The sequence below is a fragment of the Lutra lutra genome, chromosome 5, assembly GCF_902655055.1.
Source record: "Lutra lutra chromosome 5, mLutLut1.2, whole genome shotgun sequence".
In the NCBI taxonomy this organism is placed as follows: Eukaryota; Metazoa; Chordata; class Mammalia; order Carnivora; family Mustelidae; genus Lutra; species Lutra lutra.
This window is the reverse complement of record NC_062282.1, coordinates 127,119,164-127,350,601: the sequence shown is the minus strand read 5'-3', so window position 1 is coordinate 127,350,601 and position 231,438 is coordinate 127,119,164. Positions and strand designations below refer to the sequence as shown.

Genomic DNA, 231,438 nt, shown 5'->3' with positions numbered 1-231,438 from the left:
ACAACAAAGGGTGAGACCATGAGGTGGAAGGAGAGAGTATGTTTGTTAATAAGCCAAATAAACCCAATTAAATCTCATATAAAAGTAGACAGCTGGTTCTAGAACTGTGTTGCTAATGTGTATATAGCAAAATAATAGGTGAAAATGTTCTGTAAAACAAATCCATTAATTATTGATTAACACAACACAAATTTTATTAAAGATGAGAACCAACTATTAGATTCTGAATATATACATACATATATATAGACGCATATATATGTGTATGTATGTACAAACATACATACATATATATGCGTGTGTGTGTGTGTGTGTATTCAAGCAAGAGAGGAGTAATGGCTGTTGAAATTTATGTATGTGTTGTGGCAAAAGGCACAGTTTTTTCTAGTAGAAAAATATCTAGGACAAAGTAATCCAAAAGTGCAAAATCATAAGTATCTGTCTATACATGTAAAAGAGCTAGGTCTTGAGGCAAACCAGAAGTCCTTGCAGCAAATGGGTTGAAAAAGAGGGCAAGAGAGTTTGACTTCAGTGCTGGTGGAGGGTGCTCAGTCAGGGGTTCACATCCTAGGGAGCTTTGACATAGAGGCAGATGTAATACACAGAGGGTATATTTCAAGGAAGGAAGGATAATGTCACCAGAGCCTGCATCTTCAAAAAGCCTTACCAGTCAGAAGAGAAATGGAAAGGAGTTTCTTTGTGAAAATAAACTCAATGCTGAAAATGATTTTTCCCCCTACACTATGCCTTGTCCTTTTTCTTCCCAGGACACTCAGGTAGAATTCAGAACAGCTTCTGTAAGAGCAAGCAGTTTATTATCATCTACAATAGATTTTCAAATGGTTCATTTTATTTGCCCAAAGTAGAATTGTCAAAAGGAAAGTTATTCAAGTAATAAAGATGGCATAGGAAAAATGGGTAATCAGAAGCCTGAGTTCTTTTATTGTTTGGGAAACATTTTTTCAACTATAACTATAAAAAGAACATTTGGTTATGTTAATTGGGCTAACAGGCAAATTCCTCATCCTGTTTTTACTGAAGGATATCTACATATAATTGTACTTACTGGTGGAAATAGCACTTTCAACTTTTCTCTATTCTTTCAATACTATGTTTCTCTTATTGCTACGCATACAACACATTGTCCAGCATTGGACAATGGGTATTTCTTTTCACAATTCCCATTGTAATGATGCTGTACAGAATAGTCAGGGCAGCTGTGAAGTTTTAAAACCGATTTTAAGTTTAAAAAGAAGACTTTCTGCTAATGGAAACTTTTTTTCTTTCTAACTAGAAGTCTATAAGAGACAGACAAAATACAGCATAAGGAGCAAAAAAAATATATCCAGGCTTTCCAGTCTTAGGCTCATGGAAACTCTACCAGACCAACTGTCTCACCCCCTGATGGATTAAGAACATTCTAACCACTTAACTTGTGAGGTGGTTTCATTTTTAGTGATGTAAAAGTTCCACCCAGAAGCAGAAATTGAAAATAGTACTTATATCTATTTTAGAACAGCCAGTGTAAATGGACAGATGATGTTGTCTGAAGTATTTGTTTGCTTTTTTCTTTTTTTTTTTTTTGGTTTGGTTTTTTTACTTTTCATCCTGTCCATTTTACTGTACCCTGAAATTGTAGTCTACTGGAGCAGTGTGATGTTTTGAACACCTCAGTAGAGTACCTTATAAATATTTATACTGCTTTCAGGTAGCAGTGAGCAGAAGTTATCTCTATCAGTGGAGCTAAAAACAATTTAAAATGCCATTTATCCAATGGCTTTGCTGCTAAGAGTTATTTTGCTGGATTTACTTGTGTTTTTGAAACAAGTTTGAGTACTCTAATGCCAGTTTGGAGGATTTGGAACTCCAAATAACATGCACAAATTCATGCATGCACAAATCTCAGAGGCTGCCTTGGTCCTGACCATAATCTGCTCTGCATTGTAGTGAGCTCTTTACTGGGAATGTAGCCATGAGTGGTAAGCCAGTAGGAACTCTGCGTGTCCTGGGAGGCACTGTCGAGGATGAAAAGAAAATAGGCACGTGTCAGTGTGGACCTCAAAGTTTCATTGCTGTACAGATGTCTAATTATAATTAGTTCAGAAAAATATTCTCATTTTACACGTATTACTGGGTTTGTCATACTGATCTGTTTCTTTAGTTTCCAGTGATTTCATACATCCTCATGAATCATAAGCATTTTTCATTTTCTTATGATGATAAATCGTAATATTCTATATGATAATAAATCCTAGTATTCTTTAATGATTTATCATCATTCTATTAAGATGATCACATAGAATGCGTTGTTTGGTTTTTACACCATGAAGAGGGTATGTATATTTTCCTCTTCAGTATATCTAACATTAACACGAATAAGTTGTAAGTTTAATTCAAATCCAGATTTCTGAACTTTGTGAAAAGTATTTGTTGCCTTTTCTCTCCCAGCATATTTCTCAGTACTACTTATGGATCTTTACAACAAACTCCTAAGAAAATGAAACACTTTGATTAGCTTATTCTCATAATCCTAATAATATTTATATAGGACTTTATATATAAAATCTGGACAATTATTATTTCTTTTTATCCTTAACCCTGTGAAATGAATGTCAATATCATTATCCCCATTTTACAGTTGGCTAAGTGGGGTTAACTTTTTCAAAATCACATTGTGAATAAATTGGAGAGCCAAAATTTGAACCCAAGTATTTCACTTCAAATCCTTTCATCTTTCCACTTATCAGAGCTACCTCACAGAATTTTCTTAATAATGCTGCATTGAGAACTTCTGTTTCAAATTTCTCTTTTAGTTCCTTCAATTTTGGTCATTTTTCAGGTTGGACCTTATATTCTTGTTACTGTGGACATTTCTGTAAGACCTTCACTACTTGCTTAATTATCAGATTTCTATCTCCACCTATCTATTAGGCATACCTGCTGGGACATTTCACTGCCTCCCAAATACTACATGTGTACAATTAAAATATCTTTTATCCCAAGTACATTTCTGCTTCTAATCATATTTTAATAATCTTGCAATTTCTAATATGGAACTTTTGGGTATTACTGTCTACTTCATTCCTTATCTTACCCCACCCTACAGCCAAGCAATCTCCATATCCTATTTCTTTAAGTTCTTGAGTCTCAGTATCTTCTCTTTCCTTCCCTCTACTTCTTAATATTTATTGGATCTTAACACTTCTTGTCTCTCTGTCCATTGCCACCATCTGAACTCAGGCTACTCATCTGGTTTCTGCATCAGGTTCTTAAATTGGTCTCCTTCCGGTTTCACTCACAATTCCTTCTTCACAATGCAACCAAAGAGATCTTGCTAAATTCTTCAGAAAGACTCCACTTTGGACAAAAGATCAAGTCCAAATTCCTTAGTATAGCAACTTACCTCTGCAGTTTGGACTCTGATCACTTCCCTTCGTTCCAGCCTCATATATATCAGAGTTTATGTGTTTGCAAAAAGCCACAGACAAACCTTCTAAGTTTTTATTCGACATTAATAAGAATCACCTATATAATTATGAGCCATGTCATTTGCTACTACTTGAATAGAAATGTCTCATTTATTTAAAGATTCTAAACTCTACTTCTAAACTAATTTCATTTACATATTTCATTGGATTTCAAAAATTCTAAATAAGAGCCTATATTATTTATCCCAGTTTTATAGATGAGCACATTGATTCTAAGAAAAGTCAAATGACCCTCAAAATCAATATAGGATATGAAAATGTGACTCAAATTTAAATCTTCCTCATCAAGATCTACAACCTCTGCCACACCATACACCCCATACCATACGCCAAACTGTTTCTGCCCCTGTATCTATCTCACAAAGATAAATGAGTTACCTTATAATTAACCCCACCAGTGTCAAGAGCCAAACTAGATCATTCATGTTCTTGCAGGGGGGCCGGGGGTGGGGGGGAGTTCTTCCACTCCATTTACACCACATGAACATCATAGCTGTGTCTTGAAGTACCCCTATCCAAACTCCTATGCCACAAAAGCACACAGTACATCATTCTTCACTAAAGGTATATTTGAAAACCAACAGACTGAAAGGAATGGTTAGGACAGATAATAATAGACTGATTAAAGGATGGTAGATCATTCCTGACACTCCATAAGATTAAGTATGCTAATCAGATTTTGGATTTAGACAACCCAGATAAATCCCAAGTAGAACAAGAAGAAGTATTCAAATCTTTACTTCCTTTTCTTGTTTTTCAAAATACATCTTTGGGTTTTATCTATGTCTCCTTCAGAGCCGAGGAATTATGAAGGCTTTACCCAGGTGAGTTGATTAAATGTTCTTTTTACTTTCTCTTTTTTTTCTTTTGCTGTTTTGAATTAAGTATCCTCTATTTTAATCCCTGCTGTCCTAGATTCGTTGCTTAGCAAAGGATAATAGCAAAAGGGAAATTATTTGAATGTTATATATGAAGACAATTTAACAACTCATTTCTTTCCAGTCACAAAAAAATCCAACAGCTGTTTGTAACTTGCTGTGTTACCAAATAGGATGGATACAGAAAAAGGATGGATGGGGAAGAAAAATTCTAAATAGTCAGTGTGTTTAGGCCTCTTTTATTTATGCTAAGAAAGACATCATATGCACATTTGAATAGCTACCATCCATATCCTAATTTGGTTATTTGAAATAAATTGTGCATTTGGAAAGCAAGGAAAATGCAACTGACAAACTAGGCTTCTAAGCATAATTGAAATTCATTCTGAATTCATGGAAGGTCAGTTTCATTTCAAAGCAATAGCCCTTGTTTTGAATTTCTATAATTCTGCTTTGTTTCCATTGCAGCATTAAGTGTACTAATCACCAAAATGACTTTCTCATCTGATTTAGTTAATAGAATTTTTCTTCCTTAATTTTATACTATATGAAAGTAACTTTACCTATATAAAAGTTTATATTTAATTTTTTGAAATATATTGATCACCCAAAGCATTGTGATCTGATCTCCAGAAAGAAGACATTAGGGAATAATGTTTTTCCTATAAACAACTGCAGTTACTATGAGATTTGGACCAATTTCATTAGCAAAATATTCTGGCTGATATCTTTTGTATAAATAATACCAAATCAAAGTTTGCAAAATAATATATTTGTAATTTCACGATCAGTTGATCTTTAAATGACATCTTCCAAGATTCTGATGTCAATATAAATTTACAAAGATTTCTCTCACCATTAAGAGTTCAGCCAGTCGCTCCCTGCTTGGCAGGGAGCCTGCTTCCCCCTCTATCTCTGCCTGCCTCTCTACCTGCTTGTGATCTCTCTCTGTGTCAAATAAATAAATAAATAAAATCTTAAAAAAAAAAAAAAAAGAGTTCAGCCAGTCCTTCTTACCTTCCTTAATCTCACTTAGAACTTAAATACTAGATGATTTTTAGCCCTCTTTTCTTATCCCAGCATTTAAACATTAGTGATTTTTTCTAGTGTCAGATTGCAACGGTGTTGAATAAGTATCCTAAAACCCTTCATTTGGAAAGTAAACTGAAAAATAGATCTCTATTTTCTACTTTTGGTTTTCCCAGATATACTCTCAATTCTAGTAATTCCCTTTTTAAAAAAATTCTGGGTGCAGTAATTTAACTTCTCAGAAAAATCTGTAGTACCCATGTGATGAAATTACAATCAGGATGCTTAATGAATAGCCTGGGTGTCTTTAGGGGAAAAAAATTATTCAATAGCCAGGTTTTCAAAAAGGTCTTTAAAATAACACACCAGGAATTTAACTGCGATGGGTCAATTCTCAACTCTTTCAGTTATGATGGCTCTTTCGTAGACTGGTTCCTGATTATTTTTGTAAAAAGCAGAATGAAAATTCTGAATGTGCTGACTTGTGAAGATGTATGCTCATTACACAAAATACACTGATACATTGTTCTTATCTCATGTAACTGCCCAGAGCTCCATGAACTTGAGGGATGGGATGGAATGTTAGCACTGATTATCTGCCCAATATAAACCTAATCATAAAGTGATTAAATTACCCTGGCAGATTAATTCTAAGCATAATTTCTCATTCCCTCATCATTGGCCAGATTGCAATTTACACACATTTTTATGACAGTGGGCAAACTAGAGCATAGTTGGTAGCCTAAGTTATGTAAGAGAAAGGTCAGCAGAAAATATCAAACATAAAACATTTAAAATAAATGCCTTTTTGTTGCTTTCAAAAACATGCATTAGAATGGATTAAGCTATGAAAATTTGTTTAGAGAATTAGTAAAATGAGCATAGAAAATTTTTAAAAATGTGATTTCTGAAATTACTGAAGATGATGTCTCTAAGTTTTTTCATTGAAGCATCTTTGTAGACCTTATATCTTGTTAACATTAATAGTCTCACCAAATTACTTTTTTCAGAGGTAACACAAGTCATTTTAATTTTAATTTTAAGGCAAATCAAGGTTTCTTGAATTATGAACTCTAAACCGGTGATGCCTAATAAAATAAAATAAAAATGCCCAATAAAATAAAAATAAATAAAAAATAAAAATGCCCAAAATACCCTAATAGAAATAAAAAGTTGGCAGTTCATAAATAGTTGATGATGATAGCATTTCCACTGAATATACTCATTGCTTCTTTCTGAATATGTATATACATTTATAAATATATAGATATATACAATATATAGAATATATTCATTACTTCCTTCTGAGTGACTGGAAGAAGTAGAAATTAACCTATGGCCATTTTTTACGCTAATATGAGCAAAGTACAGGTTTGCTTGGGGGTAGGAAAAACTATTTTGAGTGTTTAAATGTTGACTTCAGCTTTTTCTCACTCTTTAGAACTTAGCAGTGTGGTTATATATTGGTTTTCCTAGGTTCTGTGCTGAAAAGGAATGAAAATGGTACACATTTTCTGTTTTGAGCTATCTAAAACTCTGTTGTCAGCAGAACTGATGAGATCTGCCCCTGAGGGATAAGACATCTCATTGAAAGAATCACAGGGATTTCATGTTTGGGGGAAATTACACACAGAGGTTTCTATATGAAGATCAAGACACAGTATATTCAATCACTACTTCAAACTGAGGTTTAAGGTTGAATGCTTCAAAATTAAGAGGATGTTATTTAAACCCATCAAGAGTTGGTATTTCAGCAATTATTAAGTCTTCAGAGAAGCATAGCTCTTCTGTAACCTAGTGAAGTAGTGTGGCTCCACTTCAGTAAGTGAAAAAGGAGACAGCATTTCTCTTTAGAAAACTCAAAGGCATTCTTCATTTAATTAATAGGTAGGGAAAGTCTTGAGCAGGAAAAAAGTAGTCCCTGAGATCTATTCAATTATCCTTTTGTGCCTATTCTTGGCCAATTTTTCAAAGCATCTAATGACATATTTAAGTGCACATATGTGCTTTATTTTTCCTCTTTCTTCATCTAATAGAAATACACCTGTTTAGTAAACTTATTATTTGAAATATATAAATGTTGCAATAAAGTTGTCACTCTCATCTAGTTGCAGACAGTATAATTAGTGGAAAAGGAATAATGTGAATTGTCACTTAGGACTGAGAGAATGGAAATGGGATTCTCAAGATAGAGTCTGCAGGTCCCTGTGCTGGTCAAGGTCAGAGTAGGGGAAAACCATAATTACAGATTTCTCAGACCTAGCAATTGAAAAAAAAATTTAGAGTAGCTCAGGTTCTAATTGTAGTTGAATAGGGTGATTCCTCTTCGTACAATGATATTTAATTCATGCATCATTCTGCACATGGGATTAGCAAAACTTATAGTCTAATAATCATCCCAAAGCCAAAAAGGAAATGAAGCAAGGCAAAATACAAAACAGATTTCTAGTCTAATAATGTCATGATAATAGCATTACAGCATATGACTTTATCTTCTCAAGCAAGAGGCAACATACCACTGCTGGTATACAGAATGGTTTGGGGTGGTACAACATAAAGACATTTTCTTTTTAGTAGTTATTGTTTCTGTTTTAATGTGCAATAGCTACAACCCAGAATTTCACATACATTATTACCTAACATGAAGCTAAAGTAAAATTTTAATGAATCAAGAAACTATTAAGCAAATAGCATGGATATTTCAAGGGAATTTTCCGAATCATGAAGGTAGTATACAAGTGACTGAAGTCGGGAAACAATAGAGCAAGTTTTACTCTTTCATCCACCCTAAAATGCTTACAAACTACTGTGTTTTTCCACATATGTAAAATAGAAACACATCAAAGTATAAGATAGACAAGTTCTGTGTCCTTGTGGATCCTGCATTTCAGCCCACAACCCTAATGATTTCTCAGGAGACTGGGATAATCAGTGGCTGTATACCCTGGGGGCATTCTATCCACTTTTGCAGGGCCCCAAATTAAATTTCCTCTAAAGCTCTGTTGGCTCAAGTCAGGTTAACTGTGGAACAGCCAGAGGTCTGGTTCAGAGGAGGAGACTAGCCTCACTAGAGGTGCTTCCTAAAGAGCCACGCCCAACAAAAACCAGTATTCTCAGGAAATGAGCTGATGGATGCACCATTATAAATAGGAAGATCAAGGTCTGGGTACCTCATTCACTCTACCAAGTACCCTCTGTCTGAATACTTCCACTACACTGTAATGCCCCATGTACCTGCCAACCATTTTGGCTCTTATAAACAAAGTCAATCCCAAAATACAGGAACCCTTTAACTCTGAGAAGTCAAATGTGAACATGGGAGATAAGCAATCAAAAATATGTGCCATCCTCTTACTCCAGAGGCTTTAGCCTGCTAATCTGACTTGCTAGATTTTTATCACAAATTATGATTAGCACAAGATAAAAGAAGGATATTGGAGAGTTAATACCTAAGATTGATTTAGGACACAACTTTAGCAGAGCTTCTTTACATGGGATGGAGAAAACAAAAAACAAAAACAAAAACCAAGTGATGTCTCAAGGAGTTTTCTCCCTAGAAGCTTGATAATACAGAAAGAAAAACAATCTGTGCTTAAACCAAAACAATAAAAAATTTAAACCTTGGGGCACCTGGGTGGCTCAGTGGGTTAAAGCCTCTGCCTTCGGCTCAGATCATGATCCCACGGTCCTGGCATCGAGCCCCTCATCGGGCTCTCTGCTTGGCAGGGAGCCTGCTTCCCTTCCTCTCTCTCTGCCTGTCTCTCTGCCTACTTGTGATCTCTGTCTGTCAAATAAATAAATAAAATCTTAAAAAAAATTAAACTTTAGTGCATACCATTTGGGAGAGGAAGAAAATGAGGTGGCATGAAGTGAAACTGAATTCGTTGCAAGTTTCCTCAGGACTGCCCTACTTTAAACTCTTAAGGCTGTTAAAGATTTCCTGAATGAGATCCCATCCCACCTACCTAGTTATATCTGCTCCAGGGGGGTTTCTGAATCAGAATCACTTGGTTGCAAGGAAGTAGGAGAGTGAGTACTTACTAAAAATGCATATTCCTCTGTCCTGCCTCAGAATGTGAATCTCTAAAGTGAGGCCCCAAATCTACATTTTTAGCAAGTTGCTCAGTGATATTCTGAGCACTCTCAAGTTTGAGACTCCCTGTGCTACACTGTGAACTCCTTGAAGTTTGCATTATATTCACGTTTCCACGTTAAGTCCAGCTCAGAACCTTGAGCCCAGAGCATCTCTGCAGGAAAGCTACCTCTGTGGGATGTACCCTGGGTTTTCCCAACTATAGTTTAACTCCTTTCATTTTATAATAAAGTGAGAGAGAAAAGGGGTAGTTTCTGAAGCATATGAGGAAGAGCCTCTACGTTTAACACTATAAAGCAATAAACATCTTTGAAAAATCTTAGGTTAAAAAATTATTCGCTTTCAGAGTCTTGCCATGGTGGAGAGGAAGTGAGGCAGGCTCTTAGGGCTACATTTCCTTGGGCCATTTGCTGCCTCTCCATTTCCTCTGATGAGACAGGAGGGAGTTGGGTAGGTGATCTCACACCCATCTATCCTGGAACAAACAGCAGACACTCTCAGGTGTATAAGTGACTTTCATTTTTGTTCCTCCTTCCCTTCCTTGACTGGTATTACTTAATTTATCAAACTTCATTAATGAATACTGAGCTCAATTTCCTTTTGGTTACTAATATAAATTTTTCCTTACCCAATTTTTAAAACATTAGTAACAGTAACATGAACAATAATAAATTCCACACTGCAGAATGCTCTTCTCTATCTGCATTTCATGTCATTTCTGCAGATTCTCATTTCACATATACAGGGCGTGCCTCTTACTCTCCAAGAATTACCCTCAACCTTTAAGTTCTGTTTGATCAATTATGGGTCAAAAAAGGTGAGGGCATTCCAACAAACCTTATGTTTCAGGATAATAATTTTAGTACTGAGGTTCTTTTATGTCTACTGGACTCACAACCATTACACATGATGTCCAGTGATCACCAAGAATATGGATACTACCTACGAGCTTCAACAACTTATTGTGTGCTTGGGGAAAGGAAAAGCTGGTTTCACCGGACGTGAGATTTGGATGTTTCTATTTTAAAATGATAACCTAGTGGATTCCAGTGTTTTATCCGGGTGAACGTATATAGATATAGGTAGAAACGCATTTACACTTTACTGTTTTCAACACGGGGAAGAAGTAAAGGCGTAAAGGACAACTTGAAATAGTACCGAGACTGCCTTAAATGATCTTAACTAAAGCTGCTTACTTTCAAGACACTAGCAAACTATTCATTAAGAATTATTACGCAGCGACCAAGTTTGTCAACTTTCATCCTTGCAGCTCCATGGAACCGGAGTGCAAATTTGAAGTGATATATGGGCATTACTGAAATAGCCATTTTCCAATATTAGTCTTCTTAGCCTTATGGAATTTTTAAAAATAAAGGCCAAAAGAACATAGTTTAAAATCCATGCCACTAAAAATCAGGAATGACAGAAGACGGGCTGGTACACTTTCAAAAGTAAATGGAAACTTTAGAATTTTCTTTTCTTTGACTATTTTTAAGCTTAAACGTTCCATGGTGTGTTTTACATGTATGAATTTCCTTTAAACATTTAGTACAGAGAACATGGGCTTTGTGTTAAAATCAAGGACATAAAACCATAAGAAATACACTAAGATTTCTTTCAAATTCTACAGAAAACTGGAGCCAATGGATAATAAAGACATTAAAGAGAGATAGTATACTACCCTGGAAGTTTAACATTTAACCTTCTGAATTTCTTTCTTTTTTTTTCCCCTTTCTTTTTTTAAATTGAAGTATGATTGATATCATATTTAGTTTCCTTTTAGAATTGTAATAGTGATCATTATGTACCCTTTTATGACTCTTTCTCTTCTTATTGCTAACAGGTCATTGCTTTTGAATGTTCCAAGGAAAACATTTCAGCTTAGCAATGCTATAGAGAATTTTTAAATAATTTGTCAGAATAGTGGCACCAGTAAAATTTTCTAACAATACCTTTAAAAAAATCTTTACCATCTACCAGTTTTCTCAGGACAATTGTGTCACTATCTAATTCTGTAGCAGAAAGATATTGTTAGTATTTCCTGTTTATATTTTTACTCATTCTTCCGTAAATTATAGTAATGACTCAAAACCCAGTTAGATAAAAGATCTATAAAATCCAATATAAAGGTCTCAAATGTGATAAGATTCAGCTGATATATAACAGCAATCATGGTAACTTTTCTAAGCTTTATTACCAATTTTTCAGAACAATACCAGAACAAATAAACATTTATGAAAAACATAAATCCAGGGAATCTGTAATGGAATGGATGCCTTAATGTACATCCCAAGGTCTAATGATGATATATTTTACTTGTGAGTAAAATTAGACTTAATGCATATGTGTTAAAAAAACATTGAAATGCTTAAATTTTTTTCCAAGTGGAATGAGAGGCCATTAGATAATTTTAAACAAGAGGAGGATGACATGATTTAATTTATAATTAAATTTAATTATATAATTTATATATAAATTTATAAATATATAATTTATAATTAAATTTAATTATATAATTTAAAAATTCTGGCTATATGAACAATCAATAAATATAAATATATGCGTATTTACTTTAAATAAATATTTTATTATATATTGTATATAATATATAAATATAGAATAAAGTCAGAAAGTTATTGAAGTAGTCTAGATTTTTAAAATACACATATATAATGTAATATATACCTATTTATCATGTATAGATACATTATATATTTTGTATATTTTGTGCACATTTATATATTACATATGTTATATATGTATCGTTATATATGTTATATGTATATGTTATATATGTATAGTTTAAAATCTAGATTCATATACATACACATATACACACATAGATATACACACATATAGGTAGAAAAGGGGGGAGGTTTAGATTGGAGTGGTAGTAAGGAAAATAAAATAAATGGATACATTAGGATAAGAAATTTAGAAATAGTGTAAGGCAAACTGGCTAGTGGTTTTGAGGAGGAAAGTGAGTTAAAGGAAGAGTCAAAGGTGATATGTCAGTGTTTGATTTGAACTAGACTAATGCTGAAGGTGTTGGCTGAGACTGGAAGGAGTCAGGATTCACTGGACTTGGGAAGAAGTCAGGAGTGGAATTATGAATCTTAGAGTCATCCATATAGATGGTCTTAAAGCCATGAAAATGGTTGAGATTTCCTAGGGATAGAGGTGATGAAGAGGCAAAAAGAGCACTGAAGTTGGCAAAGACTAGATCCTGAGCAAAAGCATCTAAGAAGAATGGTCAGTGGGGCAAGACAAGGACTGGGAGCACATGGTGCCATGAAATCTAAGAGAAGAAAGAATCAAGAAGAACAGAATAACCAATTGTCTCCAATTCTGCTAAAAGTGTGAAAAAGCTGACCAAAGGGAAGGGACAACAAGACTTGGCAATATAGATGTCCCTGGCGACTGAGGCAAGAGTGCTGCCAGTAGGATGGCCACATAGCAGACTTCTTGGAGTGAGTTTGGAGGAGATGTGAGGAGATAAAGTGGAATTTAATAGATAATGCCTTCAAGATGTGTTGCTGTGAAGGTGAACAGAGCCAGGTGACAACAGATGGAGTAGTAAGGGTATGTTTGTACTCTGACATGAGAATGATGCTACAGAAGACAGAAATTGACACTACATGAGAGGAGAGGAATAATTGTAGGACAATGGTCCTAGGGACCATTCCATCTTCCAAATAAGAGAGATTTGATTGTATATGATACAAATGACACAAAGAAGTTCACAGCTTTGGTACTGGGAAACAAAGAATTTCACTCAGCTTCTATTTCCTCTGATCATATGTCCACATCATCATGGAGAGTGGGAAGAAGGGCAGGGTTAAGAGGGTGGAAAAAAGAGAAAGTGTGAAATACTTGTTTTAGAGATAGGAAATATGAAAAAAAAATTTTTTTTAATTTATTTGAGGGAGAGAGAACAAGCAGAAGGAGGGGAGAGTAGCCAAGGAGAAGGAGAAGCAGACTCCCTGATGAGCAGGAGGCCTGATGCAGGGCTAGATCCCAGGACCCCAGGATCCTGACCTGAGCCAAAGGCAGATGCTTAACCCACTGAGCCATGAAGGACCCCTGCAAAATAATTTTTTTTTTCCCCCGAGAAGAAGCTTGCATGTCTGCATGTGTGCATGTGGCAGGCAGAGGAACTCAGGGAGAGGGAGAGAGAATCTTAAGCAGGCTCCATGCCCAGCGGAGGAGCTGAGGCCAGGCTCAAACTCATGACTGCAAGATCATGACCTGAGTGGAAATCAAGTCAAGCACTTAATCAAATGAGCCACCCAAATGCCCAGTATGCAAATACCACTAAATCACTGTAGGAAAGCTTTGAAACGATTATGATATTGATGTGAAATTAAAAATTCTACAGCATGTGGAAGGAAATCTAACAATATTCTGATTTCCCCAGTGATGACTGCTCTGAAATTTTTTGAAATATCAAATGCCGAATTCTTTAATCTTTTAAAACTTTGGTGCCCCCTGCTTTCTGGTGTCCTAAGCAAGCACTGTCTCTATGAATAAATTTATTAGGCTCTTTGTGAAAGAAGGGAAGAGGCAGGGGAGAGAATACAGTGATTTGACTAGAAAGAAGAGGGTCCCCACAAGAAACAAAGAAACAGTAGACTGGGACGCTAAGGAACACCTTCCACTCCTCATTTTGCTCATGGTCAGTTAAGACAATGTCCCTGTAGCCACGCCCTGTTTAGCAGGCAAATGGGGGAAATCTTTGCTTCTGTTTAAATAAACAAGTAAACTAGAATTTGTAGCACCCATGAGAGACTGCTCATGAGACTTACACCAATTTTTCTAGGCACTACCATTGATTTGGGTACCTCTTACAGCAAGCAGTACAGAGCAAGAGAGATAACTAATGGGGGAAAAGATCAGCAGTGTATTTGTTTAAAAATAGACCTTTATTGGGGCACCTGGCTGACTCAGTGGTTGAGCCTCTGCCTTCGGCTCAGTCATGATCTCTGGGTCCTGGGATGGAGCCCAGCATCAGGCTCTCTGCTCAGCAGGAGCCTGCTTCTCTCTCTCTGCCTGCCTCTCTGCACTTGTGATCTCTCTGTGTCTGTCAAAATGAATAAATAAAATGTTTTTTTAAAAAATCAAATAAAAATAGGCCTTTATTAACAATCAACAAATTAATATATAGTAATAAGAAAGACTACTTTTAGAAACACAAGAGGGTACATTATTAAAAATATAATTAGATGCAGATTGAGCTATCTAATTCACTTAGTCATACATATTTATTAGGTGCCCATGATGTGTCAGGTACTGTGCTACATATTACATACATACTCAATGTTCAATGGTATATTCAATTTCCTGGATCAAAGTTGTCATGCTCTTTCTGACCCTAAGTGCAAAAAAAATATAAAATTTGCTCTGTATGATCAGAAGCAATCTCAGGACTCTATACTCTGCTGGTCTGCTCAAAGAGAGAGTTAGCCCAATTCCTAATAGCCTGGGTTCTAGTCCTGAATTTACCACTGTTAGTGTGATAAAGGAAGCAGGGACTCTCTGGGTATCCGTTTTTCCTGAACAAAATGAGACTTTTGAATGGGATGATCTTGAACACTTCATTTAGAAATTCTCACTCAAAAAGAGTTGAAGGTTGGATCAGCTTTACCTAAGCTTTCATTGCAGCTCTGATGTGATGGATATTTTCCGCATGTCAGGCACTGCTCAGCACTAATGTGTATGTCTAACAGATATGTAGATACCTTGACCTACATAAGGTTAAGAATGATAGATGCCATTTGACTGGAACTATTTATCACACATTTTCAGTTGTTTCTTCAGAACCACTCTGGAAGGTGAAAATTGTCACATTTCTGTCTCAGAGTCAAAGGAAACAGCCTCACAGAAACTGCATGACCTGCCGTGAATAAGCAGCAGAGCCAGAACACAGCCTAGACCTTCTGAGTCAAAGCCCAGAGTACTCTCTACTAAACACAGAGGAGCCCCCTACATTTTGCTATTCAAACTACACAGAGAAATAATCGATAACCTAGTCAAGCATTTTTGAAGCACTTCTTAAATTAGAAAACCTTTTATGTTTAAGATGGGAATTAAAAAAAAAAAAAAGAAAGATATTAATTATGTGTTTGTAATCCTCTCCCCAACCCAACCCCCATATTGGCCTTCTAAAAAGAAAGGATTATTGCTTGCTTAGTCAGCCATCGGAACTTAATTGTGCCTATTGGGGGAAAGAATAGAAAGGATAATTGGAAGACACCAAAAGAGTGTCAATTATTCCATATAAAACAGGTTGCCTAAGGAAAAAGATTTTTCAGAAAGTTGAGATTTTGAGAGTTTATGGAGGAAAAGCATTTGAAATCATCACATACCATGATTTAGGGGATTTTTGAGGACAGAGAGAAGTTAAGAAGAATTTAAATAAATTTTTGCCAAAACTGACCACAAAACAGCCCCATTTTATTTGAGTTTTGTGTAAAACAGATAAAAGTTGAGCTGCTCTGCTGAGGTATCTAAAGGCAGAGTCTACCTAAATACACCCAAAACAATTGCTTCAGAGTGAAGCTATTTCTCTTTGCCTCTTTGCACAGTTTAATCCTCTAAAAGGAAAGCAATTGAATCTGGCATAGCTCTAAGCACAGGCAGGTGCCTACGGAGGTGATCTGAGGAAGTTAGGAGGCTGCATCTCCCCCAAATAATTTTCCCAATACTTTTTATCAGTTAAGACATCATCAACAAGGAAAATAACCATTTGTTTTGCAATAAAACTACAGAATTAATTTTATCCTCTACGAGACTAAAGAGTACATATCCAATCCTAAAATATTTAAACATAGTGTTTATGGTGATAATGTAATAGAGGCAAACCATCTCCCCCTCACCCTGCCCCCCCTCAATTTGGCAGGGCTATAAATTTGATGATAATAAATGTATGTCAACCCACAAAAATCATATTTCTATTATGCTAAGAAAAGTTAGAATATAAAAATCATCAGTTAAACAGAATATGATTTTATAACTTGCATCCTAAATGTCTATACATATGAAAAAACACATGTTTGAGCATTCACATGGGATATAATAATGAACTTAAATAGTTGGGGTAGAATTAAATAGGAAAGGAAGATATAATTAGGATAACACAACGTATTCAGAGGAGAGCACTATTGGATACCAGAGAAAGATACTATATTATTAAGTGAGCAAATGAGTTAAATTAGTATTCTGAGGGCAAAATAATTTCAAATTTTATGCTTTCAAAGGACAGTGAAAACTGAAGATGCTCAGCTCCCCAAAATGAGAAAGGAAAGAAGAAAAGTCTGTAAAAAATGGAAAATCTTGAATCCCACAGTATGTAAGTCTAATTCATTGGTTTTATAAGTATGTATAAAATGAACTACCCAGCTAAGTACTTTGTTTTTTTACCACAGAATGCCTATAAAAGAAAGAAGATAAATCTATATAAATGTTATGAAACAATTTAGAAGTTTGGTATATATGTACATATTGCAAATAATAAAAATTTAAAACAGAAATATTAACTTATTAAATAAGAAATAATTATTAAGACCCCTGTTCGTAGAATCTATTATTAATGGATTATTGTATAACTATTTCAGTTCTATGTTGCTAGTTGTAGAAACTGAAGTATAGTCAGTTGAAATAGGCTATAAACTATAAAATTATGAAATTGAAAAGTCTATAAACTGAACCGTTCTTGGCATGAGGGTGTTATTTTAAGGATAAACTGTAACCTATAGTCTTAGAAAGCAGTCCACCAGTATATAAAGTACATTCATGCTATATTGTAAATGGGTTTTAGAGAGATATGTTTCCATGTCTTATCTCCCACGATTTCTATACTACAGCTCTCAGGTTGTAAGCAAGCCTGCTGGGAACTCTTTCAGTACTTGCTATGAGAACAGCCATTCCCTCAGACTAGCAGAGAGGTGAATTGGAACTCCAGGATACCTGAGAACTTCAAGTTAGGAAGCAGTAACTCCTAAACCTATGATTCTTTACTTGATTCTAAAAAAGTAGTTCTATCTCTACACCCCATACTTGTATGCTACCTCCAGCCAAACTTTGGTAGGATATTTTTCTTTTTCTGGTTACAGAGAATTTATTTATCCTTTATATAAATATTTATAAAAAATATGATTTTACCTGTACTTACGTATATTTTATTAATCAATTAAATCATATTTAAATTAAGAATAATTAAAATAAATTATAAGTAATCTTTTCCAATTTTTAGCTTAATCAACTTATTAAAATTATTTTCATGGAGACCTGGTTCACAGGTTTCCATGATGTCTCTATTTGTTGCCCATTCTTCTCTCTTCTCCTTTCCAAATACTCTCTCAGACGTAATTGAAAACATATGAAATCTTTGTCTTTTGTCCACTGTTTTTTTTTTACACAAGATCTGTTACCTCATACTCAGATTCACAAAGTTTTCAAGCAAAATATTCTAAAACTATAAAGTGGAAGAGTAAAAGTTGCAAGCTGGCAGTTCTGGGGCCAAAGCTGGTCCTTAAATTTATTGGCATCCATCTATAAAGGGTTTTGTTGTGGTTTTTTTTTTTTTTTAATGTGAGACAATCTTTAGAAATTAGGAAATTTCACAATATAATAAATCCAGACTCTAGTTCTGCCCTGGTAAGTGATAGCATCTGGCAATACTAGGACACCTTCTCTGTGCTATAAAAAGCCTCTACCCATCCAAAGGAAACTATTGGACCTATTTAAAAGGCTGTCTATAACCCATACTTGGGTCTCTTTATTTGCTTTTCAAATTAAATCAAGCTGGATTTAGCCTGTATTATAGTAGTGTTATTGTAGTATTTTAATGCCATGATCAAATACTTGATCATGGCAACTTATTCTTTATTAAGAAGTCTTCTAAAATTTATTTGTATAAATTTGTTCTGAAATGTTCATTTCACCCATTTTGGAAGTCTCTGCTTTAGAGTAAAACATAATTACATTCTTAGTTCCTAGAGCTACCAAGTAATAATCTATATTCTAAAATAACTGATTTAAACTAAGGTATTTATCAGAAAAGAATTTTTATGGAAAATACCTTTATATACTGGAAATGAAAGAAAATATTACTCAAATACAAAGAATATGCACTGAATTGTACTCTAGAGTTTGAGTCCCATCTGTCTCTAAATGGACACAGAAAACCTTTTTTTTCTCTTCTTTTTCTTTTTTCTTTTTTTTTTTCCCCTTCTTCTTTAGGTGTACCTCAACCTGCTAATCAAGCATACCAAAAAAATATAAAAGATCTTAAAAAGGAAGTCAAAGGAGATACCCCAAAGGCTGTGCTTCATCCGACTAAGGCCTTAGGGAAATCTAAGGGAAATGGAGATGAGCATACATCTGCTTCTATGAATGGAAAAGAGAATTCCCCTTTCCTTCCTAAAGATAAGAAACAACTTTCACCTGACAGCAAAGTAAGTAGGGAGAAGGAAAATGATCATCTTCCTCCATCCATTTCTCACCAACGAAACGAAGTGTTATCAGTGGCCATGTTTAATGCCTGTGAAGAATCATTATCAGGAAAAATTACCCTGCAGGGTTTCCCAGACACAGTGGAAGCCCTTAAACCAGCAAAAGGCAAAATCATTACAGAAGTAAAATGTGGGGCTTTCAGCATGCAAGTAGAAATCAAGAACAGATTTTTCTGTAAAACAGAAATGCAGTTCCCAACAAAAAGGAGATGTCCAATATGTCGCCAACATTACTTTTCCAGACACATTCAGAAATGGTGCACTTCTAGAAGCTGCTCTTCCAGATGTAGGAATGTGTTGGTAGAAGAACTAAAACCTGAGGAGGCATCCAAGTCTGAAGAAATTGCCAGAATGGAGAGACCCTCCCTAAAAGTAAGCATTGTGGAAAAAGGAATTAAAGTTAAATACATGAGTAAGAAACAGAACATATTAATTAATATAACTCATCCTAAAAGAAAGGGGAAAACAGCTAAATACAAAAACATTTCCTCCAATCACACTACTAAGGAATGTTCCAGGTCTTCTGCACCATCCAAAATTAGGCAGCCTGAAAAGTGGCAGCTTGAAAACAAGCATCAGAATTCAGAAGATTTGCCTGTCTCTCCTCCTATTGTGTTTGCTTTGCAGAAGGAGAAGAATATCGATACAGCTGTGGATTTTCTGTGCTCAACCCCTGAGAGAGAGAAGAATAACCCTGATACAGTATCTCCAGTTTTAGATCACCATGAGGTAGAATCTGCCATCTCTCAGCAGGAGGACTTCAAAATTAGTCAGAGCACTCTCAAAAAAAAACCCTTCTCTGAGGCTGAGACTCCTCTCAAAAACATTCTTCCTACTTTACAAGACACCCTGAAGACCACAGGGTTAAGAGAAATGGACTTACAGAAAATGTCTTTTGAGGATCCCAAGGATGTGGACCGAGAGACAAAAGTCATCTTTGATATGCCAGAAGATATCATATCAGACTTATGTATCAGGCGAAGTACAGAAGAAATAAATTATTTGCCAAGTGCCACGACTGATACCTTCCCCGCTCAAGGTGGCAAAGACTCTGCCTTATGTTCTTCATCTTCTCCGAGCATGCAGCTGGTAAGAGAAAAGGCAGCCAGCATTTATTACAAAGGCAGCAAAATTCCACTTGCAGATTATTGTGAGAAATCAACCTCTTTATCTTTGCCTTCTAGTCAAAACACTCTCGGGTCTTCCACCTCGTTCGGCCCATCCCCCTGGGCCACCAGACATTCAGAACCTAAAGAAATCCCTGGGGATACATTTTCCTTTGATCACTGTGTTGAATCTTTAAAAAACTGTGAGGAAGAGCATGTTGATGTGACTGACAGAGACTTTAACAAAGCCACCTTACATAGTGACTCTTGTACAACAGGAGAGCAACTGTTGGAAATGAAGAGTACACAGTGCCCGACCCTCAGCCCTGCGTCCTTCAGCAGCCTCTCTGCCGGCAGTCCCCTCAACGGTAGCAGCCACAGCACTGTGGAATGGGGTCCAGCAAAATCCCACGCAAGCCATCCAAAGACAGCAGCTCTCAGCACAACAGAGCTAGTCATGTCCTTAGTAACTGATGCGTTAGAGCAAAGATTAATTATTCAAAACGATAAAGAAGGCATGGTTTACTCCAATTGTCCCATGGGAATGAAAACTCCTGAAGACTCACGCAACTCTCTGGGAAATGATGAAAAAGACAAATTCCAAGTAATGCCAGCAGTAAAGGGTGCATGCCATAGAGACTTTGAAGACCTATCAAATGAGACTCATGACGAAGTCGGTTTTCAAATGGATTTTCCGAACACTGCTGCGTTCAGCTGCACAGCATGTGCTACAGATAAACTGTTTGTTATCGAGAAAACACAGATCAATGATGCAGACCAATATGGCAACCAAGATGACAAAAGCCTTGGTCTAACCAGCTTTAAACAGGAGCCAACAGAGTGCCAAAGGATTGCATCGACAAAGCCAAATTCTGAAGGAGATGGAAATGACCCAAAAGAAACTTACTATCACCAAATAGATATATTGTTGTCGCCTCAGAAGCAGAAGGCCTTGACAGGTATGGTGGCTCTACAGAATCTTTAACTTTCATTGTTCTTATGTGTTTGAGCTTTGGAAAGTCTTAATGTGAGGGCTTTTTTTTTTTTTTTTATTGCTTGGGCTTTTCTTCTTTAATGCTGAAGATATATTGAGTATTTTAGAGTTAGATGAATATGGGGAAGCATATATCAGCCTGCTTCTTTACATTATCACCTACTCCACCCATAAATAGTGCATAACAAAATCATGAGGGCTGCAATTTAATATAAAGTTTTTAAAAAATCAATTTCTCTTTAAAAGGTTGATGTATTGCCAAATCAATTTTGTAGGAAACGTTAGCCTTTTGCCACTCTTAAATAATCTACCGTTTCTTTCCTTCTTGCAAGCTAAGCATATTTATAATAGGAAGAATATGTTGGTGAGAAAGTGTGTTCTTATACCTTGCTGGGGTGTTGCAGAAGGTTGGTGTACATGTTTCAGGAAGCCATATGGAATAGTAATCAAAGCAAGGGATGAAAACCAGAGACGGCCATGGCTAATCCTGATTGAGCCATCCATGGGTGTCTGACCTCAAGCAGACCCCTGACCTCCCTTGTGCATTGGCTGGCCCTGCTCAAAACATTGATAGAACCCAGCAGCTCTCCAGACCTCTAAAGGGCTACGATAGAAGCTCTTTTCTAAGTACATAATACTGCCCTGTGTGCTTTCAATCTTGGGTCGACATTATATCATTTTGACAACTTCACAGAAGGCCCTCCTTGTTTTTCCTCAATAAGTTAAAAATATTTTATATTTATTGTTAGCATTATTCCACATTGTCTATTAAAATACATCTTGAGGGGCGCCTGGGTGGCTCAACGGGTTAAAGCCTCTGCTTTCGACTCAGGTCATGATCCCAGGGTCCTGGGATTGAGCCCCGCATCAGGCTCTCTGCTCAGCGGGGAGCCTGCTTCCCCTTCTCTCTCTGCCTGCCTCTCTGCCTACTTGTGATCTCTATCTGTCAAATAAATAAATAAAATCTTTAAAAAAATAAAATAAAATAAAATACCTCTTGAACAAATAAAAACTCTCTTCCAAACCACTGGTAACATTCCTCACATGTTCAGGAATGATGGAACTATCTTTTCTTTGTTGTTCCATCCCTAATTTTTAAGATAGAATTAATACGACCTAAAAGTAGAAGTAAAATACAGAAAGCGCAGTTATAGAAGTGTTGGCATAAAACATGAAATTTACTGTACAGAGAATAAATCTCCTAAAATAACACAAATTGCTCTAGACACTCAATAAACAGGAACACCCTAAGCAAAGATCTGTCAGTCGCAGCGACTCCTTCCAAGTGCCAACATACCTCCAGATAACAAGATCAATGACATTAACCCCAACTTTTGCTTCAGTCCATAATTATTTGAGTCAGCAAGAGGCAGATCTGCACTAAAAGCACTTGTGCCTTTCAGAACAGATGCATTTCTCTCCTGGAAGCATACCTCCCAGGCTGGCTCTCCTTCCCGCAAGGCCATTCTCTTCCCTGGACTGCCTCTCCCAGCAAGGCATATTTCCTTAAGTATATTAATAATTCAAGTTGGAATCCGCCCAAAGCTGATGCTGCATTTCAGTAGACTTTGAAATGATCTCATTGGGTGAACAATTACAACTATCTGTTCCATGTGTTACTGTGATTCAGGAAAAGGTTGTTCCTACCACTCTCCCTCCCTCACCTTTACTCCTCTTCCCCTGGATCATTCTGTCCCAGCCATAGTGACTTCCTTGAGTTACTAGAACCTGTCAGGCAAGACACTGTATCAGTTCCTTTGCTTGGGCTGCTTCCACTACCTAGGCCACTCTTCCCCCACATGCCCACATGGTTCACTCTCATCCCTTCAAATTTTTGCTCACATGATACCTTCTCAGTCCTCAGTGAGGACTTCTCAGACCATTCGGTTTAAAACCACAACCTGAGTCTTGTCCATTCCAGCCCAGGTATAACCCACCCATTTCCCATGTTTTATTTTTATGCACAGTACTTGCCACCTTCTAATATGCTATATAGTTTTCTGCTTTATTTGTTCTGTCTTCTCTCATAAGGATGCAGTCAGGAAGGCACAGACTTCTGTTTCAATCACTGCTCTATCCACAACACTAGAACAGTGCCTATCCTGTAGACCAGGCACTCCATGAGTATTTGTTGAATGCAAGATTCAAGGAAGTCACATCAGGCTTCTTTGTGCAAAATTCTGCATTCATATGGGAAAATAGAACAAAAAAGAACAGGGAAATTCTTCAGGAATATAAATGTTTGTATTAAAAATATTTAAATCTCTAAATATTTGCATGGATTTGACTCTCCTAGAGCTATAAATTTTTTATATTTTATTCAGTACTATTATTAATTATACTATGGAAACCTCAGGCAGGGATTTTGTAATCTTTGCAAGGTGTAGATTGCTTTGAGGAACTGGGACATTTTTGTACTGTTTTATCAGAAAATTATAAATTTGATATAAGCATAAACTTAGGCCTAAATTTTCAGAAGTGTCCTCCAACTCCTCAGATCCTGTCCATGTCCCTCAGATTAAGAATCCCTGGCATGAGGGGCACCTGGGTGGCTCTGTGGGTTAAACCTCTGCCTCTAGCTCAGATCATGATCCCAGGATCTCCTGGGATCCAGCCCAGCATTCAGCTTTCTGCTCAGCAGGGAGCCTGCTTCCTCCTCTCTCTCTGCCTGTCTCTCTGCTTATTTGTGATCTCTGTCTGTCAAATAAATAAGTAAAATCTTTAAAAAGAAAAAAAAAAGAAAGAAAGAAAGAAAGAAAGAAAGAAAGAAAGAAAGAAAGAAAGAATCCCTGGCATGAAAGTACGGACTATAATACAGACAGTCCCTGATTCACAAAGATTCTATTTAAATTTTTCAACTTAAGGATGGCACAAAAATGATACATATTCAGTAGGAAGTGTACTTCAAATTTTGAATTTGGTCTTTTCCCAACCAGTGACATGTGTCACCATACTCTCTCATGATGCTGGGCAGTGGCAGTCCCAGTTCCCAGTCAGCCACACCATCACAAGGAGAAGTAACCCAGACACTTACAATCCTTCTGAAACCATACAGCTATTCTATTTTTTACTTTCGGTACAGTATTCAATGAATTATGTGAGATATTTAACACTTTATTATAAAATAGGCTTTGTGTGAGATGATTTTGCCCAGCCGTAGGCTAATGTGAGTGTTCTGAGCACAGCTAAGGTAAACTAGGCTAAGCTGTGATGTTCGTGAGGTTAGGCGTATTAAATGCACTTTTGACTTACGATATTTTCAATTTACAATGAGTATTTCAGGACACAACCCTATCATAATTTGAAGAAGATTTGTATTATGTAGTCCTTTCTACCCATCTGTGTGCATGCTTGCAAATTAACTAGATTAGAGGTCACAATCTGGACTGCTTACAGGAGCCAGGAAGATAATGTAAATGAGTAAAGCAGGCTGCATGTGAGAAATAATGGAGTGTTGGTGATTGAGAGGGAACTGTGTCCCCAGGGAATGAGAATACAGGTCTATTACTGCCAGATCTTCTAATTTTTCAAGAGAGCTGGAGTTCTGGAATATATATATATATATATATATATATATATATATATATATACACACACACACACACACACACACATACATACATACACATACACGCATGCACACACACACACACACGTGTGTGTGTGTGTGTGTGTGCGTGCACCTCTATACTATAAAACTTTCAAGACTAAGTACAGACTAAACAGTCTTTGACCTCTGAACTCGATAAAAAAGAGGGGGTAGAGATGGGCAGGTGTTCGGAGGTCAAAAAGCCAGTGATACAAAGGAAAGGATACCAACCAATCTGAGAGTCTTAATACTAAATCCTGGGTTATTCCCCTGCTAAGTCAGGTCTCCATATTCCTGGGTAAAGAACTTTCTCAGGGCCTTATTTCTCCAGCTGTAAATAGACTGAAATAGAACCTTAAGATCTCTGCTAAAAAACCAGAAATTTTATATCATAAAATATTTTAATGAAGAAACCAAAACTAGGCTACTCTGTGAGAATGGCAAGGAAAGAATGAGAAAGATTAAACGCTATTTTACATGGCATAAAATATTTATCATTAAGAAGCCATTTATACGTAACGTGACATAAAACTTGCATGCGTATGTAAGATACTTTATTTTGCTACATTCCGGGGGAGGAGTGATTCTGAAAGCCAACACCAAGGCAAATGGTGGTTCCAAGATCTGTATCAAGTTCTAGGAATCAAAAGATGAATAAAGAAAATATTCCTTCTCCTGTAGCAGAATACAGCTGTTAGGATAATTTCCAACAAGTTAACTTTTGATGAAATTGTGAACTTTTCACACTGGTGCCCATTTCAACATTTCTCAGTAGATGAGCAAGTGCAGGGCCCAGGGTGCAGGATCCGGCGTCCAGCTTCAGTGCCCATCCTTCCTCCCACAGGGTTCCTCCCAGCTGAGCCTCTTCCTCTCCTCAGTCTCCAGCTCACTTTGCAGACCTCCCTTTGGCTTTCAAAGTGATAGCTTTGTTTCTTTTTCTTTTTTTTTTCCCCACAAAGTGATACCTCTCTATTTTTATATTCATGCTTGATAAAACATTAGTATGTCTTTTAATAGATTAACATATTACTCCTACAAAGTGACAGTGTCTATTTTAATAGAGTCCTTCGAAATACTTGAGTGTCTTCATTCCAGCCCCAAACCAGGCAAGCATCTTGCCTGATTCCTAGAAATGCTCAGTAAATATCCACTGGATATTCATGGAATGAGGAAAAGTTCATATGGGAATGAAGGTTACTGAGATACAGATTCAATTCACCAAGTAAAAACTTTCTATCAGTTGGAAATATTAAAGGATTGTGCTGATCCAGGTTGTAAACGAGTAATACATTTGAGCTTGTATACAAGTGTACAAGCTTACATTGAATCACTACTTAGTAGAAATCTTGTGAAAGTGTTTTAAGCATATAGGGTAATTAGACCAAATTACTTTATATATTTTTGCAAACCTGAGATTCTATAATTACCAAGCAGGATGATGGGAGTGACACTTTGTCCTCAGTGGGCATTACAGTGGTTCTCAAAGAATACTTCAAAACATACCGTAGGGCACACAATTTCTTCTTATTTATGTACATAAGAAAAGGCTAGAAGAAAACTTTTCCCACCATATCACAGGGCCATATTTCCATCACACACAGTTTCTTGGGCTCATAGAACTTCTCTTTTTTGGGATGCCTGGGTGGCTCAGTCAGTTAAGTGCCTGCCTTTGCCTCTGGTCTTGATCCTAAGGTCCTGGGATCAAGTCCCACATCAGGCTCCTTGCTCACTGGTGAGCCAGCTTCTCCTTCTGCCTGCTTGCCTCTCTCCTTCCTTTTGTCCGTTCTCTCTCTCTCTCTCTCTCTCTCAGACAAATAAATAAAATCATCAAAAAAAAAAAAAACAAAACTTGTTTTTTTCTCCAGCAATTTCAGCAAAGAATTGCTTTTATTTATTTATTTTTTAAAGATTTTATTTATTTGACAGAGAACATAAGTAGGCAAGAGAGGCAGGCAGAGAGAGAGAGAGAGAGGAAGGGAAGCAGGCTCCCCGCTGAGCAGAGAGCCTGATGTGGGGCTCGAGCCCAGGACCCTGGCTTCATGACCTGAGCCAAAGGCAGAGGCTTTAACCCACTGAGCCACCCAGGCACCTAGGAAAGAATTGCTTTTAAAGGGCGCCTGGGTGGCTCAGTGGGTTAAGCCGCTGCCTTCGGCTCAGGTCATGATCTCAGGGTCCTGGGATCGAGTCCCACATCGGGCTCTCTGCTCAGCAAGAAGCCTGCTTCCCTCTCTCTCTCTCTCTCTCTGCCTTCCTCTCCGTCTACTTGTGATCTCTCTCTGTCAAATAAATAAATAAAATCTTTAAAAAAAAAAAAAAAAAAAAGAATTGCTTTTAAAGGTAAAATAGTTGACATTACAAAATTTTCCTTCTTATCTCATGGATGTCTTCAGAGTCAACCTGGACTCCTAATCTCAGCAAATGGAACTAGAGCAAGCATTAGAGAAAATGGTCAGAGAATTATTAAAAGTTCTACCACTGTATGAAATCCCAGAGGCACAAAAAAAAGGTAATCTCTTCAGGTCATGATCAATCTCAGGGTTGTGAGATCAAGCCCCTTGTCTCTCTTTCCCTTTCCCTCCTCCACACTCCCCACCACGAGCACATGTGCTCTCTATTCCTCTTTAAAAAAAAAAAAAAGGATATATGTATAGAAAGTGAACAGTAGGGGTGCCTGGGTGGCTCAGTGGGTTAAGCCTTTGCTTTCAGCTCAGGTCATGATCCCAGAGTCTTGAGATCCAGCCCCACATCCAGCTCTCTTCTCAGCAGGGAGCCTGCTTCCCCCTCTCTCTCTGCTGGCCTCTCTGCCTTCTTGTGATTTCTGTCTGTCAAATAAATAAATAAAATCTTAAAAATAAAAAAAAGAAAGAAAGCGAAGAGTAAATATAGAATGAATGAATGAATGTCATTTTTCTGATCTCCTCTTACTTCCTAAGGAAGAGTTAAGGGTCAACAGCTGAGTTACAGAAAATGAGGAGGAGAAAAAAAGAAAATGAGAGGAGTTAGATAATGACTCTTCCCATCTTCCAGGTCTTTGTCCCTGACAAGTGAAATTTCAATTGTTATGGAAATGGATCCTAATAATTAATGTATAAAATAAAGAGATAATTTATTCATGGATATATCCCATTTATTATTTAAATAGTTCTACGAGTAAACTTTGATACTCATAAATTAGATTTTAATTTACAAAGGCCAAATTTTAAAACTCCTTTGCTCCTTAGAAAAGAATAAAAATAAAGGTTAAGATTTTTTCTGTTTAAATTGCTGTTGCTTGCCTTTCATATAGTGTCAAAAAGTAAAAGCAAGTAAAATCTTTACCAACTCCAGCCTATCAAATTACGTAATAGGTATAATGTGCTTTGCTACTTTGTTTTTCTTTTATTTTGCCTTGCTAGTTGTTTTCTTAAAGTCTGATTTTATTGCAATTAGTTTATTTGTAATTTTCTTTCTTCTAATTATTCCTTAGTCCCACGGCTTATAATAACAGTAGGTAGCAGTTTAGAAGTATATCAAGTATTTCAAGTTGTTACTTACTCAAATACAAAGTTATCAAAGCCTCATTCATTTTGGGTTTTTTCCCTTTTCCTTATTTTGAATCAACACATGCAACCAGAAAAAATATCATGAAATTTGCATTGTTGTGATTAATAGAAGTTAAACCATAAGGGACTTGAGTGGAATAGTAAATTTACTATCATAGATTGTAATTTAACTAACTCAGGTAATATCTTGTTTTCTTTTTGAGAATCCAGGGGGGCATAATGAACAATTTATGTGCACTTTGCTCCTCCAGAATAACTGGTAGAATATCAGGCATACTTCTGGTACCCAAGCATTATCAATTGAATTGACTCCGAATGAGATAATGCATGGTGACCTCCCACCTTCAATCCAAATGGATTTTTTTTTCACATACTACAAGTTTAAAAATTGAATTGTGAAAGAGTTGAATTATTCTAGTCCTAGTCTACAGTGATTCTGTTTCAAAGCCTGGAATATTTGAATTTCTATCTTGAAATGTTGTCTCACTTTCATACTTTAATCTAGATTGGAATTTGGAAATAAATAGCCTCCGCAAATTATCCCAGGAATTGGCTCCAAGAGGAACAAGGGTCAGCGATGGTTCCCAAGAAGAAGCAATAGACCAGTGGGCCAGGAGGAGGCAGCAGTTCAAAGACAGCAAAAGATGCAGTTCAGCAGGGGGGAGTTCATTTACAAGCAACATCACTGAAGGATCCAGTGAGTAGACATCACTTTCTTTTCCAAAACCAGAGCAAAGCAACAGGTAAAGCTCTCCAGGTCCCCTCCCTCGAATCTCCAGAATATAAACCCTACTGCTTGAACATGGCAATATGGTGATTATATGTCTTTATATAAAAGATATTTTGGAATGATCAACTCCTCCTTGTCCACTAAAGAATCCTAACTTGGTAAATTATCTCCTTCAAAACACAACTGTTTACTAAGGCTCCTTTTCTCTTCAGAAACTGAAACAACTAACTATAGGATTCTTTACAGAATTAAATTTGTAGCCTACTTCAAAGAATTTGAGTTGGCTTACAAAAATATGTATAATAGAAAAAGCTAAGATTGGTATGTTTGATTAAAAGAAACAATTTTCTTCTTGATTTATCGTTTCTAAAGTGAGGAATTGTCTTTAAATGGATATATATTTTAATGAAATGGTATTTCTCTTGGTATTGAAAGAGTATAATTAAATCAGCATTATACCTCAGTCCCATAATCACTTGCAACTGAGAATGGAAGGTAGGTTATCAGTGAGGAAATCCAACTGAAGGGAAAATAACGTGTTAAAGAAAATAGAGGGGAGTATTAGTACATTCAGTGCATACTACCACTAGTCTGGCTGCAAGATTCTAGAAGCTAGTTGTTAGAAGATACTTATCCAAGTAGTAGACATTCATCATTTCTGTGTTATTTACAGAACATACCAGTTTGTCGTGAAAAACAGTGATATGGAAACCTGAGAGAAAGAGAGAAATGGAGGGAGGGAGGGAGGGAGGGAGGGAGGGAGGGAGGAACGGAAGAAGGAAGGAAGAAAGAGACAAGAGAGGAAAGGAGGAAGAAAGAAAAGAAAAAATGAAAGAGTTGATGCAATATTGTGATTTATAAGAAATATATTTTTTGAATTTGGTAATTCAAATTCATCCTCATATAAAGTGGATCTTGGTCCACTGGTTGCTGCCTCACAGCTCCTAAAATCTTTATTAGAATTCCCTGAGGAGAGCAATTAAGGTGTCTTTTGTTATGTTAACAAAGTAACTTTGGAAGGCACTAGGTACTTAGTTGGGGCTGATGACCAGAGGAAGCTAACCACAGAGCTTAGAGGGTTGGAATTTTCAGCGAGGTGTCCAGAGAATTGCTTGTTGGTGTGTGCTGTGCGCGCCCGGGCACACACATGTTACAGTTGGGTCCAGGATCCCAAGAGCTGTGTTGCAGAGAATGAAGTCTTTATGACAGAGACAGTAGTGACTATTCTAGGCTATTCCTACAGACAAGCAGGTAGAATGACACAAGTGCAGTTCCTGAAGGCAGCAGGAAAATTCATCCAGAGTGAGTTACAGAGCTGGCACAGATTACGAATAGAATGTAGCTATTAACGTGTGGGCAAAATCATAGTGATATTGAAATAATAAAACACTGTACTGTATTATCCCAGCACAATGTTCTTGCATTCTTGTAAACAGTGAAGAAGACAATTCAAGTGGTTCATTTTGTCTTGTCCTGATCGTGTTTCATTCTTATCCCTTGATCAATGTCTAATTCCTCCAGTTGCATCTTCCTATTTGGCAACAAGGACTCTGGATCTGTAATCTTAAATTTTTAGTTTCACATATACTACTCTGTAGGGTTGTTTTATTAGCCCTCTTCTGTTCATGGACTCTTGAAACACCTCCCTGGAGAATACCTTTGTTATATTAGACTTCCAATAAAATACTCCCACTGCTTCACATTTTGTTGTAATGTTCCTTTTCTTCCACTTCTAGTCCCCCTTCCCCTCATCAGTTTCTATACTGATATATTGCAGAATTTGGTTCAAACTGTTAAAAAATATTTTAATAATCGATACTTAATAATATTTAATTAGTTCTCCGTATTATTGCTTTACGCACCAATTACTTCCAAGAGAATTTCTTTTTCATCTTAGTATAATCCTCTCATAATTTTTTGAGAGAGATTATTTGGGAGATAAATTGAGTCCTGATATATCTGAAGATGTATTTACTTGCCATTTAATTCTTAATGGCAATTTGGCATAGTTCAGGACAGAATTCCAGGTTCAGACTACTGAACAAGTGGGTTCGTTGTCTTCCTGAGGCCGCTGGTGCTGATGAGAAGTCTAAATCCAATCTCCTTCTCAAAACTTTTGCAATTAATCCAGCTTTTGTCTCTACTAGCTCTTAGAGTTTTTGCTTTAACCTTGGTATTCTAAACATTTTCTAGCACGTATTTCACTGTGTGTATTTTCAAATATGTTTTCATGTTTGTCATCCCACAGGCTATTACATTCTGATGACTCATAACATTCTTCCACTTTCATCAATTCTCAGAGACGATTTCTTCAGATACTAATTTCCTTTCTCTTCTCATAGTTTCCTGCTTCAGGTTGCAATAAATGACACTCCTGCACAAGATATCCCATATCCCATCTGGATGTCCTCTGTTCTCAGTCCTTGACTTTTACACACACCCATTGTTCATGGCTAAAGACAGGTACAATCACTGCCGTTTCCTGACCCACAGTGTAGTTCAAAGTGAGTGATGTACGGACGTCAAACTACCTGCTGTTTCTGCCGTGGTGGCTCAACTGATTACCCCACTGTTTGCACCCTGGGGTATCTTTAACTCCCTCACTCTTGGTGGTGTTCCCGCCATTCTGCATCAAAACTTTCTCACAGAGAAGTCAGAGAAAGATAAGTACTGTATAACTTATATGTGGAATCAAAAAAGCCAAACTCATAAAAACAGAGAGTAAAATGGTAATTACCAAGGGTTGGGGAATAGGGGGATAGGGGGAAAAGACAGATGTTGTTGGAAGGTAGTAACTCGCAATGAGTAGTAAATATGTCTTAAAGATAAAATGTACAGACAACAGCATTGTATTATCATCAAACTTGCTAAAAGACTAGAACTTCATTATTCAAAACCGCTGAAAAGAATAATTATGAAATGTAGTGCAGGTGCTAATTATTGCTACAATGGCAATCATATTATTCTGTATAAATGTACCAAGTTAACACATGGTACACCTTCAATTTACATAATATTCTATGTCAAATAGATTTCAACAGGAAACAATTTTTCTTCCATGTATTCTCTGCTATGATTTCACTTCATGGCTTATAGGTTGATCCTGGATTTCAGGTATTTCCCAGTTACTTGTGCACTGATTCCCTTCTTGCTTTCAAACACATCTCCAGGTCTTAAAACACATGCTGTGCTACACACACACACACACCATTCCCTTCCATCTCTTTGCTGATTTCCTCTGAACTTTGAAATGCTGTTTTATTATGCAGAAAAAATTCAGCTGCAACTCTTGCTTCTATATATGTGTAATTCGATTCATCACACTTTGAATAAAATACCTGCAAGAATTAGGACCTACCCCCATGTATGTTTTCTAGCATTCTCATCAAACTGGGAGACTGGGTTTGTGCTACTGCTCTATCTTGAACCCACATCTACAAATAGCCTCCATTTGCCCCCCCTTGGCTTCCTTTTCTACTCTTCTCCACCTTTCACTAAGCCCAAGGTGTCTCTCCTCTATGGACTATATTAAGGGGTTAATTTGCCTCCTGGTTTTTTGTAGACTTTGACCAAAAGGAAAGATCAGCAGGAACCTTGAAGGAATGAGGACACTGAGGTCCTGCTGTTGTTGAAAACCTTTCTAAGATGCCACTCTACCTTAAAGGCCTCCAACTGCCCTGTAGTCACCTGAGGAAGCCCTTTTATAACCCCACTTCCCTTTTATAATCCCCATATTGATTGAGTTCTGTTTTCTTCTTTCTGGACCCTTGAAATTCTTATCTTTTATACTACAGAAAATTCAACTGCCGCTCATACCTCTAAACCCATATAACCAAAATTACCAAGGTCCTCGACAATCCACTAACACTAAAGTAAGCCAAATCTACCCATCTTAAGAGCTAGGAAGCAAGAGTCAGAGGGAAGAACAATCTGGCCATAAGCAAGAAAACCAGAAACAAAATGTTACATGCAGTAATAAAAATCTATTACTTATAGCAGTAGTTTCCACTATTACCTGGAACAATTTATGATTGATCTAAAAAAAATTAGATTGAATGGAAGCTTTGCTTGATTAACCACAGATGATGTCCACGTGTCATAGCGAAAGGGATTGTTTTCTCTGGTCTTCTGTTTCTTCTCCTGTAGAAGGACCCCTTCGTTCTAGTTCATTGTGTCTTTGAGCTCCCTGGATCCTTTCAGTCCAAGTCTGTTTCATCCTGTATTTGATGGACAAAACCTCTAGTACCGTTGCTGCTAGACATTCACATCTGCTGTGCGTTTCTTGAGAGAAAGACACTGCTGTGGGTGTGCTGGAACCTGCTCTAGGTGGTTCACAGTAGCTCCCCGAGCACACTTTGTCCTAACACTGCAACGTGGTGAGGTCAGGTTGGTAGCTAGAAATTGGTCAGGCTGGGAGTATTTGTGCAGTGGAGACTGGCAAACGTTACAAATCAGGGTGGTTGTTTTCTTGTTTTTCCTTTCGAAGAGCCACTTAATCATTTACCAGGACCCGCATGAAACAACACAGGAGTCAGCTGAGTTACTTACACACATTCACATTCAGGCCAAAAGAGCACAGTCATTTTAATTTAAAACAATGACTGTTTTCTTTGAGGTGAATTCTGTCCGGAATGAAAACTTGAACAATCGGTTTGACCTAAGACACGAGGGAATTGAACTGTCTGCCATTTTATTTCTCAGTTTAATCCAAGTCACAGACACTCATGTTGTGTTTCTTCAGAAACGTTTCATGAGAGGCTGCAGTTCGTTCACTCTGAGGTGCTGGAGCTACCATTGTTTAATGTGTGGCTTAAATTCTATCTCATTTATAGAGTCAGGATATGCTAATAATCCATGACTTAAAACCTGACAGCTTTATCGAGCATCATTACAGCCGGTGTTTCTCAGTCTGTTAATCTCACTCATCTCTGACTTCCTACATAATAACTGGAAAAGACATTAGGAATGACATATTTATGTATGTGGACACAGTTGATCAATGCATCTAGGCTGTGGGGAATGCTGACTAAGGCACACCAGGTAAATAACTTGAAGGCTGTAAACTAAAGTCAGAAAGGGCTTGCAAAATGGAGCTCTGATTTTTATCATCTCAAACGGCTCCTGTATCACAAACAGATGTGGCAAGAATTTGGGTCTAATTGTGTGAGGATACCTGATAGCATTTCCTTTATTTCGTTCAGCAACAAAAATTATTGCATAAATGTATTTTCAAAACCTTAGTTTCCATGGAAATAAGAAAGGAGAGGGGAGAGAGAGAGAGAGAGTGAGAGAGAGAGAGGCAAGCAGGCAAAGGAACTCTGCTTTCTAAAAATAAGAGTTTGGAGTGCCTGGGTGGCTCAGTGGGTAAAAGCCACTGCCTTTGGCTCAGGTCACGATCCTGGGGTCCTGGGCTCGAGCCCCACATCGGGCTCTCTGCTCAGCAGGGAGCCTGCTTCCCTACCTCTCTCTCTGCCTGCCTCTCTGCCTACTTGTGATCTCGGTCTGTCAAATAAATAAATAAAATCTTAAAAAAAAAAAAAAAAGAGCAAAATACTATAAAAAATAAATAAAAATAAGAGTTCACAATTACATTGTGCTTCTAATGTCAACTTTTACAAAACATTTGCTTTTGAATTATACTAACAACACCATAAATTAAGAACTATATTTTCATCTTCACTTTACCAATGAGCAATCTGAGTCATGGGGAGGATAAGTGACGTGTCCAGTCACTCAGGTATAAATTAGGGGTGGAGCTGATTTTCAAACCCACATAGCCTATGCTCTTGAACCCAGTCCACCACCTCTGGTCGGACCATTCAGATCTCAACCTGATTCTTCTCTGGGAAACTCCAAACAGGGTCTCCCTTCTTGTGATACACATTATTATGTGCAAATAATACAGAGGAATGTAAGAGATACAAGAATGTCTAAAGCCATCTGGAACTGAGTTGAGCATTTTATTTTTTGATTCTCAAGTGAAAAAAAGAAAAGAAGTGTTATAGTTTTTCAAGAACAAAGAAGCTCAAATCCGATTTCAGTAATACCAGGCATGTTTAAGAGCTCATTCTGTTTTAAAGTTTCATTGATTAAAAGGCTCATCGCCACAAGCCAAATTTTGGAGACAAAGTTTTAGTGACAAAGGTACATTTGGATTTGTTTTTTACTTGGCTTAAAGTTCCACAGGGTCAGTTGCTGAGAAATCTGGAAGTTCAAAGCTGCAGCAGGTGTGTGGCTTGCTGCTTCATTGGATTTTATCACAAATTTTATGTTTCAGTTTATGTAAGGGTATGTTGATTAGCTCTGTCTTGGTAACTGAATGAACAGAAAACCGCTCATCCACATAAATAAGTGAGCTGTTTTAACAGTCTCTTGCATGCTGATAAAAACAAAAATCACTATAATTTAGAGACCTACCTACCGCTTGGGGGAAAAATAATAATAAAGGTAAATCCATGGGCCCAGGAATCTGCATACCTTATATTCATAAATATTAAAATGTAACTGAATATTTAAGGCCAACGATAGAAGATATAAATCAAATAAGGAAAGGTGCTTTCACACTTTAAAATCCTTCAGGGCTTCTGCAACTGTAGTAAGTACAATGTAGAAAGCAACTTTGAATTAGGCTTAAACCTCAGAAAGATAGGTCAACAAATTGTTATAATTTCTTTAGTTTACTTTTCCTACCATTTAAATTCAAATGTCACACTCAGACTTATTAAAAAAAATGAATGCAAAAAAAGTGATTTTGAATTATGATGTGTGAAAGAAGGCATGATGTATGCAGAGTTAAAGTATTCTAAAGTTTTCATCATTTTTATTTTAATCAACAAGATATCCAATAACATTCTCATATAATTTATATTCCTACTTTATCATTACATAGCACTCCAGTATGCCATCCCCTTTATTTTTCCGCACTAACATTGTACTTATTCAACCAACATGGTCTATCTTCTCAGTATCTACTTCCTCACCACAGTCCACTTGACTATATCATGATTACTTAGCAATCCACAACCCCATCTTCCTGTAGAGATTTTGCCCACTCCTCAAGTTCCTCTTCCTTTAATCCTCTCCTTCCCTGCATCCAGAATTGTTCTCTTTCCTCTGAACTCTCTTACTGTCTCATGAGTCCCCTTATTTTTTCACCCCCATTGTGCTTAACTTGCACCTTGCTCATGACAGAAGAACAATTCTCTTAGGTTAATTCAATTCAATAAATGAGTGAACAATGAATGAATGCACCTGAAACCACTTAAACTGTGGATTAGTTATCAGATGATTCATGAAATCTCATTTGCTGTACAAAATAAAAACTACAAGAATAAGCATTAAAGATATTGGGGTTCAACTGATATAACATGGTATGTCAATTATACCTCAATAATAAATTTTTATGAAGATATTGGAGTTTGTTCTTGCCGTCTGCAAGAGACTAAGCTGATGCGCACTTTGTCATCACACCACCTGTGACAATTTCTACGCAACTGAAACAAATACATGAGCTAGAAACTATTGTTGCATTTGTCTATGTGTCAGGACAATAAGCAACATTTACAGTCTTTGGTACTGAGAAAGCAGATGTGAAAATGTAGGACCAAGGACTGGAACCATTCAGGAGGGTTCTCCAGAGTCAATCAGTGAGAAGAAAAGAGACCTTCAGTGGAAGTCCAGCTGGTCATTGCTAGACATAGTGAGGAGAAGAAGGAAGAGACTTTAGCTCTTTTTTTGAGGGAAAGATCTAGGGAGAACTGTATATAGTCTATGAGGAGAGATTGAAAGAGAGGTGTCCTGCTATTGTTGACAAAGCATAATGTGACCTCAAACCACACCCCTCCTCATGATAGGTGAGCAATGCAAAGTCATGGATTTAGGCTTTTCTTAAAATTATATTTTAGTTCTGAAATGCTGCTTCTTAATTCTGCATGCTTGAAAGACTGAAAGATGTGGGGCATGACTTTATTCAGGTATGAGTTACCGAAACAGGGCAACAAAGAAACCCTTGGAAGCAAATACAGAAAAGCGATGCTATGGTCTTCACAAGCACAGCCTTCCACACTAGCCAGGAGACTTCCACATACATCAAAACCCATAACTGCTATGAATGAAACTGCCAAATGAAACTTTACCACCTCCCGATATGCCTTATTCTACATGGAGGATCACAGGAATTTCTTAGGAATGTTTCTGCAGTGCCTTCTTCAAATCACAGAAAGTAATAGGGTTTCTTCCCTTGTGCTTGGAGTTTTGAAACAGATTCTCATTCACAGTCTTACATGGCTTCCTCTTGACCCCTAAGTATTACTATGTAAGTCTCAGGACAATTATTTTCTCCATATTTTCCTCAACAGAAAGATTCACAGTGCCATCTGCAAGGTATTGACTTCCAGCACGTAGGTCCTCAAGCAATGTCGGTTTTATTTATGATATTTTAGAATTAGCTAAGTTTTTCCCAAGGGAACTAACAGACTTAGCTCCTTGTTATCGAGGATGATGCTGTGCCTTGAGTGAACACTTCGCCCCTGCACACATTCAGCTGCTCTCCCACCTTGCCCATTAGCACGTGAGCATCTCCTTTCTTGCCAGAGCATAATTCACTTATCCCCTTTTCTGCTCCTCAGTCACCTCAGAAGATGGCTGCTCTGTGGATCTTGGCTTTCGAGTTGATCTTGAAGAGAAAGGATTCTACACAGAGAATTTCCATTCAGCAGCGTGGGTTTTCCGAGGAGATGATGGGAATCCGGAGGACAGTCCCAGATGTCTTAGTAAAAAACCCCGTCCAGTAGCTGGTAAGGACTCTACAGTTATAGTATAAAAGAAACACCTTAGAGAACTTATAGCCAAGCTCCAGGCTAGTTTCTGAGGTTGGCAAAATGCACACACAGGGTGGAATGTTTGGAGTTTTTGGAGTTCGGAGTTTGGAGTGTACATATACAATGTATTTCTTAATATTTGGAAAGAATCTGAAGCTACTAAAATAAAAACTGTCTTAAGAGCTCATTCAAACATAGAATTGTCATTCCAAAGTTGGAATAAAGATTAATGTAGGAGGGGTCCAGTATTTTCCATTCTAGGGGTAAAAATACTGTTTTTAAAAAATGTACTAGAAAGTATGAATAAGTAATATGTACTGTTCCAACACAAAAATATAACCATTTTATTGTTTCTGGATTTTTAAATTATTATATATTATACATAGGTCTAGTTTTGTTTTTAAATATACATGAAATATGCATTTTATATTATCATGTATACAGTCTGATACATAAGATTTTATAGCCTGTTTTCCACATTTAAAATGTGATTATTTAGTCAGTATATCTTCATTTAATAACATAAATGTTTTTGCAGACTTTATTAATATTCTATGATTTCATAATTGTTATGAAATTTTTAGTTTACTGACAGTATGTATATTTCCTTAATGCAATAACAGCTTAATGATTAAAAAATCTCATACCTGAATTACAAGTTTTAATATATGAAATTATTATTTCATGCAATCTTTGCTATAAAATTTAAGATGTGGAGCTTTTATAAATTTGTGCCTTATTGGTATGAATAAAGGACCTTGATGAAGAGTTAAAAATTTAACTCGAGCAAGCAAAGATTCAGATTGAAAATAATATTTTAAATTAACTACACAATGATGCATTTAACAAATATCATGCCTACTATGGTCCAGGCACTAGTGGAAGTTGTTAAAGACACACAGTGAGAACTGACAGATTTTAAAAAGATGTACTTCTCATGTTCAGTACAGGCAAAGTTGTAAATCTAAATCAGTTCCTACACACATGCATAAAATACAAGTTTTATATTTTGTACAGTTAGAATATTTATATTCATATCATAATAAGCTTAACCATTCATTGAATAGTAAGTATAAGACTCTAAGTCTAAAAATTCAAAGAATTCAGAACGGAATTTTTGAAAATTAAACTAGATTATGAGAATCTAGGAATAAGATTTTTAAAAGATTTTTATATTTAACTTTTATTTGTGTAATAGAATAGTATAGGGAAAGGACACCAGGCTGAAAGCAAAATTTGGGAGGTTAGGATTTCTGTCTATCTGTTCTCTGATGTATTCCAACCACCCAGGACAATGCATGCCTCATCATAGGAAGCCAATACATAGCTGTTGAATGGATAAATAAAAAGTCCTGTATTTCAGTAATATTCAGAAATTTACCAGTTATATGACTTTAGAAAAGTCATTTATTGTTATTATCTCTCTGCCTATCTTACAGCGTTATAAAAAATGAAATGAAATTCTATTTCTGATCATTATAATTGGCTATTTCCATCCATCTTGACTATTGCTATCTCTCACCCCTGTTTTTCTTAATTCTTATGAGAATTTTGGATAAATATTAAATATATATTCACATACATTTGTATATATTCATACATATTTTCTATGAATTCTAAACAATTGTTACTTAAGATACTCACTAAATTTATGAATATTTATTGCCTATTTGTTTATGTCAGGCAGGTATAAAAACATGCGGTGAGTAAATACAATTATTCCCTCACACTGTTTTGGCTAGTACTGATACATGATATCTGTAAGAAAGTACAATTATCACTATTTCAACAACTGCTTATGCTCATAAAAAAATAAAGCATTTGGTTGATTCACTATTATTTGCTTTAGTTAAAAAAATGAAAATTTCTTCAATTTTGCCCAAAAGTCGCAGACACACACATACATATATACTCTCATATATATGTGCATACACATATCCATATACACGTGTTTTTGTTCAGTTTTGCCAAAGAAAATCTTATGTGTGATATACAGATCACACATAAGAAAAACAAAATGTTTAAATGCTGCCAGTGGGTTTCATAATACCATTTATTGGACTGAAACTTAGTTCAAGAATGTGGCAGTTCTTTCTTACTTGAAGTGTTAGCAGATGCTTATGTTCTTAACTACATGACATTGAGAGATCAACAGAAGAAGACACAGATTGAGTGGAAAGGTGAGCTGAAGGCAAATGAATAATTTTTTTAAGATTTTATTTATTTATTGGACAGAGAGAGAGAGATCACAAGTAGGCAGAGAGGCAGGCAGAGAGAGAGGAGGAAGCAGGCTCCCCGCCAAGCGGAAAGCCCGATGCGGGGCTCGATCCCAGCACCCTGGGACCATGACCTGAGCTGAAGGCAGAGGCTTAACCCACTGAGCCACCCAGGCGCCCCGCAAATGAATAATTTTTAACTGAAAAATATCTTAACCTAATGTCATCTTAAGATACTGCAATACTAATTTATATCTACCAGCCTGTATTTTGTAAGAATAAATTTTACACTTAAAAAACAAATCAATCTAAATCCCCTAAAAGAGCTCTTCTAGAAGTTGGAGAACTAGATAAAGGTTTGCATCACAATCAAATTATATTGAGGGGTGCCTTAGTGGCTCGGTTGGTTAAGCTTGTAATGTCTGACTTTGGTTCAGATCATGATCTCAGGGTTCTGGGATCTAGCCCCGACTCAGGGGCTAGGATTCTCTCTCTCCCCCTGTCCCTCCCCCCACACTTGTGCTCACTTGAGTGCGCACACACACACACACACACACTCTCTCTTTCTCAAAATTAAAAAAAAAAGCATATTGAGGGAGCAACAAAAATATTTTAAGGTATTTTTAAATATATGAGTGGTGTTATGTTTATGGAAATATTTACCTTCATTTGCACTTTTACATCTAACAAGATGATTCCAAGGAAGTGTGTTATTTGAGGGGATAAATTACTTGAAGATGTACCCACAGAGTCTCTGAAAAGACAATGACATTCATTTGTGGCTTTTCAGCAGCTGTGTGGCACTCATAGATTATCCACCAGACAGTGGCAGGGGAAACCAGGCCTGCAAATCTTAAAATATGAGAAAATTGTCTTGAGAATGGGAGGGGAACATATTGCAAAACATTTTGATTGTCTTGTCTCCCACAGGAGAATGCTACAGTTGAGTTCACCATTTAAAGACCTCATTGAATTGTTTATACTTTTGCATACATTGTTGACATTCAATTTGCCTAATTGAAGGAAAAAAAAAGTCACCATCACCGAAGACTTGAAAGCGGTAGCTATCTTCACAGTCTCATATAATACAAAAATAAAACAACAAACATGATTTGATTTGAGTCAACACAATAAAAATATTCCATTAAACAAATATCTGTTGGGTAATCAATCTGTCAAAAGCAGAAGACAGTATCAAGAGGGTAACCTAGAGGGAGCAAAACGTTTTGACAAGTGGGGATGTTAGAAATGATTTCTACAGAGGTCAGAAATAGGATTTCTGATTTTCTCTCTACCCTGATTGGCTACCAGCCTGTTACAGATTGTGAAAATATCAATTTCTGTGTCCTTGAATTTCTTATTTCTGTCCCTTAAATTATTCTGAGATCCAATAAATGGCAATCAAAACAGTGATATAAAATGACTGCCAAAAGGAAATTAACAAGATGATGGAAATCTTCCCAAGAGCATGGAATAGAGCAGAGGACAGAGTTTTAGGGCTGGGTTACACTAGTGCCTTCCCAGCAAATTTGGCATGTTTTCCTGATATTGTTCTCAACAGCAGAAAAAACTGTATTTTCTTCAGACATTCTGGAAAGTTAAACATTACTTCAGGAATGCACATGAAGAGATTTTATCCTTCTTCTCTTTAAACGCATGCCGATTTTGGCAGCCAGTGTCTAGCATGAAAAGTTCATGAGAAGAAGTCTCTTGTCCATCTTCACCATTACAGTCGTAACACAAAGGAAAACACCTGGACACATGGTCAATATTCAGTAAATGTTCATGAATGAATAACTTCCACTATTAGGCTATAATGGATCACTAAAGACAGAGACACTTATTTCCTTGTTTTTAGCAGATATTTCGGTTCCCTAGATGACCAAGCAGAAGGTCACATCCAAACACATTTGGACATATTGCCTAACTTTTTTACTGTATTTGTAACTTCTTACAGGAAATTTCATTTTAAAAACCCTACTCATTTACCTCAGAATATCTGAAAGAAAATTTAATAAAATAACGGCACATCTTCTTACAAACATTGTAATCAGAAATCTTTAAACTATAATGTAAATTGATAATAATAGTATCTCCAAAGATCAGGGACTCACCCACCCAGATCATCTATCAGATGGCAAGGAAGACGTTCCTCATCAAGGAGAAAGCTGGAGTAAGATCTTTTCCCACTCAAAGTGTAATTATTAAGTCAATCGTTTTAAATTCTTAAGAGTTCATTTGGCCTCTTTTTTTTTTAAGATTTTATTTATTTGACACAGAGAGAGACCACATGTAGGCACTGAGGCAGGCAGAGAGAGAGGGGGAAGCAGACTCCCTGCTGAGCAGAGAGCCCAATGTGGGGCTCGATCCCAGGACCCTGAGATCATGACCTGAGCCGAAGGCAGAGGCTTAACCCACTGAGCCACCCAGCACCCCTTCCTTTGGCCTCTTAATTGCTTCTAATTCTATCTATAATTTGCCTACATTAAGCATTCCATAATAGTCTTTGAATATGGATCTAAAGAGGACGCAACCCTGCAAAGAGGAAATGTCCTTGATCTCTAATCTGGAGGAAGATCTCAAACCCTCTGAGACGTGAGAAGGGAAATACCAAAATATCAAAGAAGGGTTGAAGAGCAGCAGCAAAATGTTACCCATAAATTCTAATGTACTCTTATTTTTTAATAAAAGGGGATACTATAAAATTACAATTTTAAGGTGTGAATTTGCCCTGTCCTTATGAATAGAGGAGTATTCTTTTTTTTTTTTTTAGAGGAGTATTCTTATTTTACAGTTAATTGCCTGACTTTTCCCCCTACAGACTTAACAATAGGCCTATTACCAATAATTCACTTATGGAGCATAGGGAGTTTATCATTACATTTTATTATGATTTATTCTTTATCATCTTTAGATATTAACATATAGAAAATTTAATAAAATCATTCAATAAAGTATGCCACAATAAAGTATCATTTGGGGGGACAGACTAATTCTCCCAGTATTGGGTGAGTGGTTCTCTCTGGTGAATTTGACCTTAAATACAGCCAAACACTCAGTATTTTGAAGACTTTTGTTTAACATTCTTCATGGGATAACTTTGTCAGCACTGAAAAAATGGATCTTTTTGAGATCACATAGGCCCTTCAGATGTTTTATTTCAGTTTTATATTCTAGTATGACTTAGGCATAAATTTTTTTTCTAAATAAAAACCAAGATGTCAATATACAGTAAAAGACAAACTGCTTACAATATCCACATCTCCCATTATGTGAATTGTCCTGCCACAAAAAGAACAGTACTGTGGAGACATATTTTCTGCCTTATAATCCTGCCCTTTTGTTGTCTCCAAAGAGTAACAGCCCAAACAGTTATGAGCAGAGATGTTTTCACCCAATGAGATTCTCACTTTCAGAAATTTGAAGAAGCCCTTATGGTAGTGAGCACAGAAGTTAAAAGGTCTTGAGTTGAGGCAGAGAAAACTCAAGAGGGTCCACATGTGAGCTGAAGTTAGAATAAACCAAACTCATTAGTGAGCAGATGAAATAACCACACAAACACACACATCCAGAGCCCTACATATATTCAGAAAAGATGCTGTGAAAGTAGCAGGAGGAAAAGGGAGAAGATACATGGAAAAGCAGACTGAGAAATAGCAGGGCCACATTAATTAAAGGTCATTAGACTAATGTAAAAATCCATGAATTCTTACTGTGAAGTCTCTGGAACTACTTGCAATACAGCACAACCTTATAGTTAAAAATATCTGTAAAGTCCACCCAGCAGTTCCTGCTTATTCTGAGAAACTCAGTTGTTCAGGCTTCCCTGAGTCCTGTAAGAGTTAAATGTACAGCTGAGGATTCTGTTTTCTTATTTCCATGTAGAACTTTGCAACAGATGTCCTATTGTTTATGGATCTGAGTGACTCAGACCTATAAGGCTCAGCTGCCTTTTGGGAGTCATACTGCCTTGGGGTGGTGAGCACTGCCCCTTACTCACCATGTGACTCAGGCAAACTGTTTAACCTTTCTGTGTCTTGGGGCACCTGGGTGGCTCAGTCAGTTAAGGATCCAATTATTGATTTCAGCTCAGGTCATGATCTCAAGGTCATGAGATCAAGCTTCACATCTGCACTGGGCGAGGAACCTGTTTAAGATTCTCCCCACCCCACAGACACCCCCCCCCACACACACACACACTCTCTCTCTCTTAAAAACAAAACAAAACAAAACAAAACAAAAAACCCTCTCTGTGCCTCAGTTTCTTCCTCTCCACAAAAAGATTAATAACAGGCTGACATAAAGATTAAATTAGATAATACTAGTGAGTGGTTAAAACATTTTTATTAGGTCTGGCATGTCATAAACTAGCAATAAATACTAGCTACTTTTACAATCATATTTGTGGTATCTAAAGAGTAACTCAAAAGAATGCCCTCTTTGCTTCCTCTTTAGTTCGCGAGCGAACGGTGAGACTGTTCAAAGGAACTGGTGATTATCCCTGGGGATTCCGAATTCAATTCTCCAAACCAATCGTGGTAACTGAAGTGGACGCTAGTAAGTTGTCTCACTATAGCAGCTTTCATTCAGACCAGAACAACTCAATCCAACTTCACACGAGATAATAAGTAGCCTTTGATACAGTTCCATAAAACACACACATGCAATAGAAACAATTTCTAATCTCGGTCTATCAAAAACTCATGGTGATTGAAAGTGCCCACATCATAGTCAAATGCTTTCTAAAAGACCATGCTTTCCCAGTGGAACATGGTCCCCTGGTCACCACAGGGCCTTGGTCTCCCTACAGAGAAGAGCCCTACCTGTAGCTATGGAAACAGGGCTGAAGTCTGGGGAGAAGAATGGTTTTACAGAGGCGGCAGCTGCCAATCTATTTGTCTTTAATGATTTCTGGGAGGAGTTCCATTCCCCCTAAATTATTTCCCTTATAGCTTCTCAGATTCCCTTCTTTTCTAACAAGCAAATTAGAAATTCACAAACACCTAAACAAAGTTAGATCCTTTGCTCCCTGATCTATATACCAGGTGAATAATCTGAGATCAGTGCTATGAAAAAATTAGAGCTAGAAGACTAAGATTGGATGGACTAAAAGATAAAGATATCTACACCCAGCATGTTGCATTAGGAAAGGCCTAATGAGCTTATCACAGAGGGAGGCCCAGGTTACTGGGGGATCTCTGAATTACAATATGGTCCCCATCTAGACTATGAATTCACCAAGGTCAGGAACTATTTTATACATCATTTTATCCTCAGTACTTTGTGCAGTGTCTTCAGGCAACAGAGGAGATGCTCCAAAATGCTTATTAAAGACTCTGAGAACATTAGGGCTAAAGACTGGGGCAGCATGGAGCAGAGAGGAAGGGAGGAGTACCACCTCCCTTACAACCCTTCCTGCCTTGGCCTGGTGCCATAATTCCTTCTCTGGTGCCATTATCACCCAGGGTCACATTTCACTTTCCTTTGCTTGTCAGCATTCAGGTGTTCCTCCATTGTATGCTCTGTGATTCCATTGGGAATGTGTCCTCATATCTGTAAAAATGTGGATGGCCACTCAGCCCGGGTAAAGGCCAGAGGGGTGAGAGCTGAGCACATGAAATCGTCGCCTCCTAGTCCGGCGTTCCACAGTTCTGGGGGACGCCGGTGGGAAACAGTGGACTCAGACAATCACATATTTTTTTACATGAACAGAATTTAACAATCAATTCTCAGTGCATGAGAATAAAGGAAAGAAATATTGAGTATCCAAGTAGAATGTGAAATATTCCTAATGCAACAAGGAAGTTTTTATAGTTTTAGAAGCTTTCCAAAGGAAAGTTCCTTGTACAAGTTACCACTTACGCCCGGGTGATCAATGGCATAGATTTTGCGTAATGTAGAGGATTAGTCTCCTTTAAGCCAGAGGGGATTAACTTAGTGCTAAGTAACTTGGATATCTATTACAGATTCATTGATGTTTTCTAAAAGGAAATCTACTTGCTAATTTATAATATCAAAATGGAAATCAAATTTACTTTAACTATAAAAGCCATCATATTCATTGGATACCTGTTATGATATACTTTCTCCCATGTAATCTATGATATACTTTGATATACTTTCTCCCATGGAATCTATGCAACAGAACTTGAAACTTGACATTATCACTTCCATTTAATGAATGAATATATGATGGCTCAAACTGCTTAAGCAACTGGCCTAAAGTTATACAACTTTATCACGACAACTCCCAGATTCAGATCTTAGAATTTCTGCCCCTGGAAACAGAGTTCTTTTCCTATGGCTTCTATCAGTTAGGACCTTCTGTTGCAACTCCGAAGGAAATCTGACTGAAAATGGTTTAAGCAATGAAGGGGGTTGATTGACTCACAAAAGTTGAAGGTTCTTAGCGCAGGTGGTTGATTTGTTTCTGTAGCTCAATTTTATCAAAGGTATGAATTCTTTGACCCCAATTTCTTTGGTGTTACAAACTTCCCATTTGGATTCAAAATTATTTCAGCAGTTCTAGTCTTCTAATGGCACATCAGAGTCATAAAAAGAGAGGGGATGGGCTCCAACCCTCAAATGTCCTCAGGTTTCTGGGCCACTACAGAACAATGTGAACTATTTCACTTAAGCCAAATGCAAGGGGATAACATTGCCTGCCTGAGTTGCTAGGAAACCAGACTTGAGAGTAGAATAATGCTGCTCTACATTATGCTCAAGCCACCACATAATGGAGAAGGGATGAAGAAGATCTGAGAGGACGTCAAGGAACTCTATAACCACTCAGCCTCAAGTTGTACTGCCGCCATGACACTCTGCACCCACAGAGAGAAAAAACAAGTCACACAAACCAACAAAGTATTACCTAGTACACACAAAGGTGGTCTGTCTCTTCTTGGTTTATTATTTCCATCGAATCCCACTCTTTAAAAATTTTATTATTCTTATCAAGGAATTGCCTTTGAATGCATGGACGTAGTCCATTCACAATTGTTAAGAGAAATGTTCAATATTTTAAAAACCACATCATCTCCTCTTAAACAGTTGAACTGACATTATCTCAAATACCTGTTTATGGTTAAGTAGGATTCAGTGTGTTACATAAAATAATTTTTTCTTAATACTCTCCATTAAGCTTAACTTACCGACCCATTTTTCATTGCTCTGGGTGAGTTCTGGGATGTATCTTAATTTTATATAATCTCTCTTAGACAATAAAAGCACTGTTGTTTTGTCATTAAAAGTCTATACAGTAATCATAGATCTACAGGTTAGTCTAGTGTAATAATCAAAATTTTTGCATTTTTATCCAATTTAGAATTTCTCTCCTCTGCCTGAGCCTGCCTCACAGGCTTGCAAGCATGATTTATCTTCTTCACTATTTCTCATCTCTGTTTTCCATTCATCAGAAATCTTTCCCTGACAGTTTCAAATGAGCCTTCCCATGGTTTACAGAAACACCAGTAAATTGGGGATTGATGCAAATTTCTTTAAGGTAATAAAAGGAGTTCCTTTATCTCAGCTCCTATAGTCTGAGAAATAGCCATGAACATGAAAATAGATGTGCAAAAGAATGGAGAAAATCACTATGACAGACAAAAGAAAGAGAGCATACACAGAAAAAGTTTCTGAAGGCCTCATAATGGAGGTCTGGCACATGTGAGTGGAGACAGAGAAGGAATCAGGATTACGTAGTTAGAACCTCAAGCTGCAGTGTAACTCTGAAAAATCCTGAGACAGGCTGATAGGAAGCCCCAGAGCAGAGTGTTATTTCAAGAAGTCTTGCCTTGGCCAGAATGAGCCTGGCTCTAGTACACCCTCCAAATTCAGTCAGTGGCTGGAATTGGTGACTTCCTGGTGACAATGTAACCTCAGCGTGAGGTGAGACTATCAGAAAGTGTGGCAGGTGAAGGCATGTTTGACGGTGTAGATCTAAGACCTCCATGTAGGGTATGGAACAGAAAGCCCTTAGGAAAAAAAAAAAAGCATATTGATAATGATAGTTCTAATAAATGTGTAATGAATACTACTTGGAAAATAATAAAGACATTAAAGAGCACCTGAATTAACACCAGGAAAAACTTAAGTATCATTTTTAAGTCTTAACATTGAAAGATGTCAATTCTTCCTTAAACTGATCTATACGTGGAATCCTCATTAAAATTCTAGTAGCTGCTTTTGTTTTTGCTTTTGTTTTATTGGTAAAGAAATTTTTCAGTGAGAAAGCAGAGTAGCTGCTTTTGTTTTTGCTTTTGTTTTATTGGTAAAGAAATTTTTCAGTGAGATTCTAAGATGTTTATAGGAAAGCAAAGGGCCAAGTTATTAAGCTGAAAGTTCTTTGAACTGGGGGAAAAGCCTTTTTGTTCTGTAATTAGATATTAAAATGCAAATGCATGGATATATTTTTACTTTTTTATGTGAATGAATGTCAATTGAAGTTCTTTTTTCATTTTTTCATTAACTTTTAATCAGTTAATCAAATATGTAAGTGATTATTTAGCAAATAAATCCCTTAATGATTGTGGAAGAGAGGGGTTTTACCCAAATGTTGGTGGAATTTGGCGGTAGAAGCATAGACCCCAAGTAAGTGTGGGGTGAAGAGCAAAAGAGGAATTCACGTGACAAAAGATAAAAATGAGGAATTTTGCCAGGGTCAACCTTGTTTGACCTCTAGTGCCCTTCAAATTACCAAAAGTAAAAAATAATTTTTGGCTTAATTATTTTTACATAGACACAAAGATAGGCAAGTTTTTAATCATAGAGTCTCTTCTGAGTTTTTACTATGTTTTTAAAAGACCTCTGTCTTTAAGGAAATAAATTTTTATTCATAGGGAACGTATTCATGGATGTTTCCCATCTTCCCATTCTACTTTCTCCTCTCCTTCTTTTTCTCCATTTTTCTTCCTCCCACTCCCTCTTGCCCTTTCCCTATTCTCTTCTTCCTACCTCTGACTTTAAAAGATCAGTGTTAAACAAAGAAATAAAACTCATAAGGAAAATAAAAAGGACTACCCTTTAAAAGTCAAACAGGTCTGACTTGGTAAGTTGGATCAGATTTTTACAAAACATCCAGAACACCTTCCATACCTGTCTTTCTAGATAAAATAACTAAAAGCAGTTTAATAAAACATAATAATTTCTTTATTTTCTGATACCTTTGTAACTGTCCCAATGAGATCGTTAACTGTATCTCATCCAACCAAATGGAAAACAAATCACAATGTTTGCCTTGCAAGTGACTTTGTATTTAGGAGGCCCTGAGGTTTTGTAAAAGGAAGAGCCGAAGGATCTCTACAGTAGCAGAAACCGTATAATACAGAGTTAACCTAGGATTTTATTCAACATCAGAAAGTGCTGCCCTGGCAGGGATTCATGTAGCTGCTGAGTCTACTTCTCTTTTTTTTAATGTATTCCTCAATGCTGAGGAGCAACCTCTGAAATCCATTGTCTAGTCAAATCTGCTAAATGAGGGGTTGAGGGACTTTAAAATTACACGTATTTTCAGCACTTCTGAAAATCTCATTCACACCACAAAACATTGTTCGGGATGCACTAGAAAGGCTTAATTACACACTGAAGATAAAAAGATAAAGCAGGGAGACCTGTAGGTGGGATGGAAATGATTATCCATAACTATACAGAGAGGGAGTTTGCTTGTAGCTTACATAACTAATTGCCCACACCCGGCTGGCATTTGCATGAACATTTTCTATGAAAGCCTAAATGCTTATGAGATCTGTTGGCATAAACAAAAGAAACAGATGTTCCAACTTTGATACCAAGCAAACTTGAAAAGAAAACTATACATTTAGGGTTGTGTAAACCATAGAGGAAATTATGGACAGGCCCATTTTTCTGGAAGTTGTAGAATTTAAAATGCTACTGTTATAGTACAGTTTTTTTTTAAATGAAAGGACAAGCCCCCCCCCTTTTAATTATAAGTTTTTCAGTTTCTCCATTATATGTAAATATGCATCAAAGGATGGAGTATCTCAGCATTTAACTCTTTATAATAAACATAAAACTATACAGTCAAGTGTCCTATTAGGGAAAAAAACTTAGAAAATCATGGTCTTGTTTTCCTACCACCTCAGTCCTTTCTGTGCAATGCAGGGTGTATATACTTCCATCTGCTCCCTAGAATGGCCTCAAGTAGATTACATACTGTGTGGTATATTACAGGGTCACTTTGAAATATCTCCTTCCTCCAAGAAGCCCTACTGCCTCAAACTCTCACCATGATTAATAAAGGGAAAATTTGTAGGTTGCATTGCAGAATAGGGGAACATAGTCAATGCAATCTATAATTATAGCTAAAAGCAATTAAATGAGCTGTCAAGAAGGGTTACACTGTAGAAATAATTTTCTACAACAAGGATCATTTTCACTGCAAAACAAAATAATACAAAGATAAATAACACAATTTTAAAATGTGCAAAGGATTTGAGTAGAGATTTCTCCAAAGGAGATAAACAAATAGCCAATAAGCACACGCGCACACACACACACACACGCACACACACACACAAATGTTCAATATCAGTAGTCATCAGGGAAATGCAAAAGAAGCCACAATGAAATACCACTCCATACCCACTAGGATGGTCATAATCAAAAAATCAAAAATAACAAATACAGGCAAGAATGTGGAGAAATCCACCATGTTCATACAATACTGATGGGAATGTAAAATGATACAGCTACTTTGGAAAATAGTCTGTTCATTCCTCAAATAGTTAAATACAGAGTTACTCTTTGACCCAGAAATTCCATTCATAGGTATATACCTAAGACAAATGAAAATATGTGTCCACAAAAAAACTTGTGCACAAATTCTCACGGCAGCATTATTTATCCAAAAAGTGAAAACAACACAAATTTTAGTCCACTGATGGATAGACAAAATGTGCTAGACTCTGGTAATAAAACATTTATTCATCAATTAAAAGGAATATAGTGCTTGGTACAATGTGGATGAATCTTGAAAATATTTTGCTAAGTGAATGATGCCAAACACAAAAGAATAAATACTGTACAAATTCATTTACATGAAATGTCTGCAATAGACAAGGCCATAGAGGCCCATGGTTGCCTAGCGCTGAGAGGTTGGGGGAAATAGATTGACAGCTATGGTTATGGAGTTTCTGAGGTAACAAAAATGATCTAAAATTAGATTGTGGTAAGGGTTGCACAACTCCATGAATATACCAAAGACCATTCAATTTTACACTTTAAATGGGTGAAATATATGTATGTCATTATAACTTAACAAAGTTGTTAAAAAATGAGTTATTTCCACATTGATGGGTTATTCAAGTCAAAAAGTTGTTGTTTACTTGGTAGAGAAGACCTTTTATCAAAGTCTTCTACCTTTGATGATAGCAATTTATGACTCTATTTGGTTAATCATTTAGCATGTATTGATCAGCACCAACAGCTCAAACATCCGTCTTCCATTTCCATTCTACTCCTTAAAATTCTATAATTATCATTTACTTTCCTATCTAGAAATTTAATCACTTCTTGATCCTTGTTCTTGACTTCTTGAATAGACTAGGATTTGAAATGCTATCATTGTGGTTATTTTTGTGCTGTTACTGTACAACCGTTGACCATTTCCTCCACCTTAAAATTCTCCTCTTGCTTTTACTTATCTTATACTCTTGCTTCCATGTTCTCTAGGATCTACTTGCACCTTTTTTATGTTCTTCTTTGGCTCTTCTTTATTCTTCAAGATTTTGTCCTCAGTGTTCTTACTTTTTTCTTTATACTTGTCCCTTTCCTTATAAATCCTAAATCAATTTCTCAGGCCCTTCTCATTTCCTAGGTTTCAAAGTTATTTTTCTACCAGCTGAATGAACATTTTCTATTTTTCTTTCATGGTTATTTCAGTTTATCAAAAAACACACAAATACCTTCAGCCAACTTTTTTAAGCCCCTACTATGCGCCAGAGATCATTAGGCATGAGAAATACCTAAATAAACAAATAAGAAAATGTAAAAGTCCCTGAGCTGCATATATTCCATTAAGGGTGGAAAGGCAGATATGCAAATAAGTACAATGAAGAGTTTGCTGTCCTATGATAGCATGTCACACCTCCCATTCATTTCCAGCTCTTATTTCCAGAGTCATATTGCAAGATTATATTTAATTCTTATAATAATAATAGACTTGCTTATCTTAATCTTTTCCCATTCTAAATTAATCTTCTAAAAACCACTGCATATATATTTTCTGCTCACAAACTGTTAATGGATTTCCATTGTTGATGTATCAAGTACAAATTCATCTTTACACTCAAGACCCTTTACGGACTGGCTATCTTTCCAGCCTTATCCTCCACACTGCCCCTACCCACCTACAGCCTCTGCTGTAGTTGCTCTAAGTCACTAAATTTTTGGCATGTCTTAAAACATTCTGCTCATGCAACTTTGCTCAAAAAACTTTTCCTTCATGGATAGCTGACTATTTGAGATTATGCTAGCTTTGGCAACAAAACTGTATTAATGACTTAAGATAATAAAGCCTCATTAGTCTTTCACATTAATTGTCCATTGTGGATGTTCTTGGCTGGAAGGTGGCTTTGCCCCACATAATGTTTCAAGATCCAAATTCATTTGTTCTTAAAGGCATCTGCATCTGGTAGGAAGATGGGGAAAAAATATGAAGGGTGGTCCATTGGATGTGTTTATGGGCCAGGCCTGGACATGGCACACACCACTTCTATCCATATTCCAATGGCTAGAGCTCAATCATATTGCCTACCCAGCAGCAAGAGAGCCTGAGAAAATCTGTCCAACCATGATTCCAGACAGAAGAGGAATTGGGTTTGTGACTACCCAGCCGTCTTAGCCACCATGTTCTCTTCATTATTCCCCATTAAGAAGAATCTATGTATTCATCAAGGTCAGACAAAATACCACCTTCTTTGAAAAGCATTTCTTAACTACTCTGATGGAAGTGTGAGAATTCCCTTTTCTGAAGTTTCACAATACCTATTATCTTTGTTATTTATTTTACACTTGCCATTCATCAAATCGCTAAGTTATTTTTATTTTTGATTGTGCATGTCTTATCTTCCCCAGTGTAATGCTAAGTTTCTTGAAGGTATAATTTTTAGGTCATCCATTTGTTCATTCACTATGTATTAACTAGAAGACTACTACATATAAGACATCAGATATGGTTACCCCAGGGAGTATAAAAATTGGTAAGAAGTTGTTTCTTGACATATATTGTCATTTTGGAATTCAGTTCAGAAGGCATTGCCATGAGCAAGTCCTTTGAACCCTTTAAGACTATGAGAGGAATTTATTCAAACGATCAACCATCAAGAGATTTTAATTAGTTATATGGATGATATTATGTAAGTGAAGACTATATCAATTATTACTTTTTACTTAACTTTCCTACATTGATCAGCCACTGCTTATTCGAGCACAGAAGACCTCCCCTTACTATTATAAAGAGACTTAGACAAACCTTAGTCACAGCTAAAAATATTCAAAGTCATGTTACCTCACCAATTGAGTCATGCTTTAAGATTAAAAGTCTTTGAGGACACTTTAGATAATGACAGCCGATATTGCAGAATGCTCTACAAGTCCATGAACATGTACCTAGGACTAAGATCTAAGACAAGAAGAAATGGAAAATATTGCTATGGCTTAAGTCAAACAAATTACTACCTATGCTTCCTTCTAGGATTTTTATGGTTCCTGGTCTTACATTTAGATCCTTAATTCATTTTGAGTTTATTTTTGTGTATAGTATAAGAAAGTGGCCAGGTTTCATACTTTTGCATGTACCTGTCCATGTTCCCAATGCCATTTGTTGAAAAGACAGTCTTTTTCGCATTTCTTTTTCTTTCCTCCTTTGTCAAAAGTTAATTATTCATATAATTGTGGGTTAATTTCTGGGCTCTTTATTCTCTTTATTGATCTATGTGTCCATCTCTGTGCCAGTATTTTACTGTTTTAATTATGGCAGCTTTATAATATAAGTTGGAGTCTGCAATTGTGATACTGCAGTTTTTGTTTTCATTTTCAAGATTGTTTTGGCTATTTGGCATCTTTTATGGTTCCTTACATATTTTAGGATTATTTGTTCTTGCTCTGTGAAAAATGCTGTTGGTATTTTAATAGGGATTGCATTATATGTGTAGATTGTTTTGGGTAATACAGACATTTGAACAATATTTGTTCTTGCAATCCATGAGCATGGACTGTCTTTCTGTTTCTTTGTGTCATCTTCAATTTCTTTCATCAGTGTTTTGTAGGGGTTTTTTTTTTTTTTTTTTTTGGTTAAGTTTATTTCCAGGTATTTTATTATTTTGGTGCAATTGTAAATGGGATTGTTTTCTTAATTTCTCTTTCTGCTACATCATTTTAGTGTATAGAAATGCAACAGAATTATGTACATTGGTTTTGTATCCTGCTACTTTACTAAGTTCATTTACCACTTCTAGTAGTTTTTTGGTGGAATCTTTAGGGTTTTCTATATATAGTATCATGTCATCTGCAAGTAGTAAAATACTTCTTCCTATTAGTTTGGATGCCTTTTACTCCCTTTTCTTGTGAGCAAAAATATGCAATGGAAAAAAAAAACATTCTCTTCAACAAATGGTGCTGGGAATACTGGACAGCTACGTGCAAAAGAAGGAAACTGGAGGGGCGCCTGGGTGGCTCAGCGGGTTAAAAAACCTCTGCCTTCAGCTCGGGTCATGATCTCAGGGTCCTGGGATCGAGCCCCGCGTCGGGCTCTCTGCTCCGTGGGGAGTCTGCTTCCTCCTCTCTCTGCCTGCCTCTCTGCCTACTTGTGATTTCTATCTGTCAAATAAATAAATAAATTAAAAAAAAAAAAAGAAGGAAACTGGACCACTTTCTTACACCATACACAAAAATAAACTCAAAATGGATTAAAGACTTAAATGTGAGACCTAAAATATTAAAAGCCTAGAAGAGAGCAGAGGCAGTAATTTCTCTAATATCAGCCAGAGCAATAGTTTTCTACATATGTCTCCTGAGGCAAGGGAAATATAAGGAAAAAAACAAAAACAAAACAAAACTTTGAGACTGCATCAAAATAAAAAGCTTCTGCAGAACAAAGGAAACAATCAACAAAATGAAAAGGTGACCTCTTGATGGGAGAAGATATTTGAAGATAATGTATCTACTAAACAGTATCCAAAATATATAAAGAACTAATACAACTCAACATAAAAAAAAGCTAAAAAGAAATAATCAAATTTTAAAATGACCAGAAGACATGAACAGATATTTCTTCAAAGAAGACATCTAGATGGCTAACAGATACATGAAAAGATGCTCAACATCACTGATGATCAATGAAATCCCAAATCAAAACTACAATGAGATATCACTTTACTCCCGTCAGAATGGCTAAAATCAAACCACAAGAAACAACAAGTGTTGATGAGGCTGTGGAGAAAAAGGAACCCTCCCCACCTTCCGAAGCCTGTTATTGGTGGGAATCCAAACTGTACAGCCACTGTCAAGAAACAGTATGGAAGTTCCTCAAAAAGTTAAAAATAGAACTACCTTATGATCTAGTAATCACATTACTGGATATTTACCCAGAGAATATGAAAACACTAGTTTGAAAATATAGATGTACCCCTATGTTTATTGCAGCATTATTTACAATAGCCAAGATATGGAATCATCCCATGTGTCCATTGATAGATGAATGGATAAAAAAGATATAAATATAATGAAATATTATTCAGCCATAACAAAGAATGAAATCTTGACATTTGAAACAACATGGTTAGAGCTAAAGAGTGTGATGTTAAGTGGAATAAGTCAGTCAGAGAAAGACAAATACCATATGATTTCACTCATGTATAGAATTTAAGAAACAAAATAAATAAGCAAAGGAAGAAAAGAAAGAGACAGACAAACTAAGAAACAGACACTTAACTACAGAGAACAAACTGATGGTTACCAGAGGGGAAGTAGGGGTGGAGGGGTTGGGTTAAACACATGATGGAGATTAAGGAGGGCCCTTGTGATGAGCACTGTGTAATGTGTAGTGTACAGAATTGTTGACTCATTGCACTGTACACTTGAAACTAATATAACACTATGTGTTAACTATACAGGACTTAAAATTAAAAACTTAAAAAAAAAAACTTTAAACTAGAGTCATTAAAAACCATTAAAGAAGAGGAAAGAAGCTTAAGCTGATGTAAAAGAGGGGAAAAAATGGATTTAAACTGCTACAGCATGAATCTTGGTCCAATATATGGGAGAGCTTATTTAAAATGAATTAACCTTGAAATGGCTTATTACGCCCTTTCTTACCCTTAGAAATATTAGGTATGTTACAGTAAATGCAGATGCTAGAAAACCAGGAGATAAAATAAATAGCCTTTGGAGAGGTCCTCCCCACCTTCCAAAGCCTAAATCCTAAAGCTTAGACTATTTTCGGTTTCCTTTCTGAGATGTCTCAGAAAGGAGCCTCTACAATCAAAGTAAAAGAAGCTCTCTATTTCTCCCCCCCCCCCCACTACTCCAAGATCTGTTTTTGCCACAACTTCATAAGTATTTCAATTACTTGTTCCCTCAACAATCTTGCAGAGAAGCCCTGCCCCCACCCCCCTCTTTATGGATGAAGATATTGAGGTTAAGTGATTTTCTCAGGGTTACAAAGAGACCTAGCAGCAATGAAGGAATGAGAACTAGCAGTTCAACCTTCTGGTGGATGAATAGATTGAGTTTTTGAGCAGCCTGGCTATTATACTGCAAAGAGGCCATGCAGACGCCTGGCTGAATGTGCAAAGAAACTGCGTGCAGGAAATGAAAGGGAGGCGGCGAGGATAGCGTTTTCCTTCTTATTAATGACAGAGGCAATTGTCTAAAGTTGGAAAGAAAGGCCCTTTAGAGAAAGAGCCTTTTAAAAAGAGGACAAACAGCAGGGCACTCAATTTGGGACCCCTCCTCAATGAGACCCTTGTTGTCTGTCCATTTACAGACAGCGCCGCGGAGGAAGCCGGGCTCCAGATGGGAGATGTGGTGCTGGCTGTCAACGGCACGGAGGTCACCAGCGTGGAGCACGCAGAAGCTGTGCACCTTGCAAGGAAAGGTGGGTGAGCTGCTCGCAGAGTTCAGAGTGAAGCTGAAGACGCAGCGGGCTTTGGTACACCAGGGAGATCCAGCATCGGGAGGATGCAACAGCCCGGAGGGTGCAAAGGTGCTTCTCCCCGGAAGCCCCCTTTAATACCTTGCCATCAACATGGGTATATCACAGGAATTAAACCATGTTTCTGCCCCCACGTTCCTTCTGTATTAATGACCAGCTACAAAAGGGAAACCAGAAAATGGCCGCAAAGGGTGCTCTAAAAAGTGTCCTTAAACTTCTTGCCTTTGAAAAAATGTCACTGTAATGATATTCTCATTACGAGAATTTATCTACTGTTTCTCTTCCTTCCTCCTGTCCTCTCTCCCTCCCCTGTCTCTACGTTCCCTCCTTTTCCCTTGTCTCCCTTTCCATCAGTTTTTAGAGTTAAGAGTCTCAGGGTTTTAATGTTAAAAAAAAAAAAAAAAAAGAGGAAGAAGGAAAGAAACCACAAATCTAAAGCTTCTACAGATTCTCCTAGGGCCACTTAAGGGCCTGCCTTGAAAGCAGTCCTGACACAGTTGGAACCACCAAGAGAACAATAATACTGCATGCCCCTGTGTCCACTCACATTCTCTGGGAAGGTCAATAACATCTTCCTCTCTGCAAAACAAGTTACTTTCTTTGACACAGTGTTACAAATCCTTATCCCCCTGCAGACCTAAAAATATACAGCTGGTAAATGCTGGGTTCCACCCCTGGGATTATTTCGAGAGGTGTCCTGTTCCTGGCCTCTAAGGGCTGCATCACACCTCCCTGCTCCTAAATGTATTCTCAGGCACTGAGGTATGAAAATTCAAGCATTTGGTATAGGCCACATGTGCTGTTAAGTACAATTCTCTGAACAGTCAGTATTGTTTATCCTTACTGGTGATGCCATCATGCTTGAGGGGTAGCAACAGAGACAGACTTCTTTAGGGGAGACCAGGACAAGAAAACCACTAACAGATTTTGTATCCTGGTAAGCTATTCTGGCCCTTTTCAATGTAGAATTTAGCTGAGTATTTGGCTCTTCTGTAGGACTTGTCGTGCAGTGGGTGCCTCAGAAACCCAAGGACTCTATCAGTGAGCACGTTCAGCAACTCCTTGTAAATCCTAAACAAATATTTATCCTATGTGCAGCAGAGATAAGAAATCCAGATAATATGGTAACGATTATACTAATGAATTGGATAATGAGGGGATTTTATCCCTTACTTTTGGATTTGGCTGTCCTAGTTTCTTTCTCACAAATAATTACTTTTCTAATTTTTTTTAGTTCAATAAAACCTGATTTTATTTCCACTGTTAGGTCTTCTTTTATTTTTCCCCAACAAGCTTAATGTTCTTGGTAATATTGAACCATTCAGACTCACTCTACCAGTTAAGGAAAGCAGAAAACATCTCTAAAATTTAAGAGGATTCTTTTATTCCCAAGAGATGATGAACTAATACCGAGACTGGAGAAGAGCTAACCTCAACACCCTAGTTTGTGTTATTCCCGGTGGTTTTCTGTAGGATGGCTTTATCTGCTGTTGTAATTTGGTTTCTACCACACCTTGCTTGCCAGCCTGGCCTCCCTGACCTGCAGGGAACCTCCTTCTCAAACACAGCAGTGGAAATGCCTCAGAAGCAGGAAGGTGAATTGTAGATCTGAGACGCTCCAGTAAGGACAGTAAGAGACTTTTAGGTAAACAAGTTCATTTCCTACCTATGTTCGGGGAAACAGGAAGCGTGGCCGATAGCCCAGGACAGCCCAACATCTCACGCAATGAGTGGCTGAGAGACAGCTTCTTAGTGCTTTTCTCCCTGGCCTGGCGCTGGGCAGCCAAGACTAAACCACCCCACTGAAAGCCAAACAAATGGCAGCACCTGGTCTGCTTAGTCAGTGGGAAACATCTAGGTGGCCCTTAAAACCAGCTGGATTAGGGTGTTGATCACTTCTTCCTCAGGCTTAATCTCTAAGACTAATTGTAACATAGCTCTTTTTCTTTAACTTTTCATTTATTTATTGAGAGAGAGGGAGAGAGAGAGACCACAAGCAGGGGAGAAGCAGAGGGAGAGGGAGAAGCAGGCTCCCCACTGAGCAGGGAGCCTGGACTTGGGACTCAATCCCAGGACCCTGGGATCATGACCTGAGCTGAAGGCAGACGCTTAATTGACTGAGCCACCCAGGTGCCACCCAGGCACCCTGTAACACAGCTCTTAATTGAGAAATAATAAATATAAAAAAGATGCCAATAAATAACAAAGAATAGAAAAAAAGAAAAAGTGGAAGTTTTTAAATAATAAAATACTACTTTGAACAACTATGTAACAGTACATGTGAAAACTAGATAAATAACATTTTCCAAAAAGTATTTAAAGTGCCAAAATTAGTGCCAGGATAGAAATTTTGTATAGACCACAATAAAGGTATTTATAGAGTAAACAAAGAGACCACCTCACTTTTCTTCCATTTCCACCCCCACTTCATCCTCCATTCAAAAGTGCAAGTTACCACTTTTACAGATGACATTTTCCCAACTTCCAAAGAACAAATAACCCTTACTCCACAGAGTTTTTCCAGAAAATAGGAAAGAGTGAATGCTTCTCATCTCATTTTATGAGGCTACTATAATCTTGATTCCAGAACAAGATAGGTATAGTATGAAAAACAAGAGAATATGTCCATTTTACTTATGAGTGTATAGATGCACAAAACCTAAAAAATAATAATAAGTACCTGAATCAAACTGTTTATTAAAATTACATATAATACATCAGAATGAAGTAGGGTTTATCCTTAAATAAGCATGGCTTTCTAAGAAAATATTTTAGTACAGCTCATCACATGAGTGGATCAAAGAAAGAAATTGCATGACAATCTCTGTAAAACAAAAAGTCATGTAATAAAGTTCAATACGAGTGTACATATTTAAATTCCCTAAATAGGAATAGAACTTTCTTTTCATAATTTGATAAAGGTGATCTCTCAAAAACCTAACCATGAAAAGAGAAAAGTATGCAAAAGTATATACACACTGCTAAGGTCCTTACTTACTCAATAACACAAGAAAGAGAAATAAAGGTAAATGGTCTTGGAAGGAAAGAGATAAAACTGTTATTATTTGCAGATTATATGATTATAACAAAATCAATATACCAGTGCTTAGAACTAATTAGCAAAAGATTGACCAAACCAAGGTCTCCTTATAAAAATTAGTAGTGTTCTTCTATAGTAGTAATAACCAAAAAGAAAATAAAAGGAAACTAATATATGATTAATAATAGCAGCAGAACTACCAGGTAGGAAAGAATTAATCAAACCAAGAACACACAAGAGCTTCATGAAAAAAATATTTACAGCTCAACCAAAGTACATAAAAGAAGACTTAAATAACTGGAAATATATAGTATCTTTATGGGTGGAAAAACTTTGTAAAGATCTTAATTCCGCCCCCCAAATTAATCCAACTACTCAATAAATTTTTAATAAAATTTTATTAAAAATATTTGAGTAGTTTGTCAAACTTATCCTCAGATATATGTAGAAGGATAAACGTCTATAAATAGCTAGCTCATTTATGAATAGGGCTAGCAATGACAAAGGAACTTTTCATACGAGATATTAAGGTATATTGCAAAACCATAATAATAACTAATAAAAAAGGTAGCACTCACAGAAATAAACCAGTGGAATGGAATGGATTAAAAGCTCAGAAACACACTTAAATATTTATTAAAGCTTGATGTATGATAAAAGTAGCAGCACAATGAGGAGGGGACAAAATTTTTACTACGTCATTTTTATAAAGAACCATAAATTGGATGGATTCATTCCTTCCTACGTTATGCTTTCTATTTTATACCATATACAAAGGTGGACCTCAGATGTATTAAAGACCTCAATTTTTAAGGTAAAAGCATAATGTCAGTAAACGAAACTAGGAAAATAATTTTGTTAGTGATCAGAGAAATGCAAGGAGGAACAAGTTGACACTTTAGATCCACCAGATTGGTTGGGGGGGGGGGAGGAGGTAGAAATCTGATTAGAGCCAGCCTTTGATAAGGCTCTGAGGAAATGGGAATACTCATGTACTCTTTCTTGCTGTGCTATTGGCGTCTCAGAGAGCAGTCTGACAGCACCTAGTGAAGCACCTATAAATCCTTTGTCCTAGCAATTGTTCTTCTGTGGATACAAGCCCAAAGAAACTGCTGAGAGGACAGACACGAGGATGTTCATTGCAGTGTTCTGTGTGACAGAGAACAGTTAGAGGCAGTCTGAGTGACCATCACAGGGGGCAAAGGATAAATAAACCAACAATGAATGCATACTCTGCACTTTGATGCCTCACTTTGAAACAGTATGCAAGATGTGCATCTAGCCAGCAACATGGGTAGACCATAAAAAACATGTTTTAGAGTTTAAAAAGAGAGAGAGAGAGAAAGACAAATAGAGTGAGATTTTAGCATATCAGGTATATGAAATAGAAAGACATACACAAAAGAGTGCATGAACAGTCCTATATCAGACATGTTCTTTTTTTTTTTTTTAGATTTTATTTATTTATTTGACAGAGAGAGAGAGATCACAAGTAGGCAGAGAGGCAGGCAGACAGAGGGGGAAGCAGGCTCCCTGCTGAGCAGAGAGCCCAATGTGGGGCTCGATCCCAGGACCCTGAAATCATGACCTGAGCCAAAGGCAGAGGCTTAACCCACTGAGCCACCCAGGTGCCCCTATATCAGACATGTTCTGTGAGTGCCTGTTGTGGGGAGTAGAATGTGTGAGGAGAATTAGGAATGGAGGCAGAAAGTAAAGTGAAACAAACAAACAAAAAAGGAGGTCTGCACTCCAAAGACAATTGTGTGCAATGACCTGAGTGTTATGATGGGCTCAGCAGTCTGCACCCAAGTTCATGAGCAACAGAAGGAGGCCTCCTCAATGGCACCCACCCACGCATAGTTTTAGCTCCCTGCACATTCTACAGTTTATAGGCAGGAATGGTGAAGGAAAGCAAAAATGAAAACAAAATGGGATTGCTGAGAGACAGTGGGGCTGGGAGAGGGATATCCATGACCATGAAACTTAAAAAAAAAAAAGGAGGGGGGGAGAGAAAAGGAAAGAAATAACAGGAATAATTTAGTTTTTATGTTGTGCTTTACGTGTTCCATTTTAGCATGCCTGTAAATTGGTCAGGGTATCTCTGGAATGTGTAGAATTTGAAACAAGCTCTTGGGGGTTCTCTTTGGGAGAAGAAAGTCACCAATTTGTTGGAGAAAGCAATAATCATGAAACAAAAAATAGAACCTTTTGTTCAATTCATATAGTATATAGAGATCTTAAAAAATATGTTTCTGCAATATCCAACAAGAGTAACAAGTAAATCCGAGGTTGTTTAAAAATCTGCATGTTTCCATTTGCCTTTTGTACCTGTTTACATAAACTTTTTAAAAGCCTGATATCTTTTTTTTGCTGCTAAAATTTCTGTACAGTTTCATTCCTACATATTTTAAACCTTCATAAAATCTTACTATGTTACAGGCTGCTGCTTTGCTGATTTAGATATCTAAACATCAAATCATTTTCCTTAAAACATCAAATCTGAAATCCAGCTTTCCAAACCCTAGAAAGGGGTCCTACTGTATGTTGCAAGATCAAGAATTCTATTGACCTAAGTCCTATTCAATCCTAATATCAAATAATATATTAGTATATATTACACTGTAGAATATAGCATATAATATGACACTAATCAAATAAGAATCCTCTTCAAAAATACTAATCCCACACCCCTGTACAAATTACCTCCATTTGGCCGAGGGGAAAACTAAAACAGACTTAACCAAGTGTTCGGGATCACAGTGGGAATAACAACAGTTCTATGTGAATCTTGATTTCATTAAGTCCTTCATCCTTCTGGTTTGGGCTTTTTGGGACTAGTTACTCGCAGACCGAAAGAGAAGATTTAATCATCAAGGAAAAACACGGAAAAGAAAGAGGAAAGGGAAACAATGAAGCGTAATGAACCCAGAAGTCCTTTGGACCCGTTGGGCTCCTTTGTTTCCCAAGAGCAGCTTTACTAAAAACAAGTACAGAAGTCTGGGCCCTGGGCAGCCCAACGCAGCGACGGCCCACCACGCGGCCCCAGGGATGGCACCTGTCTTGCACATTCCTCTTCCGCGCCTGTGAGGGTGGTGGCGTTTGTCTGACAGCAGAGGTGTGACTCTGACACGGTGTAAGATTGGTGGCATAATAAGAAGACAGTGATCCAAGGAGAAAGTGTGAATTAGAAAAAGAAATCATTTTTTCTCTCTCCTGTAGCTGTAAATAACCTCACCCACAGCTCCCTACTTCCAAAACTCCAGGCCAAAGTGCTAGGGAGGAAGAGTTTGCTGGAGAGTTTGTCTTTTAAAGGACGTCATCACGAAAGAAATGTATTTGCAAAAAGCCTGGATTTTCAACCACGTTCATCTCCTGAAACAAATGGTTCTCTTGACTCTCACTTCAGGCCGTTTGTCTCCCTGTGTCCTGGAAAGCAAGCGAGATTGCTGGGCTGTCCAGGCGAGGAAGGCAATGGCTAGGAGTTTCCTTTCTCCAAGGCGGGGAGATACTTAGAGAAGGATTTAAGTGGGGGGAAAGCTAATAATATTGTTTTTGTAAAATACTGCGGTTGGAAAAGAAAAGCACATGGGGGAACCTAAATCGTAGCCAAGGAAAGGAAAGAGCTTAGTGGTTAGTGACAAAGACTGCTCATGCGCAGAGCCTCCTGGCCACTGAGGCACGCCCGGCTAACTCGCCATCGAAGCTGTGGTCCAACATCAAGTGAGAACTTGCTACACATATAGGATCTCAGGGCTCATCCCAGACCTACTGAATGGAGAGAGCAGTTTAACAAACACACCGGGTGGTTTGCATTTACATTTAGTTTAAGGAGCACTGTCCTAGGACATTTCCCTATTTTTAGCTCCCAGTAAAATTAGTAGATAAGTAATAACAAAACCAGGAGGGTTTAACTGTGTACACTTTATAATTAGTTCTTTTCACACACACACACACACACACACACACACACACACACACACTACAATGACTATATAAATAATCTAACGTGGAGATCATATAAAAAATCTAAATTCTACCAGACCCACGTTCTCCTGCAAAGGATGTCAAACCACCATCACAACAGCAGCAGCTGTTTGGAACTCAGCAAACTCCCCGTGTATCGGGATCATGTCCCAACTCTGAATGTGAAAAACTTTCCTTTAATACGATGACACCACGCCACAGCAGGACCATCTGTATCCCTGCCCCAGAGAGAATTTTCTGGTGGACCGAGTTATGTTTTTGGCCAGCTGAAACTCAAGCCTAGCCTGATCAGTATCAGAGAAACCCATATGCAGTCTGTGTAAGCAAGAGGAAGATGACCTCAAGGGGCAGCCCACTGCAGCAGTACATAAATAAATTGGCAGATGTGTCAACTATGCATATTAGTCCAGAGTGCAGTTCTTTGGGGACTAAAGTCCAAAGACAAAGACATTTGTGGGTTGCCGGTCAATCTGGAGCATTTCTTCTAATTTTTCTGGATGTGTTTTTGACAGGAGCTTAAGGGCAGTTCAATAAATTAAAATGTATTTACATGGCAATGAAGAATTATCTTGACACACAGAGTTATTTAATTACCAAGGTGCTTTGCGTGCTGCTAAAGTTAAGACTGTGTCAGCCTTTCTGGGACAAATCTTTATTTTCAGGGCCATGTGGCTCAGCCAGGAATGATCCCCTGGGTTTGAGCTTGTCATTTATATAAGAGGAGTCTCCTCACTGACCCCCATTTCCATAGACAGCTCTAAACAGATCGGTAATCTCAATGTCAGACATCATGATGAAGTCAGCGCTGCTGAGGCCAAATATCCCCCTTCAGGGATGTGGCCTCCCTCTCAGAGGAATTGTAAATGAAGTCATACCCCATTTGCAATCTTCAAAGCATGTCAGGGTTGCTGTCTGTCTGAGTGACATTCAGAGAATTTTCTTGAGGCATCACGAGGAAGGCGTATGATGAAAGTCTGTTTCCATGCTGGCAGCATCAAAGCACAATTGGTAAACGGTGACCTCATATTATTAGGGACAGGGACAGTTTCCCCCAAGCTGTGCACCATATTGATCATAGAGGGAAGGGGGCACCTCTGAGTCCAGGCCCCAAGGAAGTCACTCTGAGAAAGAGGACAGGTACCTGGAAGCTCAGGGTCAAACCCGCAGCACTAAGTTGGATAAGAAAGAAAAAAGGATAAAAACATTTGTGCCTCAGCTTTCCTAAAATTTCTGTTTACTTCCACGGTCAGAGGTTTATCATTGATTTTGATCAGAAAGAATATGGGCAACAAATATATTAGCATGGTTAGTTCCTCCCATAAGCTAACCCAGGTTGTGGAAGACAATTATCTTGATTAAAAATGAGAGAGAAAAGCCAAACATTGCCCATCTCCCTTCCTTGGATCTAAGTCAAAATATGTTAAAGATTTAGCTTGACATTATTATAGACAGTGAGAATGAATAGACTTGAGTCATCCAAGATGAGAGCTGACAAGACCATGTGGTAGAATACAAAGTGTTCTGTGTGAAGAGCCAGAAATCCTGGGTCCCACGTCTGACACACCCCTCCTGAGCTGTGGGTCCTCAGAGAAGTCGCTTTACCTCTCCAGATTTCATTTTCCTCATCAACATGAGGGACTGAATCCCTAAGGAACTCTGGCATTCATTCCAGCTATAGGATTCTATTTCATTTATTCTGTGTATGCGAACGATAACCCCCCTTTCCTCCATTCCTTCTGAAAAGCAACAATCTTTCCAAGTGGATTGTAAGATTTTTTTTTTCCACCACTAAACTATCCCAAATTCATTTCTCTAGGTCCTGACATCTTGACTCTGGTGGTGGGATCTGACATCAGTCGCTGTCCCAACACCCCTCGGCCCACCTGCCGTGGCTACCTACATAAAAGGACTCACTCGGGTTTTGTGAAGGGTTGGAGGAAGAGGTGGTTTGTGCTGAAGCATGATGGCTGCCTCCACTATTACAGACATAAGAAGGTAAACTGAGAAGTGCCGTCTGTCCATTACCAAAGTACTTTCTCATAAGGTACCGTGTTGTAGGAATCTGGAAACAGTGTTCTCTCCTGTGACTTTTAAAGTACTTTTCCTTCTTCAGAGGTACCGAGAATTGTAATTTATTTTCTCTGCTGCGGCATAAATCAAGGCTGGCATAAGTTTCTATCTCGTTTATTCCTATTTTCAGATCCTCTGTGAAAATTTCCTTATCAAAGCCAAGAAAATAAGAACCAAAGTGCATACCTAGTACCCTGGAGAAATCAAAGCGGGCTAAGGCAAAGTACAGCTAACATCTCGCCGGACCGTGGCGCCTGAGCGCGGTTCCCTAGGTTACAGGGATTGATGTCAGCGAGGCTTCTGAAGCCTCCGAGAAGCTGCCTAGAATACCTTGTTTCATTTCCCAGATTTCATCAAAGCAGCGATTTTTAACTATAGGTGAAGGTTGGAATATTGGGGGAAATGAGTAGATCCGATTCTCCTCTTCCCGGGTGTTTCTCAGTCAGCATGCCAGGGATGGGGGCTGGCCCAGGGATCTGGGGAAGGCACTTGGGGGTGATTCTAGGGTGCCCTTCAAACGGTCAGCCTGAGGGTCACGTCCTGCCCGCAGAAGTGTTTTTTCAGCCTTACGCAATATGGTATTTAATTTGTTTAATCAGATGCAAATATCATAAATGTCAGAGATTTCCCACCGAAGTCCCGATTTCCAACTTCTCTTGAAAAATGTCCAAGCAACAGTTGGTGGGGGCTGAACAGTGACTCTGTCCTCTAGGAGCTTGTGAGCTGTCTGGTCCAAGAGAGGGCTGACTCCTTCCCACTGTCTTCTGAACTGTTGGCTTCACTCTGAACCACAGGTGTGATCTACCTCTAGTAAGTGAAGTAAGAACAGGAGTTTGGCTTGTTTTCCTTACATACGACACAATCTTACTTTATTTTACATTACCCCAGTTTCTTCTTTTTTTTTCTTTTTGTATTATATATATAACATGCTTAAAGCCTTAATTCCTTTCTGGATCAAAGAAAGGAATACATCAATAAAAAAATCAATACCTTTTTTAAAATGAGGAATAACTTTGCATATCGAATCATTGCGAAGAATCCCTTTTCCTAAACTGTGAGTCACTTATTTGGGACACACACAAAGAGGTGTCTGCCTTTTGTGGGAATGTGAGCCATCGCCACTTTGAAAAAACTCTGTCTCCCTCCAGTGCAGGAAAATAGGATTCTCTGTAATCAGGCTGAGAAACGACAGTCCAGGCTTGTTCTCTCTATTCTGACTGTTAAACAGGCCAGAAGTTTCCACCGTGGGTATTGCTTCAGAAGCCCCTGAAGAGTTTTCCAAAGTATATGCAAAGACCTGTCTCCTTCTCCCTCCCCAGCCCCCAAGGGGGTCTTGGACACTTTATGTTCTTTTTTATGCTTTTTCAGGGTAATTCTCACGCAACTGATTTGTAACCTGGGCGAGTCCCATGGCAAAGTATGTTCCCGTCTAGAGTCAGAAGGCAAAAATAAAAAACAATAATGCAAGCTTACCAATTTTTCTTTTACAGGATAGATAGTTCTTTATCCTGGGAATGTGTCCTTTCTACCTTTTCAGTGACAATTTTTGTTTCTTCTTGTGAAACAGTGACAAGGCAATGCTAGCTTTTCTGTGATGGCCTTCCTCAGCGAAACAAATAACATAAAGCAGCCTATGTCAAGCACCCCATATTTTAAGTTTCCTGTTCTTAAACTCAGAATGGTTCCTGGATCCAGTGCTCCAGGTCTGAATTTGCCAGGTGGCAGTCTCGGGACGGGTGCTGCCTGCAGATGTTATGTTTGGCTTTTGCACGATGTTTTCATAAATTTTTTAATTAAATGCATTCAGGTGAAGCATGTGCTGTCCAATTTGCCATAATCCCTACTACTCCTCATTTCCTTACACTGAGCCCAGTCATTTAAATTACCCAGTAGGCCCTGTAAGGATTCGAGTATATGAATCCTGGGGTAGAATTTATGTGGAAAATTAGAAGTGTGGCGGTATCGTGGTTAAAATTAAAAGGGTTTTTTTTTTTTTTAAACTGTTTCTAGTCCTCTTTGGGAAAGAAATGTGGATCTTATATAGTTTGGACACAGACCATCATTGCCACAAGTAGGTTTTAATGTGGAGATGGTAGAATACAAAAATAAGGCTTTATTTTGTTTATAAAAGACCAAAATCCAATCCCTTATGGAGCCGCAAATTCCAGAATATATTACGTCTGATCTTTATAATAGATAGCAATGATGGAGAAGAGTTAAAGGGGCATAATAAGAACATAACAGAATAAATTGGCAGAAAATGAACTCGGCTATACAGTATTCACTCAAGCAATAAATATTTATCGAGTGCTTTTATGAGCCAGGCATTATGCTAAACTCTGGAAACACATACTACAAAGACAAGGTACCTGCCCTGTTTGTGCTTATGATTACATAGGAAAGACTGATATTAAGGAATATATTCACAAATAAATTTGCAATTGTGAGTAGTACTGTAAGTGAAATGACAGGGTGAGGGAGGAGAACAGTAGCAGTCTGGATCTAACCAAGAGATACAGTAACACAGTGATTTAAACAAGGGAGGTTTGATATGAAGAATTATGAAATTATAATAAAAGAATAACTACAGGCTATAAAACAACAACAACAACAACAACACTATGTGGTACCAAGGGGGAGTAGTCAAGCAAGGACAAACTTAGCAGTAGGATCCTCTCCAAGGCTGGGGATTCGGATCTCCTGGGGAAATGTAGTTGAATTCATGGGCCAGCAGGGCAGCCCACTGGTCTGCTGGGCCAGACTGAGCGAGCAGTCACAGAACAGACAGGAAGCAACCCTTTAGATCACAGAGGGGGCAGATGAACAGAAGCTGGTAGCCTGTACATGGGTATGTGACAGGAGTGAGGATGCCCATGTGGACAGGAGACCTGGAGCATAGGGTGTCTTTGTGAGGAAGACTATGTCGGGACGGTGGTGGGTTGGGGAGGGCAGGAGACAAATCTAGAGGGGGTGGAGAAGTGAACACAGGGAATCAGAATACCGGAGTTGGGGTGGGCAGGCAGAGACCTGGAGCATAGGAAGGATGTCCGCGTGGAGAGGGCTAAAGGAAGGTGATCACTAGGCCACACTGGGGCCGCCAAGACTCAGGGACAGCACGTTGGGACAGAACACCCCCTTGTGTCCACATACCCACACTGCAGACCCAGTCTGAGCCCCTGGAAAGACCAGGAGCAGGCTTCCTCCTGCAATGTGCCTCCAGCGCCCTCTACCGAAAAATCAGAGCACCACGTTTACTGTAAAAGAACTATGGAAAGGCATTCCATCCACTATTGTGGTGCACATGTGAAGTGAATTTGGAGATGAGAATCAGTAAGCTCACAATTGGCACAAAAGTAAAATGAAGGGTCTAGTATAAATTAACAAAATGGGAACTATGTAATGAATTCCTTCTTGAGGTTGTAACATTTTACCTGAGGCCTGAGGATTGAATAAAGTTTAGCCAGACCGGAAGTTGAGATGAGCATTTTCCAGGCAGAATAAATATGTGTGAAGTCCCCGAACTGGAAAAAAAAGCTTAAAAGTCTGAAGATCTCGGAGAAAGCCCCATGTGGTTAAACCAGAGTGCAAGGTGGTAGGCAGGGAAGGTAGCAGGTCAGGTTAAACAGTTAGGTAGGAGGCTGGTGATGTGGGGCCCAGAGTCAGTGACAGGAATATTTGGATGTTTTCCTAACCATAATAGAGAACCACCAAAATATCTAAGGCAAAGGAATTTTCAAAAGATCTTTCTGTTCTGTGGAGAATAAATTAGAAGAGGACGAGAGTTGAATAGAAATACCAGTTAGCTAGCTAGTGCCATTTTAGCAAGAAGAGGTAGTGGTCTTGATCAGAGTGGGAATAATAAAGCTGAGTGGACAGATCTCCAGATATATGTAAAGCTAAAATCAACAGATTTGGCAATGAATTAAACATGGCAGAGAAAGTAGATATAAGGAACATTGAAGGACGACTTCAAAGTTTTAGCACAAGTAACTGATTGGATGAGGTATCATTAACTGAATAGGGAAGAGGTGACAAGGGTACAGGATAAGGTGAGATCAGTAGTTCAATTTGAACAACTATGGAATATAGAAAGAGAATTTGTAGTGTTGTATATTCTACATGTTACAGTATGTTATATATATATATATATATATAAAATTTAAACCCACAGAAATTGATGAGATTGCCTAAGGAGAGACTATAAAGTGAGATGAAAAGAGAGCTCTCAGCTTTACCCCAAAGTGGACAGAGTAGAAGGAAAAAGGAAGGGTGGTTGAGAGGGGTGGCCACAGGGATATAAACCAAATGTGTGTTGGGACCAAGATTTTTGAAAAAGTTTCAAAAAGGAAGGTTACCAGTGTCTTCCAGTGTTGCCACAAGACCATACTATGATGAGTATTAGGAAGTATCCATTAAGTTTGGCATGATGCAAGTCCTTGCAAATTTTGGTAAGAGAAATTTGGCTTATACAGAGTGAAACAATTCATTAGTGTGAATTGGAAAAGTGTAAGTAGCATTCGTAGACCGTCTTTTGAAAACCTTGTCTCTGAAAGAGACTAGAGAAGCAGTGTGATAACTGAGTATGCAGTTCACTTATAGTTAATTACTTATATCATTGGGTTTGCATCTACTATCACCATTTTTACTTTCCACTTGTCTCTCGGTTCTGTTTCTTTTCCTTACCTCTCTCACCTCCTTTCATTAAATAGTTTTACAATTCCACTCAACTTGGGAGTTATTAAGTCTCTCACTATTCTTTCAGTGATTATCAAAACTATTACAACATGTGTTTAAACTTATTAGCATTGAATATAAATTTGTACTTAACACACTTTTATGGGCATCACAGCATGTAATTTTGCCACACCCTAAGTAGTAGGTGTTACCATGTATTTTAATTCCATATAACTTGCTAAGACACTATTAATATCCTTTCATACAATCAATATTCTTGTATTTATCTACATATCTACTTGCTCTGTTGGCATTCATCTGTCCCTGTATCTTCAAGCATTTCACCTGGCAACATTTTCCTTAACTTCTCCATAGAAAGCCAAAATAACACTCTCCTTGTCTCTTTGTGCTTTATTCTGCATATATTCCTCTCACATACTTCCCACTGTCTAGTTTAATAGCAAATCAACCCCCTAAAAGTTCTTAATTTTCGTAATTGTATTTTCAGTTCCAGTTTTCATTTGACTTTTTTTTATAGTTTCCTGCATAAGCTGAAATGTTTCAACCTGAACACAGTAATCATAGTCATGTGAAATTACATCCTTTATCAGGATCCCCCATAGGTCTGTTTCTGGCACCTGCCATTTCTGCAGTTTTATTTCGGCCAGAATGATAAAGTCTAGTCCTAGATCATCTTCCTCTAATCATCATGAAAATAATTGTAAGAAGCCTGTAGTCCTTGTGAGGGTTGGCCTTTTTGTCATTCACCCTAACTACCAGGGTCATTCCTTGCAGTTCTAACTCAGAGCCTGACTTTTCAAGACCAACCTCTTCATGGGTTCTAAACTCCGTGAAGTCCTTGAAAGCTGTTTTTAGCTTCTCAGCCTTTTCAGATGAAATGGCCCCAGTGTTGGGCTCCTCCCCTGCTGGGTTTTAGCCCTATTATACTTCACTGTTTTACAAGCTTTCTGAAGTATTTGAAGAGGCATTTATATATACACTTCAACTTTTCTATTTTTCTCAGCGATAGAGTTTGTATTATCAGTCTGCCATTATGAAAACAACAGTTCTAATGACAGCTGAAAAGGAAGTATGAGGGAAAACTTGTTTTGTTATTGTTTTTCTGGTATAAGATACCAAAGGGTGAATGCTGCTGAGGGTAGAGTCAAACAGAGAGGGGGAAAAGTTGAAGATACAGATAGAGGAATAACTGATGGATATGTTTGCCTTATAAGCCATCTATCCTAAAAGTCGGGTGTATCTAGCCCATAGGTACCAGAAGAGAAATTGAACTTTGTGAAGAATAAGACTGAATGTTCAAACAGGTTAGAAACAAAATAAGGCATTCTCTGTATATTGTAGCTAAACAAGTCAACTTTTGTCTGTCCTGTGAATCTATGTATGCAAGAAACCAAATGTGGGTGTGTGGGGGGAGCATAGTGGGGACTGGGAGACACTTAACACACTGGGCTTTACAATGCCATGCTTTAAATACTTGTCTCTGTTTCAGGAATTCTGATCGCCACAGCGTATTTACTTTGCTATGTTGGAGGAAGGACCCAAGGGACTAAGTAACACACAATAGTGTGGGAGACTTCATTTTGAACAAAGAGTAAAATTTGGAGCATGAAATAAGTTTAGTTTTTTATATGTCTTGAATATCTTTGTAAATCTCTGTTCGTCACTGATTTCCTTTTATGAAAAGAACTAAATGGAGACAAGGTAAAGTAGAATAGAGTGTGGGTTTCGAAGGCCAGTCTAGCTGTACAGCCCCTAAATTTTGAATAATTTTTTATTACAACTTTTAGTAAACCACCAGTTGCCAGGAAATGAGTAACTCCTAGTGTTTGTCCTAGAATTGATCCAAGAAGCAGAAGAAAACCAGGCTCACAGAATTGGTTTGATTGGGCGGTACAAGGAAATAGCATAGGTGATTTCTGATGGCACCGTCTGGTTTTGCTCATCACCAGAATGTTTCTGTGCCTTTAGATGTCCAGGTGACTATATGAGGAGACAGGGTGTTGGAGGGCTGGGGAGAAGTCTGGCAAGAGAATCAATTGGGTTAATCATTTGCATATGGAGTTGGCACCATATGCCGTGAGATAAACTAGGGAGAATGGAAATTACAAGAGAAGAGAGAGCTAAGGTCAAAGCCATTGGTTTGTGGACAGAACCAGTCAGAAGTCTGGTGCAGCAGTGAGGATCTAGCATTAGGGGTTGATCAGGAACAGACAATGAGACAAGAGAAGTCTTATGTTCCCAAAGGCCAGAGACGAATGTGTTTCAAAAAGATAAGTGTGGTCAGTGGAGTCAAATGCTGCTATGAATTAATTTCCTGCTAGATACAAGCCTCTTATGGGAGGAAGGACCTCCCTTGTTATGGCTGGCTTTGTCTGCCTACAGCTTTGATCTTACTTTTTCTAAATCTAAAGGCATATTTTTCTCTGCCATCCCGAGGGGAAATGCCCTTGCATGTATATTTCTTGTAACTTTCTCTCTTCTCCCCCTTTTGAGACAAACTCTGAGAGTTATCTAATGGTGTCTTTTACTTTCTTTCTTAATTCACTGCAATCAGGTGTCTGTTTCTGTTCTCGTGTGGCTGTTGGAATTATAATCATGCCCAGATTATCCAGGAAAAGAGTGTAGGATGATAAAAGCAATGGGCCACCAACATTTCATGGGGCATGATGTCTACCTGATAAGACTCTTATGTGGATCAAATTACATAATATTTTAAAACTAATAGTTACAGGGTCTTACACATAGTTTCAAATACTAGATGCTATCTCCTTGGCCCATTTTACCCTATTCTAAGTAAACTGTCTGTGATCACATGGGTCCTGAAAGAGTATAGATTCAAACTCAGGTCTGCTTGGCTATACGCCTGCCTGCCTGTCAACTACTAGGAAACCACAGTCCCTGACCCACTTTCTAGGTTCACAACTCCAAGCTGGACCTTACCCTGCTAATCTGCTTCTCCTCCAGATATCAGCCTTCGCTGGCTGCCCAACCCACTTGTCCCCACACCATAACTGTGTTAACCCCTAGAGAAAGTTGCAGGACAAAAGAGAGGCTAAGGTAAGACTATTAGGTAAGATTTGCGAACATTGTCTACTTCACAGGATTATTTGGGGCAAATAAATAGCCAATCGAAGGAAGTATGCTCTCATAGCATTCAGAAAGGAGAAAATGAGTCAGTAAATGCACACGTTTAACGTAAAAAGAGGTCTGCAAGTTCCCAGTAAGATCTCCAAAAAGTTCATCTTGAAAAGTTTCATTACCTCCTTGAAACTCATTTGTAATTTAAGAGATGCCCAGTAGGTGGTGCCACTTACTCACAGATGGTTTTCAGAGCTAACTGTGGATCACAGTTTGAACCATAAAATTCTTGTTAATGCAGAAAGAAATTGGAAAATGAACTTAAACCAGCTTCCTCCTTTTCCCAAATAGGAAAATGGGGATTCAATATTATATAACTTACAAGAGAAGGTCCGTCACTTGAACCATGTGGCTGACATTCACCTAAACTTCTCCTATTTATATTACATACCAGCCTCCAACTTTGGGTAGTTTCCCCTAAGAAGACCATGCACTGTCACTAAGCAGCGCGTTCTGGGTTAGGAGGGTGCAAGTGTATGTAGGAAAAGTTTTCTGCCATGAGAAGACCACATTCTTCGGGTGCTATTGTATTGGAGCTATTTATCTGGTATTATGAAGTCCCAATTTTAAAAGGACATTTAAAATCACCTTTCACCACCTTCTTCCTTTTCCCCTAAAACAAAACCCCACCTGGGGCTTACTTCCCAGGCTATCCCAGTCCCTGGCATTCCGGGAGCTAGAGGCAAGGTCATTGTGTCATGTCCACTTCCAAAAGACATTCCTGGGAGAAATTCACATCCATCCCATTATTGGCAAAATAATTATTGAAAACTTCTTATATGCCAGGATTGAGTTGTAAAAATAGTAGTCAAGACCAACAGTTCTCATGGAGTTTCACTTTACTGTGGGAAGAGATGGAAAAGAGACAAGATAATTTTAGACACTGACAAGTATTTGGATGTGACAGGGGCTCGGGGAGGGATGGGGTTGGGGAGCCATTTTCTTTTCTTTCTTTCTTTCTTTTTTTTTTTTTTTGGTGCCGAAACCCGGGACCGAATGGGGAGCCATTTTCAAGGAAGGGTCAAGAAAGCTTGTCTGAGAGGATGGTATTCAAGATAAGACAAAGATCAGGAGGAATGATATCAGCAGAGGAAGCAATTAATACAAAGGACCTGTGGAAGAAGTATTAAACAATTTTTAATCATTATATCCTTAATAAGTATTAGGTAGTTCTTCCTACTACATCTTGAGACCTTCTACCTGGTGTAGAGAAGGATGCTGAAGGCACTAAAGTTTAAAAGAGGGAAGGGGGAGGGGCCATCCTGGGACAGGGCAGACGTGTCTCTCCCTAGTGCAGAGATGGGGGAGAATTGTGTGTGTGTGACACTGGGCTGCGGGGATGTGCCAGAGAGGAGACATCACAAGCAAGCAGGAAAGATTTACTAAAGGGACAAACAGAGGGCACCAAATACAAATGGTAGTGCTACAAAGTAGCTCTTGAAAGAGCTTTTCAAAGAGCCTGCTTATTTCCATGTCATTGTTTTTCAAAATGTAGCCTGGGGGCGCCTGTGCCTTCGGCTCAGGTTGTGATCCCGGGGTCAAGGGATCGAGCCCCACATTGGGCTCTCTGCTCAGCGGGGAGCCTGCTTCCTCCTCTTTCTCTGCCTGCCTCTCTGCCCACTGTGATCTCTCTCTGTCAAATAAATAAATAAAATCTTAAAAAAAAAAATGTAGCCTGAAACCCACAAATTAGAATCACCAGGCACTTGTCACATACCTTTGGGCGTCACATCAGGTTTTTCAAATCAGAATTTATGGGGTGGGGATTATAAGAAGCACAGATTTATTAGAATCAGAAAATGCATTAAAACACACACACACACACACACACACACACACACACACACATATACACCATGAATGTCATACACACTAAAGTTGAGAACTGATGCTTTGTAGAATTTACATTTTACCAGTGTTTTGCCTCCTCAAATAGTATGGCCTTCTATTTCTGCTAGCACAGGCGCTGTTCTTCAAAGTAGGAAAAGGCTAAAACACCTCCAAGAGAAAAAGGGAAGATTAATGCATGATAAAAAACCTGCAAAACATTAGGGAGTTTTAGAGACCTTTAGTAGTTCCCTTTATAAAAAAAAATATAGGTCTTTGATAATTTGTGGGGCTTTTTATCTATAATATATAAAGGAGCCCTTTTCTTTCTGAATTTGAATAATCAAAGGACCTTAGGCTTTCTTTAAGGGTATAATATTATTTTTCCTATGAATGATGTAATTTTGTGGGCAATAATGTTCTCTTCCTGAATCTCAAGAGCATTGAGCTCTCATCTCATCCAGTTCTTGGGGATACATAGGAAAGAAAGTTCCATTATTGAAACTGTGGGTTGGGAGGTTGTGATTTTTAACCCCTGCAGTAGACAACAATGAGGACATGGCAAATGCGTTTGGAATGATGAGGAAAATTAGTATGTTCCTCAATCCACTGGTATCTTTGTATTTGATTTAGAAGACTATAGCCAAAAAAGCATAAAGAGTATATTTGGACTTCTTGCCTGCTCACCTCCCATCTGTAATTAGGTACTGAGGTTTTGGTGCTTTTTGTTTTGTTTTAACTAACTCTTCTACTTATGCAACCCCAGTAAACCAACAAAGAGAGTAGGATTTCTGGTTGCCTAATATAGACTGATACATTTAATGCTTGATTTCTTTCTTACTCTTTATCATCAAAAATTTGAAGAGAAAGCATGTAACTTCTTTCTTCCATAGATTTTTCTAGTAGGCTATAGTGCCTAACAGTAGCAGCAGCTATAGTGGTGGGACCTTGGGAATGATGTTCCAGAAGCCCAACAACCTTCACTTAAAAACTCTTCAACCACAGTTCACACCCTTCAAATGCTTTAACCAAAATTTCAGAGGCTTCGTTAGAGTGGAAATTATTTTATGGCTCCATAATACATGATTTTCCCCCAGAATAGCCTTATCTCCTTATTTCAGTAAAATATCTGCTAGACCAAGCAATGTCCACAATAGCCAAACTATGGAAAGAACCTAGATGTCCATTAACAGATGAATGGATAAAGAAGATGTTGTATATATATATATATATATATATACAATGGAATACTATGCAGCCATCAAAAGAAATGAAATCTTGCCAGTTGCAATGATGTGGATGGAACTAGAGGGTATTATGCTTAGTGAAATAAGTCAATCAGAGAAAGACAATTATCATATGATCTCCCTGATATGAGGAAGTGGAGATGCAACGTGGGGGGTTTGGGGGTTAGGAAAAGAATAAATGAAACAAGATGGGATCGGGAGGGAGACAAACCATGAGACTTTTAATGTCACAAAACAGAGGGTGGCCGGGGGGAGGGTGGTAGGGAGAGGGTGGTGGGGTTATGGACATTGGGGAGAGTATGTGCTATGGTGAGTGCTGTGAAGTGTGTAAACCTGGCGATTCACGGACCTGTACCCTTCGGGCTAATAATACATTATATGTTTATAAAAAAATTAAAAATATATATCGGCTAGACCAGCAAAAGGAGAATCTATAAACTAAAGTTTGTGAATTTGTTCTTCACAAGAAATTCTTAGGGTACAAGTTTAAGAATGGACAATTAAGGCAAATTATTCAGAAAGACATATGCTATTTGCATTTTTCCCTTTGGGATATGTTTGTCATCATCATTTACATGGAGGGTATTTGCTTACAGATCTGCTCTTTGCCTCAGAATTAGGATAATGTTTCCATTTAAACTGAGTCATCTTTGTCCTAAATATTGCATAGTGGCACGGACTACCCATCTCCTGTTTCCTTGGGCCAAACACAATAACAAGGCAAGCTGAGCTGTGGTCCCCAAATCTCTTGTTGTGTGCCATTTTGTGAGATGGTCAGAGGTGTTTGTATAGTGCAAAGAATTAAGATATTAAAGGAGTTGCCTAGAATACCACCCAACAAATTTTAAAATAAAAAGCTTATAAGCAGAGTATCTGCTCTTGCTGTGAAAAATGTGTTCTGAAAGCACAGAAGGAACATTTGCAACTTGAAACTTTTCATCAGAAATTGAGAGAACTCAAGGTCAGTGTAATATTAATTCTCACCCAGCTCTTTCGTCTAACAGATATCAAGTTGCATTTGAATCTGGTAAAGAGACATGAATTTAGGTCAGGTTAGCCTTCACAGGACAAGTTTCTTGAGAAATATTCTGTACCCATGTATTTAGTCTTGACTACCATTAGGTTATTTTAAGGTGAAGATGACCAAAACTTTTTTTTTTTTTTCATAGAAAGGGAAATTCATTTCTGGTAAGTTGAAATTGCCTTTGAATAATTTATAGGGAACAGAGAATTCCTCAGATCTCATATCATCAGCAGTCACTAGATTGCCTTGTTCTGTAATGGGTACTATGGGAACTGGAAAGCTGGAGTTTGTTAGTATAATTTCTAACCAGAATCTCATACAGGTTAACGGCAGGTTAACGCATTAAAGGCAGGCAACATTTAAGAAATGGCATGTCAAAATTATGTAAAAAGGAATCTTAAAAAAAAAAAAGTAACCTCCATATAAAAGATATTCTCTAGACTTCTTACCTTGATGCTAATATTCATTCCACCATAGTTCTCAGCTAATATGCTCCATTCTCTCCTCCTTTTCACTAGGTGGGGAGGTAATAATAATAGGAACAATAAGATAAAGTATTACAGACAAATAAAATGAAAATAGCTTAATCCAAATAAAGTGAGAAAAGACCTCTGATTCATTGCTGACCAACTCCCTATTTTTTCTCCCAAATATCAGAATTCTTTTTCCCAATCTATTTTTTTTTAAAGTAAACTCTATCCCCAGTGTGGGATTTGAACTCATGACCCTGAGATCAAGAGTCATACCCTTTACCAACTGAGCTAGCCAGGTGCCCCTCTCCTAGTTTTTCAGACATAATGCTGAATCACACTACCTTGAATCCCACTCAAATTTAGTCATTTATAACCTTGTGTCTTTGCCAATCTCACATGTGTAGCCATCTTGTTCATTAATTTCAAATGCTCTTACTGACCATCTTTTGTGTGCAAGGGACACGGATAATCATTAGTGTAAAAATGAAGTTGAATAGGACAAAGCTCCTACACTCACAATGGATGGAGACTGAACTTAAACTTGTAGCTTGGGTAGGATTTCTGCGCACATAATGTGGGAAAAAATTCTGGAGGGAAGCCTGAGGAAAGACTGGACAAGAATGTGCTTGGACCCAACCAAAGAGCCGCCAGTGGACCAATCTGATTGCACCGTGAGCTACTTGGGGAGAACCAAAGGAGATTTAGGTTGTAAAGATAGACCAAAGCCAAATAGTAACAAATCTTAAATTCAGAATAAAGAGCTGTACCTTGTTTGGGTGGCCATGAAGAATCACTGAGTTGTTTTGAACCCCAGAAGCACACTGAAAGATAAATGGAGCTATTCTTTAAGACTCTGGGGCAGTATTGGGAAGTTGAGTTACACAGTGAGTTAGAAAGCTTTGCATTAATTCAGGCAAGAGATGAGACATTGAATTTGGGGGATGGCACTAAGAATCAAAGAGAGAAAACCCAACTCAGATATAATTATTCATCTGCCATTCCAGACGTTTTCTTGCTATCCCATACTGCTCTCACCAGTCTTACGTCCTCTATTGCACCATAGACACCATCCTTCACAGGTTTATCTTCCCCAATTATAAAATAGGAAACACTGGCATTCTGAAGGTGCATGAAAGTAAGTTCATAAAATAGAAAAAGTAAAAAAAAAAGTAGTGGTGGGACGTAAGAAGCCAAAGTAGCAACAAAGTAGCAAATGAGGGGGTATCTTTCCTTCCCTGGTCTACAGGTGAGGAGTGACAGTCGGAATACTTTCTTTCAAAGATAGAGAGACCTTGAAGATGGTGAGGAAATTGTGTCAGGTCATGATCTCACATGATCCAGATCTCAATAAGGCTTCTTGATGTTTAACGGTCTGGAGAAGCTTGTGTATCTTCTTTTAAGAATGCCAGTGCTTCTACAACCAAGCATAATCTCAGTCTTTTTTCTTCCCTGAAGAATTCTTTCTATGCTAAATACCATGCTATTCCTGGATCCAGTCAGTTTGTTGTTGCCGCATACCAGAAGCCAACAGTGTCTATGTGAAGGCCAGTCTCTGTTAACTCACTTCCTTGTAAGTGGGAGCAGGAGGTGAGAGAGGAATTTCCTGCCGGGAAATTAATGCTGCGGGAGGCATGTTGATAGGACTGTTGATGATCCAGAGGTGTGGGAAGAGAAGGCAGGAAGGAAATTGTTGACTGAACAATGGGAAGAAGGTATTTTTAGGGGACAAGATGTGTACCAAACATGAATTTCATCTAGGAGTGACCCTGACTGTCCCTACTGAATGTGTTGAGAATCCTGGAACGGGTGCATAAATTGATAACCTCTGTTATATAACTTTTCAAAGGGCGCAGGCTTAGGCCCCATATAGAACATGAAACCATTAGTGTTTTCTTGGTTGATATTGTGATGAAACGAAAATAATGTTAACAGATTTTGTTTCCAATTTACTTCATTTTCTATAAGAGATGGCACTGGTGATGGAGAGAAAATAACATGCATATTGTAGAACTTTGTGGAGATTTCAATGTGGTTTTGCTTTGTTAGGTCTTTGTTTCTTTTAACATACACATGAAATGGCTAATGAAAAAAATAATTAGCCAGAAACTGTACACAGAATTTTCATCAACATTCTCTCCCATTATTGCAAGTAAATAATGAAGCTTCAGGGGTGGTTTCCGAAAATCTGTAACTTGACATTTTCAATAATAATCAAGAAAATAGGAATGTGAAGTTTGATCCTGAAGACTAGAGTCATAGATGCAAGGATTTCTAGTATCACAAAAGGTAGGCTTGAAATTCTAATGGCTTTTATAATTGGAAGTAATTGGTGAATGGGAACAAATGTATATTGAGGTAAGAGGAGCCAAATGTGTATTTGTGTGAGACCAAAAATGTGAAAGGGTTAGAGTGGGCCATGCATCCAGAAAGCAAACTAAAATGGAAAATGCAAAAATGTTTGCTCTCTGGCTACACTGATTCACTAAGTATAGCACCAGGGGTGCTTTACCTGAGCCCTGAGTCTAGTAAGACATGAAGGAGGAGGCTAACTGTCACAGGAGAGGCCAAAATCCATGTAACATTAAGAAATGAATTACCAGGGGCTCCTGGGTGGCTCAGTGGGTTAAAGTCTCTGCCTTCGGCTCAGGTCATATCTCAGGGTCCTGGGATCGAGCCCCGCATTGGGCTCTCCACTCAGTAGGGAGCCTGCTTCCTTCTCTGCCTACTTGTGATATCTGTCTGTCAAATAAATAAATTAAATTAAATTAAAAAAAGAAATGAATTACCGAAAAAAAAAATCCTGAGAAAGTATAAGGATAAAAGAAGACTGTGAGAATTAGGAGGTACAGGCCAGTACCATTCCATGGTGGTATTGAAAGAGACCACAGAAAAAATGTGTTTAAAGGACAATGTTTTAAGTTGCTCATAAGTAAATTACTTTCAGTGTAAGTATCTATCCTTCCTTTTGTAAACACGTCCTTCCTAATTTTCTGGTGTTAAATTGCCTTTTCTTTTTGAAATACAAAAGGATAGCTGTTTCTGAAAACCTTCTCTTTGGGAAAGAATTTTTTAAAAGAAATTTGCCACCTCTGGAGAACAGTATGGAGGTTCCCCAAAAAGTTGAAAATAGAACTACCCATCATTGGGGTAAAATGGGGTAAAAAAAAGTTAAAAATAGAACTACCCCAGCCATTGCACTATTAGGTAGTTATCAAAGGATACAAAAATACAGATTCAAAGGGGTACATGCTCCCTGATGTTTATTTATAGCAGCATTAATAACAATAGTCAAATTATGGCAAGAGCCCAAAAGTCCATCAGCTGATGAATGGATAAAGACAACGTGGGAGGTACATATAATGGAATAATACTCAACCCTCAAAAAGAATAAAATCTTGACATTTACGACAACATGGCCAGAGCTAGAATATATTATGCTACGCAAAATAAATCAGGCAGAGAAAGACAAATACCTTATGATTTCACCCATATGTGGAATTTAAGAAACAAAACAGATGAACATATGGGAGGGGGAAGAAGAGAGAGAAAGAGAGGGAAACAAACCATAAGTGACTCTTAAAGACAGAGAACAGGGTACCTGGGTGGCTTAGTCTGTTGAGCATATATGACTCTTGATTCAGCTCAGGTCATGATCTCAGGGTCGTGGGATCAAGCCCTATGTCTGGCTCCCCACTCAACAGAGGAGTCAGCTTGAGATTCTTTCTCTTCCTCTCTCTCTGCTCTCTCTCAAATAGACAAACAAACAAATAAATAAATAAGTCTTTAAAAAAAGATAAACTGGGTTGATGAAGGGAAGTGGGTGGGGGATGGGCTGGGGAGTGATGTGTATTAAGGAGGACTCTTGTACGTGTATGTATGTAAGGGAAGAAATCAAATCATTGATTTCTATTTCTGAAACCAATACTGCATGGTATGTTAACTGACTAGACTTTAAATAAAAATTTGAAATAAAAGGAAAAGAAAATTGAAATGTAAATCTAAGGTCCCAAACTCATTTTCATTTTCTACTCTTAGAATGGGTAGTCTAGACTAGTGAACTCCTAATTCTTTCAGATAAATTTATGCACACATCCCCAGTATATGAGACTTTATTTATAAATTACATTGTTATGCTGCTCTGATATTATTACACAAAAAATATAAATTTAAAAGGATGAAAAATCAACACTAAAACTTTCTATTTATTAAAGATTCTAAAGAACCATTGTGTTCTCTCTCATCTTAAAAATATTGTTGAGACCAACTCATTTAGTATATCTTATTTTTTAAAAAAATCTTGGTTTAGGTCTTTGTGAGACAGGAATTCAAAGGCCTCGCCCAGAATTCAGTTTGTTTTCCTACATAGTTTTAGTATATTAAGTCATAACTTAAATATACATTTTACAAAGCTAGAGATCCAAACGGAAGAAGCACCTTATTGGCTGCACATCCTAAATCATGGTACTCATTTTCAATCCCATTCACCGATTATGCAAAAGTTTTTCATTTAAATTTGGCTAGTAAATTTCTGTCTTCCCTAATGTCAGTCACTCATCCATGCAAACTATCTGGGCAGTGTTGCATCTTACTATTTTTAACAAATGGGTTCAGAACATCTTATTTGGAAGATTTTTAAATTCCAAGTCCTTTAAATGTGGAGGTATGAGTTTTTATAGGTGAAACCCACTCTTTGTGGCAACTAAATCATTAATGAGAGAAATATTCCCAAAATACTTTCCTTAAAACATGAGTTTCTTTCAAGAGCAGTTGCTTTCTCATCCATTATTAAAATGTGACCTTTACCTTGCAGGGCCAAATCAAGTCTGCATATTTTTTCAAATATCTGCTAGGTAACACACTACTGATAGCTACTTGTCATCACAAAAGGTCAGAAAGCTGCAAGTGAGGGGTTTCTGGTTTGTTTGTTTAGTAAAAAAAAAAAACAACAAAAAAACAAAAAAGAAAAACAATACACAGTGAATCTTAAATTTGACATGTTATCTTCCTGCAACATAACCAGCAAACCTCTGTGTTGTGCCGAATTTTCAAAATCACTGCTCCATATCGTTGGAAAGTATTATAAAGATTTTTTTTTAACATAGGTAATCTAATTTCTTAATTCCCTTACCCATATACTAATTTGATATTGTAATATGCTCAAAGTGAACACACAGCCATGGGCATGTTGTTAGTGCCTCTGAGTATGGAATTCAGACACTGTCCTTGGGAGGTGGAAACTTGGGTACAGGTTGCTAACTCTAACTGCCTGAAATACAGGCTACATGACAATGTATAGCAGGGACAGTGTATTGTCCCTGCTGTATTATTAATATTACTATTAATATTATTAATATTAAATATTGATAATATTAAATATTAATAATATTAATTATAAGTATTAAAATCTTAAATATTAATAAAACTTAATTTATAATTACATTTATGGATAAGGTTCTGAAAATAGAAATTCTATTATTTTCTTCTTGTATCTCAGTCCCTGAGGTGTCCATATAGTGGATATAAGGTCTTAAATCAATTTGGATAATGTCCTTTTCAAATTTTTTGTAACTGACTGCTAAAGGCCAGTAGTTTAGACGGCAAAGATCATTAGTTAACATTTTCAGTTGTCCTTATCGACTATTAGATAGAGAATAGTGTCTACAAATTCTGTAATTTTTTCAAGAATAAATTAAAAGTAGAAGAACATAAGGCCTAGAAAATAACTATGTATAAATTAAAATAAAGAATTTCTTTTAAGGAACCCTGTTGAAACAAAAACAAATTGCAAAAAAAAAAAAATTCTTTCTCTACAGGTCTTTTCTAAAATATTAAACTCCCTGAGATGAAAGAAAATCTATATTACAACATGGTATTGGAGCTAGACTTTCCTGCTGATCTATGAGCACATAGCCCATGAGCTTCTGTGTCTGAGTTTTCACAAGAAGAACCTAGACACAGCCTTTCCTGCTGGTTCACGAAGAATGACATTCTCACTATTAAAAGATGTATTTGGTTTCTATTAATACCACCATTATCAGGGTTCCGTGACCATTTCTCAAAGAGCTCAACCAATTGAAGATTGAAGCTAAATACAAACAAAAACTAAACTAAGACATAAATAGCCTGAAACAAATATCCAAGGAATAAAATAATGAAAACACTAGCCTTTTTATATATTGTTTTAATTGATTTTTCATGAAATTGATAGTGTAAAATTTGGAGACTGTAACAAAGAGCTAAAAAAGCAGAAGCAAATGAAATAAGTCTAATTGTCCCGCATAAAATAACCAAGAAATAACAAGTTGCCAGAAATGTTAAACAATGTTTTTATAATGGCATATTTATTGATTAAACAACTAGTTGTTTAGCCACTTATTCAATTCATGGTTTTAAGGACAAATTTCAAAAACACAGCTGATTCTCATTACTCTCAGGAGTCATATTTTATGACACGACTGCAAGCAATGAATTAATGAGACTTGGAATAGAGAAGTGCCACGATCTCCCATTACTTATAATAAAATATGGAGAAGATTTTGTTGCATGTTTCAGAATCCTAAGTCATTTACCATAGGAAGCAATTCCTCCAAGGGGAAACAGGGTTCGTTATGTTCCCACACACCTCTAGTCACAACACTTTCATCAGCCCATCAGGATATATGTATGTTCTTGTTCAGATACACTCTATTTAATATATACTGTTAATTCTTTAACATCAGATTTGCAGCGTACAGCACTGTAACTTAAGCCTGAATGAAGCTTATCTAACAGACACGACGAGCTCTAACAAGCTTTCCACCGAGGCACGTCGTAGCCTTCTCGCACTTAGGAACTCTGGCCAACAATTCCACAAAAGCAAAATCACCAGAACACAGAGAAACAAAAACAAAATTTCAAAATATAAAAATATAAAAATACAAAATGTATGACCTAACTAGACCAGGAAAAGGACTTGTTCACAAAATAAGAGCTGAAACAAGAAGACAGAACATTGCTTTGTTCAGCCTTAGCTGGGAACACCAGACAATTTTTCACAACTTTGCACATATTCATGAATGACCATGAAAGTGCTGTGAGTATTAATCTGGGGGTTATAAATAAATTTTAGCAAGTATGACATTCACAATATGAATTCACAACATTCACAAATATGGAATTCTTGAATAATGAGAACCAACTGTTCTGTTCCATATAAAACTTAAAAAAAACTATACAAACAAAATAGGGAAGTGAAATATGGAAGATAATAATTTTTTTCAGTGTCAATTTTATTAAAAACAGGAGGAAAGTACTACAGTAAAAATGGCAAATATTTACCAGGAGTTTCTTAGGAACAAATAGAACTCTGTCAAGCTCATAACAAACTTAAAATTTCAATGACCCATGACTGTAGTTAACATTATTACTCACATTTACAGATGAGAAAACTGAGGCTTAGAAAGGAGAGCATATTCCCCAAGCTCACTCAGCTGCTAGTTGGCTTGGCTTAGCTAGAACTCAATGTAGCCCCAAAGGTGAGAGGGTTCCTGCATTTCCCTGAAATAGGATTTTCCTAAATTTAATTGTAAGCTCTTATTTTGAAATTGATTGATAAATTTCGTCCAATGGCCTTTTTTGGCTAGAGTCCAGTTACACTTTTTTAAACAGTTTTTCTTCTGTTCAAGTTCTTATAAATTTTCCATCTAAATATTACCAATCTTAACCAGGCACAAATATTCTGTTGACATCCTTGTAAACTCAGTGGAACATAAAAGAGCAAAATGTGGACAACACAATCCTTTTTTGTTGTATTTGTTCAGGAACACACTCTTTTGAGCTTATAATCCTTGCTCAGAAAGAAATTAGGATATGTGTTCTTTGAGAAACACCTATGGTAAATGACTTAGGATTCTGAAACATGCAACAAAATCTTCTCCATATTTTATTATAAGTAATGGGAGATCGTGGCACTTCTCTATTCCAAGTCTCAGTAATTTCTTACTATCCATAGAACAAAGTCAAATGCATCAGCCTGGCTGATTAGAGTCTCCATAATGTGAGTATAACTTCCAGACTTACCTCCCATAGCATTCTTCAGTGCTTACCCAGCTCCATCCAGTGCCCTTCCACTTGCTGCTGCCCCAGAATACTCCTTTGCTCCAATTCCTACGCCAGTCTCCACATCATTCCTTCTGCTTGGCTCTCTTCCCTCTGACATAGATCTATAGATGCCAAAATATGGCCTCCTTCATGAGAACCTGTAAGTATCTCCAGATTATAATTAATTTATTCCAGCTCCATACTTCTATGTGTCTGTGTCTTTAAGAAAGTGCCTACACCTCATAGGTGTTCAATAAAAGTAAGGGGAATTGAAAGGAAAGATGCATGGATATCTAGGACTTGGCACATCTCTTAGGACATCCTCTGTACAAGAAAGTGGAGATATCGTGGCTGACTCTTGTTGAAAAATGACCCAATGACTGAACTTTCCATGAGGACAGACTAGCTATTTGGTAATCAATAAATTGACACTTTATTTTTTTTTAAAGATTTTATTTATTTATTTGACAGAGAGAGATCACAAGTAGACGGAGAGGAAGGCAGAGAGAGAGAGAGAGAGAGAGGGAAGCAGGCTTCTTGCTGAGCAGAGAGCCCGATGTGGGACTCGATCCCAGGACCCTGAGATCATGACCCGAGCCGAAGGCAGCGGCCTAACCCACTGAGCCACCCAGGCGCCCCAAATTGACACTTTAAATACAAGTTTTGAAGCTCTTTGCTTTTTTTCGCACTCTGTATACTGTCTTAGCTGCCTGTAAGGATATATAATACCCATAGGTTTGGTCAGTCCAAATCTTGGGATAGTGAGATCTTAGACCATGTTAGAAACGCTCCTCTCATCTGTAGAGGATGCAGGGATAAATTTCATTCATGGTGCTCTTGCAAACATAAACATGTCTACATCCTTGTAGTTAATTCCCAGCATAAGAATGAAGAGCAACTAACAGCACCTTCTTTATTAAGCGGGTGGTGTGTTGAGGCAGTAGTGATGGAATGGGGAATAGTGCCAAGAAATAGAACTCTGAGAAGTAGATCAGAATGAGAAGGTAGAGAGCCTTATCAGACAAGGAGTGGTGTTTGGGCTTTATTCTCAAAGTTATGGGGACTTGTTGGAGATTTGATGCAAGGATATGACATATCTGTATTAACATTTTTCACACACTTGTCTTTTAAACATGGCAGCATTAAGCATTACATGGAAAGGAAATTGTTAACAAGGGAGTTTAAGATAAGTGCTTTATTTACCCTCCTGGGGGGATAGGAAAAATACAGCTTTCTGGAAATATTTCACTAGGGAGATAATCTTATGTGGAAACAAGAGCTAATGGGTCTCGGGACATTTTCTCTCACCCACTTGGAATATTTCTTGTGCTTCCACTGTCCCAAAAGAACATCATTTCAACACTGATAAATTTTGAACTTTCCCTGCAGATTGTGAGTTACAAAATACCATTCCTGATGGGGGAACTTGTTTCAGGGAGTTTCAGCTTGAGAATATTTGTGATAGGAAGAAGTAATGATAAAAGTACAGGAAACTATTAACCAGGGGCATTTCTTTCAACTTTTCTCACTCAAGCTTCTTTTATTTTTAAAATTTTAATTCCAGTATAATTAACATATGGTGGTATTTTAGTTTTAGGTATATAATATAGTGATTCAACAGTTCTATGCATTCTTTACTCAGGGTTCATCATGGTAAGTGAACTCTTAATCCTCTACACCTATTTCATCCATCTCCCCCACCCAAGGCCCCCTTTGATAACCATCAGTTTGTTCTCTATATTAAAAGTCTATTTATTTGTTTTTTTTTCTTTGTTTTTTTTTTTATTCTACATATGAGTGAAATCATATCTATCTGACTGACTTATTTCACTTAGCACTGTACCTTCTAGGTCTATCCATGTTGTTGCAAATGGCATGATCTCATCCTTCTTTATGGCTGCATAATATTCCATTGTATAAATCTATACCACCTCTTCTTTATCCATTAATCTATGGATGGACACTAGGGTTGCTTCCATAATTCGGCTATTTAAATAGTGCTCCAATAAACATAGGGGTGCATATATCTTTTTGAATTAATGTTTTCATATTCTTTGTGTAAATACCTAGTTGCAGAATTACTGCCTCATATGGTAATTCTATTTTTAATCTTTTGAGGAACCTCCATACTGTTTTCACAGTGGCTATACCAGTTTTCACTCCCACCAACAGTACAGGAGGGTTCCTGTTTTTCCACATCTCTGCCAACACTTACTTTTTCTTGTATTGTGGATTTTAGCCATTCTGACAGGTGTGAGGTGATATCTCATTGTAGTTTTGATTTGCACTTCTCTGACCATGAGCGATGTTGAGCATCTTTTCACGTGTCTTTTGGATGTCTTTCTGTGGAAAAGTGTTCATGTCTTCTGCTTATTTTTAAATTGGAGTATTTGTTTTTTTCACTGAAGTTTCTTTTAAGTTAGAGGGAAGAAAAAATGCCTCTCTTCTTGAGTAGCAGGTTTCTATTAATACCATTTTAGACCTGCTAATTTGTTAAGCATTCACTTTACTACCAGGCATTGTGCTACACGCTTGGTATATCTTAATTCACTTACTTTTCCTAACAAAGATATGAGATGTGGAAATTGAATTTCAGCAAGACTAAGGCACTCACTCAAGGTCACACAATTACTAAGTGGTATTGTCAGGATTCAAGTGTCTGTCTACAGTCCGAGCTTTCTCCTATTGGTTAAGCTATCCCTGCTATACAGGTATGTACAATAGTAATGCTACTCGGTTTGCTGTCAGACAGGCTGTATTCAGATTCCACTCTACTATTCACTAGCCTTGGAGATTTAGGCAAGTTACTTAAGCCTCAGTCTCTTCTTCTGAGTCAAGTGGGACCCACAATGCTTGACAAATGGGGCATTTGAGGATTAAGCAATAAAAGGTCCTAGCTGCATAATTAATGGTATATTCCTTCCTTCTAATAAACAATGAATTCCATAATTGGAAACTCTTCTGCTATTTACTTGCCATCTCTCAGAGAACTTGACATTTGGCCAAAGACCCAAAGTAAGAGTAAACAGCTGTGTGAGGAGCTGGGACAAGAACAGTCCACCCAGAGAGTAACAACCACTAAGACCCTCAAAAGGAGAGGGTCTGGGGTTTTCAGAGGAGGAGGCACAAGCCAGGGTGACAGGGGCACAGAGTCAGGGAAAGGCTGGTGGACAAGTGGCTGGAGGTGTGGGCAGGGTCTTGGAAGCCAGGTGTTGGAGTGTGGATTTATTTTACACTCAAAGGGAAGTTATACATCTTAACGAGATGAGTGACATGATGTCTGGGTAGGCAGAATAATGTGTCCAGTCCCCTACACTGTGCCACCTAACCAAAGATGTCCACATCTGCATTCCTGGAACCTGTGAATATATTACCTTATATGTCAAAAAGGACACTGTGGCGTGATTAAGTCAAGGGTCTTGACAGGGCACCGGGGTGGCTCAGTCGGTTAAGCGTCTGCCTCCGGCTCAGGTCATGATCTCAGGGTCCTGGGTTTGAGCCCCACGTTGGTCTCCCTTCTCAGTGGAGAGCCTACTTCTCCCTCTCCCTCTGCCCCTCCCCCTGCTCCTTTCTCTCTCTTGCTCACACAGTCTAGCAAATAAATAAAGTCCTTAAAACAAATAGGAGTCTAGAGTTGGGGAGGATATCCTAGATTATCCAGGTGGGCCCAATGTCCTCACAAGGTTCCCCATAAAGGGGAGGTGGGAAAATCAGACTCAGAAAAGGACATGTGACAAAGGAAGCAGAGGTTACTGCAAAGCTGGGCCACAAGCCTAGGAATGCAAGCAGCTTCTAACGCTGGAAAAGGCAAGAAAGAGATTCTCCTCTAGAGCCTCTAGAATGAATGCAGCCCTGCCAACACCCCAACTTTAAAGATTTTATTTATTTATTTGTCAGAGAGAGAGAGGGAGAGAGAGCGAGCACAGGCAGACAGAATGGCAGGCAGAGGCAGAGGGAGAAGCAGGCTCCCTGATGAGCAAGGAGCCCGATGTGGGACTCGATCCCAGGACGCTGGGATCATGACCTGAGCCGAAGGCAGCTGCTTAACCAACTGAGCCACCCAGGCGTCCCCCAACACCCCAACTTTAGCCCAGTGAAAATAACTGTGGGCTTCTGACTTCCAGAACTCTAAGAAAATTAATGATCATGTGTTAAGCTGCTACAAGTGTGGCAGGTCCCGACAGCAGCGATAGGAAATGAATACAATGCCTCTGGCTTCTGAGTGGAGAATGGCTTAAGAGGGATATATCAAGGGTGGAACTGGGAAGCCAGCTGAGATGCTATTACAGCCATCCAGATGACATGGCTCCGTCCAAGAGTAGCAATGGCCACCCAGACCTGTGATAAAGAGACACACCGGACATGGATTTTGGAGGTAGAGCTGCTAGGACTTCCCAGAGTCCCTTAGCTCCTAAGCTGGTCTTTGTTTTGGCAGGAGCTGGAACCCGTGGTACCATTTGGCACACTAGAGTCATCAGTCCTAGGAAGCAAGTGCTGCTTTAGTAGGTAACTGACTTGACAGATAAATAATTTACTCACCAACCGGAAACATCTAGCCAAAATGAAGGAACTCAGAGCCCAGACTGTACAAGTCTAAAGGCAAGCTCTTTGGTTTTGTACTGTCATCAAGAACGGAAAAGCAAGGCTCAAGACAGCAGCAGCCACAGAAGTGAATGACCTTGAGGGTAAGACGGTACCTCTGGCCAGGGTCTGCCGAATTTCTCTCTTATGAGGCGTAAGAAGAATGATTTTCTTGGTGGCAGGAAAGAAATCGCCTCTTTACCCAAGTAGCGTTTGTAAGACCTCTCTGAGCACCACCCTCTGTGGTGTCCCACCTGCAGGCCAGGGCCCCACCTGCTATCGCAACGAGACATTGACGCAGGCAAGGATTCAGACTGTGGCCTCTGCCCACCGTCCTTGCTCTGCAGCCCAGAGCTGTGTGGAATGCCAGCTGGAGGACTGAGAACCCGGGTACTGGGGACATTCCATGGGAGACAAGCCAGGCTGCCTTATCACACAATAGGCCTTTCCTTCCCTTGGGGGACGGGGGACAAGACTTAAATAAGTCTTCACTCCACCCAGGCTTCTAAGACCTTGCTGGAAGGATTTCCCTAAAATCCCCTCCCCAGCTCTAACTCCACCAGTCCAGGTCATCACACCTTTCTCCATCAGCACCCACGGCCAATCTCAGCCTCCTGAGGAGGAACCTGAGCCTGGCAGATTGGTCTCAGGAGCTGCAGCACGATTCCCATGTGTCTCAGAGTTTACATAGCTGTGTTTTCCTATGTGTGTCACACACTATCTCTCCTCTCCAAGAAACGCTCTTTGAATCCCAAACTTTCCCCAGGAATGAAACCGTTCGTCCTCTTCTTGTAGAGGCTTCCCATCACAAGGTTCTGCACAGCTAAGGGAGGAGGGGAGCCCTCCTCACTCCTCAGGGAAGCCAAGGGCTCAGCATCTAAGGGCGGGAAGCTGTTCTGCCGGAATAGGGAAGAGGGAGCTGTGCAAATGAGTTTCCAGATGTTGCATGTCCTCTCTCTGGCCTCCAGATGTCTCAGCTTGTGCATGTTCACCCTATTCTCCATTGCCTGAGGGTAATCTGCTGCTCCCCACTTTCATCACAGAACGTAAGAAGCCTCACCTCAGCCCAGATGAGCCGGTCAGTGGGCCTCTGCCCAAGAGAGTGAGAACAGATCACTCTTCTGTTTTTTGTTTTGATTTGTTTTGTTTTGCATGTACCCCATTATGACTTAATGGTCCCATTTCTGTCCTGAACCTGTCACTCTCGACTAACGCCACACCTTACCTCCTGTGCGCTCCCTAGATCCCCAAAATGATTTGTGGGTTCATATCTCCATTTTTATCAACAATGAAAAACAAACTACTTCGCCAAGAGAATAACCCAGATGCCCGACGCTCACAAAGAAGGTGCCCTCTAGCTCTGATCCCTCCCATCAGAACTAGGCTTCATCCCTGGTCTCTATTTTAGGAAGCTTTTCATCCCACAGGCCACAAAGGCAACCAATTGCCTGAAGAGAATAGCTTTGTGATGAACACAGAGGTCACTCTGGATACGATGTGCTGTTAGTTGATTACACACTTTTCTAAGGCTGTCCTTGGTACAGAGGCAAGGAATGCTAAATGGCATGGCATGTGCTTCTCGTTCCAGCAATTAGTTTTGATGTCTCTGGCTTAATGCTGTGTCCAGTTGTTCTGAAAGAGAAAAGAAATGCTCTGCCTCTGCACCATTTATTTTTATACATGCATTCAGTGAAGACAGTATCAGAACCTAGGCCTCTCCTAGGCATTGTGAGGGATAAGAACGAATCATTCCCCACCCTCAAGAAGCCAATAGCATAGAAGAGGAGGGAAAACATGGAAGGAAAATATGACATACACAATGCTGCAGCATTTGGAGGAGGGAAAGAGCCCTTCCTTTGTTCAACAAGTATATGCCAGGTGTGCTTAAACCGTTTGAGGCCTATGGAAGTGAAGAAAGCAAAAGAGGTCCCTACTCTTAGGGGAAAAATAAATGATCATTGCACTAGTAAAAATAAATAAATAAATAAATATACAAAGTTAATCTAAATAGTGATAAGTACAATTAATAGAATAGGAATGGGATGAGATGGAGGTTAGTTTAGAGTAGGTCTTTAGGTAAACCTCTGTGGCAAGGTGACCTTTTCTCTAAATGACAAGGTGGCTCTAGCTATACAAGACCTAGGAGAGGAATGACATGGGCAGAGGAAACAAGCACAAAGGCACTGTGGTAGGCACAGGCTGGGAACTTTAGGAGAGAAGTGACAGTTTGGCCTCAAAGAATGGGTAAAATGACATTTCAGGAAATAAAATTATTTAAGCAAAGGCACAGAAATGGGAAAGCATGAACTGCACTCAGTTGGAAGCAAGCACAGACTTCAATCAAGGTCTGGTCAAACCTGAAATTCCGAAAATAAGATGAGGGCAGATTATTTCTGGAGAGCCCGGGGCCAGGCTGTGGCTATGGACTGTATTCTGTGAGCAGGGAGCACTGCGGGTTTTAGAGCCTCTGACTTGATAAAAAGGTGCTTTAGCAAGATTTCTCTGGCATTAGTGGGAACTATTTTTGCCTTTGACAAACAAACATTCCTCTGTGCTTCTCTGGAAGCTTCTTATTTCCTGATAAATATTCATTTTCATGCCTCGGTTTCTTGTAAGAGGCTGGGCTAACTAAAAAATAGTTTTAAGTAGAGATGGCAATATAATTTGTGGGGTCCTGTCAAAAGGAAACTGTTCAAAATGCAGTTTATAAGCTTTTTCCTTTCTTCAGCCATCTCTGTCTTGACTTCTCATGGTGTTTTGTATTATTCAATATGAAATAACTCCCTCAAACATGAGGATACTTGCCGGGCAAGCACAGACCCTCGCAGGCACCAGATGCTTCCCCTCAACCCAATACTCTGGCTCCCACACTCAGCACCCCACAGTAGGGGAAGTCAGCAGCGGTCCCTGGTGGGGAGCAGGAGAGCAGGAGACCAACACCACATCTCTCAGAGGCAGGCAGGTGGAACCCCATGTGAGCAGAGGCTCCAAGCCCCCCGGTGCATGCTCCATTGTTCCATCCTCACTTAGAAAACATAAATCCAAAGATAAAATACTTAAGAATTCCAAGATGCCAGTTGCCTCCTTCTGCCCATGCCCATGACTCATCCCGGACTGAAGCCTGAGGAGACAGTAACTGCCTCTCAGTGTATAGATGTGTTTCCCTCAGAACTTAAACTCAGTGAACTACTGTCCTTCAGAAACACATGTGCTACCAGAGTTTTATAAGATGATTGTGTATGTGTGTGTCAGGGGGACTGAGTAAGGGTACATATTTCTTCAACTTGCTGTGAATCTACACTTACTTGAGAATAAAAGGTTATGTACACAAAGCTTTCACACATGTGCTAGTTTTCTGAAGGAAAGAGGAGGAAGGAAGGAGTCTAAGAGCAACTAAGAGAGGATCAACTTGAAGCCACTTAGAGGTACTTGGCTGGACAGGAAAAGTTCCCACCTGCAACCTCAGCTGGGAATGTAAACCCTGTCCATGAGCTCGGAAGGGATGAAAAGAGAGTGGTCAGGCTCTCATCCCAAAGGTGAAGGATAAACCAGCTTGTTTCTGACCACATTTACCCTATTCAAATCCACTACATGACCATTTACTAATTGCTCACCATCTACAAGGAACACACTGCTCTTGGCTGTCTGGCATTACAATTCAAGACAATTGTATTTTATGCAAGGAATGTTTTCCCAAGAGTGGATGGAATCCAAGACTAAGCTTGACGGAGAATGGCAGGTATTTCTAATTACCAGCTAAAGAAGCACTACCTTGTGGCAACAGAGTAAAGAGTGCTCTTGGCCCAAAAGTTTTAAAATTCTTGTTGATTTTTTAAATTTGGGAGTATTTACCTTATTTGTAATTTTGTACTTGATGCTTACATCGTACTCTTCAAAATTTGCATAATTCAAATTGGCGTGAAAGGATCTACACAGATCCAAAAGGGATATTGTTGGAATTTAAAATACATATAATTTTTATAAAAAATATATATAATATATAAAGAAGCATCTAGCACAATCTTTGGAACAAATGGGAAAAAAATTAAGGAGACCCATTCTTATTGCTGTTACAGTCAATAATATTTCCAATAAATCACAGTCTCCAATTCCAAGAATAGTATCTCTAAACTATAAAACTGGGGCAGGTTTCATTTTTTTTATCTGCAGAAGTAGCATAAAAGTAGAGCTCATGGAGTTAAAACATTTTATAAGAAAATACCATTTAGCCCTGAGATTCTAAATGTTTTTCCACTGAAGAGAAAATTAATACCTAGTCAATTCTGCTTCTGTGCAAAAGTGGAACAGAGTAACAAATTAAATCAACATATTATCCCAAAGCTTTGGTCTAGTCAGCAGTTAGAATATCTCTTTCATGATGTTATTTTTCTTTGCCCACATCATAGGAGAAGGACAATAATCAATGAGATCTCTGAATTAAAGTCAAGCAGTGGCCAAAACACTCTGTAGGATCATTCCCTAAATTGGGAGAAATAGCCCATATGTCCTTCACTCCAGGATGACAGCTAATGGGTGAGCTACCCCTGAAGCAGCAGAACCAGGACCAGGACACCAGAGTTCAAAGCGTGCAACACCATCTTCATGGCCACCCCTTGGCTCTAGCCATCGTCTGTTCTGAGTAGCACATCCTCCAGGGCCAATCTTCTATCTTGGGGCCTCAGATTGAAAAAGGGCAAAGCCACCAGACAAGTGCGTTTCACATCATTCTAGGGAGGAGAAAAGAGAACTAGGAAAATTTGTCTCTGGAGAGGTTATATTATAGCTGTGAAGAAACACAGCAAAACACACCTATCCCAAGAGAGACTGGTGCTGAATACCAGGACTACGGGCTCCTTGACAGTCATCTGCTTTGATTGTGTGTTTAACTGAGTACTTCCTCTGGATTCAACCCTGTCTTAGCTACTACCAGGGGAAAAACACATAATCCCTGTTCAGACGAAGCTTGTATCTACCTGGGTCCATAAGACCCACATGAAATAGTCTTTTGAACAGAGATTAATAAGATTACTAGCCCTGGTTCTCACAAACTGGGATCCAGCCTCAGTCCTGCTAACTTGCTACCTAGGTGGACCCAGGGAATTCAGTGAGCTTTTCCAAACCTTTCTCCTGAACTATAAGATGAAGATAATAATAGCCCTAACCTCCCAAGGTGAATTTGAGCATGGGACACATTGAATCTGACCTGTATGGAATAAATCCCTTTTCATTGAGATAGTCTCATGCTGTGATTCAGTAAGTCTTGGTTCACTTCCTGGATTTACCACCTATTACCTGCATTTCCTCGGTCAAATTACTTTACCCCCTTGTCCCCACTTCCCAGTTTGTAGAATGTGGATAATGCAGCTCTCACAATGATATTGTTTCATAACCCTGCCAAAATCAACAAGCAGTATTAAGACAATCCTTTCTGATGTGAAGAATCAGGGCCCGTTTGCTTCCATTTTATTCTTCACACAAGACAAGGTCAAATGACATTCAGAAATTATCTACATTATTTTTAACAATATGTTGGTGAAATTTCTCTTCCCTCTTCCAAAGCTCTGAGCCATTTAGATTTCTTTGGTTAGACAGGAAGGAGTTTGCTAGAAACTCCCAGTCAACTCTGCAGACATGACCAAGCAACTAATGCAAGAGGGGGAGGTATTCTGATCCATTCTACTATCTCCAAGGGGTTTCACAACAGATCTCAGGATAGGCTGTCTCAATCGAGGCAGGTTCAATGGGAAGATTCTATTATTTACTAGATATACTAAACCAACAGACAACTATAATATGCAGATGCACAGAGAGGTTTTTCACAGGACGTATTATATGTCCTCTCTCCCAATATGTATCTGTTGTTTTTCTTCCAAGAAGGGGGTACCCCAGTCTTCCGGCATCTTACTTAAGAACAAGAGACCAGGGGTGCCTGGGTGGCTCAGTGGGTTAAAGCCTCTGCCTTCGGCTCAGGTCATGATCCTGGGTCCTGGGATCGAGCCCTGCATCGGGCTCTCTGCTCAGCGGGGAGCCTGCTTCCCTCTCTCTCTCTCCTCTGCCTGCCCACTCTGCCTACTTGTGATCTTTCTCTCTGTCAAGTAAATAAAAATGAAAAAAAAAAAATCTTAAAGAACAAGAGACCATAGTTTTGATTTGATAATCTCATTTGTTTCCTTAAAGAAAGAAGAAAATTTTTAATTATATAGTGAGTGTGAGAGGAATGAATAGCCCCCTACAAAGAGTCGTGACCAAAAAAACCTCCTAAATGAGTTGATCAAATGATTAAAAGTATATAGCATAGGACCTGCTTCACCATAAAAACTCGATCTCAGTAAATATTAGGGCATACACACATAGACACACACAAACCAAATGAGGTACTATATAGTTTAGCCCCCAATGATATGGCATGGGCATAGTCCGCAGGGAGAGAGAGTATGGCGATGGCTGCAAGAGATAAAAAGACTTCACGAAGGTAGAGGAATTTGAGGTTGGCTAGAATATGAACAGGAAGAGGAAAGACAGGAAGGCATCAAAGGTGAGAGAAACTGAGTGCAGACAGAGAAGGAATGGGGGGGTGTGTATTCCTGGGATGGACACTAGGGACGATTAATTAAATTGATAGAAATGGTGGGTCAGGTTATAGAAGGGATTGGAGTCAGCAGGAAAGACTTGATTGGATTTTAAAGATTTTATTTATTTATTTGAGAAAAAGCATGAATGGGGGGAGAGGCAGAGGGAGAAGGAGAAGCAGACTCCCCGTTGAGCAGGGAGCCCAACGTGGGGCTCGATCCCAGGACCCTGAGATCATGACCTGAACCAGAGGCAGACGCTTAATGGACTGAGCCACCCAGGTGCCCCTTGATAAGATATTTTTGACTTGTTCAGGAGTCTATCAATCTCGGTCCAGTCAGGAGACAGAAATAACACAGTGTATTAGTCAGGGAAACAGAACCAACAGGAAGTGTGTGTGTGTGTGTGTGTGTGTGTGTGTGTGTGTGTGTGTGTGTGTGTCTGTGTATGTGTGTCTGTGTGTGTATATATACTCAGAGGGAGATTTTAAGGAACTGGGCTATTGTAAGGGCTGGCAAATCTGAATTGTACACGCAGCCCAGCAGGCTGGAGACCCAGGGAAGAGTGGGTTTTGCAGCAGGAGTCTGAAGGCAGTCTGGAAGCAGAACTCCTTCCTCTGGAAGACCTCAGTTTTTTACCTTTAGGCCTTCAACTGATTGATGAGGCCCACTCCCATCATGGAGGGTAATCTGCTTTACTTCAAGTCTACTCCTTTAAATGTTAATCACATCTAAAAAAATACATCACAGCAACATCTAGAATGGTGTTTGACCTTATGTCTAGGCACCATCATGAGCCAATGTGACAAATAAAATTAACCATTGCACACAATAATTTAAACTAGCGACCAATGATAAGAAACTAATTATAAAGATAAAAAAGGGAACTCTTAAGTGTCTTCAGGTAGAGAGAGAGAGTACTCAAGGAAGCATAAACTTGGAAACAGGGTCTCAGGCCTCACTGGAGAAGGCTGGTTGCAGTCACTGGTTGATGGAAGATTTTGCTGGGTTGGCAGGGCAGAGCTAATGCACAGTCTCTGGGCTAGCAGAAACAACCCTTAGGGCTCAGGTGAGCCAAGGCTACTGGACAGGTGTGCAGGGAGTCGGGCGTATTGAGAGTACTGGGCACTGCTGTAGGTGTGAGGCCCAGAGAGCTTGGTGTCTGCCTTACAACCGTTACAAAACAAATGTCCAGGGCACATGTGAGCTGAGGCTGATGCTTGGCCATGTAGAGTGAGTTGGGTACATAGAAGATGCTGGAGTGCCACTGTGGGTGCTGCTGAAACTGGGAGTTGGAAAGGCCTCCCTCTATAATAACTTAGTATACTTTGAGTACCTCTTAGGCATGGGGGTCTGTTTGTTACCTGTCCAGCTGCACAGGACTGAGGAGAGGGTTTACAGAGGCACCCAGGCCTCAGTATCTGCAGCTCCCCACTATGCCATCAACACCTAAACTGAGAGCTGGGGAACACTGAAGAAATCCTACAAGCACTTAGCACCGGAAGAAACCTAAAGGACTGAGGAATAGAGAAAAAATGCAACACCGCCCACAGGAACTGGGAGGAAGAAGCCTTCTTCCTGCAACGCCCCTCCAGAACTCTGTACTGGCAGAGTTTAACTTCATGCCAGCTGGCAAAGGAAAAATGTTACAATTTTTATTTGTGTTTAATATTAATATTAAACTATTAAGGTCCCAGGTCCCATTTTCACAAACCAGGCAATGAAGGATAAATCTGGAGCTGAGAGGCAGTAAAGTGGCAATGAGTACCATGGGAAATGCACTGGAAGCAGACCTTGGGTGTGTGATATCAGGCAGTTCAAGTTACATTGTCAAGACTGCACTGGCATTGGGAAACCCAGCCAGGAGGCCGCTGTGGCAACACGGGCATGAGATGGCAAGACCCTGGACCAAAGTGCTATCGCTAGGAATGAAATGCAAGGTTGAGGTGAAATACTTCAAAGGAAAACCAGAATTCTTGCTTTAGGTTATCACTCTGACTTAGTCCGTTCAGGCCGCAATAACGAAAATACTGTAGAATGGGTGCCTTGAACCACAAATACCGATTTCTCAGTTTTGGAGACTAGGAGGCGTAAGATCAAGGCTCTGGCAGCTTCGGTGTCCAGTGTAGACCCACTTCCTGATTCATAGATGGCTGTCTCTTGTGTGTGTCCTCTCATGTCAGAAGAGGCAATGCAGCTCTGTGGCCTGTCTAAAAAAACTCCAGAGTACGGATCTCATTCATGGGGATCTAGCCCCATGTTCCAATCACTTCCCAAAGGCCCCACCTCCTAACACCATCACACTGGAGGCTAGGATTTCAACATATGAATTTGGGGAAGGACACAACCATTTAGTCCATAACACGCCCCGACTGATGAAAGCAGGGGAGGTCTGCAAAGAGATTGGAGAAAGAGAACCACGTTCCCTCTACTTTGGAGTGCAGAGTATGCTGTCGTGTATATCTGGATAAACATCTGAATCCACTGAGAACCAGAACACTCCCTCTTGGAAGAACTGGGTCACCCCTTTCTTTCTTTCTTCTTCTTTTTTTTTTTTTAAAGATTTATTTGTTTATTTATTTATTTATTTATTTACTTATTTCACAGCCAGAGATCTCAAGTAGGCAGAGAGGCAGAGACAGAGGAGGAAGCAGTCTCCCTGCTGAGCAGAGATCCTGATGCGAGGCTCGATCCCAGGACCCTGGGATCATGACCTGAGCTAAAGGCAGAGGCTTAACCCACTGAACCACCCAGGCGCCCCTGGGTCACCCCTTTCATAATGAGGGTCAGAGTAAGGCAGGGAAAAAAAAACATGAGTAATAATGAGCACGTTGGGTTTGGGAATCCCAGGACCTAAGGACATGGCCGGAAAGGGGGCCTAGGAATTATTGTCAAGAATGAGACCGCTGGAAGACCAGCAGATCAGTCTAAGGCTGGTAATGTCCGTGGTGGGTCTTTGTGCCTAGCACGAAGTCTGGCAAAAGGTACAGACACATTCAGTAAGTGCTGGAGGAAGGAAGGACAGGAGAGAGGGTAGTAAGGAGAAAGAAATTCATTCAAGCCAGAATGTTCATCCAGGCACAACCGGGCCAAAAGGCAGCGGCCTCAAGACATGGTCACAGAGGAAGGCAGAGCCCTTAGTAAGTGCCTGCTCTTGCAACAGACAGCATCTACCTGTAGAAGATTCTAGGTCTACATATAACTAGAGACAAATACTGACTCCTCTGAATCTGTGAGTAAGGGGCAGATTAGCAGAAATCCAGACACTGAGAACAACCACCACTCTGGATTCTGAGAACGGAATCCAACCACTGAGAACATCACAACTCCTTTCTAAGATAAGACAGCGACATCACCCAGACTCCCTCTCTTCTCTGCCGTCTTCCTCTGCTCCAGCCCCAGGCCCACCCATGCCCCAGCCCGGCCCAGCCCTCCTCTCAGTAACCACCACTGCTGGGTCTGGTGCAGAGCTTTCCTCTTACGGTGTCTTGAGTCCTAGGGATATGACAGTGATGTTTCATTTGCCCTTCAACTGAAAGCGGAGCCCAGATATGGGAAGAAAAAAAACCCTCATTTTTAGGTGGACTTTACATAGATGATCTCATCTCATCTCCTCCTTATAAAGGAAGATGCTGGGGGGGAGCCTGCGGAGCTCAGTTGCTTAAGCATCTGCTTTCAGCTCAGGTTATAACCTCAGGGTCCTGGGATCGAACCCCACATGTTGCTCCCTGCTCAGTGGGGAGCCTGCTTCCCCGTCTCCTTCTGCCCCTCCACCTCCCACCCCGCTGCTCATACTCTCTCTCCTGCCCTCTCTCAAATAAATAAATAAATAAAACCTTTAAAAAACATTAAAAAAAAAATCTCGGTTAATTTCTAGTTCTGACTCTCCACTTTCATCAAATTTCTATGCAATATGAAATATATAGACATAATAATGAAAGCTAACAAAAAAATAAAAATGATGAAAGTTAACATGTATCCATCCCTTATGAAATGCACAGCAGTGTTCTGAACAGTTTACCTATGTATTGACTAAATCTTCTTTCATAAGGAAACTGAAGCACGGAGTTTAAAGAGGTTGCCCAAGGCCACAGACGTGAGGTTTCCAACCCAGCTTTCCTGGCTCTAGAATCCATCTCCAAACCAAAAATACGCCGAGTTCAGAGAGAAAGCTTGTAGGGCAAACATTCAGTGGCAGAGCCCGAGATGTAGACTATCTTGGTTTTACAGTTCACCTGGTAACTTCTTGACAATTTTGGAAAGATCACAAGCGTGACTCAGATTAACGTTTTCCCAGTCTGGCTGTTCTGACCAGGTGGTAGTTGCTATGCTCTCAGGGACAGTTTAGAAACCAAGGAAAAGGGTGACAAATGAGGCATGTGCGTGAGGCCAGAAGCGTCTCTGCAAAGCCTTAAAGCCTGGGCGGCTGGGACTCCCAGCATCGCCGCCGTCCCTCCCCCTCGCTAACTTCCCCGCAGGAAGCCTGTCGTCTGGGTGCACTGTGACGCCTGTAGGTCTGTGTGCACATGGACTCCTCCAGGCCCCAAAGCCGCCTGTGCCTCCCGGAGCCTGGAACCTCCCTGGTGCCAGGAAACAACGTGATGCTGCCAACATGTATTTGTCATTCCTAAAGCATGGTTCCCCACTCCAGGCAAACTGAAAAGAAAAGCACAAAATTCTGAATTTGCAGCCAGTTACCTCTGCTGCTGCTGCTGGTGGCAGCCAGGCACTATGAAAGTAGGAAAAGAGCAGGAACCATACTTCTATTCAGACAAGAGCTGCTGCAACCATGGGGGAGAAAGTTGTCATCATCTCAATCTTTGGATAAAAACCAAATGAGGGGGCGCCTGGGTGGCTCAGTGGGTTAAAGCCTCTGCCTTCGGCTCAGGTCATGATCTCAGGGTCCTGGGATCGAGCCCCACATCGGGCTCTCTGCTCAACGGGGAGCCTGCTTCCTCCTCTCTCTCTGCCTGCCTCTCTGCCTACTTGTGATCTCTCTCTCTCTCTGTCAAACAAATAAAATCTTAAAAAAAAAAAACCAAATGAGAAATGTTAAATTCACAAAGTTTGGACAGGGACCCCAGTACCACCCACAAACAAGCTTGACTTGCCCTCTGTTCTTCATCCATGCTTTCTTGCCTACTTGGAGAGCATAAAGGGAAGTAAAAACAAACACATACATACATACATGTATGTAATGATGTTGAGTGGTGCCGTGAGGGGAGTGCAGTCCCTAGGGTCAAGGCTTCCATTTAATCAAGAACCAAGGCAGCAAACGTCACTACAGTGAAAGCACTCTTGTATCTCTCCTTCTCACCTCGGTGGGCTTTGCCACTTTCCTGATCTAGTCAGCTATGACATGGCCAGAGGCCGCTCTCTCTCAGCTATCAAAGAGGGATGGTTTTCAGACACCAGTGGGGAGGGGATGCCCTCAAACTGTTGCCTACAGATCAAAGGCTCTGATCGTCATTAATAAGGCTCTAAGAGACACTCACTCCTTAATGTTGCTTCCAATGGCTAGCTTTAAATATGGCTCTCTAGATGTGTATTTTATACACCTTTCATGTGCTGTTTTGCTTTAGGGCATGCTTTCTTTCCCTCTAAATATATTTTGGCTCTGTTTTCCCCACTGAGAATTAGCTCTTTTTCATGGCTAAAGATGTCTTTTTCCTCCTTCTTAGTTCCTAGATTTTCATGGCTGTGCCTTCAGATAAAGTGAAACACACTGGCATAGTGTCCCCACATTTTCCCTCTCTTTAGACAAAGAGGCACAAGCACAGAATATTTCTACCAAGCTTAAACCAAAATTTGGACCAAAGAAAATAGCTAAAAACCTCTGTAGGTAATTTTAGTTTACTAGACAGTCCACGTTGCAGACAGATACAAATGTCCTTGACCATATTTTTCTTTAGAGAAATAAATTTAGAAGTAGATTCACCATGGTTGGGTTTTATCATTATTATTATTTGCTATTTCCCTTTTCTGAGCAGTCTGACCTTTGGGATTATTTCCGTAGAAATCCCATTTCCACGATAGTCAATGTCAACATTATCCAAGGCCACCAGGCATCAACAGCCCAAGTTCCTTTATTCTGAAGTTGATAGCTTCTGGACCTCACTATAAACAAGTCCGTGATATTGTTCTGTTCAGCCTCTTTTCTATTTTACTCTATCTTGCACACATGAAGCAGCTAGATTTCTATTTTGGCTCAAGAAGAGAAAAATGAAGCTAGAGCCTTTCCATGCCTTGGAAAGGAGAATACGAAGTTGTGGGGAAACTGGTCTTAAAGAAATCTTTATTGTTTTCAGTACTGACATAAGTGAGAATTTTGGCAGAGCCACGGGGAAAGAATCAAACAGAACCCACTTAAGAATCAAACTGAGGGACTGAGTTTTGCTTAAAGGAAAAGTTGATGATCCCAAGGGCACGGCAACGAGACAAAATGGAGTTCTAGTCGTTCCTTATCCCTAGAAAACATTTGATCTGCGAATACCGAACGACAGCACGGTTAGGATGAAAACATTTGATCTGCGAATACCGAACGACAGCACGGTTAGGATCCGACTAAAAGGAGAACCTTTTCCAAACCCTGTAACTCCATAAGAGTGGAGTTAAAGGTTCTTGGACGGGCGAAACTGAGAGAAAAGAGTCAGACAAGTAAGAACAGCTGCAGGAGTATCCACACCCACTACACAGCCTCTGTGTCTAGGGCCTTCCTGCAGCTGCTCCCAGGGCCACAGGAGGCTCCTAATCACGGACAATGAGGCAGCAGCTGAAATTAGTCAAGACGGAATCTGGACCAGGCTAGAGGCCCTGTAAGAGACAGTAGCATTCATTTTTTAATCTAGTCCATTCATCAATCATTCATTCTTCTCACAAAGCTGCTCCTTGAGCAGAGGAGAGAGTGATTTTAGGTACTGTTCTTGGTCACGTGTCACACGCCATATGAGTGTAGTCCTCTGCACTCTCCTACAGCAAAGGACGTGGAGAACACGGTAGCTCTGGAGTAACATAATGGTACCAACACTGAGAGACCGACATATCGTCTTACCTATACCCACAGGAAAGCAGACACAGTGAACGTTTGCTCTTAGTAAATGACTCATCTCTCACTTCTCAAGAGAATGAAATTCCCAGGCTTTATTCGTTTCCCCATTTCTTTTTGTAGTTTGGAATGCTCTGAGAAAATAACATCAATAAATCACAATTCTGCATCTCTCTCTCTATTCCAGAAAAGTTGATGGCTTCAGGAAATGCTCCGTCTCCTTAAATGTTGAATACTACAGCTTTCAAGTGCTAATGCTAAGATCCAGCAGTCTCCCAAATTTCCATGGCCTAAGAAGCCAAACACGTGGGAGAAATAGTGTAGAAAACAGAGCCAAAAGGACCAGTGTTTAAGTTCTTTTTCTGTCTATTTAACCTTTAGATACATTATTGAAACTTGGTTTCTTCCTCTAGAGAATGGGGATAACATTGGTTTCCTATTTTATAGAATAGTCATAAAAAATAAAAAAGACAGAGCCCGTGGAAATGTTTTATAAACTAAAGTGCCATACAACTCTGAGATATTACTTTTAGTTGAAGAATATTCTTATATCCATCTATTTATAAGTTGCAAAAAATTTTTGCATACGCATTTACATGCACACATACACACATAGGTATTACATGCCCCCACATGTGTGGGGCATGTAATATGTGTGCATCCATGTACACATATGTATTTACACATGTGTGTTTGGGTACACATGTGTGTGTGTGCACACATGCATGTTTTGGGGGCAGGATGAGTGGGCCCATAGTTTTTATCTGTATCTCAAAGTTATTACCTAAAATTGGTTGAGAAGCTGTGGTCTGGATAATGTCCCACATGATCAGGCATCAAAAATAAGCAATTTAAAATCACCAGGAGATTCTACTAAATGCTTAGTAGGATGGCAACTTTATCAACAAGGCAAGCACTATAGAGCATTGGTGAGGGTGTAGAGAATCTAGAACACTCATACACTACTGGTGGGAATGTAAAATGGCAGAGCTACTTTGGAAAACAGTTCAGCAGTTTCCTGTAAAGTTAAGGATAAACTTACCATATGGCCCAACAATTTCACTCTTAGTAATCTACCAAAAAGAAAGAAAACATGTGCCCAGATAAAGACCTGTGCACAAATGTTTACAGTAGCATTATGCGGAATAGACCAAAATTGAAAGGAAAATCTCCCATATCTTGTGAATGGGTGAACTAGATGATTTATATCCATATAACAGGATATAGCTCAAAAATCAAAAGGAATGAAGAATTACTAAGTGCTACAACATGGATGAAACTCGAAAACTTTACATTAAGTAAAAGAAGCTAATCACAAAGACCTTAGTGTATGATGCTACTTACATGAAATATAGCGAAATGGCAAATTAATAGGAACAGAAAACAGATGTGTGATTGCCTGTGAGTGGGGGAGCAAGGGTGGCAAATGACTACAGATGGCCTCAAAGAAAATTTGGAGGTCGATGGAAAAGTTCTAAAACTAGATGGTGGCAATGGTTTCGCAACACTGTACACTGACTAAAACAATCACAGACTTGTACCCATACAGTTAGTGACTTGACGTATATGAGTTACACCGCAATATAGCTGTTTTTAGAAAAGACATGAATAATGGACAGGATGTTTTGTGATGTTATTGTAAAATAAATGTAACAAAATATTTACCTGTAAAATTATTTTAGTCTTTCACATATAGATGGTATTTTAAAATACTGTCATTTAAAAAAAAAAGTGTTCTTTATGCTCTCTGTGCTGCAGTTTCCTGATCTATAAAATAGAGATGATAAAAGCAACTTCCTCATGAGCATTGGTCAAGAAAAACCAATTAATAGATATTAACAATGTAGAAGAGGGCCTGCCCCAATAAGCATCTCATTGTAGACACTAACTAGCAATCTCGTGTCATTACCAACCACATACATTTTGTAAAATAAATTTCTTTTAATTTTTTTTTCTCATGGGAAAAATGAGCATTAATGGTTAATCATACTTCCCCAAGGTGGCATAAATAAAATTCATATTATTAGAGGCTACTCAAAAGGGATGTGGAAAAATATCATAGCTGGAAATTTGGAGTTCCATGGAATATATCAAGGAGAACATAATCAACAAAACCTCATTTGGGTTATATTTTCATTTCAGAATATACAGTCAATTCAAAAAATAAGCATAGTCTTCCTTCCCTCAGTCATCTTCTCCTTATCTGCCTAGTTGCAGTGCCTGCCCATGCCGAACCTCTTCCTTATCAATTACAGGATGAAGAAAAATGCTCGCCTCTGGAAATAATAAAATTAGAAGGTGCAGAAGTTGGCATGGATAGCAGTTTGGGAAAACCATTTGTGTTCAACTGTATGCCTCAGTCTGGAAATAGGACTTTTTGCTTCTGTGCAACCTCAAACCAAGAAATGAAAAGGTAATTTGTTACTCTTTGATCTTAGGAGTTTCACATTGGGTGGAGGAAATGCTTCTTCAATAGCACTTTTATAGATTTGGGGGATTGGAAGTAGAGGAGGGAACGGCAAATTCACAGCATAAGTCAATCAACACTTTCTGAAGAATGAGAAGTTTGGTTCTTTATTATTCCTCCATTTTTTTTTTTTAACACTTTCTAAAGAACAGAAACATCTTCTCCTAACTCATTTACTCTAGACCTCCACGTTTTCTAAAAAAGTTTAGTACTGTCATGGTTCACATCTAGCTTCCCAAAGTTATCAGATATATATATTGTAGGCTAATTGGATGGATAGTCTCGGGTACAAAAATAATGCAGTAGGCTTGACATTTCAAAGTATACAACCCAACCCGAGGGTTAGGCTTTCTAAGACAGTAGCCTACAATCTCTAAGTATTTAGTGACTTCTGATCATTATTCAGTGTATCAGCCTAAGGAAATGGAGACCATTGGTCAATCCAGTGAGCCAAATGAAAATTTGAGTGTAAGTGCTGCTAATTTAGGGTGAAGGTAGGATGCAGTGAGAAAGAATGAAAAAAATGTAAGAGGTCAACAGTCTATCAATGGCATGTCTCTTTAAGAGGTTTTGGACCCAGCTCGAATTTTAAAGAGAGGCCTAGCCCTGAAACCTCTTAGGCAAACAATATACTGTTCCTATGTGTGGAACATTATTTATTCAAATACATGCTGCTTTAAAGGACAAATAGGGAAATATGATAATAGTAACTTGATTGTATTTCATCATGGGTATTTGTTGGGTAGCTAGCTAATGTGTCCAAGACACTATTTTAAGTTCTCCACAGACTATTACTATGTTTAAATACCAATTCTTGCCTTCAGACAAACTCTGAACCAAGAAGAGAGGGCATTTAGTTGGGTGTTTGTAATGCAAAATAGAAATTGAGAAGTGCTATAGGAGAAGGCAAAATGGTCTGGAAATTAAGGGTGGGGAGGGAGGATCTCTCATGGTGGGGATGAGGGAGGAGTTGATGAGGGATGTGGCAGAGGATCAGACAGGCCTGCAAAAGAAGAAATAGAACCAGGGAGGACAGAAGGAATCAGTCAAACTTTTGGGGAAGAGAGCAAGCTGGAGGGCTTGACTGAGAGTTACAGAGTTTAAAAGAAAGTTGAAAAAGACTGGCAAACGATGTGGGCCAGATAGGCTGGAACCTGGCTAAGGAGACAAGACTAAGAAAATGCAGTCTGCACTAAAAGTGGACTGTCCAAGGAACCCTTGGGCAGGGAGCTCAGGACAGCAACTGTTTGTGTCTTCCCAGGCTGTACTAGCCAGCCAGTGCATTCCAATCAGGAACCCCAATTGTTACTAGCCCTGCTGGAGGTCATAAATCCACGTATGTTGGTAAAAATAAAAGAATGAGTGAATTTTCTCTTACACACTAATGAAACTATAGGAAAGGAGAAGGATAACAATGATTTATTTTAAATATGCCTGGTGGGGGGTGGGATTTTACCCTCTAGTTAATAGCAATTTTGTAAGAATGCGTGGCCTTTCCACTATGATCTTCAAGCAGAGAAATATCTCTGAGCCTCAGGACTGTTCTGTCTGGAAGATGGGTTTCCAGGGAGAACGACAAGCCCCTCCCAATGATACTTAACCAGCCCCCAAAGGAGAGTGCCTCTCATTGGACTGTCTTTCAGGTGGCTCCAGGCAATGGACAAAGCAACCCATCCTGTCCGCCAGGTAAGGTATCCGTGATATTCATCTCTGCCTTCATTCTGCTTTTTTCTCAGAGGGGCAAAGGATCAAGTCGGATGTCATGCAGTTCACCCTGGGACTTCTCAGATCTCTAAAAGCTGGGAAAGAGGATTTTAAGTTAACAGGGTTTTCTATTCAGATTCTATGAGGGAACTTGCGTTCCTGCTGTTCTTTTTATTTTCACGGGCTTGTGTGACATTTCTCTCAGTGAACTCGCTGGGTAGTCACATATTGGGGTGGGATTCCCGTTTCACACAGCGCAGTCCAGGAGGTTAAACCACTGCTTCTGTTTTCTTTTCATTCCTTAAGTACAAGATCTCGGGGATGTCTTGGGATCGTGCTGTTGGCTGAGCAGCTTATTAGAAAATGAATGTCTTATATTCAGAAATGCAGTGATTTATGTTCATATCCTTGTTTTGGATACATACTAGCCCGCCTTTCACTGTCCCTACCTGTCCACAACTCCCCGTTTGAAGCAATATACTGTTTAATTTAGGCTTGATCTATAAAGTGATAACTTCATAACATCAACAGGTGAGTCATCACTTTAGGCCCTAAGATATTTGATAACCCCTTTTCTGAGCTACTGCTATCACCTGGTTGGGCAGGGGAGATGGCTTTAATGACCAATTATTTCACTTCTTTGCTTTGTACAAGATTTCTAATAAGGTTATAAATTTCCTTTAAATGGGCTCACCTTCTCACAAAATGCCACACAGGCAAAAGATATTTACAATCCATTATCTTCCCTACAGATACTGGCTCTTGAACATTCAGGAAAATTTGGATTGTTGGAGCTTACATATACTGCCCTGTGTCCTATAACTGTCCTTTCCGAACAATTACTGGCATCGTCGTATGCTAAACAACGAGACTTGTGTTTCATTTTACCTGGAACACAATGCTCAACGCACTCATCCATCTCTCCAATGCGTCATTCTAATGAGCATGATGTTTTTAAGAGGGTTCTGTTCTGCTAATGCACTCAGAGTGTCTATAGCAGAATGAAAAAGGCACACCCAAACTCCCAGCAGGCTTCCACCTCACAGCAAAAAATAGTCAGCTCTGCATCCTGAAATCTTCTGCACTGCCTTGTTAAAACTGAAATGCAAAAAAAACAAAGCCAAAATAAGGAGGCCTGGCCAGCATCTGGCTGGGCAATTATGATAAAGAGATGAAGCACTGTGTCCCTGCCTCTGGTCAAGTTACAGGGGACAGCCTGCCGATCAGGCCTGTGGACCGAGAGCTGCCCTCCCAGAAGATCTTGATTTATCATGGCTTTCCACTTCACTGACCGTGAGACCCTAAGGCCAAATCTGGCCTGGGGTGTTTAACTTGGTCCTTTGCACAAATGGGAGTTATTTTTTTTTCTCCTTTTTTTTTTTTTAAATTAACATATAATGTATTATTTGCCCCAGGGGTACAGGTCTGTGAATCATCACAAATGGGAGTTCTAAAGTGAAGTATGAACCACGGGCTGCTGTGAGACACAGTAGACAGGCCAGGAATGGGGCTAAGAGGACAATCCCCATGGTCAGTGAAATAGCACATTGGGACCGGCATTAAGGACAAGGCCATCGGACAGTCTTTGGTGAGGTGCCCATTTCCACTTCCTTTCTAAATTCCACTGATATTCTTTGGGCTTCCTTCCTCACACTAGAATAGAAACCAAAGACAAAGGATGTCAATGGACATGGAAAGGAAGAAGTTCTTTACAGCTACTGGATAAATGCAGGTTTTCTGGCTAGTTGGTCAAGTATGAGATTGACTTAGCAATATAATCACTTAAGGCAGTGTCTTCTCTGAAATCAGTCTTTGTGCTGCTATCATTGGCTCTGGGAGTCAAGATGACCACTCAGATGATCCCTTTGTGCTACACCTGCAGACCCATGTGTGGGAAGATGTTACTCTGCACAACAGTAGCCTCCCACCCCTGGCTATCAAGAACCCAGAGTGCCTGGGCCTTTTGCACCAATCGGACGGAAGCACAGATAGGTGGGTCCAGCACTATTGCATTCTGAAGGACGGCTGCTTGTACTTCTATGCTAGCATTCGTTCCACCCAGGCTTCAGGTATGGACTCAACTTTTAGTCGAAATAATAGTCATTACAGTAATATTAGTAGAAATGTCCTGGCTTTATGGACCTTTAACCAAACCTTATACTGTGTGCTTTGCCTAAATTAGTTCATTAACACTCCAGTGAAGAGATACTATTATTATTCCCCTTTTACATATAAGAAAACTAGGTGGAAAGGCTACTTCACTCAACAAGATCACAAGTAGTATGCAATGAAGCTGAGAGCTAAACACAGCCAAGCTAACCCCAGATCCCCTGCTTTTATTGCCTAGAAAAGCAAAAAATAAACTCCTTCATTCTTTTTTTTTTGAAAGAGTTTTTTTTTTTTTTTTTAATCTTTATTTATTCGACAGAGAGAAAGAGAACACAAGCAGGGGGAGCAGCAGGCAGAGGGAGAGGGAGAAGCAGACTCTCTGCTGAGCAGGGGGTCGATCCCAGGACCCTGAGATTATGACCTGAGCTGAAGGCAGATGCTTCGGCTCTGCCTGACTGAGCCACCCAGACACCCCAAACTCCTTCTTTCTTATGGTCGCTGATGACACTCGGAATCAATGCCAGTATCTTTCTGGGGGGTAGTAACTCCCTTTTCTCAGAGTATTCCTAATGTTGGGCAATTGAGTAACAAAAAGAACATTAACTGTTAATTTTTCTCAGGCAAGTTACTTAACTTCCTAGAACTTAACTTTCTTCATCTGTAAAATGGAAACAGCTATCTATTTTATAGGACTGTTGGGAAGATTACATGAGGTAACCGCTATTAGGGTAACTTAAGCTCTACATAGAAAGCTCTCTCTATATAGCATGTATACATCTTGTATATTTATTAAATTATGTATTTTATTTTATTTTTACAGATTTTATTTATTTATTTGACAGAGACCACAAGTAGACAGAGAGGCAGGCAGAGAGAGGAAGAAGCAGACTCCCCACTGAGCAGAGAGCCCAATGCAGGGCTTGATCCCAGGACCCTGGGATCATGACCTAAGCAGAAGGCAGAGTCTTTAACCCACTGAGCCACACAGGCACCCCAATTTATTAAATTATGTATTTTAAGAGCTCTATGTATAAAATGGGTATATAAACAATATAATTTAATAATGAAATAATTGTGCCTGATTTTGACAAGAAATATTATTTATCTTTCTTGTAATTTTTTTTAAGATTTTATTTTTAAGTATCTCTACACCCAATGTGGGGCTTGAACTCACAATCCCGAGATCAAGAATCCTGTGCTCTACTAACTGAACCAGCCAGGCATCCCTAGCCTTCCTGTAATTTTTGACAAAAGAGATTATAGGCATTTTATTTGTGGCTGGATTTTTTTCACCAAATGAATAACCCTTAAATAGTTAATAGTAGTAAATATCCTTGAATCGCAGTCATTTATTATTATTTTTTTTAGCATTAATGCTTATGTTTAATTAAGCTAGACAGCCATGCCAAATGGAAAGGAAGTTAGTGACCATTTCAGCCTCGTTGGAAAATGCAAAAGAAGTACAAGGTGAATGGCACACTATGTTCTATTTCTTATCACTCAGGATGAAGGATAAAATGATTCTCTTTCACTTATTCACCTTTCTATTGAGAGCGTAACAACATAACCCAAAACATCATTCAACTATTAGGAGAGAGCTAGCATCTCTAAGTGCTTACAGAACACATTGTTCCTATTCAACTCCAAATCCATAGTTTTAAGTACCTGATACCAGGATGGAAATGAAGGTAAACACAACAAACCTCCAAAACAGTCATGGACTGGCACTTTTATTATATAATATCATTGCAAGGGTGCCTGGGTGGCACAGTCAGTTGAGGGTCCAACTCTTGGTTTGGTTTCAGCAGGGGTTGTGGTCTCAGGGTCATGAGATTGAGTCTTGAGACAGGCTCTGTGTTCAGGACAGAGTCTACTTAAGATTCTCTCCCTCCTTCGGGGTACCTGGGTGGCTCAGTGGGTTAAAGTCTCTGCCTTGGGCTCAGGTCCTGATTCCAGGTCCTGGGGTTGAGCCCCGCATCAGGCTCTCTGCTCAGCAGGAAGCTTGCTTCCCCCTCTCTCTGCCTGCTTCTCTGCCTACTTGTGATCTCTGTCAAATAAATAAATAAAATCTTGAAAAAAAAAAAAAAAGATTCTCTCCCTCCCTCTCCCTCTGCTTCTCCCCCATGCACATCTCTCTCTCTTTCTCTCTAAAATAAATAAATAAATGAATAAATAAAATAAACATCACTGCAAAAGTCTGAATCATTTTAATTACCAAATCAATGAAACTCATTTTTTGGAGACTGCTTCCAGAGATAGAAAAGAAAGGTTTAGGATTGAATACTCAGATTACTCCAAACTGAAATATTAACTAAATGCTTCCAAATCTGTGGGGCCCAGATATTGCTGCTGACTCCAGGTTTAAAACAGTAACGACAGCCACTAGGTGGCTTCCCTTATTCTGAAAGATCACAAGTGACCCTCTGGGAAATAGCTACTAATAAATGGCCTAAAAATATTAACAACAAAAGTAGAGTTACCATTTAGTAAGTGCAGCTTTTGTACTGGTCACTCTGTTAAATGTTTTTGCTTATCATTTCATTAAGTTTCAATAACACTCCTATGAGACAGGTTACTTTCCCACCTACCACTTGGTAAACTGACACCTAGCAGGGTTATATCATTTGCTCATGTTCCCCCTGGCTAGTAAATGGTGAAGACAGAATTTGAACCCAGGTAGCCTAAGTTACACAAAGGAAAAGAAAAAATAGACAAGGAGGAAAAAAGGAAGTCCTCTTTATATTCAGCTCCTATCATCTCACATATCTTTCTAGAATCTTCCATTGTTCTTTGTTGCCTCCAGAGCACTCTAGAATTTTATACTTTGTCCCCAAACCCTTTCTGTGGTTTTGTTTTCCATTCCTTGTGTTAAAGTGACTTGTACTCTAACCAAACACAGTTCTACTTCATTAAAACACATCACATTGAGCATTTTTCTGACACCATGTCTTTGCTTATTCTAGTTCCTTCCCCTGGAAGTCTATACCTACTGATTTCTCAATTCTAGTTGTCCAGATTCTACCAGTCCTTCAAATGCTTATTCAGTCACCAGCCATGTCTGCTATAAAGCAATCCCAGATGGTCCTAGACAAAGTATCTCCCTGCTCTGGTCTTCCACACTTACCTATCTTGTGACACTTATCACCCTCTACCTTGTATGTTACCTCTAGATGGCCATCTTATCTCTTCTAAGGGACTATATGCTCCAAAGATGACTCTATATTATGTATTTTGAATGAATGAATGAATGAATCATCAAGTCACCCCAAATGGCCATCATTCCCATGAAGTGTAAATAGTTTGTTTTTCCCTCACTTAATAGTAGAGAAAGGTTAGAAGATTAGAAAGCCAATTCAAAGGCAAAACCAAAACTCAGGTCACCAGATGCCTAGCCCTTCTGCCATATCACATTCTTTCTAGCCCTAAGAAGTTACCTAATTTCTATCTATTTTTAAATTCTTCTCTTGAAAATATAACATTCTGTGACTAATAAAAATGTTTAATCCAAACCCATCCGTTCTTACCCAGCTGTACATCTTAACTATGCCTATGTCCACAGGCCCTCAATTTCTACCTTAAATTATCTCAAATGTGGATTAAAAGAACATTTTCTTACTGAAATTCCTAAAGAAATTGTTATATGTAGGTCATGTTCTAAAATAGAGGCCTGTGATTTGGGGTTTTACATGACTCTACTCTTTCTTGAATAAAAAAATACCACTTGCTTGAGCATGCACCTTCTCCCAGAAAATGCGCTTTCCTGCCACCTCCTCCCCACTCTCACACTGACAAATGCTGGGTCTGGATGGAAGCTCTCCGAGGGTTAACCAGCAACTCACTCTTCTCTAGCATGAGGGTAGCTGTGCAGGAGATCTTCTGGAGTGCTTTCCCCTGCCCCAGACTGGGGTCTGCATCCTTTTTCTAGGAGTTCTGCCCAGTCTTCTTGTACATCCTAACTTGCATCAGGACCTGAGACCCGGAGCCAACGATCTGGAACAAGGAAACCCAAGCTGCAATGGAGACATATCCCAGTCTCCTGTGGGGAAATTCTCCAAACAAAAATGCCTCTCTCTACTGTCCACTAAGTATCACTGCCCAGGGGAGCCACAGTTTTTTTGAGAGGACTGGATCATACTGCTTGGATGTATTGGAGGGGGAAAGTTAGCATGTACCACTGAATGCTTCCTATGTGTCCAAGACTTATAAGCACTTTATATTCATCATCTAAAACTAGCATTGGCAAAACATCCACTGTTATTGTCCCATTATAAATGGGAAATGAAGGTTTAGAAAAGTTAACTAACACACTGATGTGGTCCCCCCACTGGTACTTTACAAAATATGAACAAATGCTATCCAAACCCTATGCCCAATGTCTTAGCCATAATGCTAGAGAGAGCACTCCCTGCCAGAAATCAATCTTGTTAAAGTAGCAATCGAGGCTGGGTATCTAGTCTCCAGAAATCAGCACAATGACTGTTGTAGCCATGGTCCATGTAGTCCAACAACCCCTCACCAGGAGTTGTGACGACAGGCAGCAGAGAAATTTACTGAGAATGGCTGAACCCATGCTGTGCCATGAACACTATAGGCACTAAAAGAAATACATTAATCAAAAATAAAATACTCAGTTTAACGTAATCATTTTTATACGCATGGGATATGAATCTTTATATTCATAAAGATTATAGAGAGTTCTAGTACTCATTTTCAGTTCTTCTAGGTGATGTTAGTGAGTGACATTTGCACTGGTCTGATCGCTACTTCCTCCCTTATGTGTATTGTCCAAGCTTTGCTTGGCTCTTTCATATCCCACCCTCCTTTGGTTCCTTGTTCTCCAGCCCTGTGAAGCAGGCCTTGGTTGCTATTTATAGCATTATTCACCAAACTACAGGTTTTTACCCCATGACTGAGTCATGCAGTCGACGTAGTAGGTTGTGACAAGTATTTAAAAATACAACAGAATTGAGTTTAATTGCATAGAAAATATCATGATACATCCCAGTGCTTCACAAAACTTTTGGGCTAACCGTGTGAAAATTTAAAAATGTAGAGCTCTGCATTTATTTACATCTTTGGATCACAGCCGAAAAGGTTGGAAAAACACTCAAGTACAAAAACACTTGTCTCTGCATTCATGCTTGCTAAATGGGCAGTTTCATGTTCACAGTCTTAGGGTATTTAAAAAAGCTTCTTCTCCTTTCCATTATCTTTGTCCTATGTCTACCACGTTAGTTGCTTTGTTATTAAGCTCAGGCTTCTGTGGTCACCACAGAGACAAGACTCCCCTGACCATAGCATCTCGGTTGCTTATTTTCAATTCATTTTACATTTATTTTATTCCATTGGTTTATCTTCTTGATGAGAGATCCACGAGACCTCATGTGATATTTCTCACTTCTACAGGTATCTGTAGTGTTTGGGACATGATTGACTGATTGTAACAGTCACTTGAGGTAGCGAGGCAATCCTGGGGACAACAGACAGAAGGCCGGGAAAGATAACAGTGAAATGAGGGGAAAGTACATGACGTGAGAAGCAATATGGCCCTAATTTCCTGTGAAAACCACATTAGATGTGAATCTCACATTTTACTTTCAGCTAGATAAATATGCCTCTAATGTGTACTGTCAGAGTTGTAGAAATAGCACCAGTCAGTTCCCTGAAGTCTGTGCTCACTGTCAAGGAAAGTTCTCGTACTTGAACAGCATGCATTACTGGCTTGCCTGTGCCAGCTAATGTTAAAAAGCCACTGTGTCAGTATTCCAAAAGCCCTTTAGTCAAATGCCTCTTCATAGGCCTGAAGCCCCTTATCATTCACCATATACTTGGTGGTTTTTTTTCCCTTTTATTTTTCTCCAGCAAAAGGTAAAAGTAACAAATTGTGACTATTAACTATTGTTCTTGAATAAATCACATCAAGGTCTGCGTGTACTTCTCAGATACATTTTATGTTATTGCAACAAATGGAACACTTAATGCTTGCATAGTTCTTGTGAGAAATCTCTGCCCAAATGTCGTGCCAGCTTGCTATTTACTGCTGCTACTTAATAACAAAGAGACTGGCCCAATGAGGTCACCTCAAAGGAGTTAATGGGGTTGTAATCCGATGTCTTTACTGCCAATCATTTCTACTCTATAACTGGTTAGAAAAGGGGCCAAAAACTCTCCTGTTCGTAGCAGACAACTTTTTGGACAAAACTTTCCGTTTGTTCTCAAAAAGGGCAGGGATGGGAGAGGGTGTTCATATCTGCTCAGACATATGAGAAAGGGAAATGTCACCAGTAGGAAAAGGTCAGAAACCAGTGCAATAATACAAACATTTTGTACTATTGTTGGAAGCAGAGAATTAAGACAGCAAACCAACCCTTGGTATGTCTTTAGGTAGCCCATAGTCCTGAAACAACCAACATATTGCTTATTCCACTTCTAATATATGCCCCAAAATATATATCTAAGCAAAAATCTGTACACATTCGTAACATTATTTGTAAGAGCTCGAAAAATGAAGAAAACTCAAATGTCCGTGAACTAACTAATAAAGTGTGGTATGCCCATACAATGGAATATCACTTGTCAAGAAAAAGGAATGAAGAACTGATATACAGTGCAACAGGGATGAACCTGGAAAATGGCATATCAGATAGAAGCCAGTCACAAAAGACCACGTAGCGTATGATTCCATTTATCCTGAGCACCCCAGGAAAAGCAAATCCTTTTTTTGAGGGAGGAGGTTGGTTTACCTGGTGGTAGGATGGTGCAGCAAATGGGGAGTGACTGATAATGGGTACGGAGTTTCTTTCTGAGGTGAAGGAAATGTACTAAAATTAGATTCTGGTGATGGTCACACAACTCCATAAATAAACTAAGAATCACTGATTGCACACTTCAAATGTGTGAATTTTATGGTGTGTGCATTAGCACAAAGACAGCTAATGTCAGTCTCAGATTTTGGCAAACACCATTTTACTGGGGCCTACTAAAGGGGAAAAAAAATCTAACCATTTCTAAAATGAGTGCTTTCCTAGAAGTTAGCTTTAAAACTGACTCTTCAAATGAAAACATTTTTTGAATTTAGTACTGCATCTAAACCCCCCTCTACAAAATAGACAGATTTTAAAGTCCAAAAACCACTCCTTGCGTTTAAAAAAAAAAAAAAAGTATGTGTTCCAGATGTTGGTACCAAATATAAAAAAAGGAAAACAAAGTCAGTCACATTCAAAGGAACCAAATCTTCCCTTCACAGTCCGTTATTGGCATAGGATGATTGTCAGAGCATTAACGTGCATCCTGTGGGGAGATGGGAGATTAGAACAAGAGTTAGCAAGAGCAAGAAAGAGGTTTAAACACCGAATTATCAATATTAGTGATGCCTAGAGTATCAACAAGACATTCAGGTTACCTCAGAGCATCAAGACACTATAAAACACAAAGGATTTTAATTTTCCAGCATCTTCCCCGAAACTGATATGCTCTCCCTATCCCAAGTAATGGAAACAAAATTCAGACCAAGCAATATATACCCACTAACATGGATTCAAAGGACCATGGGGAAGAAATTATCTCCTAAAACCAGTCATTCATTCTCATTTTAATTCAAGTTGGCTCTCTCATATCACTCTGCGGGTTCATATTTTAAATGTGTTTTGCATATGCACAAAGAAGGGGAGAATCTGTGTTGGTTTTAGAAACTGCTAGCAATCTCATTATTCAGGAAGGATGTCTTAATGGTTCTGCTTGATCAAATATTATTTAATTTTCCTCTAAGGTGACAGCACAGGTATCACTCTTTGACACCAAAAAATTTATTTCAAAATGTGTCCTCCAGGTAAAGTACACCCAACGGGAACCCAACGCTAAATACGGAACATGCAGTGAGAAGACCACAAAAATAAAAACCGGGAAAGCCACCTCTATTACCAGTCTTGACATTAATCATTAGTGGATTAAATTACATCCTGTCCTGAGTCTGTTTCTTCATCTGTAAAATGAGACACCTAGATTAGAGGTTCCTGTGGATAAAAATTTTTCTTGGTGCTTTTTCAGATTCCTTTTCTCCATCTTACTCTTTCTCTATTCTTCTCATGTTTTTCCCTCTGTAGGTGGCCTGTATCTACAAGGATATAAGGTGAATGAGCAGACCCTAAGCTTCAAGCAGTCAGTAATTGAACTCGAACCTCCATCTGAAGAGTTCAAGACTTTCTATTTCTGCGCAGAGAATAAGACAGAGAACCAACGGTAAGTCAAGGTCTACATATTTCTTCTTCATCATCTGCCCTGACAAGAGTCATCTTAGCAAAACCCTTATCCTTACTTTCCAATTTCAACTCCCACCTTCAATTAAGTCTCTCCCTTTCTTTGCATAGTCTCTAGAGTTAATATTCCCCAGCATTTTTTTCTTTCAATGCATAGAAGATGACTCTTCTGGAAGTACTTTTTTTCAATGAAAAGGGAATCCGCCATTCTTCCCAAAGCAGTAACTGACTCAGATTTCAACCTAAAAGATCCACTAGGGGAACCTGGGTGGCTCAGTGGGTTAAGCCTCTGCCTTCAGCTCAGGTCATGATCTCAGCCCCGCATTGGGCTCTCTGCTCAGCAGTGAGCCTGCTTCCTCCTCTCTCTGCCTGCCTGTCTGCCTACTTGTGATCTCTCTCTCTCTCTGTCAAATGAATGGACAAAATCTTTAAAAAAAAAAAAAAAAGATCCACTAACACAGTTATCTGTAAATATTATAAGTTATTAATTCAGATTTGCTGTCTCGCCTCCTTTCATATAACTCTTATTGCTGTGTCCATCTAAATGTGGTCAGTTGTTTCATTTTGCTATAAGCCACTGAAGGATACAGAACTTACCTCTCTAATTCAATATGTTCACTACCCAGCTTGGCAGGCAGAAATGGGTGCTTGGGTTTATGATGATTTGAGGGAAAAAAAGAGCAGTAGAGTCAACAGAGACAAAACCATGAGGCAAAAGGAGTATTCTCTTGGACGTAGAGGACCCTCCCCCATCTAATTTCAATCCCTAAGACATCCGGTGCCCTCCGTCTCCCATTCCTATCCTCACCAGCTTGATGACCATCCCTTACCTCATCCAGATGCTTTCTCCCAATTGTCTGGGTCAAAAAGATCTAATAAAGAAATTCACCGTCATTTATTAAAACAGAGAACGTGGTAAAATTTTCAGGGGTATTTTACAAGAACCAAATACGTTATTTTAGCCCAAAGACATTAAAACTCAAAAAGTAGAATTTCAGGGTTTCCAGCAAGTAACCATTTAGGGAACAAAGGATCTCCCTAGGCCTTCTCCCATTATGTAAACCCTGTCTGCTCCTCCCATTCCTAAGGATAGGCTAGAGTGGGAGGTTAAGGAATATAGAATTGTTAGCTATTTTGCCAAGATCTCTTTCCTTGGGCTTGTGCTCTACAATCTGGGTGGCGGACTAAGACAGTTCCCTTGAAGGTGAGGCTCCAGCTGGCATATAAGAAAAGGGGTCAATGAAATAAAGTTAACTCCTATCTGATTTAAGAGTGGATTCTGAATAGTTGGGTTTCACTGCCAAATCCGTGAGTGGATATTATCAATAGGTAACAATATTGAATCACTAGAGAAATATTTCAAAGCCTAAGAGCAGAGTTTCACAAAGTATAGTTCATATAATTCTGGCTTCATAAGATGCCCTACTCCCCAAAAATAGTTAGGCAAATTTAAGAAATGATACAAATTATATTCCCCTCTCAGAGAATCACAAAGGACATTAACTTATTAATGTTCCTGACACATTGCACTGGAACGAATGCTTAGTTACTTCTCTATACTTCCCCCTACCTGAACTTACCTGACCCAAACCATTCTTTTAAAAAAAAATAACAATTAACTACCTTTAGAATAAATTATATATGGGCACATTTTATGGAACGTCACCCAGGAAAATGAAAAGAAGGGAGTAGGAAAGAGAGAGGAGTTAATCTGCAGAGTTCGCTGTGATTTGCAGAATGTAAAAAAGAATATTTTGCCCTAATGGCAATATTTGATTACTATACATTTGACCATTCGAACTTGAAATTTAATTAGAAACAATAAAATACTAGTAATGATTGTAAAAGTCTTACCGCTTCGTTAATCACTGTTGACAAACATTGTGCCTTCTTCTGATCCTATCAGTTACATCAATGTAGTTTTATTTCTTTGCTACCATTGTATATCCACATTTGATATCTTACCTTTTCATTCAATCCAAACCTAAGGATCAGGGCTTCCTGTATTAATTTCAAACTAAATAACTAGAAGAAACAATTAGGAAATACATTTAAGAGATTATTTTTTTAACGTTTCGCCTTCCTACCGCCCAGTAATTGTTTTAAATGACCTGTTTGTTTAAAAATCGCTTAATTGGCCTGCACTCTTATTTCGGCAGCTGGATTACGGCTCTGAAAGCATCCATCAAAAAGTGGCTTCCTTTGCATCAGGCTATTCAAGACTTAATGAACAGACCTCTAGAGGAGACCAGAATGTGAAAGGAACCCTCATCTTAAGAGAAGGGACCCACAGATCATCACCAATCTGCTGTGTGAAGAAACAAAAGCATTTTTCGTTATATAGCATTTAACTGAATGCTCCTCAGATACACTAAAGCTTTGTGGTAAGATCATAACTTCATTTCTGAACCAAAGCACCAAAATCTATTGTGGCATTCAGGAAATACAATTTACGTCATCAACATCATTAATCCCACCCCCCCCCGCCCCGCCCCATGTTTTTGCCCCTCAGGCTGCACAGGTTAGCATCAAAATGTAGTATATCCCATACCCCTGTCTTTTGAAAGCATAAATACAATAAACGTTGATTTATTTTCTCTTTCATATTCTTTGTTAAATGTTCCGCTCTGTCCTTTGACTGTAGGCTTCCTAGAATGCCTACAGGCCAGGATGTGGGAAGGTGATATTTGGAAAAATTAAGATCATAGAAATGAAGTGACTTAAATGGTGAGGAGATAATTCAACTCAACAAGGTCGTCTCTGTCAGGCCATCTTACAGTCGACTAGCCCAAGTGCCTCCCAGGACTTCCCTGAGGAAAGAAAATAATAACAAGTATTGTTATAAAAATAAAATAAAGAAAAGTAGGCTACACTTAAGGGAGAAAACTCAAAGGCATGCATCACAATATTACCTGAATTCTTACCTGAATATCTGAGACACTGCAAGGGGAAAACCAAAATAAATCAAGAATGTCCTGCTCTTAGCCCTGGAAGTGACATTCAGAGAAATTCAAAAATGAATTCTAACTTTGACTTTGTTTCTTAGTGGAACAATCCTAGTGTGTGCCCACAATGCTGTGAGGTACTCGGAGGTCCCATGCCCTTACTAATGGAACAGGGAAAACAAGTTGCAGGGAGTTCAACTGTCAGATTCAAGTGCTCTGGAAGAGCTTCTGACAACAACAAAAAAATTGAGGTCTTGTCTTTTCACAAAATAATAGTATTTCAGAGCTCCCGAGACCCTTACAGCTCAACCCCTCTTCTTTACAGCTGCCGCTCAGGAAGGGAGTCAACTGTTGAAAATCACACAGGTTGCTCCTGGCTGAACTGGAACGGATCCCAGGTCTTCATCCCTCCATCCAGTGTTATTCTCACTCATCCTATGACCCTTCATTGTGACCAAGGGTAGTGTGGTTTCACAGAGATGATGTAATGACCCACTTCCCAAAGTTGTCCAACAGTCCTAGTCTTTGCCTGAGGACTAAAACACATCGATCCCAGCAATACGTCATGTTATATCTCTATGGTCTCACAGAGGGCTTCATGGTTCATGCAAATGATATTTTACAGAGAATCTTAAATGTGAAAAAGACATCAAAAGTCAAGTCACGCTCCTATACTCTTCACCTCCCGTGCCTTCCCCCAACCCCCCAAGAAGCCTGTGAACTCTTCAAAAAAATGGCGACAGCTTGCAGTGGTCATTCACTACTGCTCAGACAGAGGAGGCCTGTGAGTGTGGGAGCAGGTACTACTTCGTTTTCCTATCAAGAGAAGCTGCACAAATGAACCCATGCCCCCAAAAAAGACATGCTGCGATACTCTAACCAACTTAATACCATAATCAAAAATATTCAATTAACAATAACAGATAGCCCTCTGTTCTGACAATGGTCCCTTTGTTCACCTTGTCCTCGCCATGATAATAATGAGGTCTTTCAGCAGGGGCAGCATCAGTAATGTTCGTGTCAGAAACCTGGAGCTCATACATCCGCTCCCCAGCGGAGCGCTCGGCCCTTCTGGAGCCCCGCCATGGAACATACAAACTGTGCTGTTACCAGGCAGCCAGCTAGTGACCACAGCCAACTGTAACGCTGGCATGGAGCTCTCCCCTGAAGGAGAAAAACAAAGGCAACCACCTCAATAAAATGGGAATACAATTTTTCCTGAATTAAGCAGTCGTATAACTCACTTGAAAGTGAAAGGTATCAATGTTCAAAGTTTAAAGATACTCCTCAGAAAGTACTGTTGTTATTCCTAGAAGGTTCTAGAGATCTAAACAATTCCATACATTATGCAAAACCACAGCAACATTGTGTGTGAGCATTTCTATGTGGAGAGAATTTTAAGCTTTGATACAATTTTCAAGGGATATGTGAGTCAAAAATAACTTTTCAGTCTAAGACTAAGAACATTTTTCAAGGTCCACAAGGTTTCCATCTTTAATCGATATAAGAGGGAGGGGAAAGTGCAGGGCCGGGCTTCTACAGATGCACTATCTCACTGCATATTTTAGGATGAGCCCGCATTTTGGAAAATCAAGGAGAACTTGCCGTGAGTCCAATGGTCAGTTAGTCAATAAATGTTCATTCAGCACCTAATGTGGGCCAAGAACTGGCTGCCACCAGCCTGCTAACATTAAGGAGAGGCAGAAAAATGGACAGACACTATAATTATCCCCATTTATAGATGAGGAAACAAAAGCAGGGAGAGTTAAAGGAACCTGCCCAAGGTCACAGCCAGAAAGTGACAGAGCTAGAATTTGAACTTGGGCCTTCTGCCTACAGAGGACATGCTGTAATAATTTTTCTGCCTCTCCCATTTTCTTACACCACACACACAAATAGAATGGAACCCATTCTTGAGTGGAGTCTTTCACTTCAGTGACTTTTCACAGGCTATGAATACTCAGGAGGCACAAACAACGTTTGAATTATGCTAGTGGATTACCTAATCTTCTGAAGATGAGTGGGGAGGATCTCACATCTGTAATTACTGGTTTGATGACTGGAGGCAGGTTAGGAATATGTCTCTCTGACTTACTGTATTCCCTGAAGCTAGCACAATGTCCAGCATACATTAAGCACTCGATATTCATGTGGTAAACGCATCAACACATGAATTCCAGCTACTGACCTGATCACCGATGAAAACTAAATCTGCTAACTTCTTTAAAGATTTTTTAAATTTAGTTATTTGACAGAGAGAGAAAGATCACAAGTAGGCAGAGAGGCAGGCAGAGAGAGAGGGGGATCCCTGCTGAGCAGAGAGCCTGATGCGGGGCTCGATCCCAGGACCCTGAGATCATGACCTGAGCCGAAGGCAGAGGCTTAACCCACTGAGCCACCCAGGCACCCCTGCTAACTTTGAGTTTAGATTCTGATTTGGATTTGGACTTTAAGGTTTGCTAGTGACAGAAAAGTTTTTGAGAGAACTTAAGCCTGAAGGTATTATCATTATGAACAAATGGTAGCCTCTCTGGAAAGAATGAAACTCAGAGGTAGCCTCCAGGCATAGAAACAAAGGAGAAAACCCAAGCCCTCATCTCTCTGTGTTCTCCTGATTGTTGTATACCCACTTCATTCTTCTTTCTCCCTGCAGCTTGACTTTGGTGGACAGAGAGAATGAGTGCACGAACTTTGGTCAAAATCCCAATGACAGTCACAGCCTCTTAGCGGCATCCACACATGAAGATTGCTTGCCCGCTTACTCATAAAGTCAGCAGCCAGAGCATAAGGTAGAATAGCCTTTGTAACCATCATATGAAGGATCAACACGTCAGGCCGAGCTAATCCGCATATCACCAATAACACAGGGCCTACCCAGCAACACTAACCAAAAACTGAACTCAAAAAGGAGTTCCCCTCTTTTCATAGAAAAGATATAGGAGACTTCCCAGTTCAGAGGCACTTGCTCCCACAAAGCAGTAAATGCTGTCCCTCCACTCTTTCCAAGTGCTTGAACGTTATGTCTCTCACTTTGGATGGCGGAACCCATAATGATATCTAGGCAGCTGCTGTCCAAGTCCAGCTTCTAACATTTGCCATCAGAATCTTGGGTGATCAGGGTGACCATATAATTCAGCTTCCAAATCAGGACATTTTGAGAAAATACACTATTCATAATCATACTGAGACAATGGATCTAAGCAGGGGATGTCTCGGGCAAAGTAAGATATATGTCATCTTATGAATAATGTACACAATGGTATTCTCTGCTTTGTCATCCACATGGAGGAAAAGGGCAGTAGCTCACAACTTCCAGTATGTATGTTCTCAGGTCCAGTTAGTTCCCCATGAGAGAATAATTTCTCTCTTTCCATACTGATTCTAAGAAATTCATGGGGCGCCTGGGTGGCTCAGTGGGTTAAAGCCTCTGCCTTCGGCTCAGGTCATGATCCCAGGGTCCTGGGATCAAGCCCCGCATTGGGCTCTCTGCTCAGCAGGGAGCCTGCTTCCCTTCCTCTCTCTGCCTGCCTATCTGCCTACTTGCGATCTCTCTCTGTCAAATAAATAAATAAAATCTTAAAAGAAAAGAAAAGAAATTCAAACAGACCAATTACTCATGACCAAGAAGGGTCATGGGTTTACATTGTAAGAAAATAAATTCGGGGAGCTCTGATGCCCTAACTCTTGTGTTTGTTTGGAGGGAGATAGGAGGAGGAAGGAAAAGGGAACTTTCGGGAAGTGGAATCTTTGGGAAGTTTGTCAGGAAAATGGGATCTTTGGGAAGTCACTGGTTGAGACTGTACCCTTCTTAAATAGGTTTAATGGTGCAGAGGAGCCCTAGGGGCCAAAGAATTCCTATTGGAATGACTATGCAATTTAGTGAGAAAGTCTTCCATAGTTCCGTGGATGCTGGCAGGAGACAGCAGAGTCCTGTGTCAGAGACAGGACTTTGTTTTTCATAGCAAAAGCAGCCACTGATCACCACTGTTAACTGGTAGCCTATGATATTATCCCAGCTCTGTCACCAACCAGCTGTATTGTCCACTAAGTCATTTGGCTTTTCAAATATTTAGTTTCCTCGCCTTTATTTTTATTTTTTTTTATTTTTGCACAATGCACACTCAGTCCTACACTGAATTTCAAAACCAGTATACTTGAACGACAGTGCTTGAGAAATGATTGTTCTTTTCTAAGTTCGTAATCGTATAATTAATTACCCCATAATTTAAACTGGTCACTATGTTATACAAGAAATTACAATATAGTTTAAGATCATGAGAAACATATAGTAATCTGTAATTAAAATTATAAATATAAAACAAGAGACCCTTTTTGGTAGACTTTGTTCAAATAATACAGGATTCAAGCTTGACCTTTCACAGAGCTCCACTACCGTGTTGATTAGCAGCAAAGCAACCAAGTGCTACGTTGTGAACGTGAGTTTGAAATAGGAACTCTCTTGGTTGAATGCCACTGAACCACACCAAATCCTTTATTTTGCTAAAATCCGCCCCTCAGACAACTTTCCCACCGATTATACATATTTGTCCTTTACGCTTCACCAGTTTCTCAACTTGTAGATATAAAATGTTTTGCTCAGTGAATCTGTTCAATTGTAGTCACTTTCAATTACGACTTTATTTTTAAATGATCCTTGCTGTATTTTCCTATGCTGCAAAATAAATAAGAATTTTGTTTTGGGGAATCTGTTATCTGTTCTTTGCACCAACATAAGGTAATGTGATCCAATAGTTTCGCTCTACTCTCATATGGACTTTTCATTCCAGCTTTCTCACCTTCCTCTGGAGTGTTAATTACATGTGAAATCTGATACTAATTGGACTGATGGAGTTATATATAGCCCTAGTTCTTTCAGCATTATTATATTTACTGTGAATTAGTTAATTACAGACTTCCACAAAAATATACTGATGATGATATGCTGTTTTCCATTTTCCCCCCTTATTTCATGAGAACATCCTCCTGATCTTTTGTAAAGAATCTCTGTGTGTGCACATATGCGTGTATTTATCATCTTTTTAAAAAATCTTACCTAGGAATTCCTAAGCCTTGAAGTAAGACAGACATTTTAAATTCCATGACACGGGGATGCTGGGTGGCTCTAGTCATTAAGCGTCTGCCTTCGGCTCAGGTCATGATCCCAAGGTCTTGGGATCAAGTCCCACACTGGACTCCCTGCTCAGCGGGAGGCCTGCTTCTCCCTCTCCCACTCCCCCTACTTGTGTTCCCTCTCTCGCTGTGTCTTTCTCTATGAAATAAATAAAACCTTAAAAAAAAAAAATTCCATGACAGGGCTTTAATTGAACAAAATGTCCCTTGAAACACAGTAAGAATAATGGAGGTACCCTCTCCACAGCAATCCTGAAAGGAAAAATATTTTTAAAGTAGCCTCTTACCACCTATAGCACCCATTTTTTCAGTTCATAACTATGGTGTTTTAACTCCAGGATCTGTTTATACCTGGTTTGAAACACAGCTTAGAACTGTGTATTCATCAATTCAGCTAAACAAGTTACAGGTGCTAGTCAGTGCACTCCTAGAAACGTCAGGGGGTGGGGGGGTTGGGAAGAAATAGCTTAAAAATTGCCAACTTTTTTACAGAGAAAAGGCCAATACGCCATATCAAATAAGATCATCACGACCTGCTACAAAGTTTAATGCTTCAAAAACCAAGTAAATGTGGCCCCCTGATGAACCTATATGGGATTTTTTAATTTTTCTTCTGAATATTGGTAAAAGCAGCACTAGGCCATCAACCAACTGATAAATACTCTATTTATCAGGAAAAAGTGATGACCAAATATCCACATATTTAGTGGAAAGATAAAATTAGTTTTTATAATTTACTCAGGAGTGCCTGGGTGACTCAGTCAGTTAAGCGACCAACTCTTCATTTCGACTCAGGTCCTGATCTCAAGGTTGTGATATCCAGGTCCACCACTGGGCTCCACAATCAGTGGGAAGTTGGCTTGAGATTCTCTCCCTCAGCCCTTCCCCACTTTATTTCTCTCTCTCTCTCTCTCTCTCTCTCTCAAATAATAAACAAATAAATCTTAAAAAAATAATCAAAAATTTAGCTCTATAATCATCCATTCACTCACTCATTCTCAATGTATGTCAGGCTCTGGAGAAGAGTTGCCTGCTATACAAGATCTCTGTCCCCATCGAGGAGGTGACCTTCTAGTAGAGGAGTCAAGCCGTAAACGAGCAACAAAATAAATCAATGAATTTAATAAGCACAAAAGATAATGAGTACAAGGAGAAAAATAACCAGCTTGTACGGATAGAGAATAAAAATTATGCTGGTCAAATAAGATGGGCAAGAGAGGTGTCTCTATTAAATTGAGACCCAGAGGATGAGAAGAAGCCCCTTTGGGAAGAGCTGGATTTCTGCTTGAACAAGAAAAACAAGTGAATAATCAGAGAAGAGTTTATAGATACAAGTTTGCTGACCGTGAGCAGGAGATTTGGGGGCATAAGAGAGCGAGGAGATGGAGTCAGATTGGCAAATATACTGAACCCAGAATGGAGATGAGGTAATAGTGGATACCTGGGGGGCTTGACCTTCAGACCATAACTCAGATGAACTGGGAAGGGGGCATGATTAAATGAATTATAATAAATTCTTAATTAAAAGTAACCATTGTTCTGACACTGAAGTCTCAAATATTTTTGCTAGGTGGTGTGGCATCCTAAACAAGCCAACTAGCTATTAAAGCACCATTACTCAAGCTGTGAAAACATAAATTTCACATCATTATTTTCAATGAATTACTAGAGTTTAAAAATGAAGCGTGCTACGTTTTGCATGACATGTTCTTGCCGCTCCCTAGTCCTTATACCTCTTGTTAGGCTGAACATTCGATGAGATAACTGGGTGCTGATTCTCTACCACTCCTGGCACTTTTACCACGGATCGATACACTGTCATAGAATCATTTCAGGATAACAAAATGTTGTTGCTAAGGAATTTTTTCCTTACGCTGCAACTATTTTTTTTATAGGATTTTTTTGTTTTTTTTTTTTAAGATTATTTATTTATTTATTTGACAGGCAGAGATTACAAGTAGGCAGAGAGGCAGGCAGAGAGAGAGAGAGGAGGAAGCAGGCTCCCTGCTGAGCAGAGAGCCCGATGCGGGGCTCGATCCCAGGACCCTGGGATCATGACCTGAGCCGAAGGCAGAGGCTTTAACCCACTGAGCCACCCAGGTGTCCCACGCTGCAACTATTTGACTCAGTTGGTTACTGCCAATGTTAACAGGTCTCTCTTTTTTTTTTTTAAAGATTTTATTTATTTATTTATTTGACAGAGAGGTTACAAGCAGGCAGAGAGGTTATAAGCAGGCAGAGAGGCAGGCAGAGAGAGAGAGAGAGAGGGAAGCAGTCTCCCCACTGAGCAGAGAGCCCGATGCGGGGCTTGATCCCAGGACCCTGAGACCAGGACCTGAGCTGATGGCAGAGGCTTTAACCCACTGAGCCACACAGACACCCCTTAATGGGTCTTTTAATAGGTCAAACACCTTCATGCGTTAGCTTTATTCTTTTCCAAGGCCTCAAGCTGCACCCCTAAAACTGTCAGTTTTCTCAAGAGACCATTTTTTTTTGTTTTTCCTAAATAAAAAATAACTTAAAGCACAAGTCCTAAAATCGTAGATCAATTGTGTCATAGGCAACAGACATTCAGTATACTCTTTTGCCACAGAGTAAAATACTTGCTTTGTACTGAAGCAGAGACACAACAAAGGTAAGTGAGATCATAAAGAAAAGCTATACAGAAAAAGAGGAGTGAATACCTACCCTGACAGTAAAGGATAAGGAGACTCCAAATTATCTTCAACATAAACCCTACTATATGGAAGAACTCCCTGGCCATTTACAGGTGAATGTGTTCAAGCAGGGGGGAGAGAGGCTCCAGCAACTAATTAATCTGATGTTTTCACTCCCTTTAAAAAAAAGTGGAAAGAATGTTTTTTTTTTTTTTAATTCTCATTTTCAAGATAAACTAAAATCTATTAGAAGCTGTAAAATCTAGTTGTCTGGAGGTTACCTGAGCATAATGGACCTAGAGACACTAACTCTCTGTATAACATAGAAGTAGTGGTCTGAGAGGCAGAGAGTAAACCTGATGGCGTAGGAAGAAACTCTGGTAAATAATGTAGAAAAAGTAGAGAGAAGAGAAAAGACAGTGACCTTCAGAGAAATGCATTAGGTTCCTTTTTATTCCCTCCTAAAGAACTGAAGTCAGTTCACGGACACGGAACCATAGTTCAAACCCTGGTGAACTGGAAACTCCATCATAAGATGGTGAGTTCTTGATATTCCTCTTAAAGGAGATCTGTCCCCAAAGCATAACGACTTGGTCACCAGAAGCAGGAATGCTGCTATGGGAATGGCTGTATTACTTCATATGAAAAGATACCCAAATATCAATTTTCCCCCATATCCAAAACTTGCACTGAGAGCTTTCTACAATGACAAGAAGCAAGAGCAAGAAAGCATTCTGAATTTGGCATAGAATAGATTCTATTGGCCTCATGACAAGCATGTTGTACTTGCATAGGACCTGAGTGACAAGAGCTATTACAATTTCAGGTAGCACGGCTGGGAAATGTGATAAGTAGTAAATGCCTAGTTCTAGAGGTACTGACCTTCTGTTCCATGAGGAAGCAAAATACTGTGAATTACTATCCTGGCTAGGAAGAAAGAGCAAATCCAGGCCCATGGCATCTAAAGGATCTACAAGTTCACCATTTCACTAATACGAGAGTAATGGGAAAGAAAGAACCTCTCCACATCAGAGTTGACGTGTCAAAAATCCAGTCCAATTAAGGTTATCTTTCCAAGAAAGAAGTGTCCCAGGGCGGTTGGTACTAAGAAGTCTAGGCTAAACCAAATCATGAAGTCATCCTAAAAAAAGCATCTTCTTCCATCAATTCTTAAGACATGACAACTCTCTCAAGCAGGTAAACATAAGAGAGCTAGACTACAGAAACCTGGCACATAGCATTATATTCCAGGAAGCTAATTACTGGGACTGCTCAGGAAAATGTATGCAGCTGGAGAGGCCATAAATAGAAATACTTCATTCAAAATAATAACACAGAAAGCAAAATAAACAAATTTTTGGCTGGTTAGTTCTTTAACTAATGAAGAATGTTAAATAAAGCCTGAACTAACTGATTTTTTCAAGACTTCATCAGTGGCTTCATTTCTAGAGATGATTATTAATTAATCTTTTTTTTAAGATTTTTATTTATTTGACAGAGAGAGATCACAAGTAGGCAAAGAGGCAGGCAGGAGGGGGGGGGAAGCAGGCTCCCCGCTGATATTAATTAATCTTTTAAATGGCTATGGAGCCTCCCACATGCCAGACACTAAACTGGGTAGTGGGGATAAAATATCAGAAAACAAATCAGTGGCCTATAGTTGCCATGGTGAGGGTTGGTAAGGAGCTGAAAGGAGAAAGGAATGGAGTTTCTGTGGAAAACGATCAAATCTTGGGAGACAGTTCTCAGGATAAGGGGAGTCATTGGCATGACGTTCCCCATAAATTTTTATTCCTTCACTTTGCACTTTCCATCAGTCTTCTTCCACATCTCCTTTTGCCCAAGAGGATCAACAACCAGCCTAGAAGTAACGCTATGAGCTGTTTGGCAAAAGCTGAGGGAGTCACTTGAATTTTTTTAAACAATCTCAAATTTACAAAAAAGTTTCAAGTATTATACAAAGACACTTATTTCTGAATCATTTGAGAATAAGTCAGTGACGTGATGCACCATCACACTCCAAGAAACTGATGTGTGTTTCACAAGGATATTCTATTATACAACCACAGTATAACTACCAAAGTAAAAAAGTTAGCACTGATATATTACTACCAACTAACCTGCGGACCCCCTTGAATGCCACTGGTTGTTCCAGTGTGGATAGCCAACTATCCAATTAGCCAATGTGGATAACATTTGGGGGGCTATATTTAAGTCTACCACAGACACATAAAAGAATATACTTGTAAATGCATTTGTGTGTGTACACACACACACACACACACACACACACGTGTACATACACAATACCTCTGCCCCCTGAGAGCCTGGGAACAACAATACCCCAATATCAATGAATACAACTAGTGACTAAACTTTGCTTCAGTCACCATTTGGGTTTTCCAGGAGGTATACACTAACACAGACTCTCATACCTGTCTCAGAGGGGCTGCCCAGGGGAGTCGGCTTGGGCAAGGTAGCTTCTAAGCCAAGGTACTCTCTGAAGTGGCTGGGAGCTGACTTTCCACCACAAGAAAGCCAAGCCTTCTTGGAGAAATGGCTCATTCCAGGCCGACTAGGGAAGATCCAATATGATCTGGATAAAAAAGAATACTTTTTTGTGCCAGAAAGTGAAAAAACACTCAAGGAATGAATGGTATCAACTAGACGCAGAGTCGAAGTAACATGTTCCAGTTTGGGCAAAAGCATTATCTTTCCCCATGAAGAAAGATATCACGCATACACAGAGGTTATAAGACCCAAATTAAGGCTGGGTTGATAAATTGCCATGGAAGATGTTTGACCTGGAAAATCTCTTATACTCACATAAATTCCAAGTATGTCAAGAGAGGAAACTTTGCTTTATTAAGCAATTGAGATTTTTAGCATTGCTGGAATTCTGGTCTCTCCTGACTGATACAAAAGGGCTCACGGGAAATACATTTCTGAGGCATTTCAATCTGAAAAGATTTTTATTTCCCCCTCACCTTTAATTAATAACCTGGCTCGATATAGAATTCTAGATTACAGACAAGTTTGATTCTATTTTAATTCCTCTTCCTTTGTATTTTCCAGGTCAAATATCTTCCATGGCATGATATCTTTCTTCATGGGGAAAGACAATGCTTTCGTCCAAACTGGAACATGTTACTTTGACTCACAACCCACTGACCAGAACTAGTTAATGACCGACATAGCTACCAAGAGGCAGTGAAGTGTCACCCTCTCATCTGCCCAGGAAGGAAGGAAAGCAGATTATGGAGAGGTACTAGACATGTCTACCATATTTTTAGTAGGAAGCCACTGTGAGATGTGTTCAAGCAAAGCAAAGGAGTATCCAAGAAAAGGGAAAACATGAGATCCAGAAAACAAGGATTCCATACCATCAGGCCTGAAAAGCAATCAATACAGATTAAAGCAAGAAGATTCAGGGCTCTGGGAAAGAGGTCATAAAGGGAGGAAAAAAAATGAAAACGGAATTGACAGCCTATGAGGGAGGATTTGGACAAAGAGGTCACTGTCAGCAATGAAAAACAATCAAACAAGTCCTTAGAAAACAATGTAAATAAAAACCTGTGATAATCAGGAGAAATACAAATTGTGTAAGAAAGAAAATTTAACTACAGTCACTACTTGGCTGAGCGGTAACATAATTTACCTGGTCATGACAATGTAAACCCTGACTATTGCTTGATACAAAAAAATATTATATAACTACATTGGAGTAGAAATGAAAAGAAAAGAGATTTAAGAGAGTTAAATGCTCATCAGCTCATATCAAGAAGTCAATATTTAATGTCTGAAGTCAGTAAGTCAAGGAATAAATACAGTATGTGTAGTATACCGCCACTGGCATTGACCCTCATTTCCCTTTCTAAGCTAAGTCCCCCACATCCACCTCTTACCACTCTGCCAAGTGCCCCAGCTGGCCAGAGTTAAGGTAACATCCAGCACCTGGATGACCCACAGACCCCACATGTTGAGCGCCTACCCCCCCGCAAGTCACCCTCCTCTCCTGAGCTTCAGTGGAATGCAATACCACCAGATAGGGAATAAGGCTTCTGGAGGGACCACCAGAACACCAGACAGCTCAGCAATAAAGGACAGAAAAGGCAACTCCCCAAGGAGTGAACTGTGACTGAAGAGATAAAGGAGACAAGAGGAAACCATGCAGGTAAATTTCTCTTCCCTTTCCCATCTGCACAGTATTCAGGGTGGGGTGACTCCCCCCAGCCCGTGTGCAAAAGTCGCACGTGGACCTGACATGCACACCGAGTATTCGCCATGTAACACATCACATGGCAATGCTTTGTAGCTCTCGTTTCCTCCCTTCTACTTTTGCCTTACCTTCACCTCTCTGGGCTTATACCCCCCAAATGAAGTATCCGAGTATTAATTCCTGAGTTCATCTGTTTTTAGAAAATCTAGGCTAAGACAGCATATTATTTTTAAATATAGAGATAAATACTAGAAGAAATGGCTTGCCTCTCTCTGGGAAGTAGGACTACAGGGTAGGCAGGGGGAGACAGAAGATTACTTCTAAGCCTTCTGATATTACTGATTTTTAAAACCATCTCTGTTCTACTTTCATAAATAAAAATTAATGTTAAAAGAAAATAGGTAATGACTACCATTATATGGATTTAAAATTCCTCACTTACCTTTCCTAAGTTTTCCTCATAAATCAGAGAAACAATCTAATAATCATTTTAGTAGTATTGTAATAATGTTGTGACTTAAACCTCTGCATTCTTACACATTTTATAGATTTGTCGAAAAAAATCCTTTTATGAAAAGTGAAGAAAGATGTCACCTTAAAATCAATACCTCCTTGTATCCTGCCTAAAGTGCTATATTCTTGAAATGACAGCAAGTCATTTATGCTTTATGGCAGAATAGCAATAAGTCAATCTATAGACTCATCTTAATAAATTATAGAGGAAAGAGAAGCAGCTAAAAAAAGAAACCATTTTATTTTTACACTGACTGTCTTTTGATAAATGGAACTGGGGGTGGAATTAATGATTTAATTAAACCACTTAATGTTTTATTAAAGTCAATATGGCCTAGTGTTCCTGTGCAACCATCAGGTTATCAATAAAACCTCATATTTGTTTTTGCCATAGAATTCTTAATTTTTATTAGATGTGCTATGTTACAGAACCTCTAATTGTTTTCAGGAAATCATATATGCCCTTATATTCTAAAACCTTTCCATTAGGGGATCACAAAATTCTGCTGAAAAAAAAAATCAGGTCAGGTTCTGAAGGCATGATTTATTCAAGTTGGTACTACTCACCATGAGGAGCTCTATTTCTGCTCTATTCAGCAGAATATCTGTTCAGTTTTTACAGCAAAGGAGGGACTCAAGGTCACCAGTGCAAAACCCAGTTGAGACTGATGTGTTCAGCAGGAAGCACTGAAGGACCAAAGATAATTTTCTTGCCAGACTCTGTTTCTCCCCTTTCTTTGGAGTATGTCTTTTCTCATCCCCAACTCCCCCATTCTGTAACCAGCACAAATTACTGGAAGTAAATGGCCAGTCAGAGGAAGAAGAAAGCAGATAAGGAGAGGCCTCCAAGACAATTTACAAAGAGGAACCTATTTTCATTTGAAGCATTGTGGTTAGATGGCAACAGTCCTGGCAGAGAGAGGAAGGGCATGGAGATACGAATCCAAAGACCCAAGCATGATCCAACACGTATGCATTCCCTGCCATCCTGGATGTGGTTCCCCTAACACGACCTTCACTTAGAATGCCCGGCACAGGGGGAAGCTGTAGACCAGCAGTCATCAGTTGCAGAGGCCATGTCTTCATGACCACACTGTCCTATTATTATTTTTCCTCGGGTCTCTGTCTTGCTAGAGGGAAGCTTTCCAGACAAAAACTGCCTTCAGTCAGAAAGGAGTGTCTGTCCTTGCAATGCTGAAGTCTGTGCTCACAGGTCAAATCTTCTGTGGACGGGTCATTTTCCCACACTCTTAGAACAGGTGTCTTCTCTAGCACCTCATTTCACAGAAAACACAGAGACACAGAAGAATGTTTTAATCAAATTATGACATACCTGCTTCAGGTTGATCTGAATGTGACATGTGACAGACTCATTTTCTCCACATTTTAGCCTAATGGATCTTATGACACTTAGTTCAAATTTTAAAATTCACAAGTTTCATATGATATGCCTTGACCAACTGCCTTGACTGACTTTTTAAAAAAATTTTTTTTTAATTTATTTATTTGACAGAGAGAGATCACAAGTAGGCAGAGAGGCAGGCAGAAAGAGAGGGGGATGCAGACCCCACACAGAGCAGAGAGCTGGATGCAGGGCTCGATCCCAGGACCCTCAGATCATGACCTGAGCCAAAGGCAGAGGCTTTAACCCACTGAGCCACCCAGGTGCCCCTGACTTGACTGACTTTTAATGTAATTGGCTTGCTTCATAATATGTGTAAGTTTTCAACTGTCCCCGGTTACTCTCTTTGCTTATATTCTCTCCCCTTTTTCTTCTATACTGTTTGTCCCTTATGTGATTTATTTTCTCACTTTTAAACCTCTGTCCAAGTGTTTTCACCTCCTTATTTTTACCTTGATCATGGAATATGGAATATGAACTCAATTCTTTTTTTTCTTCTTTTCTTCGCCTCTTTGCTCCTAAGGGATATCTGGTAGGGAAACAGGAGATTGGTGTTAACACTGGCATTTTAAAAACACTTAACAATGATATAATACATAGTTATGGATCTTTAGTAAATGATCCTTTGTCCCTAAAACACAGAAAAAACAACACATATATTCCTACCATCAACTCCCAGAATTAATAACTTTTAATACCGAATTAACTATTCTAATATTTTCCCTGTGAGGATAATTTAAAATAAAACAGTGCAGGCAATTTGTGCTTGCATTCTTTTAAGGAAAGAAGGAAGGGAAGGAGGGAGGGATTAAGGGAGGGAGGGGGGGACGGAGGGAAAGGAAGGACTAAAGTTCTCTTTGACAACTACCAACCTCATTTCTCATTTCTCTTTATTCTCTGCCCTACAGGCAACTCCCCCACACCAGGCAACCAGTAGCACAATATACATAATTTTTTCAAATTTTTCATACTTATCCAGAAATAACACACCATACATATCCTTCTGCCACTTGCTTTTAAACTCAACATTAAATTTTTGAGCTAGATCCCTGATGGTTTATATAGATCTAGGGCACTGTCATTCATATCTTTGTCAAAAGTCCCCTCACTACTTGCTAAGATTGAACCATTTGCTAAGTATATAGGGACAAGCTTACCTCCTTTGTCCAAATGAAAACCCCTCTTATATATATTCACATCACTGAAAAATTGAGGTTACTTTGGCATATTCATACTAGGACAACTTTACAATAACGTCCAGATTTAAAACCAAAATGAAAATCTTTCCTTTGGAAAGTTTAAATAATTTTATACTTGAAAAAAAAAAAAATGCATTTCACCAGCTGGCTAAATTAAGGCACTACAAAAGTTCAGTCCAAGAATACTCCTTGGCTTTAAATCAGTTGCCTTTTCTTATAGTTGGAAATCGAATACATTTTTTCCCCAAAAGCTCTTGCCAATGTGTACTTTCTTCTAAAAGAGTTAAATAAATGTCAATAGGCAAGCCAGCTCCCTTAATAATATTTCCTTCACTCAGATGATCTATTTTGGTTGAAGTTTGGCATACAGAGATGCTCTCATTCTTTCTGACACATTTCCAGAAAATATGTAAATAAGGCTCATATCCTTCTAAAGCCTTTTGCTCCAACGATATTCAATATAAAACATTCCTTCTCCCCACTGTCCTGAGGACCCACTGTCTATTTTGATGTTCTCAGAAAAGGGAAGATGTTTTTTAAAAGTTCTTCTCTTTCATCCCATGCCCTTATCCAACTAGTGATCACTTTAGGAACTGCTTCAGATAATATTTATCTAGTTTTACATTTATTTTGCTTCTTTAATCTCCCTTCTGTGCCCCACTGGTCCTTAACCTTTAGAATTTAATGAAAGCTCCAGGAAAGGCACACATAGGCACAATGACTACAACATTATGCATAGGCGTATCAGAAAGATGGTAGATCTCTCAATATTTGCCTGGACCCCAGGTTCAGGTCCCTGAATCATGCCCAACCTTTGTCAATCAAGACTTCCTCCCTCTGCTGCTGTTTCTTTGATACCTCATCTGGAACACTGGTACTGACCCGTCTCTCTTTCCTCCCACTTTCTCGAAACCTTGCATCTTGATCACAAAACAAACTATTTCTGCCCAAAATTTCAGGCAAAGTCGCTTGGTGGTATCATTTCAGGAACCATAAAACCTGTCCTGTACAGCCTAATGGGGATAATGCTGCCTTTCTATTGATAGGATAAAAACTGACATTTGCTGATGAGAAAAAGAAGCACAGTGAATGAAACAGAGCAAATCCACCAAATATTGAAAAGTATGCCATTTCTATACAGTTAAACACCTTGATTGATCCATTCTCTCCCCTCCAAATGTTTTCTGCCCTTGCGCTATCCATTCTTTAATTCAAAATACTTCTCTCTAGCTTTTCTTCAGCATGAACTTGAGTGACCTGAAGGTTAAGGCCTGCAGGTGTTAAAAGAATTGCTGGTCATGCAAGCTGCCAAAACCCAACTCACTCCAGCTACTCTGGAGAATTCAGTGCTGAAAACAAAGAAACGTGACCTTTCTGTTTTGGGATACCACTTATTCAATGTATTTTTTTCCAGTTCTACCAGGAATTCATTGGTGAAAAGCAAACGACAACTAAGGTAATACCTGTATAGATTCCCCTTAAGACTTTGAATAACTCATCTTTCTTTCTACCATCTGTACAAGAAGAATAAAAATAGAGTGATTCCTTAATTATCTCTATGTATGTTATTTTCCTGAAAAATTAGTATTTAGGCTGATTTCCCTTCAACATGCTTCCAAAGGAAATTCCTCAGTCACCAATTGACTCATTGAGAGAACACAAACTTATTTTAATACCAGCCTAAGAAAAACACACTGTAGAAGATATGTACGTTGTCTCGAATTACAAAATGTGTTTTCAGGTCAAAGGTATGTCACTTAGGACTTAGAAATTTATTCTGGATGATTTGCATACATTACTCCTTATCTGGATAGATAATTGGGGTCTTACTGCCCATTTGCAGTGTTTCTAGAATAAATGCTTTTAAAGTCAAAATGAAAAGAGATGTATGTATATAGGGCCTGCTCCATATAATCTTGCCACTGTGTCATAGAGTAAGTTGTGCTAAGTCTTTGATGGTCTGGATGATGCAGCCCTGTAGCAGTATGGTAATACTGAGCCCAGCCTCCTCAACCAAACTCATCTCCTTTCAAACACATTATCTCATGCAACCCACTACCCTCTTCCACTCCCTATATCCACCAGCAAATCTGGTCAGGTATTCCTAAACACTTTAATTGAAGTCCATATCTTTCTTATTTTTACTGTCATTGCCCTCGTCCATAGCTCTCATGCTTTCATATTCTATTAGAGTAACACCCTCTCACTGTCTCCCTAGTCCTAGCTATTCTCTACCTGACTGCTAAGAAACATTCCAAAAATGGCACCTTCATTACATCAGGAATTTCTGAAATCTCTTCTCCCCAGCAGCAGAAGGCAGCCTAATATCTCCCAAGGTTGTCCACACTAGATAACTGTGACATGTCATATTATGTGATGAAAACACCTTGCATACGTAATTAAGTCTAAGATCTGAAAACAGGGAGATTATCCTGGATTGTCCTGGTAGACTCAATCCAATCATATGAGCTCTTAAAAACTGAGGACTTTCTCAGGCTGGAAACAGAAGAAATATAGAAGAGAAAGTCAGAGATATTCAAAACACGAGAAGGACTCAACTCACCATTCCTGGCTCAGAAAGAAGAGCAAAATGACAAGGAATGCAGGGGTTCCTGAAGGAGCTCCGAGAAGCCATCAGCTGACAGCCAGCAAGGGAAAAGACCTCAGACCTATGCCCACAAGAAAAGGAGTTTTGTCAACAACCTGAATAAGTTTGGGAACAGATTCTCCCCCAAAGCTTCCACCAAGCTAACAACTTGATTTCAGTCTTGTGAGACCAAGGGCAGAGGAACCAGACTTCTAACCTAGAGAACCATAAGATATTAAGTTTGTGCTGTTTTAAGCCATGAAGTGTGTGATCATTTATGACAGCAACAAAAGGTTATTGCACTAGCTAATAAATGCAAACTCTCTTCCTACTCTTCAAGACACATCAACGTCTGGGCCTAATTCACTAATCACAACTAATTTCCCTCAGATCAAAAACACCAGCTTTTCATTTGTGCCAGGCCAAGCTCAGCTTTGTACACAGAGCTTACATTCTTTAGTGAAGAAAACAAAAATCAATAGAGAAATGACTAAATAGTATAAATTCGGGAAATGTGTGGTAGAAACAGAGCTGTGCTGTCCCAATCATCCTCAAAAAAGGACTGTCCAGCCACGGGGAAGGGAGTCAGTGGACAGCCCCAGCTGTCATCTCTTTCAGGACCCATGTGAGATGCAGAGAGGCACCTTTCACAAAACCACACCCTTTCCAAGAAAGTCTGCATCTGGTAACTAAGCGGGGAAAGGGTGCAGAGAAGCTCAGACATTTTGGCTCAATATGGGCCACTCTCACAAGCAGTATTCACACCAGAGCTTCTAACATGGCTGGCCAAGGGTTTATCAGGCCCACATTGCAGGTCAAATTCTTCCTGTTCATTGTTTAATTTTTAATAAACAATGTTGACCCCAAACTCTACCTCAGCATCTGCTTCTGGAGAATTCACTCTGTGACAGAATAGTAAGCACTAATAAGAAAATTAAGGCAGGGCTGCCTGGGTGGCTCAGTGGGTTAAGCCTCTGCCTTCGGCTCAGGTCATGATCTCAGGGTCCTGGGATCGAGTCCCACATCAGGCTCTCTGCTCGGCAGGGAGCCTGCTTCCTCTCTCTCTCTCTACTTGTGATCTCTCTCTGTGTCAAATAAATAAAATCTTAAAAAAAAAAAAAAGATAATTGAGGCAGGTTAAAGAATGTCTAGGATAGCAACCCAAAGAAATAAAATAGCATAAAAAAATGTCATGCTAAAAAGACTCAGAAAAGTCATATTGGGAGAGGAGATGCAACATGGGGGGTTAAGGGGGTAGGAGAAGAGTAAATGAAACAAGATGGGATTGGGAGGGAGACAAACCATAAGTGACTCTTAATCTCACAAAACAAATTGAGGGTTGATGGAGGGAGGGGGGTTGGGAGAGGGGGGTGAGGTTATGGACACTGGGGAGGGTATGTGCTATGATGAGTGCTGTGAAGTGTGTAAACCTGGCGATTCACAGACCTGTACCCCTGGGGATAAAAATATATGTTTATAAAAAATAAAATTAAAATAAAAAATTTTTTAAAAAGTCATATTAAATATATATATATATAAATACAATTATTTTTGAAATTGTGGTTAATTTTTTATGAAAGTAATGCATATCCCAAAATGCAAGAAATGAAGTTGAAACTGAAAACCAAGATGGGGGCATCTGGGTGCCTCAGTTGGTTAAAGCCTCTGCCTTCAGCTCAGGTCATGAGCCCAAGGTCCTGGGATTGAGCCCCACATTGGGCTCTCTGCTCAGCCCGGAGCCTGCTTCCCCCTGTCTCTCTCTGCCTGCCTTTCTGCCTACTTGTGATCTCTTGTCTGTCAAATAAATAAATATCTTTAAAAAAAAAAAGATAGTAAGAATGTAATCTGACATGGGATGAAACATGGGAAGTAGTCAGATTAGGAATGAGGACTTGATGGCTAGGGGCTTTGATTTTAATGCACACACAGGGACCAGAGAAAAGAACTTAGGCCCATATGAAGAAGAATTTGGAGTTGAGACCTTGCATAAACCTGGGAACCTAAGAAAGCTGAATCCTCAGTAGAAGAGAAACTGGAGAGACTAAACTCATCTACTAATGAAAACTACAAAAAAGCCTGTTCTGATATAAGTCGGAGAAAGAAATAATCCCCTAAGAAGCCAAATGTCCAACATTGTACCACATATGCCTTTGGAGTTCCACTTGGGTAGTGTAGGAATTGTCAAAATGATAATTCAGGTAAGTATGTCATGAGCCAAAATATCTCTGAAGAATCATGCAGTAGCAAATCAGTCTGCCCTAGATTCCCTCAGGAAAGATCAATGCCAAGAGAAGATGAGCTCACAAGTTATGACACATATTAGGGAACTATCCAGGATGAATGTGAGGCAGACAGAATAGATTATAAAATAAGCATAATTAAAATAAAGCAAGAGATTTTTTTTCAAGGTATAAAAGCTATAAGAAAATAGTAAGATACTGAGAAAAAGGAAACTTGACAGATTTGAAAAAAACAAACACACACCAATAGAACACCTGAAAATGAAAATGTTACTCGTTGACAGTAAAAATTCAATGAGTAGGTTAACCAGCAGGTCAAACTGAACAGAAGAGAGAATTAGCAAAGTAGGAAATGGATCTGGCAACATTTGTTCAATGCTCCCATGAAGGTGTGCCACTCAGAATGCCCTTCAAGATACTCTGTTGAAAAGAGCATGGTTGATCAATAGCCCCAGGTACTGAACCTCTGGTTGTACCACTTGGTTCATTCTGAGGCCTAGTCTCCAGGGTACAAGAGCCAGGACATTCTTGTTCAACATGTAATTCTTCCACTGGGCAACTTTTTGTCAGGAATTCTCCATCAAAACCTCCCCAGAGGTCTAAAATTCTGAAGTCTAAAGTTCTAAAGTCTAAAGTTCTTCCTACTTCCTACTTTCTATCCTTTCCTTCTCTCCTTTCATGATTCTCAGCTGTGCATTATGGTCTGAAGACTTGCCCATTCTATTCTGGTTCTCTTCTTTCTTTAACTTTCACTTTATCTTTATCTTTATCTTTCATTTCTTTCACTTAATTTCTTGCATCTAATCCTGCCTTGATTTTTGTCTTGATTTTTTTCTCATAGGAAAGCCAAACTCACACAAAAATAGAACTAAAATAACAAAGCAACATGAGCATTGAATATAGGAGGGAGTGATTAATATAGGACATTTAATAGCCCTTTTATTGTATAAAAGCAAAGAATTTGCCAGAGAGTTTGGTTAGACCTATATTTTGTTAAGAATGCATGTTTAAAAGGTGGGGACAAACTCTTAAAGATTACAAATAGAGTGCATTTTTGCAAATGCAGAAGACAGGAGTAAAGAGAACTTTATTAATCTGATAGAAGTATAAAAGAAGAAAATGCAATGCAAGAAGAAGGTGAGACAACTAAAAAGCATAATTTATGATGGTAGAACAATTTAAGAAAAGTAATCATGATAAAACTGTCAATGAAAGAGAAACTATTATATAAGCTTATTTAAAATCAAGTTATATATGATAATAAGAGAAACACCCAACCTTAAGTTCCCCCAAAATAGAAACTAAAGTTATGTAGAAAGATTTTCTAAGAATAAACTTCAAAAAGTAAGGTTGTATTTTTAATATCAGAAAAAGAATTTTAAGATTTTTTTCAAAAAGTGTTATAGGGAAAAGGAAAAGCATTTCATAATGATAGATGACATTTGCTGGAAATATAAAAATCCTGAACCTCTAAGAGCCTAACAACATGGCTTGAAAATTCATAAACAAAAATATGAGGAAAACATTTGCAAATGAAAAAATACAAAACTACAATGAGAGAATTTCATATACCTCCCTCAGGAACATAGAAATCAAGTGAATAAAAATTATTGAGAATATAGAAGATTTGAATGTCACAATTAACAAGAGTAATCTAAAATGTATGTATAAAATCCAGCACTGTTAGAGAATATATGTTCTTTATAAACATGCATGGAACATTTATAAAAACTGACCAAATTCAATACAACTCAGCAAAACTCAGCAAACACCAAAACATTGACATAATACAGACCTCATTCTCTGACGGTGCAATAAAACTAATCATCAGCAACAAAATAACTCCCAAATCCTGCACATTTGAAAATCTTAAAACACATGTTAATCTGTGGCTCAAAAAACTGAATCATAATAGAATTTTGAAAATTATTTAGAATTGAACAGCGATTTCTAAAAAAAAAAAAAAAAAAAAAAAAACGGTATTTCAGAAATAGTAGAATACAGCTGATATCATTTGAGAGGAATCCACAGGCAACCTTAAATTCAAGTATTAAAGGAAAATTGAAAAATAATGAATTAAGTATCCAATTCAAAAAGGCAGTGTAAAATTTAAAAGGAAAATCCCAAAAAAATAAAAGTAAAAAAATAAAGAAAAGAGAGTAGATGGGTAAGATGGAAGTGTTTTTTTTTTTTTTTAATTTTACACAGGATGATAACAATGGCCAAAGGAGAGGTCATTTGAAAAGAAATACGCAAAAAGGAAAAATTTCAGATGTTAATAAAATATTTTTTTTGTATAAACATATGCACATTTTTCATCCTGCCCTACCATGGAAGGAGACAGAAAATTGGCTTACCCATCTGCAGTTCATAGCAGGTATATATATAGAATGGAAAAATCACGCATGTCTTGGCTCATGAATCCTCCCTCAGGGATAAAGCCATAGACGCAGCAGGTGCTATGAGAGTAGATCCCTTGAGGAGAGGATGATGACAGACTGTGCAAAGGGAGTTCATCATTTCTGTCACCCAGCTGCCCAGTGAGAGCCAGCATCTACACCTTGTGTCCCAGTCAACACAACACTGTACCTCTTATGGGAAGAGATTCACCCTGGCCTCCTACCAGCAAGTGGAACTGCCTCTCCTGCTTGCAATACCACAGGACTTCGGTACCACTCAGAGAATTGTGCTCCCAATCCTGGGAACTGTTTCTTGTCCCCTTTGCTCTTCACACCCTGTTGAAAACCCTATCCAGAGTAAGCTACTCATGTTCTCCCATCATGGTCACATCATTGTCACCACGCAGGTAATCCATTATCACCCAGACTTTCATGCACCACAGTTCCGTACTCCACTAATTGGATCCAATTTTCTACACCTGCCAACCTTCAGAAACCCCCACCAAGGAACTCTCTATTACATCACCCTACTTCTCTCCACAGCACCTATCTAGTCATTTTCTTGCTTATCTTTTTTAATTGTTTCTTTCACGTCTTCCCCCAGAAGAATATAATCTCCATGGAAGCATGGATCTTCTCTGTCTTGTTCACTACCTTACCAGCTGGCAGTAGTGACTAGCACACTATGGGAACTCAGTATTTTTTTTTTTAAGATTTTATTCATTTATTTATTTGACAGAGAATGCAAGTAGGCAGAGAGGCAGGCAGAGAGAGAGAGAGAGAGAAGCAGGCTCTGCACTGAGCAGAGAGCCCAATGCGGGGCTTGATCCCAGGACCCTGGGATCATGACCTGAGCCGAAGGCAGAGGCTTTAACCCACTGAGCCACCCAGGCGCCCCGGGAACTCAGTATTTTTAAAAAGGTGAGTGAATTTTTCCATCTATAGCCAGGGAATCTTCTCTCCATATGAAGACAAGAGGGATGGTCACAGGTCTAACGTCCATTCTTTAGTATAATCCTGCCATTTCAGAGCTTGTAAGTGAGATAATGTTGTGCAGCGCCCTCATGCCCGTCTTTCTCTGCCACATGAGAATTATGCTCCTGCTATCCTGGCCCCATGCCCAGACTCAAAGGACTGTACTGCATTGATTTTAGCTGGGGCAAGATGCCAGCCAAGGACCATTTGGGAAGAATTTCCCACAGTAGGCAGAAAGTGACACCTCAGATGCAAGTTTAAATGGCTCTCAGCAGCAAGTGATGCTAAACAGCCTCCATTTGAGACTGCGCTGTGGGAGAGCACACCTGAGCATTCTGGAACATGACATCAGCAGCCCAAATTACTTCTTGTTTAAACCCCAGCCCAGGACAACCTAGGAAATCCACTCACACAGCAAGAAACCTATTGAACCTTGTTAATCGCAAACAGCTTGTGGCCCCTAATTAATCCTTGCCTTCTTGAAGGGTTTTCTTTTTGGCATTTACTTACCTCACTGTTGCCTGAAAGTTCAACAATCGGCAATACTCAAGGCAGCTTACTTACATCATTGTTGGTTTTTCAGCAAGTGTGTGTGTGTGTGTGTAGAGCCACAAAATAATATGGCACTTGACAGAAGACGGCCACAGGATGGAAATACGATCTTAATCAACCAGTAATTGTTCTACCATTTAAATATTCCTATTGTGACAGAAAACTAATTCTAACATGTACCAAGTAGGTTGATAGGACTGGCTGAAGATTACATTTTAACAGGTTACACTGTTAGAATTCTGACCAATTCAACTTAATTTTATTGAGCACCATAATGCCCGTCAGAATTAAGTCTAACTGGCTACCCTCCAGCCTTTCCAAATCACCTTCAGTTTTGCTTCTCATAGAAGAATCTACCAAGACTAAGTGTCCCTGCTTATCAATAACATGTAAGTTCCCTAAAGATAAGGATCATGCCTTTCTTTCCTATTACATCCCTAGGGCTTAGCTCATAGGCTGGGATAGAATGAGCGCTAAATGTGTTTAGTCCAAGAGATGGATGGACATCTCTTTGGAAGTGGATAGATGGATGAAAAGAGTGATGAATGAGCCAGAGGAAGCATCACTGCTTACTCCTTAAATGCCCTGCAACACCATCCCCTGTGATTTTAGGATGGCTGCAGTGGACAGTAATAGAAGCTCAGACAAAACGCTCTACCTGCATTTCACATCCGCCATCATCTGCATGTCTTTCTGCTGTCCCTCAGGGCCTTCTCTGTCACTGCAGGTGCCCACTGGGCACAAGCACAGGTGCAGGCATGGTCCAGTCCAGAAGTATAGGGGAGTAAACACCCCAGCTAAGTCCTCTACCAAGGAGGTGTGAAAGCCAGTGGGTGGATGCCTTCTCCTCCTACCCTCAGACAGACAAGTCTCAGAAGCATTCTGCAAAGGTCTCATCAAGTCTCGGCAGAAGCAAGCCCCTACATGTTGCCTAAGGCAATGTCCTCAATCTTTATGCCGGCTCTCATTCCTCTCACTCCTTCACTGTTTCCTGAGATCATCTCCCAGATAAATTGCCTGCACCCAAGCCCTGGTCTCAGGCTTTACTCTTCATGGAAACCCAAAGAATGTGTCATAATAAATCCAATGTCTGACTCTCAAACTGACAAAGACGTCCAAGGACATAAATGATCTAAAACGAGACAGCCTCAAAACACAGGGGTGAAAAAATATATCCCATATGGTCTACCATTCACAAAATAATGAAAGAGAAACACTAAACACAGTCCCAAGATCATGGAAAAGGCCGGGTAGATTGTTCTTCCCCCTCTTTCCTAGTTACTTCCCATCCTTTCTGCATTGCTTGGTCTGTGAGCTGTGGGGGAACCCTGTCAAAGACATCAGGCTCCCAACTACTCCCAACATCTTCTGTGTGAAGGTCTCAGAAGGTTTCTTACTCTAAACATGAAGACCCTTGGTGAATAACTACATTTGCACAGAGACCAAGGGAAGTAGTGATCAACAAAAGAATTTTAACAGCTGATAATTCAGAAAAAAATACAAGTTATACTCAAGGGTTCATATTTAGATCTTCCACTTTTACAAAGTAGTGCCTGATTAATAGTATTGAATGTCTAAATAAATAAAATCAAGAACCATCTTACAAGTACCAGAGGACAGTCTGTGCCGTCAGCCATTCCAGTCTATACAAAGCTTGGCTGCATGATCCGTACAGTTAAAAGTAGATGTAGTAGTATTCCATTGTGTATATATACCACATCTTCTTTATCCATTCATCTGTTGATGGACATCTAGGTTCTTTCCATAGTTTGGCTATTGTAGACATTGCTGCTATAAAGATTCGGGTGCACGTGGCCCTTCGGATCACTATGTTTGTATCTTTAGGGTAAATACCCAGTAGTGCAATTGCTGGGTCACAGGGTAATTCTATTTTCAACATTTTGAGGAACATCCATGCTGTTTTCCAGAGTGGTTGCACCAGCTTGCATTCCCACCAACAGTGTAGGAGGGTTCCCCTTTCTCCGCATCCTCGCCAGCATCTGTCATTTCCTGACTTGTTCATTTTAGCCATTCTGACTGGCGTGAGGTGATATCTCATTGTGGTTTTGATTTGTATTTCCCTGAAGCCAAGTGATATGCAGCCATCAAAAGAAATGAAATCTTGCCATTTGCGACGATGTGGATGGAACTATTGGGTATCATGCTTAGCGACATAAGTCAATTAGAGAAAGACAACTGTCATGTGATCTCCCTGATATGAGTAAGTGGAGATGCAACATGGGGGGTTAAGGGGGTAGGAGAAGAGTAAATGAAACAAGATGGGATTGGGAGGGAGACAAACCATAAGTGACTCTTAATCTCACAAAACAAACTGAGGGTTGATGGGGGGAGGGGGGTTGGGAGAAGGGGGGTGGGGTTATGGACATTGGGGAGGGTATGTGCTATGATGAGTGCTGTGAAGTGTGTAAACCTGGCGATTCACAGACCTGTACCCCTGGGGATAAAAATATATGTTTATAAAAAATAAAAAAAATAAAAATAAGAAAATAAATGAAAAAAAAAAAAAAGTAGATGTAGTAGTGGGACGCCTGGGTGGCTCAGTTGGTTGAGCCGCTGCCTTCAGCTCGGGTCATGATCCCAAGGTCCTGGAATCGAGTCCCACATCGGGCTCCTTGCTCAGCAGGGAGCCTGCTTCTCTCACTACCTTTGCCTGCCTCTCTGCCTGCTCTATCTCTGGCAAATAAATAAAATCTTAAAAAAAAAAAAAAAAGTAGATGTAGTTCCCAGGATAAGCACATATATACAAGACTTACATATCTGAATCTGCAAAACTAATGTGACATTGCATCTTCTGGGCTGCATTTTCATTTTACTGATTTTACCCAATGATATGAGATATCTTAGGTTTTCAGGCACTGTGGGTAACCAGATCAAGACGTTTTGGGGACAGAGAGACCTCAAACCAAATCCCATAGGTATTCCATCTAAAGGTAAGACCTAACTTTATTCCCCAGTGAACATTATTGCCCCTCTGGAATGCTGATACTACCTTTCTTAAAGTATGGAAAATACTATAATTTGACTGTCTCTTCAGCACAGAGTTTAAAAACCCTTATTTAAACATCCAAGCTTAAAGAGAGCAAACATCACAGATCCTGCAAACATATCGTGTCCTAGGAAAGAAATCACGGCACGTGCACAGCTCTGATATCACATTTGCAATTCTCAACTACTTCTTCAAACACCTTGTTTCTGCAAAGAAAAAAATCATTCCAAGTCTAGGAATTAGTGGTGAGTGAAATTGGCAACATTGGAATTCTTCACATATCTAATCTTAACACTGTTTTAAACAAATTAAACTTAAAACAGAAGCCCTAAATATATCTTGGACAGAATTTATCCTCACTGGTAGCAAAAATGAATTGCAGTCCTACCACTGTCTCTGTCAATACACTCAAAGTTCCCAATAGGCTGGCTTACCAGTAAGTAAGGACTCTGGGTTGGTTATGCAAACATAACTTTATGGGAAGCCCCATAACTTCATCAGCATCAAAGTTGCCCCTGATAAGCATGGGTAAAATCACCAGGCCTCCTACAGAAACGGAACTTCAAAACCAACTTTGGCCCTTTCCTCCACCCAGACTGTCATTCTAAGTCTGCTTTTATAGACACTCTGGGCCCATTTTCATTTCCCATTTTATTTTCTAAATATCGTAAGTGAGCTGAAAAGTATAATAATCATACTTGGCCAATGATAAATTTTGTAATATTGTTTTCAGTACTTTATTTTCTATTATGATTACGTGAAATTCTTCAAGAAGTTCTTTGAACCTTTTCAGAACATTTATTTTAATCAAAATACACAAAGAATTCTTTCATCAAAACTAATAATTTAATACCATCAGATTGGATGCAGGATTCAAACCAATTTTGTTGAGTGAACTTTCCCATCAGTTAAAAATGGGCTCTGAGGGCGCCTGGATGGCTCAGTGGGTTAAGCCGCTGCCTTCGGCTCAGGTCATGATCCCAGGGTCCTGGGATTGAGTCCCACATCGGGCTCCTTCTCCAGCAGGGAGCCTGCTTCTCTCTCTGCCTCTGCCTGCCACTCTGCCTGCTTGTGCTCTCTCTCTGCCAAATAAATAAATAAAATCTTTTTTTTTTTTTTTAAAATGGCCTCTGATCAATTCCAGGATGCATGTTTTTGAAACTTCAGCACTGGTTTTCCTGCTTCAGCAAGGACATCAAAGAGAAAATAAACTGAAAGATTTTCAGCTGTGTTGGTTCCTCTGCCAACCTCACATTCAGAGAGAATTAAACTTTGCTTCTGTCTCCCCATTTACAAATGAGTATCCCAGGATTCAGAGTTGTTTCATAACTGGCTCAAGATTGCAGTGACAAAAGCAAGAGAGTTTGAGAATCACTTGCTAGTACTTGCTGATGATGATACAGAAGAGAATTAATTGGGTCTCTCTCTCCCTTTCTCCCTCTCTTTCCTCTCATTGGAATTCTAGGAGGAGGATGTCAGAAAGCTGTGACTAGTATGTACTACATCTTGTCAGAAGATGCTCAGGGAGTTTACTAGAAAGCCTCCCTGGAAACCAGGAGCTAGAGGTTATTCAAACAAATAAGAAATAAGATCACTGCTCAAGTGGAGAATAGCAAAATCTAGGAGTGACACAAAGAACTTGTAGAACTTCTGGCAGAAAATGAGCATTCATTTGGCTAGGGGCAGGAACAGAGGGTCTGTATGTGGACAACAGTAAAGTGGGAGTTAGAAGCCATGTCTTGCCAGATGCTTGTTTAGTTCAAGCCTGTCCGTGAGTTTCAAACAATCAGGGAAGAAGAGAAGCAAAACCGTCTTTTCTCTAAATTCTCAACGAACAGCTCCTCCAAGAATCCAACCTTCATTAGCAATCAAGGGCAACAATTGCACCCGGGGTCACCTATGGTGGAGGTCATGAGGAACATGGCAGGATTTGTGAGCAAGAGTCAGAAGTCCTCTCAGGCTACATACCTTCATGGCTTCGTGGCAAGGTCAGTGCCAACCAAGGACAGAGGAATGGTACCAGGAAAGGGATGTTTCTGTCCTTTTTCTGCTTGCTTTTAGGAGTCTCCCCACTTGAGAGAAAATAATCATTAAGTGGTTAGAGGACAAGAGTAAATGAAACAAAAGTTGCTTCCTGGGGTCGGGGTGGGGGGGGAGGGTGGGGACGGGGAGCGCATAAACTGCAAAATCTTCATTCCTCAAGGCTGAAGTCCTAACAAAAAGGAAGAAAAAAACCACGGCATACATCTGTGGAAAAGAGCACTGTGAGCTGAGGTTTGCTGCAAACAAGCTGCATCCTACAGGTCGATATCCCTCAGCCTCTTCAGCCTGCCAGTCTTTCCACCCAGGCGTTTAATTTTAGCTCTGTATTAATTATACATTACAATTACACATAGCCATGGGCACGCACACACTCTGTAATGATTATGCTGCTCTCGTGGACTCACTCTGGAACTTATTCAGGTCGCCTCAGCCCCTGTGGGAAACGGGGTTGTTTACCATCTAGTACCTCACACTCGGTTTTCTCTGGAGATGGCTACCCGGAAACAAGCCTCTTCCTCCAAAATGAAAACTCTTTGCCAATGCTTTTTAGCGGGGAAGAGGTTACGGATCTCTACGTCAGATGCCATGCAGGGACCCCCCCCCCAAAAAAAAAGGTATATGTGATGATAAAATCAAAACTTTCTGACACTCCCTCCTCTGCAAATGTGGCTTGATGTGCTTGGAGAGCCATGCATGTGGTCATGCCTCACAAAGGCAATCCAATTCAGAAATGTGGTTTTTAGGTTGCGCAGGAAATGGATATTGAAGGCTTTTCCTGTCGTCGCTGCAGTTTTGGTGATTGCAGTTTGGGCTGGGGAACAAAGGCTCAGCAGAAATATCTCTGCACTTCCCCGAAGCCCAGCTGCTTGCCCTTGACATCTTGAAACTGGCACTTCAGTGAGCTCTTAGCCTCTGAGAGCAATGCATGAAATGTAAGACCAGAAGCATCTATTTATTAAGCCTGGTCACTAAATTAATCTTTCCCTGTGGCCAGCTATGAAGTGGAGTTAATGAGGATGAAGCAGAAGCTGAGCTGGGACATATTTAGCTACGGGCTGCACCTCAAGGCCTCACTCTCTGGCAGAAGAATCAGGACAGCTCCCTCCTGACATCAAAGGGGCACAAAGCAGACCTATGGCAGAGAACTCAGGCACCTTTTACTCCCCGAACCCTCCCTTTATCTCTTACTGAAAGCCTGGCCATGTGGGGGCTCCCACACAATGCACGCCTCCCAGGACTACAGCCTTCCCACAAGGGTTGGACTTCATTTGTCAACCGGTCAAATATTTATTGCGCCCCTCCCACGCCTGAGCACTGGGCCATGCGCTGAAGACGCAGCAGTGAACAAAGCCAAGTCCCTTCTCTGCGAGACCTCACAGGGCGGTGGGAGGGACCGTCGAGGACCCAAACAAATTCACACATGATTTCAGGTCGTGATAATACCTTCATGGCAGCTGTGGCACGGAGGCTTAGCAACCCCAGGAAGGGTGGGGAGGGAGAGCTTCTCTTAGGAAGTGTCATTTTAGCTGTGCCCCGCCAAGCCCCGGGATAGAGGCCCGAGTACACCCTCCAAAGAACACGAAAGAGGAGAACTGACCAGAGTTACATAATCCCTGCCTTGATAAATGCTCTTTTTTAAAAATTTTATTTATTTATTTGACACACAGAGATCACAAGTAGGCAGAGAGAGAGGGGGAAGCAGGCTCCCTGCTGAGCAGAGAGCCCGATGTGGGACTCAATCCCAGGACCCTGAGATCATGACCTGAGCCAAAGGCAGAGGCTTAACCCACTGAGCCACCCAGGCACCCGCTTGATAAATGCTTTTGCCTTTTATCTCCCTCATAACCTAAGGGGGGTATTTATTATTGGGGACCATGGCTGTGGAACGGATACAACTTTCTTGGCCAATCAAACCCCAGGAAGGCCACAGCTTATACAAAGGGACAGACACAGGTCCAAATTTCCCAGCCCCCCAGGGGCTGTGTAACACAAAGCATGTTAATGAACTTCTAGGAGCCTCAGTTTTCTCATTGGGAAGAATGGGTCTATACAGGGAGGGATTGCACTGCAGGCCGTGCAAAACTTATCTGGCCTCATTCCTAGCTCAGAGTAGGTATTCATCAGGGTTGACAATGTATGTGTACCAGGCATGAAGTTAAGCCCTTTGCAAATTTTTAAAAAGGTATTCTCACTATAAAGTGGACATTCTTGTTATCACCATTTAAAAGATGAGGCAACAGAAGCCAAGAGGACTTAAACTGCTCTATTTGCAAAGCTGGTAAGTGGCAGAGTTGGCTCTCACCCCTGCTCAGTCTCCAGAACCAACAGTGAACTCACTTCCCTAGCACAACACAGGCATGAGGAAAGTTCTAACCATAAGCCGAGTCCTCCCTCCTCCAGGTGGAATCAGAAGCCATCCACCTTAATATTCCACGGTTGTCCCTGCTTCCTTTGACAGGCTCCCTGAGGAAAGGGGGCTCTAGTCCATGCTGACCTTTTCTTTCTGGTTTCTTTTCAACTAACACGGCACAAAGCTGAAAGATCTTTTGGTTAACTGTATTTATTAAGGAAAATAGGCTGGAGTGAGCACAGCTGGGGTCACTGTGCAGTGAGTGGTTTATCGTGCGCACACACACATACACACACACTGTGACAGCTTGGGTCCGGGGCAGAAACAGCCCGTGAGCAGCGTACAACTGTGCCACTTATCTCCAGAAGAAAGCTGTCTCCATAAGGATGATGAAAACTTGGCCTGACAAATCAACAAAGTGCAAAGTAGCAAAAGTTCGATGAGATGGTCCATGGAAAAAACCCTTTCATCATTCTATAGTCCATTGAAAATTTACACTGAATTAGACCGTTGACCTCAGACAAACAAAAGGGGGAAATAACCAAGAATTGGTTATTTTAATAACAACAACAACTCTGAGATCTGTATTCTGTGAGAGTTGTAGGAATGCCCAGAAATGTATACGAGAAAGTACTTAAAAAATGACAAGGTTTTTCATTTGATCCACAAAAATGTAGTAGGTGCATTTTTAAATTCACAGAACCGGGGCGCCTGGGTGGCTCAGTGGGTTAAGCCTCTGCCTTCGGCTCAGGTCATGATCTCAGGGTCCTGGGATCGAGTCCCGCATCGGGCTCTCTGCTCTGCAGGGAACCTGCTTCCTTCCTTCTCTCTCTCTCTCTCTCTCATTCTCCGCCTGCCTCTCTGCCTACTTGTGATCTCTCTGTCAAAAAAATAAATAAAATCTTTAAAAATAAATAAATTCACAGAACCATTATAAACACTGGTAAACAAAATAAAAACACATACCATCAAAACTATAATAGTAATAACCATAATTACTTACTATAGTGGAACTTACCCTATTTGTGCAATTATTAAATATTATGGAAATATTAGTAACTTCTGTTTCCTTGGCTTTGAAGTTAACTCCTATTTAAATGTAAATATCTGACAGTATGTGCCTTGTATTGGTTACCCGTCAAGTAAACCTTCCCCATTGACCAATTTCCTGAGAGTTCATTTTTTTACGAGAAGGGGAAAATAAAAAAGACCATGTAGTCTGAAGGCAGTAGGAGTCTGTGCCAGGTGAGTTTGTGGGGTAGGGACAGGAATGAGGAGAATGGTGCCTCTCACATTTTGCCTACCAAAAACATTGGCAACACAAAAGTAATTTCACTATTATTCTCAGTAAACCACCTGCTACTGCTTTCAGAAAAGAGAAAAAAAATCACATAACACATTTCAAAGTCAGAAACACTGTACGGTCTGAATTACTGTTCCTTCCATTAGCATGGATAATCAAGAGTTTACTGTGTGCGTTCAATCAAAGCTAGCCCCAAGCGAGTCCTAAAATATAGCAATTATATGGTTTCCTCCCACTCCTGCCCCGCATAATGGATCCTGAAGGAGAAAGGGTGTTCAAACAGGCTGCGGCATAATTCTTAGCGCGTGGGTAAATCTGAAAAAGGGCAGCATTTTAAAATAGGTAGGAGAAAGGAGCATGGGTGTGTCCTTCCCTGAAACACCGAGAGTCTATTCCCTTTTTCAAGGAAGGAAGATGAGGCCAGGGTACAAGGTTGGATCTGATTGGTGGGCTACTCTGTACTTCCAAAAGAAGATTCCAGGGATTGAGACCATAGGCCAAACCAAAACAGCAATTAGTCGAAAGAAGAGAAGAGAAGAATGGGGTGGGGAAGCAGACAGTCTCCTGGGATTGTCAGATCTCTGTGATAAGGAATGGCACCATTATGCTTGCATTTTCAGAAGTGGCCCTCCTCTTATCCTGGTTTCAAAAGAAGCCCCCTCTATTCACCTTCTCATTAAAATAGCCTCTCCAGAAAAAATGCTGAGACCACACAAAGCAGGACATTCATCACTAGGGCAACCCGTGTACTCAATGAAAGCTGGCGAGCACAAAGGGCTCACTTAAGGCTTTGCAGGGAATCTGGTTCTCTTTGCCTCAGACCATATTTCAGATTTAACACTGGACTCGTGAAGCAGATTCTATTTTTTTTTGTTTTTTGTTTTTTTGTTCTTTGTACCAAGAGTACTTATGAAGAATGAAATCATTCTTTAAATTTCATTTGATTTTTTTAAAGCAGGCAACCTCTTGGGTAGTGTTCAGCACCCAATTTTTATTTACCAAGGCTCCACCACCAGCTACTTTCCAACCCATTTATACCATATAATGACAATGTAGTTAATTGTCTCCCAGGATGCCCTGCATAATACATCTGCAAGGACCATTCAGATATACTTCCCAGCTTTGCCCCTACCTGCTCCCCCTCCCCCTCTCACAACTGCCTTTCACCCATCTTTCCTGTCAAAGACCACACACACACACACACACACACACACACACACTCTTCCTCAGGGCCAGCAAAAACCTACGCAGCTATAACTCCGGTATAATGTGTAAAATAATACCAGAATCTGGCTACACAGAATCACACATGTAGTGGCACTTATTGCAAGCCATTTTTGTCTTAATATTTTTAAAGATTTTGAGATATTAAAGCTACAAACAACAACAACCCTCCATTCAGTGGAAGCGAGAGGCAGCCTATCTTACAGCAAAACCACCATAAACTAACTTTCAGTTAGTGTATGTAACTCATCAACCTTGCTTTATTCCTGGACTTCCTTCTGTATCTCTTTCTTTGCTTGGAGATGGAATAAAACCACTCCATGTGGCCAGAATAATAAATATTGTATCTCAGCTTTATTTTAATTTGCTGTTGACAAAGTTTTTTCTCAGTCACTTCTCAAAAAAATAACATCTCCTGAGAAATCATCTTTAGCATATTAGAATCTCAAGCAGAAGTTCCGTTGTGGACACCTGGGGCAATTTTCTCAGATATAGGACAGAATTCAGCTGGAGTGTGAAATTGGATCTGGGTTGTTTCTTTTTTTTTCTTCTTCTTCTTTTTCATGTATTCCAAGGAGTGGGGTTGAATTGGTTTTGCACTCCTGTTTCATAAACTTCTTTCACTTTGTTTTAAATCTGCACAAAGCACCTAAGAAACTTAAAAAGAAACTCAGCAAAAATACTCACCAACTCTTTCATATTTACTAACAAAGAATTCGAGAGATCAGGAAAATAAGCAAATAGAGTTAATAATAACTGAAAAGTAACAAGTTCTGAGTCAGGTACCAGGGATTCCAAGATTAGCAAGACACAAAATTCTACTCTATGTTCACTCTAGGTAAAAATAAAGAGGACAGAGTATTTATCCATCTGGAAAGAGAAGTTAAGCATCTCAGAATAGGTAATACCTTGTGGCTACCCACCTAAACGAGAGCTATTTGAGGTCCTTGTGAATTTTCAAGAGTCTAAAAGAAGTCCTAAGATCAAAATGTTTGAAAACTGCTATTCTAGCAAATTGAGTAGGAAGTGAGGAAATAGAGACAGAGAGTAAAAACAATGTTTTCAGGAAGTTTGGCTATGAAAAAGAAAGAGATAGTATGCAATTTAGTTTAGAAGGGAACTTTGGGATCTAAATGTGTGTGTGTGTGTGTGAGTGTGTGTGTGCGCGCGCACACGCACGCCCATGTAGGCACACATCATTTAAGATAAATAGGATTTAAACTTGAGCATGTTTAAATACTAAGATTAAGAGCCCTTTAAAGAGAGAGATGTATAGACAGGCAATGGAGTAGAAAGAATAAAATCTCTTAGAAGAAACAGAGGAATTGGTTTTTGACTGGAGAAGCTACAGCTCAGTCCTTTGAACAGGAGAAAATCAGGAAAGGATTGATTTTGATGATGAGAAAACTTTTGGTTTTGTGGCAGTAAATTGAAGAAGCTCTGATTTTTTGGCTGTTCCATACTCTATGAATTAGGAGGTAATGTTCCGTGCTGAGGAGAAGATAGGTTGGGAGAAGAGAAGAGTAGGGGACTGGAAAATATCTGAATGCATTCCTATGGAGAATGTTAGGGACATGACTATGGAAACCAGACAGGACTGCCAAGAAGCGCTGAAAATCCTGCTGACTAAAGCTGAAGACCTAACTTACAGAGGACTCAATCACTGGATTAAAAACTTTTTGACTTGGGGTGCCTGGGTGGTTCAGTGGGTTAAAGCCTCAGCCTTCAGCTCAGGTCATGATCCCAGGGTCCTAGGATGGAGCCCCACATCGGGCTCTCTGCTCAGCAGGGAGCCTGCTTCCTCCTCTCTCTCTGCCTGCCTCTCTGCGTACTTGTGATCTCTGTCTGTCAAATAAATAAATAAAATCTTAAAAAAAAAAACTTTTTAACTCTATTGTGAATTAAAATATACATACAGAAAAGTGCATAAAATATATATTTGTACTTAAATAAATATTTCTAAATTTTATTAATGCCTTTACCCTCCTACCAGATAGTGAAGACCATAGAAGGCTTTCACTGAATTAACTCACTCATCATATGATATTATTAACATGTATTTTAATAGTGTGCTGTAACTTCATAAAACATTATTGTTATTTTACATAGTAACTGTTCATTTATATTTACCCATGTATTTACCACTTTCTTTTCTTTTTTTTCTTTTCTTTACTCTCCCTTCTTTCATTTTAGGCCTTTCATTTGAGCTTGTCCTCCTTTAAAATTTCTTTTAGTGATAATACCTGGTACAAACACTCCCTATCTTTGCTTGTCTAAAAATGATCTTATTTCACTTTCACTTTTTAAAGTTTTTTCTAAGGGTATATTACTCTAATGTGGCAGGTCTTTTCTTCCAGCAATTAGAAGGTATCATTCCACTGACTTCTGGCTTTCATAGATAGCACTGAGAAGTCAGCAATCAACCTAACTGCTATTCTTTTAAAAGTATTCTGACATTTTTTTTTTTTCTGGCTTAGATTATTTTTTTCCTTGAACTTTTTTTTCTCTCTCATTGGTGTTCTGTAGTTTTATTGTAAAGTATCTAGGTACACAGGTCATATTTATTCTGCTTAAAATTTGATTTTATTAATTGATAAAATTTGTAAATAACAGTACATAAGTCACAGGTGCACAAAATTATAATTCAACATTTGTTGAACATACACAAAATGTGACCTCCACCAAAAGTCTAGTTTCCTTCATCCATTGTACCCACCATGCTTGATTGGTTTTTGAATCTTTGGATTGATGTATTTCATCAGTTCTGTAAAATTCTCTGTTATCAGTGATTCATTTTTTTTTAAAGATTCTATTTATTTATTTGACAGAGAGAAAGAGAGAGAGAGCACACAAGCAGGCAGAGTGGTAGGAAGAAGGAGAAGCAGGCTCCTCACTGAGCAGAGAGCATAACGTGGTTTTAATCCCAGACCCTGAGACTATGACCTGAGCTGAAGGCAGATGATTAACTGACTGAGCCACCTGGACACCCCAGTCATCATTTCTTTTAAATATTGCCCCTGTCTTACTCTCTCTCTTCTCAATTAAACATACATTATAGCTTCCTTCATTACTTCTCTTTATGATTTACTCTGTATATTTTCTTTTCATTCATATTTCCATTAATCTTTGCATTAATTCTGTGGATAATTTGTTCTTAAATCCAGACACTTGAGTTTAATCTGAGTTATCTTTAGTTTTTCATTTTTAGAAGTTTTACTTGGCTCTTTTTTCAATACTTTTACATTAAGTTTTAGAGTTTCCTGTGTTTGCCAGGAGAATAAGCATAATTTTTTACAATTTTTGTCCACTGATTCCAATTTGTAGAGTTTTTGTCAACCTGTTTTTATGTTATTCCTAATGTTTCCACCTCATAATATTCTTGTTACATTCTGCCTTACATACTTGATTTTGTTTAAGACTCCATGCTTTTCACTTTCTCTGAAAAATATTTACAGGGATTCCTTGAAGCTTTGAACCAAGTTGTCTACCTCCAAAGAGGATCTGAATTTATTTCTGTCAGAAACCAAGGGCATTACCACTCTAGAACCACCTTACAACAAATTTTTGTCTTGCAGTTTCCCTAAACCCCTCAGAATATGTGAAGTTAATCTGCAAATCTACACAAAGTTTGGCTTATGGCTACAACTTTTCAAAAAATATTTCCTTTCCTTTTTTCTTCTTCTACCTGTAGTTTCAAGGAAACCTTTCCAGCAGTTTCTTTCTGATTCACCCTTCCCAGCCCTTTGTGATTATGACTTAATGTGAAGAGAGCCTCTTTTTAGATTATCCACTTGCATTGGCCCTGGGCCTTAAATAATAATCTCTTACCTATGAGCCACCAAAAACAAAGTGCAATTTTCCCAACACTAGAATGCCTTCTGGACCAAGTGAGTTGAGTATTCAGCTTACCTCTTGAGTTTCCAGTTTTCCTTAAGTTTTAGTCTGGTAATTTCTTAATATCTTTTAAAATTCTGCAATGTTTAAAAGAGATGTTTTTAATAATATGCCCAGCATTTTTAGTTATTTTCAAAATTTGTCCAAATCATCTAGTCAACCATTACCAAAGTAGAAATCATTATTATATTTCTTCAGGAACATTCATCATCTGTGGTATGGGTGTAGAGAAAAGGACCCAGGACTGGGGTCTTGCCAAGTAAGAATAGAAAGAAGATGTGGTAAATCATCTTAGGTAATTAGTAAAGATTGTCTAAAGTCTTGAATTATATGAACTGGATGAGGAAAGAAAAATAGAGGAAATGTTTGAAACACTGAATGTAGATGATAAGCAGAATAGAGATCTCAATGAGGTCAAATAATTGATATATTGGGAACAACTTAGCGAATGACCTAAAAAGACAGGAGATTATAAAAAAAAGAATATCTAGGTATATGATTTCCAGGACGGAGAAGTTTATTCTGACTATGGCAGTAGGCTATGAAGTACAGAGGTTGAGAAGGTTATTTTGAAGATGAAGAAGTAAAAAAAATCTGAGATTTTGCCATCAGCCAAGATGGGGTCAGAACTAGAAATGGAACAAAAGACCATGAGACAGGCCCACAGTCTTCAGTGAGTGAATGGATATAATCATTACAAGGGGAGAGTTCGGGAACAAGGTGAAATAGAAGATGGGTACCAGATGTTATTTGCCTCATGAGATCAGGGGGAATTTCATGAAGGGGAAGGAGTAATCACCTGAAATAACTTAAAAAGTAAAGTGATGCAGGTTTACTTTCAATTCTGAGAATTAAGAATTTTGACAAGGCAAATTTTAAAAACATCTGAACAGAACTTCTAGACAGGAAATGGTTATCAGCTTTTATCATACTAGTGTGGATCTCAGTAAGATTATAAGATTCACTTTCCTCACGGGGCAAATGCAATAGAATGCATCATGTGATGTGTGTCTGATTCTGGGTTCTTGTCTCCCCCAGTTGCTGTCCCCCTCTAGTTATTGCATTTGTCTGGGCTTTGTAGGACTTCACAAATAGCTCATTAGGTGACTGCTAGGTGACCTGGTTTGTGTAAATATAATGTGTTAGTCTTCTTCATGTTCTTTTTGTGTTTTATTATTTATAAACTTCTTTTTGCATTGAGAAAAATAGCCAAAGATCTTTGACAAAAAGTCTTGTACCAGGAAAAAAATCTAGTACAGAGTTTAGCAACTCCTCTTGAAGCATGGGGGTCTTGAACCATCCTTTTTTCCATTCTCCTTCCCCATTTCCTATTTTGGGCTAGATCTTCTATCCTAAAATTCTGACTCCTACCCTAACCCTACTTCAATCCTCCCTTTCAAGAAAAGCCCCCACCATGTAACACATTTACATCTTGAAGAACCTAAAAACACTCCATCCCTTGTTCCCAACTTCCTGTGTCAAGGCCATTTCTTCAAGTGATGTGTATTAATACACTTATATTTGGATGGATCAAACCCACTTTAATCTCTAATCTTAGGGTAGAGAGAAGCAGAAGCAATGAAGGGGCCATTCCAGATAAGAAGTAGGGTCAGAAGAAAGAAAGGGAAGATAAATGTATATCCAAGTCGCTCAGAAACTTTTATGCAAATGCAAGAAACTTAGGTCAAAGTGGACACACGACTGTTTAAGAGGAGAGAAAGGAACATAATTCCATGGTTACTGCTAGAAACCAAAGCTTTGTGTGAAATCTTGAATTTATGGGGGGAGAGGAGGAAAGGTTGTACCTATCTGTTCTTTCCCTGATCCCTTCCCCTCGTTTATGACCCGAGGGAGACTGAAGCCCCTTGAGCTTTACTGACTTCATCTCTGGGGAGTGATTATTCGATGGCCGATTTTGCTGTGCCATGTGCATTTCTTTCCCACTTGCTATTGTTTGGTAACACACACACTGACCCCTTTCCCTTCTCTCATGTTTCTGGGAAATACATGAATAAATAAAAACTTATTAGTACAGAGGGGAAAAAAAGATTCACTTTCCTCTCTTCAAGAATCAAATAAAAATCACGAAAAGATTCTAGGACATGATAGGCAATTTTACACAAAAGAATTAGCTTTATTAATGGTCCGGGCAGGTGCTCCATAACCTCCAACACGTGGAGATCTGCAGCACAGCTGGTGTGGTTAGAAAATGGTTTAAAACAATGCTCCCTAGCTGTCTGGTATGCTATATACCCTGAACAACAATCGAAAGTGCTCAGTTTCCATAAAAAACTTTAACCATGGAGCTCAAAGGAAGTTATCTCAAATCTGCTTTCTCTCTTCCCCAGCCCTCACATGCCCCTCCACCCCAGGTCAAAGAAGGCGAGGCCCAAGGCCATAGAAGGATGGACCAATCCTTTTCGCCACAGTTACCAACACTACTTACAAGAAGCTAAAAAAGAGACCAGTTTATGGAAGAGAAATTATGCCCACAAATTCAGTGACTATCTCAAAACAGTAATGCTGGAAAGGTGACTCTCTCTCTAGACATGTAGTCGTGGATAGCTTATAAGATGACAGAGTAGGAAAAAGAGCACTTCTAAAGAATGTCTTTTCCAGTCAGTGCTCAGAAAGTGGGTGGCGGGGGCGGGGGGTGGCGGGCAAGAGAGAGTAACAAGAACCTCAACCCCAACTGCATCACTCTGGAGAGCGAGAACAAGGAACAACGTTCCAAACGCCAACACACTATGATGAGCGCACTCAGGCAGGGTTCCCAGAAGTTTAGGTTAGCATTAATCATTGCTCCTAATTGCTGTCAGTTAACTCTCCCCAGTCCCTCCAGGCCAAGCCATCATCCCATGAAACATGTTGTCTTCCCTTATAATGCATTTTCTGTCTTGCCAGTAACAGAATCTGTGGCTTTGGTGTTCTTTACAGAAACACTGATCAAATTACCCTGAGACCTTTTTGTGTGTTCTGGGTTACTGGGCAGAATTCCAGAAACAAATGCTTACATTATCCTCAAATAGAATACCTAACTTTCCAAGACTGCTCAGAAGTAAATGCTTCTCAATCGTTTCAGGCTGGGCATTAATTAAGGCCCAGCGCACTTGACATCCTGCTCTCTGGCCACCATGTTACACAGCCCACATGTCATCTCCTAACTTCTAAGACCACGCTAGTAAAGGCCCCTTCCTGCCTCAGCATCCCATGTTCTCCATTACAAATGCAAATAGGCCAAATTTCTTTGTCCCTCCATCCCTCAGACTCCTCTCCCAACCTTGCCAGTCTCCTTGTGACTTGCATTCTATTCAGCCTATTCACTTAAGAAACTGCTGCCCACTCTATTATTTAAGTGCTCAAGGAAAACACACACACACCCTTTTTCCCCTTAGTATGTCTCAATATTTTTGCAACATTTAGGAAATTAATTTCAATGGCATCCCCAAAACCGATCACTCGGGGAAACTGAGATCTACACTTTGCATGACTTGTCCAAGATCAACAGTGTCCGAGGCAATGGTGATATTCCTTCTAGTGGTTTTCCTACCATCTCCCTCATATCTTCAAATTGAAAGCTTTTTTAAGGTGCCCTATGATTCAGAGAATCCCAACTTTTCCTACAAACACTGTTGATTACATGCTTTGCCTGCATCTTTACAGGAAAAAAAAAATTAAATCTTTTTTTAAAAATGTATGGGACTGACAGAAGCTTCGTAAGTGAATATTCACATCAATTTGACTTCCATTTGACCTTGAAGTGTCACTGTTACTTAACGTGAAGTTATCAAGATGATAGCCCAGCAGATGCTACCAAATGAAAATTTTGCTGCAATGAGCTTTTTATGAAATATTGAGGCTAAGCAGAGAACCAGTTCCTCTGACAAAAATACTCTCAGTCACTCCCCTCACTAAATCACAGTGTGGAGGCTGCAGGCACTCCAGGTTTTCCATTGCCAGCAATGACATCCTGAATGTGCTTAGCTGTTTAGTCAAGATCAAGAGGTGACCTTTTTATTGCAGATTGTGAGATCATCTTCATTCCCACAGGTTTACATTCAAAATGAAGGTTTGGTTTTTCTGGGGGTTTTTGTTTGTTTGTTTGTTTGTTTTAATCACATGGTGTTCAAGGAGATAAAAAAAAAATATCTCCCACCAAGCAGGAAAGGCGATGGTGGACTTCCCTCCTGCAGCCCTGTGAGTGGCTGTCACATCCTGGAAGCACACTGCACTCTCTCCCCTTTGTGACAAGTCCCTTTTGGCCCCAAAGCCTCCCCTCGGGTCGAAAACCTATCACACGCACTTGTCTAGGAATACGGTTTGCTTTTCAGCTGACACCTTTGACCTACTGGTCATTGAGGTGACCCTCCGTTTTGGGGAAGGAAAGGAAGTGATAACTAGCGATATTGCAAATGAGACACCCGGGATGTTCTATGTGGAAGGAACAGGACACTAAAGGCCATCTGAGGTGCTTTTGTTGCTTGCTGTGTCACCTCACTGGCGCATTCTTGATCAGATGACCTTCACTGAGCACCCAGAAGGGGCCAAGAGCACATTCACTATTCTGCAGAGGGACTCAAGGGTAAGCAGGCTTCTGCAGGGACAGGTTTAGGAGAGAAGGGAAATGTGTCATTCCTCTGAGGATACTGAAAGTCAAAGGCTTCTCCGTTCAGGGCCATGGAGCAGAGGCCGGGTGGAATGAGGCATACGGTGCACTACCCTTTGAAAACACTCCCTGACGACACCATGGTAACCTTCAGTTTCGCTGACCGCAATGGCCCCTCTATTCTATTCCTGGCACGATGCTCGGTGCTGGCCGGGATTCATTTCTCCCTATTCAACTCAAGTTGTAGTCGCATACTAAAATGTACAGTGACAAGATTTCCTAAGGCGTTCAGGTGCATTCAGCCTGGCGGGCTGCAGGATGCTACAGTACTAGGTCCAATGGCTAAATGAAGGCACCTCTTGCTTCCAGTCTGCAGTCAGAATCCAAACAGATGCTGTCTAGAATTAGTTATTTGGGAGGCAGTTAAGGATCCTTAAGGATCCTTATGCAACGTAGTATTTTTAGAGTGTCAACTATGTCCCAGGCATTATGCTCCACCCCGGCTGACACAAATATAAATAAGACACAGCCAGGAGAAGCTCACAGAGAAGTGAGAAAGAGAGAGAGAGAGAGAAGTACACACATAATACGATATGGTGAATGTCATTGGTGATTAGTGGGAAGTGCACGGTCCTCAGAAGCACAGAACATCTAATGTAGTCTGAAATGGATGAGAAGATTTTCTTAAGAAAATCTGACCAAGAAAAGGGGGGGGAGGTTTAAAAAGTGGGTATTAAGCAAAAAGAAAAATAAAAGCAAAGGAAAAGGGGCACGAAGTAGGTGATTGTGCGTACATACTTTGCCATTGCCGGCACGTTAAATGTGTGTGCATCAAAGGGATGGCGAGTGGCCAGTAGCTGGGAAGCCAGGTAGAGGCCAGGTCAAGAAGCAAATTATGTCCTCTCTAAGGACCATTATTCTACAGGCACTGAGCAGTGAGCGAAACCTCTGAGTAAGTGAAGAACACAGACAATTTGCACTCCTGAAAGATCATTCTGGCAACAGTATGCGAGAGGGGGCTCAGGAATAAGACTAAAGGGAAGGAGAACACTTAGGAGCTTTTTCCAAAAGCTGAGATAAGTATTGAGGAGGGCCTGTCTCTTAACCCCTCAGATATCTGACCACCAAGTCTGGAAACCAGAGGCATTCCCAATGGTGTACGGTGCGCAATCAACTTTGAGCCTGGGACAAATTTTCTGTGTGAAGTATGTCAGACTTAACCTGGGAATGTCCTCCTACAGCACATGGAAGCCAGGGGGGAAAAGGTTGAGAGGTCCATCCACACCCCTACTCTCTTCCCATCTCCTCCTCAGTTGCTTAGGTGTGCTTGTGACCCCGTGTCATGAATGCCCAGACAGACTCACCCCGGGCTGGCTTTTCTGGCCCAGGACAGTTCTGCCCTATCCAGGTCTGTCGTTCATTTTCCCCCTCTATGCAAATGTGTGAGGACTAGCTTCCCATCTGTTTTGTAGTCATTGTCATTTCTTCCCCTTTCTAAATAAACCTGCAGGGCTGATTACTCCTCACCAGCTCCCATACTGTGGCTGCCTAAATTCAATATCATATAAAGCCTGATGGGGTAAAGAATAAATCCTAGGTCCATTAGAGAGGAAAGTGTACTGTTTGCTTCCTTCTAGGAACAACATCAGGCATTTCAGCCGTACAAGCAGAGTGTCTTCCTGTTGTGAGGCCAATACCATCTCCTTTTCATCTTTCTGAGGCAAGGAATCATTGTCTCTTCACAACCCAAAGAGCAGTGGCGCTCACACTTCTCAAACAGTAAACCCTACTCAGTCTTCAGTCACCCCCATACTGCTGAAGGGAGACTGTGTCAAGGCTCTTAACTCCTCACTTGGACATTGCCAAGAACATTTTTCTGGACTGCAGACTGTCCCTTGCTAGGTGACTGTCACAATGCCAGCACCTCAGCATTTTCTGGTGAAGATAGAAACTTTTCTTCTCCTCTTCTGCCTTTATTAAAAAATCAGAGGGGGTGCTTGGGTGGCTCAGTCATTAAGTGTCTGCCTTTGGCTCAGGTCATGATCCCAGGGTCCTGGGATCAAGCCCTGTGTCAGGCTCCCTGCTCAGCGGGAAGCCTACTTCTCCCTCTCCCACTCCCCCTGCTTGGGTTCCCTCTCTTGCTGTCTGTCCGTCTCTCTCTCTCTCTCTCTCTCTCTGTCAAAAATAAATAAATAAATCTATTTTTAAAAAATCAGAGAGAAAGAGCATACCTGGACACATTCTTATACATTCTCAGTTCTCATCTCACTTTTCAACTTTAAAGAGAAACTCCTTCCCATTCCCTTCAAAAGACCCTCAGCACTGCTTTCTGGATGCGAGTATCCGGGAACAATGGCTGAAACACACAGCTGTGATTCCCCTCCTCTGTCTCAATGTCCTGTGACAGTTATTTTTGTCCTGTGACACTTGATTTTTGTTTCCTCCCCTAGACTATAAACTCCCTGAAGAAACTGGGGCTGTTTCTTCATTGTCCTCAGTCCAAGCAGAGTGTCTGCAGGTCTGTAGCTGTCCACTCGATGTTGGCTGAATAAAAGCATAGTGGCTACCTCCAACTTCACAAGCAAAGGACTATTCACTTAGGCCTATGACATCAGCCAAGGCATTTTGAGGGCTGTGCCTCTGAGATACTCATGACTTAGAGGCTGCACTTGCATGAAGAATGCTCTGGCTTTGAGGTCGATATTTTTCTTTCTAAGAGAGCTGCCATCCGGGGCAGGTATCCCTGAATACAGGTTTTAAAGAACTCATCAAAAGAAAAGTCTGCATAGCTATTGGAGAGTAAGAAGAAAACATGAGCACCCTCTAATAGGAAGTCAACACTCACCCTGGAGGGGAGGCATTCATGGTGACTTTAACTGACAAGGTTGGGCTGATGGACAAAATTGCAAAAGGCAGCTGGCTCTCACACCCCTTCTTCTTCCTACTGGCACCATTTCCCATTACAATTCCTGCCATGGGGCTCGTGACACTGGAAAACATTCACAGCAATATGGAACTTGTGGGGAGGTCAGAACTATCAGGTCATGTCAGACCTGGAGTGGGGCCAAGCATCTGGCCCTGGAAATAGGGGGACTATCCCAGCCGTACCCAGACAGACTCCACGGTGTCCAGAGTGTAATTAACTTCAGACATAATTTAGAAAACAACTGGCATCAATTCCAATCTAACATAGGGAGACTGACCTCTGGCAGAGCAGAGTGAGGAGCTCTGCTGAGCCACACACCAGTGAAATGGGTGAACTTTTTTTTTTTTTTAAATCATTTAAAGCTTCTGGAAATGGTCCTAAGAGCAAATAGAAAGTACAATATCTACTCAAGAAAATCTGAAAATTTGGTAAGAAATGTGAGAATCTGTGGAATTGGACCAAGATCCTTCCCTCCATCCCACTCTCCGCTCAGTGAGGCAAAGATTCCCTTCCATGTGACCACAGCCTCTGACCCAGGGCTCCCTCTTTCCCAGCTCCCAGCCAGAGGGCCCTTCTTCTCTGGAAAACAGGACTTCGGCATTTCTCATCTAGTCCATGGACCTGAGGCTAAGTGTCAGGTGGGTGCCCTCAGGAGGTGGAGGCTCCCTTCTTCCACCTGACCACTCGGAGGGCTGTCAGCAGTAGAGGCTCTACCTCGTGTGCCGCAGGTCAAGGACAAGGCAGCCCTTGGTTATCCTACCCTGGCTCAGGAGACAGTGGCTCCCTTCCAGAAGAGGCACCAAGAAGACCTCAAATTGCCGCCTCTACATTCCACTGAACACTGAGCTTCTGGAATGGGGTTATCACACAGAGAGAAGCTCATTATTTACCCCACACCCAGTTCTAGAGCCCTGCTTCATAGATTTTTGTCTGGAAGAAGAAGCACTGTCAAACAGAGAGCTCATCTCATTCCAAAGGAACTGACTTCATTTGCAATGGAGCAGGGAGAAATTCAACTCTAAGGCTCCCTCACAAACAATGGAGGTTGTGTTGAAAGGCAGTTGAGGGGAGATCTATAGATTTCATGAAGAGACAGCCTAGACCGTGGGCCAGCTGGTTTGTAGGATAGGAGCGGGGAATAAGGCAGCAGGGAGGAGCCCTCCTGGGCTCAGAATAAGGCTCAAGCAAGGACCTCAGGAACTATTCCATCAAAGGAGCCACGATTTGATTGGATTGGCATGTGGGGCAATTTAGACCCCCAGGTTATTGTGGAAAACAACAGAACAATCATCAGGCAATTAGTGGAGGTCCACAGCGAGGTGAGGTCAAGAGACAGAGTCTCCATGTCACGAAACCCCCAGCAATACCAGTGTCTTCTCAGGATCACTGTGGGTATACCCAAAGCTGCATCTCGCAGACAAGCAACATCAGAGGCTTACCACTGCTGAGAGGAAAAACACTTTACTAAAATAATAGTAGCCAGTCACTAAAAAATAAGTAAGAATCGCAAGTCCTGGGGTGGAAGCTGTACCCAGAGTTGCTCAACATATGATCCAAGATCTCTGGCATCTTCCCACTTATGAGACAGGCAAGCCGAAGTTCTCCCACGGGAGCATGAATCAGAATCCCCTGGATGGCTTGTTTAACGGCAGATTGCTGGCCCCGGCCCCCGAGTTTCTGACTTGGTAGGTCTGCAGCGGGGCCAAGAATCTGCAGCTCTAACGAGTTCCCAGGTAATACCAAGGTGACAGTCCAAGCGCTACCGTTTGTGAACCACTGGCTGCCCTAATGTGTGAAGCCCATGACACATAAATAAAACTAAAGCAGGTGGAGAATGTAGGTCATAGCCTAAAATACAAGAACCTACTTCCAGATAAATGGGGGTGGTAAGTACAGCCGGAAAATAAGCAGCAGGTATAGTGAACATCTAGTGGTTTTGCCACCCAAATCCTTTCACTCTCCTTCTGGTAAGTATACACCAGTTTCTCTCGGGGGAAACACTTTCCTCCCTCACTTTTAGCCCATAGGCTTCAGAAGGACTTCATGACTTACCTTTTCCTCAGGAGAAGGGATGTGACAGGGTTTCCCATGTTCCCCCAGCTCCAGTAATTAGTTCAGAGATGGGCAATCAGAGCTAGTAAGATTTAGGAGACTTTTTCTTTGAGGAGACAGAAGGAGAGAGGGAGGGAGGGAGAGAGGGGGAAAGAGCGAGAGATTTACTCCTGCAACTGCCACTTAGCCATCATGTGGAGCCTAAAACTGAAGCCATTTCGAGGTAAGCCAAGTTGGAGAACAAGCAGATCCTGGTGTGGTCATTTGAGGCCTGGATCAAACACACCTGAAACTGGCATTGCCCTGTAAACCAATTAAATTCCCTTTTCATTTGAGAATTTTGGGTTGGGCTTTACAATTTGCAATATAAAAATTAGAAATTTTTTTAAGGAAATTTAAAGAAATTTTTTAAAGAAATTTTTAAATTGTAAACCAATTAAATTCCCTTTTCATTTGAGATTTTTGGATTGGGCTTTACAATTTGCAATATAAAAATTAGAAATTTTTTTTTATATTTGCAATATAAAAATTAAGAAATTTTTGGGGTGGCTCAGTGGGTTAAGCCTCTGCCTTTGGCTCAGGTCATGATCTCGGGCTCTCTGCTCAGCGGGGAGCCTGCTTCTCCCTCTGCCTCTGTGATCTCTCTTCCTCTCAGTCTCTCTCAAATAAATAAAACTGTTTAAAAAAATTAGAAATTTTTTTAAAAAGGAGGGAAAGCGATTTAGTATAACAAATTTAGTAATGACACATTTAGAATGACAATTTAGTAACCAACTGAATAGATGAAGCAGAACGAGCCACATATCATAAGGGAGGGTGGGCATTTTGGAACCTGAGTCTATGCAGAGTCACCAAGGGAGACATTCCAAATGGTAACAGGGCTTAGGCTCCTAAAAGTTACCAGACCAAGACTGTCCGGACCTGGATGACTAGTGTGACCACGTTAGGTACAAAGACAGAAGCGCAGGTGTGAAGATCCAGCCAAATCCGATGTTCAGAGGAGTGTGGGAGACAAATAGGTGGCCAGGGACTTGGAACAACGAAGGGACCCCGGGGTAACCTAGGAGGAACCTGAGGCCAAGGTGTGTGTATTATCAAAAGGAATCACAGATCAACTCACATATCCACCCTCTAGGTCCTCCCCCATTGCCAACTCTCTGACCTCACATCCTACCATTCTCTCTCACCAACCCCATTCCAGATATGGTAGCCTCCTCATTGGTCTCCATCTATGCCCAACACGCTCCCACCTTGGAACCCCGGCCTCTGTTTCCTGTGCCTGGTAGACTCTTGTATCAAATACTTGCATGGTGGGTTCCCTCATTTCCTTCAGACATTTCCTCTCAAATGTCAATGTATCAGACCAGTCTTTCTGAATCTGCGTGTATGAAATAGCAAGACCCCACCTCCAACCTGGCTCATTGGAACTCCTTTTCTTGTTTTCTTTTTCTCCACAGTGGTTGTTACTATCTGTTGTATGATATAAATACTTGTTTGTTAATAGGTTCTCCTTAATAGAATGTAAACTCCATGATGGCACAGGCTTGGGGGCTTTGCTGCTATATTCCTGGTACTTAGAATAGTCTACATCATAGTATGTGCTCAATAAAATATCATTGAATAAATGAATGAAAGATTATTTTTTAACTTTTAAGATGTTTATTTGACAGAGAGAGATCACAAGTAGGCAGAGTGGCAGGCAGAGAGAGAGAGAGAGAGAGAGAGGGAAGCAGGCTCCCTGCTGAGCAGAAAGCCTGATTTGGGACTCGATCCGAAGACCCTGAGATCATATCCTAAGCTGAAGGCAGCAGCTTAACCCACTGAGCCACCCAGGTGCCCGAAAGGACTAATTAATTAACAAACCAGGATTTAGCAGCCACAACTGGACCACTGAATCCTAAGTCTGTGTGTCTCTTATTACCACCTAATAATTCTTTGTGTTCTTTATTATATCCCTTATAATAAATCAATACATGTAATTAAGAGTTTCTCTGAGTTATATGAACTGTTACAGCACATGACTGAACTTGGGGTGGAGGGGGTGGGAGGACCAAAGGCCATTTGGTCAGAAATACAGGTGACAAATCCTATGAGAGCAAGTGGGACTTGTGCCTCGAGTCTGAAGTGGGGTAGCCATGTGGGACTGAGCCGTAAACATGTGTGGTCTGTGCTAACTCTGGGTAGGTAGTGTCAGGATGAATTAAATTGTCGATGATAGGACATCTAGTTGGTGTCCACAGAGAACTGGAGAATTGCTTGGTGTGGAAAATCCACACAAACGATGTCAGAAGTGTTGTGAGTAGTGGAAAGAGACTTTTCCTTTATTCCTATTGGCTTTACACAAAAACTTTGGAGAGATTCTATAATCTATGAGTCCACATAGAACTTTATAAAAAAAATGTGTCATAGGATCATCCACATAACAAAGAGTAGAAACAGTTTGGAGTGGTGTATTTTCTCCCCTGCTGAATATGATGAAATTAACTTAAGTGATAGAGTAATACATTTGCATATTCTAATAATCTTTCCCATTTAGGTTTTTAAAGACTTTTCTGTGACAAATCATAGTAACTATAAAATTGGTAGATAGTACATGATTTTTCATACAATTCACATTTTTATATTCCTGCGGCTGAAGTACGTGCTATCCTACATAAAGGCATAATAAGCACAGGGCAGGTCAATGTGCAAATCAAGAAGTGGATACTTGACCATCTCTGGCTCTACTTTATGTCCCGACAATGGTAATTATCATGAAACACAAAATTAAATAGATCTTGGCTATTAAATGCAAAAGAACGCAATGTTGTAACTTTGACAAGACTTTTTCAAACACCTCTTTTGCTTAAAACTCAAAATATGTCATTACATGTGTTTCCATTTATGTAACTACTATGTAAAAGCTATTTTATTTTTGTATCACAGGAAAGTATTTGCATTTAATTCATTTTAATATATTAAACATTAAAATATTAAATATAAAATATTAAAGATATTAATATTAAATATTAATATATTAAAATATATTTTACTTTTTAATATATTAAAATAAGATGAAACATTTAAATTTTATATTCCAATATTTTAAAATAAAACCAAGAATCTTCTGGGCTAGCTTACTGTATATGCTTCTTTTTAACAACCAAATGTGTGTTTGATGCCTCCTTTCTGATGGACCCACACCAGCTGAACAAACTATAGATGAAATTATTCCACATTTTTTTGGAAACTCTCTAAGAAACAAGACTAAATAGCAATTAATCCTTCCTTATTACCTATACTGCTTGTCTGGCCTCAGGGACTCACTGGCCAGACATTCCGTCCATTCAAACGACTGCTTCATAATAACTACCAACTGACTGGCTGATTCATTCCTACAGGTTAGCTGGCTTGAGTGTGCATAACTGACATAAATTCTCTCAAAGGAAGTTTTCTGGTTAAATTTTCCAAAAATTAGAAGGCATTTCCTGGAAAGCATCATGTGCCTAGAATTTATTTCCTCTACCATTTTGACAAAGCCTGTGTCTGCTAGACTTCTGGGCACCAAGAACACAATGTCTTTCCAGGCTTTTTGTGTCTCTCCAATGTATCACAGAGATGAACTTGGCTCTGGAATATCTCTTCATCTGTGTCTCTATGATGACAACCAGCTGAAAAGGGAGAAATTAAGTCAATCAGCTGATTGCTTTCTTTGCACAACTCCAACAGTTTTGGCAGATTTTTTTCCTCCTTGCCTTGCCTGATTGTTTGGAGACTGTGTCAATGAAGACATTGCTAAATGTGAACTGAGGATTATAGAAGCGAGTAGCTTTAATAGGAATGTGAGAGTCTAACTAAAATTGAACTAAACATTATAAAGTGTACATAAATAAAAAAAATAACACAAACATGATTACTACAGACATGGTAATGAGGAAGAGAAAGGCCAAAAGATTGAAGAGACGATTTTGTTTTCAGTCTTCCACGAAACATCTTTTTAAAGGAAGTGTCTGCTCATCGTTCAGGTGGCCGTTGGACTATTGAGATGGTGGTCTGGTAAGAGAGCTACCACCTTGGTCTGCTCTCTCCAGGCGCCAAAAGCTTGTCTTCACTCATAGGTGTCATACTGGTTGAGTATTTATGGTTAATCTGAGAGGAATTTTTTTTTAAGACTTTATTTGAGAGAGAGAGAGTGAAAGAGCACAAGCAGGGGGAGCAGCAGAGGGAGAGGGAGAAGCAGGCTCCCCGCAGAGCAGGGAGCCCGACGCGGCACCCAATCCCAGGACCGCAGGACCATGACCTGAGCCCAAGGCAGACGCCCAACCATCTGAGCCACCCAGGCACCCTGAGAGGAATTTTTAATATGAATCTTTAAAAAGAAAAAATGTGGGTGAGAAAAAATGAACTTCACCAAGGAACAAGAAAACTTACTATAGACTATATCTAATAACGGTAATAACAGTAATGGGTGTGATGGTTAATGTTATGTGTCAACTTGACTGGGCCATAGGGTGCCCAGCTATTTGGTCAAACCTTATTCTGGTCTTTTCTGTGAGGGTGTTTTTGGATGAGATTGACATTTAAACCAATAGTCTGAGAAAGCAGATTGTCCTCCCCAGTGCAGGTTGACCTCACCTTTTGTTGAAGGCCTAAATAGAGTAAAAGGCTTACCCACCCCTTAATAAGAGAATACTCCTGCTCCATGGCCTTCCAGTTAGAACATCATCTCTTCCTGATTCTATAGCAGCTTTGGGTCTTTGAATTTAAATTGCAGATTTGGACTTGCTGGACTCCATTATTATATGAACCAATTCCTTATACTAAATCAATCAATCTCTATAGACACACACACACACACATACACACACACACACATATATATATATGTACATTCTATGTTGATATTTAATCCATATTGATCCTGCTTTTCTGGAGAACCTGACTATTATAATGACTATAATTATTGAGCACTTGCTGTGTACCCCCCACTGTGCTATGGTTATTACAGCTATTGTCTTGCTTAACCCTTTCAACAACCCTATGAGCTGGGTCTCACGCACTGTACCCATTTTATGCATGATGAAACTGATTTAAAGCAGATAAATGACATTATCAGGATCATTGAACTAATATGTAGTAGGGTCAGGGCTAGAATAAAACATATTGCTCCCCATGTTTTATTTTTGTGTATTATCCTACCTTTATTGTGGGAGAAATTCTTAGTGCTTACCAAAGATTCATATGCTCCTCTACATTTTCTAGTCCCCCTTTCAGTTAACTGGGACTGTGGGAATAGTGCTGTCCAGTGAAGTACTTGTGGATGGAACAGGTGATCTTATGGACCAAGACATTAAGAGCTGATGTGCCTCCTTCATTTCTCTTCAATTGCCTGCTGACCCTGGAGGACACCTGTTCGAGCTGGCATAGTTATAAAATGAAAGCAACCCAGGTCGCTGAGTCATCTTTTGGAGGAGAGCCATAGAGGAAAGTCATCTAAGCCACATCAAACTCTAAGTGAATAGAAAATAAAGTTCTATTGGGTCAAGCCACTGATATTTTAGTGTTGTTTGTTATCCTACCATATAGTGCACCTATTAAACTCTAATTTATACCAATAAGATCTGATATCAAAAGTGATAAGTATTTGAAACATAATGATATGTTTATGAATATAACGTGGTACAGTGAAGCTTTGGAACCAGGCTACCTAATTCAAATCCCAGTTCCACTAGGACTAGAGCTTAGACAAGTAACTTACCTTGGGTGTTACTTAACCACTCTGTGATGCTCATGTGGAAAAAAGGGTTTATTCTAATAGGGTGATTATGATGACCAAATGAGTAAATAGACCTATAGCTTTATGCTGGCTTCTATTAACACTATAAAAATGAGCTTTGTATATAAACAATAATTTATATTTGACAATGTAAAAATGTTTTTACTCTCATTCACTCAAGTTTATTACACAAACAACAAGCATGCTTAAGTGAAGCCATATGATCAACCCTAAACTAAATTCCATGGATACAAAGATGAATAACACACGGCTCTATTCACAGAGTTCACAGCTTATTAGAGGAGACAGCCATATTAATGTTATTGATGCTAAAATTCAGTTAATATGGTAAAGAACCATTTTCTGGGTTTTAAAACTGTGTCTTGTTCCAATTTTTTTTCATTTTCAGTGCCTTCTAGAATGCAACTGAGGAACTTTGGGATAAGTAACCCAGCTTCCACTACTGATGAGGAAAAGACAGCATGGGTCTCCCAATTTGCTTCCTGCTTGTCCTCTCCAAACCATTCTCTAAGGCTGTTTCCTAGAACACAGATTTCATGAAGTCATTTTACTTCTTAAAAATTTCTGACACATCTCTACTGATTATAGGATAAGGTGGTGTACAGTAGCAAGATTCACCTGCAGCCCCAAACTATCTGCAGCTAACATCCTCTCTGGTAGAAGGAGAATGAATAAGATGTAGTATATAGAACAAGGAACCCGGAATGCAGAGACCTAAAGTCTACCTCTTAATGTCTTTGAGCCTTGGGGAGAAACTTCACTTCTCTAGATCAAGTTTCCCCATCTATAAAAATGAGATGTTAACTGTACTTTATATCTAACAAAGTTGTTCTGAGAGGCAGATGACATTCTAAGTGTCAAAGTGATTTTTAAGTATAAAGCACTATATATAAGATAGATACAGATACAGATACAGGTATGGTAAGGCAATGCTTCTGAAACTTCTGTACAGGGGGAAAAAAATTCTTCTGAGGATGTTAAATATGTGTTCACCCATGTCCTTTCCCCAAAGATCTTGATTCAGTAAGTCCAGGATAGAGACAGGTAATTGATTTTTCGCCAAATACTCCAAGTGATTCAGATGCAGGTGGTCTCTGGGCCACACTGTGAAAAATGCTAAGTGTTGCAAATTCCACAAGAAAGAATCCTCACAAAGTTAAAGTCTTTTTGATCCAACAAAAATAGATCTTGGTCAACATCTACTTTTCTATTTTCACCATCATTGTAACAATTATTGTCAGACTACTAGCAAACTAAAATTAGGTATATTCATTGAGAGACCCAGAAAGTTTCACAGATTTTCATCTCCTTTTAGTCCTTGGAAAAAAATAAAAATATATAGCTTTACTCCTAATTCAATGATAAGGAAACCAAGGGTCAGATTCCTGGAAACAAATTTCAAATCTCTGGTGCCACATGGAAGGGAATTTGAGAACTTTTAGAGTCAGAGTATAAACCCATAGATTTTCATTTCTCATGGTTGCCTTCTTAGTAGAGCCAGGATTGGCCAGAAGCCAGACTTTGTGGAAGCTCTTGAGGTGTAAAGGTGGCTATTATCTGTCCTGATGAGCTTCAACTCACAAATCAATATTTTCCCATTACCAGCTCTGCCTCCAGACAATTTTGTATCTGAAACATTGAAAACATTACCTCTATTACAGTCATTCTCCATCTTTATATTGACCACGTGACCCAAGGCAGCCTATGGGTGGTGGAATGCCCACTGCAGCTGTCACTAAGAGAGCTTACCCTGATGAAGAGATGAAGAAAGACCCATGGTGTTAATACTCAAAGTCACCTCCTTTGGTAGAAATTCCAAATAAAACTCCATTCTCTCACCATAATGACAAATGTAAAAAAGGAACTGAATTTTTATATATAAATATATGCAACTGTTTCAAAAGCATTGACTAAAAGCCCTCTGGCAAAGATAAAATTAAGTAATCAAAAGGTCTTAATACTTTTGCCACCCAATTAGCATGTACTGGAATTTGTTTTTGCTTTTAAACTCCTGATAAAATAAATAAGGAAAGGATCATATAATTTTCTGACCAAAGCAAATGGAAGTCTCAGGGAAAAGAAAGAACTTCTCAAACATAATGTATCTTAAAATTGCAATTACTAGCTATAATAAAGCAATCTAAAATTCAGGGGTACATGATGATATAGAAAAAATAACTTTATATATAAAAATAATAAAGCTAAGATTGTTTAAGTCCAAATAAACCTTATTTTACATGAGGGAAGCATTCATATTTTTATTCACTCCTTGGTGTCTGCTTGAAGCTAAGTGGTTATAATGCATTAACAGAAAAACTTCCAGGAAATGAGGCAAAGTCATAAAAAAGGAAATACAGAAAAATATTTTAAATATAGGAAAAACTCCTGTATACCACCTTATAGCCCACTAGCCACAGTTTTATAAAAAACAACAACTATAACAGATGTGCAGCAGAAATTGAGAGAAATTTTTACTGGCACTAATCTGAGCTAACAGCTGTCATTAGGGCTGACTCATCACTTCTAAAAACTAGCTTTTCAAATGTGGAAAGGGGAATTTGCAAATATGAGAGGGAAAATTTAAGGATATAAATTTGGTTGTTAACAGTCTTGAAGTTCATCACCTATTAAACTCACAATCAATATTTTTCTATTATCAGCTCTGCCTCCAGACATTTTTATATGGAAGCACTGAAACTCTCTCTCCTATTGTGGTCATTCCTCTTCACTATATTGACTACATGTTTTAAGAAACCCGTAGAGAATTTTGAGATTTTGGGTTTGCAGGTAAACTCTGAATGAGTATTTTTCAACATGTAAATGTCCTGGAAACTCAACCAAAAGGCACTATAATGTAGTGATAAATAAATAGCATAGGCTTCACCATCAGATGGTCCACACTTAAACACCAACCTTACCACTTTGTGACCCTGGACAAAATATTTAAACTCTCTGAGCCTCTATGTCTTTCTCTGAAAAATGGAGACTAGCATCTACCTAGTCAATGATGTTTTGAAGATTAACTATTACACATTATGTATAAGTATGTATATATATGTACATAGGTCTATGTGAGGGGTGGATGTGTGTGTGTGTGTGTGTGTGTGTGTGTGTGCAGCTTAGAACCATGCCTAGCATATCATACACATTCTTTTAAGTTCTAGATGCTGTGTTGCTATTGTTTATTATTAGTGTCACTGCAGAGCTACCAAACAACTTAGCCTATAGATCAGACTGTGGCACTGAATAAAATCTGTGTCTCTGTAAAATTTAACTCATGAGCAAAGTCCAACTAAACATATTTCTCTTTTTTCCCCTGCTGAGAATTGTTTTGAGAAATTACATTTACTGAATAGACTGCCTATTTGGTGTTGTATATATACATTGAAAATATGATGATGACTCATAGCAAAGCTATTTTATCAAATTCAGTTTTTGGTCATGAATCAGAGGACACCAAAGATTTCTACAATTTCACATTCAATTTGTGGCAACCAGGGGGATGTGGTTGTGTTAATTCCTTTAGTGACACTTTTCAACTTGTGCTTATCCAGTATTTAAGCATAAGACAGGATTCTTTGCTACGTTCTTTGGTGAGGGTTCTACTGGAGTTGGGACCAAGTTTAAGTCTCTGAGTTGGCTTGATGGTTAGCAAGGAGGAGAGAGGTATGTTTTCCAAGAAAGATAAGGAGATTGTGTTTTTAACCAGTTTTTCTAGAAAAGGAAGAGCCATATTCTTTTACTGTTGGTAATGTAATTTCATGTTTTCTTTGTTAACAAAAATATATACTATGTATAAGTAGTAAATATAAGTATGGGATTATTCCTCTTTTTGCTATTAAAAAAAATCTCAACTCTTCCTTTTCTGATTCTCTCAAAATGGCTCTTCTAACTCTGCCCTTTTTCATCTGTCAGACGATTTTTTTTTCAGCATTTAATGGAACAAAAACTAAGAGGACCATATTGTGTTTAAAAAAAAATACCTCACCTTTCAACTCCTTATGACAATATGTTTTCAGACACCAACATATTTAAGTGTCAGCTCTAGCTTAGGAAGAAATATCATGTTTCATTATGTCCTTCTAAGTCCACAGGGCAAGGGCTAAGTGTAAGCCTTTCCAGAAACTACCAAATAAGTGAAATCTTTATGGTTTCTTACGTTTCTCAGAAACTCAGTGGTAAATTTTTCCAACTAAGTATTTTGACATGGGAAGGCAGTATCTTTAAATTCAGCATGGTCTCGAGGCTAAAATCCTAACCATCATTCTTTATTTCCATCCTCACTTTAGGTATCGCAACAGTGCATTAGTTTTAGTTGATTAACAAAAAGCCACTGAAATGCACAATGAAATAGAATAAAAAGGCACGGATAGCATTCTCCCTGCCAGATAAACATGCCTCACAGAAGGCTTAACTGTCACATACCTACAGTTTTAGCTGTGTGAGAGAGTTTTGATAATAGCCTGAAATGTCAAAATTCAGCTGCCAGCACAAAGTTGTCAGCTTTCCAAATGCTCTATGGAATGCCTGTCCTTAGGGCATGAATTCCAAGGAGCAACTGAGCTGCCCTACAACTTGACAGTTTATCCTAGTTTTGGGAGAGCCTTGCATCTGTGCCAATCTAGGAGATGTAACTGCAGATCTAAGATGAGGAACTGTGATTGGAGCACGGTCTCTCAGAAAATAGCACAGAGGCCATTTGGGTGCTAGATATTCAAAGGGCTTTTGAGGTCTCTGGAAATGAAGCTAACTTTGGCTACACTAGCTGGCTCACAGCTGGGCAGAAAGCACTTAGGCACTGCTTTGGCCAAGATTCTCAAGGTGGAAAATGATATCCTGGGACTGCTCCTTCCTCTGCTGGTGACCCTGCTAAGTAGAAGCAATTTCCACGATTACAACTGCAATTTCTCATCAGGCATTACATAACCCATATCATTTCACCTTCCTAAAATAAATTATTCATGTCGTTTGAGAATTCATCTGGGAGCTGCAGGTCAAATGCCCCATTTGCTGCTAAATTACTGTTAACATTTTTTCCCTTTTTTCCCTGACTTATTAGCTGTTTACACAGAATATTGCTTGAATATAATACATTTTTCTCAGTGAAGTATTTCTGCAAAGAAGCAAATCTTCATTTCCTTTTGAGCCCCCAGTGTCATGTTAAGGATCATCAGTGGCTCTCAAAGAAAGTCTAGTACCATCCCCTCCAAATTCACATCACATACAAAAAATTTCTCAACTGATACTATCCCATCAAAGTCTTGAACACATTTCACTTCATGTCTATTTCATGAAGACAGTGTGGTGATGGGAAGTAGTCTGTAGAATATATTTCTACAAATATTACTTTCTAAGTGGGGTTGACCAAGGTTATTTAGCAGCATTCAGTTAGCAGGTGAGAGATCCCAAACCCTTACATATCTGATGCCTAACAATGACAGCTGTAAGAGGATGGTTGACCAGATCACCCATATATCACCTCTCCAGTATGGCAGTGTCAGGGTAGTGGACTTTTTCCCGGACAGCTCAGGGCTCCTCTAGGCTCCTCTAGAGCCTAGACATGAAACATGAGCCATGACATGAGACATGAACGGAAGCTGCCAGTATCATAAGGCTGAAGCCCAGAACTGAATCCCTTCTGTGATAGTCAAAACAGAGGACACTTCCAGATTCAAAAGAAGGGGACATTGACATGAGACCCTCCCCACCCCCATCTCTCAATGAGAAAGGTATCAAAGAATGTGTGGCTGTCTTCAACCTCTCAAGCAATCATTCCATGATTTACAATGACAAATATATAGCATCCACTAGAGATTCAGTGAAATGTGCTTCTTCCAACATATATAGTCACATACTTTGTTAATAATAACAAAATAAAAATAGGTCTGTGACAAAATATACACATTCTGAAACTTAAAATTTTAAAACCATGATTATGTAAAAAAAAAAAAAAAAACAGCTTCCTTTTCTGTCAATAAATACAATTAAAATTCTTAAGCAGATTGAGTTTTGTGAATGTCATGGGCTGAATCATGCCTCCAAAAAATTTATATGTTGAAGTCCGAACTCTCAGTGCCTCAAAATGTGACTGTATTTGGAGTTAAGGTCTTTCTCTTGGTAATTAAGTTAAAGTGAGGTCATTAGGGGTGACCCCAATTCAATATGACTGATGTAGAGGAAGAGGAGGTTAAGACACAGACATGTAGAGAAGGAAGACCATGTGAAAAGACAAGGAGAAAATGGCCAACTACAAGTCATGGAAAGAGGCTCAGAAGAGATCAACCCTGCTGACATCTGACCTCAGCCTTCGAGCCTCCAGAGTTGTGAGAAAATAAATTTCTATTGTTTAAACCACCCAGTGTGTGGTACTGTGTTATGGCAGCTGTAGCAAACTACTAGAGCCATGTTTGGCTTAGTCATTGCACTGCTCTTTCCTTTAGCTACTGAAGCAGATATGCTGGATAGCACTAAAACTAAAATTTGTTGTCCCATAGCGTACTTTAAATAGTTTTCACTCATTTTCATTTTGGATACAACAATAGGAATTGCCAAAAACAAAATTAATAAGCAATTTACTTCAAAAATATTTGAACTCATATCCTAATATTTACCCAAAAAAAAAGCTATCTGAATAAATTTGCAGATGGTTTACTTGTTTGCTTCATTTTTAAATCATTAAATAAAACTGTACTTGTTTTGCTGATTTTTTTCCGAGGTCACTTTTGAATTCCTTCTGTCTTTGCTATGCTTTTATTCACAATGAATTTTTCATCTATTTTAATTAGTTGGGTTGGAATAAAAATCTAAGTAAGTTTACCTCTTGAAATCTTAGGTCTAGCCAGAACAGATCTAGCTCAGGTCTAGTTGGAAATTTCTCTCCTTTTCTCTCAATTATTTCTTCCATTTGCTCCCTCATTTCACCCTTTCTTTGTTTTCTTCTTACTTTCCTAGTTGCTTGTTTTCACAAGTGCTTTACATACTCCTCTTCAAATGATCCTCCTTTAAAAGTCACTGTGCCTCGTAAATCTATAATTGGTACTCTCCTCTTTTCCCTTTACAAACAATCCCTGGATGATTTCATTCATCCTCCAGGTTTTAGCTAACTCTATGTGCTAAAGACTCCAAAATATTTGTTTCCAGCCCAGATATTTCCATGTTGTCCAGATCCATATACCCAAATGTTAACTGGAATCTTTATTTGAGCATTCCACTGGCTCCCTGAAGTCAACAAATCCAAAGATTTATTCATCCTCAGATAAATACGTTTCATCTTGTTCATTAACATTATGAAGGATCCAGTCATATAACCAATGACCCAAGCAGAAAACTGAAATCATCTTTGACTCCTACCCTATTACACCCCACGCATACCATCAGTCTTCAATGCATAAATCCTCTTCCTTCTTGGTATCTTTTGAGTTTATCTATCTTTCTTTCTATTTATCTATCTATCTATCTATCTATCCATTCTATCTGTCCATCTATCATCTATCCATCCCTACTTCTAGTGCCTGAGTTATGGCTCTTATAATATATTATCTATTTTAACTGCCTGCTAATAGATATCCCTTCCCCTGCCTTTGCTCTGCTCTTAATTCACCCTCCACACTGTCACCAAAGTGCTCATTTCAAAAGGAAAGCAGATCAAGCTCTTTTCTTGCTTAGAATCCTTTAATGGTGACACATAAAACCACACCCAGTTCTGAGTAGTCTATATTTTCTAACATGGCTTTCAAGGAACATCCTTGTTTCTTCTAATAATTCCGACTCCTTACTTGGAAACATACCTTGGATATCACTTCACCCAGAATGCTTCCTGATTCCCTTTCTAGATGGACTTCCCAAATCCCAATTTCTGTCCTTTGTTTTCCCATGCCTAACTCTACCAAGTATTTTCACATCCTTTTACAATCACGCATATATTCATCTCCGACCCAAGAGAGAGGGCACTGGATCTTATTTGTTATCCTGAACAATAGTGCCAACAACCATATATTTTCCAAATAAATAAACTAATACAGTTGCCATATTGATAAAGTTTGCCATTGGAGAGCTCCACTAAGGTTTAAGACTGAACAGTGTACCTCAGTGTACCTCAACAGTGTACCTTGAGATAAAATCCCGGAATCACCGAAAGCACTCCCCAGTGCAAACTCTGCCCATACAAAGTAGATCCACTCATTTGGAGAGCAGTCCTTGAAGGTCCTGCTTGTTTGCTGACTCTTGAAGAAAACCTGTCCAGAAGATGACGGAGCGGTGGTAATTTAAAGAGCCATTACCTGTGCACAGCACTGGAAACATTTCTGGCTGGTGGGAAGGAGAAACATAAGGATGCTCTTAAAACAAAGACACTGAGCTGGCAGCAAATGACTGAACACACGTGAGGGCAATTAACTCCCACAGTCAGGACTCTAATATTCAGTGCAACCATCAAGTGCAGAATCACAGGATGTATTTTATAAACTTAACAGTGTTAGAGGGCAACAACAACAACAAACCACAATAGCATGAAAATACAAGCTAACTGTACTTAGTGGAATATTTTTTTTTTTACCTCCCTAAAATATGTTCTCTAACAATATAATGGCCATGAATATCAGGCCACAATTCTAGATGTGTTTAAAAAAATGTATTTTTTTTCTATAATAATTACTGACTCCAAGCACCATCTCAATGAGGTTGTGGAAAACTTACTATTACCATTCTTTGGGTTCTCTTCTCCTTTTAATGGGGTTCTGTCGAAGTTCTAAGATCTTCGACCAAGCCAAGGCATTGGGAAGAAGGTGGAGACTAGAATACCCTGTTCTCACATATTGTTCACACAGCTTGCCTATGAGGTACGTGATGTCCTTCTCAGCTGCTCTGTAGGTCTGTGCTGCTGCTATGGAGGGGCTGTCTATGGTTCTCTCTGAACAGACTAATGCAGACAGCTTTTTGTTTCAGGGAACAGTAAAGTAAAACATGGGTCCTCTTTCACTCCCAGTAACAAGTGACTCTCTTCTCTTCCTCTTGTCAGCCTGGGAGCATCTCTTTATCAGCTGTGAAGCAGTCCCTAAAGGCATTGTATCTAAACCTATGAATCCTCTGCCTGAACTGGTGCCTTTTTAGTAGTGAAAATGATTTAAAATGCACATTTCATGTGTAGATCACTTCTTCTAATCATTTTCCACCTACGGAAAATCAAGGCATTTATTGCTGTTTAAATAGTCAATTAAGTCCAGATTACCAGGGTACTTGCCCCTTCAAATGACTCTAAAAAGGCTGGCACATGCTACAACAACAAGACTAATAAGGTCAACAGTATACTCTGCGGGCCAAGGATTATGGGGTCTAAGGTGGGTGCCATCCGTCACTCTAGAACTGTGGCTAGATCATCTAACTTTCAAGACATGTTGAAAACAGGGATTTTCATGCAAAAGGTCTCAGATTTTTTAGATGAAGCTCAATTGCTGCAACACACTACATTTATATATAGTGTAGGCTAACAAAAATATACTAGAAGGTAGATAAATTTGGCCCATGAATTACAAATTTCATAATCTAGATACAAGTGTATCACTCTGTCAAAGAACCAGGGCTACTGTACCTAACACCATGCAGGAAGGATTTCTTTTAATCAGTGAGTGATCTTGTGAAAATCCATTAGCTCTCTTTTTCCATTTTTTACCCAACTCAAATTTCTGCTGCTACAAATTATAAAGGCAGGATGTGAGATTTCCCTTCTCTCATTAGAAAATGTGTTATTTCTGGCTTTTAGACATCACAGTGCCAAGCAAAGCTATTTTCTTGGGTTCCTCCTCCCTTTTCCCATCATTGCCAGTTTCTGAACCTCTTTGGAACACTACCAGAACAACTCAGTCCTGACTCAGCCAACAGAGCCCCATTCCTTTAGGTCTTTTTAGTGAATGCTAGTAACCACTATGATCCACAGAATCAATTAGAATCAGACCAGAGTACAAAATTGTACCATCTACACAAGCAAATTGAGTCACTAAACTGATGATATTTTTTTCCCAGAAGCCAAGAATGCATACATATAAATTATTCTTTGTAGTTACACAAACTATTTAAGGTACTATTTACCCTTTTATTTAACTGAGGTATAATTTTCATAAGCTTACTTTCTGGTACAGAACAGTGACTCTGCATTTGTGATTTCATCATTGGTTAAAAACAGAAAAGGAATTCTCCAAAACTCTCCAGTCAACCTTATTAATATTTGCAAACATATTGACACACCATTTAATTTAGTCACCTATTTAGTTAGGGCATAAAAAATTCTTCCAAAGACCTAGGATTTTGGCCATGTTAGATTAGTTACCTGTTACTGTATAACAAACCATCTAAAACTTAATGTCTTAAAACAACAAGGATTTTGTGGCTTGGCTGGGTAGTCTGATTTGGTTATGCCTGGATTCACTCAGGTGATTTCATTGAGTAGAGAGGAGTGGCCAGGGTAGGAGGATGCACAATGACCTTAGTCACATATCTGGTAGTGGGTGCTGGCCATCAGCTAGGATGCCTTGATTCTCCTTCATATGGCCTCTCATCTTCTGGCAGGCTAGACTGGCTCCCTCCTCTGATGGCTTTAGTGGAGAGGGTAAAGGCAGAAGCTGCAATACCTCTTGGTAATTAGGTCCCAGAATTTGCCAAATTTCACTTCCACTTCATTCTTTTGGTCAATGGGAGTCACAAAGCTAGCTCCACTGGTATAAATTCTCCAGATCTAAGACCTATAGACCAAAAGGAAAAAGTTATCTTCCAGTCCAGACTCAAAAGAGTAGAGAAATAGAATCTAACTTTGAATGGAGGGAATATACATACCAGGATGAAAAGAATTTGCAGCCACATTTTGCAATCTACCCCCACATGATGACTGACTCATAAAATTTTTACAAATGTTATTCTCTATGTATAGAGAAACATAGACTCTAAACTCCTCTGGGAAAAAAAAAAAAAAAAAAAAAAAAAAAAAACTTTTCTGAAGAAGCACCCAACCAAGATTATCGGTTACCTCCTGTATGACACTTTAAGTCCTCTCACTTTTACTTTTCTGTTCCAGCTCTAGCTACTGCAATTAACCAGCTTGCTTCACAGAGGCAGGGCTCCCCCTAGGGTGTATAGAGTCCTGGGCAAATGTTTTTAACAGGGCCTGTGACTACATAAACAACTTGAGCCACTCAATGTCAGCACCATTATGGAGGGTCAATTTCACACTACCCACAGAGGAAATAATATCCTGACCATCTGCCACCACACTTCCCTGTTCTCTGAGGCATCTGATAATCCATGGCACATTTTTTGGGCCCACCTCTGTGATAGGCAGTTGTGTACAAGCTCAGGCTCATGCTGGCTACTCAAATTCCTGCTTTTCAAACAAACGGGTTCTCCAGAATCCCAAAAGTCCTCTCAGGTTACATGTAAGTACTGTCCTGAATGGGAAAAGAGGTATTAGCCCTCAGGACAACTCTCATTAAATGGGAGATGAGAAACAGTAGGTAAATGTCCCAGCCTCCCATCCTATGGATAGACAATTCTGAGAAATGTACAGACTGCATCTCAGCATTCCTGGTGAGGACCTTAATAAAACATCTTTATATTGTCTTATTCGCCTTCTCTCTTTCTCCCAACTCCCTCACTCTTACTTCCTGGGATCACCTTCCAAATAAGTTACCTAGCCTCTATTCAAACCTCAAGCCTTTATTCAAACTCTTTTTTCAAGGGTACTCAAATTAAGACACCCTATTTCTTTACCAACATGTGGACAAGCTAAAAGTGCAGGGTAAAAGAGTTAAACCATGGAGTAAAACTGTAATGAATGGGAGACTGAGTCAGCAGATAAATTTTTACTATCACTCCACCCACAAGATTCTTCTGGAATGTAATCCTTTTATGGCCTTTCCAAGACCTCTTGAAGTTGAATAGTCAATCAAGCTTGATACCAGGCAGTGGTCAGTTTCATAACACATCTTCATATGGCTGTCATTTTTTTCTTTATTTCACACCCCCCCATCTCTTGCTCCCTAGGATTGAACTCCCTAATAAAATAACAACACATAAGACCTTAACTCAGGCTCAGCTTCCTAGATAGCCCAGGCTAAGATACCACACACCCAGAATTCCAGTCAACAAATAGTTAGTGAGAAAAAAATGGGGCATAATGATTATCAAGAGTTCAGGCAGAATTCTGGTTTCTGGTCCAGGATGTAAGAAACCTAGAGGTCACTACTTCATCCTAACAAGAAAAGAGCTGAGCAAATTGAAAAATCTATAATTCTTCCTAGATCCATTAGCACTTTAAGGTCAAAGGACAAACTGTTGCCCCCCAAATTGGAGGCACAACCAGGTGGATGGAGTGAATCACAACTTACCAAAGCATAAACCTCTGAGATAACCAGTACAAGGGTAGGAAAACCTGAAATTTACTTGACAGATTGGTGGTGACTCAGTGTAGACAACTGAGAGTTTAAAAACTCCAGCGTGACCCAGTCATAGGTAAAACCATTTTGGGTTTTACCTCTAGGAGCTTTGCTAGATCCTAGATCCTTTACTAGATCCTCACAGAAAATATCAGAAAATTCTATCATGGGAGAAGAAAGGAACCATCTTGAAATAAGAGAATTCCTTTCTTATTTAAAAGACTTGCCTTCAGGAGAAATTGTTTCACCACAGCCTAGCCTGCTGGGATTTTATCATAAACTAAACTACAGGGGTAAAAGAAACACCCAACTCCAGTCTTCTTTAGCCATCCTGTCACACCTAAGCAATGGGGGACTCAAAGACACTGGTAGAGTTCAAAGCTCAAGGGGCAGAGACTCACAAAAGACTGAGACCCAATCATAAGACTGTAATATACATCTCCTCCCACAAATCTGACCACTACATTTCTAAAGTTTTATTTACTATAGTACATTTTACCCACTACATCATGTCCACCTTTCAACAAAAAATTACAAGGCAAATTAAAAGGCAAAAAAAGTTTGAAGAGACTGAACAAACATCAGAACAAAAGTCAGATAGATAATGCAGAAATCATCAGACAAGGGATTTTTTTTAAAACTATGACTAATATGCAAAGGGATTTAATGGAAGAAGTAGACAACATGCAAGAACAGATGGCTAATTTAAGCAGAGAGATGGATATTCTAAGAAAGAATCAAAAAGAAATGCTAAGGATCAAAAACACTGTACAAATGAAAAAATGCTTATGATGGGCTCATTAGTAGTCTAAACACAGCTGAGAAAAGATATCTAAGCTTAGTGATATGACAACAGAAACTTCCAATACAGAATGGTGAAGAAGAAGAAGAAGAAAAAAAAAAAAGACTGGAAAAAAACCCAGAACAGAATATTTTAAAACTGTGGGGCAAACAACATAAGATGCAATATACATAATGGGAATATCAGAAGGAGAAGGAAGCGTGAAAGGAACAGAAGCAATGTTTGAAGCAATAATGACTAAGAACTTTCCCCCAAATTAATGCCAGACACCAAACTATAGATCCAAGAAGTTTAAAAAACATGAAGCAGAACAAGTAGCAAATAAACCCCAAAACAAACAAAAAACATCTAGGCATATCATATCCAAATTTCAGAAAATCAAAGCTATTTTAAATTCTTGAAAGAAGCCAGAAGAAAAAGAACTTATCTAATAAGGAGCAAAAATAAAAATTATATCCATCTTCTTCTCAGAAACCATATAAGGAAGAAGAGAGTGGAGTGAAATATTTAAAGTGTTGAGAAGAAAAAAAAGTCACCAACCTACTGGAATTCTGCACCCTGTGAAATTAACCTTCAAAGTAAAAGAGAAACAAAACCTTCAGACATGCAAAAATTGAGAGAATTTTTTTTTCAGTAAATCCATTAAAAGAAATGTTAAAAGAAGTTATTTAGGAGAAGAAAAATAATATAGGTCAGAAACTGGAATTACATGAACAAAGGAAGAGTACTGGGGAATAAGTGAAGATAAAATAAAATCTTTCACTCTTCTTCCTCTTAATTGATCAAACAAATAACAATTTGTTCAAAATAATGATAGTAACCATATACATATATACGCACACACACACACAATGGAAGGATTAGGAAGATTTCTGTGATTATAATGTATTCATGCTACCCATGAAGTATTATACTATTATTTGAGGGTGGACTTGGTTTAGTTGCAAATGTATACTATAAATTCTGGGACAATCACTAAAGAAATTAAGAAGAAATATAATTAATATGCTAATAAAGAGAGAAAATTGAATCACAAAACATTTAATTAAAACCATGAAAGATAGAAAAATTGTGGAGGACAAAAATAAGAACAAAGAACAAAAGTAAACAAATAGAGAACAATAACAAATATGGTAGATTCTAACCCATCTACATTAATAATCAATTTAAATGTCAGTGGTCTAAATATACCACCTAAAAGAGATTATTAGGTGGTTAAGGAATAAAGACCCAAGTATATGCTATACAAAAGAAACCCAATTTAAATATAAAGACCCATGTAGATTAAAAGTAAAGGGAAGGAGAAAGATACACCATCATAACACTAATCAAAAGAAAGCAGGAGTAGCAATCATAATTTCAGGAGAGAAACTTCACAGAGTGCAAAGTTATCAGGAATAAAGAGGAGCATTACATAATTGTAAGGGGTCAATACTCCAAGGAAACATAACAATCCTTAACATGTGTGTGCCTAACAAAAGAGCATCAAAATACATGAGGCAAATACTGATAAAACCACAAGGAGAAAAAGTTGAATCCACTATGATAGTTGGAGGCTTTAATATACTCCTATCAGAAATTGACAGATCTAGCAGCTAGATAATCAGTAAGAAAGTAATCTCAACAATGCCATCAATCAACTGGATATAATTAATATCTATAGCTGACTTCATCCAACAACAGCAGAATACATATATTTTCAAGGTCACATAAAATATTCACCAAGATAGATCACATTCTGGGCCATAAAATACACCTTCTTAAATTAAAAAAAAAAAATAGAATATATCATGCAATGTCTGCTCTCAGACAACAATGGAGTTATCTAGAAATCAGTAACAGAAATATAGCTGTAAAAATCCCCCAAATGCTTGCAAATTAAACTACGCACTTCTAAACAATACATGGGTGAAAGGAAAAATTAAAAAATGTTTTGAGTTAAATGAAAATGAAAGTATCATCAAAATTCGTGGGATATAATGAAAAACAGTCGTTAGAGGGAAGTTTACAACATTTAATGCATATGTTAGAAAGGAAGAAACATCTAAAACCAATCATCTAAGTTTCAACTTGAACAGCTAGAAAAAAAAAAAAAGAGCAAATCAAATCCAAAGTAGCAGAAGAAATAACAAAAGTTAAAGCAGAAATCAATTACACAGAAAATAGGAAATCAATAAAGAAAATTAACAAAGCCCAAAGCTGATTCTTTGAAAAGATCAATATAAGCCTCCAGCCAGGCTAACTAAGAAAAAAAGGGAGAAGACACACAAATTACCAATAAAGAAATGAAAGTGGGGACATCACCATCCCATGGACATTAAAAGGATAATAAGGAATACTGTGAATAACTCTATGCCCACAACTTCAATAATCTAGATGAAATGGGCCAATTCCTTAAAAAGACACAATCTACCAAAACTCAAACAAGAGGAAATAGACAACCTGAATAGCCCCTTATCCACTTAAAAAATGTAAAAAATTGATAAGCTTCCACACAGAAAGCATCAAGCACAGATGGTTTCACTGGCGAAATTTACCAGATATTTAAGAAAGAAATAACAATTCTCTACAATCTCTTCTGGAAGATAGAAGAAGAAGGAATACTTCCTAACTCATTTTATAAGCATATCCTAACACCAAAATCAGAGAAAGATATTACAAGAGAAGTACAGACCAATATTTCTCATGAACATGGATGCAAAAATCAACAAAATATTAGCAAATTGAATCCAATAATGTACAAAAAGACTTTATACACAACCAAGTGGAATTTATCCCAAGTAATACAAGGCAGTTTCAAAATTCAAAATCAGTTAATGTAATACAGCACATCCACAGGCTAAGGAAGAAAAATCATATGATCATATTAATAGCTACAAAGAGGGATTTAGCAAAATCCAACATCAATTCATGATTTTAAAAAAAACCCTCTCAGAAAACTTATAGTGAAATTGCCTCAGCTTAATTAAGAATATCTAAAAGAAATCTACAGCCAGCATCATATTTAATAATGAGAGAATTCAAGCTTTCCAGCTAAGATTAGGAACAAGTCAAGAAACTCCCTTCTCACCACTGCTTTTCAGAATCATACCAGAAGTTGTAACTAATGTAATAAAACAATAAAAGGAAATAAAAGGTATACAAATAGGGAAGAAAGAAATAAAACTATCTTTGTTCACAATGACCTGATAATCTATGTAGAAAATCTGATTAAATCAATAATAACAACAACAAGAAACTTCTCACACTAATAAGTGAGTATAGCAAGGCTGAAGAATACAACAAAAATCAATCACTTTCTTATATGTGAAAAATTAATAAATGGAATCTGACATTAAAAACACATTATCAGGGTCCCTGGGTGGCTCAGTTGGTTAAGCCTCTGCCTTCAGCTCAGGTCATGATCCCGGAGTCCTGAGATCGAGTCCCACATCAGGCTCCCAGCTCAACGGGAAGCCTGCTTCTCCCTCTGACCTCCCTCTCATGCTCTCTCACTCTGTCTCTCTCTCTCTCTCAAATAAATAAATAAAATCTTCAAAAAAAAATAAAAATAAACACATTATCATCTATATTAACACCACAAGACAGGAAATATTTTAGGTATTGATCTAATAAAATATGTGCAAGATCCATATGAGAAAAACTATAAAACTCTGATGAAAGATATCAAAGAAGAATGAACTAACTAGAAAGAAACTTCATTTCCATAGATAGGAAGACTCCATATGGTCAAGAATTTCAGTCATTGCAACTTGGCCTATAGATTCAACACAATTCCAATAAAATTCCAGCAAATTACTTTGTTGATATCAAAAAATTGTTTCTAAAGAGTACATGGAGAGCCAAAAGACTCAGGATAGTCAACTCAATATTGAAGAACAAAATTGTAAGAGTGACACTACCCAACTTTTAGACTTACTATAAAGCCACAGTAATCAAGACAGTATGGTATTGGTAAGTCAAGAGACAAATAGATCAATGAAAAAAAAAAATAGAGAGTCTACAAATAAACCCACATAAATAGAGTAAATTGATCTTTGACAAAGGAGCAAAGGTAATACAATGGAGCAAAGTCTTTTCAATAGATACCACTGGAATAACTGAATATCCACATGCAAAAAAAAAAAAAAATGAGTCTAGACATAGACCTTACACTCTTCATAAAAGTTAACTCAAAATGAATCACAGATTTAAATGTAAAACACAAAACTATAAACCTCCTAGAAGTAACACAGGGAAGAACTTAGATGACCTTGGGTAAGGTGATGACTTTTTAGAAACCACACCAAAGGAACAATTCTTAGAAAAAAATAATTGGAAAGATGGGCTTCATTAAAAGTAAAAAGTTCTGCTCTGAAATAGGCAATGTCAAGAGAACGAAAAAGCAAACCACAGACAAGAAGAAAATATTTGCAAAATGATAAATCTGATAAATGACTGTTATCTGAAATATACCCCAAAAATCCTTAAAACTCAATAGTATGAAAGCAAAAAAAACAGATTTAAAACAACAACAACAACAACAAAAAAAAAAAAAACACCACAAAACTGGTCAAACACCTGAACAGACTCCTCACCAAAGGAAATATCCAAATGGCAAATAAGCATATGAAAAAGTGGTCAACATCATGTCAGAGAATTTCAAATTAAAACGTTGATGGGGGGGCACCTGGGTGGCTCAGTGGGTTAAAGCCTCTGCCTTCGGCTCAGGTCATGATCTCAGGGTCCTGGGATTGAGCCCCGCATCGGGCTCTCTGCTCAGTGGAGAGCCTGCTTCCTCCTCTCTCTCTCTCTGCCTGCCTCTCTGCCTACATGTGATCTCTGTCTGTCAAATAAATAAATAAAATCTTAAAAAAAAAAAAAAAAAAAACGTTGATGGGGCACCTGGGTGGCTCAGTCAGTTAAGTGTCTGCTTTCAGCTCAGGTCATGATCCCAGGATCATGGGATCAAGCCCTGCATCTGGCTCCCTGCTCAATGGGGAGCCTGCTTCTCTTTCTATCTATTGCTCCCCCAGCTTGTGCTCTCTCTCTGTCAAATAAATTAAAAAAAAATTTTTTTACTACTACCTGTGTACTAGAATGGTCCAAATCCAGAATACTGATAACACCAAATGCTGACAATGTGGAGCAACAGGAACTATCAGCCATTCCTTATGTGAATGCAAAATGGTACAGTCACTGTGAATGGTGGTTTGGTGGTTTCTTACAGAAGTAAACATACTCTTACTATACGATCCAGCAACTATGCTCCTTGGTAGTCAATGAAAGAATTTGAAAACTTATAGCCAGCCACAAAAACCCTGCACACAAACATTTATACCACCTTTATTTCCATAATTGCCAAAACCTGGAAGCAACCGAGATGACTGTCAGCAGATGAATGGGTAAATAAACAAAATACCCATTCTTCTTGAATGCACACAGATCTTTTTCCAAAATAGACCACATACTGGGTCACAAATCAGGTGTCAGCCAATACCAAAAGACTGAGATTCCCTGCATGATATCAGACCACAATGTCTTGAAACTGGAACTCAATCACAAGAAAAAATTTGGAAAGAATTCAAACACTTGGAAATTAAAAAGCATCCTGCTAAAGAATTAATGGGTCAACCAGGAAATTAAAGAATAACTTAAACAATTTATGGAAACCAGTGAGAATGAAAACACACATCAGTCCAAAACCTATGGGTTTTGGAAAGGCAGTCTTAAGTTGGGGGGGATACAAAGCCATCTAAGCCTTTCTCAAAAAAGTAGAAAAATGCCAAATACACAAGCTATGCCTACATCTAAAGGAGCTGGAGAAAGAACTTTTAGCAAATAAAACCTAAATCAAGCAGGAGAAGAGAAATAATAAAGACCAGAGCAGAAACCAATGAAATAGAACCCAGAAAAACAGTAGAACTGATCAACAAAACTAGAAGCTGGTTCTTTGAAAGAATTAATAAGATTTAAAAAAAAAAAGAATTAATAAGATTGATACACCACTGACCAAAGTTATCCAAAAGAAAAGAGAAAGGACCCAAACTGATAAAATCATGAATGAAAGGGGAGATATAACAACTAACACCAAGGAAATAGAAGCTGTATTAGAAACTATTACCGGCAACTGTATGCCAACAAATTAAGCAACCTGGAAGAAATGGATGCCTTCCTGGAAACTTAAAAACTACCAAGACTAAAATAGGAAGAAATAGAAATCTGAATGGACAAATAACCAGTAATGAAATTGAAGCAGTAATCCAAAACCTCCCAAAAAGACATAAGTTCAGGGCCAGATATAGCTTCCCAGGGGAATTCTAGGAAACATTTAAGGAAGAAATAATACCTATTCTACTGAAGCTGTTCCAAAAATAAATAAATAAATAAAAACAGAAGGAAAACCTCCAAACTCCTTCTATGAGGCCAGATTACACTGATCCCCAAACCAGGCAAAGACCCCACCAAAAAGGAGAATTACAGACCAATATCCCTCAAGAACATGGGTGTCAAAATACTCAACAAGATCCTAGCTAATGGGACCCAACAGTACATCAAAAGGATTATTCACCACAAACAAGTGGAATTTATCCCTGGGAAGCAAGGGTGGCTCAACATTCTCAAATCAGTGTGGCAGAACACATCAGTAAAGGAAAAGGTAAGAACATATGATTCTCAATTGATGCAGGAAAAAAAGCATTTGACAAAATACAATATCCGTTCCTGATTAAAACTCTTCAGAGTACAAGGATAGAGGGAACATTCCTCAATATCATAAAAACCATCTATGAAAGGCCCACAGTGAATATCATTATCAGTGGGGAAAAGCTGAGAGCTTTTCCTTTAAGATCACAAACACAACAGGGATGCCCTCTCTCACCACTATTGTTCAACATAGCACTAGAAGTCCTAGCCTCAGCAATCAAACAACAAAAAGAAACAAAATGTATCCAAACTGGCAAAGAAGAAATCAAACTCTCCCTCTTCCCACATGAAATGATACTTTTATGTGGAAAACCCAAAAGACTCTACCCCCAAATTACTAGAACTCATACAGCAATTCAGTGATGTGGCACTATACAAAATCAATGCTCAGAAATCAGTTGCTTTTCTATACACTAACAATATAATTGTAGAAAGAGAAATTAAGGGATCATTTCCATTCACAATAGCAAGAAAAACCATGAGATACCTAGGAATAAACCTAACTAAAGAAGTGAAGGATCTATACACTAGAAACTAAAGAACACTTATGAAAGAAATAAAGGAAGACACAAAAAGATGGAAAAATATTTCATGCTCATGGATTGGAAGAATAAACATTGTTAAAATGTCTATCCTGCCCAGAGCAATTTACCCTTCCAATGCCATCCCTATGAAAATACCACTCGCATTTTTCAAAGAGCTGGAATAAACAATCCTAAAATTTGTATCGAACCAGAAAAGACCCTGAATTGCCAAGTGAAGAATAAAAAAGAGAAACAAGCCTGGGGACATCATGTTGCCTGACTTCAAGCTATATGACAAAACTGTGATCACCAAGACAGCATGGCACAAAAACAGACACATAGACCAGTGGAATAGACTACAGACTCCAGAAATGGACCCTCAACTCTATGGTCAGCTAATCTTTGACAAATCAGGAAAAAATAACCAGTGGAAAAGAGACAGCCTCTTCAATAAGTGGTGCTGGGAAAATTGGACAGCTACATATAGAAGAATGAAACTGGACCATTCCCTTACATTATATACAATGATAAACTCAAATTGGATGAAAGCCCTCAATGTGAGATGGGAATCCATCAAAATCCTAGAGAAGAACATAGGCAGTTACCTCTTTGACATCACCCACAGTAACTCTCTTTCAAGACATGTCTCCAAAGGCAAAGGAAACAAAAGCAAAAATGAACTTTTGGGATTTCATCAAGATAAAATCTTCTGCACAGCAAAGGAAATAGTCAACAAAACTAAAAGGCAGTCCATGGAATGGGAGAAGATATTTTCAAATGACATTACAGATAAAGGGCTGGTATCTGATATCTATACAGAACTTCTCAAACTCAACACTCAAAAAACTAATAACCCAGTCACAAAATGGGCAAAAGACATGAACAGACACTTCTCTAAAAAAGACATACAAATGGCTAAAAGACATGAAAAAGTCCTCAACAAAGCTAGCCATTGGGGAAATACAAATCAAAACCACAATGAGATACCACCTTACACCAGTTAGAATGGCAAAAATTAACAAAACAGGAAATAAAAAATGTTGGTGAGCATGTGGAGGAAGGGGGACCCTCTTACATTGTTGGTGGGAATGCAAGTTGGTACAGCCACTCTGGAAAACAGTATGGAGGTTCCTCAGGATGTTAAGAATAGAGCTACCCTATGACCCAGCAGTTGCACTACTGGGTATTTACCTCAAAGGTACAGATGGAGTGAAAAGAAGGGGTACATGCACCCCAATGTTCATAGCAGCAATGTCCACAATAGCCAAACTATGGAAGGAGAAAAGATGCCCTTCTACAGATGAATGGATAAATATGTGGTACATGTACAAAATGGAATATTACTCAGCCATCAGAAATGAGGAATACCCACTATTTGCATCATCATGGATGGAACTGGAGGGGATTAAGTTAAGTGAGTTAAGATTAAGTTAAGTTAGGCAAATAGAGAAAGACATTTATCATATGGTTTCACTCATATGTGGAACATAAGCATGGAGGACCATAGGGGAAGGGAGGAAAATCCAAAGGGGGAGAAATCAGAGAAGGAGATAAACCAACAGAAGACTATAGGCCCTGAGAAATAACTTGGGGGTTTCAGAGGGAAGGAGGATGGCGGAAGGGGGTAACAGGGTGATGGGTACTGAGGAGGGCACAAGCTGTGATAAGCACTGGGTGTTATACTTAACTAATGAATCACTGAGCACTGCATCAAGGACTAATTATGTACTATGCAGTGGCTAACTGAACATAAATATATACATACATACATACATGCATACTTTAAAAAATAAAGCATAATGAATGCTTTCCAGGAGTTCATAATCTAGAACAATCTACTGAAATATAGTAAAATTAGTTCATAATAAATTCTGTCTTAATGAAAAATGTGATTTAATCAGGAATTGAGGGCTTTAAAAGGAAATTCTACTTCAACCTACTGTAAAAATAGAAACCTTCAGGCACCATAACAAGTTTGAAGACTGTCTCAGATATTTTGTGACCATACAGTCCTCTGCAGAGCTCAAATCCTGGTATTAGTCAGCTTTATAGCTCTGATGGACATCACAAACAGGAAGCCACTAAATGCTTCATCAGTGCTATATTTGGTGCTGGTTTAGCCCTTACTTAGAGAACCCTATTCCGTATTGATCCTCTTACCTCAGAAATGATATAACTATCCTTGGGGAAGTAAAAATATACAGAGCTGTGTGAGCTAAGCTTAGTTCCAGGATTTATGTCTGCAAGATATGAAATGCTAAATAGGCAAGGAAGCTCAAGAACATATTTTCATCAAAAAGGCATAGAGGCTTGTAGTCCTTGCTATACAAATAACTCCCTAGCAACCATACTGGAAATACGACCACAAAAAAAGGCGATGTATTAGAGTTGTTGATATAATTAAAAATACAGATGCACTTGACCCAAAGCCCACTGAAATCTCCTACAAGCTTCACTGGACCTAAGAGAATTTAGTACAGGGAGATTATTAAGGTTAAGACCTTCCCTTCATCCCAAACCAACTATCGTAATTACACTTTAACAATAACAGTTTTTTTGGTGTGACTCTGAGGATGATTTATAGTGAGGTTCTAATTTAGTTACTTGGAATAATTTTAAGCTTCACATGGCAGAAGCAAATTAAAGGTAGAATTTTACTGAATTAATGAGTAAAGCAGTTGTCAAGAGTCACTATCAAGGTTTCTAAAGTAATACAATTTAATGCAGTGTCTAATCATACCTTTTGAACCAAACCAGAAATTCTGATTTTATAAATATTAGCAGTTAAAAAAATTATTTAAATGATATTCCTAACACCCTTTCACACATTTTAGGTATGCTAAGCCATTTTTTAAAAGCAAAGCAGAAAATAATGGCATGTTTACTTACATCATAATTCAAATAAATGTAATTTTTAAATTCCGGATTGCCTAAGGGGCAAACTTTTGATTTCTGTTTTTGCAGAAAATCCATTTGTACAGAATATCCGGGGTTCCAAAACATTCTTTAAAAATAAAATATTAAACATTGTTTTATCGGTTTTCAACATTCAGAGTCAAGGTCTGTACAAGCTGTAACACATTTGTGGTTGCAGAATGGGATGTAAATGTAACCTTGACAATGTAAAACAGAAGTGTAGCTGATAGGAGAAGGGTGTTGAAATAGGAAATAAAAAGTGAGAAAAGAGTAGGAGTTCTACTACTTCAATGTACTCATTTTACAAAGCAAAGAACCCAACAATCCTACCCAAAAACTGAGTTTTATGATATTATTTTAAAATTGCAAAGGTTTAGAAAAAACAAAAATCTTAATAACAAAATTTAGCATGGAGATGGAAATGGGGGCAATGGGAGTTATTACCTCAACTTTCTTAATAAGAAGTCTACGGATGTGGTTTATTGATTTATGGAAGAGCACAGGAATAAACATATACTTTCAAGTTATCAAAGTAGTCTTTGAAAGAGATTTAAAAGGTAAAAGCTAAAAGATTTTGCCTTTGGGGAAAATAATTAGAAATAGAGAATTGTGGATGAGAAACTTATTTTTCATCATAAACTCATCTATATTATTTAATGATTTATCATATGCATTTTTTTTAAAAACTATTTTTTATTTTATTAAAACATTTGTTAAATAATTTATTTAAAATACTGCCATATATGCCTATTGGCATTACTTATTAATTAATATTTAGAGAAAAATACTTAAATACAATATTAGGTAACTTTACAAGCAAACGTTCATAGAGTATTTTCATCATAAATTGCCACAATACAATAAAAACTGCTTTATTCTGAAAAGCATGGTATTTTCTAATTTACTAACATTTTCCCAATAAAAGAGGTCTGTGATAGAAAACATTAATCCTACTTAACAGCTGGCACCCCACTCAGCGGTGTAACCAGGAAGAGGAACAAAGAATGCCTACACATCTAGGCGCTGTTAGGAATAGGAGTGTGACAATGGAAAAGGTGTATCACTTAATATGTTGGGGCCTTAATTTCCTTTTTCACTGAATGAGAAAGTTAGGTAAAAAAGGCCTTGAAGATTGCTTCTGACTCAATGTTGTATACCATCTCCAACAAAGCAGTTCATTTTATGTAATCTGAATCAAAGATCTCAAACAATAAAAAATATCTTTGAAGTCAGCCAGTGTTACTCCCCTTGTGCTGTAGAGAGAAAAGTGAGGTCTCATGAAACTTCTAGAACCACAGCATCTAAGGATGGTAGAATCAGAATGAGAACCCAGATCCAAACTCCTATGATGCCAAGTATATCTTCTCTACTGGCCTCCTTGGGTTGTCATAATAATATGCCATAGACTGGGTAGCTGATACAATAGAAATGTATTTTCTCACAGTTCTGGAATCTCAAAATATGAAATCAGGGTGTCAGCACAGTCAGGTTCTAGTGAGGTCTCACTTCCCAGCTTAGAGAGGGCAGCCTTCTCACGGCATGTTCAGATGGCTTTTCCTACGTGCAGATGCAAGGAGAGAATCTCTCTCTCTTCCTCTTCTTCTACAACCACGAATCCTATCCAATGAGGATACCACCCTCGTGAACTTACTTACCTCCTAAAAGCCCTTTTACCTTACTTACCTCCTAAAAGCCCTTTCTCCTAAACCAGTCATGTTGGGGATCCGAGCTTCAGCATGCTCATTTTAGGAGAACACAATTCAGTTCAGAGTGTCTTCTTTCATAAAACGGGTGACACGATTTTCACATCGTTCCTTCTGTCAAGGTAACACAACAACTTTTGTCTCTGTATATCAACCTTTCAATATGAGGGGAAAAATACTTGGATATAAAAAAGGCTTGACATTGTTTCTCATTTCTCAGTGATGACTTATTTGAAAGACTAACTACACAAAGATTTGCATGTGATACATCTCACACTTTCTCCACATCAAAGTGTAAATTCAAAGACACAAATGTAAAGGTGCTAAGCTATCCTGTGATAACTTTCCACAGTACTTATCATTAGTTACTCTAACCTAGTCTGCTTATGTAGCCCTCACTCTTTCCCAAGGGTAAAAACTATAGACTCATACCCATTAAAGCTAATGGATTTCTAGAAAGAAAATGTCTTGTTCTCAATTGGACATTTTTTTCTTTGCAGTCCAGTATCACTGGACTTACATTCTACATTCAAATTGACAGAAACAAACAATGCATTCACAGTCTGAGTCAGGTAAGGGTTATATTTTCAGTTCAAAAGTAAGGAAAAGAGCTTGTTTGTCAAAGACTAAAAACATACACAATAATTGATTTGGAGAAATAAGGAGCCAAGGATGGGAAACTCGGTTCTGGAGGAAACTGCTACTTAAAGTATGTGTCTAGAAATGGGGAGAGACACACAAAATCCATGAAGCTACAGAGAGTGCAATGTGTTCAGTCAAAACATAAAAACATATATAAAAGAAAAGTGTGCATACTATAAATCCAGTAGGAAATACTTTAGGAGGGGTTTAGAGACAAAGGGCCAAAGGTCAGGGAGATTTATGTGACTTCATCTTTACAGATCATGTGAGAGGACAATATGGTTATAGTAATAAAACCTCCTTTCCTCAGCCTCTCTACCCTATAACCACTTCCATCAGCTTAGCGAATCAGCCCCTCCTTCCATCCCACAGCACCCAGGGCAGATACCTTTATTATAACCCTTATACATCATCTTGTGCTGCTTTTTCAAATGTGGTTCTCCCACTATCTGCATCAGACTCACCTCCACCATTGCCCAGCCCACCCACCCCTACATGCTTGTTAAAAACACAGATTCTTTTGGCAGCCCTCTAGACTAGATCTAAGGATGTGCTCCTCAATCTGCATTTTTTTTCTTGCCTTCCAGTTGATTATTCTGTACCCTATCTTTTAAAAAGTACCACTATCTTTTGAGCTGTTAGCTAGTCTCTCACCAAACTGTAAGTACCTTTGATGACCAGTGCTGTGATTTATCTGTCTCTTTATTGCCTTGCCATGTTGCCTGGGACCCTGAGGAGCACCTTTCAGTAAGCAGAAGGTAGGGAAGTGGAACTCATCAAATAGCTCACCAAATCTAAAGAGTGGGATTAAATCTTCAAAACAAAGATGAAATAAGCAAGAAATTATGTTGGGTTCTGATTCAGAACTGACTCCATACTTCACTACTATTCCTGAATCATTTACTAATCTTGCTCCATGGGAAACCAAGTGAAACCAAGTTGATACTCCAACAAGTTTTGTCTCCTGAATGTGGTGACTTGGGAAAGACTCAGTGGTGGGCTTTTCTGGATGTCAATGAGGAGTGGTCGGGGTAATGATCACTGGAGAAAACAAGAGGCTCTTCGCTTCAAGGAAGTTCAGAGAAGGACTTGCAGCTGAAGCTGAGGTGAAGAAGAAAACCACACGAGAAGCAAGGTGTCAAAATGAAGCATCTAGGACTCCCACAGGAAGCCACACACTAGAGACTGACCCTGCCCTTAAGTTGATTCCTACCTTGCAACCGTATCTGAGAAAGCAGACATAAAGACTGGAGGTGACTTGTCCAGAAAGAACACTGGGATGGCAGGGGGCCAGTGGGAAAACACAACATGAATAATAAGATTATAATTTAAAGCTGTGAAATCTTGACTCCCACCCTAAAATATGTAGGAGCTGAAGAGGAGGGTTAGACTGGGTGACTTGTCTTCCCGTAAAAGAACATTCAGGCTTGTAGAACCAGAATACACTACCTGCCCAAGGAGACAAGCTGTCAAATACAACAGAGACACTAGATCATGTCTAGCTTAAGTGGTCATTGTCTGCCTGTGGGTCAATCTAATTATGGTACCAACATCAAAAGGGAGTATATTTCAAATTAGATTTCTGGAGAAAACATCTTTAAACTCATTTTCTCATTGTTGTGAGCTGTACAGGTGGAAAATATTTATCCCTTTACACAAGGAGAAGTATCAACCTCTGGTACATTCTGAGGCTTAAACTCAAAGCAGAAGGCAGCTGAGAGCTGATGAGCTGCTCAGAGTGGAACTGGAGAGAGAGGTCTCTTACATCTAAGTAGCTGAGCGCTCCCAGAGAAAACTACCCAATCTTGCTTCTGATGACCTGGTATTCCTTTCTATGACTCTATTCTGATCCTGCTCACAATTCCACAATAGTTATTTTAGATCAACTTCATAAGCCCTGACCCCAACCATTACTCTCCCTATCACATGAATCTGGCCACCTCATATGGTACGTCACAGAAAAAATAAGATGCCAGGAAGTAGAGCTTCTTCGCCTTCCTGTTTGCCCTCTTCCCCACCCAGGAAAGGAAATTATCCATAGACACACTCACCCCCTCTTCCCCATTTCAGTGGGAGGTCAGGGAGTTCTCCCTAGGCTCATCCAGGCTTGCATTCTTCATCTGACTTCTGGGTTCCTTACCCTCACAGCCATTCAGGCACTTGGCCTCAATTATTACCAACTTCTACTCTGTTTCATCTGTTTCCAAGTTTCCAAGTCCTCAGATGTACTTGAGTTCTGATCTTATAAAAAATAATGTGTTTATTTCAATCTATCATAGTCAGACTTCTTTAAAGAATAATCTATACTTGCTGTGTCTAAATCTAACCTGTTTGCTCCTCAACTCCTTATTCCCTGTATCCCATCCTCGGAATCTACCTTTTCACTGGAATTACTCTTACCAAGGTGTCTGATCACTTAAAACCACCAAACCCAGTAGTTACTCCTTAGCCTTGACGTCGGGGTAGCACTTGGCACTGCTAGGCACTCCTCCCTTCTGACTCACTGTTCTCTCTCAGGTCTGTGATGTCTCTTTCTGCCTCTTCCTCATGTGCATGCATTTTCCTCCTGCCTATCTTGATGTGCCCTCCCAGTCCCCTTAGAAGACTTGGCTGCTGTATCTCTATGAACGTTCCCCAGAGACCTAATCTTTTTTTTTTTTTTTTAAGATTTTATTTATTTGAGAGAGAGACAGTGAGAGAGAGCATGAGCGAGGAGAAGGTCAGAGGGAGAAGCAGACTCCCCATGGAGCTGGGAGCCCGATGTGGGACTCGATCCCGGGACCCCGGGATCATGACCTGAGCCGAAGGCAGTCGTCCAACCAACTGAGCCACCCAGGCGTCCCCCCAGAGCCCTAATCTCGGTCATGTTTTTCTTGCACTCTACCTCCCTCCCGGTGTCTTGTCCATGTAACCATCAGACTATATTCCAATGACTCCCCACCTCCTTCATAGAACCTTCCTCTGAGTTTCAAAACAATATACCTATGACACCTCACACTCACTATATCCAAGCCTAAAATAACCCTCTCTGCTCATGCCCCTTGACCCACAAATCTATTCTATTGTCCGGATTCCCTTTCTTGCTTAAGCATACAAATCATTGCCCTTGTCATATAACAAATTGGGAAGTTCTTTGTTTTTCAAAAATATTTAAAATTGCCATCTCATACACAGTACCCAAAGTCAATTATACTAGTTTCTAAGTAGAATAACATAATCTTCAGTAAGCTATATTTTATATATGTTACCTACTGGTATCTAGACCAATGGCATGTTTTTTTCTGGTCATTTGCCTATGAACTATTTGGTGGAAAATATATATGGCTTGAAAAAGCAAAAAGAATAAGGTAAAATATCCATTAGTTTATTGATATGGTCACAGAGTAGAAATGCTCTATTTTATGAGTAGTACATGTGATGGGGTTTTCAAGTTTTTGGGTATGGTCTTGATAACTCGAATTATTCTGTAATTGTTTTACATAATAAACCATATTATAATTTCTCCACACTGCATAAATTTAGGATCAATATCCCTCCCATATTTTATTCTGAAAGTTATCCATCTTACAGAAAAATTAAAATAATTGAATTGTGAATACCTATATGCCTAGATTCTACTCTATCACTTGTGTTATATTTGCTTTATCACATATCAATCCATCTAGCCTTGTATTAATCCATCTTTTTTCATAGTAGGTTGTAGATATTTGTACACTTCACCCCTAAATATTTGAGCATGACTATTATTCACTACATTTATCTTAAGGAAGGTGATTTTCCATGTATCGCATGCACAAATCTTCAGTGGTACTCTAAGCACTACTCATTCTCCACTCTTCCTTCTTCCTCCCCACCCGCTCCTACCCAGTCATCCTCCACACTTCTCAACTCCCTTCCCTCTCCTCCAGGCCCACAGCTTTAGTTCATACTTTTGTCATTTCTCATCTGGATTACTGAAAAGTCAGCCAGTATCTTCCATTTTAATTCATTCTTGTAGCAGTCAGGTGATTTTTTCAAACCAAAAATCTGATGTTCTTTTCTGTTTAAATTCCATTGATGATTCTACCTCCAAATATTTAGAGGAGACTTCAGGATAAACTCTAATCTCCTGATCACAGTATACCAGGGTCTGACCTGTCTATTTCTCTGGCCTCATTTCTTGCCACTTCCCCACCTTTCTTAACCTGTTCCCAGCAGCTCCTTCTCACATAAACCCAAGTCACCAAAGATAGAAAGTTCTCTGCAGTATTTCATGCACCCTCAGGCTTTGTACTTTCTTCCACGGTTTTCCTTCTGTCTCCAATGCCTTGCTCTCCTTTCTTCATCCAGCTACTCCCTAGTCACTCTTCCTGACTCCATCCGGCATTACCTCTTCCCCTGAGCTCTGCAAATCCACCCTGTACCCCCAGCACAGACTTGGCTGATGCTCTTCTCAGGTTTTCCTGGACATCATGTGGACACACATATTTGTCTTAGAATTTTTGCTCCACTGTTTGCTTGTCAGTCATCCCAACCAGTCTGTAGCTTCTTAGGGGCAGGGAGCACATCCTGCTTCTGGAATCCTTGGTTTCAGATATAAATGCTCAACGAACGTTGATGGGAGCAAAGCAGAGAGGAGGAAGGCTGGGGTATTTACCAGATGTTTGAGAATATTTAGCATTCAAGGTGAATGGAGGGAGAGTGTTAATCCAACCCAACATTTAATATAAATTTAAAACCAAAGGGCCGCCTTAGCCTACATCAGCACTCCCCTGTGACCTCAGGCAAAATATAGGTAAGAAGAAGATCATGAGCCAGTTGTTATCTTTTTAAATTTTTTGTTGTAATAAAATGCATGTAGCATTAAATTTATCCTCCTAATCACTTTTCAGTTTGCAGTTCAGTAGCGTTAAGTGCGTTCACTTTGTTGTGCACATGCCACTTCTAATTATATAAACGCAAGATTCTATCTTTCTTCGTAAAAAGGACAAATTAAAGGCATTAAGAAAGCTCTGACTCGAGGCGGCTAGATTCTTGCCTCAAGTACTTGTAGCAGCTATGCAGGAGCTGCCCTAAGGCTGTACCACTAATTATCAGGCTGCAGTTTCTAGAGCTGAAGGCAAAACTATCAAATCTCAGTAATTGGAGGGTGTTTTCTTCCAAAGGACAAGCGCATCAGACTACATTTCTGGTGTTAAGAATCCCATGGGTTTCACACCTGCCTGTGGCAGCCAGTCTACCTTAGGCCTGACCCTGATTATCCAACTGACTATACACGAGGTGATTTTAGAGACGCAATAGAGACCCAAAGTATGCCATCAGTTGAATAGCATACTATCCCTCATTTTTTATCCAAGAAAATGAATCTTCATCTAGCCCTGAATTTCTCTGGACTGGACTATTTGGCAGTCGTCCACAGCAGAAGAGTAAGAAAAGAGATAAGAAATGTGAAATACATTGACAGTATCTGAATTCAGGCAGTTGATAGAGTCATTGCACTGATTCTAACATAGTCACTTCACAGCATGGATCAAGTCAGTATCCACTAGAAGCCAGACCAAGTGTATTACCCAACAATACAAAGCTTTGGGCCACATGAGGGACTTAGAAAAGAAGGCAAAATGAATCAGTCCCCAGTTATTTATTGAGGCTCTAATATGGACCAGAAGTGTGTTAAATACTATAGCATTAAAATTATCATACTTGGCTCCCATATTTCAGAAATAAAACCTTTAGACCATAGAAAATCTGATAATAGGTAATATAAACCAGTAAGCAAAAATTACTTCATTTCTTCAAAATTCGGAGTATAAACTGAGGGCACATTGACTACAAAGGTAATCTCCAAGGAAGGAAGACACTGAAAGATCTGGGATGGTTACTCAGAATTGGATGACGATTTTCACAATTCATTGATTACTTTTCTTGGTCTGGGATATATTTTGATTGTAAGAAACAGGATCTTTCAACCACTCTTAAGCAAGTAGTTGTATTTACTAAAAAGATACATGGATATTTCACTGAACTCAGATGGCAGAAAATATCCCTACGCCACACCAGGCACGGAAAGAAACAAGAAAATGGGAGTTGGGAACTGTGATGACAGTCACGCTGGCCCTAGAAGATAAGATGCTCCCATTTCCACATTTCTTGCTCTGTCTCCTCTGTTCTCCTCCTTCTCTGCAGATAGGCCTTCTCTACCTTGGGATGCACACGGCCCAAACATGACACACACACCCAAAACCCTGTTTTTCTATTCCCTCACCTCCAGTAGGGATGAACCTAATTCCAAATTCTTAAGTGGAGAAACTGATGAGAATACCTTAGGTCAAGTCTTCACTCCCTGATGTTTGTTACTTACGACTTTTTCAGAAGACTCTGCTTCCTAGGACTCCAGATGTGAGGCTATATCATGATGTCTACCCGTGGGATTGCAAAAATGCCTCAGCACTTAACAATAGCATTCTGATTCGTCCAGTAACCCAGTGAAGTTATAGAAACGTGAAGGGAGAATATTTGGTTCCAAATTCTTAAGTTATCAGATCAATAGTACTGGTTTCATCCAACCCAACAAAAAGCACATGCACTTTTTTTTTTTTTAAGGTGAAGAGTTCCAAGCACATCCTTAGGATATTTAATTTCTACTCTCCTTGCCTTTTTTTTTTTCCCCCACAAAGTTAAATTCATCTTTACTTACTGGAAAAAGTAGTCTGTGTAGTTGTTCTCATCATCCATGTGGGAGCCTCTATCTGGAAGGCTAAGCATTTACTGACTTCAGAGACGGTGGCAACACGCAGACAGAACATCTAAACCACCATTTCTCACCACAGATGCTTTGTGTTAGAGGATAGGAGCTGTGCTTAGAACAAATGCCAGAAGGCACTGAAGTACCAATTACTATTTAAGGACAATGCCATCTCCAGAATGGAATACGGTTCACAATTATGAAAAAAGTTGATTCTGTTGCAATAGTTAAGTATTTCCACACTGTCCCTAGCAAGCCTTTATAATCTGCATTAATCACAAGTTTCTTTGGGGATTCTTGTCTAGGGATAAGCTTAAACCATTAATTAAGTCACTGTGTGTGTGATGCTAGAGTTGTACCCTCCTTGTTTATAATACATACTTGTCTCCTGGTGTGAATGAGGAGAATGGGACGCAGATGCCCAAGCTGCCTGCCTCTGAGAAACCCAGACTGTGGGGTGCTGCCTTGTTATGGGCTGAATTGTGTCTCCCCAATTCCAGCTTCACATATATTAAAGTGCTAACAGCCAGGACCCGAGAGTGTAACTATATTTGGAGATAGAATCCTTAAAGAGGTAATTAAGTTAAAATGGGACTGGCAGGACAGGACCTAACCCAATCTGACTGATGTCTTTGTAAGAAGAGGACATTTGGACACACAAAGAAAAGCCTGAGCTCCAGGGATGCCAGAGCATGGAGAAGTGACCAGGTGAGGACCCCATGAGGTGGCCTTCTACGAGACAAGGAGAGAGGTCTCAGAAACTAAATGTGCTGATAATTTGATATTAGACTCCAAAGCTGTGAGAAAATAAATTTCTAGTGGTGAAGCCACCCAGACTGTAGTATTCTGTTATGGCAGCCCTAGAAGACTAATATACTCCTCTCTGAGAGATTTTAGTATCAGAGGATTCTCTAACCTCCTTCTTCAGGATGACTCATTACAGGTTTACTGTATATGACCCCGACTTAGACTGTTTCTTATACTAGATATGGAGAAACCTTAAGACATTCCCACAACACAGGGCTCTTGTTCCCTCAGGGCATCCACAGACTGGGACAAAGAGTAGCAACCTCCTTTACATGAGAGAGACATTTCTCAATCTCACATGATCCCCAATATTACCTACTGTCATATGCCCAATTGTTGCACACATTTATAATATCTGTCTGACCTCTGTAAGCATTTGAGCCCCTGGAATGTTTTGCTCAGAAACAGGCTGCACAGTGCTTGTAACAATGTGCAGAGACATTGATCAGGCATCCCAGGGTGACCAGGCAACAACAGGCCCATTAAAAACATTTCCTCTAAAGCCAGATGACACTGATTTTTTGGATATACTTCTGAAGACTTAACAGAGTCATAGAATCAAAAAGCAGTAATTCTCTGGCCATTGCTGTCACTGAGGTAGAGTCACCTTGTATACATATCAGCTAACAAAAATGAGGCTATCCTTCCCTTTTCCACTTGCTTTTTCAAAATATTATCACCTAAGAGGCACCTGGGTGGCTCAATCAGTTGAGTGTCTGACTCTTGATTTCAGCTTGGGTAGTGATCTTGGGGTGGTGAGATCGGGCCCTGGGTCAGGTTCCATGCTGGGTGTGGAGCCTACTTGGGATTTTCTCTCTCCTTCTCCCTCTGCCCCTTCCCGCACCCTCATTCATATCCTCTCTCTCTCTCTCTCTCTCTCTCTCTCTCTCTCTCTCAGTTATTATATGTACAAAAGAAGATACTTTGGTTTGGTATGAACCAGGGATTTGAGTTGTTGCAGGACTTTTTAATCAAGAATTGAAAAGATTAATTTTGTCCCAGATAAGGTTAAGGTTGGTCAGAAGGTTGTTCTTTGCCAGTTTGTGAAGCCATCCAGCAACACTTTAGTTAGTCCTCAACTCATTTATAGATGGTGGGAATAAGTACTGGTGCCTCCAGAGATGCTCTGTGAGCCCAGCCTACTATCAAGGTCAGGGAGAATCCCCAGAAGAAAAAGCCCAGGTTGTCCTAGAGATGGCAGAGCTGCACCGAACAGCAGCAGGAATTTCTGTGTCTGTCTCTCCTTAGCCCTCTCCCTCCCTTTCTCTTCCTCTTATTCCTTTCACATCCATTCCTTCTCTCCTCCTAAAGCAGATCGAAAAGATATTCGGTGGGGGGGGAGGGTTCCCCAACAACCAGAGTTCAAGAGCAGCTTCTTTGGGAGGATGCTCAGGACTTCCTCAGAACTTGCAATGGAATTTCACTGGCACAAGCACTGGTTAGCAATAAAGACTTCAAAGAAAATAGCCACCATCTCAGCACTGAACAGTTTATCCACAGAAACTGAGGATGCCAAAGGTTCATTTGTTCAAATGGCCAAATACTAATTCAGTGGCCTGCCTGGACAGAAGCTAAACCCATACTTCCCACGAACCCACACAACAATAGCCTCTCCCACATATATCCACTCACCACCCTTCTCACACACAACTACCACCACCACACACACCACCAACCACCACACACTTACACACAGTCACCACTCACAACACATATACCAGCAGATACCCTAATCTGTTAATACTAGTGTTACACACACAACACTAATCAAAACACACACACACACACACACACACACACACACACACATCGCAAGAGGCACATTACAAAAACCCATTGCAAAAATGCATCTCTCATAAATGAGTCAAAAGCAATGTGAAAAACAAGAAGCATCAACAAAATCATCTCAATCTCTGTTCTGTTTTGTTTCAGAATCTCCACCTCTGATTTACACTAACCTAGACTTTAACATTGACTAGTGAAGGGAAATGTCTAGTACATTTGATAATAACCATTTCTTCCATCTTTCCCCTATGTTTTTGCCTGATTGTTCCTGAGTCTAAGTCCATTTAGGCAGGGGGGTCTGTTGTAGTATTCTTTGCTCAGTGTGTACTCAAGTAACAAAGGCACAGCAGTACACTGTCACTGAGTGGCAGACCACATCCTCACAATGCCTGCCTTCTTGCCCAAAAGCAATGAAAGCTTCTTTCCTAATAGAATAATTCAGTGGAAGGTAATCAAGCCACTTTGGAAGGGCCTGTATTATGTGCAGTATGGGGTGTGATGGGGGCAGTGCTTATAGTGTTTTCAGAAATAAAAATTAGACACATGCCCTCATCTAATTTGGAAGGAGACTGTCCAAAAGCAATCTATTTATGATTATACCAAGCCTAATGTGCCAGTAGATGATTGTGAGCCCCCTTTTCCCCTTCTGCTGCCTACTCATTCTCTGTTTTACTACTCATTACCTTCTTCATCAGTGTGTAAGAGAGAAAGGTCATGGTGATATGTCTGTCAATCCCTTTTGTTTTATCTTCATAGCTCTGCAAAAAAAAAAAAGAAAAAAAAATTTCAAGAGGAATAAGCTGAAACACACATAAGACCTGAGGATCACCTGAGGATTTTTATTAACCCTGTGCCCTTTGCCCACCCCCACTTTGTACAGTGAATGTAGTTGTCTGCATAAACCTTGCATGAGATAACTGTGCCTTAGTTCTCCACCCTTGGCTCAGTATAAGAAATGCTCCAATAGCAACTTGGCAAATGAAAGTAATCCATAAAAGCCACTACGAAGGTCTTGTTAACCCAAACTATGATCTGTCCCATATTCTTCTGTCAAGTTCTAGGCCATCCACACCAAAGTTCTCAAAGCACAATGTCTCTGGTAGGATTTGACATAAAAGAGAACCGCATGTCTGACTCTGTGATGCCATCATTGCACAGAAAACTGTTGTCAGTTGTGGTCACTGATAAACTTTATGTGACATGAAGAAAGCCACAGGGATTTTATGAACATCAGTAAATGCAACTATAATAGATTCATTGACCAACTTCATGATGGCATGAATGAGAGTTATACATATGGGATTTTCAAACTGTTCAAGAGGAATTTTAACATTCCAGTGTTTGAGAGTGATTAATGATCAATTAATGGCTAATAAAATCAGTACAATTAATTAATGATTCATACAATCTGTACTATATTACACACTATATAAAGTATAAATAGGCTGAAAAGTTATGTTAATTGAGGATATTTTGCACTTATATATGTAGACTTTTCCTTGTTAGGTGCATAATCAATTGGGCTGTATTATATAGAATGTATTGATTGCCAATTATTATCAATGATATTTACTTCATTGTTCAAATATATAGCATTCAAACTAATCCCTGCAGCATTTTCCAAAGCTCTTTCTTTGTTTTGATCAATATTTTCCTTCTCTATACTGTAATACTTTGGAAACCATCTCAAGTTTGATCAAGAATACTGACTCTAGAGGAGAAGGAGGATGGCAGAGGAGTGGGAGACCTAAATTTCACAGAGTCCCAGGAGTTCAGCTAGTTATCAAACCACTCTGAACACCAACAAACTCAACAGGAGATTGAAGAAAAGAACAGCAATTCTAGGAACAGAAAAGCAACCACTTTCTGGAAGGTAGGAGGTGAGGAGAAGTGAATCCGAGATAACATACGGGAAGATACACCATGGGGGGAGGGGCCAGCTCCTGGCAAGCATAAAGCAGTGGAGCACAAAATTGAAACTTTTAGAACTCTGCTCCTCTGAGGGACATCACTCCAGAGTCTAAAAATGAGGGGTGGAGAACTCAGGGGGACAGTGTGGTCTCAGGACCCATGGGGTCACAAAATGACCAGGGGTGTCTGAGTGTAGCAGAGTTCCCAGGTATCAGAGCAGGGACAACAGCTGCAGAGACAGAGTCAAAGAGTGTGCTGTCAGCTTGGGGTTACCTTAAACCATGATCCAAGGCACAGTCAGACCACTGCTCTTCAAGCAGGGACCCCTGGCAGATCCAGGGAGACCCCTCCTTCCTCCTCTGGGAGGAGTGGCACAGGAGTGTGCTTCAGGAATCTGCTGGGTTTGGAGACTCCAAACAGGGCCATGCACCAGAGCTAGAAACACTCGATAAGGGGCCGGGTGAGCATGGAGTGTGGCCAGAGACCATGGAGAGGGGAGGGATTAATTGCTTTTCTCTGAGGGCGCACTGAGGGGTGGGGCCCTGAGCTCTGGCTCCCCTGGGTGGGAGATTAGCAGGCCGCCATTTTCATTCCCAGTCCTCCAAAGCTATACAGAAAGCCTTCAGGGAACAAAAGATACCAAGAGCGAAGGAGCAGATTACTTTGCCTGGCCCCTGGCAAGGGCAGTGCAATTCTTCCTCAGGCAAAGACATTTGAGAATCACAGCAACAGGTCCCTATCCTAGAAGATCAACAAGAACATCCAGCCAAGACCAAGTTCACCGATCGATGAGAACTGTAAAACTTCAGAGCTATGGGAATACAGCACATAGAATTCATGGCTTTTTCCCCATGATTCTTTAGTCTTTCAAAGTTAATTTATTTTATTTTTTTTTCTTATTCTATTTTTAAATTTTTCCTCTTTCCTATTTTAATGTTTTTTAACTATTTCATCTTATCAATACCTTTTTAAAAAATCTTTTTAAAATTTTCATTGTTATACTCATATTCTATCCTTTCATTTTATTTCACCTTATTTTTTGTACACATATATGTTTTTCTTTCTTTAAAATTTTGGGATACAGTTTCTTCTAATAGATCAAAATATACCTTAAATCTAGCACATGGCTTTGTTCTAGTCTCTAGCCTGATAACATTCTTTCCTCATTTTGTTTTCTTTTCTCAACCAACTTCTTATCAATTTCTTTTTCAGAATCTTTTTTAATTTTCACCTTTGCAGTCATATTCCATCCCTTCATCATGTTTACCCTTATTTTGGTGTATATATATAAGTTTTTCTTTCTTTAAAATTTTGGGAGTCAATTTCTTCTAACAGACCAAAGTACACCCAAAACCAAGTGTGTAGCTGTGTTCTATTCACCAGTCTAAAAAAATTAAAAAAAAATATATATATATATAGCCCCCCCCTTTTTTTCTCTCTTCTCCCACCCCCCCCCCCCCCCAGTTTTTGGTCTCTTCTGATTTGCTTAGTGTATATTTTTCTGAAGTCGTTGCTACCCTTTTAGTATTTTATTCTCTCAGTCATCTATTCTTATCTTATAAAATCTTATAAAATCATAAGGCGGAAAAACTCACCACAGAAAAAAGAACAAGAGGCAGTACCGATGGCTAGGGACCTAATCAATACAGACATTAGTAATATGTCAGAACTAGAGTTCAGAATGACGATTCTCAAGGTGCTAGCTGGGCTGGAAAAAAGCATTGAAGATACTAATGAATCCCTTTCTGGAGAAACAAAATCTCTTCCTGGAGAAATAAAGCTATTAATGAGGTGCAATCAAAATGGAGAATCTTACTGCTAGGATAAATGAGGCAGAAGAGAGAATTACTGATATAGAAGACCAAATGATGAAGAATAAAGAAGGTGAGAAAAAGAGAAACAACTACTCGGCCACAAAGGGAGAATTCAAGAGATAAGTGATACCGTAAGATGAAACAATTTTAGAATAATTGGGATCCCAGAAGATGAAGAAAGAGAGAGGGGGGCAGAAGGTTATTGGAGCAAATTATAGCAGAGAATTTCCCTAATTTGGCAAAGGAAACAAGAATTAAAATCCAGGAGACACAGAGAACACCACTCAAAATCCATAAAAATAGGTCCACACCCCATTATCTAATAATAAAACTTACAAGTCTCAGTGACAAAGAGAAAATCCTGAAAGTAGCTTGGGATGAGAAGTCTGTAACATACAATGGTAGAAATATTAGATTGGCAGCAGACTTATCCACAGAGACCTAGCAGGCCAGAAAGGACTGGCATGATATATTCAGGTCACCAAATGAGAAAAATATGCAGCCAAGAATACTATATACAGCTAGGCTATCTTTAAAAATAGAAGGAGAGATTAAAAAGCTTCCAAGATAAACAAAAACTAAAAGAATTTGCAAACACCAATCCAGCCCTACAGGAAATATTGAAGGGGCTCCTCTAAGCAAAGAGAGAGCCTAAAAGTAACAGACGAGAAAGGAACAGAGACAATACATAGTAAGAATCATCCTACAGGCAATACAATTCATATCTTTCAGTAGTTACCCTGAATGTAAATGGACTAAATGTCCCTATCAAAAGACACAGGGTATCAGAATGGATAAAAAAGACAAGACCCATCAATATGCTGTTTGCAAGAAACTCATTTTAGACCCAAAGACACCTCCAGATTTAAAGTAAGGGAGTGGAAAACAATTTACCATGCTAATGAACATGAAAAGAAAGCTAAGGTGGCAATCCTTATATCAGATAAATTAGATTTTAAGCCAAAGACTATACTAAGAGATGAGGAAGGACAGTATGTCATACTTAAAGGGTCTGTCCAACAAGAAGATATAACAATTTTAAATATCTATGCCCCTAACATGGGAGCAGCCAATTATATAAACCAATAACAAAATCAAAAAAACACATTGACAATAATACAACAGTAGGGGACTTTAACACCCCCTCTCACTGAAATGGAAAGATCATCTAAGCAAAAGATCAACAAGGAAATAAAGGCTTTAAATGACACACTGGGCCAGAGGGACATCACAGATACATTCAGAACATTCCATCCCAAAGCAACAGAATACACATTCTTCTGTAGTGCACAGGGAACATTCTCCAGAATAGATCACATCCTGGGTCATAAATCAGGTCTCAACTGGTACCAAAAGATTGGGATCATTCCCTGCATATTTTCAGACCACAATTCTTTGAAACTAGAACTCAACCACAATAGGAAAGTTGGAAAGAACTCAAATACATGGAGGCTAAAGAACATCCTACTAAAGAATGAATGAGTCAACCAGGAAATTAAAGAAGAATTTAAAAGATTCATGGAAACAAATGAAAACGAAAACACAACTGTTCAAAATTTTAGGGATATCACAAAGATGGTCATGTGAGGAAAGTATATAACAATATAAACCTTTCACAGGAAATAAGAAAGATCTCAAATATACAACCTACTGACACTACACCTAAAGAAGCTAGAAAGGGAACTGAAAATAAAGCCTAAACCCAGCAAGGAAAAGAGAAATAATAAAGATCAGAGCAGAGATCAATGAAATAGAAACCAAAAGAACAGTAGAACAAATCAACGAAACTAGGAGTTGGTTCTTTGAAAGAATTAATAAGGTTGATAAACCCCCAGCCAGACTTATCAAAAAGAAAAGAGTAAGGACCCAAATTAATAAAATCATGAATGAAAGAGCAGAGATCACAACCAACATCAAAGAAATACAAACAATTATAAGAATATATTATGAACAACAACATATTATGAACACCAGCAAATCTCACAATCTGGAAGAAATGGATGCATTCCAAGAGACTTATAAACTACCAAAACTGAACAAGAAGAAACAGAAAACCTGAACAGACCCATAACCAGTAAGGAGATTGAAGCAGTTATCAAAAATCTCCCAACAAAGACAGCTTCCCTGGGGAATTCTACCAAATATTTAAAAAAGAATTAATACTTATTCTCATGAAACTGTTCCAAAAAATAGAAATGGAAGGAAAACCTACAAACTCATTCTATGAGGCCAGCATTACTTTGATCCCCAAACCAGACAAAGACCCCATCAAAAAGGAGAATTAGAGACCAATATCCTTGATGAACACAGATGTGAAAATTCTCACCAATACTAGCCAAGAGGATCCAACAGTACATTAAAAGGATTATTCACCACAACTAAGTGGGATTTACCCCTGGGCTGCAAGGTTGGTTCAACATCCACAAATCAATCAATGTGATACAATACATTAATAAAAGAAAGAACAAGAACCATATGATACTCTCAATAGATGCTGAAAAAGCACTTAAAAAGTACAGCATCATTTCTTGATCAAAACTCTTCAAAGTGTAGGGATAGACGGTACATACCTCAATATCACAAAAGCCATCTATGAAAAACCCACAGCGAATATCATTCTCAATGGGGAAAAATGGAGAGCTTTTCCGCTAAGGTCAGCAGCACAGCAGGGATGTCCACTATCACCACTGCTATTCAACATAGTACTAGAAGTCCTAGCCTCAGCAATCAGACAACAAAAAGAAATAAAAGGCATCCAAACTGGCAAAGAAGAAGTCAAACTCTCACTCCTTGCAGATGATATGATACTTTACATGAAAAACCCAAAAGACTCCACATCAAAACTGCTAGAACGCATACAGGAATTCAGTAAATTGTCAGGATATAAAATCAATGCACAGAAATCAGTTCCATTTCTATACACAAACAATAAGACAAAGGAGGAGAAATTAAGGAGCTGACCCCATTTATAATTGCACCTAAAAGCACAAGATACCTAGGAATAAATCTAACCAAAGAGGCAAAGAATCTATACTCAGAAAACTATAAAGTACTCATGAAAGAAATTGAGGAAGACACAAAGAAATAGAAAAATGTTCATCCTCATGGACTGGAAGAAAAAATATTGTGAAAATGTCTATGCCACATAAAGCAATCTACACATTTAATGCAATCCCTATCAAAATACTATCAATGTTTTTGAAAGAAATGAAACAAATAATCCTAAAATTTCTATGGAAACAGAAAAGAGCCCTAATAGCTAGAAGAATGTTGAAAAAGAAAACCAAATTCGGTGGCATCATAATTCCAGATTTCAAGCTCCATTACAAAGCAGTAATCATTAAGACATCAAGACTGGCACAATAATAGACAGATAGATCAATGGAACAGAATAGAGAGCCCAGAAATTGACCCTCAACTCTATGGCCAACTAATCTTCGACAAAGCAGGTAAGAATACGCAATGGAAAAAAGACAGTCTCCTCAACAAATGGTGTTGGGAAAATTGGACAGCTACAAACAGAAGAATGAAACTGGACCATTTCCTTACACCACACACAAAAATAGACTCAAAATGGATGAAAAACCTCCATGTGAGACAGGAATCCATCAAAAATCCTTGAGAACACAGGCAGCAACCTCTTCAACCTCAGCTTCAGCAACTTCTTCCTAGAAACAATGCCAAAAGCAAGGGAAGCAAGGGCAAAAATGAACTATTGGGACTTCATCAAGATCAAAAGCTTTTTCACAGCAAAGGAAACAGTCAACAAAACCAAGAAGACAGAATGGGAGAAGATATTTGCAAATCACATATCAAATAAAGGGCTAATATCAAAAATCTATAAAGAACGTACCAAACCCAACACCGAAAGAACAAATAATCCAATCAAGAAATGGGCAGAAGACATGAACAGACATTTCTCCAAAGAAGACATCCAAATGGACAACAGACACATGACAAAGTGCTCAACATCACTCAGCATCAGGGAAACAGAAATCAAAAGCACAGTGAGATACCACCTCACACCAGTAAGAATTGCTAAAATTAACAAGTCAGGAAATAACAGATGTTGGGGAGGATACAGAGAAAGGGGAACCCTCCTACATTGTTGGTGGGAATGCAAGCTGGTGTAGCCACTCTGGAAAACAGCATGGAGGTTCTTCAAAAAGTTGAAAATAGAGCTACCCTATGACCCAGCAATTGCACTACTGTGTATTTACCCTAAAGATACAAAAGTAGTGATCCGAAGGGGCATGTGCACCCGAATATTTATAGCAGCAATGTCCACAATAGCCGAACTATGGAAAGAACCTAGCTGTCCATCAACAGATGAATGGATAAAGAAGAAGTGGTATACACACACACACACACACACACACACACAATGGAATACTATGCAGCTATCAAAACCCCCCAAAATCTTGTCATTCGCAATGACGTGGATGGAACTAGAGGGTATTATGCTAAGCGAAATAAGTCACTCAGAGAAAGACAATTATCATATGACCTCTCTGATATGAGGAATTTGAGAAGCAGGGCAGGGGATCGTGGTGGGTAGGGAGGGGAAAAAATGATACAAGATGGGATCGGGAGGGAGACAAACCATAAGAGACTCTTAATCTCAGGAAACAAACTGGGGGTTGCTGGGGGGTTGAAGGGAGGGATACAGTGGCTGAGTGATGGACATTGGGGATTGGGGAGGGTATGGGCTATGGTGAGTGCTGTGAAGTGTGTAAGACTGATGATTCACAGACACGTACCCCTGAAATAAATAACACATTGTATGCTAATACCAAAAAAAATATGGACTGTAATTCACCTACAACCTAAAAACACCCAAAATGTTATCATTCCCTTCATTTTTAAGGCCACTATGTTATCACTCATTTATGAGTATTATTGCTTGTGGTATAATGACTTCACTCAAAACGGCAAGGGAAAAACAGCTAATATTTTTTCTCTCTTCAGAGATCATCAGAAGTCAAAATGCACAATGGCTGGGGAGCTGAGGGTTTAGGAATATGCAGAAGGGAGCTTGCTATCCCAGGCTTTTTCTAAGAATGTATTCTGATTCTAATGATTTTAGCTAAGCTTGGATAAGGAAAGTTAGAAAAACTAATGAATAGATTTACTGCATGCACTAGGTCAATGTCTGAAATCAGATTTTCATCCACTCACAATAACAACTTAATGTTTATTAATAGCCACTGGCTAGATTTATCAAGAATTAATGTTAATGAACCAGCAAGCAGTTTTATACAAACAAAAAAGCCAACACCTATATCTTGCAGTATAGAATACCACTGGTAATACTTTACTAATGAGAAAAATAATAAAAAGACTTAACATTAGTTGAACTCAAATTTCTAAGTCCCAGACAGCATTCTAAGTGGATTATCTCATTGATAATCTCAAACAACTCAAATCTCAAACAACTCCGTGTTGTAAAATTGAGACATACAGCGGTTCAGTAGCATGTTCAAGGTTGCAGTTGTTAAGGCACAGATAGATACTGGATCCAAACTAAAATATTCTCACTCCATATCCCCTATGTTAAACTAGCATGTTATATAGCCTGTAAACTGAATTATAAATCACAGCTCTACATAGCTATGCCTGAAACTGTTTTCTATCAGCTCCATAAGGACAAATTCTCATGCTGCTGTTCATTTCTCCCTCTCTTATACATTCGCAAAGCATGGATGATGTACAATCACCTTCTGACTTTCTTAAGTCTTTTCCCACCTAGAGCACAATTCTTCATTTTACAATGTGAATTAGAAACAGCAGCATATATAAGGCTGCAGAGAGTCAGGGTGCGAAACAAAGGATCACGTCACAGAAGCCAAATCAACTCGGGGATTAAGGTTAACTAATTCTCACTGGGTCAGAAAAATGAAAAGGTAAATGGAGTCAAGATGTTTATAGTCTTACTTTCTTTCCCCTTGGATGACTCATGTCACCTCAATCTTACCTCAGATATAACCTGTGCAAACCACAGTCTATTCATCATCCTGTGCCCAGCACTAAACCTTTTTCAATGAAAGGACCTCTAACACACTTCTCACTCAAAACCACCAAACCCGGGGCACCTGGGTGGCTCAGCGGGTTAAAGCCTCTGCCTTTGGCTCAGGTCATGATCTCAGGGTCCTGGGATCGAGCCCCGCATCGGGTTCTCTGCTCAGTGGCGAGCCTGCTTCCCCCTCTCTCTCTCTGCCTGTCTCTCTGCCTACTTGTGATCTCTGTCTGTCAAATAAATAAATAAAACCCTTATTAAAAAAAAAAAACCACCAAACCCTTTTTTTTGCCGTCAATTTCAAATCTCTCAAAGTGTCTTTCTCCCCATAAATCCATTCAAAATTGATCATTGAAAAACTATGGCCCAGCTATTCCTCACCCTGGAGGTAGGAGTTCAATGGCTACTTGTCCCAAATTCTAACCAATTTGAGTTTTAAAATTATTATACCCACCTACATAGATACCCCTCAAATGCACACAGCCTCAAATTTATGTTTGTTACAAATACTATCTTTCTTTTTCTGGTTATTTTTTAAAATTTATTTTTACTTTTTTTTTGTATTTAGTATAATTTTATTTATTTATTTTTCTATTGTGTTATGTTAATCACCATATAATACATCATTAGTTTTTGATGCAGTGTTCCATGACTTATTGTTTGCGTATAACATCCCGTGCTCCATGCAATCCATGACCTCCTTAATACTCATCACCAGGCTCACCCATCCCCCCACTCTCCTCCCTTGTAAAACCTTCAATTTGTTTCCCAGAATCCATAGTCTCTCATGGCTCATCTCCCACTCCGATTTCTCCCCCTTCGTTTTTCCCTTCCTTCTCCTAATCTTCTCCATGCTACTGTCTTCATTAGATTTGCCTATGACCCAATATGCCTGAAAAGCATCTTCTCATTCAATAGCTACTAAACTATAGTATTAGAATATGCGGGTGGGGACCTTCAAAATTTGTTAGTATAAAGGGTTCCTCATAATAAAAATATTTGACACCTTGGATGAGAAGCACATAGACTAAATTATGAGGTAAATTTGTTGATTATTTTAAAATACAGTAGTCCCTACCCCTGAAGCATGAGGGATCCATTTCAAAACACCCAGTGGATGCCTGAAGCTGAAGATAGTACTTTATACAAAGTACACTTTTTTCTTATACTTACATATGATAAAGTTTAATTTATAAATTAGGTATAGTAAGAGATTATAACAATAACTATAATAAAATAGAAGTACTATAATAAAGTTACATGGATGTGGTCTCTCTCCCTCTCAAAATATCTTATTATAGCTTATAAATACACAGAGCAAAGTGATGGCTGCCGGAGAGAAGACAGGGGAGCTGGAGAATGGGCAAAACGGTAAAAGGGCAGTGAGAGGTACAGGTTTCCAGTTGTGGAATGATCAAGTCATGGGAATAAAAGGCACAGCATAGGGCATATAATCAGTAAGACCATAATAGTGTTGTATGGTGACAAATGGCAGCCACACTTGTGGTGAGCACAGCGTAATGTATGAAGTTGAATCACTATGTTGTACCCCTGAAACTAAGGTTATATTGTGTATCAGCTATACCCCCCCAAATTTTTAAAATATTTCATTATCCTGTATTCATCCTTCTTGTGATGATGTGAGATGCTAAAACAGCTTTGTGATGAAGATGAATGACGTAGACTTGCGATGTATCCTTAGGCTACTATCAACCTGACAATTCATCAGAAAAAGAATCTTGTGCTTCCTGATTGCAGATGCTGAAGGTAACCTGAAACTGCAGAAAGGGAAGCTACAGATGGGGTTGGTGGGAAGGAGGGGGTGTCTGTAGAATTTCATATGTAATGTTACCCTTTCAAAAATTCCATTCTTTAACAAAAACTACATTTCAAGCTTGCTTACTTATGATCAATCTCCAACCTCTTTGGAAATACGAGTCCACTGATCCTTCTAGTGTCAATCTATCAGCAGGACATTAGGATCCCTCTCTCTTCTTCACATATCTAGCTTAGGTTTCAGAGTCCCTTGTTAACAGAAAAATCTCCATTGATATTTTGAATTTCTTGCTCTGCTGTCTTCACGTCTCACTGGTATGGCAATATCCCACCTCTGGATAAACCCAACTATTTCCTTTCTCTATTCCTGCCATGAGTGGCTGAGCTCTGCTAGAGGAAGTCCACAACTGGGACAGACTAACATCGCTATGAACTAATAGGACCAACTTCAGGGAGGCGACCTCCCTATGATGTCTCTCGGCGCACCTCATTCACAATCTATTTAAATGACTATTTAGGGGCTCCTGGCTGGCTCCGTTGGTAGAACAAGTGACCCTTGATCTCAGGGTTATAATTTCAAGCCCCACATTGGGTACAGAGATTACTTAAAAATAAAACTTTTTAAAAAATAAAATAAATGACTATTTAAAGTGCCCTCGTTGTTCCTCAAACCTCCAGCTTTCCCATTCTCAATTTTCCTTTCTTTTCTCCAAATGATGTATCCTTCTACTTCACAGAAGAAATGGAGACCATCATGCTCAACATGTCAACTTATTTCTGTACCCTTCCCATTCACCTTGTACCAAAGAGAAAGTACCCCTCTTCTCTTTGAGAACCAACTCACTTCCTCAGCTTTCATTATCCTAAAAAGATACTCCTTCAGGACTATGATAGCATTGAATTTCATCTCCTCTGAGCTTCACAGGAAATTTATATAATAGACTCTTTCTTATCCTTCTTGTATTTTCAAATCTTACACACACACAACCTGAATCCATCTTTCCCCGTGGACTTTAACCAGAGTTAAATCCCTGGCAATCAATTAATCAATAAACAGCGTCTGTTGGCCCTTTCTTCCTGTTTAGATATTTCTTTTTTTTTTTTTTTTTTTAGGATTTTACTTATTTATTCGAGAGACAGAGGAAGAGAGAGGAGCCCCATGCTGAGTATCTAGCCCAATGGGGGCTCCGAGCAGGGTTCCATCTCAGAACCCTGAGATCATGACCTAGGTTGAGACCAAGAGTTAGACATTTAACCGACCAAGCCACCCAGGTGTCCCAAAACCATTTCTATCTCCTTCTCGCCTTACATCCCACTCACTCTTTACCTAAATAACTCTTGCTAAGTTCACTAATTAACGGCTTTTAATATCTAAACCCAAAGATATTATTTTGGATGTTCATTTTGGATCTTCACCACATACAATTTATCAGCAGTTTTGAGAAGATTGACCTCTCCCTTGTGGTTTTCAAGACAGAATGACATCTAGTTTTCTTGAAACCTCTCTACTTCTCTTTCTCCTTCTTCAAAGTCATTAAATGGAATTTTTCTCTGTCCTCTTTTCTTCTCAGTCTATGCTCTTAGGAATTTTATCCAATAGGTCTTTAGTTATCAACCATAAGCTAGTGACTCCCAAATATACTTCTTCAGTCCATTCATTTATTCATTCATTCTATAAGATTATTTAAATGCCTACAATATGCCAGTCACCTGGGATAAGAGGGTGAATGAACTCAGACTTTTCTGAGTTTAAGACCCATATATCCAAAGGGGGAAGAAAAAAAGACCCATATATTCAACTGCCTGCCATTATCTCCATTTGAATGCCTCAAAGGCATCTCATATTAACACATGTTAAACCAAACACATTATCTCCTCAAGTCTAATCCTCCTCCCAAGTACTTATAGGCACCACCCACCACCCAGTTGCTAAAGCTAGAAACCTAGGAGTCTTCAGTTTTCCCTGATCATTCACTGCTTCAAGCCCATTTTATTGTTACCTTCTAAATACAACTTGATTCAGTCCACTGGACTATCTCCACCCTCAACTCCTAATCCCATGTAACATCATCACTGAACTATACTAACTCCTATAATGCCCAGCTGAGTTCCCTGGTTCTGCTTCTCTTCCTTCCAATCTCTTTTCTGCACTGCAGAAACGAATGAAATTTTTAAAACACAAATTTTATATTATGATCCATAACCTCTCTCCCCACATCACCATATTCGGCCCTCTTTCACTTCTGTAAACACGCCATGCTCCATCCTACTACAGGGACTTTGCAATGCTGTTCCTTTGCAAAGGAATGTTCCCCCATCTTCCTCCCCCATGTACCTGCTTAAATCTGCCCACACATCAAATTTTAGTATGCTTGTCATTTCTTTTGTGAACTAAACTGCACATTATGCTAGGTTCCCTATTGTATGCTCTCATGGTCGCCTCGCTGCTTAACACTTACCACAGTTGTAATTTTACATTTACTTGAATGTGGATTTTTGAAATTAATATAGGTCTTCTCCAATAGATTGGAAGCATAATGATGACAGAGGCTATTTAATTTTTGCTCTCCATTAATTTGTTCAGCTCTCCTATAGTACCTATCACGTTAGGTTTTCAATAAAGATTTCTTACATGAATGAATTAGTGAACAAACAAATGAAAAAAACAAATCTTTCAAAATCCCCATACCCCAAAACAGGCAGTTATATTTTTGTGTATTCCTTTCCAATAATTTTAATGCAAACATATTTTGGTATTTTTATAATTTAGGTAGAAACTGTATCTACAATTTTGATACTTATATCAAACCCCAAGAGTTTTCTGAAATTATAAGCTATTCTTCAAAAACCACTTTTGGGGCTCCTGGGTGATTTAGCCCATTAAGCGTCTGCCTTCAGCTCAGGTCATGATCCCAGGGTTCTGGGATTGAGCCCCATGCTGGGCTCCCTGCTCAGTGGGAAGTCTGCTTCTCTCACTCCTTTTCCCTGCTTCTCTTCTCAAATAATAAATAAAATCTTTACCTCCACTTTTTTTTTAAGATTTTATTTATTTATTTGACAAAGATCACAAGTAGGCAGAGGCAGGCAGAGAGAGAGGAGGAAGCAGGTTCCCTGCTGAGCAAAGAGCCTGATGTGGGGCTCGATCCCAGGATCCTGGGATCATGACCTGAGCCGAAGGCAGAGGCTTTAACCCACTGAGACATGCAGGTGCCCCGAAACCTCCACTTTTAATGGCTGCATAATATTCCAACTTATGACTCTCTAGTTTAATGTATTTAAACACTATCCTATTATTAGAAACTTGGGCTCTTTCCAGTATTTTTTTTGCTGTTATAAATAAAACAACAGTGACCATTTTTGTACATTTTATTTATCTAAATTTATGGCTACTTACATGGAACAAACCCCTAAAATGGGATAAATTCCAAGGTTAAGATGTACAAAGTTTTTTAAGACTTGGGGATACTTAGGGCACCCAAGGGGCTCAGTGGGTTAAGCATACAACTCTTTTTTTTTTTTTTAAGTTTTTCTTTTTTTATTTTTTTGAGAAAGAGATAGCGCACAAGCAGGAAAGGGACAGAGGAAAGGGAGAAGAAGACTCCCTACTGAGCGAGGAGCCCAACGTGGGGCTTCATCCCAGGATCCCGGGATCATGACCCAAGCAGAAGGCAGCCAATAAACTGACTGAGCCACCAGGGTGCTCCAAGCATCCACCTCTTTATTTCAGCTCAGGTCATGATTTCAGGGTCATGAGATCAAGCCCCACATTGGGCTCTAAGCTCAGCACTGAGTCCGCTTGTCCCACTCCCTCTGCTCCCCCCCCACTTCCTCTCTCAAAAAAATAAAATCTTAAAAGAACCCCAAAGACTTGGGGATACCTGAATACTAAGAATGTAAGAGCAATAAATGATATTGTAGCATTTATATGTATCTCTGTTGAAACAAATTACTCAGATTTAGACTGCAAGTCAGGGTGAGACTAATCAGTTTACTGCAATCATTTCTGCAACTTTTAAAACTACACTTTGTGCATAGGTTACTCCAGAGCAAGAATGATGACGTATCTTGCAGGATGGACTTCTTTTTCAGCATTTTGCCCTAGAGTCTTGAAGAGAACTCTTTCAAGAATATACTTGCCCAGTTTGGGGTTTGCGTTTTGTTTTATGTGTTTTGTCTTTATTTGTTTCTGCTTTACAAATCTGATAACACTATTGATAGAATTCAATACAATTCTTCACAATGTGTTCTAGGGATAGTTATTTGATGCCTTACAAAATGCACGTAAAGGGGCGCCTGGGTGGCTCAGTGGGTTAAGCCGCTGCCTTCGGCTCAGGTCATGATCTCAGGGTCCTGGGATCGAGTCCCGCATCGGGCTCTCTGCTCAGCAGGAAGCCTGCTTCCCTCTCTCTCTCTCTCTGCCTGCCTCTCCGTCTACTTGTGATCTCTCTGTCAAATAAATAAATAAAAAATCTTAAAAATAATTAAAAAAAAAAATGCACGTAAACACATCCTCAAGACTCTGCTAGTCAGATATGCTTAAAAGTCATTCCAGATATTTCCCTGGACAAGTTAATTGAGGTCCAGTGCCCTGGGATAGGGTAAGCGATCAATTAAAGCAACAGGGGCTAGGGTTTGAGGAAGGTGAAATGCTGGACATTCCCTCCCTGCTTTCAGCAATTACAGGATTTCCCTCTGGGAGGTTTCCACCTAAGAGTCTCAATTAGAAGAGTATATTAACAAAAACAAAGCCTTCTAGACAAGTGTTTTTTTGCAAGAATGTTCCACTCAAAACAACCACAGCAATATTTTCAATAAATATGTTTATAATATTTCTGGTGTTCAATATAAACATCAGAATCATCCATTTCTCATTCTGAGAAGATTCGATTCTCAGTCTACTATGTTAGCACACATCAAGCTAGTAAAAGAAATCTATGCACAGCATGACCTACTTTTGATGTACTGATTTTTTTTCTCAAAAAGAATTAAAAACGGTCATTAAAAATTCAGACAGAAGTGCATTAACACAATGGATGTAAAAGCCTATTTCAACACAGTAGAATGCGTTGCATTTTTCATGAGATTCTACAACTGATAATTTTTAGGTATATTTTGTTGTTAGATACATTAATATAAATCCTCTCAGTTCTTAGAATATCGTTTAATTCAGAGTCATCCTCAGTTGCCTGTTCTGGCACATAATTCTTTTTGTAAAGGGAAGAACAACCTTTATTAAGGTGGGTTAATTTTGATGCTATGAATATTCATATTTTTATCAGACTATTATGTTTTTCATTAGACATGCTCAGAAATACCCTTGCCTCTACAGCAGAATTTTATTTTCATTACCTAATGCTCACACTCTAGTTATTACACAATGCATTTTAAGTTTTTAAAACTTTTTTCTACATTCACAACTCTAGGACATATGCATATATGCTCATTTTACAGATAAGGATACTAAAACTCATACATTTAAATAGCCTACCTAATTTAATCTAATTCAAAGTGTAGAAAAGTATAGTAAAGTTAACATTCTAACCAAGTTCTCTCTGGGTCTACACCTCTGTTCTTCCCACCACATCAGGTAATGAATCATTTAACTGTACTACACCTAGTTGTGAGTACAGAGATCATGTAATTTTTAACCAGTTTTGGGGGCTCAGTGACACCTAATTATTACCACCAATATCATGTTTCTAGTGTCATCTAGCTATGAGCATTCCTTTGTCATTCTTGCCTATTAAATTTTTTTCAATCAAAGCATATTCTTTTCCTGGCATATACCTCTTCTTTCTTAAGCTACACAATCTACTGAATGAATGAAATATCATTCCTCATTTTTTTCCTCCACATCCACAAGTGGTGGACAGTGGTTGCACAGTAGAAAGAACACAAGCTTTTAACAGATCTGCATTTGACTCCCACCACCAACACTTAATAACTACATAACTGCGGGCAAGTTACTCCTTGAAGATGAAGACCTTTTCATCTGTAAAGGGCATAATCATGCTTATTTTATAGGTTTATAGATTAAATACAATGCATGCTCATAGTAGGTACTCAGTAAACAATTTGTCTAATTATTTTCATCATTCTACTGTATGCTTCAGTTAGATCAGACCACATATTCAGCCCAACCCCCCCATATTGTCTATGCTTTGCCACACCCCATTTGTCTATAATTCTCACCCACCCCTTTGTCATCCAATTTATTCTTCAACCTTAGTTCAAAAGTCACTTCCATCAAGCTTTCCCAGCTCCTACCCTTTATCTGAACTGCTGCAGCACTTGGACCTTGCATACTAGATCCGCTGTACCTTGTATCATAATGTGTTTATTTTTGTCTACTGTGTCATTAAACTGTAAGAACCTTGATGACGTGGTCATCATTGTAATCTGCTCTGTTTTCTCTGCAGCATCTACCTCAAGACCTGGCACTCGGTATATGGATGAGTACATCAAGTATATAAATAAAGTTTTTACGAATCTGTATTCTTTAATAGCCTCAAAATTTCTTAACTTAAAATGTGCAGGAACTCTTAAGCCAACACTTGTAGAGATAGGGCTCATGTCTACAGTGACCAAATAAAAACGTCAACTCCTTGACCCTTCCCCAGAACATCCCTACCAGGATGGATATGAATGAACTTGAATAACTAAGGAGATTTAGGAGTTCTGAAATATATTGTAAAAATGCAGTCAGAAACAAAAAGAATGGGAAGATGGGCAGTACTGTGGTATTAAGGAAGAAGTAGTATGGAAAATCAGAAAAATAAAGTGCTTTGAATGGAGAATGAACATCCTTTGGCCCAGAAAAAGAAAACTCCATGATATATATATTTGTGAAAAATCAAACAATTTTATACCATTATTGATTCTTATGTTAAGGTTCTCTAGAGAAACAGAAACAAGAGGTAAATATATATATATATATATATATATATATATATATATATATATATATAAAGAGATTTATTATAAGGAAATGACTCACAGGATTATGGAGGCCAAGGAGCCCCTCAATCTGCCATCTACAAACTGGAGTCCCGAGAGCCCTGGCAGAGTTCCTGTCCAAAGTCGGAAGGCCTGAGAACCAGCAGGACCAATGGTGTACATCCCAGTCTGAGAGCAGAAGACCAACGTTCCAGCCCAATCAGCCAGACAGAGAATTCTATCCACCTCCATTTTCTCCTTCTATAATCAGGCCCTGAAGGTATTAGAGGAAGCCTACCCACACTGGGGAAGACAAACTACTTTACTCAGTCTACTGTGTCAAAGGTTAATCTCATCCAGAAACACCCCCACAGACACACCTAGAGAGAATGTTTCACCAGCTCTCTGGGTAACCCTCAGCCCAGTCAAGTGGACACATAAAACCCACCATCACAACCCTCAAGGTTAAAAGGATGTAATTTTGGCAAAAATAAGGAAACTCAGTGACTCATACCAGAGTAGCTAATCACTCTTGAGCCCGTTGGTGAACATAGCCACAGGTCTGCTGGCGAATCAATGAAGAAATGCCCTGAGCCAGAGAACAAAGAAGGCACGGAAACCCAGCGGGTGCTCTGCACACCCAGCTGTACCAGGCTGGCCTGGAACGGCCTCCACCTGGAGGAATGGCGCCTTCTTACAATTTGCGGAGTAGCTATGATCCTGAGGGGTTGTCACAGACAACCTGTTCCAAGTCATCTCCTATGATCAACAACAGCCTGTCAATTAACCCTTTAGACATTCCGAAAAAAAGCGTGCCTCTTCTTCTCCCTAGTAGGTACGTACCCCTTAACACCACCTGCTGTGAATTGTAAATGACAAAAGATTTGGAAATATTCAGTGCAGCAAGGACTCCCCTTCACTTTGACCATATAGAAATTATTTTAGGGCAGGAAAAATACCTTAAAGTATTAAAAATAGATAATAGCTCTTGGGTGAATCTTTGAAAACAGACATGCTTTTAATCTATTGTTTTATTTAAGAATAACCACCTTACATGGGAATCCCACTATTTATGTGAAAGACCTCAGAGAAAGACTTGTCACATGCGCTCCTGGGAGGGAAACTTTCTCTCCCATGACTCCCCCTACTTCTAAAGAGGCCCCCTCCCAAGCTTGTTTCTTTAAAAGCTTTAGAAAGTAGGTGGAACAGAACAGGATGACAATGTCATTCCATGAGACAGCCACAGCATACAATGAAAAGTCCTGTGCCGCTCCCTCAAGTGTATTCACTTATGTGGAGACAAATTCTGATTCTCTGCAATCTTGACCTCAAGCCACTAATAAAACCAGCTTCACTGTGGGCGTGCATCCTGGCTTGCTGATAGCCGTTCCACCCACACGAGCCCTACAAGTAGAAGCCTCAGGAAGTCTGAGGGTAGGATCACTTTGTGTGGGACAGTGGGAGAAAGAGGGCAATAGCGCTGAATGTGGGATCTGTGCTCTGAGGCTTCCTGGAACCTGGGGGAGGTGATCGGAGGGGCCTCCCCTGCCTCAAAAGCTGGAACAATGTGGAGACAATTATACAGGTGAAACAGTGGGCAAAAATAGGCCAGAAGAGGGCTCACACAGTACTCTCTGCCTGGAGCATCCTTCCCTGCCCCTGCCCATATGGGAATTCTACCCACTCCTAAGGACCACTTAAATACTTGCTTCTCCAGGAAGCCTTTCCTAATCTTCCTCTTTTACTCTCCCCTCTTTCTCCCTCTCCTCCACTAGTACATGCTCAGAATTCATCTTCACTTTCTCTGTGATGTTAACCTCTATTGCACATACTCTTCTTTATTAGTATTTAAGTGTACCCTGTTCATTGTGTTTGAATCTTGTTGGGTTTGTCTCTCATATAAACCACAGACAACTTGAGGGTGGAGACCAAATTTGGCTCATCCCTATATACCCCCAACACAAGGCACAGTGCCTTGTTCACAGCAGTAGACAGGGCCTTTGCACATACTGTCTTATTTACCCAGGAAACACTTCTCTATTCTCCACCCACCTCACCCCCCTTAACCACATTTACTACTACTTGTTCTACTTGTTTAGAAAAGAACATTATACTCTCACTCCTCATGGACCCATTCATGAGGAATTCCCACAGTGACACTTACGGTCTTTTGTCCGTCCCACTCTGACTCACTCCATCCTAGGACAGGGAGCTGCACTTGATTGGGGTGTTTGCAGGAAGGGACTGATTAACCCTGGTCAAGCTCTTATCCTACTCCCTATTCCAGCTTTCATAAGGGTGTATTCTAGTCTGTGATCTTGCATGCAGTTTTAAAGCATAAATTCAATTCAGAGAAGTGTTAGCAAGCTTATCTGACTATATGTATAAGCTTTATTCTAAATTATAATAAAGTTGATATTTTGATCTCCATCTGTCTGACTCCTTTGTCTTCCTCTCAATTGTTTCCAAACTCAAGCAGGAGGAGAATAGTGTTAAGTATGGTCCTC

At 39.1% G+C, this 231,438-nt stretch overlaps 1 protein-coding gene across 1 annotated transcript; it reads left to right on the top strand.

The window, feature by feature from the left end:
* The first annotated feature begins 4,262 nt into the window (after positions 1–4,262).
* Positions 4,263–122,029, top strand: LOC125100366 (uncharacterized). Its single transcript, XM_047730527.1, has 13 exons — positions 4,263–4,312; positions 16,745–16,836; positions 18,729–21,065; positions 28,737–28,928; positions 37,589–37,756; positions 44,452–44,553; positions 56,999–57,109; positions 66,007–66,185; positions 107,194–107,351; positions 109,049–109,091; positions 110,992–111,178; positions 119,321–119,456; positions 121,633–122,029. Exons 1-13 carry the CDS (start codon positions 4,296–4,298, stop codon positions 121,730–121,732), a joined length of 3,822 nt encoding a protein of 1,273 aa, XP_047586483.1. The 5' UTR covers positions 4,263–4,295; the 3' UTR covers positions 121,733–122,029.
* Positions 122,030–231,438: the final 109,409 nt, after the last annotated feature.

What these genes read in the sequence shown, in the direction of transcription:
- LOC125100366 (XM_047730527.1), top strand. An exon ending in GAAGCAGAAGGCCTTGACAG is followed by an intron (nt 21,066 to 28,736) that starts GTATGGTGGCTC and finishes ACTTTAATCTAG; the next exon opens with ATTGGAATTTGGAAATAAAT. An exon ending in AATAAGACAGAGAACCAACG is followed by an intron (nt 119,457 to 121,632) that starts GTAAGTCAAGGT and finishes TTATTTCGGCAG; the next exon opens with CTGGATTACGGCTCTGAAAG.